The sequence below is a fragment of the Musa acuminata genome, chromosome BXJ3-9 (genome assembly GCF_036884655.1).
Source record: "Musa acuminata AAA Group cultivar baxijiao chromosome BXJ3-9, Cavendish_Baxijiao_AAA, whole genome shotgun sequence".
NCBI classification, from domain to species: Eukaryota; Viridiplantae; Streptophyta; class Magnoliopsida; order Zingiberales; family Musaceae; genus Musa; species Musa acuminata.
The window spans coordinates 9,181,703-9,462,634 of NC_088357.1; the positions used below are offsets into that span (position 1 = coordinate 9,181,703).

Consider the following 280,932-nt stretch of genomic DNA (forward strand, 5'->3'; position numbering starts at 1 on the left):
AGTTATCCATGGTCAAACCGTGACAGGTTCAAAAGTCAAACCTGATAAAAAAAAATCCAACGTAACAACAAATGATGCTAAATCCAAGACCTCGTGCAACAGTGGTCTAAGTCCTAAGTGCAATTTCCACCAAGCAAACAATTTCATAGGTTATATGATCTGAATAAGATTTAGTCTTCCATCGTAATTATCCGTACAGATTGATGCATCTTATGATCTCACAACCAAGGAAACCCTCCAAAAATGTTTGCCAAGTCATGCCAAGCCTAATCGAAAACTACTTCAATAATAGAGTCTAAGCATATGCAGAATAAACAAATAGTAACTTTTTAATTATTTGAACATATATCACTAGATATAGAGTACTAACCAACAAGTTTCTTATTTCTTTTGAAACAATGAATATTATCCTCACGCACTTTGACCTTGATGGAAATATGATTCATATGTAGCCACCCTGGTCTTCGAATCAGGCTGCTCCAAATCGTCCATAAAACCCAGTGTCATCGTAACAAAATCTTTCTTGTGCAAACGCTTCCATTCCTGCACAAAACAAGAACGTTCCAAAGTAAGAAGATTAATTGTCCAATCGCTACGCAAACGCTTCATGAGTAGTTTAAAATATTGCAAGAAAGAAAATATTTCGACTTTAATAATCTAATTTTTAGATAGGAACACGAAAAAGCAAATGGAGGTTCATTGGCCACCGATATCTTGATAACTCTTATGCCATAACATATATTCAACTATTGGAGATCAACCACATGCATCTTTTGTCGTTACCGAACTACCGTAAAAAAAAAAAAAATATTAGTTAAATTAAAAGTATTTAGATCTTTACTTATAAATTTTAATAAAATCTTTTTAGTTTTCCTTTATCTCTTATTAATTTTTTTATATATTCTAACTCCAATACCAGTAAGTCTTGTTAGCATATGTAGTGATTCTTTCTTATTTTATCCTCTATTAAAGGTACACCTCACTTAATCGACGACAACTACAGGTTGCTCTAGCCTCAATTGACATCAACTTTTTTTTGACAAAGCATGGTACGGTCAGCATAAAAAAATCAAGAATTTGACTATTCATCACACGTGCAATCTATTTATCTTTTGAAATCAGTGGGAGTCTTCCAGCCAACATGCCAAGGTGGCCTATCGGCGCCATCATTAATATCTGCATCGGCAAAACCAGATAGGAGCAGAAGCCCCTGGATTTTTGTTACATCTAACCAATCTTCGAGTAATACTTCAGCTAGCTACTATAACTCTACATCTATTTTGTTGATCATAAATATAACCATGCAATGTTTTCGAGCAGGACATTTCGAACATATGAAACAATGTACAAGTTAGGAAGAAGAATCAATGAAGTCCCAAATTAGATGAAGGCGAACATGACTGATAAAGAGGATGTCACATTATATGTGTGTATTTGTATGCTTGTGTGCAGAAAGACAACTTCAGCATACGATTTTGCATGTTTATTTCCCTGAAGTCAATCAGATACTATAAGTGCAAAGGAGAGAGTGCTGACCTCGAAATCCCATTCACTGTACAGGTTTGGGTCATTCTTGTCACTCCAAACATATGCATTAGCAAGTAATTTCTCTGACTTGTCCTGCAACATCAAATTATCATTCTTTTGTCGAGTACAAGAACTATCTCCCGCCAATCAAAATATTGCTTATTAAAATGTGCATTAGTTTGTATCCAAAGTACATTGGACAGGATTTGATATTACGGGGATTAGACACAGATATTTCAAGGTTTTTGTAGAAAAGCAGTATCAATATATCTCAATGTCGTACTACAAGGTCACAGGACAATTCTAAGGGCTCAAAATGCTTGCAGCAGTAAATGAGGCTGGCACTTCAAAAAGTTATTGGCAAAAAACAAATTATAAAGACAGTATAAACGCATGTCTATCAGAAATGAATGCTTCATGCATTAACAATATAAAACCACTAGACCCATAAATTGTAGAATCAGAGTAAGCTGCTAACTAAGCCACTCGGGTTAAACCAGCTGAGGTTTACATATAGCAAAGTACAAAATATTTATCCCCTCCAAGTTGTATAATATATCATGCTTAATTAAAAATTATACGCAACTGTCATTAGATAAACAAATGAACTAGGTTATATTATGATGTTCAAATGAACTAGATTATGTTATACAAACACACTTACTAGCAGAGAAATTTCAACAGTTCTCCTTTCATATTCCACATCTTCAAATGAATCCAGTTTATCCAACTCCTGATCTGTAATCCCCAAAAGAACCTATATAAAAAGGTCCGTTGCTCAATTATCAGTTATGCAGCAAAGGCATCAGAGATCTTTAAAATCATATCATTTATCACCCATGAAGTGAGTAAAAAAAATCTGTAATAAGTTCAATGATTACAGGGAAATTTCTTAGGAAGAATCTGTTTCAGTAGGTAAGAAGAAACAAAATCCAATGAGCATTCACCTTCCCCCATATTTTTTTCTTTGACAATATATGGTCCTAATTAGCATGTTTTTCCCCAGGATTTAGGATGCCAAATTGACCAATCAGACCCCTTTTAACAGTCCTCAGATGAAAGACAGATCTTCGGAAGGATAACCAATTTCCTACGGAGTTTGAGCTGCCTTCTGATTGTTTCCCTAGTATTTTCAACCTAATTGGAATCATCTTGTGTTTGATGTACCCGGATATTCACGCACAAGATTTTCTAACAACTTAACTGGCAAAAGTATAATCAAACATAAACCCTTTCTGAAAATTGTAGTTTTCACATTGATATCATTGGTAAATCTAAGATACATGATGTTTCATAGTTCATGTTGAAATCTTAAATAAATCAAAAACATAATTTTCTTTTTTCTTTTAAGTGGATCAAACTGTTACAACATAGTAAAAGCATTTTTGAGGTGCGAACTCAAAGTATACTTACATTCTCCTTCAAGGTAAAGAGTATGTTTAACTTCAAACAAATTACATGCATATATTAACTACTATCAATTCCAACAAATCGAAGATTAAAAGAATGCTAAACTTCAATGGTATTTCCACTAATATGAATCAGAAGAAGCATCTGTATTTGATGGGCCTTGTGTTGATGCCCACAGAGAGATTTCAAGAACAAACACTTCTTTGCAAGCTATATTGCCTAGGATATGAATCGCTCCAAATATAAACCAATTATATGTAATTTATAACTCAAAATTGTGATGATTTATTTTGGCATTTACATGAAATATCAAATTGTCAATGGTGCACAAAGAACATTGTTAAGGAAAAATCCTAAAGATGAAGATGAGTAAAAATTCAAAGTCAATGACGAGTTAATTGCTTCAGGGGCCAATAAAATCACTATCTCAAGTGTTATGTAAGCAACATCACTAGGAGAATAAGATTATAAATTACAAACATTAGGTAAAGTAGGGTTAAAGAACACACCCTGCCTTTCACCTTCTTACTTTCAGCTGGCAGAATTGCTGGGTAAACACGGCCCTTGATGCTAAACCTGTGGCTACAAAATCAAATCTCAACTTAGTAGCAATTCACTTGTAACTCGAAATCAAGAACCAGTCATCTGGGTTTGGAATGTGTGCATGATACGCTAATGACGCTTCAACTGCACTAGAACAACCTATCGGTAGTAATTCTATGGACTTGGTGATTCTTCGAACATGTTCCTAGCGATATGATTGCAACAACTGCTCGAAAGTGGCGATTTAGATCCGATCGAGGAGCCATATGATGCATCGACAACAAGAAAAGAAACGAATCCAATTGATACATGGAGAAACAAAAAGGTTTAGTGTGCTACGCTTTCTCTCACTTGTGCATACAGATCGGATTGAAGAAGCCTGTAATCCAGCCGAAACAGACCCTCCAAACATCGGGAAAACGATCCATCAGAGCGCAAAGAACATCGAAGAGCGCGATCGAAACCACAACAGAATCGAATCGATAGAGAGAGAAGGGGGAAGAAGAAGAAGAGATGTTTACTAATCGTTGAGGACGGCGGGAGAGGCGGGGGGCACGCGCTTGAGGATGGTTCGCACCACCTCGTCCGCCATCAGAGTGCCGTAGACGAAGACGTTGTGGAGAGAAGAAGCGTTCGCGGTGGCGGCCATTGCAGCTCCTCTCTCTCTCGCTCTCTTTCCAACGTCGCCCTTCTTCTCTGCTAATAGAAAGGGAGAAGAACGGCTCAAGATATCGAATCAGGTCGTTATTTTATGACGGGATATTTTGAGGACGAATCGTAGTGAGAAAACGTGGCTTGGGTTCATCGAATTTGTTATTTGTCTCTTAGTTTTGCTCTTATTTTCTGTTATTCCGTATATATATATATATATATATATATATATATATATATATATATAGAGAGAGAGAGAGAGAGAGAGAGAGATGTCAGAAGTCAAATGAAGAGAAAGCATTTAATAAACGAGTCAACAAGTGACCGGAGAAAGCTGTGGAGTGCCCCTCTGTTCTTCCTTCACTTAGAACGCCTCAAAAAAGTCATGAATTCGATGTAAGATTGTAAGGATGAATTGATGTATGATCTGTGTATAACCATGTAAAGGTATTATTTTCACCTGTAACTTCATTTCGACCACAGCTTTTTGCAATCACAGGTTGCAGAAGAAGTGTGTAGAGAAAGAAACATATCAAACCCAAGAAGAACACGATGCATAATGGGAAGGAGGACGCAGTCTCCCGAGCTTATTAGATCTCTCATGGTGCAATCGGATGGAAGGCAATAGTGGAGTGCTCCGCGATCTGCAGGCTGAACTGGCCTCCTTTCTCGGTCACGTCGATCTTGTCGGTCCCCGGCGGCGGCACCATCTCAAACTCCTTGACCAGTTTCCCGACGATGAGCCCCAGCAACGGCAGCGCCAGTATGATCCCGGGGCAGCTCCGCCGGCCGACACCGAAGGGAAGGAACCTGAAGTCCACTTTTCCGCCCACCAGCGCTTCCACCTCCGTCTCCTCGTCCAAGAACCGCTCCGGCCTGAACTCCTCCGGCTTGTTCCACCACTCGGGGTTGTTCCCCAGCCACCACGCGTTTACTATCACCTTCGTTCGCTTCGGGATGTCGTATCCCCCGAGCTTGGCTTCCTCAAGGTTCATGTGGGGGACGAGCAGGGGGATGGGCGAGTGCAGCCTGAGAGTTTCCTTGACGACCGCTTGCAGGTATGGCAGCCTGTGCAGGTTTGTCTCCGTCACCGGTTCATCGCCGAGCACGTCACGGAGCTCCTTCCTGAGCCTTGTCTGGGCGTTGGGATGGTTCACCAGTTCGGCTATCGCCCATTCCATCGACCACAAGGTGGTCTCGATGGCTGCAACATTTATGTTCTCCACGATGTATATCACGTTATCCGAGCTGATTTCTCCGTTCATCTCTGCTTCTAGTATGTAATCCATGGCGCATCTGAGTCTGTCCCCTTCTCTTTCGGCCATCAGTTTTCTGTAGAAAGATAAGATATTGGAATCTCCAGCGACGGGGACACGAAAGCATCATTCTCGATTCAAGGATGGATTGTGTTCGTATTGTATACCTTCTTTTCTCCACATAGTTGTTGTTGAAGAAGGCCAGTCTCCTGCTCTGCAAGTCCCTGCACTTGTTCAAGTAGCTTCTCAGGAAGGGCCTGAGGATGGGGATGAAGTCACCGTAGTTGTACTCGAAGCTCTGCGCCAGTCGGCTCCTCTCCGAGTTGAACCGCGTCGCCTGCTGGAACAGCGGGTCCGACACCGACTCGAACCGGGCGTCGAACATCATCCGGTACATGATGTTGTAGAGCATCAGCTGCAGCCGGCGGCGGACGATGATCCCCTCCGACTGCGCCGCCCGGTCCCCGCGGAGGTCCCGCAGCACCATATCCATCTCCTCCTCCCACATCCCCCTGTACTGCTGCACCACCTTGTTCGTGAAGAAGGGCAGCGTCATGATCCGGCGCATCCTGCGCCAGTGGTCGCCGTACTCGGTGAACACCATGTCCTTGCCGCTGTCGGTGAAGATGTCCCACACCACGTTGCGTGGCCGGGAGCCGAACTCCACCCCTTGCGTGTGGAGGACCTCCGTGGCCAGCTTGGGGTCGGAGACGACCACCAGGTTACGCACCCCGAGCCGCAGCAGGAACACGTTACCGTACTTCTTCGCCATGTCCACGAGGTTCCGGTGGTTGAGGTCATTGCCGACCTGTAGCCAGTTTCCAAAGATAGGGAAGGAGACGGGGCCGGGAGGGGCGCCATTGGAGCCGGAGCGGGAGAGTACGAAGGGGAGAAAGAAGAGGAGGAGAGGAAGAGAGAGAAGGAAGGGAGATTGATCAGGGAACAGATGCTTGGCAGCGTACGTGCAGGCAACTGCCGCAAGGGTGAGCATGGCCAACTTTCCGGTGGAGGCAGCCATGGCGATGGTCGTTGGCTTCCTTCCTGTTGCCAGTGCTCGTTGGATGCAAAGGAGGGAGAGCGGACGCTGATTTATACGCGAAGGAAGCAGTGGTGGTTCGGTGGGGTAATCGATGGGCTGCCGAGCGAAACGAGGTAGGAGAAAGAGTGAAGATGGACAGTAGGACGTCAGCCGAGGTGGTAGGAGAGAGAGGGTTGGTGGGACATGTCAGTTCTTTGACTTCCCTTTAGCCCTGCGGAATCATATATCTGACCCTTCTTTTTGGTGGTGAAAGGATTCCTGGAATCACAGAGTGCCCAAAGTACAAGTAAATGATTCATTCATATTATACTAACATTGATCATTATTGAAAACCTTCAAAGTTAATTACTATAGGGGAAAAGAATAAGCTGGCCTTCTTTGACTCGACCAACGGGGAAGCATGCAGTTTGCCTCCACAAAGATATAGTAAATGATCACCGGGTAAAAGGAAGGCGTGCAATAATTTGGCAGAAGAAAACAAAAACATGTTTGTTTGGTCGATTGCGATGGCTCTGTTGGCGTCCATGGTTTTGGTATGTGGGTTTGACTCCTTCGCTGGTTCTGTAACGCTGGTTAGCTGAAATGATGTCCACTAACATGTGTTCGATTGCGATGGTTGGGACTTTAATAATACCCGTCCTGTATAGGATCCGGATGGATGGGTGGGGCACACGAATGGGGTTGGTGAGACTCGTCGCACGAGCCCGATCTCATCGGATGCACTCGTGTGCATGGATTGATTGATTGCACGCGTCGGTAACGACTTCCTGCGCCGTATTGTTCGTTGGAGAATTCTGTGGTGTCAGATGAGTACCGAGCCATTGTGAGCCGCCACATCAGTAACCGGGGGTGGGGCCCATTTCAAAAGTTAAAAGTTCCTAAGTTTATTTGTAAGTCTTAATATCCGAATAAGAAATGGATATTGTATAAATAGTTTTAATTAAATAGTAATTATGAAAAATAAATATAGGAGTCGAATATCAACGATTTTGTTTTTCGATGATAGAAAGACATAATATAGAAAAAGATAGAAGATAACAGAAAAATGTTATCCAAGACACTTGTTTATATGTGGTAATTTTGATTTTTTTGTAAAAATAAATGCAATCAATATTCATAATCTAGAATGAGAATTTTTTCATCTTAGACCACTTTGATATTTTAAATACCTATTAATTATTTATTAATTTTGGTGTTAGAATGTTCGATATGAGTTTCTTTCGAGGATAAAAACATTAGAGTTAACTCTCCTCAAGTTAACATCCAGACTCTTCTAATCACTGTTTCTAGATCTTCAAGTTAAGATTTGAGTCAGAGCCAATCAACTTCAACATTAATATGAATTAATGATATAATATGGAGAACTTTGTAATAGTTCCTATAATCATATAGCTTGGTAAGGCATTGAGCTATGACAATTACTAAATGCTAAATATGTTTATCCGTGATTTATCTATTATATCAAAGAATAACTCGTTCAATATAGGCTAATTATCTCATGTAATTAGTTATATTTAATATATTAATATTTATATTTAAAAAATTATATTAAAATTTTTATATTTATAAAAAATAAAAAAAATATTTAATCTTATTTTTCGTCACGTTGTCAACTCCGTTGACAAAAATATTATAAGGTTTATCATTAAACATGTGTTGATTTTATCTCATTTTAATTTATCGTTGAACATGTACCATATTTAAAAATATAAATATCAGGTACTAAAGTAACTAATTACAAAAGATAATATATACTCATGCTTAATCCATATTAATCTGGAAACTATGCGGAAAACAGAAACAGTTCCCATTCAGAATGGTTATAAGAGAGAAATGGTTACTGAACCGTTCCTGCTTTCGGCATAATTTCTAGCTTTTCAATACATATTTCAAATATTGATACTACCTCTCGACCATCCGAGACCGATGTACACATGCTGATCATCCCATCTCATAACAAGTTTCATTAAATGAACTTAATATATAGTACCAGATAAATTCAAGTCTCGTTACCGAGATGGTGTTAAAGTGACACAAACATGCATTATATTAGATGATATTATGTGTATATATATATATATATATATATATATATATAGAAAAGAGGTACAATGATGCCTCAATATTTCCCTCCCATTCATGGTTTTTTTTAGCGTACCAACGATCTGCCATCGGGTATTCACGACTCGGTTCGTCTCTTTTTCTCGCTCTTCGCGTCGTGGAAAGAGAGTCACGAAAGAAGCCAAGAAAGAAGGCCGAAGAGAGAGAAGCCAAAGAGATTGGTTTCGTTGCCCTCTCGCCCCTTTGAACCCCTCCGATCCGGCGATCGTCGATCGCTCCCCCAGTGTTCTTCTTGCTTCCTCATCCGCCTTTGATCCTCTCCGATCCGCCATCTTTGGTGTTTTTTCCCCTTTTTCCGGGTCCGATCTGGTTGGATCGCTCGCTGAAGAAGATGAATCAGAGGTTGAAGCTCCAGCAGCAGCAGCAGGCGCTGATGCAGCAGGCGATGCTCCAGCAGCAGCAGCTCTACCACTCCGGGGTCTTAGCCGCTGCCATGTCTCAGGTGGGAGTCCCTCTGGCTTCCTCTCTTGACTACTTTTGATCACTTCTGTCTCCTTAATGCTTTTGTAGCGGCGAACTTAATGGCATTTCTTGTTCTTTCTTGCCTAGAGAATCACGCTTGCTAGGTTTGTGCGTGGCTTCTAGATCGGGTTATCCCTGATTGTTTTATGAATTCTAGTCAAAAGAGGCTTCCATCAACATGGGGTCTAGGGAGTGTCGATATGCTCAGCCTTACCCTTACAAGTAAGGAGGTCATCTTTATAACATGAACTATGGTCATCCAAATTACGATAGGGCAATCTTACGTGTGCATTGTAATCTATGTTATTATGAAAAGTGAACAAGGAATAGACGGATAACAGACTGCAAAATTTTCTCATGGGAAAAGGTTTCTTGTTAGTCTCTGTTCTTCATTCTGTATGGTTCGGTAAAACATGTTTTTAGTTATATAACGTGCTTAAACATGTTTGTCGGACAAGTATCTTAAGAAACATGCTTCCTTAATATTTTAGTTGGTTATTATTCTTTGGGCCGTGCATTCTATATTGTTGCTTGACTATTGATGCCTGCTTAAACTTCCCAAGCGTCTAGTAATTTATTTTACTTTGATACTATTGTTTTCTTTCACCAGTTGCCTTCTTTCGCTATACCTTCTGTTATCATTTGAATCACAAGAACCAATGACCAGAGTGTTTAGCAGGGATTTCATTATTTGCTTCAAATGATTTCACATCTTAAATTTAGCCCTTTATTAGGTTTTGATTGGATAAGTGGGTTTGACATTGGATCACCATGTTAGAATGTTATAGGGTTTTCTTTTATTTCTCAATTTCCTAAACATAGTGTATAGATTCTCTAGGTTTTTTTCTTTTTCATGTTCTTTTTGCCTTTCATATTTTGCAGATGGAGCCTGTTCCAAGTGGAAATCTTCCCCCTGGTTTTGATCCATCTACATGCCGCAGTGTGTGAGTGTATAGTTTGTTTTTTTTTTCTTTCCCCGTTTGCACTTCTTTCTTTTCCATTCATTTTCCAGAGCCACTTGCTACAAACATGACATAGGAATGCCATTATAATAGTAATTGTGCACTGTATAGAATGGAGTTGATGATCATATCCAGAGTACTTGTCTCGTCTGTCATGAGTTCCCATTTATTCTTAATAAACATTTTTGTGCTCTAGGACTTTATTGTTAAATACATGAATGTTATTTATTCTTAATATTCATAACTGTTCCATGTAGTTGGAGCTACTTTAACTTCATTACTGATTTTCTGATTGCAATTATTAGGTATGTGGGAAATATCCATCCAAATGTAACAGAGAGCCTACTGGCTGAAGTTTTTCAAAGTTTTGGTCCACTTGAAGGATGCAAACTCATCAGAAAAGAAAAGGTTCATTTCTGGATCAAAACTCTCAGAGTAGTTATCCCAAAGACGACAAGTCATCATCTGTGCTCTTGCAGTTACCACTGAATCTTAATGTTTACTGAAGTCACAAAGTCTTGTTATTTCTGCATCACTTATTTCTGAGTGAAAATTCAAAATCATGCTCATAGTCGTCGGTATGCAATTGTCATGTTGAACAGATAGTTAACTTGTAACCTGCACTATATTGTTGTCTACTTTAGTTAATAAGATATTTAGACCTGTAAAATGATGGGTTCAACCTATGTTTGGATCCAGTGACATATTTGATCACTCTAAGCCAGCTTCTTAAAATTATCTTGTTTACCATTTCAGTTCAAACTAGGTTTTTGACCTATCGAGGGTTGTTTGACTATATTTGTTGGTCAATGAATTGAGCTAGATTTGGAAATCTTTGAGTTAGAATTGGATCATATTGATGGATTTACTTTTCTTTTAGTGGAATCTCTTTAGCAATTAGGTCTGGATGGAAATCTTTAGCTATTACTTTCATTATTAGCTATCTAAAAAAGTCATAGAAAAGGGCAACATGTTTGCATGGTTACATCTCTTTAAATAGCTGGGTTCTGCTGAACAAGATTCACATATTATTTTGGTGCACAGAAGGTAGCTGAAGGCCCCCTTTGCCATTTCTTCTCTAATATTTTACTCTGTATTCACTTTTTCATATGTGTTACTACTGTTTTACTGTTACTAAATGGAAAACAATGACAAATATATATTTTTAGGTTAATTTGATCTGAAACTGAAGATAGCTTCTTTGTCAGTGATTTCTATTAGATACTCCTGAAAGTATACATTTGTACTGTGTAGAAATTGTACAATATTAGTTGGGTGCACTATACTGATAGTCCCTAACTATTAGTATAGTTATTTAGGGGACTTATTGGTCACAAAAGGGAGCCCAGAAAAATACTTGGAGCTGTTTCATATGGAGGTATATGAAAAAATTGCCTCAGGGCACTATGATTCTGGAAGATACTTAAAAAATAATTCACAAACTGAACCATTTTTCTCGAGATATCTGTAGTATGGATATGATCTGTTTGTAGGTGGCATCTAATATGTAGAGGAAATGACAGGCTGCTGTGTAGAACTCCATGGACTTTGTAGACATCGTTGTGGAGAAGATTTCTTCACTCTAGTACCAATTGATTATATATGCCTCTCCTGTAAGACTTTCTCCAATTTGAGGAGAGCAGGCATCCTAGGATACAAGAAGAAAAAAGGTAATTAATGCAACTAAGGAATTTATATTATTGCATAAAAAAAGATTACCATTCTCATGATGTACAATGTAGGCTTACAATATGCTGTACTTAAGATATACAAGGAGTTTCCTTTTTTTTTTTTTGGAAATTTTGGAACCTCACAAAATGTTATCTAAAATCACATCTGGAGCTCTCTAACTGTAACCCCTAATAGTGTAAGATTTTCCTGACCTTCCCTATGAGTAACATAAGAATTAACTGATAAGAACACAACTCAAAATATGACTCTAAACTTGACCTAAAATAGAAAATAAAAACAGAAAGAAAATATTTTAAAAAACGTAACAATATAAATCCAATGACCATTTTCTAGGGCCGGTTTATAGGTGGTGGTTCATATCATCCTGCATGTCCAATGACCATAACTCTTTGGTGCTTGCAGGCCCTAGCAGGTGCATTTTACACCATATTAATGCCATTATTGAAAGTTTTAATACAGCATGGTGCATAAGCGACATCTTGGGCGCAACTTAGCTTATCAACTTGCCTTGGCACATGATTAGGTGCATGCTGGTATGTATTGGTTGATTGTCAAGAGATATTCTTAGATAGATTAAGAAACATTAGATAAATTATCATTATCATGGCTCTCATCCTTCTAACAGTTCACTACCCTTTTTATTCATAAGAATCGAGTCAAATGCTGACTCATGATGCTATCACTCATTGTGTTCAACCTTGTCTTTTAAGGTGGATACTGGTGTAAACAGTTAACACCGATATTTTAAACTTCTTATCACACTTCAAACGGCTACACATAGTTTGCATGATAGTCCTGGAACAAGGGACTCCTCCCTGTCTTGACATTACACCCAGAGACATTATTCATAATGTCTCTTGGGACTTAGTTCTACTTTATTCAACAGACAGTTAAACTTAATTGACTCTTGGGACTTAGGCTGAAATCAAGGATACGATAAAGAACTCTTCATCCATGATGTTTAAATTGCATTTGTTTTATTGACTTCTTGGTCATTTCAAGTGTCAGCTTAGGACTTTTGGTTGTTGAGTCTCATGGTGTTATGCATACGGATGGAATGAAATATAAATTTACACTATCATTACTTTGTTAATCCATGTAGGAGTCCTAAATATGCAAGTCTTGAGACCTCAGTTGCCTCTGATGGACCTGGACAATAAAATATCCTCTAAAGTAGTAGCTTTTATCTGCTTCTGTTTATTGCTATATTGATCACATGTAGCAGCTTGCTGATGGTCAAGCATGTGAAGCAAACAAAAAATGTTTGTTAACTAAAAATACTCAGATGTAATTTTCTGTCTTGTAGTCTTCGTTTGGATTTGTTGATTACCATGATCGGAGGTCAGCAGCTCTTGCTATCATGTCACTGCATGGGCGACAGCTGTAAGAAATTTTGAATATGCATGATGTAATTTTTCCCTGCTGAATTGATCTGCCACAATTTTAGTTTCAAATCTGTACATCTGCAGATATGGTCAAGCAATTAAGGTGAATTGGGCATACGCTAGTGGTCAAAGGGAAGACACATCTGGTAGAAACTCCCATATACCATCTTATTAATTTCCTATTGTAGGTTCAACAGTACACCCTCTGAAGCTTGTTACCTATAATCTGTTTCACATATGTTTTTGTCTTGAGCAGGACATTTCCATATTTTTGTTGGAGATCTAAGTTCGGAGGTCACTGATGCAACACTTTTTGCTTGTTTCTCAGCATACAGCAGTTGTTCGTAAGTCACTCACATTATCTGAACCGTTGTGGTATCTTATGATTCATATTGACAAACTGTTTAACTTCAAAAAAAAGAAATTATCATGCCAAGTGTTGCCTGTTGAAGAGAAAGCTTAAGTTTAACAATGATTATTTCCTTTTTGTTATTTGGAGGTATATTTTCTACTATGGCTTATGTTAACTATGATGTTCAGGGATGCACGGGTAATGTGGGATAACAAAACGGGGCGCTCTAGAGGATTTGGCTTTGTCTCTTTCCGAGATCAGCAGGTATATTGCTTATGAATGTATTTGTGGTCAACTTCCCTACCAAGTTGACTTGCCTTTCTTAGTTTGCTTTTTTTGATTTATTTCCAACAAGTTGTGTTGGTTAGCCTAACAGCTTGAGAACATTTTCTTTTCCTAATATTTGCTCGGGTATTACTGGCCACTAGTGGTTTAGTGACCTGAATATAAATCACTGATGTTCACAATAAATTATGAATTATCTGCCAGTTCAGCTATAAGACAGTATCAACAGAAATTCAGATTTAATTGATAGAGGGGTGTTGGTGTTATTTTATGTTCTGGAGTTGTTTGTTTCTTAGTAATTTCTTGTCTTATACTGATCATTAAAACATAAATGGAAAAGGCAACTTCCTTCCTGATAGTGTTAATTCAGATGTCCTTAGTTGCCATATGTTCTTTGCAGGATGCACAGAATGCCATCAATGATATGACTGGTAAGGTTGGGCTCAGTGCTTCTGTCATTTCAGTATTTATGTTTGTCAGATTTGCTTTGGTTGACATAGAAACCCTATCATCCAGGTAAATGGCTTGGAAGTAGACAAATACGGTGCAACTGGGCAACCAAGACTACTGGCGAAGACAAACAGCAGAGTGACAATCAGAATGCTGTTGTATTGACAGAGGGAAGTAGCAATCCAGGTGAACTAGCTAACTAGGCATAAGACTTAAGGTTATTAGGTTCTTGTTTGTCGATTTGTTGTCCAATTTCTCCATAGTAAGAGTTGACTTATCTTCTGAAGCATATTATATACAAACAGGCAGATATACTACACAATTTAAAGAAAGTTAACATTGTATTGTTTGTTTGTAGCAGATGGAGGCCAGGAGAATTCAAATGAAATGGCCCCTGAAAATAATCCTGCATACACAACTGTGTATGTTGGTAACCTGGCCCATGAGGTAACTCGTTAAATTTGTAGGTTTTGATATCTCTGACAAGTACTTTTGTTGCTCCTCTTTTTCTTTTTAGTCCACACTGTCATACAGTTTGTTGAGTTTTACTTTTAGTCCTCATACCATTCATCTGGCAATGGACATCTCAGGTATCACAAGTTGAGCTTCACCGCCAATTTCATATTTTAGGTGCTGGTGTAATTGAGGAAGTGCGGATACAGAGGGATAAAGGATTTGGATTTGTCAGATATCGTACACATGAAGAAGCTGCTTTGGCCATCCAAATGGCAAATGGAAGGATAATATGTGGGAAATCAATGAAAGTAAACTCCTCAATTCAGAGACTTAGGCACTTGTTTCTCATGTTCTGCTAAATCTGGTTTAGCTTTGGGTTATACCTGTACATTAACATTGTCTCATTCTGGCATCTCTTGTAGTGTTCTTGGGGAACTAAGCCAACTCCCCCAGGGACGGCTTCCAACCCACTACCTCCTCCTCTGCCACCGTTTCAGCTTCTACCAACACCAGGTCTCCAAGGTTTTACGGCTGCTGAGCTCTTGGCTTATCAGCGTCAGCTTGCTTTGAGTCAGGTTGCTGCTGGACCAATGGCTGGTCAACATGGCCTTGCTGCACAGCCTTCTGCAGGGCTCATGTCAGGTGGTGGGTCACAGGCAATGTATGATGGTTATTCCAGTCTTTCATCTGCTCAGCAGTTAATGTACTACAATTAGGGATGTATTCAGCAAGAACTGCATATCATGGGCCTTTTATTTCTAGCGGACAAGGACATTGTTTCCCTGTTATTTGAGTGTTTTGTCTAAATTTTCTGCTACTGTTTGGTTGAGTACATAGGTTTCTTGTCAGTCCTTGATCTTTCGTATTCAAAGAATAGTTGTGGTTTTGCATTATGGATTATCTTTGATATATAGCATATGAAATATAACCTTGTCATATTGTAGATATCCAAACATTTTGTTGTATGACCGATGAAGAGAACATTGTTCAGGATTTGTTAGTTACCAGTATGCTTTCATAATTTTCATGGACAATAGTTCATATTATGGATGCCACACCTTTGGCTTTTCTATAATGTGTATAGAGTTTCATTTGGTAGATTGAATGTTCACTAAATGGATCTTGCATTCTACGCATTCTTTAGTGCTCACAAAATCCTATCTGAAAAGATACGTGAAGTTGAAATTATTCTGAAATTTCTTCAAAAATAGTTTCATGTTCGTTGACCTGAGTACTATTCTTGCTCATAATTGTGAATTTAAGGTCAGCACGGAATGCATTGCGGTTTACAGAAAGTTGGAGTTCCAAGCTGGCTGGTGGATTGTTAATCAAATCTACCTTTGGTGCTTATGTATTACAGCACTAGAATTATGGATATGTACAAATTATTGGTTACCAATACTTGAATGTAGATGACTTCTTGGCTCTAGAATTATGTTTGTTTTCATGTAAATGCACTTGGGAAAGATTGTTCTTGCAAATATAGATTCTAAATGTTCTACATGTAGTTAGTAGTCTATTAATTTGAATGTAGTACTTTTTGTATGTGCAAGATAAAGCTGCATTATCTTTGAGCCATATGTCATCCAGCTAGCTCTAATTTTTCCATCCAAGACTTGTGCATCCTACATGATCTTGCAGGTTTGCAACCAATTGGGCTGGGACATGATCACTAATGGAGGTGGGAGTAGGAACAACTGCTGCAAGCTCAAGTTGGAGAACCTCATCATATATTAGCATTGCAGGTAACCATTTCAATTACACTTACTAATTTTTTGCTGCAAAATATAAATAGTGAATATACCCTAGAATCTTGATCGATAAAGGGACTCCCTGAATGACAAGCTTTTATTCATCTAAGCTCACAAAAATGTTGCTTGTAAGTTAGAACACATTTGCCAGTAGGCTTTTTTAACATATTGATCCCCCACTCCTTAGGCTAATTGCTGACAAGTCCTCGCTTTATCATCTGAAAAAAAAACCCATTATTTTTAAATCTGTTACATATGCCAAAACATATTTAACAGATCTCGCCAATCACCATTATACTACATTGAATAAAATAACCATAACTTATTACAGACCGCAGCTTTGACAACTGATGGAATGCATTAGACAGATTCTCTCACATGAACAGTTATGGCAACATCTTCTTTCTCTAATCTTTAAATTATTTGTTGTAATTGTTAAAACAAGTTTGGTTGATTTTTCTTTAAAGGAGAATGCAATAGTTGTCAGTTTTTAACCTTTTTTTAAAATTGCAACCATGAAAACACGTGTTTGTGGGAACAATATTAGAGGAAAAAGTGATTCAAGCATCAGTTGCCACAGTTTTTGTTCTTAAATTTGAAACAAAAAAAAAAAATCAGATAGCCTCCAAATTGCCAAACTATGTACTCACGAGCTCCAAAGAAGGGGCAAAGAGACGAAAGCAATATAACGCAGCAACTCTAAAGGACGCCCCAGTGGCAGCGGCGGCAAGGGCTCATAAGAGGCTGCTTTCCTCAAAGTAGACCATCTTCCAGGCGAGGTTTGCTCCCACGTGCCAGATCACGCACTTGTAGATCTCTGGCGCCTCCTCATCCTCCTTTCCCGCCGATTCCGCCTCCCTCGGCTTGGCCGCGGCCCTCGCCGAACTCATCGGGATCGGGTCGGACCGGGCCGGCGAACCTCGGGCGGCGGGAACGCTCATCGCTGCCACGATCCCGAGGCCGACGGCGCCGCCGCCCGACGCTCCTCGGCCACCTCGCCGTCGGCGAGCGGGAGACCTCATCGTCAGCGAGCAGCTCGCACAGCCCGACGAAAAGACCAGCTTTCGCGGTGCGCTTCCGCCCGGGGAACTCGCGCATGGCCTCGTTTCCCACGCGATTCGCCGAGTGATTTCCCTTTCTCCCTCTTTTGCTGTGGCCTATCCACATCAACTGCGTTTGATGCTTGACCTCACAACTCCATAACACTAGTCTATGACGCGGTACAAAAATATTAGAAATCGGAAGAAGAAAGGGTAGAACTGGAGGGAAGCCTCCAATGGAGATTTTTTTTGGAATGTGGTCAGGAGAAAATATAAATCACATAAGAAAACTGAATATTGAAGCCTTACAAAGTAGAACAAGTGTTGTTATTTTCATGTCTACAATGCAGCATTAAATGCTTTAAATGGCACGTTATTCTCATAGCTAGTGTGATAAAGATAAGGCTTTGACACTTTTTTTCTGTGCTTGTAGATTCACAGACGTGTTATCAGCAGGTATCAGTCTTTTTATACTTCAACTTGTACTAAATTATAGATGTTCCGATCTTTTTTTTAACTATTTTTAATTTCACTATTAAATTCAGTGTCTTCTATATCACATGGAATTTTACTTAATGCAGGTTCGCCTCACTCGTTGCTTAGTTTAATTGGGAAAAAGGCTTATATAATAGCTTAGAATCAAGGCTCAGTATATAAGAAGACTAAACAATTTTGGTGGTCTCAAAAGCTGTCTTTGCTTCATATGAACTCTCTTAGTTGTATTAGAGGGAACAGGATGAGCGACAAATATTAATACTTGGCAAATGAGTAAAAACAATTATCAAAAAATGTCAAAGGTGGTTTGTATGGACTTTACGAGGGTCCATTGTAATATCTTTCAGCCTGTTTTCCTATGAAAACCAGAAGGAGCCTACAAATTTATTGCACTGGCAATGATAATTAGGATGTGGAAATATCAAGAATGTCTATCTTGACAAAACTGGTGCACATCCAAGTTAAGGATTTTGTAGAGCAAAAGAAAGTGCATGACTTTGAGGCTAAAGGAATAACTAGATACAAAAATAGAAAATACGAATTAGATATGACTTTAATAGTTTCATCTGGTCAGGTATGTGATTAATAGAAAATAAAAATTAGAGTCCTGAAGGATGGAGTAGACATATTCAAGGCTGCTAACAATTTCTCTGGAGAAACAGCACATGATCATTTTACGGAATCATTGAAGATATGCATTAATGATCTACTAGAAGATAATAATTACTTGTTAACCAGAACATCTATGATGAGGTGAATTAACTCAGTGCTTGAGGGTGGAAATTCACCAATCACCATGGGCTTCACATACTCATGTAGCAAGTAAATGAGGAGCACACAGCTCAGGTATTTATCATTCTGTATTTTTGCCATCGCAATATGGTTCAAATGAAATGGTGAATTCATTCTTTTTATAGCAGTCAAATTGCTAGTGTTAGTACTGACAATTCTTTTGCCAAATTTGCAAGTCAAAATCATGTGGGACATGTCTAGCAAAACACAGAGAGTTCCTGACTGGAGTGGGATAGTCTAGTTTGTGTACCTTACATCTGGTTAAAGATAGCATAACATTTTTGTGTCTTTAACTAGGATAATTGTAGTTGCCCAACACAATAAGTAGTCATTTCAAGAATCTTGGAATTTGACAAACATTACTATCTGAGTGAAAATGAATATCTTGCTCAGAAGAACTCTTTACATTTAATATTAAGGTAGACATTAATGTTTGCAGAAATATGTTGTCACTAGAGCTGTTGATTTGCTCAGACAGTAGCAGCTGTTGACTGACTGGTGAAGGCTTGGCATAAAAAAATATATTCAGCAGAGATGTCTACGAACTAAATGTTTCCCTGTAAAACCTGGTAAAACTTGTAAAATATGGTACTAGAAAATAAAAAAGAAAAAAATTCCAGTATATGCTTCTACAAACTAATTGGCTGTTGCCACAAGTTTTTCTTGAAACTTCTGCCTGCCTCATTTAGGAGGTTGTACTGCATCAAGCAAATTCTGCTTGAAGCACTCGTCTTACGTGTTGCTTGTAGCTACTGCATTGAAGAACTTACTGATTCTACTAATGGAAACTAACTTTGGCTATATAAGACCAGCTTAGGCAGCTTGGTCACAAACTTACCTGCACAAACCAAAAAGAAAAGTTGATACACTTATCAAAGTAGCAGTTTGCTAATCATTGTGGTGGGAACTACAGATAAGTCATGTTATCACCCATCTTCTCATGCAACATTTGATCATGGTCCTGTTGCAGACGATTCGCTTGAACTTTCATAACCAGATTGTGTCATTAGTGAATCACTGACAATATCCTGACAAAAAAGCATTGAGATGATTAGTGCAGGCTTCCTCATTCTGTTGCTTTGCAAGATTTTCTCATCCAAGTTAATTTATTTATATATTATCATGAAAAGTTCACTTATAGGGCCTTTTATCTCATGTTTTTTTTGGCTAGAATAATCAGTGTGCCACTCAAAAAGCAAGCTATAAGAAAATGATACTCCAGTTATGGAGGGAAAAACTACACCCATAGAACAAACATAAAAGCCTCAACCTTTTTTTCAAGAGCAAAAGAGGGGCCAAGAAGACAAATCAATCGGGAAAAACCAGATAAAAAAATCACAACAAATTGTAAAATTTGCTTGCTTGATTGCAATGCTCTTTTTCATGTTTGTTCTAAATCTAATTAGTGACTAGTAGCATCGCTCTTTCGAAGATTTATGTTAGACCTTTTGCCAGTTTTTATCATGTCAGTGTTGATAGTCCTGTTATACTTCTCAATTTGCAGAGGCATATCTTGGTGGTTAGTTCTGCTGCCTTGTTTTATAGCAATGTGTTATAGAATTAATGCATCAAACAATTAGTTATGTTTTTTAAAGATGATACATCAGCTAGAGCAAACATAACACCTATGTTTTTTTAATGTTCTGTAGACAGGCATTACTTTAATTCTTCTTAATATGAATACACTCACTATCTATTTTGGTTTTATTATCAACCAACCTGTGGGGAAACTCGACTATGGATGGATGGACTATGACTACGAGTACTGCTTGGCATGGTGGAATAAAGCATGTTATCTTCTGCAAGAGATCTTAGCCTCTCTAGTTCTGGTAACACAACTCTTTCAAGATCTGGTCGATCCTTCCTTCTCAGCTCTGTGCACTTGAGTGCTATTTCAGCAAGGTGCTGAGCCTCCTCAACTGGCCAGTCAGTTACCTCTGCATCTAACATTTCATCAAATGTTCCTTTTTCAATTGAATGGCTCACATGGCGTGTTAGCCCTGCGGGAGGCTTTGCTGTTATAATCTGCAACAGCAGAATTCCAAGAGAGTATATGTCAGACTTCACACCAAGCATGCCTGTCTGCTGGTGCTCGGGATCAATATAGTAGAATGTTCCAGCTGTGGAGGTCATGCGGTACTGTGTGACACTGTTTGCAACTGATGGGGGAACAAGCCGGGCTAGACCAACATCACTGATCTTGCTCACATAGTATTTGTCAAGAAGGATGTTTCCAGGCTTGAGGTCTCGGTGAACAAGTGGCTCTGGCTTCTTGTGGTGTAAGAAGAGGAGGCATGTGGCAATCTCAGCAGCAATTTGAAACCTATATTGCCAGGGAATTACAGGTGTGTTTGCTTTCCGGAAAAGGCGGTCCTCCAAGCTTCCATTAGCCATATATTCAAACACAAGACAGCCATACTCCGGGCAGGCACCTAGAAGCAGAACCATGTTTGGATGCCTAATGCAGCTCAGTATTTCAACCTGTGCAATCAAAGGTAAGCATGAATTTAATTGTAGAAAATATGTTGGTTTGTAACATTACCCTCTTGTTTCCATTCTATTAATTGTGAGGCAAATACTATAAGGTATATTGGTGATTATGCTTATGTTTTGTTAAAATCTCCATTCACACATTCCCTATCAAATTTCATTATGTTGCATACCTCTTGATGAAACTGTGACCTGCTTTGAGCTGCATCTGGACGTAGAACCTTAACGGCAACTGCCGTATGATCCAGATAACATTTATAGACAGGACCATAACCACCCTCTCCAATTTTATAATGATCTGCAAAGTACTCTGTGGCAGCTTCTATTTCCTCAATTGCATACTTTCTGTACCTCACATCTGCATGTGCCAAGGAATCTAGTGCTTTCTTCATCACCTCAGCCTCTTTAATTGCTTTCATTTCTGCATCTATTCTCTTTTGTGCTTCTAGCTCTGCTAGCCTGTGCTCAGCTTGAGCTGCTTCTATTGCTGCCCTACACTTAGCTCTTTCTCTCTCCACCAAAGCCATGGCAGCTTCCTCTGCCATATGTGCTTCATATAACCTCTTCTCCTCCTCTATTTTCCAACGCTGGAGCTCCATTGCCTGCAGCGCATTATGTTTAGGGGAAAAGCTCATCAGATGCCAAACGAATATGAAGTTTGAGAATATATGGAGGTATCTAACCTTTTGTTTAGCTGTGAGTGCATCTTTGCACGCTTTGTTGTACATGTCCATAGTATGCTTGAGTTCTAGCCTCAGCCTCTTCATTTCTTCTTCTACATCTTCCTGCAAGTCAATTAATGGAGTTCCTTAGTTGAAATAGTAGTTACCTGCAGGTGGAATTGCTTTAGAAAACAAGTAAAAGGAAACTCTATTCATTGACATCAAACACTTCCTTTTAGGAGAATTTTACGTCACAGGATTTATTCAAGACTGTGCTTACCATGGTCTGTGATGACCATGATGTTCCAGTACTACCCTCATTTCTGGTTAAGTATGGATCCACCGACTTATGTGATGTTCGCACCATCTCAAAGCTGTTATCAATACCTTCTGATCCACTTGATAACCTTAGAGCTAAACTACGTTCATTGCTTGGCCTTCCAGAGCTGACAAATGATATATCAGTGTCCGAGCTCACAAATGATATGTCAGTGTCAGTGAATGAAGTATCTGCATATGACTTTGTGCTGGAACCCCGCAGCACCTTGGCATATGGCGACCTGTTTTTTGCATGTTTTTTAGGTGAAAAGTTCTTTCATGTTTTTTGCATTACTAAAGTATTCTTACTTGATCGAATCTTCATGATGCAGGCTGTGAGTGTCAGAAGCTACGTCGCTTGTCGCTGCAAGAGTTTGCTATTCTATTCAATGAGGTACCTGATAAAAGGGGGAAGGAGAGGGAAAAAGAGCAGTTGGGAGTCAAAATGCACCTTCTGAACCAAGCAAGAAGTGATGAGACATTGCATTAGGCTTGAGGCTCACTTGGCTTTGAATTTGATCACGAAGAGGAGAAACAATTGGAGCTAGTCGTGTGGCATTCTTCATGGCTGATACTTTCCCTTTGGCTATTACATAAACGGTGCAGAAATCAGGTGCCCCCTTTGTGATATTGGTGGTGATGTCGTGATGTTTGAATCTCCTGAGGAGGAACAAGAGTAAGGCCGGCACAAGGTACGCTATCACTCAAGCAAAAAATATTTTGATTTGAAAAAAATGCAAGTAAATGTTATTAATCACCTCATAAGTCCACCCTTTGATGGAGCACCAACTACCAGCTTCTCTATGGCAGCATGTGAAACGAATTCGGTTATAGTCTTAGCTACATCATGACCTCCCAGAACCACATCCTTGTAATGTAACTGTTAGCACCATTTTTAGAACTTGCCAAACTATACATTTTCCAACATGGAAGTGATCAAGAATATGATGAAAGAAAAATTAGTGTTCATGCAAATATACTGCATTTATGTTATTTTTCAGAATAAGCCATCAGCTCAGGCAAAATAAAAGTTGGTACGCACATTTTTACGTGTACAGAAACAGCGAAATGGAAGGAAGAGTTCTTTTGTATGATGATCCATTGGTTCTATGCAACCACCGGCATTCTTTCGGCTCGAAGCTGTACTACATGAAAATTTTGCCGGATCAAGAAAATGAATGCATGCTTGAGAATCAAAGGTGGGGAGGAAGATGTGTACTAACTTGAGTGGCTCCTAACGTTGACGTGGATGAGGGTGAGGGTGTGGCCTCTGGTGACAAGGTTTTCTGCTGCCCATTTCAGAGCATTCTGGCTTCCTTTGTCCTTGTCAATGGCCACTGCCACCAATGGAGATGCCGCATCGACATGCATGTGTTCTAGACGCCCACTGCTCCTGTGAGTATACATTCTCTTGTATTTCTCTTCCTCTGTGGCTCAACTTCTTGGATTGTTTGATCCAGTTTTCAGACTGCCGGAAAGGAAGAAGAAGAAGAAGAATGGTTGATCCTTTTTCTCAGCTACAATTTGCTCTCTCCCTTCAAATGGTGAACTCCTCAGCCGTGGGGCTCTCCATCATTTCAGGTATGCTCTCCAATTTTTCTCCTTCCTCGGAGACAATTGACCACTCTTCCTTCTCCCCTATTCTTGGGGGTTGGTATACTCTAGGCTATGCAACAAGTTCCATACCCGATTGCTTCCTACCCAACCGGTTACCACGTGGACGGTGGAGTTCACGTGGGACCCATGACATCGTTGCTTCCAACGACCATTCAGAGTAAGTTACGTGGGAGAAGTCTATTTTGTCGTCCTAAAAACTGAGGTGGGGGGTTTATACGGGTACGAGCTTGAACCGGGTTTGTTGTGGCGCATTGCATATGGATCGAACCGGACCTACGGGTTTAAATGAGTACGTATTCTGTCATTTAAAGAATTTCAAAATCACCTTTGCTAAATTTAAGACATTTAAAGGAAAAAAAAATAATATCTCAAGTTCTTTGATCGATTAATTATCGTGGACGAGTGCCTTTCTTTCGTGATGGAATAAGCTGTGTCAACACATCAGAATTCATGGACAGCAACAGCAAGGCGAAATATGGAATCAGATTCAACCTGTTCGACGTTAAATCCTGATGAACCTAAACAGCAGGCATCCATAGAATATTAGGCTATATGCATTTAGGAGGTTATGTCGCCACATTATTATCATATCGAGAAGCAAGAAGGATAACAAGGAACCGGAAAGACTAGATAAGAGCGGGATACTGCTTGGCTTGCTGTCGAACACGTCTTCTGTACTCCGATAGATCCTGCAAGTTTCATAGACTTGTTAGCTTTCCTACATCAGAATCACAAAACTAACGAGCGCAATCACAAGGCCTGGAAGAAGCCATGACCTGAATAAAGAGCTGATGGCCATCGACCTGAGCGGGATCGGCAGGGTTCGGCCGATCTAGCAAGTCCTGTATCCCCACTAGTATTTGTTTCACCGTTATGGCTGGTCTCCACCCCTGCAGATGACAAAGAACATGTCAAAAGCACTGTTTCTGATGGTAGCGCCGCGCCAATGAAGGGGGGGGAGTAAGAGCGTGCAGATTACGCTGTCTTCATTGAGAATCGAGAGGCACACCGTTCCTGAAGGATACACATTTGGGTGGAAGAAGCCCTGTGGGAATCTACACTTGGGTGGTTTACTGGGGTAGTCCTCGCTGAAATGGAGCGTTAGAGGATAGTGGCCACCCTCCCAATCAGTCTGCAATGCAAATAGATTTGGGATTACAATAAAACAACAAAATTCTGGCTCAGATATATAGCTCAAATGTACATAAAATAGCTCAGAGAGAGAGAGAGAGAGAGAGAGAGATTAGACTTACCCCCTGCTTGCCAGGGATGATGCAATGCCATACCATCAGGTTCACAGTACCGTCTGCTGATGTTTCTGGCTTGGCCACAAAACCCTACCGACATTGGCACCATTAGAATGTACGCAGAATAAATGAATGCTAATGCAAACCCACAACATAATAATGTACAGAGAGAGAGAGAGAGAGAGAGAGAGAGAGAGAGAGAGAGAGAGAGAACACACATGGGGGTGATTCTTACGCCACGCTTTGCGTTCTTCCGCAAGACGACCGCGTGCTATTCCTCCAGACATGATTTCACCCTCTTGAAATCTCAACGAGAAGAATTCTCAATGTATTAGATGTTATGGAGAGCATTCATAGACATGAAGCATCCTCAAATCCAAGTTTCAGGCAATGGAACAGTAGATTTACTTGACTGGATCAGCGACAGTATGGGCTTCGAATACACTTACTATAACCTTTTCTTAGGGTTTCATCAACAATCATAGATGAGACGTACTTGAAAAGGGGTAAAACGGAGGTTAAGAAATCACGGCCTGATTCTGAACTTTTCGAACCATTATCTAACAAAAAATGCATCTTTTTGAAGCCATTACATCTCTCGAACGAGATCGGTTTAATTAGTGAAAACATCCGGAATACTACGGCCAAGAGATTGAGCAAGAATCGTGCACTTAATCGAGAAGCACAAGAAGAAGAATAAGTGCAAGAGAACAGCGGCACGCACCTACGCAAGGTAAGAAGCGAAAGCAAACGAGGTCTCTCGAGCGGCGTTTGACAAGGTAACGGGAGAAGCAGGCAAGGCGCGGTGTTATAAAGGGGAAGACCGTACGATGCGATCACGGACGGATGGTTCTTCGTGATCTAATAGGAGACCGCGACGAGTGGTTGCGGGAGTCGCGTAGCGCCGAAAAATGGATCGGCCGCGTGAGAAGTACGCGAGTGATTTGAATCCCCTTTGCGTCTCGTTGCTTTCGGTGCGCCTTCTTATTTTCTTTATACTATGTTTGACCATTGCAATTGATTGTTGACGAGACATTTTGACTTTGACTTTGGAAAGAGGTTTGGTTGATTCCACAAGTATTTTTTTTTCTAATATATATATTTTGTTCAAGTTATTTTTCTAGTCCTGTATAGATAACAATCCACAATATGCACCCATTTCTTTCTGCAAGATATTGAACTGAAAGAGGGAGGCTTATGACATTTAATGTTCACAAAGATTTATAAACTCTAGAAGAGTATAACAACGAGATATATATATATATATATATATATATATATATATATATATATATATATATATATATATATATATATATATATATATATATATATATATATATATATATATATATATATATATATATATATATATATATATATACACACACACACACACTATATAGAAAACCAATAAATCTACCTTAACAAGAAACATTATGATTTGGAGGACCAAAATATTTGAATGCCATTCACCAAGAATGAAACTGTATCAGAAGTAGCAAAGCATCAAACATGAGTGGAGTATCAGATATGCTCAATTATGAAAATTTAGTATCAATCATCATCATTGAGTAATAGTAACCATAAATAGATCAAAAGAAACTTCACTTATTAAAGTGCAACCGATTCTTAATGGACGGTGCAGAGAAAGCTTCTTTGACGACACAATAATTTGCCAAGGAATGGGATGCGATGAGATCGACATGCTTGCATTTCCAGCAAGAAAGGGAAAGGAAGCCTAAAACTTAAGATCATTCACCGGATGATGGTATCAAAGTCAACGGCACAGAAGGATTATTGGTAAGAAATTGCAAGCATCTGGAGTTAATCAGTCCGGTAAGGACAGCGAGAACATATTGGACAGGCAGAAGTATCACCTGATAAACATAAGTATCAGCAAGTGAGAATGATGCCGAATTTGTAGCACATAAACCAGGAAGTATCTGGGTAGAATACTGACATTGGATTCAAAGCCGATGCCATGACCATCAGATCGCGGATATCAGTGGATCTGTGTGAAGTCAAAGAAAGAAGCCTGGTAGGGTGCTTTGAGCAGCTGAAACTCCTGGAACTGACCATTATGGTTTTGCAGGTTGAATGGCAACATTGTTGATTGTGGTCCGATAGGCTGCTCAACCTGCAGAAACCCTGCAGTTGAATCAATTGTATTTGCTGCAGGATGAGTGTTCACAAACTTGACATTAGAACTTGGTCCTGGGTTAGCTGAACTCCAAGAATTATTTGACAGAAGAGAGAGAGCACGCCGAAGATCCGGTGCTCCACCCAAACTAGAAGCAAAAACAGGTGCTTCCAGACCTGTAAATCACAATCTTCAAAGTTAACTGAAGATAGAGTCTGCTACAATTACATATAATATAAGGAGTGAAATTACAGGAACCAGCTAAAAACTGTGGCTTTGAACAGGCACCGATATCCTGCTTTTGGGCTTCAGCACAACGTGGACATGATATTTTTTTGGCTGATACAGACAAAAAATCATGAATATGGAAAATGTTGGCTAAGTATACATGGAGTCACTTTGAAGCACAACACTATGATTAAACAGTTCTACAGAAATCAATCAAAGGATAAAAGTACAAAATAGAAGACCATAATAGGATCTTCCCCTCATTGTGCACACATAAAACACAAAAGAAAGGAGAACTTTTGCCAGTTTTAGAACATATACATGATCTATAAATATATAGGAAATATTTTTGGCTATTGAAAAACTAAAAAAAGTGATGCAAAAGGTCATATGAATTTATCAAACTAACAGTACAGAACTACAGATCATTGAAGAAAATTCTTGTGTACAGCTTATTTCACAATGACAAACTGATAGATAAACACATGCAAATTAGGGTAAAGGTTGACAACCTAGACTATGCACCTATCAAGAACAAGGACTAGTATTAGAAGCTTGCTCTCATTTTGAGGAAGAATTAGAAGATATTAACAGCAGTTGAGAATTACGTTTGGAAAAACCGCTCACTGAATGTGTGACTTCTCACAGTAAGAAGTGAGTTTTGAGGTAACTGCTTTGCTATCTCTGTAACTGCTATGCTATCTCTGTAAACTCCTATCATGAACAATTTAAATTCACATTCTGCTAACCAAAGAGTCATGAAAGTTATGACATATCTTGAAACAAACCATCAACTCAATGCCAACCTCCAGAAATACCTAATCAAGGCAATTTTAAGCAAAAGATAATCATCTAAAAATATATAAAGTTTAGTAAGCTTAGTTGGTGGATAAAAATATCCGTTTATTGGTGGTAGTATAAGGTCATGCAACCAAGAAGCCACAACTAGACTTGGTAAATACATTGAAGAAGAGATGATACTTCCAAATGCTGAAATAATCCAGGCAAGCCTCTTAACCCCCACCCGAACCCCCAAATCCCCCCCCACCCCAAAAAAAAAAACAAATAAAAATCCCAATGTCCAGAAAACGAAAGAACGGAAAAAGGAAAGCAGAAAGCACCTCAACCTTAATTACTATGGTCTCTACATGCAAGCTTAAAAGAAAAACACAGCCACAGCAGGTCCTTCACGTATTTTGTTAATGTGCAGGCAGGAAAGAGACAACAGAGTTAGTATATGTCACCTAAAATACAATCAACAGTTGTGTTTCATTTTTTTCAACATACTTTTAAGTGCCTCAAATTGCTACCTTGATTGAGGACCTCGGCAGTGGTGCCCTTAAATGGCAAGAGCCTGTTCAAGTCATGGTGAAGGGTGGAAATATTATGTGTTTGACATGTGCTAGAAAATTGCAGCTGCCCATTGATGTCTCCTGCTTTATTTGACTTTATCCAAGAGTGTTTAGGTTGAATAAGCTTGAAGCTGCTTGGGTCATCTTCCAATGGTGAACTGGTCATGCCATGACCCAGAGGATTTCCACCAAAAACAAGATTCATATGATGCCTACCATCTGTACAGGATCACAATAATGTCAACTATGCAGAGGAAAGCCTCATACTAGTTACATAAAATAACATACTCATGGGATCTACAAGCAGCTAGCATAAAGAATTGCAACTTAAAGAAAGAGAAATGGAAAACTCTCAGTAAACAAAAAGAAAATGTCCAGAATCTGCATATGCTCAAAACAAAAGGTGTTATATTCTATTGCCAAAGTGATACAGATTGCAAGCAGAAAGAAATCACAGATATATACATGTCTACAGAGGTGACTGGTTACCAAATTAATTTAACAAATTCCAAAAATTCTTCCCACAGCCAATTTCAGACAGGTATTAGATGCCTATAAGTTTTCCGCTAAAAATAGCATGCACATCTTGCTTCATCATTTAATAAGGAAGCTATTTTTGGAGCTGATTGTAGAGATTTGCTAATCTGCTCTTTATCATAATTTGAGACAAAGGACTTGATTGTGTGGTCTTAGGCTTGGATTTACACTACCTACTATGTGTAGTGCATCTCATATCCAGCATACATGCAGAATACAGCAGCCCAAGCTGCACTTAATGCCATTTCATAATAACCTGTGGTATCAATTTGAACAAGCTCGAAGCTGGTTGAAAGTTCCAAATTAAGTTAGAAAAAGACAACCAAAGGGAAAATGAGGAAAGGGTTCGAGTAAATGGGTCCAATAATATGTTACTGCATCCAGCTGTTACCGGTGCCAAAACTGACAGACCCAAAGGAGGAAAAGAAATCATATCAGACTTTTCTTGCTCAAAACCTTAAATCAAAATTCTCAAAAAAAAATCAGAGACCCTTTAGGCTGAACCAGGATGCATCAAAATAGCAGTAGACAGTACATAACCTAAGAAGGGAGAGAATAATATAAAATTAAAATACATAAGTGTCTACAAGTAAGAGAAGAAGTTTCCTTGTGGGTGCTCATGCAGTAACTGCAAGTTATAAACCTATCTAAACCCATGTATCTAACGTAAAGCAAGTAAGAAAATCGAATCCAATAATGTAGAAACAGAGTTATTCCATGCCAACCTACGAAAGAAAATTCAAATTAAAAATTAATTGCTTGCTTCCAAATCGTGTGCCTGATTAAGTTCTTCAGAAAACTGCAGGAAAACACAAAATATTGTCTTAAAAAACACTGAAACTGTCAATCAGAGATCAATTAAAAATAACACATCTCTTTAGACCATGTTTCTCTAAAAGAAAGATAAATTGAAGTTACTGATTTCAGAGGCCAAATAAGGTAATACCATAATATGACGAAGAAAGCCTTGAAGAACTGAATGAGATTGTTGCTGGTTGTGGCTTCCTGCGACGTGCATTATGATCAGATAAACGCCTACGGCAACTTCGCTTTTTCTGATCAAACTCAGACAAACCATGGAACCTGGGATGACCAAATGGTTACTTTCAGGCTGTTCAACTTTGTCAACTAAAAGCATTGCAAAACATTTTGCAGCAAGAAAATAAAGTAATAAAATATCTAGAGCACAACATATATGCTATGAGATAACGCAGTAAGTAGAGCACTTGCACAGAATATGCTGCTACAGAGCCCTAATGCTATATTGCAATAGCCAAATCTGGATTTATTAGTCCTTTTCACTAGCCATTTTATTAAGAAAACAGATCCCTGCCACTTTAAACATTGCAAGTATTTCTTGAACAATAGCCATCCAAGAGGCGTGACTACTACAAGCAGCATGACTATATCGAACAGAAAAAGAGCTTTTATCTTAATGTAACATGAGTTTATTGATAGGATGTGTAGAAGACCAAAAATAACCAAAAAGGGTCTGTAACATATAACTAGAATGCTTCATCATATGTTAAATTCATTTTCACAAAACAACTAAAAAAAGCTTCACCTGCTACACTGTTGACAAAATCGGCGCTCCCGGCCTGCTACAATTACCTTGGGGGACTTTGAATGGCTTTCACAGACTCGATGTTTGCGATGATAATCTTTAGCTGTGGTAAGGTCAACATTACAACCTTCTACCTGGCATTTAGGGCTTTGTAAATTCTGTGGAGATACCCTAGATTTCTTAGCTACAGCAGTAGACAAGATCATAGAAGCAGAGGAAGATGAGCTCTTGATGTTATTCTCTGCACCACCATCTTCAAGGAAGGTCCTTCCAAGCTTCAAACCAGTAACTGGTTCCTTAGGGCGTCCTGCAGCCAAGGGTACCGGTGAAGTTCCAAAACCTTCAACTCTTGCTAAGATAATCTTGCTCGAGCTGTTAACATCCCTTTCAGCTGAATCATAATTGAAGTCCGAATTTCCTTTTTCTGCCTTAGACAAAGAATCGATGGATGCAGAGATGGAGCTTTTGGATGAACGATTTCCCAATTGTAGAACGGAGGAGGCACCACCACCAGATGAACATAAAAATCCATTGCAAATACCCATGCCACCTTCAATCTTCAACTCAGGTTCTTGTGCAGATTTATAAATTTCACCCTCTTTTCCACAGAATAAGTCCAGAGTTTCCCAATCCCACTGGAATGGGTTTTTTGCAACCCAGTCCATCCAAGAAGCACTTGCAGTAAGATTTCCAAGTATTATTCTGCCCCAAGAAAATGTTTAAAAAATAGAAGTGAACTTGTAGGCACTGGATCAGGCAGGGATTAATTCAATTAAAAAGAGTCCACACAACTTGGCAAATCCAGATAAAAGCATACAGACTAAGAAAACTTCAGAAACTATTCAGACCTCTTCCAGCCTAAAAGACAAACCTTGTGAAAAGTGAACTGCAAACAAACAATTGTTCATTAGATCAGGAAAACATAACAATGAGATGGACAAAGCAATTTTTACCTCCAGTTGTCAAGTCAGAATTCCACACATGAACATATTGAATCCCCTGTGCCCTTATCTTCTTCAGTCCTGGCTAAAGAATACTCCGTCCACCAAAAGGATGACTCGAAAGCAGGTAGGTATTCCTTTCACTTCTTCTTACAGCCAAAAAAGAAGCAAAATACAAGATACAACTTTCTCTAGGTGGTTTATTCTGCCACAAATCCGATCAAGGGCTGCACCACCAGTTGGCTGATGAAACAATTAGCACTAGTGCTCCTCGCCACGTATGACATCCACGGATATCATACCCTCCAATTATTCACTCAATTTATTTCCCCTCTACCAATGTTTCCCCGTCCTCCAGTCCTGCCATCAAAAAGTTGCTAAGTTTCCTTCCTACCATACAGGACTTCTTATTGTTCTACCACAAGACATTCTTCAGACTGAAGGAAACTGACCAATAAAGAAGTCAACTTCGGAAATAAAATGGTACCCCTACTGTTTCCTTTCACCACAAGCTCTTTTAACCAAAACCAAGCTGGTGGTAAGTTGGAAAATTTTCACCTTCTCCATCAGTTGCAGCACCAGTACATCTGTAAACACATCAAAAACGAGATATTAAGGAAAAGGTCTGCCGTGAAAAAAGATAAGAGAAAGCGACCAAACGTGACATGTGAAGACGCAAGTGGGTACATGCACATCGAACCACAACAGTGCGGTTCTTTGTTCCTTCCCCCTTTTGCTTTTGTCGCCCACCTAACCGATAACAAGAAATCCAGTGCCTTTCGCCCATGAAAGCAACCAAACGAAGTGAGTTCCACAAACATCGAGAAGAAATGGAACAGCAAAATAGCTAATTTCTACGACGGATTCCTGTTCTAATCTTTCTATAAGCTTTACATCAAACCAAATACAGCCAGAAACAAAAACCAAAAAGAGCTTCGGCCATAAGGACACAGTTATCGTCTCAATTTTCCCAAACCAAGACGCCATCTTTTTCACTCAAAGCGATAACTTTCTAGCTGCAGGAGGGGAGCAACACTAAGAAGAAACCAAAACCCAACTTTTACCCAGCCGGGAAAGGATAATAAAGAGCACACCGATAAGAGACTTAATAAGGGGGAAGCTTTACCCCTAATTGTTGACTCCGTTCTAGAGTTCAAGCCGTGGAGCAGGCGACGCCGGCTTTTAATTCGAATCAAGGCTTCGGTGGTGGTGCCCTGAACTGCGAGCCGAAACATCCACCAGAAACTCACCTTTACACACCGGAACCAATCACGTGCAGAAAGATCGATCTTCCCGTATTCTCTCTTCTCTGCTGCGACTCGTGCGATCGGTTGGAGCCGCGTGGATGCGCGGGGACCGGTGCAGCGCCGAGAACACCCCCCCTACCCTCGCTCCCAAATGGATGGCAAATAGAAAGAGAGAGACAGAGAGAGAGAGAAGGGGGTATCGAAAGGACGGCAAGTATGGGGAAAAAGATTGACCCTGCGGTTGAGGATAATTACGAAGTTACCCCCCTCATTTCCTTTGAGAGTGGGGATCCGGTCACTCCCGGTGAACCTGCCCAGAATTGGATCTCCATTAATAGATCACCTGCAACATCCTACCACAGAAGAATAATTCAATCAAAAACCATTAACCTCTTGTCTTCTTCAAGAACTTGCACAGTTTCCTTTGATGAAGAACGAGGTTACCGTGAAATAATGGCATCCAAGAAAAAAAAAAGCACGAGTAACTGAGCCCCCCACCCCTTCTTCTCACTTGCCAAGGCATTAATGGCATTCTTCAACCCTCATCAAGCCATGGCTGTCAACAGTTCAGAAAGGACACTTTTAGCTCTCAAGGAGGAGCACCCAAGGCCTCGAATCATCAAACATTCAACTCCTGCAAGCTATTGTTTTCTGAGAACAAATCAGTTCATTCTATGATACACTTTCTCTGGGAAAAGGTGAGATTTGATAGCCTGTGTCAGTTAATGGTTGGTTCACATTATGCTACCATCTCAGCAGCTGTTGAGAAAGAACATATCCTGTGATCATATGCACAGCTTCAAAGAGTTCTTTGATTATAGCCTTGCTTAGGAGAATATGGTACACCAAGGCACCTAAATCTCCATATAGTCATCTTATCAGAACAGTCTTTGGTGCAAGTCAGCAGCTGCTGCTTAGGCAAACATTTAACTTGAAGGTTTTGATCCTCTTGGAGGGAAATTAGATGGGGATGACTGATGGATCCCAAGATCATGAAATTATGAATGAATCAGCTGCATCATATCACCCATGCCTTGAGTTGCTGTTTTGAATGAGATGGAGACAATGGCACATGGATTCCAGGAAGCCATGCCAAACTTTAACTGTTCATCATTGTCAGATCTAAGTTTGGTAGGTCAGTGCTTGGGAGCTCGGTTAGCTAATAGCCACAGGTACCGATTGTAATGTCGCGTGGACCTCATCTCCGGTTCTACCAGTGGTGGAAGTATCAACAGCTACTTGGCAAAGCTGGGGGCCAAGGAGTTATGTCGCATTGATCATCCTGAGGCTCTTTCTTCTTCCCTTTCCCTTGTCTGTTGGTCGAGGATTAAAATGCTCGAGTACATCCAGCAAGCATGAGAAAGTTAGGTGCCTTGTTTTACCATGCAGAGATGAACAAGACATCCAAGATGAGTCCCACCAAAAGCTGCGTCTGTTGCTGATGTTGTTGCCGCTGTGGCTGTTTCTGATGTTGTTACAGGTTTCTTCCATCATCTCCTTGTTTTCTGCAACAAATTTTAGTAGAAGTCAAGGGCTTCAGAACCTTGTTCAGTGTGTGCACTCATTGTGCAGCTCCTCCTTGCCATCCTGTGGTCCTCATCTACTGCCTTTTCAGCACCATTTCCTCTAGAAGAAGCTTTGCCCTTCTGACCATGATCATCACCAAATCATTTTTCTCGAGAACAGTACATTCCCTAATGTGTGGAAGATATGGATCTACCATAGTGTAGAATTTTGTGTGAAAGTTAGCAGTTCCACACATTAGGAGTTCCTAGAATGTATGTGACTTGTGGAGGAGAGTGGTTTGGATGACTCCAGGAACAACTCAAATGCAACATGATGTTTATAAGCTTTCAGAACAGTTGCAAGATTGTGACAAGGTGTGGCCATAGATACAAACTAGGGATACTGTCTGTTGGGAGTAGCTTAATTTGCCTTTGGCATCTTTAAAGCCTGGTGTGATCATCAATGATAGTAAGGGACATCATCTTTATCTTTAAAAAAAATAAGTTTATGAAATATATTCTTGATCATGTTCATTGTGAGGGCTAATCATGATGGTGATTGGTCAGGGAATGGCTTTGGCATCCTTCTAAAGCAAGTCTTCAAGATACTTTTGTCTCTTAGAAAATAAGCATATGAGATGTGTTTATCATATTGATTGTGAGGCAGGACATACTGCTGATAAATGAGTGACAATGATGTGCCACCAGTTTGCTGGGATTGCAATGTAACACAGTAAATTGAGTCCTTTTAGGAGGCTCTAAAATGAAAAGAAAATTTAGTGAAACAGAGTAGGATGTAAAATGACTCTTCATGCATAATTGTAGATTGAAGTGTCCACATATTGAGGATCAAAACAAGATAAAATAGATAGAAGGCTCCTTATCAGCAGGAGACTAAGGCCAGTGGGGCTTTAGCACCATGGATTGCCAAGGATCTCTTTCAAGTGCAATATGGACTACTGTATCATCAAATATTTGTATAGTGAAATCACAGATGCACTCTGTGAAGCCTTTGGCCTGAATCTAGTGATATCGATACAGTGAATATGAGTGGATCTTTTCTAATTAATATCCTTGCCCTGACCATCAATCTGGTGTGGCTGCAGATTCACTTCCCACCTACTCCTCAAATTAGTGGTTGAGTCAAAATATAGATGTGCATCTCAGATTAACAAGACTAAGAAAATGAAAAGGTTTGAGCACCATATGCAAGTGATTTATAGTCAAACAAGAAAAGATATTAGTGAGGTAGCTTACATTTAACTGGTATCAGTTTGCTTGATTAGACTTCACTAAACCTAATTTTAATATCTTATTTCTACTCAATTATTTTTTTATCATATGCACAAGACAATATTTTTGCACTTGATAAACTCTCATCCAGAGTAGAACATGTCATCATCTCCAACATCACCAGCATGGAGAGATGCTCTTTGTCCATCTAACTCACATTTGATTTCAACTTTGTTCTTGTGGCATCCAATTGCAGACTAGTTTCATATGAGCTTATTTTGACTGTTTCACAACACTGCAACAATGGAGAGGGTCATGATGCACAAAAATAACATTAGAAAAAAGGAATAATCACACAGAAAGGCATGCTTTGAGATGCTGAGGAGTACAGGAACTGGCTGGTTTAATAATACTATATCTATCTTCAAAATAATATGCCCACAATAACTCAGAGGCCAATACAAGTCTCATATAAGAAAATTAATTTGGAAAGAAGGCTATTTTACATTTGTTATTCCAATTCATAGCTCTATGAGCATGTAGTCTCCTATGAGAAACCAGTTCATAGGTTTAGACAAAGCCAATAAGATTGCTATCACATAGACTAATCAGCATGTCAAAGCAATAACATGCAAGATACATTCCAAAATTGAATCTAATCTGAAGAATATTTTTCTCAGATAAAGTGATTCCAAATGGCCTAAAAGATGAAGCTAGAGTCATAAACACTCTGGTTGTAGACAAAACACTTTGATTAAACAAATGCATGTGGTTCAGTTGTATGATCCCCAACTTGTGTTATGTCTATGGATGGGGTTCAGCCACAATTGAAGGCAACTTTTAGAACTTGTGCTCTGGCTTTATTTATCACTTCCATCTGCAAAAAAGGGCACTTGAATTATTGCATCCTTACATATAATTTAATTGTTTAACCTTCCACTTGTTTTTTTGTTGTCTTCAAATTGACACCTGGAATCCATATATTGGCTCTAACTTTCTTTAGATCTCACCTACACTTAAAAGTTGTGCCAATGCTAAATATTTAATTTCATCAATGTGAAGTGCTGCATCATTTATGGTTCCTTGTGGAATCTAAGAGCAAAAGGATCTGCTTTTGGACTTAGTTTACAATTCATGGAAATTATTGCATGTTGGTGTTGATCCTAAGAGATTAACAACTCATCTTTCACAGAATAATATCTTACAATTTTACGATGATGCAAGTTAGGAATTTATTATGTGATTCTTATGAGGATTTTTGTTCTTGAAAAAAACATCTATCTAGGAAACCAAATGAACATATCGTGCAGAAACACAAACAAGAACATCACAAGATCATGACCAAGCAAAAACTTTTACTACTTCCAAAGGACTCCATCACCAAACTCAATAACTCTGAAGAAATATTACCCTAAAGAACAAGAAGCTCAATGTGGGGGAAGACAATATTCAGAACTAAATTGCACAGAGAAAGCAAACCACAGCTTCATCAAACAGACTCAAAAACCGACTTCCATGATTCTAAGAGTTCCTTAATTAAGAGGGTTTTCCTTATAACATGTTCTAAGAAGAACAGTCTCCCTCTCTCTCTTCTCATTATTACATGGTATAGTCTCTCTCCATGGTTTTTTGACAAAACTAATATATTATTATTAGATATATTAATATTTACTATCCCTCGATAGTAAATCCGTTGTAGTCTAGTTGGTTAGGATACTCGGCTCTCACCCGAGAGACCCGGGTTCGAGTCCCGGCAACGGAAAGGGGCTTTTTGTCACGATGAACCATCAATAATTGTTTTTGGATTAGCTTTGGCTAGCACATCATATGCTTGTTGTTTTGCCTGGGAATGCATTTTGCGTCAAACATGTTGGTGTATGTGACTGAACAACTGATGACAGCAGCAGGAGACCCCTCAAAGAAGACATGGTGAACACTAGTAGTAGAGAGCATCCACTAAGAGGGTGACAAGAAAGCTTTCAGAATTATTACATGTTTGGGAACACATCAGGTTCTTGTTGACAAGTGCTTTCTTGAGAAACAGGAACCTAAACAAGACTTAAGAGTAATGTTACAGTGCTTTAAACGCATATTATACATTGCTCAAATGTAGAATGCAACAAATGTAATAGTTTATGTTTGATGATCGAGTTGTTCCTCAACCCAGGAGCAGTAATCTTTAAGTAGCTGCTCAGCAAGCAAAGGAACAAGCCTGTCAAGAAGACCTTGCATAAGCCTGCATGAGTAAAGAAGCAATTAATAACCTACATGAACCCTAAGCATGATGGAGTTAGAGTTTCACATCTTGTGAAAAAATTGAGAGGGTAATTATGCATGTCCTGTCTCATTGAAGGGTTGTCGCTATTATTCATGCGTTGAAGAGAGCTACCAAATCAGATAATGAATGTGAAGGTTTTCTCAGATGTGAAGGAGATTATCCATCTTATTACAAGGAAAAGCTCTCCATGGCAAATTCTGGTTTGTACTGGTTACCAGAAGAGTATAACACCATTGTGGACAAGGTTGTTCAAATAAAGGGTGGCAAGACTTCATGTGATCAGTTTCTACCAAAAAAACGAAGCCATTCATATGATACTTATTGCAAATATCAGAGTTAGACTTCTATATCGTAGTGCTTCAGAGGGTTGCTTCATGTATAACTCTGATCAAGTTGCAGATATCATTATCAGCAACACTACTCTGTTATCTTTGATTAAGTTTTAATCTATGGCTCCTATGTAGATGCAAGAATAAAGCTTATCAGTCATAACTAAACAATGTTGTACAGTCATCTTGAACTTAGCCTCTCATGGGCACATATGAGGTTTCTTGAATTTACTAATGCTAAATCTTCATCAAGACAGACATCTTACATACTGATTCTAACAAAAATATGGATATTTCTGGTGTTTTGATTTTATCAAACAGAAAAAAACTTCAGTGTCTAGAACTTACAGGTTTCCGGGTTTTTCCACTGCTGACAATGGAAGCAAGCTAAATGGCTTTGTATAAACCTGAAAAGTAGATTTGGGAAGATACATAAACATGTTGGCTAACAGAAATCAAGTTGGTATCAGCAGCAAATAGAAGCATGACAAGAACCAAAAAAGTAACAAAATTTTACCTTGAAGCCATGGAAGAAATGTGCAAGACAACTATGCAAACATAATATTTGCGTAGTAAGAGGTACACTAAATTCATTTGGTTGACTATGTCGAGGTCATTCAAAAAGTAAGAGGTCTTTGAAATGTCCAGCCGGTCTAAGTTCCCTGCTCAATTTGTTTCTAGTGAGATTGCAACTTGTTACTTAAGCCTTGAGAAATATTTTCCCCTGCCCCTTCTAAGGTTCCTCCCACGCCAAGCTAAGCAGACACTATGTACCTATCCCTTGACATAATGGTGTACATTTTAATTAACAATGCATATACTAAGTAAGTTCTTGATTAAGTCTGCATGGATGACTCAATTACATTGAGAACGTAGTTATTTGTTTGCACTTCAATCTGATTACAAGTCAGAAGAATCTAAGGGTTACAATATTTTAGGTCCATGACCCATAAGTTCTAACATAAAGCACAAGTAACCAAGATAAGCTTCAACTGCACCTTGTGCTTTCTTTTCAAATCAATGATAAACAGTTCCACATTAAGACCATAGATGCATTTCTTAGTTTCTTTCTTTACCTCAAGGGTAACTCTCAAATTCACATCGACAATCAAGCATGGCTCCGAATTTTTAGCCTCCCACTTTATATAGTTTTTCATAAATGCTGCAAGAAGAGAAGAAATAATAAGAAGTATCATGATGTAGTGGGTGCAAAACATATCTGCAGTTTCTAACCTTCATGAGTACTTGGTGATGAAATTACTGGAGTCTGAACAGAGTGGCATTTTTTTTTTTTGTTAATCGATAAGCATGGACTAAAAAATCTGATACTGTTAACTGGAGTAGGTATGAACAACAACAATACATCCATGTTGCAAATTTATGTGTTTATGTGAAAGAATTTCCACAAACAAATACCAGAAATATGACTAGTTATTTTCCAGCAAGCACTGTTGTACTAGAGCTTGGAAGTACAAATATGAGTCACTTTTAAAGCATACACAATTATGTAAAAACTCTCGTATACATAACTAATAAAGAAGCATCTATATAAAATATCTAAACATACCCGAGAAAAGTTGATTTTGCTTTTCAACTGCTTTTGAACCCTCAAACTGTTAAATGTAAAACAATGATCAAAATTCGGATGAGGACTCAAAATCACAAGTAAACTAATAGTCAAGGACTTGTGAAGTTCATAGCCGACATATGATCTGATAAAGAATGATCTTCGATACACCAAACAGAGAGAAATTATTAGTGTATAAAAGCCTTCCTAGAATCAAACTATTTATAGTTTGTTATTTACTATTTTAGAAAAGTTGTTCATCCTAATCCAAATTTCTTGTTCTACACAATGTCTCGTGAGAAACATTCTCAACTGATTATCAGATACACATTTTTTCTGTTTGGATTAAATTCAGAAAAACTACTTAAGTTACATCTTGGGAGAACTCAAAAGCAAAACAAACGACTAAAGCAATTTGGCACAACATGAAAGAGAATCACAAAAAAGGCACTTATTTGCCATAACTTTGCAAAAATAATCTAAATTGTAATGGATAGATTTAATAAAAATATAGATTTCTCATGACAACTTCTGAGTTGATAAAGATCAATTGACTTCGAACATTTTGTATCAGTATGATAAACATGTGAAACTATAAACAGCCACAAGTATGCATGAACAACTTGTTTAAATCTAGAAACCACTGCCAGTGATTGATCTCATTCTCAGATCCAGCAACATGGAACTTACCCTGCATGACAACATCTCAACTGTGCAATCTTCATCTGTTCGGGTCACCCGCAAGTCCAACACTGGGGCAACTTCAAACTTGAGAAACTGAATTTTATGCAAAGTGCACCTACATATAGCATCACTTACCATATAAAGAGTATTTCACAAAGCGAAAACAGAGTAAAAACTATCCATGCCAGTCTTGAGAAGTAGCTGCTATTGATCGTGCAGCAAGCTCAGTGCATAATAAATTTTGCAAATTTAAACTAGGAGTCTAACAGGCTAAAATAGAAGTATAAACTCGAGAAAAAAAGAGAAAGAAGCATTCATGATGCGCACAACACAGTACAGGTAGGAAATATTCAGAGCTAGATTTCACATAACAATTAGTGCCTTGACCATTGGTGGTGGTTGCAAGCTGCAATTTTTAGTGCTTGAAACTGGAATTCCATGATACACAAGTAAGGTCATGGGGCAACCTATATGTATTGGAGTCCAGTGGCTCAAATCTTTGCAAGGCTCTGGTATTTAGAAGAGCCTCGACGCCAGTTGGATGGCTGAGGAACTCACTCACAGGGAAGACCCTGCCACTGCCATCCGAATACTCGGGGAGCTTAACCATTTCCTTGCGCTTCGCCCACAGGTTCGCTTTCCTGCGGCCAGCTCCCGGCTCCTCGACTGTGGCTGACGCTATTGCTGCTTCAGATCTCCTCCTGCAACGCATGCAATTCATTTATGAGCCCCCATGGAAGTATCTGTCTGAAGCGGCAGCCCTTTGTATATGCTACAACAGCTGCTTGAACCTTTTCGACTACTCTACATGTTGTTACTCTATCCCACTCTTGGATGGAGATCAATAGACAAAGACGAGAGACATAACCTGAGGTTGCATGGGGGTAGGGCAGAAGGCGAAGGAAGCGTGTGGATAACCATTCTGCATCTGGTCTGAAGGGAAAGCAGCAGCTCTAAGAGAGGCCTGAGTTCATGGAGGAGACAGGAGACGGAGGTGAGGGAGACGATGATAGATTGGGAGAACACCAGCGGTGGCGGAGATGTGGCTCTGCAGGGCAAGGACCAACTGGAAGGTCGACATCACGGTTCGACCCAAATAACTCTGTCTCGACCACATTGCGTCCAACGACATGGGGTGAAGTGGGACTGTTACTTCGTAGCGGATCCTGTTATCAGACGCGACATTATTTGGCTTGTGGCTTATCGGAAGGAATAGGAATGTTCCGGAATGGTCCTGAGCCAATTAAACTCGGTCATCCTCATCATCTTACTTGCCGTCGTTGATGATTGAGTCAGCCGAACTTAATTTGAACCCGAAGGCTGTAGGGACGTTCGAGGAACTCTCATGGTAGCTTTGACACACATGAGATGACTCCGAGATAATCTTCATATAGTCTCGATCATTCCAACGTACTCTTGAGATCGGGCAGATGTGGATTCTGACTTATTAGTGAGTCGCTACATGAAGGTCAATACAATGAGTGTTTTTCGATACGCTCAAGTTAACTCTAGAAGGTTAGTTGTAAAGAGATCTGATCCTTTGGACCGGCACTTAGGATCGATTTTTATATTTATTCAATTAGAGGAATCATTTGTAATGATTGTAACATCTTCTTATTAGAAAATCTGAGGTGACATATCAGAATTTTCGTAGAAAAAGATTTCTTGTCATCGTGCAAAAGTTGGTACGCAAAAGCCTACGAAATCGAAAAACTACGAGTAAGAGAATTATCTAGGGAGATCGTATATCTTGAATTCCTTCATATACATGAGATTAGATGAAGGAGTTCAAATATCTTCCTCTCTAGCGGTGATCCGCACAGTAGGGGCTACGAAGACGCTCCTTAAATCGCTGCTCAAAACTCTTTTTTGTGAGCACCATGCAATCAAGAAATGACCGCCCCTTCTTACTGTTAGGATCGGAACGACACTAAGAGGGGGGGGGGTGAATTAGTGCAGCGGATTAAAACGTCGGTTTTGACAAATCTTTCGTACGATAAAAATCTAACTCGGAAGTGCTTAACTTGAAAGCGTATTCGTAAAGTTGTGCAGCAAAGGTAATGAGGAAATAAAGCTCGTAAGAAGGTTTACAGTAATGTAAATAGCAATAATGAAATGCAAACCAGAGATTACGCCGATTTTAAAGTGGTTCGGTCAAATGACCTACATCCACTTGCGAAGCCTTCTTTGAAGAGGCTTCCAACTTCCACTAGCAAATTTCTTGTAGAGGAAGGACTAATACCCCTCTTACAACCTTTACAAGTGGTTCACACTCTTACAATTCTTGTCAACAAGAGAGAGGAGGTGAACACTTAAGCAATATGAAAAACAAGGCTTGCAAAGACTATTCTAAGGCTCTCAACTCAAACTATTGGTTTTCAAAAGGTTGTTGTTATCTCAGCTGAGATTTGAGGGGAATTTATAGGCCTCAAGAGGATTCAAATTTGGGCTCCAAAATTTGAATTTTCTTTGGTTTCCGAGGTCGGCGGTGCCACCGCCTGTCAGTGTCTGACACTGACAATGGACTAGCGGTGCCATCGCCCAGTCAAGCAGTGCCACCGCCCAGGTCTCGGGTGCTGGGCGGTGCCACCGCTAAGGCCAATTTAGCTCACTGGTTGGGCTCCAAACTTGGCCCAAACCAGTCCGAACTCGGGCCCAATTGGCCCCTACTTGGGTTATAGGATTAACACATAATCCTAATCCTAATTAACGTGCTAACTATGAATTTAAAGACATTTTCTAAGCTATTACAAAGTCCGTAAGTCAAGACTTCTTCCGGCGAACTTCCGACGGTCTTCCGATAAACTCTCGGAAACCATTCTGCGGACTCCCGGCAAGCTCCTAGACTTCACGATTTTATCTTGGCGAGTTCCAACGAGCTTCTTCGGCCAGCTCCGATCTTTCTTGGCGAGCTCTGCGAACTTCCAACGAACCTTCCGGTGAGCTTCCGAAAAACCCTTCGGCAAGCTCCCTACTTATTCTTGGCTAGTTCCGACAGCATTCCCGACGAACCTTCGGACTTCCGTCGAACTCTCGAACTCGCAACGAATCCTTCGTGCTTGACTCCGACACTTTGTTTTGCTTTATGTCTTCGTCGTTATCGTAGTTAATCCTGCATACACAAGCAAAAACTCTACTCCGATCTAGACAATTATTACAACGTAAATTGACATTCTGTTGCCCGGCACGTCATTGGTTGGCGCTTCGTCCGATTCTTCAGCGCATTGTCCTCTCTTGCGGCTTGTTGCCCAATTGGCGGTTGACCTCCGCAACCCCGATATCCATGGCGCAATTCCGCTCTCCTTGGCCCGATGCCTAACGTCCGAAGCCTTCTGCCATCCAATATCCTAACGTGATCTCCTCCGGTGTAATGTCAATTCGTCCTGCGTCAACTATCTAATCCTGATCGAGTAGACCTGCATCACTCAAAATGCTTTGAAACATCTAAACACAATCAATTAGTTTCATCATCAAAATCCGAGATTCAACACTTACTATCTATGCACCCCAAATAGGGGCTATAGTATGAGAAGGATAGGGGGAGAGGAGAATAGGAGGAGGAAGCCAAAAGAAACCTAGCCCATGACTCATTGGTTCACTCTTATTTATAGAGGTTTTCTGTTAACTTAACCATAATAGATCCTGTTATATTGGGTATTGGATCTACATCTTACTATCCAAGCCTTTTAGATTTATGGATCTCTACCCAATAATCTCTTATTGGCTCTTATTTGATATTATCCATACGATCCAATAATTTAAGGACTTATTAGATATTCAAGAAGATATGGGTTCCAACGGATATATCATATTTGAATATCTACTCGTTGCAACACCTACCATATGTGTGTGATCCTCTAGGCCCAATATTGAGTTGGTCGTGAGTTATCTCTATCAGAACTTCTTTTGGCTCGGTGAATTATTATCTCCATAATAACTCACTCGACTAATCGATTGTAGACGTATTATGCCATTACGTCGCAGTCCTCAAACGATATAGGGAAATCTAATCTATTGTACCTATCTATTCTTAGTTATCGTATATATATAGTCATTCATCCATCTAATACCCTAGAGACTATATATCAGGCATAGTGATGTTAGGCTCACATAGTTTCTATTTGAGCCTCGCTCTAATCAAATTATCCCAAAGAACTATTTTTCCCTCAATCCGAATGACCCTAGCTAAGGATTTATCTGAATAAGAATATATAAGATATTTCTCTCATGACACCAAGAGCAGATAATCCTCTATTGACACTTAATAACCTTTATAAGATTGGTTACCACTCTTAATGACCGGTTGTGCTAGATTTGAAACTTCTAAGCTATAAGTCCAGTATTAAATAATGAAGTACTCATAAAGGACATCCTTAGTGTCTCAAGTTTAAGAACCAAATATATCATTGAGACTACAAAATCGTTGTCTGATAGTAAGGCATCATCAACCATCTATCTAGTATTCCGTTAATGGATCAATTAGTGAACTCATTCTCCAATGAGCACATATCCTGTGTCCCTAGTGTCCCCACGCGAGCAACTATAAGACCAACTACCTCCATCATAGGGACGAGTATATAGTACACCAGTCTATCCGGTTGTCTCGAGTCTCTCTCGAGTAACCCATGACCAGGATTATTTAGGGTAGGGTTTGTGTTTAAAGATGATTCGATTCTCATTATATATATATATATATATATATATATATATATATATATATATATATATATATAAATATATAAAACAAGCAATATACAGTAATAAAATATTAAATAATATAATAAATAAAAAAGAGTGTGTATCATGTCACATGTGTTATCACTCACGTGATTGGCTTGCAAGACACCTATGACTAGCACTTTCCACTAACATTCTATCAATGGGGGTGACAGGCTTGTAACGATCGTAACATCCACCCTTTGACATTTCGTTAATGGGGGCGGTAGGCCTGTAACGACCATAACACTTTCCCACTAATGTTCCGTTAACGAAGACGATAAGTCCATAATGATCATAACACTATTCCCTTAGCATTTTCCTCACGGGACCTGACCGAGGGGGTAGACTCGATCGATCACTCGTGGATTGTTATCTATGGAGGTTGATCGGGTCAGCCTAAATGGTCCCCCGTGGATCGTCATCCACGAGACTGATAGGCTATATCTTCCTCCATATCGATGCCTTATGGGGGATGACTATATCCTTATTTTTCCATGTTAGTGCCTCTGTAACGACCAACTAGAGGAATGAGATTGGTTATCAGAAAATTCCCTATTATTTGTCCCACTTGAAGGTATGCTCTAGGACTTTTACAAAGAAAGGGATTCGAAGTATGTTATTTAGCTCATCCGATATATGAGCATTCGAGATTTTGTCTTGTGGGCGAGTTTCTTTGATTCAAGTGTCTCAGGTATATTAATTTTATATTTTCTCCATAGCGGATTAGTCTTGGTGTAGGTTAAATTTTTTGACTCAAATTCCTTGGGCATCTTTGGCCTGTCACTCTATCATAGCGTATGTTAGATTTTTTCAACTCACTTGCCTTAAACATATTTGGCTTGGCATCTCCATCATAGCGGATTTCTTGGTGTGAGTCAGATTTTTTTGACTCGCATTCCTAAGACATATTTAGCGTAGCACCTTTGCCGCAACAGATTTGTCTTGACACGAGTTAGGTTTCCTAACTCATATGCCTCATGTACATTTGGCCTGATGTATCCGCATAGCGGGCCTTCTTCCCTCTTTTGTCATAATAGATCTCAGGCTTTCGCCATAGTGAGCTTTCTTCCGTTTTCCATTGTAGCAAATCTCAAACTTCCGTCGTAATAAGCCTTCCTTTTTTCTCTCATGGCGGATCTTGGGCTTTCGCCCTAGCGAGCCTTCTTTCCTTCTCTATCGTAGTAGATATTGTGCTTCTATCATAGTGAGCCTTCCCTTCTCTATCATAGCGAATCTCAGGCTTTTACCATAGTGGGTTTTTTTCCCTTCTCCACCATTGTGAATCTCAAGCTTCTACCATAAAGGGCCTTCTCTTCTCTGTCATAATGAATCTCAGGCATTTACCGTGATGGGCCTTCTTCCTTTCTTCGTCATAGCAAATCTCGAGCTTTCATTAAAGCAGGTCTTTTTCTTTTATTCATTGTAATGGATTTTATGCCTCCACCGTAGCGCTTTCTTCCCTTTTTTGTTATAGCAAATCTTGGGCTTTTGCCATAGTAGATTTTGAAGCCTCATTTCATTGTAGTTGATTGCTAGTTATAGGTACCCTGTGAGTCAACCACTTGAGTGATGCCATATATGGTATGACATACATTAGTTTTGCTTATTATTATTATCATTATATTATTTTCTCACTTTATATTGCTTAATGCATAAATATATTGTGATGTTTATAGATCTATGAAATAAGAATCAGATCATAATGAGATCACGATAATAAGATTGATTCACCTCTAAACACAAACCATAAATAATATTGGTCATAGGTTACTCGAGAGAAACATCGAGATAACTGGACAGATTGGTATGCTATATATCCATTTATATTATAGAGACAACTAAAAAGGGTCTAACTTATACCCATCCACATGCTACAAACTCGGGCTATTGGCTAAGGAGGAGAGAGACAGAGAGGAGTATAAGAGGTGACAACCAAAAGGGGTCTAGCCTATGCCTCTTTGGTTCCCTTATATTTATAGAGGTTCTTGTCAACTTTAACTCTAATAAATTCTACCCTATAAATACTAGATCTCCATCCAACTATATAAATATATTAGATTAATGGATCTCTACTCAATAATCTTTCATTGGCTCTTATTAGATCTTATCCACAAGATCAAATAATTCATCAGCTTACTATATATCCAATAAAATTGGGGCTCTAATAGATATATCATATTCAAACCTTTACTCATCGCAACACATATTATATGTGTGTGACCCTCTAAGCCCAATATCGAGCTGGTCATGAGTCATATCTATCAGAACTCCCTTTGACTTAGTGAATTATTATCTCTTATAATAATTCACTTGACTTATTGACTACGGGCGTACTAGCCTACTATGTCGTAGTCTCCAAATAATATAGGAGAATCTAATTCATTGGACTTATCTATGAACATTATCATACATACAACAAGTAATATAAAGCAAGAAAAAATATTAAATAATAAGTAAAAAGAGTATGTATCGTGTCACACGTATCATCATTTATGTGATTAGTTTACAAGGCACCTCTAACTAGCAAGGATTTGGTCTGATTGCTTTCCTCAGCCTTTCAAAGTATTATATCCTCAATCTCAAAAAGAGTATGTATCGTATTACACATGTCATCACTCACGTGATTGGCTTCTAGGGCACATATGACTAGTAAGGTTCTGGTCAAGTTGTTTACCTCAGCCTTTCAAAGAATTATATCCTCGATCTCAACTTTCTACAAGTGGACTTCGTAATTAGAGAGCTTTATCACTTGCTCATTTGTACCTTATGGCTAAAATATGTGCTTTAGCTCTGACCTCACTGATCAGGTTGGGTCCAGTCTGAATTCCTTTTTCGAATATAACTTCATCAAAGTTTTCCACTCGAGGAGTTGGGAACATAACTTCAGGCAAGAGGATGACTTCAGTATCGAATGTTAGGATGAATGACGAATCACCCGACCTAGTCTTAGGTGTTATACACGATGCTCATAGGTTGCTCAGGAGTTCGTCCACCCAGGTGCCCTTTGCTCCAATAACCCTCTTCTTCAATCCCTTTAGTATGGTTCGGTTGGTGACCTTAACTGGACCATCGGTTTGGGGGTGAGCTACCAAGCTAAACCTTAGTTGGATCTCGTATGACTAATAGAACTCCTTGAATCTACTATTGTTGAATTAGGTTTCATTGTCTGTTATGAGAGCTCTTGGGAATTTGAAACGAGTGATTATATTCTTCTAGACAAATCCTTCAACTTGTTTCTCGGTGATTGACGCTAGTAGTTCAACCTCTACTCACTTTGTGAAGTAATCCACTCTTATAATGAGGAACTTCCTGACATAGGCAAGAAAGGTCCCAAGAGGTCCATTCCCCACTAGGCATAGGGCCATGTGCAGTTGATTAAGCTCAAGGGGACCATAAGCTAGTGATGTACCGAAGTAAACCTTTGGCATTGCTGGCACCTTCGGATGTAGACGATCATGTTTTTATACAAGATTGGCTAGTAAAATCCTTATCATAGGACCTTGAAGGTGATGGTGCACCCCCATATATGCTCCCCGTAAATTCTTTCATGTACCTCGATCAGTGTTCTATCAACCTCTTATAGTGACAAGCATCAAAGGAGGCTTTGGCTGAAGGACCTATAGTACAAGTGGTCATTAATTATATAATACCAAGCATGGCAACATCTGACTCTTTGAGCCACCATGGGGTTAGTGGGCAGTGTTCCGTCCCTCTTATAGCATAAAATATCATCCATCCAACTCGGCTCCTCGACTATAGTGATATCACATCTTTCGATGGATCGGGCAAGAAGCACCTAGATCATTGGTTGGTTCTCCTTTGATGATCGGGCAAAAGCTAACTTGGTTAACACATTTGCTTGAGCATTTTCAGCCTGAGAAATCCTCTATATAGTGAGATGAGGGTAACTACATGCGATGTAGTGTACCTCGGCTAGGTACTTCATTATAGTTGCATCTCATGCTTCATATCTCCTATCCACCTTGCTGATGATTAGTTATGAGTTACTAAATACTACCAACTCCTACACTTAGAGTTTTCGGGTGAGTCGAAGACTCGACAGGAGTGCTTCATACTTAGTCTCATTGTTGGAGATTTTGAATTCAAACCGAATGACTTGCTCATACACTTGGTGCTAATCATAGGTGCCCTAGCCAATCACGAGAGTGATGGCACGTATGACTTGATACATAATTTTTTTACTTATTATATATTAATTATAGTATATACACATATATTGTGATTTCATCGGATTTATGCAATAAGAATCGAATCGTGATGAGATCATGATAATGAGACCGATCCACCTTTAAACACAGATCCTAAATAATCCTGGTCATAAGTTACTCGAGAAGGACATCAAGATAACCAAACAGACTAGTGTTTTATATACACATCCATACGACGAATATACAGCAAACCAAAGTCATTCGGATTGAGAGAGAAAGAGTTTTCTAGGAGAATCCAATTAGAGCAAAACTCGAGGAGAAACCATATGTGCTTGACAACACCATATCAGATATATAATCTTTGAGATATTAGATGGTTGAGGGACTATAGGTATACGGTAACTGAGGATAGATATATTCAAAGGATTGGATTCCTCTTTATCATCTGGGGACTACGGCGTAGTGGCATAGTACGTCTGCAATCGATGAGTCGAGTGAATTATTATGGAGATAATAATTCACTGAGCCAGTATGAGTTCTGATAGGTATAACTCACGGTCAGTTCGATATTATGCCTAGAGGGTCACATATATATGGTAGGGGTTGCGACAAGTAGAGGTTCAGATATGAGAGATATGTTGGAACCCCTATCTTATTGGATATCAAATAAACCCTTGAATTATTGGATCCCACAGATGGGATCTAATAAGAGCTAATAAGAGATTATTGAGTAAAGACACACTAATCTAAGAGGTTTGGGTAATTGGATAGAAATCTAGTACCCAATAGGGTATGATCAATTAGGATTAACTGAGAACCTATATAAATAGTAGAGAACTAAATGCCCAAATGCTGAGGCTTCTTGTTGGTCACCTCCTATTCTTCTCTCCCCTTCTTCTCATCAGATAGCAGGCGTGGAGATTTGAGGAGCATCGTCGTAACCCTACTGTGTGGATCACCACTAGAGAGGATGACACTTGACCTCTTTTATCATCTCCAATAGATCTATAGGGATTCAGGGATATACGATCTCCCTATGTAACACAACCATCGCACACGTGTACTTCTGTGTCGCGGATTTTGTGCATCAATCTTTGCACAACGATGAACACCTTTTAGAAAATTTAGGATTTCCCTAGATTTCCCTACAGTTCTTTAGTCCAAAGGGCATGACTTTATAACAATATACACATAGTCAATAATGAAAAGAGATATATACCCGATCATGGGGTGTCATCCTAATTTAATTATAGCCTAAGAATGCGTCTATAAAGGTGAGGAGTTCATGACACAAGGTGGAATTCACCGATTGATCGATCCGAGAGGGGGGGTAGTTGTCCTTTGAACATGCTTTGTTGAGATCGGTATAATAAATACATATTTTTCAGTTTCTATTATATTTCTTGACTAGTATAATATTAGAGAGCCATTAAGGATACTAGACTTCAGCAATAAATTTCGCTCTTAACAATTTATCAATTTCATCATTGATCGCTTGTAATGCTTGGAGAAAAACTTGTGAGGTCTCTGTTTCATGGGTTAGGTTTTGAGAGAGACATTTAAGTGGTGTTGGGTTATATGTAGATCAACATACGTCTTTTACTGACGAAGAGAATACCTTTATATTTTTTACGAGGAATTTAATAAATTGTATGTGTTTCTTATCGAGGAGCGTTGTTCTGACTTTAATGATCTAGTCGAGTTGGGCCTTATCTAGCAATGCCTCGATTAACTATTCCACTAACTCCAAGTGTGATAAAGGTTTGCCAAAATCTTGGGGATCCATTGGCAATAGCTCAGACTTGGATTTCTTTGACATTAAAACCATCATCAAGTAACATTATCGAGACTCTCTCGAGTTGCTCTTTAGCTCCCTGATGTCGACTCTCATCGGAAACTTCATTACCATGTGGTATGTGGATACCACATGGTAAATATCTTGGTTGAGGGAATATCTACTATGATGAACATGGTTATCAGTGTCTTGGAGCAATGTTAAATGTTATATATAGGCTCACAATCTCGAGTGAGTAAAGGGAGTCGCCCATGAATCCTATCAGCAAAAGTGTTATTAGGAAGAGGTCATTAGCTAACAGTCTAAGCTTTTGAAAAGTATCAAAATAAAGTATATTAAGGAATTATTTTTGATGACCTTGACCCTTTCACCCAGGTGTTAATCATCCTCGTTAAGACCACCAATGCATTATCGTAGTTCAGGTTGAGATACTATGTTTCTTCTTTGAAAGTGATTTTTGTACTTCTCTCTTGCCTCAAACATTTTTCGATAGTAGTTTGAGCGTAGGCTTTATGTCCCGAGGAGCTATCCCTTCCCAAGATGGGTCTGTTAGAAAATAAATAGATAAACAATTGTAGAAGAAGTTGATTGTTATTAACATATCCCCCTTCCTTTTATATAGGTTAGAAGGGAGAATTTTCCTTAATAGGTTAGAGGATTTCCCTCAACAGAGTAGAGAGATTTCCTCAAACAGTTAGGGAAAGGTGAAGGCTCTCGATGTTTACAGATGAACCTCCTGAGATGTCCTTGACGAATTAGCTCCTTGATTTGGTCCTTCGATGAACCTCTTGAGATTTCCTCAAACAGTTAGTGAAATCTCATCTACTTATCATGCCCCCACAAGATGGTACTTCGATCAAGGAGGCCAATCTTGGACAGATGTAATGCAAAAAGTTTACGAGCTAGAGGCTTCGTAAATGAGTCGGCCAATTGATCAGCCGTATGAACATGAGAAACACAAAGTTGACGGCGAATAACTTGATCACGTACAAAGTGGAAGTCAATAGCAATATGTTTCATGCGGAAGTGGAATACCGGATTAGCGTATAGATAGGTAGTTCCAATATTATCACAATATATTGTAGGGGTGGAATCTATGTTGAGTTCCTGGAGTAGATGTTAGGATCGAGAGCACTAAGAGGGGGGCGGGGGGTGAATTAGTGCAGCGAAAATCTTTCAGCGATTAAAAACGAAAGCTGCGTTCGTTCGATAAACACTATGCAAAAGCCGATTTTAAGTTTACTTATGATTAAGTGCAGTTTACGTTTAAACACAGTTAGCGTCTAAACGTAGTTTGCATCTAAATGCAGATTGCGTCTAAACTCAGATTGCGTCTAAGCGCAGTTTGCGTCTAAGCGCAGATTGCGTCTATGTGCAGTTTGCATCTAAGCGCAGTTTGCGTCTAAGCGCAGATTACGTCTAAGCGCAGTTTGCGTCTAAACACAGTTTGTGTCTAAGCGTAGTTTAAGCAGAAGTATAAAGATAATGTGCTGCTATTGTACAGCTCAAAAAGTAATCTGCAAAAAGCAGATTTACGTCTAAACGCAGATTTACGTCTAAACGCATATTTACGTCTTAAACGCAGATTTACGTCTGAACTTTGAAACTCGTTTGTATACTCGTAGAAGGCAGTATGCAGTTGAAATTAAGACGTAAACGTAAGCTGAAATCTGATGATTGTGCGAGGAAAGCCGATTTACGTCTAAATGCAGTTTTACGTCTAAATGTTGAAACTCGTTCGTAAAGTTGCAGAAGACAGTTTGCAGTTATAAATAGAATCAAAATGTAAATGTAAACTGCAAGGAAACTCGTTCGTAAAAGCGCAGAAGACAGTTCGCAGTTATAAACAGATTCAAGACGTAAATGTAAGCTGCAAAGTAAAGATCGTACGAAAACACCTATTGACGTCTGAATCCAGATTCGGAAAGATTAGAGCTTAGAAACTTGTTCGTAAAAGCGCAGAGAGCAGTAGCTATGTAGGAGGTTTGCAGTAATGATAAAGTGCTCAAAATAAACGTAAACCAGAGATTTAGAGTGGTTCGGTCAGTCTTGACCTACTCCACTTTTGGCTTCCTCCACCGGCGAGGTCACCGACGTCAACTAGGGGCCTTCCTTCAATAGGCGAAGGCCAACTACCCTTTTACAGTTTCTCTCCTTTTGACGGGCTCAGGAGACAACCCTTACAGATCCTTTCTCTCCTCTCTTTACAACTCAAGACTTGAAGAACAGAAAAGAGGAGAACTTTTAGACTTTACACAAATTTGAGCTCTTAGAATCACTGAAAAGATCAAGAATTCGGTGTGGATCTGTATCCCTTCAGTGCTGAATGGGTGAGGTATTTATAGGCCCCAACCCAATTCAAATTTGGAGCTCAAAACGATCAAATCCCGGAATTTCAGGATCAGGCGGTTGCACCTCTTGACTGGAGAGGTTGCACCGCCCAATCTTGCTCGAAGACCGAGCTCAGGCGGTGCCACCTCTCTGTCAGGGAGGTTGCACCGCCCAGTCTTGCTCGAAGACTAAGCTCAGGCGGTGCCACCTCTCTGTTAGGGAGGTTGCACCGCCCAGTCTAGCTCGAAGACTGAGCTCTGGGCGGTTGCACCTCTTGGTTGGGGCGGTTGCACCGCCCAGTCTCGCTGGAAGACATAGCCTGGGCGGTGCTACCTCCAACCCTGGCGGTGCCACCTCTTTCACTATTCCAGCTCACTTGGTTTGGCTCCAAACTTGGTCCAAACCAGTCCGAACTTGGGCCTAATTGGCCCCTACTTGGGTTATAGGATTAACACCTAATCCTAACCCTAATTAACATGCTAACTATAAATTTAAAGACATTTTCTAAGCTATTACAAAGTCCGCAAGTCAAGACTTCTTCTGGCGAGCTTCCGGCAAACTTTCGGCGGTCTTCCGATGAACTCTCGGAAACCATTCTGCGGACTCCCGGCAAGCTCCTAGACTTCACGATTTGATCTTAGCGAGTTTCAATGAGCTTCATCGGCAAGCTCCGATCTTTCTCGGCGAGCTCCGTGAACTTCCAACGAACCTTCCGACGAGCTTCCGAAAAACCCTTCGGCAAGCTCCCAACTCATTCTCGGCTAGTTCCGGTAGCATTCCCGACGAACCTTCGGACTTCCGTCGAACTCTCGAACTCGCAACAAATCCTTCGCGCTTGACTCCGACACTTTGTTTCGCTTTATGTCTTCATTGTTATCATAGTTAATCCTGCACAACAAAACAAAACTTCGATCAAGACAATTAATCCTAAGCAATTAACCAAGTTGTCCGACATGTCATTGGTCCCTCGACGCTTCGTCCGATTCTTCGGCGCATCGTCCTCTTCTGCAGCCTATTGCCCAATCGGCCAGTTGACTCCGCAACTCCGATATCCTTGGCACAATACCCGCTCTTCTTGGCCCGATGCCCGAGTCCACGACCCGAAGCCTTCTGTCGATACGTCGACGGATCCACCGGCCCGACATCCAATCTTCTGACATGTTCCTTCGGCACAACATGATTTTCCTGCTTTAATTGTCTCATCCTGATCGAAGCATCCTGCGTCACTCAAAACGTAGATTAAATCATAAACATATATCAAGTAGTTTCATCATCAAAATACGAGATTCAACAATCTCCCCCTTTTTGATGATGACAACCACTTGATGACGGAGTTAAACTTAACTCCCAGAGTTTAAATAAACTCCCCCTATCAATATGCCATATTGATAGAACCTTGAATTCAAACTGAATTCAAGTCATTGCAATATTCATCATGAATACTTGCAACACGTCAACATGAACATATGCATAAACTTATGCATCACATGTCATGTCATCAACATACTTCTCCCCCTTTGTTATCAACAAAAAGGAGAAGTATCACAATTAATCGTTTGTGTGTGATATTAGTTCAACTCATTGCATGAAAATCATAATATCAAGTTTTATCATCATGCAATCTTGTAGCTAGAAGATTTAGCAAGTGTTACATCATGCTTAGAACATTCATGCTATCAAGTTTTAGATATGCAAGTTTTATAGCATATAAGATAGCACTTTTGGTAATGTTCAAGATAGCAAGTTCTACATCATGCAAGCTAGCAAATTAGAGATGTTCAAGAAGGCAACTCTTGCTTCTTGAAAATTTTGCTCACTTTGCTAGAAGCGCAAGTTAGCATTTTTGCCTCTTGAGATAGGCAAGATAGCACATTTGCTTCTTTTGAGATAGCAACTTTTTGCTTCTCTTTAGACCAACAAGCTAGCAATTTTTACGATATACAAGTTTCACAATATATAAGCTAGCAAAAATTTCGAAAGCAAATGCAAGATAGCTTTCTTGTGTAAGCTCATGATTCTTGCTTCCTATTGCAATGTGCAAATTGCAAGTTTTGCTTCTTGAGATATTCAATATAGTGATGTTCAAGAAGACAATTTTTCTTCTTGAAATAAGCAAGTTAGCAATCTTTGCTACTTAAAATAGGCAAGCTAGCAATCAAGTTTTTGCATCTTCTTGACTTGTACAAGTTAGCTATCTCCCCCTTTGTCATTGTAAAAAAGAAAGAGAGAATACAGTTTTGTAGTTCTCTTTTCCTTTTACAACGATTTCAAAATCATGACAAATGATGAATAATCAAGTTATGAATGTCAAGACAATTTTTCATCATGAATATTTTATCATTGCATGCATCATTATCATAAATTGAAGTATTACATGCATGATATCATATCACCATTCATAATTACATTAATGTTTCAATATAACAATTTCTTCTCAAAATGTGTAACTCGACACTCATAGCATTTTAAATCATGATTTACATTATATGCAATACATCACATCATAATTAGAAAGCACAAGTATTGCATGCATAATTGCACATCATAAATGTTTCATATCATGATGGTATCAATTTTGTCAAATTATATCCTACCATGCATGATCAAAACTTCTCCCCATTTTATCATTGAAAACAAGAAGAAAGTGGAAGAGCATAAAAGTGTTAAATATTTCAATCATTTCAAGGCATTTACATCATAGATCAAGTCATGATTCGTGATTCATCATAAAACAAGTTAGTTTTCAATCATCACATAAGGCATTTAAGGAATTTTTGAAACATAGGAGACTGATTAATTTAAGCATACAATGTTTCAATCCAATTCAAGTCATGAATATCAATGCTTTCATATTGTGAGTATCAATTCATGAATACCACAAGATATTATTTGTGACTTCAATTTTGCAAGATCAAGATTATGATTTAGATAAAACTTATTCAAATCAAATCATTAACTTGAAATTCATAATCAAGTCATTAAAATTAATTTCGAGATTCACAAAATATCATGAAATCATTAATCTCGATCAGATGGGAAAAGCATTTTTTTTTAAGAGATTCTTTTTCATCTAAGCATGCCTTAGTCTTTATATGCCAAATTAAGATAAGCATGAAAATTCAAGACATAAGGCAAAGAAATCTTGTATTATGAAATATATGATATCAAGGCTCATGATTCATTCGAAAAGATATAGTACAAAGAGCAACTTGAAACATTCTTATCAAGATCACATTTTAAAATATTCCAAGTTTCAAGATATCAATATGACACTTCATTGAATTGCATTTCATTTGAAGAACTCCTTTTTGATAAATGTAGGGAGCATAATGAACGATCTTGATTTATAAAGAGCTTTATGTTATAATTATCAAGATCATGATTATGATTATTCTCTTTAGCAAAGAATCACAAAAGCACTTTATTTTTGCATAAGAAATCTCATTGTATTATGATTTATAAATTCTTTTTCTGCACATGAATCATAGGAGATATGAATGTGAAACAAATCTTTGCAAGCAAAAATACTATCATTCATATTTCAAGATGGAATTTATAAGCAGGAATCATTTCATCAAATCCATTTTAGAAAAATATTTTTCATAAGTGTATGAGAGAATCTGATTGTTAGGATACCAATTGTTAAGTGAATCCGAAAATGAAATTAACACTTTCATATATTCAGACATGATTTTTGCTATAGATCTTGAAATTAAATCAAGAAGATTAAACAAGCTCATGATCATGGATAACTTAAAATCTCATGCATAAAATTGTTAATAACCATTTAATTTATGCATTACTTTAAATCAAACATGATTTCATTCAACAATGTTAATTAAACATGATACACATTATTACTTCTTAACCATGATCAAAATCATTTTATTTGTTTATCATGCAATATTATCATTTTTGAAATTATCAGCATGATCATAATTTTTTGTATTTTTATTTTTAAACATGTAATTTTCAAGAAAATTAATTCTAAAAGAAAATATATCATGAAAGCATCAAGTAATTTTAAAATAAACCAAAGGCATTTTAATTACCTCAATGTCGTAGGCTAGTAAGGCATAGTTTGCGGCCTTGCTTTTGTTGACTTTCTCGTCTTCAGAGGAGCTCGATTCATCCCAATTTTTGTTCTTCTTCTTGCATTTAAAGCAAGTAGTTCCATTCTTTTTGCTTTTTAATTTTCGTTTCATTTGTAGTTTAAGTTCACCATCACTTGAGCTTACGCTCGAGTGGTCTTCAAATGTTCTATGTCTCAAATCCTTCCTGTTCTTTGGAAGGTTGGTTTGTTCATCATTGTCCTCATCACTTGAGTCATCGCTCAAGTGGCATTCATTTGTCCAGAGTTCCAAATCCTTCCTGTTCTTTGGAAGGTGATTGTGTTCAACATGTTCATCATATGCATTGTGCACCATTTCATATGTCATCAATGAACCAATTAGTTCTTCGAGTGGTAAGTTGTTTAGATTTTTAGCTTCTTGTATTGTAGTTACTTTTGAATCCCACTTTTTAGAAAGAGAACGCAAAATCTTGTTTACGAGTTCAAAATCCGAAAAACATTTTCCAAGAGCTCTTAAACTATTGACGACATCCGTGAAACGGGTGTACATGTCGCCTATAGTCTCGCTTGGTTGCATTTGAAAAAACCAAAATCATGCAATAAAAAGTTAACTTTCGAGTTTTTGACTCTACTAGTTCCCTCGTGCGTGATTTCAAGAATTCGCCAAATGTCAAAAGCCGTTTCACACGTAGAAATCCGATTGAACTCATTTTTGTCTAGTGCGCAAAATAAGGCATTCATAGCCTTTGCGTTTAAAGAAAAATACTTCTTCTCCAAATCCGACCATTCGTTCATCGGTTTGGAGGGAAGTTGAAAACCGTTTTCAATGATACTCCATAAGTCTAAATTCGTAGAAATCAAGAAAACTCTCATTCGAGTTTTCCAATAAGTGTAGTCCAATCCGTTAAACAACGGTGGACGAAAGACCGAAAAGCCCTCTTGAAGAGCCATTTCTCTCAGGTGTAAATCCGAAATGAGAAATACCCCGCTCTGATACCAATTGTTAGGATCGAGAGCACTAAGAGGGGGGGGGTGAATTAGTGCAGCGAAAATCTTTCAGCGATTAAAAACGAAAGCTGCGTTCGTTCGATAAACACTATGCAAAAGCCGATTTTAAGTTTACTTATGATTAAGTGCAGTTTACGTTTAAACACAGTTAGCGTCTAAATGCAGTTTGCGTCTAAATGCAGATTGCGTCTAAACTCAGATTGCGTCTAAGCGCAGTTTGCGTCTATGCGCAGTTTGCGTCTAAGCGCAGTTTGCGTCTAAGCGCAGATTGCGTCTAAGCGCAGTTTGCGTCTAAACACAGTTTGTGTCTAAGCGTAGTTTAAGCAGAAGTATAAAGATAATGTGCTGCTATTGTACAGCTCAAAAAGTAATATGCAAAAAGCAGATTTACGTCTAAACGCAGATTTACGTCTAAACGCAGATTTACGTCTTAAACGTAGATTTACGTCTGAACTTTGAAACTCGTTTGTATACTCGCAGAAGGCAGTATGCAGTTGAAATTAAGACGTAAACGTAAGCTGAAATCTGATGATTGTGCGAGGAAAGTCGATTTACGTCTAAATGCAGTTTTACGTCTAAATGTTGAAACTCGTTCGTAAAGTTGCAGAAGACAGTTTGCAGTTATAAATAGAATCAAAATGTAAATGTAAACTGCAAGGAAACTCGTTCGTAAAAGCGCAGAAGACAGTTCGCAGTTATAAACAGATTCAAGACGTAAATGTAAGCTGCAAAGTAAAGATCGTACGAAAACACCTATTGACGTCTGAATCCAGATTCGGATAGATTAGAGCTTAGAAACTTGTTCGTAAAAGCGCAGAGAGCAGTAGCTATGTAGGAGGTTTGCAGTAATGATAAAGTGCTCAAAATAAACGCAAACCATAGATTTAGAGTGGTTCGGTCAGTCTTGACCTACTCCACTTTTGGCTTCCTCCACCGGCGAGGTCACCGACGTCAACTAGGGGCCTTCCTTCAATAGGCGAAGGCCAACTGCCCTTTTACAGTTTCTCTCCTTTTGACGGGCTCAGGAGACAACCCTTACAGATCCTTTCTCTCCTCTCTTTACAACTCAAGACTTGAATAACAGAAAAGAGAACTTTTGGACTTTACACAAATTTGAGCTCTTAGAATCACTGAAAAGATCAAGAATTCGGTGTGGATCTGTATCCCTTCAGTGCTGAATGGGTGGGGTATTTATAGGCCCCAACCCAATTCAAATTTGGAGCTCAAAACGATCAAATCCCGGAATTTCAGGATCAAGCGGTTGCACCTCTTGACTGGAGAGGTTGCACCGCCTGGCAGAGCTCGAAGACCGAGCTCAGGCAGTGCCACCTCTCTGTCAGGGAAGTTGCACCGCCCAGTCTTGCTCGAAGACTGAGCTCAGGCGGTGCCACCTCTCTGTTAGGGAGGTTGCACCGCCCCGTCTAGCTCGAAGACTGAGCTCTGGGCGGTTGCACCTCTTGGGTGGGGCGGTTGCACCGCCCAGTCTCGCTGGAAGACATAGCCTGGGCGGTGCTACCTCCAACCCTGGCGGTGCCACCTCTTTCACTATTCCAGCTCACTTGGTTTGGCTCCAAACTTGGTCCAAACCAGTCCGAACTTGGGCCTAATTGGCCCCTACTTGGGTTATAGGATTAACACCTAATCCTAACCCTAATTAACGTGCTAACTATGAATTTAAAGACATTTTCTAAGCTATTACAAAGTCCGAAAGTCAAGACTTCTTCTGGCGAGCTTCCGGCAAACTTCCGGCGGTCTTCCGATGAACTCTCGGAAACCATTCTGTGGACTCCCGGCAAGCTCCTAGACTTCACGATTTGATCTTAGCGAGTTTCAACGAGCTTCGTCGGCAAGCTCCGATCTTTCTCGACGAGCTCCGCGAACTTCCAACGAACCTTCCTGCGAGCTTCCGAAAAACCCTTCGGCAAGCTCCCAACTCATTCTCGGCTAGTTCCGGTAGCATTCCAGACGAACCTTCGAACTTCCGTCGAACTCTCGAACTCGCAACAAATCCTTCGCGCTTGACTTCGACACTTTGTTTCGCTTTATGTCTTCATTGTTATCATAGTTAATCCTGCACAACAAAACAAAACTTCGATCGAGACAATTAATCCTAAGCAATTAACCAAGTTGTCCGACATGTCATTGGTCCCTCGACGCTTCGTCCGATTCTTCGGCGCATCGTCCTCTTCTGCAGCCTATTGCCCAATCGGCCAGTTGACTCCGCAACTCCGATATCCTTGGCACAATACCCGCTCTTCTTGGCCCGATGCCCGAGTCCACGGCCCGAAGCCTTCTGTCGATACGTCGACGGATCCACCGGCCCGACGTCCAATCTTCTGACATGTTCCTTCGGCACAACATGATTTTCCTGCTTTAATTGTCTCATCCTGATCGAAGCATCCTGCGTCACTCAAAACGTAGATTAAATCATAAACATATATCAAGTAGTTTCATCATCAAAATACGAGATTCAATAGTAGATTCATGATCCAATTGAGTTCTGCAGTGGTAGCGGCAATGTCACGGTATTCAGCTTCAGTTATAGACCGGGCGACTGTCTTTTGCTTCTTAGAACTCCAACTGATTGGATGAGCACCAAGGAAGATAATATACCCCGATGTGGATGTTCTATCATCAAGGTTACCTGCCCAATCAGCATCTGCAAAGGCATGAAGACGAAGTGGAGAGTGTTTACGAAAAAAGAGACCATGATTTAGGGTCCCTTTAAGATATCGTAGAAGTCTCTTGACCGCAGACTAGTGTAGAGTAGATGGTTGCTGCATAAACTGTGATAATTTGTTGACAGCAAATGAGATGTCTGGACGCGTGAGAGCTAAGTATTGTAAAGAGCCAACAACTTGGCGGTATTGAGTGGGTTCCGCAGCAGGACTTTCATCCGATAATTTGATAGAACCACTAGTAGAGATGGGGGTTGTAACTGCATTTGCATCATGCATGTTTGTCTTTAATAACAAATCTTGAATGTACTTGCGTTGTGATAAAAGGAGACCGGAAGACGTAAAGGTAGCTTCGACGCCTAGAAAGTAGCTCAAGGGTCCGAAATCCTTAAGCGAGAATCGAGCTGCCAGTTGTTTGATGAACGCTTGGATACTAATGGGATTGTTGCCTGTGACAATAATATCATCCACATATACCAGAATATACATTGTGTTTCCATGATGATATCGCAGAAATAACGAAGTGTCAGATTTGGAGTTAAGAAAGCCGACAGAAGTAAAAAATGAGCTAAGTTTAGTGTACCAAGCTCTCGGAGCCTGACGAAGTCCATAAATGGCTTTTCGAAGTTTGCAAACATGCTGTGGATACTGAGGATGAGTAAAACCAGGGGGTTGTTGCATAAAAACATCTTCGGATAGAGATCCCTGTAGAAAGGCATTATTAACATCCAATTGTCGTAATTGCCAGCCTTTAGTGGTAGCCAGACTCAAGATACGCCGGATTGTAGTGGGTTTAACAACAGGACTAAACGTCTCAGTGAAATCAACTCCAGGTCATTGATGAAACCCTTTGGTGACCAAGCGTGCCTTATATCGGGCAACAGAGCCATCTGGGTTCCGCTTAATTCTAAAGACCCACTTACACCCGATGATGTTTTGTGAAGGATGGAACCCGATGATGTTTTGTGAAGGATGGAAAGGAATGAGATCCCACGTTGAATTATGGAGGAGGGCATTATATTCCTCACTCATGGCAGTACGCCAATGCTGAGATTTTTGGGCTTGAGTGAAGATGGTGGGTTCAATGTTGGGGGATGAGGAATTCAAGATAGCTTGTAGGTTAAGTACCTGACGAGGTTTAAAAATACCATGCTTAGAGCGAGTGGTCATAGGATGATTGGAGACGACAGAATTGGGAGGTGATGTTGGGTGAGGATCTATGGCACAAGCCGGGTCAAGTGGAGACACGTCAGGGGCACTTGGGCGAGAAGGAGGTAAAGAGGATGGTTGTGTTTTGGAACATATTGCCCCATCAATTGGGGAAGAGTGGAGTGGAGTAGGAACAGAGGAAATGGGCAAGTGTTGAACTGGAGTGATATAGTGCAGATCAGGAGGGGAGGAAGTAGACGAAGTCATGAGAGGCTCGTCCGATTGGTCCGAAGGTATACTCCAGTGAGATAGTGAAGTGGTCCGTATGGCAGTATATGGAAGGGTTTGAAAAGGAAAGTTAAACTCAACAAAGACAACGTGATGTGATATGAAGATTTTGTGGGTGTATAGATTATAGCAGCGGAAAGCATTATGTTCAAGTGAGTAACCAATAAAGACGCAAGGAGTAGATCGAGATGTTAACTTATGAGAGGCATAGGGACGTAACCAAGGATAACATAAACAACCGAACACTCGGAGTTTACGAAGGTTAGGGGGTTTGTGAAATAGTGTGTCAAAGGGGGACTGGTATTGTAGAACTGGTGTAGGCATTCGATTAATTAGGTAGATAGCAGTTTGAAAGGTTGTTGTCCAAAAAGTTGAAGGCATGGAAGCCTGATGTAGAAGTGTGAGTATGGTTTCTACTATATGCCAATGTTTGCGTTCGGTAGAACCAACTAGTTGAGGAGTATGTGGGGGAGACTTGAGGTGTTGAATGCCACAAGCTGAGAGATGGGATGCCAGGGCTTGATATTCACCGCCACCATCAGAGTAGACTGTTTTAATGGTAGACTGAAAATAGTTTTCGACCAACTTCTAAAAAGTGGAAAAAATGCGAGAAATGTCAGATTTGTGAGAAAGATGATATATCAATGTGTACTTAGAGAAGTGATCTACAAAAATAACATAAAATCGAAACTTATCAAAAGATAAGATTGGAGCAGGACCCCAAACATCAGTATATATAATTTCAAAAGGTTTAGAGGAGGAAATGGAAGATGAGCCAAAAGGCTATCGATGACTCTTATTACTAAAACAAGCATCACAATATATCATAGAATTAGTGGACTTAAAAAGAGGAAGAGAGTGACGAGATAATAATTTCTGCTGAATAAAGGATGAGGGATGACCAAGCCGACGATGCCACACATCAACTGGAGCCGCAACAGAAGAATGAACAGTGGGCTGGGTTATTCGAGAGGCTGACGACCATTCGTAAATGTTATCTTTATTCGGGCCTTAGACCAATGATGCCCCCGTGCTCAAGTCCTTAACAAGAAATAAATCAGGAAAGAATTCAATGGAAGTATTGTTATGTTTACAAAATTGAGAAACAGAAATGAGGTTGCGTTTAATATGAGGGGCGCATAAAACATCATCGAGGGTAAATGTATTAGAGTCAGAATTAAGCGTTGTGGAACCAGTATGAGTTATAGGAAGTCCTTTACCATCACCGATGATGATATCTTCATCACCGCCATAGGGATTGTGAAGAGACAAATTCTGAAGATCAGCGGTGATGTGATGAGAGGCACCAGAGTCGACAATCCAGTTGGACTGGCTAGGTATCGGAGAAGTTAGGAGATTTGCCTGAGGCTAGTGTAACGGAGCAAGGAGGCGGGGACGAGACCGGCAAACTTTAGCGGAGTGGCCGACTTTGTCACACAGTTGGCAAACGACCCGTCTTTGATGGCTCGGTAGGGCAAGACGCCAAGACAAATGATGGCTGGAGTTACCACTTTGCGAGAAGTGATGACTAGGAGGATAGGAGGGGTGTTGCATGGAACTCACAGAATCAAGAGGCGCATTAGCCAAACCTTGGGTGATGTTCGATGAGTACCGAGTGCTCTTCCGTTTAGACTTGTGACTGACTTGAGCTGTGATAGTTGATCCAAGCAGTTTGTCCGCACGCTTTAAGTACATCTCGTAGTCAGTTAGTTTATCATAGAGATCTTCAAAAGAGACTAGCAAGTCACGTGCCCGAATTACAGCAGCCAATTCCTTATAGTCGGTGTTGAGACCATTGAGGGTATGAATGACAACCTCTTCGTCACATAGGGAATGACCTATCAAGGCTAAGTCATCAATGATAACCTTGATATGTTGTAGATGATCAAAGATAGTACTTCCCTCTTGTTTCATCACCATAAGCTTGGATAGAAGACTAAGCTTGCGAGTACGTGAATGATTTGCCAGGGTGGTTTGCAGTGTAGACCATGCATCGGCAGCTATCACACATGAAGATATCAAGGGAGCAACGGATCCAGCAACTGAAGCTTGAATAGCTTGGAGGATGAGACGATCTTGACATAGCCACAGTTTGTGAGCTGGATTGGGATCGCCGGGGATGTTGAGCATGGCTGTAGGACAACTGAAAGAGCCATCAATGTAACCTAACAAGTCGTATCCAAATAAAAGATTAGAAAATTGAGCTCGCCAGGACGCATAGTTGCCACCCTTTGATAACTTAAAGGGGATCAGCATGGCAGCATTGATAGAGATAAGCCCTGTAGAAGAACAAGAAGTGGGAGTCCCTATAGGAACTGAAACATCAGAAGAAGTGAAGAAGAAGTGAATGAAGACTTTTTTTTTTTCGTGTGCTTTTTTTTTTCTTTTTTTCTTTTTTTTTTCGTAGAAGATGCAGCGAACCTTGTGTGATACTCAAGTCACACAAGGTGGAGAATGAGGGAGGGGGCTGCTGCTGTAGATTGCTACAGTAGATTGGGCAATCTACAACAGTGCCCAAAGCTGCCGGTAGCTGCTGTGGATTGCTGCTTGCTGCAGCAGATTATAGAGGCTGCAGTTCGCCGGAAGATGGCCACGAAAACTGCAGCGGTACTCAAGACTGCGGTTCGCTACTATGGATTGTTGTTTGCTGCAGCAGATTGTAGAGGCTACAGTTCGCCGGAAGATGGCCGCGAAAACTGCAACGGTAGACTGCGGATCGTCGGGAAATGGCCACGAAAATCTGCAGCGGTACTCAAGGAAACTGCAGTGAGAGAAATCTACAGCAATTAGATGTATAGAGGAAAGCGGCAGCGAAAGCTGCTGCGGTAGAGGAAGGAAGATGTAGCGGTTGCGGCTGCTGTTGGCCGGGAAGCGGCTGCGACAACGAAGGAGGAAGACGCGGCAGCCGTCGTTAAGCAAGGAAGATTGAGCGAGGAAGACACCGTCGTTCGCCGTTCGTCACTATTGAGGAGGAGGACACCATCGTTAAGGAGGCATCGTTGTGTAGAGGGAAGCGACACCGAAAGCTGCTGCGGTAGAGGAAATGCAGCAGTTGCGACTACTGTTGGCCGGGAAGCGAGGAAGACACCGCTGTTCGCCGTTCACCGCTAGTTTGGAGGCAGTGAGAGAATGTTTTCCTCCTTACGTGATGGCGATGAAGAGTGTCTGTTGTAGGCAGCAAATAGGAGAGGGAGCAAGGCCGACGAAGAAAAGCAAGACCGGCGATGAAGGAAGAGAAGGAGTGGATGAGCAGAGCCAAGGCGGTGCGACGATGCTCGTTAGCACTGGCTTTGAATCCGTGTCTTGTGCTTCTTCAATGACTCCGCTTGAGGCAACGTGTTACTGTGGTCGCTTGGCTAACACACAACAATACTGCTGTCGCCAAGGAGGAACTGCTCTGATACCATGTTAGAAAATAAATAGATAAACAATTGTAGAAGAAGTTGATTGTTATTAATATATCCCCCTTCCTTTTATACAGGTTAGAATGGAGAATTTTCCTCAACAGGTTAGAGGATTTCCTCAAACAGTTAGGGAAAGGCGAAGGCTCTTGATGTTTACAGATAAACCTCCTGAGATGTCCTTGACGAATTAGCTCCTTGATTTGGTCCTTCAAATCACAACACTCCTTAATGTCATGACCATAATCCTAATGAAAATTGTAGTATTTCAATTTATCTCTCATTTCTATAGGAGTCCTCATCAATCATGTATCTTTTAGAAATTCTTTCTCCCTTATTCGTAAAAAGATCTCGGTCCTCGTCATACTAAAGGGAATTGACCCGAACCTCGGGTGGGATATCTCAAGTTGACTATGTTTCCTCTATGTTGAGCCAAAGGTCATCGCTTGATAAGGTTTTTGATGTTGCTTTTTATGAATTTCTTTACGCTTACTTGAGATTATCACTTTTATGACTATATACTGATTGGCCCTTTGAAGCATCTCGAGAATTGTCACCAATCTCTCCACCAATGACTAGAAAAAGTGGATGAGCCTAAGACCCATTATAAAAGCCTGTATCACCGAAGAAAGGTGGGCGTTTTGCACGTCTCGAATTTTACTATAATAATATAAGAATATATCCATAAATTAATATAGATAATTAGTAATTAGGGAAGAAAAATAGATTAAGCACGTAATAAGAAGAAATACAAAAATTAATGGAGAAGATTAATAAGATAATAACATAGCAATTAGTGAAGCAATCATGGCTAACCAATGCAGAATATCTTTATATGGAAAGAGATGGACAGAGATCAATCCAAAATTGAGGATCCAAAACTACAATAATAAATTAGAAAAATCACAATAAAAACAAATATATAAAGAGATCAGCGCATCACAAAGTTTGAGAATATATAAAGAGATTAAAGATCCTTAACAAATTGGGGATCCAAACATAAATCAGAATAATCACGGTGAAAACAAACAAAAATAAATCGAAAAAACCGCATACCGGATGGAACGATGAATATAGAGATCGCAACTCGACTTGTAACATAGTACACTAGTAACTGTACATTCGGAGCAAATCGAACTCTCTGTGGGAAGAAATTAAATCTATCATTTCAGAAGGCTATCCTAAAGAGGAACACAGGTAAAAGCAGAGCGAAGGGAAAAAACAGTGATTGCCCTCTCTCTTGCGAGAAAAAAGAAAAAGAGGAGTATCATCCTCTCCCTCTAGGAGAGAGAGAGAGAGAGAGAGAGATAGGAATATATGTTCTAGCCAATAGTGTTCTGGTCCATGCCTTCCTAAATCACAAGTAGTCTTAAGCTGGATCGTAGCATGAGGTGCTCTTCATATACTTTATATAGTTGGAGCTTCCTCAGAGCATGGATTCGAATCTCCGTGTAGTTTTTTACCATCAGCCATTTGATGCGCAATCCTGCATGACTCTGTCCATGGCTTGCTGGTGGTGACGGCTGCAGAGCACAACAGGAGAGATCAACACAAAAAAAACTTCCACTGATTCGTTTCTTCATCTGAGCTTGCAAGGATTCCTTCCTGGGAAAGGAATCCGTCGGAAGAGAAGAAGCTGAGATGAACAGCTCGGGTTGGTGTCCCCACACGGAGACCTTTCAGCTTTCGTTTTCCCTCCATCGCCATCCCTGGGCGTGATCTGCAGAAGAATACGTACCATCGGGGACACACTGCACCCCGCACTCTGCTCTCCTGTCAGACTCCCCTTTATTTTAATTGCCTCACATGCATGTAGATCTCTGCAAAGATGTAGATAAATACAAGTCGGTAGTGTCGTAAACCCGAGCAGTACACATGCAGAGCATGAGAGCTTGGAAAAATGGCATGAACAGAGAGGAAGATGCCATGGAAACCAAGGTATAATTAAGAGTCGGAAGTAAAGCCGGGGAGGGTGAAAGAGAGGGAGCCGCGTGTTGAGTTGGATCCGACCCATCAAAAGACGCTGCGAACAGCTGTTGTCAGGCACCGACGGAATAAAGAAGGGCAGAAAGAGACATGGCGAGGCCCAGACTTAGCTGGAACTCTCGACTTCATCACTTCCATCGTACTGCTGCTAAAATGTATGTTAGCTGTACGTGATATCACATCTCTCCGGTGATGGATCCTTCACTGTAGCTGTCAAGGCTTACCTTGTGATCACCAAACACGATGGCACGGTGGTCACCAAGATTGGCTTCGTCGTCATCTCGACCAAACCTGGCCGCCGTCTGCTGTTAGTGAGCTTTGATTTCAAACAGCGACAACATTTGAGTGTATAAGCTATAATTTTAAGTCACTGACACGCAAGACAAGGCCGTGCATTTAATAATGCACGAGGTGGCCAAGAAGACAGAGAGAGAGAGAGAAAGAAAGCGGGGGACGCAAAGCAGACATCCCCATGCGAATCCCTCCCATCTGAGCCACCACCTTCATCGACTCCCTCTCTCTCTCTCTCTCTCTCTCTGTTTCCATCATCATCCATGTGACTTCGTCCTTTTTTTTCCCCTCTCTCTTTCTACCAATCTTTCTCTAAGAAAGCCAATCTTTCTCTGAGAGCTGAGATGGTTGGGGGAGATGAGATGGCCCCTGTCAAGCTGCTCGTCGGCGTGCTCTGCCTCGTCTTCTTGCTGTTCTCGGCTGCTGTTCCGGCGCTCGGGGTGAATGAGGAGGAGCAAGAGGCGATGGAGGGGAGCAGTGTGAGCTTGGCGGTGGACCCGAGCTTCCAGTTCCAGAACTCGAGGCTGAGAGACGCCTACATTGCGCTGCAGACATGGAAGCGCACCGCCATCTTCTCCGACCCGCAGAACCTGACGGGCAACTGGGTCGGCCCCGAGGTGTGTTCCTACTTCGGCGTCTACTGTGCCGCTTCTCCGGACGACCCCTACCTCACCGTCGTTGCTGGCATCGACCTGAACCATGCCGACCTCGCCGGGTACCTCCCGCGGGAGCTCGGCCTCCTCACCGACCTCGCCCTCTTCCACCTCAACTCCAACCGCTTCTGCGGCACTGTGCCCCCCACCTTCCGCCGCCTCCGCCTGCTCTACGAGTTGGACCTCAGCAACAACCGCTTCGTCGGCAAGTTCCCGGAGGTGGTGCTCCACCTGCCGGCCCTCCGCTACCTCGACCTCCGCTTCAACGACTTCGAGGGGCCCATCCCGCCGGCGCTCTTCGAGCGGCCCCTCGATGCCATCTTCCTCAACTCCAACCGCCTCCGCGCCGGCATCCCCGCCACCCTCGGCCACTCTCCGGTGTCCGTCCTCGTGCTCGCCAACAACGACCTCGGCGGGTGCATCCCCTCCTCCATTGGCGGCATGGCCAAGACGCTCAACGAGATCATCCTCCTCAACGACAACCTCACCGGCTGCATCCCGACCGAGGTCGGGCTGCTCCGCCGCGTCACCGTTTTCGACGTCAGCTTCAACCGCCTTCAGGGCCCGCTGCCGGAGTCCATCGCCGGCATGGTGAGCGTCGAGCAGCTCGACGTTGCGCACAACCGCCTTACGGGGCGCATCCCCCCGGGCGTATGCGACCTCCCCAGGCTCCAGAACTTCACCTACTCATACAACTTCTTCACCGGCCAGCCGCCGTCCTGCGGCCGCGGCGGAAGGTCGGCGGTGTTCGACGGCAAGGCGAACTGTATCCCCGGCCAGCCGGACCAGCGGTCCCCCAAGCAGTGCTCCTCCGCGGTGGCCCAACCCTTCGATTGCCGCAAGTCCAAGTGCTGGAGTGGCCGCGTGCCATCCCCTTACCTCAAGCCACCGTCCCCGCGGCCGACTGCTCCTAGGAGATGGCCGGTATACAGTCCGCCGTCTCCGGTGGGGAACAACCCCGGAAGGCACTACAAGCCAGCACCTCGTACGCCGCCGCCGCCGCCGCCGCAGTACGAATCATCGCCTTCTACGAGATCTCACCCACCGCCGCCGTCATACTCGCCGAAGCGATCGCCGCCGCCGCCCCCTTCGGGCTACCATGCTTCCTCACCGCCACCTGCCCCTCCTGCGCACGACTATGAACCAGCAAAACCTCCCCACAGCCCATTGCCACCCACATTGGTCTCACCTCCTCCAACGCATCACTATCAAACGCCTACTCCTCCTGCCCCTGTTCAGCCTCCGACATATACCAACCCTCCGTATCATACTTCACCACCATCGCCGTTGTCACCTACAGGGTCGCCTCCGCCGCCGCCCCTCAAGTCACCATCGCCACTGCCGACACCAGTGCCTGCCTCCCCGCCGCCGTCGCAAAAGCCATGGCAAGCTCCACCACCACCGGTACACTCCTCACCGCAGCCATCACCCAAGTATGCTCCTCCCCCGTTCGAACATTTGTCGTCACCACCACCTCCTCCGACCGTGATGAAGCAATCTCCTCCGCCGTCGCTTCCACCACCGGCAGAGCTGCCGCCGCCACCAGCACCGCCCAAGTGCCACGGGAAGGAGCATCCACCGCCGATACTGCCGCCCGTTGTAGGCGTGTCCTATGCTTCGCCACCACCGCCGGCGATGCCGTACTACTGATCACGCGCGGCAAACTTTCTCTCTACCACTCCCCCTATCTCTTCCTTTATATTTCTTCTTGTTAATTGATCATTACAACTAAATATTCTTTTTGTTGTCGCTCTTGTTGGTCTCCCTTCGCTTATGCAATGCATCACGGCAAGTATTACTGCTCGGATGAGCCTCCTGGCTCTGTTTATTTCTCTGTTTGAGAGGATGAAGTGAACTACTCTTCCAAACTGCATGTTTGCTGTTGTTGACACGGCACTTTTTTGAAGCTATTCATCTCTCTCTCCCTCTCTCTCTCTCTCCCCCACTGCTGAGCTGCTGCGTGGATCTCTTGTCGAAGAACGGTGGGTGACATCTAAACTCACTGTTTCGCGTATCAGCGTCCAATTAGCTTCCTTCCTTCCGAGTGTAACTCCCTCTGATCGAAACATCGTGTGGAGGCGATGCAGGTCTCCAGTATGAATCATTATTAGACGCAGCAGGGGGTGGGCAGTGGGAGGTGGGGCCGGTCGTCGGTGGAATACTCGTGTAGTGTCTCGAGGCCGTGGTCCGAGCGCACTGCTCTCCCTGCTCTGCAGTGAACGAAGAGCCATTATTGACTGCCATGAAGTGTAGTTGAGCAGCCACCCACCCGCACTCTGGCCCAACACAACTCAACTTGTTGACCAGCCTGTGGCCTTTCATCAAACACCTCTCCGGCATGTGATTCTTGACAGCTCGCTAGGAACTGGGGAACCATCAGATAGTTTAAGAGGATATCAGCCTAAATCTGGTACGATAATTGATTGCTCTTCCATTTGAAGTGCAAGGGTTCCAGATGGTTTGTGGTGGGGTAAGAACTTGGTCTGGATCATGGACTGTTTGCTGAGGGTAAATCCAACCTAATCACAGCTTCTACTGGATAATGAACTTGATGAATTAGGTAATTAAAACCAACATAAAAAGTTGGGACTGTAAGACCAAAAAATGAAATGACTCTGACAGAAAAGCATTCAACCGATGATGAGCTGCCATCAGCAAGATTATTCCTATGGACTTGCAATGGTTTATTGCACAGCTTTTTGATGAAGATGGTCCACAAAGATTAAGCTTTTCAGCTGGCACTATGGCAATACTAAGAGTTGAAAAGAACACACCATTGCCGTTACAACATGGATATTGACAGTTGCAGACAAATCAAACTAATAGCAGAAGCAACTATTTGAACAAAGATTACATTTCCAGAACTGGAGGATCCATGGTTTGTCATAACCAGAATTACAAGGTAGAACATAGTGCATATACAAACATTGATTTAGCAATTTAGCCAACAACAATGAGCAAATGTTTGTATCAAAAACCAGAATATCAATAAAATTACATCCTTGTCGTACCAATACGATTGTGTCGTTCACAATAACTTAAATGTGCACCACCACATGCACATCTAGCGGACTATATTTCAACCATGCAACCGACGCTCCTGCTTTTGAATGGCGAGAGACTTGAGTAAACAAGATATGCAACCAATGACACTTCAAAGCCACCATTACTTCTAGTACTCATGTTAAGCTCATCATTAACGCACTGGCAAACACAGCACCAGTATTAAAGAATATCAGAAGAACCTTTGTGTGTCCACCATTTCCGACTATGAGAGCTGCGTACACGTTGGAACCACCGGTGCCAGGCAGCATTTTCGGGGCCTGGTGTGCTGACAATAAGCAACAAGATCAACAAATCATCAAAAATATTGTACGACAAGAAAAGGAAGTGCAGCATGGTGCAAAATAAGCCATCTGATCATTGCTTCGCACACTCACACAGGAAGGAAGGCATCAGGTTTGCCTTCTGTGCTCATCAAGATTCTGCAGATTCCATCAACAAACAGGTGTGTCAATAGACATCTGAGCAAGGAAAGTGATGATTTATGACAGAAAGCCTGAAAAATCACTTACTCCTTGCATGCTGCAGAAGAAGGCCCCATTGTTTCAAGTTCGTTTAGTTCCTCCTGCATGCAGATGGATAACAAAACACAGTAATGATCGTATCTGAGTTCTAGGTGGCGTACAACCATTTTAAGAAATCTCCTAGTCCTTGATTTCCTACTCATAAAAGAGAGATAGTATATGCACTTCCACAAACTCCCATACAAACTGGTTTGATGACATGCAGCCTGTGCCCATGCGGTCCTGATACGGTATTAATAATGTGGGTCTGCTTGTCTCCTCTTCACGATATGTTTCTTTGCGTACAGATTAGCAGACATCATGGACCTGTGATGTGTGATGCAGCCTGGTGAATGCATTAACTTGACACTTGTCTATGTCCTGATATTCTTGCCTATGGACATTCAATCATGCTTCTGCACATTAACATTGACATGCTTTTCAAGGCTAACCTATGTTAAAATTCTTATAAAAGATATTGTGTTTGGGGTGGTGAGAGTGCAAGAAAATTAAGAGAAGATGAGCAAAATAAATGAAAAGAAAGAGAATAGAGGGTCGGGTTTGTAAGAATATTTACAAACTCAAACAAGCTCAGCCTTTACAAAAACTTCTTTTACCCTCTCGAGAACATGACTTTTGCCAGCATGCATCAACTCATTCGTAGATATGTTTCAAATTTCTTCTGATTGTTTTGCCTCTGTTTAAGCAAGCACTGGGCATGAGCATTCTGTTTATATATATAGACCCTGTTGCTAGTGGACAAGACAAGTGCACATCAGGGGTGGGTTGACACAGTAACACAGATGGTTACCTAAGCAATCAATTCGCATTTGGACACCATGTTAAAAAATCAGGTAACCTTTTTTTGGCCCATGATGTTTTGGTCAGTCTGCACACTGGTGCATATCCATGGGACAAACCTGAAATCGTTGAATGCCACATTCAACTCCCTAACTCCAATGGCAACTATTAAACCTTCTCTATATTATATAAGCATCCATTTTCAGAAACAAAGAAAATATTATGAGAAATATCATATAAAAATATAGTGGCATGATTTCCACAATCAACATGGAACAAACATCTTTTGTTCAATACAATTATTAGTCTAATAAGGGAGCCATAGAAAGGTATGGCACTTTAAATAAGATAATTGGTGGGACTGATTGATAAGAAATTTTTTATCACATTATGGTTAGGATTGTGTTTTCTGAGCATTATGTATTTAGTTAGTGACACAATTGAGGTTCAACATTTTTTTGTCATCGGGCGCAAACATGGTATATTGCATTCATTACAAATTTTGGGGCACTTCATATATATCTTCTAAAGATGAATCCAGGAATATGTTTTCCTTAATTGTGGCTATCTTAGACATGTTTTGGTCTTTATAAGGAAAGGAAAGACAGGGTTTCTTTACCAACTTCAGTAATTGAGAGTGTTTATTCAAAACAGACTTAGAAACATAATGAAATGAAAAATAATATCTAGCAGACTAAGATTCTGCTAACATATCTGATGACTGTTCTCACAATGTTGCAATTATTTCAGACACTGCAATATAATCAGTATCCTGCAACTGAATTTTGTTGAGGACTCACTATATGCTATCCATAGTGATTGATCACCTCGCATCCCAGGTATGGTTTTAGTTGTTCCTTTTGTCCCTTTTACTCCCTTTGTTTTCTATTATCTAATGGTGAGTCATAGTAGTATTAAGTTGGCTACAACATATCAAAACATATTTTCTGTCCAAAGTTCAAACTTTTAGAACTCAATCATCTAAAAAGGTCTCAATGGAAATATAATCACAATTTTACAACAGAATCTTGAGGTGGAGCACATGAATAGAACACTTCTGCCAAGGATTCATTCACTATATGCTATCCGTAGTTACTGATTACCCGTGAGCATATACTATTTGCTCCAAATCATGTAAGTCATAGGTGTTGTTTTGATTGCCATTGTTGTCTTTCTTGACTCCCTCTGTTGTCTATTCATTAATGGTGAGACATGGAAGTACTAAATTGGCTAGAACATATGAAAAATTCAGTCTTTATGTCCAAAGTTTGAATTTTTAGATATCGGAATCATCGAAAAATTGTCCCAGTGGCAGATCTGACGGAACTTGTGGCGGAAGCTACGGTTCAAGCAGCATCATATCTCGATCAGCATTTAATAATGAATCAAAATTAACTTTTTCCCCCTTTTTTTTTTCTTTTATTTGATGAATCACTCATCAATGCGATCAATTAATGACGCTTCAAGAGAAAGATCCCAAGCGGGAGAATAATTGGGGTAGGCATGGAGGAGGAAGGGAAGAAGAGGACCTGGAGGTACTGGATCTCTTGATTGAGCCGGGAAATGGCGGCCGAGAGGCGGTGCTTCCCCAAGAAATTGCCATTCCGCGTCGACAGATGCAGAGACGGCGGTCCCCGGGCCTCCATCTCCGCTCCCTCTCCGTTCGTCGTCATCCTCCCTCTCTCTCTCTCTCTCTCTCTCTCTCTCACACACACACTCTCACTCTCACTCTCAACAATATTTAGTAGAAGACTGAGGGAAGTATATGTTATTTTAGGTAAATGTCAAAAACATATTCGCTATAAGACCATAAAAAAAGATGGATCGCAAGCAGACCATTAAAATGCAATATTAATTGATATTAATACTACTATTATTTTTGTAGTACTAACGACGATCAATCATGATTAATCAAAGGATGCTAATAAATCTATTAAAAAATCATTTATTTTTAAATGATAATTTATTTTGAAAAATCATTAAAAATGATAATTTATTTTTTAAGGGTTAAAACTTATCATTAATAAATAAAGAAGAAGATGGATGGCTGGGATTTAATTTGTGGAAATGTCAAATGCAAAGTGATACTTAGATTATCAACATTATTTATATTTATCTTTCCGAATCTTGATGCCAAAACAACTTGATCAAACGGCATAAAAATAATAAAATTCAGCAAATTAAAGAACGTCGATTCAATAAAAAAAATCCCTATATTTTATCATTTATTATTTTTATTAAATAATAATATAATTCACGCAAATCGCCGGTACATAAAAGGACATGGGAACCGAAACGACTTTCACCACTTTTAAAGTAGGCTATCGCCGTCGTTACATTCCAACATACCCATACGATGGTTCGTTTGCCTCTTGGATTCACCGTGGGTCCCGATGTTTCATTCGCCAAAGCAGCAGGTAGGAAACGGGGGTAATATAACTATCGTAAATGAACTATTTTGTCTCTGCCTCTAACGTAATTTAAAGCCCTTTTTGGGTCGTCAGTTTCCACTCTTCGCCTTCCTTCTCTGCTGATATAACCTCGGCAGGCCAGAAGAAAGGGAGAGACAGAGAGAGGGTCATGGAGGATGCATTGGAGGCACAGATCACGGTGGCCTGCAGCGGAGAAGCCGAATGCGATGAGAGCAACAGCAACAGGCAGTAAGTTGTAGTAGTACTGTTATTGCAGGCTCTTTTCCTTCCTTTCGTTGAGCAATTTCGAAGGCGAAAGCAACATGATAGGGATGGTTTTGATCACAAGAAAATGTACAAAAGCTCTCTTTATCTGTTAGCTATGTTGGGATTCTGCCCTCAGTGGCGGATTTGGTACAAAGGGATCACCTTTTGCTCACTTGCTTGGTGTTTACGTCCTTCGAGGAACTCGGCTGTGCGGATGCCGGCAATGCCGAACGCCGTCGCCCCCACGCAGCTCACCATCCTCTACGATGGAGCTGTCAATGTCTACGACGGAGTTCCCCCTGAAAAGGTCGCTACTTGGCCTCTTTCCTTTATTTTCTCCGTTATTTCGTGTGATCTTGCGGCTCTACAACTGAGTCGCTCTGTTGGAAGATGAGACAGGCGCAGGCGATAATGCTCATTGCTGCTGCCGCTGCAACCACAGCAGCGAATGGTCCAAGTAAGGTCCGCCGGACCGACACAGCGAGTATGGCTGCGGCGACGGTGCTCACGAGATCTCTGTCATTGCAGATCCCCCCTGCAAACTACGAGTTGGTTGGTGTTCTTTCTCGCTTGCATTGGCTTGCCTGTGATCATGCAAAGGTCGTACCTTTCTTTCCACCTTGAGATTTCTAATCTAGCGTTCGGGGATTCGCCTGTTGGCAGAGCTTCCCATCGCGAGGAGGCATTCGCTCCAGTGTTTGTTGGTGAAGCACCGCGACAGGTGCATCCTTTCCTTCCCTCCATGGTTCAATCACCGAGCAATATGAACTGCTACATGTCCTTTATTGAGCCTGTTATGCTTAATTTGCACGTTTACTATATCGCTTCAACTTTGTTTCTGCCATGATTGTTCCTGGTCTCACGGGTTAATTATGTTGATCAGGTTGGATTACTGTCAAGCCTCTGCGATCACCTTAACCTATTGAGGATAGGATTACTGTCATGAACATTGTGCTACATGGTGGTTTTGCAATGCAATGCCTCTCTTGTTTCTCAGAAGATGAGTTCGCAAGTTATGATCAAACATGAAATTTAGGCTTGAGATCATATCAGCATGGTAGAAACTTTGGTCTGGGCTAACACTTGTTCTACCTCGCCATGACAGGATTTGTTGCTGTAACATAAGAGTGCAGCAGAAGTGGGAAGCCATGAGCGTGCCCCCAAGCTCTCTTATGCAGTCCCGTCGTCTCCATGGATGTACCAGCAGAGGAGCATGGTGGCGCACCGGCGCAGGATGTGGATCCTGGCCCTCTGCTCCTTCACGAGCGACGCGCACCTGCCGGTGAACCCTCTCCTTCCCTCCATCGGCGGGGAAATCCAGTGCTCCCTGTCCTCCTCCATTGCAGATACGAGCCGATCGGAGAGATGCCCTGAGCAGCTCAAGTTCATGTGGCTGCGTATTTATCCATGGGAGTCCCCACTTGGGATAAGTTGAAGCCAGAGAACAGGTGGGGCCGTTCATGGTGTGCATAGGAATGTGGAGCATGAGGATTAGGCTCAGGCTTCTTCCTCTCCATTCTTAGTTACCGTAGAGGGTCTTATCCTCATTGGAGTGCGGCCATGGAAGATGAAGCAGCATGGTGGACCAGGCGCCTCTTCAACAGTTCGCAGCATCTTTCAACTTGTATCTAACAAGGTGATCAGGACAACAGAGTTAGAAACAGTATGTTTGCACGCCAATTCCATTGCAAGTTTGTCGATGAACTACTTTAAGACTATAGTCCATGAAATGATAAGAAGAAAGAAGACTGAAGGACAAAATGTACAGATACGACATACCTAAATTAATGTAGGTGACCAGCATTCTCTCACTTTCGATGAGGGAGTTGAATCCTCTTGTAAGTGAGTGATAGCAATTATAACATTACAAGATTTAGTGAGAGGCTCTTCGTGCTGGGCACTCTTTACAGCCATGGCCGAAGCTTCGCTAACAAACAGACCGATGGCAACTTTGCTTTTGTTCTCTTGTCAGCTAGTACACTTGGAGCATGTGCTTTGCTCCCTCGCTAAACCCACCTCTCCAGCCATCCCCCACGTCATGGGGCGCCACCGCCGAATTGGGTGGCCAAGTCCCGTTGTTTTCGACTTGCCCTTCTCTCGGAGGTGCTTGGATGTCTCAATCGTGATGGCCGAAAATGATGCATGTAGTTAGATCATCACATCATACATGTCTTTCTATGATGGTCCTTTCAAACTATGCTTTTAGTTATTAATGCAGAATATGATGCATAATAAAAGTGTCTAATCTTAATATAAGCTAACGATCTTGTGGTCGATGTCCCACAGGTATTTGTGTAGATGTCTCAACATATTGCAATCTTATGACAAAAGATTGGGTTGTAGTCTAACTCAATCCAATTTCGTGGCAGCGTTTGATTTACAAACCCTAATCCACAAGCAGATTATATTTGTATCTTAGTTATTGAGCATAACTCAGTTCTGATTCCTCGCTAAACATGATTGTGTTCACGAGAGAGGTTTGACAAAGGCGACACCAAATCGGACAGACTACTTCTGTGACCACTGTGGTCTTATTAGGTTAGATGGATCCAAACCCTGGGAAGACCGAAAGGAAACACCAAAAGTTGACACGTTGCCGCGTTGTCGTCTCGCGCATCCCTGTCGGCGAAGCAACACGAGATCAGCATCCGCTCTATCATCAGCGTGTGGCACCATCGATCATCGGACGACTGCACGACTCCTAAAGATAACGCATACATATATATATATATGGAATACCGGTGTAGCGCTTCCTTGCTTGGATTTCCATGGCTTCTCTCGCTCCAGCACTGGTAACATGTCTCCTGTTCCTTCTAATGTCCTCCTCCAATGCCTCCGCCACGTCTATGGACGCGAGCTCCGCCAAGTCCATTCAGTCTCTGTGCCAGACCACCCCGTACCCGGCCGCCTGCCTCGACTCACTGAAGCTGTCCGTCTCCATCACCATCAACCCCTCTATCCTCTCCCTGGCCCTCCGCTCCCTCCAGGCCGCCATCTCCCAGGCGACAAAGCTCTCCTCTCTGCTCTCCTCCGCCGGTCGAGACGGCGCCCTAGTCGAGTCCCAGCGCAGCTCCCTCAGGGACTGCCAGGACCTGCACCAGATCACCGCTGCCTCCCTCCAGCGCTCGGCCGGTCTAGTCGAGCCCGATGCCCGCAAGCTGGCCGACGCCCGGGCCTACCTCTCCGCCGCGCTCACCAACAGAGCCACCTGCCTCGAGGGCCTCGCCGGAGCCCGGGGCCCGCTCAAGGACACGCTCGTCGACTCCTGGGTCGCCGCATACGCCCACGTCAGCAACTCCCTCTCCCTCGTCACCCGCTCCGGGGACCGCAAGGGGCGGCGTCTCTCCTCCTCCTCCTCCTCCTACAGCCGCCGCGGCAGCGAGGGCAGGGGGTTCCCGGCGTGGGTAGGGCGCAGGGAGCGGCGGTTGCTGCAGGACGGCCACTATGGCGAGGTCGACCCGGCTTCGGTGGTCACAGTGGCACCGGACGGTACGGGGAACTTCACGACGGTGGCCGAGGCGGTGGCCTGGGCGCCGAGCTACTACGACGGCCGCACCATCATCCTGGTGCGGGCGGGGGTGTACGAGGAGAACGTGGAGATCCCCGGCGATAAGACCAACATCGTCCTTATCGGCGACGGCAGAGACGTCACCGTCATCAGAGGGCATCGAAGCGTCGGCGACGGCTGGACCACCTTCGCATCAGCCACCGTAGGTGAGATCATTTGTTATCCCGTCCCAAATCTACCTTTTTTCACCAAACCGTACTTTGCGCTCTCATTGCTCAATCCACTTGCCTGTGCATGGTGTAATCAAATATATTCATATCATGTTGGATTAGTTTTGACCTAAGTATTAAGGATCCCGACAGTTCATACAAATAATTCTCCTACTAATAAATGCATCGCTGACATTACATACATGTTCATAAATTATTAGTTCTAGTATTAAGTTTATCAACAAGAAAATAGAGCTCTTATATGCTTTGCATTGTGAGGACATTAGCTGCATCACGAGGTGGATCAAGTGGTCCAATACTTCTGTAAGAAGCGCAACATAACATTTGCTGTTTCATGTGCCAACGCATGTAAGAGTGCTGTGTGAACCACTCGGTAACCTGTCTCGATCACAGATGACATGTCAGAGCACCATCACAAACGACGTAGATCAACAGATTCTTCCTCCTCCTTTTCTCGACTATAATAAAGCTTGCAAATCTTTGACCTGCAGCGGTATCCGGTCAAGGATTCATGGCGCGAGACATCGCGTTTCAGAACGTGGCCGGCCCGGCGAAGGGCCAGGCTGTGGCCCTCCGAGTGAACGCCGACCTGGTGGCACTGTACCGATGTGCCATCGACGGACACCAGGACACGCTCTACGTCCACTCCTTCCGCCAGTTCTACCGGGAGTGCGACATCTTCGGCACCGTCGACTTCATCCTCGGCAACGCCGCCGTCGTCTTCCAAGGCTGCAACATCGTGGCCAAGAGGCCCGCCTCGGGGCAGTACAACGTGATCACAGCGCAGTCCAGAGACGACCCGAACGAGGACACCGGCATCGCGATACAGAACTGCACCATTCTGGCGTCCGACGAGCTTGCTTCCGGCAACCAGGTGGAGGTAAAGACCTTCTTGGGCAGGCCGTGGGCTATCTACTCGACGACGGTGTACATGGAGTCGTACATGGACGGCCACGTGGATCCGGCGGGGTGGGTGGAGTGGTCCGGCGACCAAGGGCTGGACACGTTGTATTATGGCGAGTACATGAACAGCGGGCCGGGCTCGGCCACCGACAGCCGTGTCACCTGGCCTGGTTACCACGTGATGGACTACGATGATGCCTACAGCTTCACGGTCTCACAGTTCATCGACGGCGACGAGTGGCTGGAATCTACCGCATTCCCTTACGATAATGGTATTTGATTCTTTGGCCCAGTTGGGGTCTCGTTCACCTGTAAATGACGTATCTATCGCAACAATTCGCGTTTGCAATCAATGATGTGATTGTATGGGAGCACTGCGTTTGAACTCTATCATCCAATATGAACCACTTAAGGATTAATATTGGAAACAGGACATGGAAAGATAATTTCCCAATGAGTGCAAGTAAAACCATGAGTGGGCAGCAACTGATACCTAAAGTGATCAACATGCAGAAGAAACGAACGATACATACGATCATGCAGATGCTCCGTTACATACCCCCATCGCATAATGATCATGTTCCGTATCTTCTCTCAAAAAAATACCATAAAATGCGGTGCAACGTAGAGTTGTTTTATGTGATTATTGACCGAAGAGACCCAAGCGAACAGGGGTGTTTGTTTTTGTGATCCAATCATCTCCCTGAATGAACGCTTGGGTGGTGTAGGTATTGGCCTCATCCCGGCTGATGACCTTGACGCCCGGCCACTTGACCCGCTTGGAAGTGTCGGCGCCGCCACCCTTGTTGTTGTACTCTTTGTAGGACAATGTCTTCAAGGCGAAGTCGCCTTCCCACGGCATGTAGCCGTCGGGGCTGATGAAGTCGCCGATATCGGACTCCATGATGACGGTGTGGGAGAACTCCTTCCAGGGGCGGCCGAGGTAGCTGGAAATCTTGGCGACGTCCGGGACGAGGCTGTCGTCGGGGACGATGCGGCAGTTGTGGATGACGTAGCCGGTGGACTCGTGGCGGATGTCGCGGCCCTGGGCGAGGACGATGTTCTGCTGGTTGTCGAGGGGGCGGCGGACGGTCAAGATACAGTTCTGGAACACGGCGGCGGCGTCGCCGAAGATGAAGTCGACGGTGCCGAGGATGAGGCAGCCGCGGTAGAACTGGCGGTGGGAGTGGGTGTAGAGCGTGTCCTGGTAGGCCTCCATGCGGCAGTTGAGGAAGATGGCGCGGTCGGACTGGACGCGGAGGGCCACCGCCTGGTGCTTGATGGCGCCCGCCGTGTTCTGGAACCCGATGGCCACGGCCATGAACCCATCCCCGATCGCAGCTGCCAAACAACCAGTTATCCTCATCAACCACCGCTAAACATAACAGAGCCATTGCATTAGTGGATCTGGTCATCTCAGCCTACCAAATGTTGCACTTTGGAAGGTTTTCGTGCCGTCAACGAAGTTCTTGCTTCCCGTAACAATCGTCTTCCTTGAACCATCACCATACATAGTGACGTTTATCATGTTCTTATCGACCACCACCTGCTCCTCGTACACTCCCGCCTTGACGTATATTACATACCTTCAAAATATAAGAGAGATCACGGTAAGCCAAGTGGAGTGGCTTTGTGGACACCGTCGGGTTTGATCAAGAACATACCTTCCTTCATATTTCATTGGGATTTTAGCAAGTGCATCGGAGATGGTGGTGAAATCTCCACTTCCATCCTTAGCGACCGTGACATTGGGCGTTAATTGCTTGGCCGCACGTCCCAGGAGAATCCTATGGTCGCTGTCGGAAACCCACGAAGGAACACCGTCTTCACGAAAGGCCGGTTCAGGCTTTGCCGCAAGGAGACGGCGATTGAGGCCAGGGATGTGGAGAGACAGGAAGGAGTGCAAGCTTCCGACGACGGCCAGAGCGTTGCTCGTCAACTGCTTGGCCGTGTTCATGGCAGTCTGCATCTTGGATTTCATTTCCCCATCAGGGAATCCGTCGATGCACGTCTGCTGGTATGCGGAGACAGCGCTCAGCCAATTCTTCAGCTCATGGACTTGCTTGGGAAGCTGGTTCAGGTTGTGTGCATCGATGGTGCCCAACGTGCGCGCTAGCTCATCCACGGCGTACTGGTGCATCTCCTTGCAGGAATCGACTGCACTCTTCACCTCCGGGTCGTCGGACTCGATCGAATCCACCCGGTTGAAGGCCTTGCCCACCTCGTCGACGAGACTGGAGACGGCGGCCCTGACGAGGTCCTTGGGCGACGAGCTGGAGTTGGCGTACGTCGTCAGGCTCGACTCGCAGGCGCTCCTGTAGTCAGTCGGTGAACATATCACCTGAACGGCCGATGAGGCGCGAGACCCCTTAGTGGAGGAAGAGCCGCTGGAAGAAGAAGTAGCAGTAGTAGTCGTGGTCGACCGGTTGGGTTGCTTGGAATAGTAGACAAATGCGGTGGCGCCGACGACCGCAAGGATCAGCACGACGGACACGGTCGCGCCGGCAATCATGAGGAGCTTCCGCCTCCTCTGCTGCCTCTCCGCCCTCCGGCGCTCCGAGAGGTACCCGAAGTCCTGAAAGGCAGACATTGCGGGGGTTGCAGGGGGGGTCCTAGGACTCCTCCCTCCTTTCCTTTCTTTCGTCCTCCCTTCCTCTCTGCCTTGTGGCGATGTGCAAGGCAGAGGGGAAGACGGAGAAAGGTAGATGCAGAGAAGCCAGGCCGGGAGCTTTATTAGTGCAGGTCGCTCCTCCTGGGAAAGGAAGGGTGGGGAGGGGTTTGAGGCGGAAGTTTGTCAGGGTCATACGGTAACAGCGGTCAACGGACATTCTAACTGTCGCTCCATCTTTCCCGCCAAATCAATAGCCGTTGCAACGAGTTCGGGTTTGACCAAGATGATCAAAATGGATTGGACTATCGAATCCAAAATGTCCGAAAACCGAATTGAATCGAGTGCAGCGAGTCCCAATTTGGCTCATCTGTGGCCGCACCCAATCGAAATGTGGCTCGTAGAACCGCGAGCTTCCAAGTGCCCCTGATTCACGCGTGGATTCGAACTACACCATGATCGACCGGCTCAACGACTCGATCTCGCTGTTGCAGTCGGCGCCGGTCGAGCCGCTGTTGAAGGCCTCCAAGATCGACGATCTGAGTGGTCACGGACCAGGAGACGTGCCTCGACGGGTTCGAGGGCACCAGCGACGAGCTGAGGGGGAAGATGGAGGTGCCCATGGTGAACTGTTCCACGCAGTACACCAGCAACAGCTTGGCCATTGCGGCAGGGATAATGGGCATCACGGAGAAGCTAAATTTACCGCTACACCGGAAGCTGCTGTCGTCGGTGGCTTCCACTGCTCGATATCCTCCGTGGATCACAAGAGCGCAGAGACGAGCGTGCACTCCCTAAGTTAGCTCGGTCTAAAGTTACGAATGATGCACACCAGAGGAAAATGTTTGCAATGGGCCAATTGGTTGTCAGACCTCATCCAATGCTCATACCCACAACAGTAAAGCCTTTTTTTGGGGTGGCTTTGGGCAATAGTTCTGAAGCCCACACTCCTTGGAATACTTGTCAATGTTATCATTGTCAAAACGTTGACCAAAGTCACTGATAATTAGATGGTGATGTCAGTCACTTTTTAGAGACAGTGCGTGACAGAGTGGGGGGAATGGAATTTGGACACCATCAACAAAAGTCACAATTTTTTTCCTTTTCAGACAGTTTGTGGATTAATGGAGGGACTGAAACTGGCCACAGCAACAGAGGTTGACTTGATGTTGAGGAGAGACTTTAGTCATGCTTTGTCAGATACTTTAAATTTTTAATATATTATTCGAAATATGTTACAAAATAGTGAATCAAAATTTGAGTGAAAATATTTAAAGAAAATGAAGATATATGACTTTCAATTTGTTCACAATCAAATGAGTTATGTTGAGAATTTAATAAAAATATTTATTTGTGAAATTGATATCTGATTTAATCTTTATTTATTCTTATCATTTTCATTCAGACTCATCCATTTAAATTCTCAACATTGGATGAATGGCATTGATCCATAGCACATAGTTTGTCTCTCTGACCACAGCCTATTCATGCCAACATCTCTGTCATGGCCCCTTCAACCCCAAAGTGATATACTCTGCCATGGCCCCTTCAACCCCACTGCACTTCTTTTCCTGAAACCATTGCACATGGAGTGGCCAGCCACAAAATTCAAAGGGTTAGGTTGCTGGTCTATTTTGGACGACCTAAACTAAACAAAGCTCACAAGTGTCTCATAGCAGAAATGCTTCCCAGATGCAGAATGATTCGAGATCCAAAATGTTTATAGTCATCATGTAAAACAGGCATGTTTCTTCGATGTGATTAACCTTGTCCAGCCCATCCAAGCTGTTGTTCTCCACCTCCCTCTTCTGCTCTTTTAAGAGAAGAAAGTGATTTCGCTTGGAACAGAGCAGTACTTGGAACTGAGCAGCCAGAGGTCCTGTCATGTCGTTGCCAGTCTAGTGGCCATGACAGATGATCTGCATGGCCATGAACAGGTGCTTTCGCTTGTGATAATCCAGACTAAGTAGTTTCTTCATACTCCTACTGCACACTTCTGGGGCCTATCCATTGCCATGTAGTAACCAAAGGTCTTGTCATGCATATTGCCAGTCCACCGGCCATGAGGTAGCTGTTATCAGTCCTGATCATGCAATTTATCTTAGAAAGCTAAGACATTCACCAAGTGTGAAGTCTTGTTGTTTGCCCAAGACGTGGGATTCATGTGTTGCTGCTGATCCGGCATTACGAGGGATCATCACAGTGTGAGTTACTGGGAAGACTTGGTAAAGCTGTAGGCTAGACGAAAAGGTTCCCTAAATTTATGTTGATACCGTAAGATCGCTTCGATCTATTTTCCTTTCCCTTCATCTCTTCTGTTGCAGAACAATCGACAGAGATATCTGAAATTTAATCGGCTAGATGTAGGCCATTTACTATCATCACTAGTTGTACTATAGATGCAGTATCCAACTCTGTGCACCTGCTTTTGTCCTCCTTTAATGATGATGTTCAGTGAATATAATGCTAATCAATCATGCTCTATTTAATCTAATGAGAGCGAGCACTAGTTGTTTAGTCTAATCAGAAAAAGACTGGGATCATCGGAGAAGCTCAAAGAAGTATATTTGGGATCTCAGAGTGATCGGTGATCCATCACAGTTAAGCGACAGGGACGATGAACGAGTAGACAAAATCCATGATTCGGCAGTCCATTTCCAAGAGAATCACATCCATGATTCGATGGCACATCGATCGTTCATCCCTAACTTCGGGCACTGCATCACATCGATCTCCTCTCCATGGACTGGCCTTACAGGAGTCGAAGAGAATGCTCAACGAGTGTTGCAGGTGTGATGAAGGGAAAACGACCTAAAGTCTTGGGTGGAGACATGAGTAGGTCTAAGGTGGGACTTGAGCTGGGGTGGTGGTGTCCGTTAGGGTGTCATTGTATGGAGCTTGCAGTGGCAGGGTGGCTCTCCTTTCTGCCCTCCATCATCCCCAAAAGACAGAGAACGCCATCGTAGCTGCTTCAACATCGACTGCTCCACACACACTGCATGGTTTGCACCAGTCTCTACTGTTGCCACAGTGCTCCTTAGTGCTCTTCCAGCTAGCCTTGCCAAGACAGTAAGTAGGTTGGCGCTTTACATCACATCCCTCCAAGAGAAATCAACACTTTCAATCACACACATGGGATGAGAAGACGACCCTTCTCCTACATGTTGTGTCTATCAGTTCATGCATGGTGGGGACTGTATCAGCATATTGCAGTCCTCTAGAGATTCCTTTACTGTAGTAGTGAAGTCAAAATTTCCTTGGTCTCTTTCTTTCATGTGTCAGTATTAAGATGTGGATCATTTTTGCAAGTCATATCAGAAATGAAGTCAAAGAGGTCCAAACCCTATTCAAAATTCAGGGAGCAAAAAGTCTTCACCTAATTCACTTAAACACAAACACCTACTGCAAGCACAACCCATATGGAATGTGATGATCTCAGGCATGCAGTAGCAGTGAGGTGCTTCAGAGAAGTCCCCAACCAATTCCTAGCCCAATTATTGCTACTTGAAAGGGATGACACCAATCAGTATCCTAGGTTTTGACATGTAAGCGGTCGTCATCCTCTTAATCTCATTGCGATGCTTTATGCCATTTCTGCTGGCCGACACTTACTGACACTGATATTGTCATGATGACGGTGCCATGCAAGCTTTTCCTATCAATCTTATTCTTGTTATAAACCTTGGTCTTATGTTTATTATATCTGTCAAGTAGCATTCAAAGGGTAACTTTCTGTCATCTAGAAGAACATTGTTTTGACCACTGATAAATCAGGCACTTAGAAGTCAAACTTTTCGTGATTTAGCCTAATAAAATAAATGACTTATTAACTACCAAACCTAAACCCAAAATGCACTCATCTCGGCTTTATAGACTATTACCAACATGTCTTAGTATGTCTCACCTAACTGAATGGAGATGTGCATGAAGTTGGTTTGTCGGTGATGCCAACTCACGACCAAATCCAATTCAAGATTTATTCGTACCGGACATTAATATCTTGGGATTGCCGGACGAAAGATCCGGTGAGAGAGGATTTGCCTTTGGAGAGTGATAGGATAATTAGTAGTCAATGTGAAATCTTAGGGGTAACATGATGTACTCTACTATATCGATGCGACACTTCGGATTTAGATAGGATGAAAACATAAGTGTCCTTATTGGATCTCATCCGTAGGATTCAATAATTCAAAAGTTTATTGGTTAGGGGCTCCGACGGATATCTCATATCTGAATCTCTACTTATTGCATCGTCTATTATTATATGTGTATGACCCTCTAAGTCTAATATCGAATTCCTTTTGGTTCAAAGAATAACTCCTTAATCTACCCTGGATCAATTCACGAAGTTTGGATCTGACCTGATGTTGACTTCCATTCGAGCATTGCGCTCTGTCCACTCGGGATTAGACCAAACCAAACGATAAGTTCCTAACCCATCGACCACGGCAGGCATAAGTTCCTAACATAGAACAAATATCACACCAGGACCACACACTGCCCTTTGGAAAATTCTCAAGAAACCATAGCCAAGAGAAAAGAATGAGTTGCCCCCACCGATAAACGTTGTGTTCTTCCTATCTGGCTCAGAATAAAGGCATGCAAAAGCAAATGCTGCTATGAAATAATTTATCTTGATTAATTGCTTATTCGAGTCTCATTTGTGAATAAACTAATAACTTGCTGAATCATATATGTAATTTCGTCTCATGATCATCTGAGTCGTAATTGAGAAATTTAATCATCTATTATCGATCAATATTATTGCACATAGCCTACGATTATAAATTGTATTATCTATGTGTGTGACTATCTTCCAAATCATTGTCTCCAACGTCTCCATTACCTTACCATCTATCTCTCAACATGATCCAAATTTCCATTTCCCAAATCACTTCCATACCTATTTGGACTACCACCACCAACTCTTGGCTTTTTATCAGCATCTTCTTCTTCATCGTCAATAGCAACTTTATCAGCCCAGACTTCACTCCAGTGTTTCTACATCATTGTCATAGTGGAGCATTGACTCCACCTAATTGTCTAGCAACGGCAGAAGGTGCCAAGCAAAAGAGAAGGGTAGTTTAGTGTCAGTCATCATATGCAATGTAAATTGGAGATTAATAGCTTTGAATTGCAGAAGTCACTTGTCAACTTTACCTCTAATGCATATGCCTCACGTCAAAAAATGACAGTGGACATGAAAGAAGTAAAAGGTTTAAGAAAATAGACCTGAATGCACTTTAGAAATTGTCATAGTATGTACTCCCATACTTCAATCGTCAATAGCAACTTTATCAGCCCAGACTTCACTCCAGTGTTTCTACATCATTGTCATCGTGGAGCATTGACTCCACCTAATTGTCTAGCAACGGCAGAAGGTGCCAAGCAAAAGAGAAGGGTAGTTTAGTGTCAGTCATCATATGCAATGTAAATTGGAGATTAATAGCTTTGAATTGCAGAAGTCACTCGTCAACTTTACCTCTAATGCTTATGCCTCACGTCAAAAAATGATAGTGGACATGAAAGAAGTAAAAGGTTAAGAAAATAGACCTGAATGTACTTCAGAAATTGTCATAGTATGTACTCCGATACTGGAGTGTAGGAATCACAAGGGTCCATGGAAGATAATTCCATGCATGCAATCATGGAGTCAGCTTTGAATAACCAAACAAGAACATTAAAGTAGTTAAATCTATATGGGGACAAGCAAAAGTCGTCCAGTGGATAAGTGCCGATCTAATGGATAATATTTATATTGTGATACAATGCTTCTCATCTAAGGAGAGGCTCCCCCCCCACCCTGAATTTTTAATGATATTTTGCATTATAAATCTATATCCACATAGTATGTGTCTTTTAGTTTGGGAGTGAATTCCACCAAAAACACGTTATAAGCATAATCTTGAGAAGAAATATGAACTGTGTAAAGGTTTCCAATTAGAGGTTTCGTTTAGGATAAGGGGGTTTGACCACTGCAGCGATTGATTATGTTTGACACTGTAATGTCCAACTGTCCTTGGAGAAAGATGTGAACCGAGACTCTAAAAGCATAGCAATTGGGAGGGACATGAAGTAATGCTCCTGACCTTTGAACTTTTCTTGCGATAACTTTGCTGAAGTCAAAGGATGTGATGAGATTGACGTTGAATCTTCTCTTGACGTCAAAGGAATTCACCCACAATTATTTTGGATCTCTTCAGTCACTCTATCATCCCATTCTATTAACCCTCTCTCTCTCTCTCTCTCTCTCTTGCGGTATTGCTTGCCCAAGAACTGATGTTGTCATATGTGACAAATGTTCAGTATGTTTACTGCGAGTTGCTAGTCTTTGTATATTCTTCAACGCCAGTCTCTAAAGGTTTTCTTGCAAGAATGGAAACATGAATCTATCCTATTGTCTGTAACATCGACCACAGAAAAATGAATTGTAGTTTGTTGTTGGACCTCTGAAAGCTTCTCCAAAACCCTACCCAAGAAACACGATGACCGCAAAAGACCAAGGGTGCATGTGTAGACGCCAATTGATTGCAACCAAACTTTATTGGTGTGTGGCAAATGCTCTACTAATAAAGATAATATACCAGGCAATAACAAAAGAATAGACTATGACATTGCACCTAATTCCGTCTTATTTGCCCCTTGCGTTACCATCCGTATTTGATGGAATCTTTAAATGTAGTGAACCCCCCCCTCCCTCCTCAACCACCACCACAACCTGCACGCAAAAAGCAGAAGGGGACGATCGATAAGCCCGTCAAACGATCAAATAATTATGATCTTGTTGAGTCTGTACAAATGCCTATGGATCCATCTTCCTGTGAATTACATATGCAGCAGTTATCATTAAATCATTAGTTGGATGATCATTGTCAGTATCAGAAATCTAAGCTGATCGTGCAAACCAGTTGAAAGATTGATAGATTCACTGCATGGATCCAAGTGTGTAAATCCAACAGACGCATGGAACGCCGATGAAACATTAACGTAAAAGGGAAATGGAGAGAAAGGAGGCAGACACACATGACTTGCTTTAGTGCATATAAATGATATGATAGCATGATTGATTCACTGCCAAGTGGGTAGAGAGCATCGACGTTGCAGAGTGGCTGCTTTATACTTTACTTTTTGGGATGAATGTGGTGAATATTCTACGCTTGATGCTGCTTATATATTTGGACTACCACCAGCTTGACTTCCTCTGTAAAGGACTCTTCCGCCTTCGCCATTTCCTCTTCCATGGAGTTCCTCACTATATAGCCTTCATCTTTCTCTCTTCCCTCTTAAAAATGGCGCATGTTGGAAGCATGAGTGTGTATGAGAGAGTGATGATGTCAAGGAATAGGGAGCACAAGAAAAAGCTCGTTGTATGGGCATTTGCAGTCTCTCTAGCCATAGCTTTATCTGCCGGCCTCGCTTTAAAGACCATAAAGCAAGCAGGAGCTAAGCCGAAGCCACTGGGTCACTCGCTGCATTCCCACAACGTAGTCTCCAGAGCCACCGACACGTCCACCGCCGTCACTGAGAGCTCTGTCGCTTCCACCTGCAAGTCCACCCTCTACCCGGAGGCATGCGAGGCGGCGCTGGCGTCGGTTGCGTCGACGGCCAGCACGAAGGAGATGTTCGACGTCTCCGTCGAGTCCGCGAAGAGCAGGGCCCGCGTGGCGCGTGACGTGGCTTACAACCTGACGCAGCCGTCGGCCCAGAAGTCCACCTCGCGCTCGCAGTCGAGCGTCAACGACTGCCTCGAGCTCCTGGACATCACCCTGGACCAGCTCGACGACGTCTTGCGCGCGAAGAAGAGCTCCGGCTTCCACGACGTCCAGACGTGGCTCAGTGCCGCGCTGACCAACCAGGCGACGTGCTCGGAGGGCCTCGAGACCGTCAAGGCCAAGGGCGGCGACTCCTTGAACGCCCAGGTGGAGAGCCTGTCGCAGTACATCAGCAACGCGTTGGCGCTGCATAAGAAGGTTAAGGCTAAGGACAAGGACGGCCATGGTGGCCGGAAGCTCCTGTCCGACAGGTTTCCGGAGTGGCTATCGGCAGGAGACCGGAGACTTCTACAGGCCTCTCCAGAGGACATCCGGGCTGACGCGGTGGTGGCCAAGGACGGCAGCGGGACGCACACGACCATCAATGAGGCGATCGCCTTCGTGTCCTTGGCCTCCAAGGGCAGCGGCGATGGTAGCACGAAAGTGATATACGTGAAAGCTGGCACGTACAAAGAGTACATCAACATCCCAACCAAGCAGAAGAACGTAATGTTAATGGGGGATGGAAAGGGCAAATCGATCGTTGTAGGCAGCAGGAACGCCAATGACGGCTACACAACGTACGGCTCTGCGACTGTCGGTATGTGTTTTCCAAGTCAATTTCCATATCTACCCTTATAAATTCGTGGAATTACTACCAAGTACATTATCTGACGAGCAGTCTTAATCATGGCAGCTGCAATGGGTGCGGGCTTCATCGCGAAGGGCTTGACCATCATCAACAACTCAGGCCCAAGCAAGCACCAGGCGGTGGCGCTGCGCGTCGGCGCTGACAAGTCCGTGGTGTACCAGTGCTCCGTCCAGGGCTACCAAGACACCCTGTACACCCACTCCAACCGCCAGTTCTACACGGAGACCGACATCTACGGCACCGTCGACTTCATCTTCGGCAACTCCGCCGTGGTGCTGCAGAACTGCTACATCCAGCCCCGGAAGCCCGGGGGCGGCCAGAAGAACTCCGTCACGGCGCAGGGCCGCACCGACCCCAACCAGAACACGGGCATCTCCATCCAGAAGTGCAAGATACAGGGCTCGTCCGACCTGGGGAGCACGCCGACGTACCTCGGCCGGCCGTGGCAGAAGTACTCCCGGACCGTCGTGATGGAGACCTACTTGGACGATTCGATCGACCCGGACGGTTGGGAGCCCTGGTCGGGAAGCTTCGCGCTGTCCACGCTCTACTACGGGGAGTACGCCAACACGGGGCCAGGGGCCTCCACCTCCGGCCGCGTCTCCTGGGCCGGCGTCCACCCGTCCCTCTCATCCAGCGAGGCGTCCAAGTTCACGGTTGCAGAGTTCATCGTCGGGGACTACTGGTTGCCGAACACCGGTGTCAGCTACACCTCCGGACTCTGATACCCTACTGGTTGTTCCACGGCCCCCAGGTCCAGGTAAACGGGCCCTTAATGGGCCTTAAAGCAAATGCCTTGTGGGCCTTAAGTGGTGGTGTACAAGCTGTGAATGTTATAATTTCCATATTGATGTTATAAATGCTGGAGACCTTAGAAATTCCTTTTTTTTTAATTATTATCTCAAACTGTGTTGTTTGCAGAGTAAAACAAAATCTATCATTGACAAAATTATTTGACTATCCTTTTGTGATAAAACAATATTGGTTTGAAGTACTGACCCCATAATAACAAATGTTAGATGTTGTTGAGGATGTATGATATAAGTAGGCCAAGTTTTGTCTTAATTTGTTGAGGATGTATTGATCATTGAAGTATATATTGTTTCCCTCTTTACTAACTCCAGCTTTAAATTAATTATAAGCAAAATTATGCCAAAAATGTAATTATAATTATCAATAGTAGAAATGATTGGTTGTTGGAGTAATTAACACCCTTGTGTTCATCCAAAATGATTCATGAATCACCAAATGTAATCAATTAGTATAAACTACATTGACCATTTAATTGATCTCTAAATCTCAATTGCCCCAAAGTACATCATCATGCTTAAATCTAAAAATAAAGACATTATTGTCATATACAAATCATATAATAAATAAAAAATAACATAATAAATCATTCATGGCGGTTCACAACTGTCAACTCGTGTTGACTCCGCGGGTCCATTTGGGTCTGTACGATTTAAGCCCACATAACTAAAATTCAAAAGAAAGATACCTTTGTGATTCTACTCTCGACGCTACCTGTTTTGTTATCAATGAAATGCTGGATCAGTATCTGGGCCCCGCTGTGGGGTCGTTCTTTCCTCCAATGAAGAGGAAGTTAGAGGCGCTGGTATTGGCTTAGAGTGCGACGTGGAAAAGGCGAGAGAAGAAGGAAGGGGCTTCCCTTCTCCGCGTGAAAGCCGAAGCAGAGGGGGCGAGTCGGAAAAGGTGGACGAGGGGGAAAGTTGAGATCGACCTTGTTCCCCTGCGCTGCAAATTATTCGGCGCCATGTTGGTTGGGTTCCCGTGGATTTGGTCGAGAGCTCGATCAGATCAAGCTCTGAGGCTTCCGGAAGCTGTGGGGATCTCATGCGGCGATTGATCCGCTCCACTCGAATTCGTACCCAAATTCCTCTGTTGCTCCGAAATCGCCTCTGTTCGTTCCGAATTCGAGCCAGTGGGAATCTCGCCGTCGAGCTCCTCGGCCGTGAATCTCCTTGATTTTGATTCTTGGCTCTTGTTCTTCTTTCGGTAGATATTCGTTTCCTATTTTGGATAATTTTATCCGAAGGTTGTTGATGGAGATCCTTCTTTTATTTCATTCTGCAGAATTGATCTTCGACGGCTGAGGTTTTGTGGCCAAATTGCTGCCGGATATAATCCGTATATTGATCTATTAGGGTTTTGAACAGTGACCGTGTAGGTGAGATGTATGGATAATGAGAGATGGATCTCGAGTACAAAGGACATCGTTTAGAGTCTCAAATCTGAATCTTTGGTTCGTGGTTCTGAATTTTTCATCAGCTAGGTATTGAAATCTGGAAGCAGGGTTCTTCTGTCACGATTAATTCAACAGGAATTCATTTTTGTGGGCCAAAGGCTAAACTTCTGGGTTCAATTCTGATCCAGTGCTAATCGGTTGGTGAAACATTTCAATCGTTGTCGGGATAGCTGCAAATGAAAAAATCAGAATGAAAGGGCTTGGGAGGGTCTGTCGTCTATGGAAACCCCTGACGAGAGGTTCCCTGATTTAGTCAGCATAGTGAAATCCTGGATTCCTTGGAGGGCTGATCCAGCTTGCATTTCGAGGGCCTTTTGGATGCCTGATGATAGTTGTATGGTCTGTTATGAATGTGACTCACAGTTCACGATCCTCAATCGGAGACACCATTGTCGTAAGTGTGGCCGTGTTTTCTGTGCTAAATGCACCTCAAATTTTGTCCCTGCTAATTTCTATGACATCGAGAATTTCCGAGAAGGAGAGTTGATTAGGGTGTGTAGTTTTTGCTTCAAGCAGTCGGAGGACGTAGCAGCCTCAAGGGATGAAGTTCAACCTTCAGGTCCGATACTTAGTCCTTCCCTTTCAACTACAAGTTTGGCTAGTACCAAGTCCAGTGGTACTGCTAATAGCAGTACATCATCAGCAGTTTCTTTCACATATTCAAGTGGAGCTTACCAGCAAGCCCCTCATGGTCCTGTCTGTTGCCCCAGTCAGTCTATTCAGTTGGAAATCTACTCTGACAAACAAGACATGTTGATATCAGAGACTACCATGAATTCTTTGGTGGATAAAGGCGATAATTCTCCAGCTCATTTCAGGTTCTTGAACAGGTGCAATTATATTTTTGATGTCATTATCTGCCATCATTATGCACTTTTCTATAGGGGAATAAGCTCATAGGTAGATTACTACACTCAACAATAAGTAACAAATTGCTTTTTCGACATTCATACATGTATAGCATCTCCACAAATATCTTTTGTGCTTATGTCATCGTAACATTATTGGAGCCTCCAATCTTTTTATAATTATTGGCTTTACAGCTCTTGCAAAGTTGAGAAAGCTCCTTCAATGAGATTTAAGCAGATATTGTGACTGTCTATTTTTGAATGTCAATCCTCTGGAAATTGATATACGGATTAGGCAAACCAGAGGATATGTACCTTAACCATCCTTTCAGACAATAAGTGTTCGTAAAAACATTCTGCTGCATTTTGTGCTTGTTCAACCTTGTAGAAACATCCTTAAAACCATCTTTTCTGAATATCTGGACAAGTGAGGGACGCCATTTACTCATTTTAAATGATAGAAGAATAAGACCATCAAACTTGTGGTGCAGCTGTCTTTCTTGTTTCTGAACGCGGCCAGTAGCCATTGCTATGGCTGAGCCAAAACCAAATGAATCTTCTTAGACATTGTGTCTTGTGGCAAAATAAATCAATAAATAAGATAATTTTGTAAATAACATAATTTCAAGTTACCAAAGCTAGGAAAGACAGAAATGTAAGAGAAGAACATACAGAGATGTTTTCTTCACCCAAATTGCATAATCATTACTTCACAATGGGCACATTTTCCTAAAGCTGAGAATCCTAAATATTGTTTAGTAATTAATTTTGGCAATAATATAATTTGTTTCCTAGTTCTTTCAGGGCACTTTCTGGTGATGAGTAGCCCATATCTGAATCTAGTATGTCTTGTATATGTCTCTTTTCTAAACTCTTTTTTTTTTTATAAGTTCAGAAGTGTCCAAAGCCCTAGTGTTTTAAAGTTTACAACTATAATATGGATTGGTCTATCAGATCTCTTATAAACCAAATTAAGCACTAGGTTGCATGAAATAATCCCAATTGCGGGCATTTGTCCTCGAGATAGTTTGGTTGTTGTCCAAGTTCTTGGTCAAGAGTCAATTCTGATGGTCAATTTGGGAGTTCAGTGTGTTGCTTCCAATTCTGCTAATCATGCTGAGACACTGACGAATTTTAGTGGCAGACTTCATTAAATCAAGATAAATGGTTCTTGAAACCTATGCTTGACTTAAATATTTATGTCAGGGATTCAGTTTGCTCACAAGTCACAAGTGTGCCCATTTTGTAGTTTTTCTTTAATCTAATTAAATGTTGAATTTGCTGTTGATTAAAATTTTCTTGTTATGGTCTTAATCTGCATTTATTACATAGTATAAACAGCAGGATAAGGTATCAAATACCAATCATACTCTATCATGACCACAAAAGCATTGTAATAATGATTACAACTTTTGCTTTTCTTTTTCTTTTGGGAAAACGTTGGTAGTAGCTAGCCATCGCTTGAAATGTAGATAAGTTTTATTGGATCGTTTTACTCCAATGTTTTCTTTTAGTGTACCCAAGGGAATAAACTCAAGTGACTGATTGTTACATGGATTGAGAGAGGAGACAGCATATGAGCAAGGAGTTGGGAGAAGATAAGTGAGTGAAATCTATTATAAGAAAATTCCTTATCTCTAAGAATTTCTTTTCCATCTTGTGGGCCTAAGTTAATGAAAAAAGATAAAGAAAAGTTATATCCTAACCCTTCTATAAAACCTTCATTCCGTGATAGCTTTGTTAAAACAAGTGTATGTTGGGCATTTTATTCCATGTCTAGCAAGAGCCTCTAATTGAGACTTCTTGTAGTCGGATGTGCCTTTTCTTATTAGACTCCTTAAATGTCATCTTAGATGCCAAAAAATTATGACTACTATACTCCTGAAAAACACATATTAACAGTACATTGTTGAAATTAAAATTTCTACAATAAACCTGATAAAATCCTGTATTTAATATAATTGTTCCATTATTTTGAAAATATTGATTAAGTGCATCTGATATGTTAATTACATTAACTTTAACATAATGCATGAAACCTATGAATCATTACCTGACACTATAGCTTCTTCCATGAGTTCTTTAGCTTGATTTATTACAGTGTAGTTGTGATTAATTCCTTTCATGCTATTTTTCAATCATCACTTGTTGAAAAATTCAGATTTCATATATTTGGTTGAGCTTGTTAAAATTCTGAGAACTTTGTGCTAAATTTTTTACTAGCCCTTGTAGCTTAATTCCAAAGTTACCTTTTCTGATATGTATAGGAATTGTTGTGTCCAGCTAGATCATATTTTACTATAGAAATTTCTTTCATCACACATCTTCATTAATACATCACAATTTCTTTTCTGAATTACAGTTTTGTCATATGGCAATTTAAGTGTTGATGGAAAAAGTCTCCATATTTTTAATGTGAAAGTCAAATCAAGCATGTCAATAATTTATTTTGGCATTTGACACTTAAATATATAGTTTGCCTCCGATTACAGGAGTGATGATGATGATGATGACTATGGAGCATGTCACTGGGATTCAGAAGAACAAAAATTCCACAACTCTGATGAATTTTATGGTCCAGCTGGTTTCGATGAATCTGAGCAGAGTTATCGATCAAATAAAATTCATCCTGCCGAAGTAACTATTGGAACTCAGGATATTGGCTTGCCATTGACTCACAGCTGTGAATTCCATTCTTCGTTAGGTGTTGATCAGGGGGAAGAACAAGGTTTTTTCAATAATGTTGAATGTGGTTCTTCCTCCATATATGGTGTGGATAGCACTGATGCAGAGCCTATGGACTTCGAGAACAATCAACAACTTTGGCTCCCTCCTGAGCCTGAAGATGAAGAAGATGAGAGAGAAGCTGTTCTATTTGATGATGATGATGAAGAAGATGCTACAGGAGAATGGCATTATCCATGTTCATCAAATAGCTTTAGTAGTAGTGGGCACGGAAGCAGAGATCGATCTAGTGAGGAACATAAGAGAGCCATGAAAAGTGTTGTTGATGGGCATTTTAGGGCTTTGGTATCTCAACTACTTCAAGTTGAAAATATATCCATCTGTGAAGAAGATGGTAAGGAGAATTGGCTGGATATAATAACTTCTTTGTCGTGGGAAGCAGCAACACTTCTTAAGCCAGACACTAGCAGCGGAGGAGGAATGGACCCTGGATTATATGTGAAAGTTAAGTGCCTAGCTTGTGGGCATCTCAGTGATAGGTAAATTTATGTTCTTTTAATGTTTCATCAAGTTGAATACGTGAACTTTCAGTTTATGTTTCATGAGCCTTCTCGATAATGGAAATGTAATTGCTTTAGATGATGTTGTAGCAGACTTGATTATCATGATTTGGCTGGTGTATTGTTGTTTTGTGTAACTCATGGACTCTTTGATTCCTGGGAAATGCTATGGTGCTAATATATGTTCTTTTTCCTTTTTCTTCTAGCATGGTGGTGAAAGGAGTTGTGTGCAAGAAGAACGTGGCTCATCGTCGTATGTTGTCGAAGATTGAGAAGCCCCGCTTCCTAATCCTTGGTGGAGCTCTTGAGTATCAGCGTGTGACAAATTTGCTTTCAAGTTTTGATACATTGTTACAGCAGGTTAATTTACCCCTTAGTCTTAAGTTGCATGCATTTAAATTTAGCTTGTGTGCAGGCATTTATGTATGCTATATATGCGTAGAGAGTGAGATGCTTCATTGTCATTTCTGAACTTTTTTTGTTTTCTCCAGGAAATGGATCACCTAAAGATGGCAATTGCAAAGATAGATGCTCATCACCCCAATGTCCTTTTGGTGGAGAAATCAGTTTCTCGATTTGCTCAAGATTATCTTCTTGCTAAAAACATTTCACTTGTCTTGAATATTAAAAGGCCACTCTTAGAGCGTATCGCACGCTGTACTGGTGCTCAGATAGTCCCTTCAATTGACCACCTTTCGTCTCCTAAACTGGGTCATTGTGACTTGTTTCATGTGGAGAAGTTTCTCGAAGAGCATGGCACTGCTGGACAGGAAGGAAAGAAACTCCTAAAGACGTTGATGTTTTTTGAGGGATGTCCAAAGCCCTTGGGCTGTACTGTAAGTTCTCAAGTTTCCTAATTTTAGTTATTGGTTGTTGTTTTGTTGCCAAGTGATGAAAACTCTTCATGCATCACCATTGATATTTCTGTATTTTGGTGTTCCACCAAGCAAATTGCAGACATACCATCAGATTTATGTTTTGCTCAAACAGCTTTTTTTTTTTTTTGACACTTTAGAGTGCTGTGCTTGTAATTGGTTTTTTTATAAAAAGTTTATTCTCGAACAACTTTTCTGTTTTGAAGGATATTTTTAATAATAAATAGAGGATGAGGAGATTTTGATGCTTCTTGTTAGTTATGTTTTTGTAAACACACAAATAAGGCAATTGAATGCACATGTCAATTATGATTTTTCTTTTTTTGTAGATTCTGCTTAAGGGTTCCAATGGTGATGAACTAAAGAAAGTCAAACATGTTATCCAATACGGAGTGTTTGCAGCATATCATTTGGCATTGGAAACATCTTTTCTTGCAGATGAAGGGGCTTCTCTTCCAGAACTTCCTTTGAAGTCTCCAATCACTGTTGCACTGCCAGATAAACCCTCAACCATTAACAGATCTATATCTACAGTACCTGGTTTCACAATCTCTACTGCTGAAAATCCACAACCTAGTAATGCTGCACAAATATCCAGTAAATCAGATTCTAACAAAGAACTTGGCAACTTTGGAAAATCTGGATTAGTGGCATCACCATTTTGTTCTGAAAATCATACTTCTCATGCTTTCAAGTTTCTCTCTACCTCTGTTACTGCATCTGTTGATACGCATGATCTGCCTGTTGACAAAAATAATCAAATTAAACGTACTGATGAACAGCAAAGTATGGCTCCATTCAATTCTTTGTCTCATTCAGCAACAACTCCAAGCTCCTTTTTTTGTGATTCTTCATGTTATACTAGAGACGGCAATAAAGCAAAGGCTGAGATTGGATATATGGAAAATGATAATAAAACAATTCTCCATTGTCCAGTGCCAACGTCCAACTATCTTGATAGTCCAGAAACTTTTGTGAGTGGTAAAAATATGGCTTGTGATATGCAAACAGAAGACACCAAAATGATAGAAATGCAACATGGTTTTTCAGGTTTAGGGACCTCAGATCAACATAATTCTAGGAATGATCACATGTTTCCAAAGGAAGAATTCCCACCATCACCTTCAGATCATCAGAGCATTTTGGTTTCACTATCTTGTCACTGTGTATGGAAAGGGACTGTATGTGAGCGTGCACATCTGTTCCGCATTAAATATTATGGCAGCTTTGACAAGCCTCTCGGAAGACACTTACGTGACCATCTGTTTGATCAGGTTTTTATTTGTACTTAGAGTGCTTTATTTACTTACGAGTGTTTTTCCTGAAGAATTTAATTTGCCTACTAGAACCTCATTATATTTGCTGTGTCAGAGCTATCGGTGTCGTTCCTGTGAGATGCCATCAGAAGCTCATATTTATCGTTATACTCATCACCAAGGCAGCCTGACGATATCTGTGAGGAAGCTTCAGGAATTTCTTTTGCCTGGAGAACGTGATGGCAAGATATGGATGTGGCACAGGTGCCTACGCTGTCCTCGAGTCAATGGGCTACCTCCTGCAACTCGAAGAGTTGTAATGTCTGATGCTGCCTGGGGTTTGTCTTTTGGTAAATTTTTGGAGCTTAGCTTTTCAAATCATGCTGCTGCAAGTAGAGTAGCCAGCTGTGGTCACTCTCTTCACAGGGATTGTCTACGTTTCTATGGGTACTTTTGTTTTCCTTCTATTCTTCCTCACTTGAGAGGATAACACCCACTCTTACTTATTTGCTGATGCTAGTCTTAACATGTGCAGATATGGGGAAATGGTTGCATGCTTCAAGTATGCATCAATTAATGTACACTCTGTCTACCTGCCACCTCCAAAGCTGGAATTTAACTTCCAGCATCAGAAATGGGTACAAGAAGAAGCAAATAAAGTCTGTTCCACCAATCATTCTTTCTTTGCATTACGGCTGAATTATTTGGCACTCTTGGAAGTTAACTATGTTGTTATAATGACAGGTGGTTAAAACCGCAAATGATCTCTTCATTGCAATACGTAAGTCATTGCGCCAAGTTGAAGAGAAAGTATTGAACACTGGTTCTCATGATGGTAACATGGAAGTCCTTGAATCGAGAAGACGCTTAATTGAACTTGAAGGAATTCTTCAGAAAGAGCAGGCAGAGTTTGAGGTGAAGTAACATACTCCATTTTCTTTTCCTCCATTTTTTTATCAAAGATTGGCCTCCTCAAGTAGATAGGTTTTAATTGCAATGACCCATTCCAGGAATCTAAACAGACAGTAATGAAAAAGGATGCAAAGATGGGGCAGCCATTCATTGATATTCTTGATGTCAATAGGCTACAAAAACAATTGTTGTTGCAGTCCTATGTATGGGATAAACGGCTAAAATTTGCTGCGGGTTCATTTAGTAACCCTCATGAACTGCTTAATGGTCTCATGACCAGAAATAAGGAGGATTTAACTCTCAGGGCACAGAGGAGCTTCATGAGTTCTGATGTTCTGGTTTCTGCAGTTGCTGAACCCCTTAATGGGAGTGGAACTAGGAATGAACATGACCAATATAAGCAATCTACTACAAATCAACAAAGATTAGATCTGGAACAGGACAAGAACACCAAACTTCTTTCTACTAGCACAAGTGTAAGCGATCAGTTTGATCCTCCAGAATGTGGTCTTGATGTCCGTAGGGTTCTCTCTGATGGGCAGTTCCCAGTTATGGCTGATCTCTCAGACACCTTGGATGCAAAGTGGAGAGGTGAAAATGGTTCTGCATTAGTTGATGGAAGCAAATTGAAATCATTAACCTCAGTTGAAGAAGCACCTGCAAATTCATCTTCTGAAAATCTTGAAGAAAGCATTTGTACTGATATGATGCCAGCAAGATCGGGAGAGAGTGCGGAAGCCATTTCAATTTTGACAAAAACATCATTTTCAGATCTCTATGCTTTTCTTAACAAGAATTGTGACAGTGCCCTAAGTGAGTACCATCCTGAATATATTTCTTTGTTTAAGGAGTTAATGCAGCAAGGTTGGGCAAGGCTGCTTCTTCCCCTTGGGGTGAATGATACTGTCATTCCAGTTTATGATGATGAACCGACCAGTGCTATATCTTATGCTCTTGTTTGTCCTGATTATCACTTTCAGATAACTGATGAGTTTGAGAAGTCCAAAGATGGTAGGGAATCCTCAATTTCCTTGATGATCCAGGAATCTGGAAACTCTCAATCATTTCAATCAGTTGAGGACATTCCATTTGAAAGCTTCAGAAGTTTTGGGTCAGTTGATGACAGCACCTCATCCACCTCTGGTAGCAAGAGCTCGGTGATATTAGATCCACTTGCATCTACTAAATCATTGCATGTCAGAGTTTCTTTTGCTGTGGATGGGCCTCATGGGAAAGTAAGATATTCTGTAACATGTTACTATGCAAAATATTTTGATGCTTTAAGGAGAACTTGCTGTCCGTCTGAACTTGATTTTATAAGGTCTCTTAGTCGATGTAAAAAATGGGGAGCACAGGGTGGGAAGAGCAATGTCTTCTTTGCAAAGTCACTGGATGATAGGTTCATCATAAAGCAGGTTACCAAGACAGAGCTAGAATCATTTATCAAATTTGCCCCCGAGTATTTCAAGTATCTGTTGGAGTCGAAAAGTACATCGAGTCCAACATGCTTGGCAAAGATTCTCGGCATCTACCAGGTATACGTCATGTTGAGCCTTTTCATCTTTCGTTTCTTTCAGGTTTTCTTAGATGTCAACTGTCTGAAAAATTATTGTCAATGTAATTACTTATTTGTACCTCTCTCAAAGTGTTGTGTTAGCAAAAAATACCAGATAGTTGTTACACTTGGTCTTCATTCTGGTTTAGTTTTGACTGATTCAGGTTGCTATTCTATTTTGAGCTATGGTTCTCAGTCTGGAGCTTCTTTTGGCTGTTCCTTATTTTTTTTTAATTTGATGAATTTCATGTTTCTTCTTTGGTACAAACAATCTGGAATTCCTTTTATTGGTTTACCAGTTCTTAGATCCTAGAACTAAATAATAACCATGATCAAGAATAATTACCATTTTATTTACTAGTTTTTCTGATATGCTTTTTGGATATTTGATGCAGGTTGCAGTTAAAAATCTGAAGGGTGGAAAAGAGTCCAGGATGGATGTACTAGTTATGGAGAATCTTTTATTTGGACGGTCTGTGAAATGGTTGTATGACCTCAAAGGATCTTCAAGGTCACGGTATAATGCGGATATAAGTGGTAACAATAAGGTACTTCTTGATCAAAATTTGATTGAGGCAATGCGTACCTCTCCAATTTTTGTTGGAAACAAAGCAAAGAGACTCCTGGAAAGAGCTGTATGGAATGACACTGCATTTCTTGCGGTGAGTAGATAATTTCAGTTAATTATGTTTCTTACCTATAAATATTGGCTATCACATAACTTATTTAAGAAAATTTTCCTTGATCATTTGGGTTATTTAAAAGAGTTATTCTCCTTTGGAAGAAAAGATGAGAATCCATCCTATTTCCACAACTAAACATGAATAAGAATATTTACTTGGGTAGGGTTGAGCAGAGAGAAAAGGAGAAAAAGACTAAAATTAACACTGCATCCTCCATAGATTCCCCTTGGAGCAATTTCACCAGTTTATCAAGTTTTATACTTGCCAGATCTGCACAAAATTGATAGGTGTCTGGACATTGGATGGGGTGCTTGTGTTGCCACTCGTGTTGGAAAACTGCATTCCTTTATTTCAATATTACCAAGGAATAGCAGTATTTGTAGTGTCACAATTTTCTCTCTACCCTCACCAATGAGTCTACCAAGAGTCCTAGACTATATTGTCTTACATTTTCCTCTAAAACCAAAAGAAATTAATCTTCGGCTACTTTTTCCACTGTTCTTCAAATGTGAGGATATGCTGTAAGTCCTGCAAAACAAGGTTTCAAATGTTGATTGGACTGGTACGTTCTGGTTGGAAACTGGTTGGACCAGTATGAACTAATCAGTATACTCTGGTCCAACCAAGGATGGTGTTTATGTCCATGACATTTAAAAGAAGTCTACTTTTCAAAATTGGGTTGACATGAATAATGCTTTCACCATAGGTTTTATCTCCTTACATTTAATAGAAGCTTTTAGCTTGTTATGCCGTAAGTAACAGACTTTACATTCTGTTTTTTATGTTAGCATTCACCCAGTATTTGTAGTTTGTTTTTTGACTAGATAAACTTTAAACCAGTACAAGATCCTCATGGTGTCTGCGAACTGAATTTTTCTCATTATTACAATAAAATACAGAATTAGTGCAAATTATTGTTTTCTTGGTTTAAGAAATATATTTAAGGGTATATGTAGATTTGGTTCAACAAGTATTGTAACTAGGCCTGAATTGTGTTTCTGGCAAGCCGACTTTTATCTCAGCCAATCCAGTGAATCTTTTGCATTCAGAGTCATTAAAAAAATCTATGATGTTGGAAGATATGCCCCCGTTCTTGTTTGTAAGCTTACTATCGACATCATTAAATTCACATGTATCAACCATAGGTTTGCAGCACATTGTAACCATGACCTCCCATGAACGGTCAATCAGCTGTTGTGCTCTGTTGCACAATCATACGAGACAAGTCTGTACTTTTTTTTGCCATGGAATAATTGTGTCTTTCCATTTCCATTTTGGATCACAACAATAGCTTGCCCATGTTCAAAGTTGATGAAACTAGCAAGTGACATCAGACGGCCAAGTGTTCGTTTCTTAGCAACTCAACAAGCTTTCCTTACCAAAGGCTTAAACATTCACATCTTTTAACTTCTTTTACTGCTGATGTTGTTGCAGTCCATTGATGTGATGGATTACTCTTTACTTGTGGGGGTGGATGAGAACAAGCAAGAGCTGGTTGTCGGGATCATTGATTTTATGAGACAGTATACTTGGGACAAGCACCTGGAGACATGGGTAAAAGCTTCTGGAATTTTCGGAGGGCCAAAAGATGCATCTCCTACTGTGATTTCACCCGATCAATACAAGAAACGTTTCCGAAAAGCAATGTCAGCATATTTCCTTGTGGTTCCAGATCAGTGATCACTTCCTGCCATCATCCCTAGCAACTCGCGGACCGACCTTGGCCAAGATAATCTGCTAGGTGCCTCGCTAAATTCGCCACAGGAAGTTCCTGCAAATTTTATGGTGTGTAATGGTTGATTGCCCGCATTTTAGGGTTCCATCAATCCTCTCCTTTTTATCTCTTGTAGTATTTCTAGATGACAATCTGATTTGTTGGTTTTTTTGGCCACTTGACATTTATTTGTAATAGATGTGAAACAAAGTCTTATATGCCAAATACTTTGGTTGTATGAAGTGTCGTTACCTCGTACCAACATGTACATTATTTATACCACAACATAATTTGTACATTATGTATTCCTCTTATGTCTCGCACCCTATACTTCCTCATGAGATCATCTTCAAACTTCATCGTATGACGTCCGTTTTCAAGCGTCAGTGATGTTCTGCTGTAAAGATCGTGCAGGTGCATTTTGCATACCTTGCAACCATCCCAATTCGGATGATTACAAGTCCATAACTGGAAACTTGGGATCAGTTCCTTATCAAGAAACTATATGGCTCCATTATTAATGTTCTTGGAATTGTTCCCCTTCATCAACACACCAAACCCATCCACTCTTCGTGGAAATTTCTCCCCATCATACCGACGACGACGTTCGGAATTCCGATCTCCCTCGATCATAAATAGACACTCGACCTTTCATGGCATTTGCAGGTTTGCAGGCGTTCGTCGACCTCCTGAAGCCCTAGAGAAAGTCCACAGAATGGAACAAGAGTCCTCCACCCAAGTAAGGCATCTGGTGGATGACTTCTACTTCTCTGCGCTCTCCGACACAGGCCAAGAGCTCTTCCCCATCTCCGACGAGAAGTACGCCGACGAGCTCCAGCTCCAGGAAGTGCTCATGTCTGCGGTGGTTGCTTCTTGTTCCGTTCGTATCAGATCGCCGGCAGTGAGAACCATAAAGGAGAGGGGCGAGTCCTCTTCGAGCGCCCCAGTGCTCTGCAAGATCTGCATGGACACAGCACCAGCAGCCGAGATGTTCCGGAGCAGCAACTGCTCCTACTCCTTCTGCCGCGACTGCTTGAGCAGGTACATCGGCGCGAAGGTCCAGGAGAACATACTGATGGTGAAGTGTCCGGAGATCGAGTGCAAGGGGGTCCTGCGGCCGGAGCTGTGCCAGGATATCGTCCCGGCGGACGTGTTCTCGCGGTGGGAGACGGCGCTCTGCGAGTCCATGGTCCTCGCGTCGCAGAGGTTCTACTGCCCGTTCAAGGATTGCTCGGCGCTTATGATTGACGATGGGCAGGAGACGGTGATGCAGGCGGAGTGCCCGAGCTGCCAGAGGCTGTTCTGCGCGCAGTGCAAGGTGGGGTGGCATTCGGGGTTGAGCTGCGAGGAGTTCAAGATGTTGGGAACCGATGAGAGGGGGAGAGAGGACCTTATGCTGATGAAGATCGCCAAGGACAAGAGGTGGAAGAGGTGCCCAAGGTGCAAGTTCTTCGTGGAGAAGACTCAGGGCTGCATGCATATTAGGTGCAGGTAACGTATCGTTCTTCATGTTTTGACAATATATATAATTAATGTCGAATAAGGAGAAAACTTTGGCTCTCGTTGAATTCCAGGTGTGGCTTTGAGTTCTGCTATGGATGTGGATCAAAATATGTGATGGCTCATGCTTGCAACAGTGCTTAACCTGATTGGTACTGAAGGATGAAATCTTTTTGGGTCTGAAGAATAAAAAGAGTTTTTCTTTTGCAGACCAAATTTCCTGCTCATGCAACTTTTTTGTACTCAGGTGTTGATCCAACTTTGGCTGCAACCTTTAGAACGCACATCAAAATTAGTCGTTGGAAATTAATCTGTGTCTTAATTTTGTGTTTCCCATACTACCGAGTTGCAAGCTTGGAGAATCTGTCATCAATTGTTTAAGATGATGACCTTCACCTGTTTCCTTTTTGTTTCTGCCAAACATATGGTGGGATTCTTTCCCTGGCGGCGATCTGTAATGACAGTGTGCCTTTTGATTTATGTTGCTTTTGCTGACAGATTGCTGGAAGAATCAAGACCCACTACTGTCCAACAACAATACTTGGTAGAGGCCTTTTATGCATTGGAAATCTAAAGCTTTCCTCCTCGTCTATAATACTCTTTTCTGTGATGTCATCAGATCTCTGATGATTTTGACTCTGCAACTAGTGCAGCAAATGGCGTTCCCAGTGGGTGGGGCAATGCCGACTGCCGACTCGAGTTCTGTGATGGACGAATGAGCATGTCCCTCTTCCCTATCATCAATGGTTCTATTAGACGACTTTTTTTTATTCTTCGTCATGCTCTATACATCTTCAACTCAGTTCTTTCTCGTTACTGAAAATAATTATAAACATAAACATTTTAATAATATTATTATTATATAAAAAAATTTAATATCAAAATCAGAATCAAAATCAAATAATGATATATCAAAATTAAGATTATATGTCTTTGGATGTCATTTATTAATCTGTAAATGCATCTCCATAGGACTCGAAAGATATAACGAGGTTAATCTTTAAAGAAAGCTAGACTCGTTTTCTTCTATTTTGTTCATAAAGATTGAGAATAAATCTTATATCGTGTGTAGTCCACAAGTAAGAGTAGAAAGTATAAAAGTCCATTCTATCAAGATCATCTACTAAAAAAATTTATCATAAGTGGACTTCCTTTTTATTGACAAACAATTGTAATTATAATTCAATCATATTTATAATATATTTTATTTAATTAAATATATCATATAATCTAATATTATCCCATTTGGCCTATTAATTAATAAAATATAAAAATTAAAATTAAAATAAATTAATAATTTTTAAATAATTTTATATAATTAGATTCTAAATTTTTTTAAAGTATTTTATACATGACCATGAATTTTTAAAATAAGTTAATAAATCTAATAAATATAATAATACTATATTTAGTCTAACTACCAATATGAGTCATAGTAATTTTATGTCATCAATGTCATTCTTAATTTTATTTACCATAACATTATTAGTCTTTCCTAATGTAATCTATAAAAACTCTTGTAATTTATCTTATCAAGAGAATATTATTATCATATTTAATTATAATATATATAAATATAAAAATAAACAAAATATTTGAAATAAATAATTTTAATTAAATATACAAAGAAAATTTTTAATAATAATATCATTTTAAACATGTATCATCATTTTTTTTATGACTCGGTCACAAGGTCCAAAATATATTATTTAAAGTGTAAAGCTTTAGAAAATGAATTAAAAATCATTAAAGTGGTGCTCAAATTATTAATTAACACTCATTATTTCTATACTCTTTCTTTAACCATTAAGTATTTTATTTTGATAAGCTTAGAACCGCTAAAGTACTTATCATTCTTAGAGAAGAAAATTACTGTGATATTATTATGAAATATCTTCAATAGTCTAATAATTGAGTCAACAATATCAAGTTTTGAGATAAAATTTCATAGCTATAAAGCTTGATTTGTTACCTTAAAGTATGTCACAAATTCAACTTCTATTGTTAATGATATAATAAGCTATTGTTTTATATTTTTTCAAGAAATTGGACCTCTAACTAACATTAATATAAATCCTAAAGTGGACTTTCTACTATTACGATAATTTATAAAATTAATATATGAATATCATATCATTTCAAGTTGATCTGATATCATATTGCAATAATGTAGTCTTTCATCTCCTATAGATATATCATTACTTTCTTTATAACTTTCTGATATTTCGTTCCTAGGTTACTCTTGTATCTATCTAGTATTCTAATTGCAAAATTGATATATAGTCTTATAGGTTTAAACATATAATAGATTTTCAATATAAAGAATGTTACTCATTTGATTCATTTCTAAGTTATTGTTAGGACATTAGCTTTAATTGAATTTTTCACTCTAGTAATAAATGTATCACTAATTGAGTAAAACTACGTACTAATCTTTAAGATTTATTCATGAATATCTCAATGCCAATAACATATGCTACCTCATTTACATCAATCATCTTAAATTTTTTAGTAAGAAATATCTTAATTTTATGTAATAAACAAATATCACTATTGATAAACAAAATATTATATATATATATATAAAACTAATATAATAAACTTGCTCCCACCGACCTTTAGAATATATGTTTTCTTAAATATGAAAGAAGTAATAACATTATGGAACTTTATATATTATTGTTTGAAAACTTATTTAAAGTCATAAATAGATTTCTTAAGTTTACAAACATAACTTTATTTTTCCTTCTCTATAAATCTTTCATGTTATTTCATATAAATTTTTTTATCTAAATCCTCATTTAGAGATACTATTTTAATATCTATTTGATATAACTCAAAATCATAATGAACTACTAATGGCATGAAGATCCTCAATGTATCTTTTATAGAAACTAAAGAAAAAGTCTCGTTATGATCTTTCTAAGAAAATCTTTGAACACACATTTGATTTTATATCATTCGATATTATCCTTTTAAGTCACATTTTATGTTAAAGACCTATTTACAATCTATTTTTTTTTAATAATTATTGGGTAATCCAATGAGTTCCTAAATATCATTTTAGTTTATTGATTTTAACTCTTTGTTCGTTATATCATACCATTTTTTAGAATTGTTGCTTTCCACAACTTCTGAAAATGATAAAGGATCCATTTTTATTCCTATATTATAATTTAATTTTTATAGATATATCAAATAATTATGAATAATGATATCTCCTTTCTCTTTTAGATCTTTTCAAAACTATATTATGTGAGAGTTTACTAATGTTATTTTATTATTCATCCTCATTAATTCATTCAGTGATTTGAGGAATAACAATCTATTGAAAAATAATAAAGGAATATCAACGTTATCTCCTTTATATTAATTTTTCAAAATTTTTACTCATACTAATTTTACTATTTTTAATAATCTTATATTGTCAGATTCTATTATTCTTATATTATAATTAAGATAATAAAATATGTATCTTTTGAATTTTTTTAGATAACTTATAAAATATCAAAAAATACTTCTTGGATAGCCTCGTTTATGTACACCCTTATAAAATATCAAAAAATACTTCTTGGATAGCCTCGTTTATGTACACCTTAAGAGTATTAATAGCATGTGACTTTCAATATATTAAAAATATATAATACAAATCATCTATAAATGTGATAAAATATCTTTCTTTATGAAATAGAAAATATGAAGTGGTCTAGAGATATCAATATGAATAATATCAAGGAGTTTATTACATCTTATGGTATTATTGTTTGTATGCTTAGTTTGTTTTCCTTTAATGTAATTTATGCAAATATCAAAATCAATGAGTTTAAAATTTTCAAAATATTATCTTTCACTAATTATTTAATTCTTTTCTTGGAATATACCCCAAATATCTGTGCTATAATATAGAATATTTCTCATTATTCAAATTATGTTTTAATCTAACATTTGATTATATGGTCACCAATGTCTTTCTAAGCTTAAATTTTAAATTAATTATGTATAAATCATAATATAAAATTTTGGAACAAACTATTATTGAATCATAAAAAATACTACGTTTACCATTAAAAAAAATCCTAACTCATTAATTTTAGATAAGAAAACTAAATTTCTATAAATAGTAAGAGTATCGTATGTGTTTGTAAGATCCATTAGATGTCTAAGTTTTCACTATTATCACTATTGTTTTAAGATGATTCCTGAATCTTTTATGTTTTTTTAGTTTTCGATTTGTAAAAGTTCCTTACATATTATTGGTAATATCAGTTAAAGTAACATAATTAATCATTCAATTTTTAGAAAGAACTTTTGGAATGTTTGATTTGAAACATATGAAGGTTAAGTTTATATTTTTTTTCTAATCAAGTTTTATACTTAAGATAGTTATTATATATATATATATATATATATATCCTTTTTTGTCATAAAAAAATATTTTACTGTGAATGCTTTATTTTCGTTAGCCTATTTAGTATTTTTAGACTCGATAAATTTATGTGGTGGATATGCTTCAACTTTTTGTTTCTTGTTATTAGCTCTCTCAATGGTTTCCAAAATATTAAAAAGATCTTTTATGTCTTAAACTTAATTCTTCCTAAATATATATACTAATCAACTCATTTAAATCTCATTTATTTTTATTTGTATTATAGTAAGTTTTGAATACATCAAATTAAGGAGGAAAATAACTAAGAACAAATTACATAAGAAAATATTCATCTACATTCATGCCTAATGTTTTAAGCTTAGCAGCCTTATCAATCATATTGATGATGTGATTCTGAATCTCTTTAGTGTTATCATATTGAGCTATAGTTAGTTCTTTCATGTGTAAGATAATAGCTTATCAATATATTTAAATCTATCTTTAATAGTCTTTAAATATTTTTATATGCTAATTATAGGTGGTAATGAAGTTTTGATGTTATTTATAATTTTCATTCTTATAGAAATTAGATTGAGCCTGTTAGATCCTTTTTAAGTATTTATTTCATTAATTTATTCCATAGTGCTTTCATCAATCGAGGATATAAGTCTTTCAATAAGTAATACTAAGTCAATATCTAATACACCCAATGTGAACTGTATATATTATAATTATTCTGAATAATTTAAATCAGAAAGTATAGTAATACTATAAGTAGGAGAGTCTATGGAAGAAAATACCACTATAAAATATAATATAATATTAATATTTTAAAATTTTAAAATATGATAAACTATTGATATCATCCATATTTTACCTTTTGAGTGAAATATTGACATATTTAATGTTCACTCAAATTTTTTTATGAACGACTAATATCATCCTTATGAAATAATATTATCATATATATTTGAGTATATAATCATAAACTATGAGGAAATCGAAAATAGTACCATCATATCTCATCATATAATTATTCAAAGTAGATTCTCTTTTAGGGTTATCTAAATTTTTTAATTATATATATCATTATGAATATCATTTAGGACTAATTTTTAAATATAATTTTATATGTTATTAGTCTATATTACTTTGATGACTAATCAATATAATAATATAAAATATAATTAAAAAATATTCTATAAATAATAAAAATATTTATTATAATTTATATTGTATAAGTCTACCATCGTAGGTTACTTTGGTAGCTACAAATCAAATAAATTATATCTATTTATAAACGAGAGTACAGGATAAAAAACTATAAGAGTTACTCCCATCAAAGCTATCTCCTAAAGAATTTATCATAAATATTTTTTTTTCTATTAGTCGATAATAATTAAATTTATAACATATCTTATCTAATTAAATAAAATTATATAAATTAATAATGATATATTTAAAAATGATGTGCATCCGGAGAGCTGTCATGGTCGACACACAAGATTTCAGTGTTCAAATCTAGGGTTTTCTCATCCTCCACTATATTAAAGTGCATCCACCAAAGGTTACAGTCTAAACCACAGGTTGTGTTGTGTGTTAGTGCACATAAGCATCTGGCATTCAACCTAACCTGGGTTTTCTTGTCTTCATGGGCAATATTAAACCAAAAAGATCGTGTAGGCCACACGGTCCACACCCCTTTGTCATGGTGACGATGACATCCAAGGTTGAATGCACTGAACCTGAGCAAAAGTATTCTGGCCAGATGACCACATTGTCATCTTCCCACAGGGGAAGCTCTACGAGAACTGCCACCACCACCTTTCTCACTGGGAAATGTTCTGTCAGAGCTTAAGTTGGACCCCATCAAACATGTGGTGGATAGGGTTTGTAGCTTGGTGCACACCAGAATCCAAAATTATCTCATGTCTCTGTGTATGCTGATGCGAGCAATGGTGGAGGGTCCGTCTTCCTATCTTAAGGTGGGAGGTTGGGCCAAGTTGGTACTGCAAAGTTTGCTTGTGTTGCCAAGGGTTAGGTAGTGAAGGCTCATGCTTCCATGCTCAGGTTCATCTCCTTTGGCTGCTTGTGTGAGCTATCAACATGCAACAATAGATCAGCAACTTTGGAGGATGTGGTGATGGAAACAATCAACCAGCAAGTCCAGGTGAAAATAATACATGCAGTTGTGAAATGAAGGAGGCCTTCTTGTCTTCAAGCTTTGCTGCATTTGTGCTTTGTGCTCCTCAGAGAAGAGTGAAAGCAGTTCATTGCAAACCCACCATAATTCACAAAGAAAGAATAAAAAGGATAAGAAAAAATGCAACTAATGATCCATATGAGAATGGAATAGCAGTGTATTTTGGTTGTGAGACCCCACTGGAAACAGTACCATTCCATCACTCTTTAGCCCACTTGCTCATTTAATTTGAGTACGGGAACAAATCAATCATCATCATCATCGTCGTCGTCTTCTTCTGTGAAAGTTTGGTGCACTTCCAATAATAATCGATAGTCACTGCTGCAGTTACAGTTCACAGAGGGACCCAACCCAATTCTGGCTTTTGTGCCCACCACACTGTGGCACCTCTCTCTCTCTCTCTCTCACACACACACACACACACACAGAAAACCCCCTACTACCTATCAGCTTCTCATATGCTTTTGTAGAAGAAGAAGAAGAAGGGTCGGTAATGGCGTTTATTGCTGCCTGCAAGTTGGTGATATCAAAGAAAGCGAGCACCGTCCAAGTTGCAAGTATATCTAAACCTCGGTCTCATATAATAACGACTGCGGGGGATAGACGTCGATGGAAGGGATCAATTCTTAAACGCGTAAAAGCAACCACACGGTTCTTTCAAGCAGGTGGAAGAAGAATTCATGAAGACGAACAAATTGGAAACGACAAAGTGCAGGACGCTCACGAGGGTGTAGATTTCGTGGCATTACGAGGCTCACAGACTGGTGCTTCATCTTGAGTGCTGCTTGCGTCATTCGTTTCTTAACGTTGTTGAGGGAGCAACATTAGCGTGCGCTGTTTACTCTCTTCCCTGCACATTGCTTTGAAATGTGTGCCGAAGTTCTTATATATATATATATATTATTTGTCTTAATAGGAATTTTTAATCCCACCAACTCATTTACTCACTATAATTTCTATTTATTCATTTAATTTCTATTTTCACTTTTTTTTTGCGGAAATTCCAACTAATTTAACAGAATATAAAGTCCCCAACTTTTCTCCTCTCTCTCTCTCTCTCTCTTGTTCTTGAAAGGAAGCTCTTTTGGAAGAGAAGCTGAGCGGGGTTTGAGGATCGAGGATGTGCGGAGGAGCGATCATCTCCGACTTCATTCCGGCGACAAGGTCGGCGCGGCGGGTCACCGCCGACTACTTGTGGCCGGATCTGAGGACGGGCGTAGCCAATGGGGCGACGAAGAAGCAGAAGAAGAGCGGCCACCGCCGGGCTGTGGAGGAGGTCGAAGATGACTTCGAGACCGACTTCTTGGAGTTCGAGTACGAGGCGCTGGAGTCGGAAGTGGAGGACGAGGTGGAGATCGTGGAGAAGCCCTTCGCTTTCGCCTGCAAAGGTGAAAAAAATTGGGCTTTGACAGTTAGTTGTTACTTCATTGCGCGTTCTAATCCTTCTCCGTGTATGAACTATGTTATGATACTTCCACCAAATTCTATTTTCTCAGCTATTTCTTGGTACTTTGGCTCGTCACACGTCATCAGAAAGCGAAATCTTTCGTGCATCCCAATCATTTTCCTCTTAACATATTACACAGTGCCTTTTTTTCAAGTTAGGTATGAGAAATATTTACAAGATTTTAGTATATACTCTGTTTTCTGGATTGTTCCCCGATGGCCAAGATCGGATTTTTCATCCTCTTTTTTTTGGTTAATTTGGCAAATAATAGCTTGAAGGTGTAATATTTTTCGAACAGAATCCTTCTACTCCGACTCCTCTTTCCTTCCCGTTTACCGGAAGACAAAATTGTTCTTTAATTATTCCTTTTTTTCCTTCGATTACTGAAATATATGTATTTATGTATGTTGGGGATTATTTTCCAATATAGTGGATTGTGTTCGTCTCGTTTTTCTAGTGATGGAGGCTTTGGTTTTGCTATATGTAGCATCTTCATCTTTGTTTTGTTTCATGGAGATTGCTTTCCCCCCTTTGATTAGCTTTTCATTTCTTTGTTTGAGTTTTTCGTTTGGTTATTTTTATGGTTTTAGAGTGACAGCAATCATTCTCGATGTAGGTTTAGAATCATAAGATCCAAAGTTTATTTTGCTATTCTCCTAAAAGAAAGTGTTTTTTTAGGATTTTTTAATTAACAGCATTTATTCTTGAATATAGATTTAGGGTCATAAGATGCAAAGTTCATTTTATTTAATTTGTTATTTATTTATTTATATGCTGTTGGTCGATGCTCGTATGCAGACTTTTGGTTGCTTTGAAGACCTTAGGCTGCTGCCCTTCAATTGGTGGCACTGAGTTATCTATTAAGACCATCCATATATTATTGGTCATGAAATATCAGAATTTATGCATGATGTAAATGATAGAAGGATTGGTAACTATTGGGGTTACCTTAAATCAATAGCTGGTATTAAGTCTATGAAATTAGAGTCTGGCTTTCCTTTGTTTTGAAATCACTTGAATGGAATCTGTGTGACTACAGGAGATCAGCAGATACATGCATCATGGATGTTGACCGATTGAAGAAGTTTTGATGTGTTACAATGAGAACTTGCCTGCCAACTTTCTAGGTTTTACGGTCTTTAAATCTTCTTTGTTGAGTGCACACCTTTCTGAATCCTTAACTTTCTAATAATCTTCTCGATTCAAACTGGATTGATGTTTCAGACCATTTAGATAGTTATTTCATCTCTTAAATCCCATATTATTCACTGGATAATGAAGCATCCTCTAGGAGTTACAAATGTTAGTTACTAATAACTGCCGCATACTCTTGGCTTAATCACAGACACAGATCTGCTCCAGAATCAGTTAATGGTGACATTTCCTATTGTGCTTTTAGCTCTCCTGAATTAGTAGCTCTACTGTGAATTTTGATTTTCTTCAGTAAATTTTGAGAAGGTATTACACAATCATCACATGGGAAAGTCCTCTTTAAGCATTTTTCCTAAACTTTGTATAATTTGTTGCTTTCTGTTCTATTACTGCAGCAGATGGACCAGTTGCTCTGAAACCTGTGAAATTCAATGGATCTGCAGCTAGGTCTGCTAAAAAAGAGAGAAAAAATCAATACAGGGGAATCCGTCAGCGTCCTTGGGGGAAATGGGCAGCTGAAATTAGAGATCCTCGCAAGGGGGTTCGTGTCTGGCTTGGAACCTTCAACACTGCCGAAGAAGCTGCACGAGCTTATGATGCAGAGGCCCGTAGGATCCGTGGTAAGAAAGCCAAGGTGAATTTCCCTGATGAAGCACCACCAAGTGTTCAAGAGTGCCCACTCAAATCAAATGCACCAAAAGCACCCAAGCCAAACCCACAAGAGATGCTCAATGTCAACCCATATGGGGGTATGGATGACCCAGATTTAGATTTCTGTTCTGTTTTCGACTATATTGATGACAAGGAACCCGTCAAGCAATCCATGAACATGGACTCCTCTGGGATGAATCTATCTCCACCCATCGAGGGACCTGCAATTAATTTATACTCTGACCAGGGAAGCAACACTTTTGATTGTTCTGGATATGGCTGGGAAAGTGAGGTTAAAACCCCCAATATCACTTCATTTCTTGCTCCAACCATGAATGAAGCTGAAGGAACACCATACCTGGAACAGGGTGGTCCACTGAAGAAACTGAAAAATAATTCTGGAGAAGTTGTGGCTGCCAAGAACTCTGTGGCCAAACTGTCGGAGGAGCTATCTGCTTTTGAATCATACATGAAATTTCTGCAAGTACCATATCTTGAAGGGGGCTCAGATGGATCTATTGAGAGCCTTCTCGTTAATGATGTGCCTCAGGATGTGAGTGAAGTGGATCTCTGGAGCTTTGATGACCTGCCACCAGTGGCGGTCGGCAGTTACTGAGAACATTGATATTCTGCCAAATAATGCTCTGTAAATAAGATGCGACCGTAAGTTTGTCACACATTGCTGCATAATGTTCTATTCTATCCTTTTCGTACGTCTTGATTTTCTATTCTTGAAAGGATCTCTCTCTCTCTCTCTTCTTTTTTCCCTTTTTCAGGAATCCATGCTGATGGAGATATGGAGAACAAGACGTATGAGCTATGATCATAGGTTGGAACGTTGGTTTATGCTATTATGTTAGATCTTATGTATCGTGTTTATGCTTGCCTTGTGTGTTTTCTTGTTGAGTGCCAAACTTGGACCTTCTTAGTTAGCTTGTGGTTATGTCGAAAACTTGCTTTCGCTCTATGTTTGGCATTGTTATTATCAGTGATGCATGGACATGATTGTGCTTATGCTTATTTTGCAGTTCTTATCCCCTTGTTGCTGTTATGATAGACTGGATTTGTTCTGATTGTTTCGGATGGTATAATTCATTTGGTGGAAATCTATCTCTGTTAGGATCACAAGCATTTCCCAAATCAACTGTTAATCCAAAATATGAATCTGGTTAGATTGTGATCATTTCATTTTACTAAAATATTGTGGTCCACCATCAAGATATCATAGATTTCCGAGTGGATTGTGTCTTCAATTTTTGGTACAAAGCTTTTGATAAAATGAGAGAATGAAGAATGAAATTGTAAAGGTAAAGAGAAAAGTATATACCAATTAGTATCACATGAAGTCTATTTATACATGGTGAAAGAGAAGATTTTCTCATGCAGTTAAGGAAATCTCATCTGTTATGCAGTTGAGGAAATCTCTCTATTATCATGCCCCCGCAAGATCGAGCTTCTGTCAAAGATATCGATCTTGAACCGATATAATAAAAATAGTTTGCGGGTTAGAGGCTTCGTGAGTGAGTCTGCTAGTTGATCAGCCGTATGGACATGAGAGACACAAAGTTGATGTCTGACAACTTGATCTCGCACGAAGTGAAAGTCGATGGTAATATGTTTCATGCGTGAGTAGAACACTGGATTGACACATAAGTAGGTAGCTCCAACATTGTCACAATATATTGTAAGAGTATGGGTAGAGCTGACTTTGAGTTCCTTACGGAGATTTGTGACCCAATTGAGTTCAGCAGCAACGGTAGCAATAACACGATATTCAGCTTCAGTTGTAGACCGGGCCACTGTCTTTTGCCTCTTAGAAGTCCAACCGATTAGATTAGACCCAAGAAAGATGACATATCCTGACGTGAAGGTTCTGTCATCAAAGTTTCCCACCCAATCAGCATCAGCAAAGGCATGGTGATGAATTGGAGTGGTTTTGCGAAGAAAGAGACCATGATTAAGGGTCCCTTTAAGATACCGTAAAATTCGTTTAACCACAGACCAATGCATAGCAGAAGGCTGGTGCATGTATTGAGATAATTTATTGACTACAAATAAGATATCTGGATGGGTGAGAGCCAAGTACTTGTCGGTATTGAGTTGAGTCCGTGGTAGGGCTGCCATCACATAATTTGAGTGATTCACTAGTAGAGAGAGGAGTAGCAACTTCTTTCGCATCCTGCATATTTGTCTTTGATAATAAGTCTTAAATATACTTTCTCTGTGAGAGGAGGAGACATGAGGATGTAAATGTTGCTTCCATTCCCAGAAAGTAGCTCAACGATCCTAAATCTTTGAGGGAGAATCGATCAGCCAATTGCTTTAAAAATGTCTGAATCTCCAAGGGATCATTGTCTGTAACAATAATATCATCTACATATACTAGAAGATATATTGTATTTTCATGTTGTTGTCGTAGGAATAAAGAGGTATCAGACTTAGAGTTGATGAAGCCAGTTGATATCAAAAACGATCCAAGTTTAGTATACCAAGCTATTGAAGCTTGACGGAGTCCATAAATGGATTTTTGTAATTTGCAGACATGTCTCGGATACTGGTGATGAACAAAGCCAAGGGGTTGCTGCATAAAGACATCTTAAGTTAGAGTCCCCTATAAAAAGGCATTGTTAACGTCCAATTGTCGTAAGTGTCAGCCTCTGGAGATGACCAAACTTAGAATAAGCCGAATTGTTGTGGGTTTAACTATAGGACTAAAAGTCTTTGTGAAGTCACTCCAGGTTGTTGATGAAACCCTTTGACTATGAATCGTGCTTTATATTGAGCAACGGACCTGTCGGGGTTCCGCTTAATTCAGAAGACTCATTTACACCCGATGATGTTTTGTGTAGGATGAAAATGTATAAAAGTCCATGTGGAGTTATGGAGTAGAGCATCATATTCTTCACACATGACTTTACGCGAATGAGAAGATTTTTGGGCTTGAGTAATTGTGGTGGGTTCATTGGTCTCGGGAGAGGATTTGGTGATAGCATGCAGGTCGAGAACCTAACGTGGTTTAAAGATACCACTTTTTGAGCGTGTTGTCATTGGATGCCTAGGAACTGGAAGTCGTGTTATTGGTATGGGTGGTGGAGAGGCATCGACAGGGGTCGGGATAGGCTGAGATATATCAGTGTCACTAGATAAAGAAGGTTGTAGTATTTCGAAGAATATTACTTTAGTAGTAGGGGAGGCTTGTGAAAAAGGAAGATGAGAAGGAATGGAGGGAGTGGGGAGCTGTTAAACCGGGAGAACAAAAGAGTGTAGATCTTGAAGAAACGGACTGGATGGTGTGGGAAGAGGTTTGTTTAAGGGGATCAATGGAAAACTCCAGTGACGTATATTTATTGGAGTGACCTATATGGGAGAAGACTCATGGTTTTGAAATGGAAAGGCAGACTCCACAAAAACAACATGACGTGAAATAAAGACTTTTTGAGTTTTTTGTTCGTAGCACCGAAAGACTTTATGTTCAAGAGAATATCCTATGAAGATGCAAGGTTTAGATCTTGGCGTTATCTTGTGTGAGGCATAGGAACGTAGCCACGAATAACATAAATAACCAAATATTCTGAGTTTTTGAAGGTTTGGGGATTTAGAAAATAATTTTTCAAATGGAGACTGGCATTGGAGAACTGGAGCGAACATACGATTAATAAGGTAGACGATAGCTTGAAAGGCGACAGACCAAAAGGTTATTGGCATAAAGGCTTGATGTAGAAGTGTGAGATCAGTTTCTACGATATGTCGATGTTTGCGTTCAGCTGTGTGGAGGTGACTTAAGATATTGGATGCCACAGGCAGAGAGATACGATATGAGAGCTTGATATTCACCTCCACCATCAGAGTAGGCTGTTTTAATTATAGACTGAAAGAAGTTTGCAACCAGCTTTTTAAAGTTGGTGAAGATTGTTGAAACTTCTGATTTATGACGAAGAGGGTATATCCATGTGTAACTTAGTAAAATAGTCTACAAAAATAACATAAAATCTAAATTTATCAAAAGAAGTGACGAGAGTAGGGCCCCAAACATCAGTATAAATAATTTTAGATGGTTTAGAACATGATATGAAGTGTCAAAAGGAAGTCTACGACTTTTATTACTGAAATACGCATCACAATAAGTGAGAATGCTATTATTTGTAAGAGTAGGAAGAGAATAGCGAAAAAGTAATTTATTTTGGATAGATAGAGAGGGATGACCGAGATGACGATGCCACACATCAATTGGAGCTGCAAAGTAAGCAGTGAGCTGTTTTTTCTTATGGAACTATCGACCATTCATAAACATTGTCCTTATTCTGATCTTGGACCAACCGTGCTTAAATCCTTGACAAGAAAAGAGTTAGGAAAGAATTCAATGGAGGTATTATTTTGTTTGCAAAATTGAGAAACGGAAATAAGATTTCATTTAATGTAAGGTACACACAAAACATCATCGAGTGTAAAAGTTATTGTAGGTGAATTAAGCAGTGTGGAACCAGTGTGAGTAATAGGAATTCCTTTACCGTCACCGATGATGATGTCCTCATTTCCAGTATAGTTGTTGTGGATTGATAAGTTCTGGAGATCAGAGGTGATGTGGTGGGATGCACTAGAGTCCACGATCCAATTATGATCATTAGTGTTTAGAGTAGTCGTGATATTTGCTTGAGGCCAATGTGATTGAGCAGAAAGTATGAGTCGAGATCGACAGACCTTTGTAGAGTGACCGACTTTATCACATAGTTAGCAAACAACTCTTTGTTGGTTTGTGTGTTGAGGGCGCCAGGACTACTGATGATTGAAGTAGCCACCTTGGTTATTATGATTGGAATGTTGATGAAGAGGAGAGATGGTTTGGTTGAAGCTCATAGGTTCAGAATACGTCTTGGTCAAACTTTTGTTGACAGACTTGTTATATGGATTGCCCCTCCTCGTAGATTTGTGATTGACTTGAGCTGTGATGGATGGTCCTGGCAGTTTGTCCTCGCGCTTTAGATATATCTCAAAGTCAGTCAGCTTGTCGTAGAGTCCTTCGAAGGACACTGGTGAATCATGTGCTCATATTGCTGCTGCCAATTCCTTGTATTCGTCTCCTAGGTCGTTAAGGATATGGACTGTAACTTCTTCATCACTAAGGGAATGACCTATCAATGCCAAGTTATCGATGATAATCTTTATATTGTGGAGATAATCAGCAACAGTACTTCCCTCTTATTTTATCTTCATGAGACTGGATAGGAGACTAAGCATACGAGTGCAGGAACAATTGGCCAGGGTGGTTTGCAACTTGCACCAAACTTCGACAATAATATCGCAGGAAGAAATGAGTGGGGCAAGGGATCCAGCGACCGAGGCTTGAATTGCTTGAAGGATGAGACGATCCTGGCGTAGCCATAGTTTGTGGTCCGGATTTGGTACTAGACTAGGTGCGCCTTAGATGTTGAGTATCGCAGGTGGACAACGAAGAGAGCCATCGACATAGCCTAAAAGATCATAGACAAATAGAAGATTAGAGAATTGAGCACGCCAGGATGCGTAGTTGTCACCTTTGGATAATTTGAAGGGGATGAGGGTTGCTGCATTGATGGAAATAAGGCTTGTATGTGGGAAAGTACTATGGTTCCCTGCGGAAACAATAACTAGAGCATCAGAGGTAGATGATGAGGACATATGGAAGATATGTACCAATATGTGGGAGTAGGTAAAAGTTTGCAGCAACGATAATGAACAGGGAAGCAGAAGTGGTGGTGCAAATCAGTGTCACCTAAGATAGATTGTTGGCAAATGAGGTCTTTGAATGAGGAGATTAGCTTTGTGCAAGATGCAGATCTTTGTGCAGCAAATCAGTAGTTAAGAATCTGGGTAGTGATGCAGCAAGTGGCATGGAAAGGTTCCAAATACTGCTTATCGAGGCCAAAGCAGAGCAAGATGCAGTGGCTACCCCAATCACTGATCAGAGTCAGCGGGAGAGAACTGCATCGGTTGTCCGATAACAACAGAAAGGGATGGTAGGCCTGCACCCAGACAAGGTCCTCTCCAGGACCAAGACGTGACCCGGTAGGAGCGTGTCCGTAGGAAGATCAAAACGTTGCCATAGGATGTCGTCGGAAGCAGTGAGGACGATGTTGCCTGGGTCGAGGATAGCAGTGGCGGAGGCATTGGTGGTGGTGGTGATAACAGTCAAGATCTCCCGTGATAACAACCTGAACAACAACCAAGATCTCCTGTGATAACAACCTCAACATCAGCCAAGATCTCCCCAACTACTTGATGAGATATCATAAATTTGTTAAAGAAAATCCTTCTCTGTTGAGGAAAATTCTCCCTTCTAAACATGTATAAATATGGAGTATTGTGTATTATTTCAATCAATACAATCTTCTTCTTTCTATTTTATTTCTATCATGGTATCAGAGCTCTCGCCATAAAGGCCACTTCTCCATCTCAAAGTGCAACGTTTTCCAAGGACGTCCTCTAGGATCATTGCGTCGGCCTCCTTTGAAGTTGAACAAGGGCCACCACGCTGCCCTTCCTCTGCCTCTTCCTGCAGAAGCAGAGCCACAGTAGCCCTCTCTACCACAACAGCTGCAGAAGTAGTGATTTGCTCTTCTCCCAAGTTGCTGTCCTCTGCTTCTTCTTTGTCTTGACAAGCAGCATCCGGAACCATTTCCAAGTTCCCAACTGCAGAATTGTTGCATAGAGATTGTAGCACTGCTGCACAGAGATCTACAGCTTTACACAATATTGATCATTGTCAATATTGATCAACAACCCACAACCCATTTGCCACCATTTGCCACCACAACCCAGTTGCCACCAACACCTCTTCCTCCCTGATCATTGTCTCGCTACAGACTTCTAGTTGCTCCCACATATTGGTACATATCTTCCATATGTCCTCATCATCTATCTCTGATGCTCCCATTGTTCCTACAGGGAACCACAGTACTTTCCCACATACAGGCCTTATCTCCATAAATGCAGCAACCCTCATCTCCTTTAAATTATCCAAAGGTGGCAACTATGCATCCTGGCGTGTTCAATTCTCTAATCTACTATTTGGCTATGATCTTCTAGGTTATGTCGATAGCTCTCTTCGTTGTCCACCAGCGATGTTCAACATCCCAGGCGCACCTAGTCCAGTACCAAATCTGGAGCACAAATTATGATTACGCTAGGATCGTCTCATCCTTCAAGCTATTCAAGCCTCGGTCGCTGGATCCCTTGCCCACTCATTTCTTCATGTGACACTACTGCCGAAGCTTAGTGCAAGTTGCAAACTATCCTAGCCAATCGTTCTCGCACTCACATGCTTAGTCTCATGTCCAAATCTCATAACGATAAAACAAGAGAGAAGTACTGTTGCTGATTATCTACATAATATAAGGATTATCATCGATAACTTGGCCTTGATAGGTCATTCCCTCGGTGATGAAGAAGTTACTATCCATATCCTCAATGACCTAGGAGACGAGTACAAGGAATTGGTAGCAGCAATACGCGCACGTGGTTCACCAATGTCATTTGAATAACTCTATGATAAGTTGACTGACTATGAGATCTATCTTAAGCGTGAGGACAAGTTGTCAGGACCAACACTTGTAGGGCCAGCACTTGTAGGACCAGCACTTGTAGGCTCCAAACAAACCTCTCCTCAACCGGCGGCTACTTCAAGTCACTATGCAAAAGTCTATAGAACTCGACCCAAAAGGAAATATCTTCTTTTGGGTGATGAAATGCTTCATTCATGCACCCATATCTAATGTATTTGACAGCATGCTAACAGAGTATTAAGTCAACTCAATCTGCCCTGTTCATGCAAAATGTGAATGAGAAGCAAGCATGCATGCTGAATTAGGAATAATACCATGCTGAGAAAACACAGTTCGGAGTGATCTAAGAACTAGAAAGACATACTAAACCTTTATGAAGTCCATGAGAATTCCTAAGAAAATAACACTGCATGATTTCTGCCCTGTTCATGCAAAATGTGAATGAGAAGCAAGCATGCATGCTGAATTAGGAATAATACCATGCTGAGAAAACACAGTACGGAGTGATCTAAGAACTAGAAAGACATACTAAACCTTTATGAAGTCCATGAGAATTCCTAAGAAAATAACACTGCATGATTTCTTCGAGAACTTGTGACTCAAAATGGTGAGCGGATGTTGCATTTGTTGCAGCTGCGCATTTGTTGCAGCTGCGGTCGGCAGCCATTGGAGATCCACGACGGTAGCAGAAGCCACGGCCACAACTTCAAGTTGAAGACAAAACACGAGGCATTTAGTCAGAGCAGAAGTAGAAATGTATACATGTATGTATTTGTCAGAGCAGACTTACCAGCCTCACACGTCTCTAAAAAATAGGTAATAGCATTAGGAAGAAAATAATTATCATAAACTAAGATTGGTTGTTTAATCCACATAGCTTAAGTAAATAATTATCATAACCTTCTCCTCGACTCGGGTGGCTACGTACTGGCCGACACAGTTCCCGCAGAACGCATGCGAACAGCTTCTCATGTCGAAGCGCTGCGAGCTCTCCTTGGTTTCCATGCAGATGTTGCAGTAGAACTCAGTCGGACCGGAGGCCTGCCCGATCTCTATCACGGGTTTCTTCCCCTTCGGATCGTTGTGGGATCGCAGAGCTTGACCGGCGAGATTGAGGAGCTCGTCCCGGTCATACTCTCCTTGGATGAATATCTGCAGCGATGAAATCCCAGCGCCGCCGCTTCTCCCCTGGAAACCCTTCCATCGAGAGGGTGGCTCTCCACTTCCCACCACCGCGCTGGAAACCTCGAGTTCGATCGTCGGTGACTCTTCCGCCTCCCCAGTTGTCAGCTCGGTGGGCTTGGATCCACCGATGGAATAGCTTCGGCGGGACGAGTTCCCTGTGCGCATCAGGCACCAGCACCGCCCTGCAAGCTGAAATGGGGCACCTCAGGTCGGTCACGTTCCGCCGAAGGATATGATCTACGTACAGGGTCAAGCATGCGCTACAGACTGCATGGGAGCATGCCGGCTTCGCAGGAGCCTCCGTCAGCAGTGTCGGCCTGTCGCACACCCTGCACAAGGTGTTGGCGGCGGTGCAGCAACTCGAGTGGCCGAAGGACGCGATAAGCAACTCTTGGAGTTGCAGTTCCTCAGCCAGCTTGTCGTTCCATTCGGCCGGGCTGTGTAAGGTGCCGGTGAATACGTCGCCGTTGATGACGAGTGAAAAGAGGGAGGGAGTGAGTGTCTGCCATGGCGATCGAACTAGGCTGCCTACCGAATCACCTCTTGGGTAAAAGAAAGCTTAGGGATGAGACAGAGAAGAGAGGCAGGAGAAAATGTTGTTATATCTTGATAAGATAGAGAAGGCAATCAGTAGGATTGCGATCTTTTCTCTCTATCATTCACCTTCCTGCCAAAGAAAGCTTGATGGAATGACAGTGATTACAAGTTTAAGATGGCAGTTTACCCACTCAGCTTAATTTTTTAGATAAAAATAATAAAAATGTTTAATAGATATTATCTTATCAAGCTCATAATCTCTTAATTAAGCAAATTACACCTTAACACTAACACTCAAACTAATCTATAGAGGTGTCACATCATAAATGAGATACCTACATTTAACTAAGAAAACTAAAAATATTTTCATTACATTAAATGATATTATGTGTGGACTCGAACATAAAACCTATAATTACAACGATATTATTATAAATAGGATCATTTGACATTTCGCCAAAGAAGTTATTCATGGAAACCGTTGACTTGCCTACATGTTTTGACTTCCTCGGACATTTCCTCAATTTTAATCACACATCCGAAATAGATAAGAAACTTCTGACGATTGTATTAATATTAATTGGACTTAATCATTTGAATTGATTCGTACTTAATACATTAATTATCCCAATGCTTGATAATACATCAAGTCATTATATTTACCCTACATAACAAACATGAGATGCATTCATTGTGTAACAACACTATACTAACCAACAGAATATCTCAACAAAAACACCATGGCCAATGCTGACATCACCTTAGCCCGACATTTCCGAGGGAGTTGGTATTGTATCCCAGAGAACACAGAATGGGAGGAAAAAAACTGAGATATTAGTTTTATTCAGCACATCTTGAGGCATATATAACCGGAAAATTCACCAACACTTGAGAATAAAAAAGAAAGAATTAATGATACTTGAGAAGCAACAATGTCTATATCAATATTTACATTGATTTGAACTTTGGGTTTCCGTTTCAGAGAAACCCAGACGAACTTACCTATATATACTTGTACTTCTGTCAGACTATGGAAGACGATAGCACTGCCAAACAACGCACTCTTTGCACATTTCTCAACCAAAATGGAGGAGTGGGAATACCTCAACACAAAATGCATACCCGCACCTTTTTTGTCTTCCTTCACCCAAACCCTTTTTCATTCTTGCCGTCATCCAATCCTTCGGTGATTTGGAGCCGATAATCAGGTGGATATGCCAAAAATGTAACTATAACATCCGGCATCAATGGCATAAAGTCTCTCCATGGATAACCCAACGGATAAAACTGTCAGAAAATTCGCTGAGAATATCGTAGTTTCGGACAGGATCATAAGCCAATTCCTTCCCCGAAATTTGCTTCCTCTGTGGTAATGATGGTGACAAATTTATTCATTCAAAGGTGAATAGAATATTGGCTACAACTCAGTATTAACTAAAAATATGTTTAAGTTGAGAATAAATTGACTGTGACGATGTAATGAGACAACTTGTATAGTACAATATTTCTCAGGATTTCTAGGCCAAAAATTATCAATTGTGCTGCTCACTTGCCCAGGTAGACCGGTGCAAGAGAGTAAGTATGCGCATGCATATACAGATATAAGCACATTTGAAACGTAGAGTCGACTGTTCAGATGTATCAATATATAAAATGTTGTACAATATGGAAACTACACAGATAAGTACAAAGATATACAAACATGATAAAGAGAGATAAGTTTATACTTTGTTGTGTAACACATGACAGACCAACACTTCGAATCCATAGCTTGACAAAATGTTAACTAAAGCAAGGTTTAAAATCTCAGTTTGGTACCGATAACGATTGGTGGCAAGACTGATATTATTCTGGTATTGATTGACTACCGATATTCAGTACAGATCAGTACCACCTGACCAGTGAGAGAGAAACATAAAAGAGAAGGATGAGAAGCCTGAGGGAGGAGGGAAGCAAAGAAGGTAAAGGAGACAGTGGTGTAGTAGGAAGAGGAGAACAGGACAACAATTCGAACGAGGAGACAGCAGCGACACAATGGGATGGAGGCGACGGCAGTAGCAATGCAACAGGAAGGAAGATGTGGAAGGGAGAAGATGATAGCACATGAAAGAGAAAGAATATGAAAGAAAATAGGAATAATTGTGAGTGACAGCTTAAGACAGAGCAGAGAGAGATGATGTACTCCTTATGTTTATGGATCAGTATTTCTATTAACAGAATCAACTTGGTTATGACAACAATAGTCTTTAATATAATTAAAATAATCTCCACATATAAGACCATCAACTTTCAATATTATGTGGACTGCACATGTCTACAATCATATTCCATTAAATCAGTGCACGATCATCTAATATAAGAGGATTTTTGAAGATCATGTTGAAAATTCATTCCAAAGAAACATTCTCAAAGGTTGTCTTACACTGCTATGTTGCAGGGCTTAACCTGATGTAGAAAAGTAGGGAAGTAGAGAGAAAGAGGGGGGAAGAGAAAGAAAAGTGTGAGATAAGAAAGGAGAGTCAGAGACTAGAGAAGATGCAATTCTTTTTATTCAAATCTAAAATGTTTGATCCATTAACAAACTCCACTATTTATAGGGGTTTAGGAGCATTAGTACAATTAATGAAGATAATGATTCCCAAGAGTATGATTTTTAGAAATCCAAAATGTGACTTCTAAGATACCTAAATAGTAAACGAGTACACTTAATAGTTAATACCAAAAGACTTTTCAATTTTCAGCACAACTTTTAAAATTTCTAGACCAACTAATTGATGATTTTTATTGATAACTTTCCCTAAAATAATTTTTTTCTGAAATCCTTTGTAAAGCTAGATGGTTCTCCATCATTCTCCCAGATGGAAAAAACCTCGACCTCAGAGAGTGATCTGTAAAGTACTAATCCAATAAATCTGGTGCAAAGTTACAAAGTTCTTCCAAAGTAATCCAAGTGACATTGGAAGCTGGACAATCACGCCACTTGACAAGAAAGTGTTGAGTAATACTAGTAGTAGACGTAACAAGGCGATCATCAAGAATGACTTCTACATCATCCTTGTGTTATGGAAGAATTGATGCTTTAAGAGGATTGTCATCTACAAAAACACCAATAGATAAGATGAAACTCAAAAGTACCATGATATGGAGTTAAATCCTCCACATTAATACTTAAGTCGACAGGCAAATCTAGCATATATGCATTAAATCCCAATTTTTGGATAATGGGTGGCATACAACTTTTTAAATGAGTTTTTAGATAATCTCTTAGGGGTGACTACGAACCAAGACATAATGGCCAACTTAAAACTCTTTGACTTATGCGATGTGCATTAGTAGCAAGTTTGTAACTTTCATTACTTAGAGCAATTCTACGTCGAAGCTCAGGATACAAATCATGAACATGTTAAGCAAAGGGATGGGCTTGTTCTGAGGCATGATAGTCAAGTTGAAGGGGTGCGAGGTCAATAGGGATGCGTGTAGTATAGCCAAGGATAATTTGAAATGGGCTTTTTTCGGTGGAGAAGTTGACTAAGTTATTGTATGCAAATTCTAAAATAGATAAGGTTAAATCTTAGTTTCCGTGTTTCTCCCCATCTAAACATCTAAAAAAATTTCCCAGGGAACAGTTAACAATCTTAATTTGACCTTCAGTCTAAGGGTGAAAGGCTGAAGAGAACTTCAATATTGTGTCAAACAGTTTCACAAAGTTTTCTAAAAGTAACTAACAAATTTCATATCCCTATCGGACACCATGGTTAAGATCAAGCCATGTAATTTAACCACTTCTCGAAAGAACAATTTAGTAATGTGTGAGGCATCGTCAGTCTTATTACATAGGATAAAGTGGGTCATTATTGAAAATTGATCAATAACAACCAGAATAGAGTCATGGCCAAGAGTTGTTTTGGGAAGTCCAAAGACAAAATCTAAACTCACATCTTGCCACGGTGAATGTGAAATGGTTAATAGGGTGTATAGGCCAGTATTACGTTTGTGAGTTTTGGCAATTTGACAGGTGTGGCACTGCGATATCACTCGAGCAATATCTTGCTTTAAGGAAGGATAGTAAAATCTATCCTCAACAAATGCAATGGTCTTGTCTTCGCTTAGGTGACCTACTAATCCGCCCGCATGCATTTCCTAAACAAGGAAGTCTCGAAGGGAGGATCGAGGAACACACGATCTAGTAGATCGAAAAAGATAACCATCCCTAAGAATGAAGTCCATATGTTCACGACGATTTCCATCTTGGACTTCTTGATATATGTGATTAAAGTTTGGACATTGGGTATACTCTTCTTTTAATCGCTCGACTCCTATGACCTTGACACTCATGGTAGATAGGATCGTAGAAATTCGACTAAGGGCATCAGTAACTTTGTTTTGAGTGCTAGAACAATACTTAACTATAAAAAAAGTATTCGTTAAAAAACACAACCCACTTGGCATGTCGAGCATTTATCTTCTTTTTGGCATTTAAGTACCTTAGGGCCTGGTGGTCAAACAACAAGATAAACTATTGTAGTAGAAGGTAATATCGCCAATACCTAAAACATTGTATAATCGTGTAGAAATCTTTGTTGTAGGTGGAATAATATTGTTTTGCATCATTGAGTTTGTCATTAAAAAAGACGATAAGCTGACCCTCTTAGCGAAGAATTTCTCCTATGCCTATACCAAAGGCATCACAAGTGACCTCAAAGGGTTTACTAAAGTTAAGGTGTCTAAGAACAGGAGCGGTGGTCATTTTCATTTTGATGTCAGCAAAGGCTTTGGTAGTAGCCAAGGTCCAAGAAAACTCACATTTCTTTATGCAATCAGTCATAGGTGTCATAATAGAACTAAACCCTTTAATGAATCTCCTACAGAAAGAGACTAATCTATGGAAACTACGAATCTCGAAAAGAGGCTTAGGCCATTCTGAAATGACGTGGATCTTTTCTGGATTAGTGGCAACACCTCGAGCAAAAATGTTGAAGCCCAGGAATAGGACATGGGTTTGCATGAACAAACACTTTGTCCATATTGACATAGAGCTTAGCAACTTAAAGGGTGGTAAAAACCTATCGAAAATGTTCTAAATGATTCTCTTTGATCTTACTAAAGATCAAGATGTCATTAAAGTAGACTATAACAAATAAGCCTATATAGGGTCGTAAAACTTGGTTCATGAAGCGCATGAAAGTGCTTAGGACATCGGATAGACTAAAGGGCATGACTAGATATTTGTATAGGTCATCTTGAGTTTTGAATGTTGTTTTTCATTCGTTACTAGGTCTAATACGAATTTGGTGGTATCTGCTTCTCAGAAAAATTTTTGAAAACCAACTAGATCCAACAAGAAGGTCTAGCATATCCTTAAGTCAAGGAATCAAAAAGTGATATTTTATTGTTATTTTGTTGATTGCTCAACTATCCACACACATCCTCCAAGACTCATCTTTCTTAGGGGTTGACAGGGCAAGGACAACACAAGGATTAAGGTTGTGTCGTACAAAGCCTTAAGCTAAAAGTTCTTCAATTTGCTTGTTTAACTCCACTCTCTTGTTAGGATTCATTCTATAATGTGGGAGATTAGAGAGCTGCGATCCTGAGATAAGGTCAATGATAAGAGTGGCAACTCACTAGGTAATTCCAAGGATATAACGTCAGAAAATTCATCTAATAAGGATTTAACTTAAGGAGTCAGATCAAGAATAGTGCAAGGGCTAAGAATTTCTCTAGCAATGATGGCCACACAAAATTTGTTATCTATGCTCTCTATTTCTAAAGATTTCGGATCTAGCAAATGGAGATTCTTGGTAGTTGAGGCTTGCGTAAGAGACTTGGGAGTTCCTGTTTGGTTCTTTTTTGACGGTTTTACTAGTCGCAAGATAATGTTTTTGTCTTTATATCAAAAGGAAATTGTGTTTTCTCTCCCATGATTGGTAACATCAAGGTCATACAACCAAGGCTAACCTAAAAAAATGTGGGTAAAAGTCCATTGGTAAGACGTCACAATAGATCTCATCCTAGTAATCGTCGAATTTTGATTGGTACCAGGCATCTTTCAGTCATGAGTAAAGTGGTTTTGTCAACCCAAGCTACTTTGAATGGGGTTGGATGTGACTCTTCTTTAAAGCTTAGTTCTTTGATAATAGATTTTGAGACTATGTTCATAGTGTTACCCCCATCTATAACTAATTTACAAGTTCTTTCCTCACTTCAGATCAAAGTATGGAAGACACTTGTCCTCTTCCATTCATTAGAATCACTAGCAATAGAGAGAATAAAGTGGACAACATTAACATGAGCATCTTCAATTTCTACTTTGTTTTTGTCACTTGAATAGGCTTCGGGTTCGACTACTTAGTTTACATCCTCGATTTGATCCTCTGATTCTTGTCTTAATGTAAGGGTACATTGAGGATAATGGGAGGCAATGTGACTTCTATTATGGTAATAATGACAATGGATGAAGACGAACTAGTTTGCAAATCAATAGTTGAACGAGTTGGACAATTCGTGGTTGGGCTAAGATTGTTGCCAGTAGTGGGGATTTTTTGACTTAATAGAGCCACTACCTGGGGTAAATTGGGTAATAGTTTTATTATCAAGAGATTGAGAAGATACTCACCGAATTATATAAAGTTTGATGTACTTCTCAATCTCAAGGACTCATCGAAAAGCTTCTTTTATGGTGTTGGGAAAACTAAGGGAGCCTTATTATTGGATGTCAAACCTCAACCCATTAACAAATCTTTAGACAGTGATGATTTAATCCTCTTCTATTTCAGACCTAAGTAAAAGTTCCTCAAATTGAGCCAAATTCTCTGCCACACTAGAATTCAACTGTTTAAGGCTTAAAAATTGTTAACCAATTGACTTCGAAAGTAGGTTGGTAAATATTTTTCATTAAGTTTTTGTTTCGTGACTTCCAATTGAGTGATGGGAGGCTCTCGACGGTGTTTGAGACTAAGTTGGACATGTTGCCAATATTTCCTAGAGGATTCTACCAGTTTCACTTTTGTAAATCGTACACATTCAATATCAATCATTCCATACCACTCAAAGTAGTCTTCCATGCTATCTAACGAGTCAACAACTACATTTGGGTCAAACCTACCATCAAAGTCCGACACATACACTTTGATTCTTCTGGTCATTTCCCTAGATTGTTAGCAAACTAAACCCGTTAGCCCATCACTCAGGTTTGTGGAATTCTAATAGATTCTATGAATTCATCATTAAGGTCAAAAGCTTGGTCATCAAGAATTGTTGGGGCATGATTGTGAACAAGTGTCCAAGAGGTGGACATAGGATTTGTTTAAATTGGGGCTTGGGGAGTAGGTAAAATTCATTGATTTGAAGCTATAAATTATAGAGAATGGATATGTTGCCTAGCTGACTTATCAGCCTCCTCATTCATGGGTCATTTTTCAAGATGTTGGAGAGCTCTTAGGACTTGGGTCATTTGATCACATAACTGGTTTAATATTGTGTCATGATCCGTTAGCTTAGCCCTAAGGGTGTCTACCTCACTCTTTTAGTTTAGGGATTCATCAAGATTGATTTGGTTTTCACCTCGTCAAGTCATGATTCTAATGCTATCGACAAATTACTTTTTGATGATGAGGTTGTTAATTGTTATAATGGATAAGGTAGAAATGTGATGTTTCAAATAGTTCCCACTTTTTTTTTTATTCCAAATGGTTCTCACTTTTTTTCCTCACTTTTTGTTTTGAATTTTCTTTTTAACAATTTTCAAGTGTTGAAATTTTAATGGTACTATAATTGTAGCTAAGGGGGAGAGAGAGGGTGATAAAAAGAGGGAAAAAAAAGAGGCGTAAACGGGAGGGAGAAGCGATAAAAACCATAATCTACTGAAATATACGAATTTTCTTTTCGATAAAAAAATATTAGTAAAGTTTTCAAAGATTTACCCTGCACTGAAAGCTACGTGGTCCATAAATTCCGTATAAACAATCGCCCCAAAGTCCAACTCCACACGCAAGGGGTTGACATTGGAGGTGCAAGGATCCTTGAGTGTTGATCAAAGCTTTTGTTGCTAGTTGGAACCCAATGGGATACAAGACAGGTTTCTTGATGAGCTCTTATACCAAACTGATATAGAACAAAGTAGAGAAGTAGAGAAAAAAAGAAGGGAAGAGAAATAAAGAGAAGTGTGAGATAAGAGAGGAGAGCAAGAGACTAAAGAGAAGAGAGTAAGAGACTAGAGAAGATACAATTATTTTCATTTAAATCTAAAATGTTTGATCTATTAACAAGCTCTACTATTTATAGGGGTTTAGAAGCCTTGGTACAATTAATGAAATAATGATTCCCAAGAGTAATCTCCTAAGAAATTAGTAGGCCTTTTAGAAATCCAAAATTTGACTTCTAAGTAATCTAAATAATAAATAAGTATACTTAATTCAAGAGTGCACTTAATACAAAGTGTAGTCCCTAGAAAGAGCAAAAGACTTTTCAATTTTCAATGCAACTCTTAGAATTTTTAGGCCAATTAATTGATAACTTCTTGTTGATATCTTTGCCTAGAATAATTTTTTCTGAAATCCTTTGTAAAACTTAATGATTCTCCATCATAACCATTCTCTGATATTAATCCATTCAATTCTAGAGACCAAATATACTGACTGAATTCGAGCAAACTTATAAGTAAAGAATCAATTCATTTTATTATGATAAAAGTGTATCATTAATCAATCAAATTCTTAACTGGAAAATGCTTCAAGTCAAAATATTAAAAACAAAATGGCAATTAAAGAATTATAATACTGACCTTAATGCCAGATCCATCTTCACATAGAGGAGAGATTGTCTCAGCATTCATGCCATTAATGTTTTCAGTCAAAAGATTCTCAATTGGGGAGTTCAACCTGCAATAACATATGAAATTTTATTTTTTTTAGCTTCAAAATCTCAGAAGTTTAGTTCCTAACATTGTGCTTGGCCTTTATTTCCTTACATTCAATATAACAACTTAATTTTCTGTATCCACTGACAAGAGTAACTTAGGAATCAGGATGCTCAGGATGGACAGAGGACAGCAGCATGACCCAAGTGGCCATGAAGGAAAGTGAAGGAAAGGAGTAGGCATCTCAGTATAAATTCTGAATTTACTTGTACCCACAAGTAACCTATAGAGCTCAAGAAGGAACCAAATCCACACTATTCGTGTGATATTGATAATAACTGAAAAAAAAACATATGACATATTCTTCTGCAACATGCATCACAGGCCACTGAAATGATCAAGACATTGATATTGCATAATATATCTATAGAGAATTAGATGTGTCAAAGAAGCTTGAGAGGCACATGGACTCCAGAAAAAACAAAATATAGCTTTTGGACCATAACTAGCAAACAAACACCCAAGTCATATGCTCAGTGGAGTATTACAAAGAAAGGATTACCTATCATAAATTTCTTCATCGCATGAATTACCAGATGATGACAGCCAATCAAGATCCAGAAAATTTGATTCTCCATGTTCATAGACAAAATTGTGCTCACCATCTGCAAAGAGCTGCCTTCTGGACATTGTGGGAGTGTACCTAAACAAGATAGGTAAAGAAAGTTACCCTCCTGATAATAATGAACAAATTATTGGAAATCCCTTTTCACACTGCATCAGGCAGGAGAATTGCATGAGTTCATCTATTTCAGACAAAAAAGGCAACACAAACATACAAGTCCTAGAGTTTTAAAGTTCAGGGCCTTCAGGCAATTAATATCGCAAGTATTTTAGGTATACTTCTACAATAACAACAACAATAAACCTGATGCATTGCTCTGTCAGATACTCACAACTATTTGGGGTCAGCACAATCTGCAGGTCTCTGTTTGAGTATAAATAGCTTCTCTTCATATTTTTGAATTTGCGTTTACTTTTTGGTGGATTGGTGCACCAAAAAAATTAAGAAAAAATTGAAACTAATTTGTTTTTGTGCATTTACTGAAAACTGAAGCAGCTGACCTGGAATATGATACATCACTTCCACAAGTTGAAATTTCTGGTGTTGAACAGCAAAGATTCTTTTCATTTTCCTGTTGAATTCTTCCAGATAATGTTGAGGGTTTTCTCTGACCAATAGTGCGGCTGGAGAAAGGAGAATCACTTTCACAAAGAATGTTGCCATCTGATAAGGATCTTTTGATATAAGACCTGAAAATATATGAATATTAACTATGACATACATATATGTGATAGATGCAAATGCCTGATGACATCATAAATGATTGCATCAAAGATGAAGATATGGGAAAATTTCAGCTGATAAGAAACTGTCAGCTTTCATCTTGCTTTACTCCTAAAATGATCAATTTACAAACAATGAGGAAAATCATAGAGACACATCTTGATTAGACAGACTTCTACATTTTGTATTCTGGTAAATTGTCCATTGATTAACTCTCACTTAACTAGGCTGCAAGATAGCTTGATTCTGATATGTGTGTGTGTATATATATCAAAGACTTGCACAGCATTACATACATCTTAATAAAGAGTACTGAGCGATTTTCATTTTTTCATGGAGTAGAACTAATTTTATTTAGTTTAAAAAGATAATGGACATAAGGGAGAATTTGAAAACCATGTATGAACAAGACATCTGAGTTTTAAGATAAGAAATCATGCGATAACAAGAATTTTAGACAATGCAAAGAAGCGCATAAAAATGCTTAATCTCATGAGGGGGAAAAAGACAAGACAGAAAAAAAGGAAAGATGTGACAGTAAGCCTTTCCAAGCATGCTTGACAAAGAACATGAAGATACTGTTTATTATGCACAAAAATATTCACAAAACAAAACCTGGAGCATTCATCAGCAAAAGCATGACCACTTTTTCCCACACTGCAATGCTGATCAGAGTCCAGCTCCCATATTGCCGGTTTACCCTGTAGAGGTTGGAAATGGCCCAGAAATCTGCATTTTACAAGGCCAATTGGTTGATAAGGGCAGTGGAAATTTTAAATTGGTGGTCACAAAGTACTGAAATTTAGTTTTGAGAAATAAAAGGCAACAAGTTCAAAGGAAATTAGTAAGAAACACTGCTTTCGACATACAAATTTATTGCAGCCTGTTTTTCAGCATCCATATAGGCATTGCTGTAGTATCTTTGAAGTGTTCTAAAGAACTCTTGCGATTGTACTGCAGCTTTCCAAAGGCCTCTTCTCTCAGAGAATATCTATCAAGTGTCACAAGTTAAAATGACAAAACCACAAGTAGGTCAATCTACCCTTCTTTTGTGTGGAATTATATATGAATAACAAAATAGCTTATTTGTTTCAGTATAGTAAAAACTAAAAACAAATATTAATGTATTACCAACTTTACAGTTAAATCAAAATCCTAGACTGAAAAAAATGAACATATGCATAAAGTATATTAACAGCAATTCCAAATAATGTAGAGTTTTTTCTTCATGTTTCCAAAGTTCTACATAGAAGAGCAAATCAGTAAAAAAATGGTAAGGTAAATTATTCCTTTTCTGAACTGACTGGAAACTACACCAATTTGATTAGAAGTTAACACTTCAAGTTATTAATGAACTTCAGAAATGATGAAATCAGATCTTCTAAAACAAGCTGAAATGACTGACAATTTCTCAGATAATCAGATTAATCAAACCAAGGTTCGCAATACCGTACCATACCGGTATTTCGACCTGGGCTCGGTACCGGTACGGTACGGTATACCGAGCGGTACATTCAGGTGTGCCGAGTACTGTAGCACTGCTACAGTGCACTCGAGCCGGTGAGAGACGGTCCGCGTATCGACAACCTGTTGGACCGGTATGTACCACCCATACCAGGCGGTACAGTTCGGTACGGCAGACCCTGAATCAAACCAACTTGAAAGAAACAAATATGTTTGCTTTCTATTTTATGTAACAAAGTCTTCAAGGATAAACACAAATTTTGATTAATTTTTTATTAGTATAAAAGTTAATCGAACCCAACCTTGCATGGATTACTAAAATCATTCTGGGTCACTTTTTCTGTGCAACCAAATCAAAGTCAACATTTAAAAAATAATAATGCTGAATAAATAATAACATAAAAGCACCAAATTGTAGATTGTCATCAACAAGCATGATATACCTAGTTGAATATCAAAATAACCAAAAGCATTTACATTGATGATGTTATCTAATGATAATATCAGTGAACATGAACAACAATATGGAGTTGGTTAATAAATCAAAGGGCAAATCCAGTATCCTATTAAAGCAGAAGTCACAAAAATCAGCTAGTTTCATCATAAATACATGTTCATGACTTGGAAGCATCCAATTCAGTCAAAGTTCGGTTTCTTGGTGACCCAAAATGCTGATACTGATGTTTATAAGTTGTATGCACAAGTGAAATATGAAATACGTGCAGTAAGATTTATCGTGAAAACTCTCCTGGAACCTCCTATTATGTTTCCATCATAGAGGTTGCATAACTGTTTCTGCAGAACGAAAGCAGAAACCTTTCTCGACACAACCTAGAAAACTTTCCTTCAAATAACTACTTGTTTTTAAGCAAAATATTCAATCTCCATTATGATTAAGCGAATGGAATAACTGTTTCTGCAGAACAAAAGCAAGAAATCTTCTTCACACAACATAGCAAACTTTCCTCCAAATAATAACCTATTTTTAAGCAAAATATTCAGTCTCCATAATGATCATGGGAATGGTTCTTACAGAATCCAATGACCAACTTTATTTCATTTAGTCATTCTCCACAAGCATTAGAGTGGCTTTCACATAATACAATAATTAATCTTCCAGCCTTTATCTCATAAAAACAACTAGATTGTAAATAGAGAGTCAATTTGCAAGTTGAAACAGTAACTTCAAAAGTGAACTGATTGCTTTTCAGATTTATGAAATTCAATATTTGGTTGTCAGACAAAGCCATCATGCACATATATCCCTATTAATCAAGTATGTGTCAGTCCAAGTAGCCCTGCAGTCAAATTTGTTAGGTTCACATCGTGAGATTTCAGAAGGAAAAACGGATTGTTCTTTTTTTTTTCCAAAAACATTGTTTGTTGAGGTCAACTAATTATCCTGCAATAAGTTCTCCAACGACCAAAAGGTGTAGCTACAAAACCTTTATTCTTAAATGTATGAACTATGAACATGCCCATTAAAGTTGGCAGATATAACATTTTTCAACTCATATCTCAGCTTGCCAACATATAAGGACTTTGAAAAGCTCTAACTAGCATAGCATGTAGTCATCCAATGTAAAGATTTTGCTGTTTCTACAAACATCAGAGGAAAATACACAGATTTACCTAATCAAGCACAACACATTTACATAGGTCACCCAGAAAGCTGGGGCTCTTTTTCCTTTTAATGAAGCTATTACCAAAAATTCAAAACTTGGGCCTCCAATTGTAAATTAATTTCCAATTGTAAATTGGAAACTAATTACAATTGGAAACTAATTTATGATATTGAAGCAAATAACATCAAAAGAACACAAACTAGTTGGAAAACATGGTAAAAGTGGCCTTCTAAGTGATATGAAATTTGAAATAATAACAAATATACCTTGTTATGAGCAGCAGAACCGCCATATTGATGAGCAAGTGTGTCCCCCATTGTTTCATAAAAGCTCATTAAATCATCAGCCAAAGGGGCATCTAGATCAATCTTTGGTACACGTATTAGGCTTAACGCATGAAGCTGATGCCCAAGAGCAGCTAAACCATATGCATATTGAGCAACATTTGTGCGATCTAAACAGTCTATGCAATTTGTACGCAAGACTCCTTTCTGAAATTTAATGGGTTTCGTCAAGCAAATTCCGCAGTTGCCATCTTTATTTTCTGCAGTTCCCTGTTTGGCCTCTTGAGAAGCATCTCTTACCATTTTATCTTCTTGAGTACCATCTCCCATCATGTTATCTTCTTGAGAACCATCTCTATTAGTAGTATAGCCATCCGTGTTGTTGATATAGTTGTTGACATTGTTATTGAAATTAAATGACCAGAGACCAGCATGGTCTTTCCTATGGAACATCACCAGCAAAAATAGTTTAGAAAACATATCCAGGCTCATGGATTAAGGTGCATGTTCTACCAAAGTACATACCATAATATGTAACATGGCAAAAAACTAGTGCATTCAGCATGTTGTGCCAATACAGAATCCAAACATGCAGCTCTATTAATACATGCCATAACATGATACATACGATATGCACTTAGTTACATAAAACTCATGGGTGGTAGGCACAGGCACACACTGCACAATTTAATTCTTGGGCAGGTGCATTTTTTTTACTACTAAATAATACATAGGAATATTATATGCATGATCAAATTAAAGAATATCCTGATAATATTGTGAAGACGATGAATAATTATCTTGACTAATTAAGTCTAAGAAACTTATTAGATAAATTATCAGAAGTGATGAGGTTTAGTGCATTTATGAAGGAAAACTATAGAACTATGGAACTAGTTTCTAACATGAAATGAACCCTCTCAAATCTGTACCTCAAGTTTTGGACAGGGAGTCTTTGTTTGAATTCGTTGAAGAATTAGATGGTGTAAAAATTTTTTTGAGAACTACTTAAGTAGTTCAGAGATGATGATTTTAATATGCCTTTTTTTTAAATGATGCTATTTTAAATGATAATTTTCGTCAATGATTTAAAAAAATATCATGCTACAGTTGACCAGTGTGGAATAGCACACCATCAGTATGATAAAAAATATCAACATATTACCAAGAAAAATTTTAAAAAATCAAGGTGTTAGCTTACAGTCAGTATATGCCAATCAATAACCTAGCATGCAATTTGGAGCCATTTAACATAAGGGTCTGCCTATATAGATATAGGGCCTAACTCTGCTGACTAGAACTAAAAAAAGTATATCGAACATGATATTTGACACACATTTGGTTTAGAATTTCTAAATCCTATGTTCATTATGCTGTGTGTTCTACAAAGTAATGCTTGTGCATCCTTGTAGATGGTTAAAGATCGCATAAGCTGCCAAAGGATCAGAGTGAAATTAAAATCAGAGACTCCCTTTGCAGCCTGAATATTTTTGGTACTACAGTGGAAACCATAGCTCAAATTTTGTAGGGGATAATAACATAGCACTGCAACAAATCATTTCACACCAAGTGGGTGAATGAGAATTTGACGTATAAACATCTTTTTAACAATATTGCACTTAAAAGCCAGAACTTTGTTGCTTAAGCACCAAAATACTTCATGATTCTGCTTCTCAACAAAAGGCTATGTGATAAAACTCCTCAAGGGTGAATAATCCATACTAAAATGTAACAAAGGTCTCATGAGTGATATGGTCATATTAAATTATTATTAATTGAGGAGATGCTCAGGAAACATCTCAATATAAACATCATTTTCCTTAATCTGAAAGAGCAAGATAAGCACAAAATATTGGCAGACTAGACCTAGAGCAAGAGGTCACTTCTGAAGATGTAAACTGTCAAAGTGCCATTTAAATAAGCATATAATCAGGTATTGGCATATCTAAGGAAGATGAAGAGAAAGTAACATCCAGAAATGTAAATATTAATATATCAGCTCGTCAACATAAAATAAATTTGTAATTGGGTTTATTTTGGACAAAAGAACCAGTACAAAACTAACCTTTTATAAAAGAATGATGGAGAAAACATTACAGAACCTAAAGCAGGAAATTAAAAGGACATAGCAGATTCAGTACACTGAAGCAAAAAATTAAAAAGATAAAATTCTTACAAAATGACAGGCCCCCCTAAAGCAACATCAAACCCTAAAGCTGGTGTCACTTCACAATGGAAGAAGCCAGTTAGATTCAAGGCGTAGGTCGCAACTTTTCCCAGCAAAGTAAGCACACCTTTAGCCTTACTGCAACACAAGCTTTTGGATTAGAACTGCATGACTTAACAGGCATTATATCTTTATAAAGTATAGAACAAAGAGGTAGGTACCTCCGAGAATGTTTATGAAGGTCCCAGTGCAAGAACTTTAAACGATTTTCATTTGGCAGATCTTTATTTATAAATTCAATGGCATTAGCAAATTCCGAGCGAAGAATAGATTCTCGGGGTTTCTTCTCTTCTGACTGTAAAAATGAAAAAAAAAAAACCACACAAAAAAGTGGCAGAAATGACCATCACATCCAATTTTAAAGTGGAATGCCTATTATAATGGAAAATTGTCCATCCATGCTTCATACAAGAAACTCTTGGAGGCACTCGATGTAGATTATACCTTAATCAAGTTTAAAATGATTATAGGGTTCCCATATCTTTTTACAAGATTCTCAAAATGAAGCCGCGTAGCTTCATAATCTGTATCCTTTCTATGCACTGCAGAAAAGAGAAGAGAAGATAAGACAGAAATAAAACCTTATGTGAACATCATGCTATAGCAAGTTTGATGCTTACAGACAATATCAGGCTTCAGATTCAGCCTTGAGGTTTCTTGTGACCAAAAAAGTGGTATTGAACCCCTATTCTGAACAACTGAACAAATATGAGTTGGAATCCCACCATGAATGTCTTCAAAAACAATTTGTTCTGTCTCAACATCATTTGCCACCCTACCCTTCTCATTAACACCACGCTTCAGATATCTGATCAATAGAATTCATCACATATCAAAATTGAGAAAAAAAGAGAGACAATATAGTTATAAACTTGTCAATCTTCGCATATCAAAATACACAATGTACCGAGAAGTAAACATCCTCTTCACCATCAGGATTGATCTTAGTCACTCCCCTGACAACCATAGTAAAAGAATAAACGAAAAAGGTAGACCAACCTAGTGCCGGCATAGTGACGTGAGCGCCTGGCAATGAGTGTCAATCTAAAAATCTTCCCAGATACTGAAAGTTTTGCCTGAACAAACAAAATAAAAATCATTACCAGTGAATTGTGTTAAAACAAGGTTGATGTCCAAGAACAAGTAAATGGCAATAAAGACTAATAAGTTAATATGAGGATACATAATCATTCACATTGTTTAACAAAATTAGAGAAATTTGGTTGGTACCTTAACCTTTGTATATGTCATTGCATTTGTCTCAAATGCCAGTTGGTGCATATTCACCAATCCATTCAAGGACTGGCATTGGACGATCATCTGGTACTGGGTAGTAGTCACTAATTTTAGTATTTTCTACAACTGATACTGGGCAACACAGATTGCTTAATACACTGGTACCGTAGCAGTCCAGTAAATTACAAACTCCATATCGGACCGAGATTTAAAACCTTGCTTCATTGACTTATCATATGTTGAGATGATTTCTTTGTTTCACTTCATTTTGTTTTCATGAATTTTGTAACTTGGATTTCATGAGCCTTACAGTGCGGCAGTGCCCCTGCCAAAAAATTTTAAAAATAATATATGCATTTTAGCCTTGACTATTAAATTGTAGATATAAGATCATGTCCCTACTATCAAATTACATAACCTTCTAACGTTGTACAGAAATTGTAAATGGAACAGATTGGCTCATGAAATAAACAACCTACCACATCTCACCAGTAAACGCAATGTAACTTGGTAAAATGAAATTTGTTTGAGCACTTCTGATTTGACTTGATCAGTCAGCAATCAAGTGGATGTAGAAAAATTGTCAGCAAAATGAAAAACCACCTTAACATAGTTCCTACTTCCTTTTAGTTATCTTACCAGACATTAGCTGACACCAGTGGTACTTCTTAGCTCGAGGAAAATTGCATTCTTATGTTCCATGAAGTGATTAGCACCACTGAGGTCTACAGAAAAGAGAAACATCATCCAGCTGACACCAATGGTACTTGTTAGCTTGAGGAAAATTGCATTCTTATGTTCCATTGAGTGCTTAGCGCCACTGAGGTATACAGACGAGAGAACATTATCCGGATATGAGTTATCCTCCATAACTAGCGAGATGTCCAATATCTTAACATCTGTTTTAGAATCTATAATATATACTCATGTCAAACTCTTTCCTTCAGGAAACAAAGGAATACTAAGATTTTTAAATACATTTGTTCCTAATTGTATGGACATAACTAAGGATAGGTTTCTTTTCCTGGGTTGACCAACACATTGCCAAAAATTGCAGGTTCAATTATCCATTCAGCATAACATCCATGACTGAATGATGTATGTTTCACAAAGCAAACAGCTAGGGACAAAAAAAACACGCGCTTCCAACAAGAGTTAACATTTCTGGCAGAGCTAAATATCATACACATATGTCCAAGGCAACTGCACATTAAACAGTCACTTGTGTGTTGATAATAAAACAAACAGAAGTTAAAATATCTTACCTGCTTGAAAAAACCATATACTAAAGCAACTGTCCATAGAGTATTTTTAAGTTGATTATGGATTCCACGTGTCAAAAATTCATTCCAGACGAACATGGATTCATATAATGCTTGTCCTGTTTGACTGTCAGATATATTCTTTTGGAGGCTTCGCATGACATGGTATGAGTAGCTAAAAAAGAAGTCCTTTGTGAGATCCACTGTACATAATAACTTTTTGTATCTGCACCATCATTAAGACAAATTTATATTCTAAGGAATCACTCTGATAAAATACAACTGAAGAATCATGATGTTACACGACAAAGTACAAGAACGACAGAAAAAAATGATTTTATAATACATCTAAATATAATATACATTAACATAAAAAATGCATGAAGTCATTCGAGGATAATAAACATAACAAATTTGCCACTTAGGCCCCACAGATAATATGACTTGGAGAGAAATTATTAAATGAGTAATACTGTAATAGATCAGAAACTATCTGTAGAAAAAACCCTCTCAACTAACAAATTATCAAGAAATAATGATTTATAAAATAGTTTAAAGGAGACATTCAAATAACAAAAGGTGCATGTCAAAATATCACTGTTTCCATGCTCGTCAAAACATTTTATTAGTTACATAATAAAAAACAAACCTGTTTTCATTCTTAGAATAAGTCAGATTAGAGCTGATGGTAGAATTTGGAAGTGCGATCATCTCACTTTTGGTGACAGCATAAATAGTATGGCCATATATAGCACCAATTTGCCGCCTTCTAGTAATAAGCAGCATATAATAAGGCCCCAAAAACTTAACAAATCCTGAAATGATAATACATAAGATATCACAAGTAAAATACTGCAAATAAGCACCACAAAGAATAGCTGATACTTGACTTACCAACAATGCCATAACAGTTGGTGACAAATTTTAGTCCACCGGTCGACCTGTTTCCCTCATCTATTCGGTTCAACAATTCATTGCATTCACTTTCAGAGTAGGTTGTAGCATCCTCACGGATGTTAAGCTCCGAGAGTTCTGATCTGTCAATCTTTAACACTCTCCACAATGTTCTTTTCTTGTCTCTTCCAATCATATAAAATTTCTGCAAGTGATACAAAAAAATCACATTTTGACATAATGATCCAGAAAGCAACTGACAAAGAAAGTACAAGAGTGGCAGTAGAAAAAGACAATTTAGGTTGTCTCTGAGCCAGTAATGAGTTTAAGATGCACATTTCCAGTACATAGTTTTGTGCAAAGCACTTAACATGAAGCAGTTCGAAACAGAATGAAATTCATTACCAATAAAACAACTTAATGTTTATTGTTAAACAAAATGTAATTTCGTTGTAAACATAATATTTTTCTTGGTCGTGTTACTGAGTACCCAGTTCTGATCCAGATCTTAGCCCCTCAGAAATATTCTTCATACAATGATACTACTTTCAATCTCTTGGATAAGAGAGAAGCAAATCCAAACAAACCAGGAAAACAAAGAAATTACTAATGCAGTAGATTATTCCAAAATATTCTTTGAGGGAGTTCAGAAATATTTTGTAGTTCCCATAACTGCTACTTTATGTTGATTGCTATGCCTTCTATATATTGGAGTCCACTTTCTCCTGAAATAATATTTGTGTGCTATTTCAAGTGAAGAGAAGCCTTTTGGGCATTTTCCCCGAAAAAAAGAAGACTTGGTTGATGCTCTTTGAATTGGACACTGGCAGCATCTACTAATTCAGACGTTAATTTGAAAGCATATTTCAACCCGGATAATCATAATCAAAATCATAAGACACTGAATGGAGTAGTGAGCTCAATGAAAAAGGTACCTGTAGTATGGTGGAGGGGCACGGGACAGTATGTACCCACCACCCTACTATTTTTGGATCCTGACGAGGATATGAGGGATATAAAATTCTAAATAGAAAAGATTGTGACACTTAAAAAGTTTCAGTTTGGAAAATGATCCTAAGTTGGATTGACATGTTTAAACAGATGATACTAATACTAGAGACTGTTACATTTCAACAATTCCCCATGTGAAGATGATGCTTGGTTAGATTGGCATTTCCTAATATATGATTCTAATACTTATAATTGTGGTTTTAACTTTTAACCATTTTGAGTTGTGTTGCCAAGACCTGTTAACACAAGTTGGATGATTAGATTGGTCAGGATCATCAAAAATATCTCAAAAGATACAAGTAGAAGAAAATTTTTAAATGCTAGAACCAAAAAATGAAACCTCAAGCAATTAATGTGTAATTTTTATCATTTTTTTGTTTTACCTTATTTATCTTAAGAACTCTTTATAGCAGTATGGACTAACAGGGCACCTGGACATCTTTATGGAGTTGGGACATAAAAACTTGGACATTCATCATTTGGACCAGATGCAGAAAAAGTTTACAAATGTAAGACCATTAACTTGACCAATGAAAGGAAAAAACAGAACTCAAAAGACAGAGTCTTAGATGAACAAGTATTCTTTCTCCTTCACCCGAGATCATTTCTGATTCTTTAATTTTTTTAAATGTTGTTCCTTCTGATATATGTTTTCTCTCTTTTAACCAAGTAATAAGCAATCCTTTTATCTTTTATGTGCTCTACCTCTCTCTAATGGGATAAATAGGATTTAATATTTTTCATCTTCCATTTTAGACCCACAGTCAACCAGAGGCAAAGACTTTCTTCAAAGACTTGAATAAACAGATAGGGTTCAGATCCCTAATTATTCAATGATCAAAAATGGGTCATTGATTTTCTTTATTTAAATAAAGCACAGAGGAGTAATCAAATCATCAATATCATTTCTACTACTCAGAATTTTTGCTTCAACTGTCTTAGAAGCATAACTTGAGCTCCATGTACATTTTAAGGCATGTGAGTAGGGATTTCAAAGCTGGTCCATAAGTTTCGTGATGTCACTTGTTTATTGGCAATCTCGAATGCTTAAGATAGTATTGCCAGATATTGGTACTTTAAGGTTCAATAGGTCAAGTTCAAGCAATCATTGATCACTTTGGGAATATAATCTCATGTGATATGAGTTGCTATTTAATATGCTGACTATTCTCTTGCGGAACTGCTTTTAGATAATTGGTTAAGCTATTGTAAATAGAATTCTCTTTCTGGAAAGCTTTACTTTATCATGTAATAATACTCAAAAAACCTCTCTAAATTTAGTTTAGACCTACTTGATTCTAAGTTGGATTTGGTACGGCCAAGATTTATGTGAATCGGGTGAAGATCTGTTTGAATCTCATCAAGATCCACTTGCATCTGACTAAGATGCATGCTGATCCAATCGAGTTCTGCATAGATTTAGGTTATATCTGCATCGATCCAATTATGTGGATTTAGGCAATATCTGCATAAAACCAACCTAGATCCACATAGAGTCCATCTAGATTTGTGTATATGTAGGTTAGATACTCATGGATCCAAGTCCATGCTGGTATTATGATCATCTTGGTGGTAGTAAGTTAGTAACCACTTATAATTCATGTACCCTTTGCACTTTTACATGCATTTACAAGCATTTCAAATTTTCAATTATTTGCCCACTTCAGCATTTTTACGTGCTCATTGACACATCATTATTTAATAAATGGGTCACAATAAGACTAAAAAATAAATTTCAATACATTATTGAGTAAAAAGAATAAAAAATGGATTTAATTAGTTTTAACATGCCTCAGAACTGGTCTAGTCGATACTGAACAGTCCAACATGTATCAACTGAAGCCAGCCCATACTAACACATGCAATGACTGATGTGCCCTATACCAACCATATTGATACTGGATCAAGATTTTGACCTTTGCACTCAAGCAACTATAGGTGTACTGTCTTTGTCTGATACAAGTAATAACAGATAAAATTTGCCATGGGGATTGGCGTAGCCATTGCTTGATTAATTAATCAATTACTATATAATTATGAAAACTGATCATCTTGGAATTAATTTTCTTAATGTGTTTGAGGAGTTCAAATTTTCCTCACTGAAAATGCGTCATTCATTTTGTATAGTTGATCTAAAACAAGTAACAATTTGCTTTAAACTCCACATGTATTCTGCAACCTTAGCCGGGAAACGGAGACTCATGTGATCGAATGTAACTTTTATATGCTTGTTACACCAGAAAAGATATTAAATGGAAAATGAGCTATTGAATTCACCCATATTTTATTTTTTTCTTAACTAGCTCAAAATTAGTAAGAAGAAAACAGCAGGGAAGGTATCAGTTACGTGATCGGTTCATACTTCATAGAACTTTGTCTGATTTGCAATTAAGGGTGCTTTTATCACATCAGATTTTCATGATGATCAGTGTGGGTACTCCAGGGAAGATATCAGCTATGCAATCAGTTCATACTTCATAGAACTTTGTCTGATTTGGAATCGGAAGTGCTTTTGTCACATCAGATTTTGATGATGGTCAGTATGGGTACTCTTTGATGTTTGTGAAGATGGCTTTTAAGCTGGGTGTCCGTTTTATCAAGTAAAAAAGTTTCTGCATTTATGATCCTGTAAGTTCATTTCCTTTTGATTACCATTACCCGCTTATGATAAAAAGTTACAGATTTTTGTCTGATGAATATGGAGCAAAGTCTTGCATGCTTGAGCTTAACATGTTTATGGTAGCGGCCACACGTGTAACCTATGCTACAGGATAGGGTATGAGAAGGGGAAAATTTAATCGTTTAGATGCAAGGTGAACACATCAAAAGTTTAAGAACATGTGGCAGTTTGCCTTTACATAAATTCTTAAAATTACAGACAAGGCTTCGTAGTTCAGCTACATATCAGAGGATGGGAAAAAGATGAGTAAATCGAAGACACTATCGAAGGAATTACATATGAAAAAGGACAATCAAAAGGAGCACATCTATAGAAGCTTTAGCACCCATGCAGATTAAGAATGACAGAAGAACAAGGAATCAAAGTAGAGGTAAGAGATAAGCCATACAGATGTCATTTTGGCAACTCCTTACCGATCGAGTCTCGTAGAGCCTAAATTTATGGAGGTAGAAGCTCGAGGCGTCGGGCTTGCCCGCGATCCGAGCCCCCGCACCGTCCTCCACCACCATCCCGTTCCGGATCCCGAACCCCGGGCTGGGGCCAGATCACTCGAACATCCCAAACCTGGCAGATCACCAGAACCTTCGCCAGATCTCCAGATCGTCCCACCGCCTCAATCACCACAACTTCTTTCAGCGCCTCCTCCCCTCTCCTGCGCCAGAAGCCGCTTCCCGAATGCCCTCTTTTCCATCCACGGATTCAAATAACCAAAGAGCACACAGAACGCAGGGAAACCAGCTCGAACACGATCGAGAAGGCGGAAATTTTGCGATCTTTCAAACGAAAGTTCGAATCTTTCGAGGTGGAAACGAAACTGGAGGTGACAAACAGCAAAAGAGGAACGAAATTTATACGTTTTCGCGTTTGGTTTTAGCGAGATTGGGAGAAGGGTAGGAGAAAGAGGGAGGCCTTGAGGGGGCGAAGGAAAACCGCAGCTTCGGCGACGCCTTCAATCCGCAAAATCCCAATTTAGTTGGGGAAAATATAATGGAAAGAACGGAAGTTTTATTTATTTGGGTCCTTCTTCAACCTTCTTTCGTTTCCTCCGTAGTCATGTGATTGGAATCCAATTAAGACCAACACTTAGCCACCTTCCTCGCCGGTACCCATGTCCCCGTGTTGAACACGGGACCCACAAAGCGTGCAATAACCAGAAGGGTTTTCGGACGCGTAAACGACGGATGGGTCGAAATAAATGTGATTTAGTTTATTTGATCTACCAATAAAAACCTCGGGCTTTTCATGACAGCGCCCCGGCTTCTGGAAATTACCATGGGCCCCTCAAATATAATGGCATCAAAAGTACATTTTTGCCCTTCTAGAAACAATGGAAGGCTAACAATATTCAAATGATGAATCTATTATAATCTATGTTTTATGTGAATTTAAGGACAGTTATATTCAATTTTTAACATGTTTTTAGCGTGACATGCTTTCATTTCATTATCCATTTTGACTCCAACTTGCACAATAAAAGGATAATAACATTAAAATATTGAATTTATCATCTTTTTTATATTTAAATTTGATATATTTTCAACATTTTATATGCATTTTATAGTATACCTTAAGAATAGGAATAACATCTCCAAATAATTGTTTTTTAAAATTTAAGGATATTTATATTTAAATTTATTACATGTGTAACAATCAAAATATTATCCATTTACTTCATTTTTTTTAAAGAGAGAGATAATAATATTGCAATAGTGAATGTATAACTTTTTTATTTTTTGAATAGATTTAGGGATACTTTATTTATATCTAAATTTGATATCATAATATCAACATGATTTTGTAGGATGAAAGGCAGAAAACAATTTTATTCTGGAGAAAAACAGTTCATATTCATCTTAAAACGTTTTTCTTCGGAAAATTTTCATTTGTGAAGTATCCTTAGGTAATTTACGGAAACCATATAAATCTTCCATGCCAAAACGTGGGATTCGTTTCCATGGGTGGAGTATCATCGCTAGGGAATGAGTTGGGTGAGTCGGTCAAGCTTCCAACTCGGACCAAATTCACCTCTCGACTCAAACCGAGTCGCTGCAATAGTTCCACAACACGTGGAGCTTCTTCCGTTCATCATCGACGCTTATAACCCTGATTGATATTAATATTCCTCAAAAAACACATATTACAAAAGATAATGCTTTCATTGAGATTCGAACTCAAGACCTCCCGCTTACTAAACGGGTGCTCTAACCAACTGAGCTATGAAAGCTGGATGATTGGTTTTCTAAATAATATTATATAAATAAAATATATACCTTACCAGTTTCCCAACAATTCTGCTGCGTGGTTCCTAAAGCAGTGATGATCCCAACGAGACTACGGTTCCAGGACCAAAATCTTTGTTCGCGTTGAATTGCTTAGTTTGATCTGTTCACTGGAAGTAGTTCGTGTTCTCTGTGTTCATAGGATGTCTGGAGGTATCACATGCACCTCCTCGACTTCCTTCGCCTTTTCTACTCAGCTGCATGCAGAGAACTCTTAACAGTTGTGGTTTAATCTCTCTAATGCACCACCAATGATGAATGCACCCATTGATGTGTTTAGAAAAACTACTGTTCGATCCTGATCTTTATCGACATAAAAGAAAAACAAATTGTACAGAATGCTGCTGTCGAATGACATCCATTTTTAAGCAGCTTCAATGATTCCACCATCTCGGACGAACACATTGGCAATTTCCTTGAGGAGCTTCTGCTAAATGCATCCTTTTAGATTAGAGTAAGTTGTATCAAGTCAGGAACATGAAGCATACGAATTCCTCCACTTTAATTTGGCCTTATTTCGTATCGTCTGTCAACAGAAAACAAATACGAATTATGCATTCCAAGCTTTCTATCTGCAGAACTAAATAAGCATTTGATATCCTTCTGTGACTGGCCATGGCTAATAGCAGACAAGAGTGACATCTGTTTGATTCAGACAAACTCATGCAGATAACTCTGTTTTTCGATTAGACTAATGTGTTCGACTGTTCCAAAAGAAATAGTGCCTTGGCAATTGTCTGATTCAGCTAAAAGGTGGACGAAATTAAGCTGTGCTCATTTCTTTTGTTTGCTCAGTGTTGAGATCCAAGATTTGAGTTCTGCAGTAAAATTGCATTAAAATAACACATAATTGTTGACTACATTTGAGCTAAAATTTCGTTGTCTTTGAAGAAATATGATGGTCAACATCATTTCCAGTTGTTGTCTCATTTCTAGCCTCATGAGCAGAGGGAGAATTATTAGGACTGGTTGTCATTGTAGCATACATATGTCCCCTCGGCTACAAGACTCGTCTACGTCCACCTCCGCCGTCCACCGTATGGCCAAACTTTCCCTGTCCACTTGCGCTGTCCCCTCCTCCTTCCTTCCTTCCTACCGCTTTAAGTTGTCATAACCCCCCACCTTACACACATTAAACAACCACCAACTTCTCTCATTCTCGAGTTGGGCGTGGAGCCACCGCCAGTCACCAGAGAAGTCCGAATGGCGAAGAGCGGGAAGCTGAACAAGCTCAAGTGCATGATAAAGCGTTGGCATTCATCGAACAAGATCACGCGCTCGGCCGGAGGCAGAGGCGGCAGCAGTGACTCGTCCTCCCGGTCAGCGACGTCGTTCCAAGGCGACGAGGTCCAGCCCGGGCTCCACACAGTCTACGTCGGCAAGTCCCGCCGGCGGTACCTCATCCGCTCTGACCTGGCCGGCCACCCGCTCTTCCGGGTCCTGGTGGAGAGGTCGGGTGGGTCCGCCGCGGACGACTCCGGGACGGTGGTGGACTGCGAGGTGGTGCTCTTCGAACACTTGCTGTGGATGCTGGAGAACGCCGACCCGCAGCCCGAGTCGCTAGAGGAGATGGTAGACTTCTATTCCTGCTGTTGATGGCGAAGCAGATGTGGCTCTTCTTAGTGTAATAGCATGCTTAAACCATTCGTTTTCTCTATTCTGTTCTAGATTCTCAGATGTGGATGCTCTTAGTTTTAAGGATGTCCTACAAAATAATCATGTATATTGTTATGCAAAAGAATTCAAGGCTGATCGGTTCTTGTTTCTGGCCCTATCAGTCTCTGGAATAGTAAGCTTTCGATGCTTTTTCTGTATGTCTGCGTATGGTCTGATATGAGATTCGAGTGTGACACGATGAAGGAGAGTAAACTGCTGTTCATGTCGCGTTCCTGCTACTGCACTGCACTAACTCATGGTGTTCCATCAAACTTGCTTAATGTACAGATAAGTGCAGCATTCGTTGCAGTATCATCGACGCATGACCTTCTTATCCACAGGGCATGAGACTGCGAAAGCCGTCCTCTTCGTTAGCAGAAAAGAAGATTCAAACACCAGTCGTGAATCACCTCTCAGGAGCTGGCACTGCGCTGATTACGGAGGTGGGCTCGACCGAGAAGAAAAGAAGAATCCAAGGATCATGAACACTTTCCTACATACGTTGTTGATTTGCTTAGGAGATATTTGACAGGAGAGGTTAACAGAACCATGACAACCCTGAATGGTCAAACACTGCCTGCCTGCCTGCCTGTCCATGTGCCATGGGCGGAGAAGCCGGACTTCTACTGCCTTCTGGTTGTCATGCCCTTTGTCGTCTAAACAATACCATGCATCGACTCTGGATGATATGTGGACTTCTGTCCTACTCCTTCAGAGCACTGTTAGCTTGAGATTGCTTCTCGGATACGTGTGACTTCTCCTCCGGTTACAAAGGCTCTAGTCATGAGATGGCAGTGCAGATCAATCGTGATGCATGCGCGGCAGAAGGAGCACATGGAATGTTTCATGATACTTTAATGGACAAAGACACCTCGATGGGCCTCATCTGATCATCTTGGTTGTTCCACAGAGAATAAATACGGAAACCATTTGTGCCAACATTGATGCCACGTGAGCCACACACGTGAATCGATTCCACAGATCGAGATTGATTCATGATAGGCTTAGTTGTCGGCTACTGCTTTTAGTTTGCACTCCCACGCGTGGTTGGTTCTTCTGCATGGCTTCATGTTCCAGCGTGCATGGCCGACCATTTTGGAAGCTCAGTCGGTGGAATGATGCCGGGACGACGCTCTTCATCTTCAGCGAAAGCTTTATAGGGTTACAGAAGCCGTGTAGCTGTAACTACAGTTGGCTTGTTCTTGCAGACGTGAGCTGATAGATACAGGAGCAGAAGCAGTGGTGAAGTAACAGCACTTGTTCTGGTGCTTGCTATATATTACTAACGTCTCCTCTCTCTCTCTCTCTCTCTCTCTCTCTCTCTCTCTCTCGTGTTTGTTTTACAGCGAGAAACATAGTGTGCTTGTGTGCGTTTATATTAACAGGTATTTATATTGCATATTCTTCCCTTTGATTTCCCATTAGTATATTGTTCAATGTGATAATAGTAGGGCAGAAGTTGGATAAATGGAGTGAGTTAAAAAAAGAATTGTCATGCCACAGATAGGATGACTGACTTTAAATGAAGTAATTGGTTCATGCTCTGCACATATAGGTCAAGTTGCAGGCCCTCTATTAGCTGAATGAGAGGAGAAACTTGCTGTTATTCCCTCCCTATTTGGATGTTAGTTTCCAGCAAATAGATCAGAGAAGATGAAGGCTGAATTAGATCTTTGGAATCATCCATCGAGGAAAAGTGGCATGTGATATTGGTGCATATGAGCCTAAATTTCATGGGCCAAAAGGGTAGAGTTCATATTGCGTGATGTTGCTTGTCCTTCTCCAATGATTAAAAGAGTCTCCCCACAGTATTGTCTTGTAATCCTCAAGTCTCTTTCAGCTCATCTACACAAAAATAATCTCAACCACACATGCCACTCTATCAGCCTACCCAACTTATGATGTCTCCACCCACAAAATGATAGCTCTCTCTCTCTCTCTCTCTCTCTCTCTCTCTCTCTCTATATATATATATATATATATATATATATATATATATATATATATATATATATATATATATATATATATATATATATATATATATATATATAAAACACATTTTCATGCATCAGACATCATTTATTAATTTTCACAATGCATTGCTATGGCTCCAAATTAAATATAATATTTTTATTACAAAACAAATAAATATAATCAAAATAAAGCTCATATTTATTATAATTTTTTATTTAAAAGTATAATATTTTTTATCAATAATAAATATAATCAAAATCAAATCCTTTCATGATACATATTAGTCCACTGTTTTGACTCCTCATGATGTCTACTATTAAATAAGATGTGATATTATTTTTTATAATTTGATCCGATAAGATAATTATTTAATTAAATTAATAAATTTAAGATATAAATGCATGTTTCGACTGTGATATAAATAAGAATACTTTTGAGTATCTGACTAAGAATTAGTTTGCGTCTGCAGAAGGGGAAAAGGTTGTGATGACATCAGCACAGGGAACGGAGGGGACAGCTTTCCCGCGACGGGGCAAGGTGACGTGACACGACACGCTGTGAGGCTGCCAGGCGATTCTGGAAGGCCGGAGACGGCCCCCCCCCCCCCCGGTCACGGTGGTGTCGCGGCTCAGACGCGGTACGCCCCCGCTGATGATGCGGACCCCATATATGACGTCATTATTCCTTTTTTCGTATTCTTTCACCTCGTCGTCCGTCCGGAATGGGACCCACCGTGACCCGGTCCCCTCGCCGGAGGAGTCCCACCAGCCGTTGGATGATTGCCCGCCCGTATGCCGTACATTATTGACGGTACATCCACATACCCCCGGGGGGGTGTACCCTTTCTCCATCTTGTGGGCCCCACGTCACTGATCGCTGGGCCCGAGCCCAATCGAAATCTCCCAGCAAGAATCATTCCGACACGTCATGATCTGCATGAGGTGGCCATCATCTCGGAAGCCGCCTCCTTTTCATCACTTATTTCCAAACATCCACCTCAAAATTTCAACTTTAAATTAAAATTTAGGTATAAAATCATAAAATCAAGTAGCATATTTCTTGAATACTAAAGTCAACAAAACTTATTCAACCCATATCAGTAATCGATGGATAAGCACGGATGTAAATATAAATAAATATATATATATATATATATTCAAATCAATATGAATATTTAATTAGTCAAGAAATTAAAACCTTCTATCTTTTCTATTAACATTTATTACCGCCTAAAAAAATAAAAAGGACGGGAAAATATGAGCTTATCCGAAACAAATACAACCCCATCCGCTGCTATAACTACCGAACCCCTCGAGTCTCCTCTCCTCCTCTGGAAACATAGTAATACTAACAGCAACAGAAAGGCGTCTCCTTGGAGCCCTCTCTATCTTCCATCCAAGGATCAAATGGGTCTTCTCGACCAACTGTGGGACGACACCGTCGCCGGGCCTCCGCCCGTCGGCAAGCTCCGCAAGTACAACTCCTTTTCCCCTTCATCCTCCGCTGCTGCTTCTTCCGCCGCCGCCGCCGCTGGCGGCGTTGCTCAGGTCACCCGCAGCGTCACCATCCTGCGCACCGCGTCCTCCTCCGCCGCCACCTCTCCCCGCTCTCCCTCCTCGCCGGCCAGCGCCCCGGACTCCCCCCTCGCGCGTAAGTTGCTTCTCCTTTTCCCGCCCCTCCTTTTTCTCTTCTAGAGGTTTCGCGAGCGGAGCTGACAAGAACGAGTTTTTTTCCCCTTGTTTGAACTACTTCTTTGGCAGCGCCGGGGCCGTGGGGAGACTGGAAGCGGTTGCGGAGAAAACCGGTGCCGGTGGCTGAGGGAGCGGGGATGGCCGAGCCGAGAACCCCCACCGTCTATGACTGGTTCGTCCCAAATCTTGGTGCCAGGAAACCCTAACTCATATTTTTTGGTGATAAAAAGGCTCTGCTTTTAGTGATTTCATTCATATTTAGGGCCACTGGAACGCAAAAGACTGTCTTTTTACGCTTGCGCAATTGTAATTACCGGAAGAAACATGGTTTGCAGGGTGGTGATAAGTTCTCTAGACAGATGAAAGTGAGATGGGGGAGAAAGCTTGCTAGGAAAGCTAAGAGAAGAAGAAGACAGTCGCAGACAAGGAGTTGCCGTCACCTTTGTTTGTATCTTGATCTGTGCATATGATGCAGGTTTTTGTAGCTATAAGAAAGCAGTGGAAGGAGTCAGGAAAAAGTTTGTAGGAGACTTTTGAGCCATGGAGGGCACAGCATGGACCTATGCAATCATTTCCCCCACTTGGCTTTGTCCCCTCCTTCTGTTTGTAATCTTTGTGCTTGTGAATTAAGCGGTGGGTCTTCTGTTCAATGGAATGCTTGCTATCTAAATTTTGTTGCACCAAAACTTGAGATTATGCTTTGCTTGTGGACTTGAACATCTTAAGAAAGTTGACAAGGAAAACATTAGTTGAAATGCACCAAAAACAGGCAAGAAACATGGTGTGAAGGGATTAAATGTTCATCCTTGTGTGCTATTTGATTAAAGGAAGAGTTGACTGAGATCTCTAGATAAACACTAGTATGGATACATACTGGTTAACTCCAGATCCGGCTTGTCTTCAAGATCACAAACAACAGCTTTTGTGGAACTAATGATTGCTGAAACATGGTCTGGTCTACTTAGTGTTGTTGTTTTGTATTTGTGATTAGTCTACCTTTTGGATTATTTGTCTGTCTGTCTGCAGAGTCGACAGAATCTTTCCTTCTTTTTGTTAGACTCAGTTGAGCCTGTGAATCCACTGGCACAAATGCACATAGCTGACATTGGAACTCCAGGTTAAAGCTTAGTGACACTTGCAAACAGCAAGCTTGCTGTGTAGCTGAAATTGTGGTTGTGTGATAGTTTTGTGTGGATAATAGATATATTATTATTACAAAATTACTTTTCATTCTTTTACTGATTTAAATAAAAAAGTGCAACATCTTAAAACACACAGATTCCCCAAATTATATCCCAAAACATTTCAGAAAAGGGAAGAAAAAATAAAGCTTCCCAGTTTCAAATAACAAGACATAATAATCTGATCACACTTAGTCCTTTAGTTTGGTGAATTAACTTTGTTAATGATAGAGGAAATCAGCCTTATAAAATGTCACCAAAGAGTCTTTTCTCAGACACTGCTAATGGCTTATGTTGTCTGGGTCAGTTTTATCAGATCCATCCCACTGGATCTATCATCAAGAAGTTATAACATAATATGTGCTAATCCATTTTCAATATTACACAAGTACAAAACCTCATGTAACACATGGTGATTAATTATATTATATGATGGAGCTACAAGTAGATATTAGTGAGCTAAATATTGAATCTACACTTGGATGGTTCCAAATCTCTGCATTAGTTCCTTAATCAAGAAGACTCTGCACAAATAATTGTTGACATGTCAATTATCATGCTCCCCTTATATTTAATGGCAAAGGTACTGAAGCAGTAACAATTCTTTAATTGATAACTGCCCCATAGATAATTCTTAGCTCTAAGTTTGATAAAACTATATTTTCCCTGAGTAGAGTAGGTTATTGTGGTACCTTTCTCTTGCTTAATTATGAAAACTATATTATATATTGCAGGGATGTGATCCTCTAGATTGCAGTAAGCAGGGATTTGGCACCAAATAAACCAAGCATTCATGTATGCTAATGAAGAGGAGGACCACCACAAAGTCATTTGGACTAAGCACTTGGGCACAATTTGCACTAGGATTGAGATTTATAAATACTGAAGATGAAAAATGGGATTGAACACCTTATGGAAACACCTAAATTATACATTATCCTAAGGCATTTATCTAGATAAAAAATATCTTAAACTAGTTCAATGTATTAGTCTTGGGAGATTGAACAAAAATTACTTGGTGTCTTTAGTGTTTGAGAATTGAAATATGTTATTAGGATGTTCTATATCAACTTGCACTGATCTATAAGAAGAACATCCTACATTTCATCATTTCTTCTCTTTGTTTTATTGCTTTATAGGCTATTAGATTCTAACCAAAAAACAAAAAAAAAGTGTAAATGATGCACTTATTCACTGTCTTCCTCCCTCTTCTCACAGGATGACAGTGGCCAGAAAGAGTGAGGAACACTGGTTTGTTTTGGTGAGCATTAAAAATGGCCTAATAATTGCTGCAGTCACCAAACATAAGGTTAGGTTGGTGTTAATGTGTCATTATACCTTTCTGGTGTTAAAAAAAACTCAATTATAAGGATAATTAATTTGAATGTACAAGCAATTTAACATATATGTTGCTACACCTAAAATACTACTCTAGCAATGAGGTACCAGATCCACTCAATAAAATTTGAGAGTTTAAAATATTATCCAATATTTTAAAATAATTAGATGGCCTAATTGATAAAAACTTTAACAGTTTATCATAAGATCTCCAATTTAAATCTTTCCTTTGCCAATAATACTTGCTGTTTTTCTTCAACTTACTTTTCAATTAGATAATATTATTTATTTTAAACATATGATTTCTTAATTATGTATTAAATCATCCCTATATCTCCTATGTTTTACAAGGATATGTTAAAGAAAAACCCTTCTAAATAGGTAAATTGGCCTGTTGACACTTTCATAAGTCAAAAGAATTCTATGCCAAGCATAACTTTTCTATGCTAAACTCCAATCTAAGCCACATTAGCTTCATGAGAGGGACTGTACTGCAAAGATATATGATTACCCTACAACTTCTCAATACTTTTGACCATATCTAAATCATAGGATGATCTCATAGATGAAATCCTCATAAATCCAACTTGGCATAATACAAGTATTTTAAGTCTTTTTGGCTATCAAAAGCTTATTATATATATCAACCAACTACACTTTGTTTTGACTAATTCATTCAGGCATATGTTTTTTCCTTGGATTTTTAGCTGAATGAGCAAGTGAACCACCAAAGAACCGTAAGAGTGTGACACACTGCTCTCAAAAGTCTTAAATGACCTCGAATGCAAGAATTGAATGAGAAGGTCGCCAATCTCGTTTTCTGATCAATGAGAGGGCAAAATTGTACTTTTACTGATGGCAGAGACATTTACACATCTCACAAAGTTGTATTCCCCACTAAATTGGATTTTGCGGCGGCCGTCGCCTCGCCGTCAAGCCGCCGTCTGCCCCATCCCACAACCTCACCACGCTTCCGTTAAGCGCCGTCATATCCTGGTAACGATACCATCCCAAGTCCCACCGCCGCCGCACCGTCAGCCCCTCCCACCGCCACCCTTGATTCCATGGCGCCGCTACCCCGCACTCGACGCCGCGAGCGCCGCCATCCTCCCCCTCGTGGCATTCGTCCTCCTCCACCGCGCCGCAGCCGTTGCAGGAGGCGCCGTGGTAGTAGGCCGTGAACCGGGCCTTGGTCGCGCTGGCTTCCTCCACGCGGCATCCGGTAGGCCGCGCGATCGGCCTGTAGTCCTCGCGATTGGTCGGCTCCGCCTGCGGCTTGGCCGGCTCCGCGGGGACGGCGGGACCGGGGATGGCAGGCTGCGGGGGGGAAGAGGAGCGGGGAGCCGAGTGGGAGAGGGGGGAGGAGGCGTCAGACTTGGTTCCGACGGTTCTGATGCCCCATAGGCCGAGCGCCGCGGCGAGGACGGCGGCCCACGCCCACACCGAGCCTGCGGCGGCGCCGGGGAGGGAGTAGAGGCGGAACGCCACCGCCTCGAGTGGCGGCACATCGAGCACGTCCATTTCGGGACAAAACGAAGGATGGGTGTGTATTATGGGAAGAGTTCTTTTCTCGACTCGCCCTCCGAGCTGCGGCGAGAAGCACACAGGGGCGAGGGGTATATAGAGGAGAGACACCAGATCAGGGCCGTTGGATAGGGACCGATGTGATGCGGAGATGCTGGGAGTACATGCCGAGGAAGATGCCTCGCCGATGCTGGGAATCGGAATCGTGGACGACGGAGGTCGCGCGATCCGGTGGATCTCCAAGTGGGTCCCACAGGACTTAGGGTTGCGTGGGACGACGGTGTGCAGGTACCGCCGTCGTTTGGTGCGGGTGCCAGGCGGTCCACGTCAGTGTGGCGCCGAGCTTGGTTGATCTCCTGTCTCACACGGAACTCGGGACATCCTCGCTCGAGGTCGCATACTCTCTGCCAATGCTGGGCTCCACCATGACTTCAATTGTTGTCCGGAAAATAACTGTTTCTTGGCTCGGGAAGAACAGTCGAGCACGGATCCACCGCCGCTCGGTTGTCCGGATATTAACTTCGTGGCGATGGAGTTTCGGGTAATATATTAATATCGTCATCGTCATCGTCACAGCCGAGTCACACTCACCGCGGTGGGGGACCAGGACACGTGTTGGATTCTGCAGTCTTGTCGTCTGGCGGCGAACAGCGGACAGCTTGCTCGTCTTGTTGTGTGGGCTCAATCGATTTGTTGCTTTGCGGCCAATGAGAGGATAAAGGAAGATAGGCATACGTGTCAAGATCAAGATCATGCCCGTGACGTTTGATCACCCTCTTTGGCGTGTTGGGTTTTCTTCTTCTACTCGCTTCCTGAGTTGAGCAGCAAAGTCTCCTCAACCTTAGAAAACACCAAACTATACACATAGTTTTATATTTATAGGTATAAAATCCTCAAATAATTCACCTCACCAAATGATTGACAAGTCATCCATAAGTAGATATGAAAATCTAACAAATTATCTTACTATCAAAAAAAGGTAAGAGACAGGAAGGAATTATCCTAACACGCTACAAATATGACTATTGTTCTAATATTGTCTGAGACCTTTCTTCGAAGAAGATATCACGATCATAAAATAAAAGAAATTTAGTTACAACGGTGCCAATTCTCAGTGGCATTGGTCGTTGGCCGAAGGCAAGAACGAAGCTTCGCTTTTCTCACTGCTTTGATACCAAGTGAAAATATTTAAATACATTAATATGTCCCTCTTCTATTTATACAGGAGAAAAGATTTTCGAATGGAGTATTTTCCTGAATAGAGAGATTTCCTCGTATCGTTGAGAAAATCTTATCTTTATCATTGTAATTTACTTTTATATCTTCTCATTAAAATTTTAATATACATAAAATAGTAAATTTTGAAATTTAAGATATTTTTTTTTCTTTCCATGTAGGAGTTTTTCTATTCGTCAATTCCTTATCCTCTAACACAGTAATCATCCAAGTAATTTGGCCGCCACTGATTCCTTATCCTCTAAATAAGTAATCATCCAAGTCATTTGGCCACCGCTGATTCGTACTGCGTCAAAGCAAGCCAAATCCTCTCAACCCATGACGAGTTCATCACGACATGCACCATTAAGATACGGCCGAGGACGGCGCAGCGTGTTGGCGCTTAAATGGTTCTAAGTCCATGCTGTACGTCATCAGCAATGGCGTCCACAGCTGAAGGGATCGGTAAGCTGGAGATGTACGCAGCAACCTCAACCAAGTCCATGTGTCTCCCGTGATCGATCCCACTTCTCCTCCGAGGGTTTCCCTCGACAACCAGTGGTGGGTGGTCTGCCATTGATCCAGCGGCCATGGAGGTAGGTGCTTAGGTAGACAGCCCTGGGATCTTTCCCAATTACACCGTCATCCATGACATCTCATCAACCAAAGCCTTTCCGGCAGCCTAAACTCTGACGACCACCAACACGAGACGCCATGTTTTCAGGTTATATACTCACGGTAGCAGTGAGGTACTGTCATGTGTTGCTGCACTTACCCAGAAATGGGGTTAGAGCGGGAGAAGGGGAGGGCGAGCCGTGCTGGAGAAGCAGGGCACGTGTTCGTGCCATCGGAACGGTGGCGGCGGCAACGCGTGCCCGCCCTCTCCAGCTCGGACTCGCTCCTCCACCATTACTGGAAAAGCTCGAGAATGAGTTGCTGAAGGTATCAGGTATGCATGTCATGTGTTCGATGAATGTGATGCAGCTGATAGGTTTCATTCTTCTATCTCTTTGCACTTGTAGATGGCAAGAGGATTTCCATGGTAATTAAGAGGATCTGTACTTAATCCTTGGCATTTCAAAGTTGATTCTGCAGTTTGTCTTTTGTCCAACTCATAAACATATCCTTTAATTGTACCTTACATTCAAAATATTCTTAGACCACTGTTAAAAAACGAAAAATAGAAAACATATGTTCGTTCAATGTATAAATTTATTATTATTATTATGTGAAAATTTTATGAAGACGAAAATTTCTCATATATATATATATATATATATATATATATATATATATATATATATATATATATATATATATATATATATATATATATATATATATATATATGAAAAAATTTCGTCTTCATAAAATTTTCACATAATAATAATAAATTTAATTTATACATCGAACGAACAAGTATACATATTAGTTGACCACTTACGTAAAATCATTTATGTTAGATTCACTTGATCCGTATTGTTTGCTACGCTTGGATGAACGTGATTAGAGTTATATTAGTACTTCTTAGAATAATTTTATTTTATTTTTTTTGAAAAAAAAAAGATTCCAAATATTTACAATATTTGGATAAATTGAAAATGTATGTACAGAACTGAGTAGTGAATCATGCCATTAAGAAAAGGCAGAATATATGAGCCAATTGATATCAATTTAGGATCTTTGAAAAAAAAAAAAAGTATTTTTGGTTTTGACACTATATGTAAACCTTTTTCCAAATAATACCAAAATTATTCAACAAAAAAATTATGAATATGGTCTGATGAACAAAACTTCTTTGGAACCTTCTCATACTTCATTTGTTCATCATCCACCATATTGTCACGGACAAACTTCTAAACAAGATGTTTGATGTAATGCTCATGTATGTCCGTGTCTCTTGGCATGTTCATGCCTTGTACAGTATGTAGAGGGGCGGTCGAAGGCTTAATAGTCTCATTTTAGTTGGGTTGGTGGCTTCTTTAGGCTTGTAAATAAAGGTTGTGTCATGTGGACACGTGTGTGAGATTTTCGATCTGTAATGGACCATTTTACCCTTTGTTGTGCCACTGTTCAGAGCTCCCGATTGAGGCGTTCTCTCTAGCCCGTTCTTTCTTTTGTTGGTCCTAAGGGACAATGGGAAGCTTCGGGGAGGCTGACCTTTGCGGACAGACACGCAAGGGTGTCGCACGATTTAGGCAAAACCAGCTTAGTCCGTGACAATATGATTTTGGTATCCGCAAGAGAGTGTCAAATCCCGAAAGCTCACTCAGTTCATGCATCTTAACAGTAAAGCTGGCTCAATAGATCCACTTTTGACATCTATAAGTGACTCTTTTGCAGCATACAGAAACTGAATGCCCAATGAAGCTATTGGTAGTTTCTATGGATCACACTGTGTGAAGCCTCCTGCCAGAAAAGAAGTTGCGACCAAATCAATATATTGCCGTGCACTTTTCTTCCTCAGTCTCTCATCTTTAATGAAAACAATGGAGTAAAATAGTGTAATCAGTGAAGAATTGTGAGTGACATTCTCATTCTTCTGCCATCATCTTTTCTGCTAACTGATTTCCAGGATAGATTGTCAGAAACATCACATTCATAGATTAGAATTCATAAGATTCAAATAGAATGCGGCTGAGGGAGGATTAGAATACAATCATCCAACTCGATGTTTGAGAGGTGGAGGATATGGATGGGGGTGAATGACTACGAGATGCTGATAACTACTGACTAGCAAAGAGGTTCCTTTAGCTTGCACTAGCCATTGTTGTCACTGTTGTCGATGCTATTGTTGTTGTTGTTGGTATCATGGTGATTGTGGTGGTTGTTGCCGCCACCTGCAACATCCATCCTTTTCTTCCTACTGTTGCTACTACTACCATGGTGGTGGTGGTGGCTCTTCAGCTGCGACAGCTCCATCTGCGTCTTCATAAAAAACTCCAGCCTCTGCAACTCCAGCTCTCTCGTGAACTCCATTCGCTGCTTCTCCATCTCCATTGCCTGCCGCAGCTTCGAGCTTTCCACCCGCTCGTACACCTCCCCGAACCGCAGTATCGCCCGCGTAAGCTCCCGCAGGCCCGCCGCCCTCCCTTCCTCCTCCTCCTCCCCCTCTCCCTCCTCTGGCTCTTGGCGCTGCCTCTTGCCGTTGGCTTCCTTCGGCGGTGGCGGCGGGAAACCGTCGGAAGAGTCCGCGGACGAGTCTGCTGATTTGGAGGACACCGATGGCGGCAACGACCTCGCCTTGTTGAGGGCCGGGTGGCTGGACCGGTGCCGCTGCGGGATGAGCTGGGTGAGGCGGGCCGGGGGCCGGACGGGGATGCCAGCGGGTATCTTGGTGCTGGAGGGCGGCAGGGCGCCGGTGGGCTTGTGGTTGGGACCGAGGAGGAGGTCGAGGCGGTGGAAGAAAGGCCAGGAGGAGGTGGTAGAGCTGTCGGAGGCCGAGATCTTGGACTTCTCGATCTTGTACTTCTTCTTGAGGGTGTCGATGCGGTTCTTGCACTGCACGTCGGTCTTGGGGGTCTTGGTGTAGCCGTCGCGGCTGGTGACGGCGTCGGCGACCTCCTGCCAGTGCTTTTGCTTGAGGTTCCCACGGCTGAGCTCCAGGAAGCGCTCCCCCCACGCGTCGATCAGGGTGGAGGTGGCGCCCTCGCTCCAGCAGTCCTCGCGCCCGCCGCCGCCGCCGCCTCCTCCTCCTACTACGGCGGCGGGGGAGGGGCGCTGCTGCTGTGTGGAGAGGGCAAGGGCGAGGGCATGGTACGGCGGCGCGGCGACGGTGACGGGCTCCGCGACGCGGCCGTTGCGTACGTGGGGCGAGGGGTCTGAGGAGGGGGGCACCACGGAGACAGGGGGTGGCGACGACGTCGTCGACGGGGATCTGGAGGCGGATTGGGACTGCGAACGCGACGGGGACAGGGCGTCGTCGTCGTCCTCCATCGTCGACGCCAAGATCTGGGCTTTGCCGCGACAGCGAGGGAGGCTGGCGACGGCACGAGACGGGAAGAGGGCGAGAGAGAGGGAGAGGATAGAAAGGGAGGGATCGGAAGAGGCGGCGGCGGCCGGCCGAGAAGAGGAGGGATTTCTTTTGGAGAGGGATTCGTCCGCCGACCGGCGTCACGTTTTTGACGGGCGTTTTGGGCGTCCGATACGATGCACGTATGCAACGTTTTCTCATATCGTTTCCTGAAATCCCAAGGGAATATAACGGTACCAGTTGGTGGGCTCGACGGAGGTTGCGTTGGTTGTGAACAGACGACGTCAGCGTACGTCCCGGACGGGCCCTCGCACGTGTGAATCGCGGCGTTGGGCGCGTCACATTCGGTTGCGAGGAGTGGGACCGATCGCCGAGACGGAGAGCTGACTCTGGACCCATCGTCCAACCGGACCGCCTTCCACTCACCGCGTCATCGATCCGATTAATAAGTCAATCGATTTGACGCATATATTTAATTATATATATATATATACGATTTATTCCTGCCCCTTTTCCTTTTTTTTTCTTTCTCCTCTTTGATTAAACCGATAAATTGATAGATAAATGATAAGTTTAATAAAATATTTTAGAATAAATTTCTGAAAAATATCTTTAGCTTTGAGAAATCTGTAATGAGTGTTTTTATTTTTAAAAAAATTTCACAGAACGTTTTTTTTTTTTTCTAAAAAATGATTTTATTATCTATCGTTGTCCAATCGGCTGTGGCTCTGTCAGTGATTTTTATTTTATTTTATTATAATTAACAATTTATTTGGTTTGTTTGGTGTGACGGGAGAAGGGAGGGTACGTGGAGATTTTGCTGCTTCTCTCTCCATGGCTTACGTGAACTATAAAGTCGCTCACGGGTGGTGGTCCCAGAAACAGCCAGTGACAGCTTGGGGGCCACGCGCAGGCGGGTATGAGAACGGGTACGACTAGCCAAGCAGGATCATGGCTTGAAGGGTGCAAGTACCACCACATTTACCTCTGCTATAGATCACCCACAAGTCTTTAATCCCAGATGGATCCTTAAAGACTTGCTTAACAGCATTTACCTCTGCTAGATCACCCACAAGGGTGGAAGTTGCATGAGCATTAATGTAATTAACCTGTATGAAGAACATCTTAGTCAGAAGACATGATGAAAAACATGACACCTACATTGTTCTTGCAACAGAACTTTCTCTGTGGCCACAACATCTTTTAGAGTGGCAACTGGAAGGATGCCATTAAAACTAGCTGTTTGATGTCTACCAAGCAGAAATGATGAGATTACATATAATATTTATGAAAGGCATCTTTAAAGGTTTAATTTAAAAATTGAATGGAACTTCACTCAGATGGAATTAGTACAAAACCAGAATGGTGCAATTATAAAACAAACTCAATGAATGGACATGAAAGAAAATTTAAATTTATGACATCTCACTGACAGGAGAAAGTATTTTTAAAAGATGTATTTCATGCAGGGAAAAAAAAAAAAAAAAGAGTTCTGCAGATGCATAATAAATCTGTATACGTTGATGATTGGACAATTTATGATCTCTTCCATTCTGCTGAATCATCGGTAGTTCTAATTAACAATGCAAAGGGCAGTCAAGTGCATGAGGGGAGCCACAAATATACACAGACATGCTCCTGCACACAAAAGGAGATATACTGATGAGTCAAATCCTTGATGTCTTCAACCAAGGCTAAAACGAGGAAAACATCTGAAGAGGTTCAGACATGCTTGGAGTTCCTTAACTAGAAAATAATAAAAAAGAATGCTGGCCCATGGGATATCCAAGATAGTTGCCATTAACAAAGCCGAATTATGTAAAAGAATTACGCATAAAAAGTGGTTGAGGATGAAGGCTGCTGCGTGAATGGCATGGTTAATAGATAGCAACAGAACTATCCATGTGTACAGGTGCACACACAAACAAAATTGGCACTTAGTATGATGAGTGGAAATACATCTAATATAGTTTCCAACTCCAGCAAATATTTTTGATGAAATAGCAAACAGGTAAGAAAATGTTCCACATGCATGATAATAAAAGAACAAATCAATTTGAATGCTTCACACTGCTAAAGATAATTGAGTTACCTCTTCTGGTGCCACCCTAGCATCTTCAAGACTTTCCTAATACTAGATGAAACTCCAAGCCCATCAGCTCTAGGATCTGTCATATGATAGGCATCACAATTCACAGCACCTCCCAGATACTCACTCGGCAATAATTGGTGCATCGCGCTTCATCGCATGTACAAGACTCTCCAGAACCTTTTCCAGGACACATAGTAAGAAACAACAAAAAACAATCATGAATAGATTGGCAAACAAAATATACAGAGAAAACAACTCATGTGGTTAACCACATTATACAAGTAATATATGGTGCATTGTTTACTTTGGTCTCTAAGTATTCTCTAATATGGAAATTTGACACTTTAGACATCTAATGTCTGGCATGATAATAAGGCAGAAACCAATCAAATATCAATAATTTAACTGTTTGAAATAACTGAACAAAATTGTAATGTTTAAATATTAACTTATATATTATATTTCCATGACTATGTTGAACTCATCACTTGAACAATGCTATGCATATAAACATGACGTATTATCCAGGAGCCCAATTCTTCCAGACTTATTCCAAGCACTTCTCCAACCAACAGGCAAAATAAACAATCTTACAATCTCACGAAAACCTTGGGAAATGATGATAAGTGAATTAAGTGATGACAAGAAAATAAAAGATATACCAATAGAAATCCATAAGCATGAAACATATTTTCAAATAATTATTTTAGCCAGAGCACTACTAGTTAGAAGCTATATCTATTTAATAATCAAAGACATTTGTTATAGATAAGATGCACAACATGAGAGATAACATTAAAAGCAACAATAAAAGCAGATAATCATATGGCAAATCATACCAACACTCCAGCAACTTCACCCATAACAAAACCATCTCGATCTTTATCCCATGGCCTTGATGCAGTCTTTGGATCATCATTTCTCTGAGACAGTGCTCTACATGCAACAAACCCACCAACACCAATTGGAATAATTGCAGCTTCAGTACCACCAGCAATCATTACATCAGCCTCACCTTGATGAATATGGTTAACAGCAGCATAAAAGCAACAATTGGAGGTTGCACAAGCTGCTGAAATGGAGTAAGTCACACCCATAAAACCAATATCCATAGCAAGCAATGCAGAAACCATGTTAGGTCTGGCATAAGGAATAAAAAATGGAGTTATTTTCCTATAGCCTTTCTGTATAAGAACCTGAACACTATCAGAAAACACTGTCAGGCCACCCATGCCTGTTCCAATAAGCACACCTGCTCGAACCTTGTCGATCTGGCACCAATACATGGTTTTGGCAAAAAATGATTCAATAAGAGATGGAACATGAATGAAGATTGACAAATTGTAAATAGGTCAAGATCATCTATAAAAAAATAAATGCACAACAATGACAAAGATGATGATGACAACAGAGACAACGATTACAACAGGTCAAGATGTCCCAAGCAGAAGAATTAGCATTTTTCCAGTCCTTCAGCTCCACCGAGCAATATCACAAGTCAAACTTGGAGAAATCATTGTACGATGCTGATGATTGATGGCAACTGATCCAGAAAGCTTGAACAATTACAGTTTGATCATTATCTACATGGTGAAAGAAACTGTAGAAATATCTCCGTGCCCAACTAGTATAGTACGGAACTACGGATCTAACAAAGTCAAGCCTGATGAAGCCCAGAGTTCCTCTGGGCACAGCATGAGATTGATTTTGAGCCTAAGTGTTCCATCAAGCTTGGTTTTGTTACACATTTGAATGAGAATGAATAGACCATCCTTAATCAGAGCGGACAAATGGAGCAGTTTTTAAGTGACAATCATTAGTGAAATAAAGCATGATTAAATTTACATCAAGCTTATTTAAATTAATCTAAGCTTGACTCAACCTTAAGATTTTCACACTAGAATGATGCTTAAAGTTATTGCTTTCCAAATATATATCCCAATATACATTAGCAGAAGCATTTTGCATAATATTTTCTTAGGTCAACTGCCCTAGGGATGAAATCAGGTAGCACAAATATGCAAGTGATTATGTACAATCATCTTTTTAAATACTAATTTATTTAAATTGATGATACAAAATATGCACACTCATGATGATGACCATAGCATCTTGCAGTTGAGCAAACATGCTTGAAGTTCATGATAAAAAATTGTTGCAACTTAAGTTCTCCTTTATAAGATTGGAAAAGACTGTTGCTCACTGTACATAATTATTTGGCACCTTTGTCATACTATTTATCTGTCTCTTGTTTCTGCAAATAAATTATTGAATTTACTGTTTGCTTAATAAAATGTAAGAATAAACTCTCATGCATAAACTAGTGAAATGGACCACTAAAGATGTCTTCAGCTTTATGCTACTTAAATATGGTTATTTGTTTCTTTGCCTTCTGCCTAGCAAATTGGAAACTCAGTTGTCTCTATGCAAATGATGAGTTACACTTAAGATAAGATTTTCACAACCACTCGAGGAAATCTCTCTCAACTAACCGATCTTGATAGAGGAAATATTTCCCTCTACCCTGTATAAATAGAGTTCATGTTAATGCAACTATGTCAATCTCTTTCATCACCTCTCAATCTATTATGGTATCAGAATTCTTGCGTTAAAATAATATTTCCAATCCTCTATCGGTTAGTTGGGAGAGATTTTCTCGAGCAATCGTGGAAATCTTATCTTCTTTAACACTCTGCATCTTTAAAGTGCATTGTACATGAACTCTATTTATAGAGATTTCCTCAAGCAGTTGTAGAAATCTTATCCCCTATCAATAGACAACCTCAAGGATGAATTAAAACAAAGCTTTCTTCTTCCCAATCTTTCCCATACCAAAATAACATCAAAGACGCAATTAAAGCAACTATCATAATCCAGTAGTGGCATAACTATATTCTTTCTAAAATCCAAGAAGACACTTGAAAGTTTTGAGTCAAGTCAACCACATAGGCAATGCTTGTGAAAACGTAACATGAAAAACCCAATTGAAATGGTTCTTTCACTTTCAAAGAAACGAAAGCAAATCTTTCAGGAAACAACAGACGAATGGTAACACTTTAAGAAAATACCGAGTATCAGCCAAAAGTAATTTTTTTTAACCATTTTATCTTTGATGGATTTTCTCTAATTCCAAACAAAGTTTCACACTACTGCAATCATGATTGATAATATTAATCAGAGCCTGGACAGCATCACTCATGCAATTCATAAGTGAACTATAATCATGAAGAATACATCTCCAATTGCATTCCCTGGTTTGTGAATATAAAAGTATACTTTATAGTGAAATGTGAAAAGAGGAACACCTTATCATGAGCTTGACTGCCACTGACAAGGCAATACCTCAGGTAATCATCAAGCCGCCGGTCGTTCTTCTCGTCAATGTACCCCTCCGACGAGAATCCTCTGATTTGCCCTGCGAACTTCGTGGGGAACTTGGAAGCGTCGAACCGGTCAATGTTCCCGATCCCGCTCTCCCCTTCCAGCAGCTTCTACTAGTACGCATCCACGTCGTTTCCGAACACCGAGACGAGCGTCATCCCGGTGATGACCACCCTCTTCTTGGGATCCGTCTCGCGACGGGGCGCGGCCTCCGCGACTGAGTCGCGGACGGAGCCGGCAGAGGGCGAGCCGGCGGCGTGCGGGAGGCGGAGGGCATCCACCCCGGCCAAAGGCGGAACCCTAGAGGAAGGGGCAATGCTGCTGCATGGGAAGGGCAAGGCGCGCCAGCCTGCCAATTTCCTGTAACTCTTTCTTTTCCTTCCTCTCGTTTCATTCCCTTATTCCTCCTTCCCCGTCTCTGAATATTTACATTGGAGACGAGAACTAATGAGACTATATATATTATTGATATTACTTTAATATTTCTTATTGTGATGCAAATTGGTCTCGAAAATAAGCATACTATTAACTTCGTTTCATCATAGAATCGATCGAGCCAGCTTTCATATATTATCATTACATCATATGCTCGATCGATATCTTACAAAAGAAAAAGAAGACAGGTCCAACTGCGTGATGCTTCTTCGTAGTTCGTGCTATGTCTCCATCGGTGATCGCCATCGAGCCACGGACAGGCGGGTACGACGACGAGTCCGGCGGGTACGGAAACGACGATTCATTTTCTCTCGAGACGGGGGATCGTGGATTCCTTTGTCGCGGTTACTTTTGATGGCCATTTGTTTTCGAGGGCTGCAAAGGTTTTATCCTTTTACGGTATGGTAATACTATGCCAACTTGTAGTATGATTGATATCGATCAAACCATCGTTGACTTCATATAATATAAAATTAAACTAAGTATATAAAAAGAATATGAACTTCCTCGGTTTATTTATATTGATATATGTACATCATTTCATATAAATATGATATTTTATCATATTTATATTTGACCTATCAATATATTTATTGATATAACTATGTATATCTAATACATGAAAGTTTTCATAGTCTTGAGTAATATATAAATGATGTTGAGAAATACTAAGATAAAAATGTTAAAATTATCATATCAAATAGGGGGTGATAAATTTTATGATAAATATGATAATCATATTAGAATCTTAGCTCTTTTATTAGATACTTAAAAAATTAGATATTTATATTCGATATGTATTACCAGATGTCACAACAGAATAATACTGTTGAATGATAAAATCATACTCTTATAGACATAATTAGGAGTACAATAAGTTATTTTTTTTATGATTGACTCTTAATGGGGTAAAGCTTTTTGGACAACTATAAATATTTTTAACAGAGTTCATATAAGTCAATTTCATCAACTCTATTTAAGTTATGTACTAGTATTAAACTCAGTTTGAGACAACTATATATTTGAGGTTGTCCAAAGATAAATATCTTCAATCCATATGAAAAAATTAGATTCAAGAATATTTTTTAATATTTTATTAATTATCTAAAAAATTTAAGGAATACATATTTTATTACCCTAATCGTAGTATGAGTAGTAGATAATGGTAATGTAAGATTAATGATAAAATTAGTGAAAATAAAAAATATCGAAAGATTAATTTTAATATGAACGAGATATAAGTTATTACTCCTTTATCATTTCTTAATTAATAGATTATTATTTCTCGAATTACTAAATAATAAAATAATATTAATAAACTCCTATATGTTGTCATTGCTAATAATCTTGTTGAACAATCACATGTAATAGTTTTGAAAAGATTTAAATAGGAAAAGATGACCTACGGTATCTATAAATATCATATTATGACGTAAGAATCAAAGGACCTCTTATCGTTTTCACAAGTTATTAAAAATAGCTATTTTGAAATATGATATGATACAATAAAAAAAAAGTTAAAATCAATAGGCTAAAATAGTGTTTGTGAACTCATAAAATTACATGATAATTGTAAAAGACTCGGTTAAATGAGTTTTAACAAAAATATAATTTAAAATATAATATTGAATGATATAAAGTCAAATTTATAGTCAAAGATTTTTATTATAAGGAAAGTATCAATTATAATGAGATATTTTTTTTATTTAAAAAAAACTTGTTGATGATCATTACGACGTTAGTAGCTCATTATCATTTTGAGTTACATTAAACGAGTATGAAAAGAATATTTTCTGAATGAGGATATAGATGAATAAATCTATATAGAATAATTTAGAGGATTCGAAGAGAAAGAAAAAAAAAGGTTTGTAAATGTATAAGTCAATTTATAATATTAAATAAGTTTATAGACAACAGTATATAAAGTTTTATAATATCATTATTTAAAATTTTATGATATCATTATTTTTATTCGATTTAAAAAAATTTATTGATCAATGTGTTTTTTTTTTGTTAGAATGATTATGTAAAATTATCCTATGTTATCGATTGAAATAAGCACATTTTAGTTTCAAAATATTATTGTTTGTTTGTATTTTTCTTTGTTGTCTCTCCCCAATCAGAATGGTGCTAAAAATATTGTATTGTGTTGTGAGTACAGAAGTTGAAGTTACGTCCAATGTTTTTATTATTATCTCTATTTTATTATCATCGTTTGGATTGAATCAAGCTGGAACTATAATCGAATTGGCTTGATAATTCGTTGGTTTCAAACTGAATGTTGTGAATGATTCAATTTTGATTCTTGACTTTAAAAAAATAATTTTGATTTCAAATGAGTTAAATATAATAAAATAAAACACAATTATAATTTATGTTATGGTTAAATCCTAAGTTTAAAACCAATTAACTTGGGTTTGATAGAGTCATTTAATTTGATTAAAAATTTTATAATTTTATTATTTTTATATAATTTTTTTTGAAGCCGTTACACCCATTATAGTTAAAACCGTTATCAAAGTTACCGTACAAGCTATAATTCCTTGTATATGATGTGTAAATATTTTTGTTAATATTGGTGAACAGATACATCGTGGCTGATGAGTTAGCATGGCTTGGTTCACAGATCGATGTCGGGAGTCTTCGGTCGTCTGAGTTGGTAGCTGAGGTCGAGAAGCTAGTTGGTGACTGTTGTACGATAAATTGGTTGATGGCTCTCGGGATGCCGATCGGTGCGTCAGGGGGAGGCAATCTCTCCGAGATAATCTTGCTTAGGGGATGACCGCTCTCCTGCACATAAGGCCATATCGGGTGGTTACTGATTGTTGCCCCTCGATGAGTAAGTCAGTGTGGGGTTCTGCTTTCTACTTTTTTTTTTCTTCATCAGGCCGGATGCCGACCAGGGGCTTTTATACTACTGTACGAGAGTCGGTCATACGCGGGTTTAACATGACGATCGATCCTCGAGGGGTAAGATGGTACCTTTGTGCGGTCACCGTCCCGGGACGTGAGGAACAACGCCATGCGGTATCGTCCCGAGCTTATCGGGACGGGACATACCGAGCGGCATCTTGGTACGGTTATTGGCTCGGCGTGTGGAGGTGCTTCTTTTACTGATTTGACTATAGCATGACGTGACCTGGGCCGAAATATACCTTACCAGTTAAAATGATCGATGTTGCCTTCTCTGTAAAGATATTTCCTGTTTTTGAGTGTGGGGCAAATGACTAATGACTATGATCTCTTTTTACCTCTGACGACTATGATCGGCTCGTAGTAAACGGAGAACAAATCGCCATTGCAACACATAAATAGTCACGTATGTCGTGGACTTTAGGCAATTGGGTCAACATCTGAATCAAAGTTGAGCTCCATCGTATCGGAAGGCTATTACGTACGAATACGCTCGAAGGGAGCGATGGCGCATGCATGCGTTTAACAGCGACTGCGAGCCAACGGAGCAGCTTTTACCTATTTGCCGGAGATGGTTGAGTTCGCAGTAGCGAGGGATGCAATGCACCACGTGGAACCCATGCATGGCCTTACGCGGGTGGGGACGAAGACGGGCAGTCGCACCACTCCCCACGCTGTCACTACGACACGTAGAACAATAGGTCTACTGTTTGACTTTGCCTTTCGTGTCCATTGCCGATTTACTCCGGGACCCAGGTGAAACCCAATTGTACGGCAGGTATGCGTTCAGGTAGGGTAAAGACTGGTTGGAGGAGAGGCGTTGTTTTTATTGACCACGCGCAAGCGTACATCGTTTCGCGGTTTTGACGCTCGGACACGCTTCACCACGCGCTTGGCCGCTACCTTATATCGGCGACGGCATTCCGAGTCGTGTCATCACCAGCGCCACCTGGGGATTTGCAAGAACATACTGCAGGTCAGCTGAGGCTTGTCTGTCGGGAGCAGGAAGATGACGGAGCGCGAAGGCGGCGTGCCGGCGGCGGGGGAGAGGCGGTACAAAGGGGTGCGGCTGCGGAAATGGGGGCGGTGGGTGTCGGAGATCCGGCTGCCCAACAGCCGCAAGCGGATATGGCTCGGGTCATACGACTCACCCGAGAAGGCGGCCCGGGCCTTCGACGCCGCCGCCGCGTGCCTCCGCGGCCGCCTCGCGCGGCTCAACTTCCCCGAGACGCCCCCGCCCCGGACGGCCCAGCGGCTCACACACCTGCAGATCCAGGCCGCCGCCGCCCGCCACGCGGCCTCCGCGTCCACGCCGCCGCAGCTGTGGCATCCCCGCGCCGCGAGCTCCCCGTCGGAGGATGCCTCGGACGGGTTCACGGCCGGGAGCGAGGACACGCTCGACTGGTCGTTCATGGACTCGCAGGAGGCGGCAGCGGCGCTGGCGGGAGCCGGAGAGTTCCCGGACTTGATGGACGACTTCATGTGTGACTTCTTCTCGCCGGTGCAGATGACGGCGCCACTGGCGGAAGTGGTGGAGGATCAGTGCCCCATAGATTTGGGTTCGAATTCTTTTCTGTGGAGCTTCTGAAAGAATATAAACAGCGACACAAAGAATCAACAACGGTTCATTAGATAACTGTATGTCTCACGGTTTGGTCACAGAAAGAGAAGGATGAGCTCGAAGAGTTGTTCTTCTTCTTCTTCTCCGCTGGCGACGTTTCTGACGTCTGCTTGGAGATTTTAACTCCGCCATTTAATCTCTTCCTCAATAATAAATTCTCACTATATTCTTTCAAACAAGATGTACGTGAAAACAAGATAAAGATGCACAAGGAAGACCATATATAGCACAAGAACAACGATGGCCTGTGAGAGGCTTGTCTGCCGGCATGGTGTCGGTGCTGGTCGAGACATTTCTCCACGCGTGATATGATGGGAGGTCCGTGGCAAGTGGTCTTGGGAAAGTATGCATATTATATACGTTGCAGGTGGAGGCAAGTAAGCACATGTTTGACGTGAGGATTTCATGCAGCCATGGGAAGCAAGTACCCGTGAGCTCTGAGCTCATCCGTGACTTCAGCACCAACTTCCTTTGGTGGTGAAGGAAGAAGCGAGAAGAAAGAAAGAGAGGCTGAGAGAGAGAGAGAGAGAGGGGTGGAAGAGGGCGATAAAGGAAAAAGGGAAAGAAGGATGGAAGAAAGATTGGCAAGTTGATCGTAGATGCTTGTGAGGCAGAGAGGAAGTGATGGAATAAAATGGACATTATGTTGACTAAAAAGTCAACTGAAAAAAAGCCAATAAAATTATTAGGGAGAGAGAACATGTAGATAAGAACTTGTTGAAGTTCCAGTGGAATGTCTTATGCTTTGAAGCCTCTTATTTGTAATTGTACGGTAAAATGATTATTGTAATCAATCAATTCAATACAATTTGAGGGTCATAACACTGTAATGGGTGTAGCCAACATTGACGTCGATGTACTCATTGCCGACGTTAAAAGAAATTGATTTGGTTCCAACGCGGACAATCGACACGATTGTCAACGTGGACATGTACGTGTCAATCCAATTGTCATTCTCAATACTCACAAATGAATTGACCAAATGCATTGTGACCGTTTAAAATAAAATAATAATAATAATAATAATAATAATAATAATAATAATAATAATCAAACTCTCATTTTTGTCCATCTGAAAAAATAAAACAATCTACATTAAAAAAAATTGTTTTGTTGCGTGTACGAATTAAGTCACGACATCATGATTGTATGCTTTGCGGTACACTAAGATTCTCTCTCTCTCTCTCTCTCTCTCTCTCTCTCTTATTGTTTGATTTGGAATTATGTGATGGAGTCGTAATCAGGGAAATGATCTTCCTACATGTACGAGTGGCATATCAAACAAATTGACCGAAATATTCTTCTATTATCTATCTATAAAAAAAATCACCTTCCTTCATGATATACATTAAATGACAAAATGATGGAGCCGAGGTGAGGTGGCTCACCTTTTTGGTGTTCCCTCGTTAAACACGTGCGTCCATTCCCCAAAAATATCTTCCGCGAAGCATCCATGCTCTCTTTGCCTTTACATTCTGATCAAGCTTCATAAAGCCCCCAACACACATCTAATACATGAAGCGAACACATGATTTAGGTTAGGTTGATGAGTAACTTAGAATAATAAATAATACTCCTTATAAATATTCACAATAAACCTCTCCATGTTAAAGTCTATGTTCCACTTATCCCAAAAGTTTATCTCCGATAGATTCGAGAGTAAAAGGTTAAATTACTTTTGATTATTATTTTTAATGTTACAGTATCTAGATGTGATGTGAGCATAAAAGAAGGTCAAATTATCTACAGTAGCATCACTTAGCCTTGTCTCATAATTAAATTAAATTAAAATCAAAGAATATTTACTTTTCTTTATATTTCATATTATTATTCTTTATTTTATATATTTACTAATTTAATCATAAGAAAAAAATGAGCATCAAAGAGATCTTGTGAAGATATTTAGAGTATTTAGAATGTTTGACCCAACTAAATGCTTTTGAACCCTAAGATGAAACTTCACCACGGTTGACTGGTCTCTTACAGCCAATGCAACGAAGAGAGATACGAATCCTGCAGTCTAAGAACCAAAACAGGACACTCAAGCTAACAAGGACGAAGAGAGAGAGAGAGAGAGAGATTCGAATCCGGCCGGCCACAAGTCCACCACGAATCCCGCGAGTCTCTGCCGAAGAACAGTGCGGGACGACTTCCTAGAAACCCCCTCTCTGTCTCTCTTGTTCGATCTCTTTCCGAGGAAGCTGCAAGGAACCCTGCGACGGTGAATTAAGAAAAAGGAGCGGAGAAGCGCAGGAGGAAAACGTGACGAGCAAAGCTCGATGACGCTCTACTTTCCACGACTTGAAAGTTAGGTCTCCACATGCAAGCAAGCAAGCAAGCTTGCCTTTGCAGTGAAGCGGCATCGGCTGCTGCTTACAAGATTTCCATGGCTCCATAGAGCTTGGTGGGCAAGGGAAGATGAGCAGGACCCATTATCCCTACCAAACTCTGCTTTCTACATCGCATACTCATCGGACGGTTCTGTACATGATCATGCTTACTGATTTCAACATGAGATTCTCACATGGCCATTAGATATTGTCGGTTGCGAATACGTTTTGAAGTGCAAGAAAGAAAAGCTTGCATCTCTGAAGGGGGAGTTGTCACTAGCCAATTAATAGCTGCATGTGATCTCTGCAAGTGCCTTTCCTGACCGTAATCTAACCAGACATCATCTTCTCATAATCTTTACGGTGAAGAAGAGGGAAGGAAAAGGCAACGGCAGTAAGAGAATGTCAAGAGGGTTGCATGTCTCCTTGAAGAAGATGGATATTATTTAAGCGTAAATATTGCTGCAGATTTCAATAGGTCTGAATGGCAAACAAGAGCATTCCCTGTCGAGGAAGCTCTTACAAAAATATAGGCTGCATCGATCAAGAAGAAACAACACTACCACCTCGCTTACTGGGATCATCCTCGCACTAAGAGGATGAAAATGGAGGCTAGCAAACATAGATAACAGATCTAGGAATGGATCACCGTAGTTAAAAGTTCTTGACATGGAAGTGGGAGAGCAGAGATGCTGGTCAGACGAGCTTCCCTTCACACCGATACATGTGCTGTTTGCTGGTCTCCGAACCGTGCTCTGCCTGCGGGACTTGTCGGCCTAAGTTGAGCCAGGACTGGCTGGACTCTGGCTTGGCCTCGTTGGTGGCCGCCGACGAGCCATGGACTTGATACGGCGCCTTGGTGTTGATTCTGAAACATGTTGTTAACAGAGACAAGAACGTGAGGTTTCAGCTGTGGTACTACATCATGGACACTCGAGATTGAAGTACGCACCGGTCCTTCCTCTTCTCGAGGAACCTATGGAGGGAGTTCTTCCTCGCTATGGGCATATCTGCAGTCCATCCGGAAGCAGCTGTTAGCATCGCCAGTCGTAATGAATTGGGCAGGAGATTGTCCACGGAAGAAGGATTAATTACCAGAAGCGGTGGCCTTGGCGAGGCTATCGGCCGGTGAGATGGGGTCAGGCTTGGGGGGGCAGTCGGCTCCGGCAGCGGCGGGGTGGGGGGTGGAGAAGCTGAAGTTTTGAGATGAGATGTTCTCTTTGCTCGCCATCCGCATCAGATCCTTGGCTTTCTCGGCCGGGAAGTCGTCGAAGACCAGCACCTTCCCCCCGTAAAAGATCGTCAGCTGGCCCTTCTCCGTCTGTCGCCTGAGACAGCAGTAAAACCATCTGGTTTAGCTTCTCCAGTTATCGGATGAGGCGATCCTCGGAGCAAGTTAGAAGACTTACTTAATCTCCGGGGTCTTGCCCGATTCCTCTTTGGGCAGAAGACCCGAGTCAAAGCCAGAGTTCCGGGGGAAGAGATCCATGGATTTGAGAGGGTTCTCGTCTTCGTTGTTCTGAGTTTGGTCATCTCCCGACACATCCGCCCCCGGCAACAGGCTCATGGTTGTGGGCGCCCGAGATTTACCTGAAACAAAGATCAACCAAATCTAAATCTCATGAAGGAACAAAAAAAAGCTATAGATCAGACATCAGGAAAATTCTATTTGGGGCTAATGAAAAGGAAGAAGAAATGAACTGTAGGGAAAAAGGAAAAATCTCACCTTTGGCTTGTTGATCAAGAGGCTTAGCGGCCGCCATCTCAAGGCCAAGGCCACCGAAGCCGTTCTTCTCCTTCAAGTACTGGCTCAAGAGCCTGCATGTGAGCGAGAAGTTGGACTTCTCCCCCTTGTTGTTTCCCATCTTCTGATCTGCCATCTTCCTCCTCCCCCTCCAACGTCGCTTCCTTTTCTTCTTCCTCTTCCTCCTCTCCCTTTCCTCGGGTCAATTTGAACATTTGTGCCTCCTCCCCACTCATCTCTAGGCTTTTGTTTTATAGTCTCTGTGCATCGGCATCGGCTGTAGGGTGAGAGCGAAAGGGAGTAACCAGCGAGGAACGGGTCAAGAATCACGTGCTCTTTTGGTTCAAGTGGAGGAAAGGAGGGAATGAGGGAGGCCGATGGAAAGAACACAGGAAGGAAGCGGAGGAAGAAAAAGAGGGCCTCCAAACAAACACGTGGTGTCTTTAGCAGACAAAAGTCCACCAAAATAAAACCAGCACAGAGAAGATGAGCACATGACACAGACACACACCGCAGCGGCACGGCTCGATAAAGCGGGGAGATAGATGCTGCCACGGTGCGAGTCCGGATGATGCCAACTCATGTGCACCATCCTTCACGCCCATCGCGCATCATCCATCATCGCCCGCATGCGTATGTACACACCTTCGTACATGCATGCGTAGTTTGGTTTCGCCATGCCATGTCATGTCATGCGGATCACGTTTAAAGTAATCGTGTCCTGATATCTTCTTTAAACTTCGTGCTTAGTGTAGTACACATTCCTTCCTTCCACGGCCATCAAAATCGAGTCCGAGTCTCGGATCGACGGATCATTCGTTAGACCGGTGGGTCGATGATCAAATCACATGTCTAATATTATTCCAAAACTATAATTATGTATTGTATAAAATATAAGAATAATATTATTTTATTGCATACATCTATGAATTTAAATATATTCGATAATAGATAAAAATTGAGAGTTTTGAATTCTTGAAAGCACTGTCACAAAGAGTTTAGAGTCCGAATTAATAACATAACCTTGTAAAAAACTTAGTGGAGTTTAAATTCGCATCGTAAACCTTTTAAATACATTAAAAAAATAATCATATGAATTATATTAATTTTAATATTTTTTTAGGACTCTTCAACTATCTAATCATTGAATCACAACAACGAACTATCTATATAGTAAACCAATCAATCTGGTCAAAGGTCTATCGATTTTTGATTTTTTTATTCCAATCGAACAAATAAGTTCGACTTTAATAATTATTTTTTATTAAAAATATTGGTGATAGAAAATAAAGATAAAAATAAATAACTTCAATATATATATATATATATATATATAGTATTATTAGGAGAAATTTTGAGTTATTTTTAGATATTTATGATATATTTTATACTTTAAATATTATTCTGATGATAATGTATTAAATTCTCTTATAAAAACTTGAAGGTACGAAAATGATATTATATATATATATATATATATATATATATATATATATTTCATGTGGGATATAATTTGTCTTGTTATGTTAGGTTAGATAATAGAACACCATCACTCTTTCTCTCTCCTATCTTTATCTTTTCTATATTGCATGAGTTACACATTTTTTTTGTTATAATATATTTTTTTTTCCCTTTTAAGTGATGGATTTGGATAGATGCAATGGATTTGTATAGTCTAATTGTGGCGTGACTATGTGGACTCGTGACTTAAGCCGTGGAGATAGATAGGTCGAACGAGAGGCAAAGGTGGGACTGAGGCCATCAATTCACATGTGACTTCTTAGGAGCCAACAGTCGATCTCTTGGAATTGCCGCGCGGGTGTGTGTCTGTGGGTGAGAGGTTGCAATTACCCAACCACAATTTTAATGCTAAATAGGAAGCCACTATCTCTCTCTCTCTCTAAAATGTTAGGCCAAATTTGTCCTCTATTCATTTTCCATTCAAAATGTCGAAATTATTCTACGAATAATGTTGTGGTTTGGTGCTGAAGATTGTACCCAACTAATATACGACGAAGAAAATAAATATTTTAATATGATGGAGTGAGTGTGTAAATGGTGTGAAATATTCGTATAAATAATATTTTTGAAGATTAGAGAGAAGTGGAAATCGATTCTTGCAAGTGCTAAAATCAATTGGAATTGTATATAAATCATTGTTTATGCATCATCCATTGTGCCTAAGTGAGTTCTCCGTGATGCAAAAGTATAATATACTACTAAAAATAAAAATTTATATTTTAACATGTTGGTAGTCGATATAAAACAAAATTCGGTACTTGATGACGACGATGACAAATCTTAATAAAATTTGAACATAATCTATGACTACTCGTTTGGTTGGCGAAGTCGATCTTAACAAACTCTTTCGTAAGAGGGAGATTGATATTGGAATTGCAATGGTAAAATAAATTTGTATATCTAAGTTTGTCTCGATCTAACTCAATTTAAGCAGATCTAATATAATCAATTAACTCGATAAACCCAATCCACCACTATTGTTATCTATTACTCACACCTTTGCTATGATCGAAGAAGGAGATGATCCACATCAATCACACGGAAAAGGGATTCAAAATTATTACTAAGTTTATTCTATGAGATTTATAAGGCTAATATTCATTTTAGATAATCTCACACAATTTGTCCTTTTGTGATAGTTCTCTAAAGATGTTTTTGAGGGTAAAAGGTAACAATAATGCTTATAAGACATTGATTAATATAAAAATCAATATACCTAACAATCATTAATATGAATTTTCTAAACATGCACCTAAATTAACCTCGACTCGACTCGAGTTGAGGGTCACAAATGGGTGGGATTAGAGGAAGAAATCATGTTTTATTTAAAAAATAAATAAATGACAAAGACGAGTTATGATATGTATAAGCAAGATCTAATTTTGCTAATAATTTCTTTCTTATTTTATCAATCAATCGCATGTGATTTTATATTTTAGTAACAACAAGAAAGAATGAATGACAAATAAGTTTAGTGGAAGAATCAAATTTAACCTCGTACGGTCGGTCTCATGAATGTTGTAATAAGTTAACACCATTAATGTTCCTTCCAAATGAAACCATCAGATCAATATAATCATAATTGATCAGATTATTTTATTAAGATGCAAATATGAACGAGGTGAAGTTGGTAGTGTGCCTTTAACTCGATATGATCCCAACATGCGAGCCCCACGTACTTCATGAAACCGGTGACATCTTTTTGCACGTTGTAAGCGTTGCTCCTCCACCAGTAGACCTAACCATGATGAGACTAACGATCCAAGACAATGCTAACATAGTTAACCCCAGTTACGTTATTAGTCTTCTCGATTCCCATCATTTGGTTTGACTCCTTCATCCGATGTAATCCATGTGTTCATCGTATCGAGAGTTTGGTGATGTGTGAGTTGTAATCATTATAACTTAATAGGATTTGACTTTTTGTCAAAAATATTAAAGTTGAAACTCACAATCATTCTTTTATTCATTTTGGGATACTAATTGGGTGTCAAAAAGATCATATCAGTAAATTTGATTCAGGTTTAATACGAGAGCTCTAGACATTAAGTAAACTAAAAAGAATAATAAGATATGACGAGAGTACTAATCATGAAAGAGATTTTAGTGATGGTCAAAAATGGTATGATATTAGACATATTAATCACGCAAATGAACAAGCGATAACACTTCCAGCTGGTTTCCTTACGATGATGACATTCCATCAAACTATATTATTTGGTTACATGTTTTCATAATCAGAAGAAGAAAACAATTTCTATGTAGCTTCCTGAAAATATTTGAACTTAAGATGATTTTTTTTTGGTAAAACATAAATGGAAAAGACAAAATTCGATACATAATCGTACGAGAAATTATCAAAGTTTTTACCAACTAAACTAGCTAACACCTTTGACTTTAAAATTTTTCTTACGATATTAAAATCAACTTGTTAACAAACCAAATCAATTGGATCATTATTTTTAATAACATTGTTTAGTTATAAAGAAAAAAAATCATGTAACCAAAATAATAAAATAAATCAATACTAAAAGATACATCTAAAACAGAGACACAAGATTCGTATAGTTGCATGCCCTTACATCCATGGATGTAAACAAACTTAAAATTTTTATTATATGATAATAATAATAAAATACATCTATTGATTTAATAAAAATTCAACCTCAATGCATATAAATCATGAAGTATTTTCTTCAATCCTGAAGACTACATATTTGGAGCATTCAAATATATATATATATATATATATATATATATATATATATATATATATATATGTATGTATGTATGTATGTATGTATGTATGATATTTATAAAGCAATCAAACGTTTTCGGAGTAGAATTCTTTATCCTTTCCTCTGAGTTAACTAGTTGAATTAAGAAATCTAAAGATACTTACGTTAGCAACCCTAATCTCAACTAAATCTAGAAAAAGAAAGGAAGAAGTAATTGGATAAGGGTCCGAGTTCCGAGTTTCGAGTTTGAGGCATGGAGGCCACCGATCACACAAAGTACTCCCGTCTTCATCAGCATCATCTCAACTCACCTCAGGAGTCCGAGCGTAGATAGTAACCCCTCACCATGCCCAACCTGTGGGCCCTACGCTCCACTACCAATCCCATTAGCTACAACATTAATTACAATTAAAATTAAACGAATAATTCAGGATCGCACCGTATGCCATTCAAAACAAGAGGTTGTTGCTTCACCGTACGTTCGGTTCACTTCGGTTTTGATTCCGAACCGTTGCCTGATTTGGGTTCGATTTGCAACCGCTGGCTCGTTGATCGATTCCAAGTCTAGTTTTGAATGGTTCGTTTCCGGTTTGGTTTGCCACCGACGGCGGTTTAGCCTTATCGATGGAAATGAAATTAGGCACTCACGATTGCCATCCGATGTTGCAGCATCGCACGAGATTGCGAGTTTTGATGTGATGTCTCCCGTCTTTTTGGTCTCAATGTGCCAGCCTGCCATGGTTATTGGAGAAACGAGAAACGTCACATCGCACCAAATACGAATCGCACTTGACACGACAGCCACTCATCAAAGTACGTTTTGGGCTTCATCATAAGTGAGGAGGAGTTGGCCTGATTTAGGCCCATCATTAATTAATATAATCTGATCGAGCAAAATTATGTAGTTGACTAGGTCAACATTGTCGACCTGGAAACCGTTGACGTTTGTGTTCTGCTTCCCGCTCCCTATTCTTAGTCAATCTTCCCGTTCCACCGACCCTTGTCTCTTCCTCTCTAATTTCCCCCCATGTCCGAAGAAGAGAAAAAGAAGGAAACAGCGGCCTCCATCCCGGCTCAGCCCATGGCCGCTGCCTTGGCCCTCCTTTTCCACCACCACCGTTGCCACCCCCGGCACCGCCTCCTCCTCCTCCTCCTCCTCCTACTGCTAGTGCCTGTCTACTCTGCTCCGGAGCTGGCCCCTTTGTCGGACACCAACGCCCTCCTACTCCTCAAGGACTCCTTCACGAACGCCACCGCGTTGTCGTCATGGACGCCCACCAACTCCAACCCCTGCAATCCGAGTTCCCCCTGGAGAGGCGTCCTCTGCCTCCACGACATCGTCACCGCCCTCCACCTCTCCGAAATGGGCCTCTCTGGGAGCATCAACGTCGACGCGCTCTCCCGCTTCACCGGGCTTCGAATAGTAAACTTCGCCAACAACTCCTTCTCCGGCCCCATTCCTCCACTCGGCCGCCTTCATGCGCTCAAGGCCATCTACCTGTCCCGGAACCACTTCTCCGACGCCATCCCCACCGACTTCTTCGACGGCATGACTCGTCTCAAGAAGCTGTGGCTCAACGACAACGCCTTCACCGGCCTCATCCCCTACTCCCTGTCGAAGGCCACCGCCCTCTTGGAGCTGCGCCTGGAGGACAACCATTTCTCCGGTTCCATACCCGCTCTGATCTTGCCGTCCCTCTCCTCCCTCAACCTGTCGAATAATCAACTCGAGGGGGCGATCCCCGACGTCTATTCCAGTTTCAACGCCAGCTCGTTCCTGGGCAACAAAGATTTGTGCGGCGAGCAGCTTGACAGCCAGTCATGCAAAACAATGACACATATGGGAAACGACAAGGTGTTGGTTCTGTGCTTCGTCACCGTCGTCCTCGTGTGCTTGGCTATGTATATATTCACAAAACGAGAGAGGAGTGGAGAAACTGCGCTTGACACGGTACAGAGTCAAAGAAAGTTGGAGACGGGGGCGACGTCCCCCGGTTCGCCCGACGAGGAATACCAGAGAGCGTTTAGCAGCCGGCCCAAGGGTGGATCCATCAACGGGTACGGAAGAATGGAGTCGTCGAGGAAACCGGTCGGGAATGGAAGGGAGGGTGGCAGCGGCGGCGGAGGCGACGGCGGAGACGGAGGAGGCGGAGGAGGGGGAGGGGGAGGGGGAGGGGCCGCGGATCTGGTGATGGTGAACGATAGGAAAGGCGCGTTCGGGTTGCCGGACCTGATGAAGGCCGCGGCCGAGGTGATGGGGAGCGGCGGGCTGGGCTCCGCGTACAAGGCGGTGATGGCCAACGGGGTGGCCGTGGTGGTGAAGCGGATACGCGACATGAACCGGGTGGGGAAGGAGGCGTTCGACGCCGAGATGCGCCGGCTCGGGTGCTTCGTCCACCCCAACCTGCTTCCCCCGCTAGCCTACCATTACCGGAAGGATGAGAAGCTGCTGGTGTACGAATACATCCCTAAAGGCAGCTTATTGTACGTCCTCCACGGTGAGATGCTCTTCTTATATATACCTCTCACGATCACTACATATCAATCTATCACGACACGAGTCACACTGGCTTAAACTCGTATGTTTCAAACCGGTTTGCAGGTGATCGCGGGCTCGATTACTCTTCTTTGGACTGGCCGACGCGACTAAAGATCGCACGAGGAGTAGCCCGCGGCCTCGCCTGCCTCCACGCCGAGCAGCCCCCCGTCGAGGCGCCCCACGGCAACCTCAAGTCCAGCAACGTGCTCCTTGCGCCCGACTTCGAACCCCTCCTCGTCGACTACGGCTTCCTCCCCTTGGTCAACCCCGCGCAGGCCCCCACCACCATGCAGGCCCACCGGTCCCCCGAAGCCCTGGCCGACCGCCCCGTGGATCCCCGTTCCGACGTCTACTGCCTCGGCGTCATCCTCCTCGAGCTCCTCACCGGCAAGTTCCCGTCGCAGTACCTCGACAGCGCCGAGGGCGGCACCGACGTCGTCCACTGGGCGACGTACGCCATCGGCGAGGGACGGGAGGCCGAGATCCTGGACCCCGCCCTCGTGGCCGGGGCCCAGTCGTCGATGCCTGACATGAAGCGGCTGCTCCGGGTCGCGGTGGATTGTACCGATCCGGAGCCCGACCGGCGGATCGAGCTGCGGGAGGCCGTCGAGAGGATCGAGGAGGTCGCCGCCGAGGTTGAGACGGCCGCACCGGGGGAGCGGTCGGGACGTCGGGTCGGGAGCATCGGCGAGGCGTCGGAGCGACAATAGCTTCTCGTCCGCCATGTCGTGACCGTGGGATGTCAATCGTACGACTGAGATAGCCCGCCACGGTAGCTCGCGCCTTGTTTGGCGTTCGAACGCTTCGTATTAGTGTATAAATTCGTTTTGGAAGCTAATAACAGGAGAATAATTAGGGTTTTCTTCTCTTTCTTGGAATGATTTTAATTTGCAATAGCTTTAATGACTGACTCTTATTTGCTGATTCTCGTGTTTCGATTCTTTAATGATTAGTGTAAGTTATGCTGACATTAAAATTTAGTTATGTGACATAATGATTCATAATAAATAATTAATATAATGATATATATAATTTATTTTTTTTAAAAAAAATTAAAATCTCAATCAATAACAAGAGTAAGCGTTGTCGTGGAAACAACCAGAAGCAGCACCACTAAGCCATTGCTACCTAGCAGTGCGTCATATGTACATAGCCTCCCCTATGCTGACGATGAGCCAAGAGCTTCCAATCTTATATTTGGTGAATGTGCATCGATTAATTTAATGCTACGCACGTAGTAGTCTCCTGGTCTCTCTTCCTTCTCTTAAGCATTGTCATCCTCAATGCCTCCCACTCCGTCCTCTCTTGTGCCTCTACTCACTGCACCTATGACGTGGTGGTCTAGCTCTCCCTCACCACTATCTCTCTACTTTTGTCCGTCGCTTCCTCTTCCTCAACAAGCTGGTCGAGGAGAGCGAGTAGGTGCGAGAGACCTATATGGACCAATTAACCATTCCTTTTGCATGCTCTTTGTTTTCGTGATATCATGCTTCGTGAGGGAGATGTCTTACAAGGTATAGCGATGCTCATCAAAATCGAAGCGGGCATCATTTGTGGTGGCAAACAACATCGTGATGGGCGATGTAGTGGCATGCACCCTAGAGTTAGTGAGTTGAATCTACCAAATGTCACTCACCAACTTTAGGGGCGCATGCCACTACGCCACCCACCACGGCATTGCCTGCTATCGCGAGCAATACTTGCTCTAATCCATATGAGTACCACCATACCTCATAGGCCACCTCCCTTGCGAAGAGGCAAATGTAGAAAAGGTTGAAGGCGGAGGTGAGGAAGAGTTGAACCATCACGTTGTAGGTGCGACAGGTGGGGGCGCAAGGGAGGACGAAGTGAAAGATGATTGAGATGAAGACGCTTAGGAAAAGAAAGAAGGACCAAGAGACCACTACGAGCCTAGCGCCAGACTGATTGATGCACATCCACCCGAGGTAAGACCAGAAGCTCATGAGTTCATCATTAGTGCAAGAGAGGCTACGTGCGTATGACACTCTACTAGACAGCAATAGTTTGATACTGTTATCGGTGATCGCTTCCATAAAGACGCTTTCTTATGCTATTAACGATGGCCTTAGTTTTTTTAACTTATATTATATATGTTATTATATAATGATTTATTATGAGTCAGCATATCATGCAAGTAGACTCTCGCAACTAATTCAGACTTAACGGGAGGAACTCATATATTATATTTTAAAAAAATATATGAGTTAAAATGGATATTAAGAGGTCTATTTTAAGATCCATGACCAAAAGACCTAAGAGGCCGATGACCAACATCTCATAAGTTCAAATAAATCTTAGCCCAATCTTTAACGAGTAAAATATTTCTCAAATGTAGCCATAGTGGACAAAGATATCACTGGATATTGATCCATTAAATCTTAGATTAGTGGATCATTCATTGAAATAATTTAATATTTATTTAAATAATATATAAAAAAATATTATTATAATATTATTACATATAATTAGGAAGGATGCTCTGAACAAAGCAGGAGGAATATTATTAGAAATTTCTTCTCTTATAATAAAAATATAATATCCTTGAGAATTTAAAAATATATTTGTGGATAGTTAAATTTACCATCATTTACTCTCTTTTTTTTTTGAAAGCTGAAATGGTCTAATTAATGAGACCAACGAGTGGAAAGTGTGCTTTTTTTTTATTTATCACAACTATGCTTTTAAAAAGAGACCAGTTCATAAATGAAAAAGATATTAAAAAATGTTAGATTTTGAGATAGAGATTAATGTACTAAAGAAAAAAATATTATATAGAATTAAATGAAATAAAAATAAAAATATCAGATTTGAAATAGAGATTAACACATAAATGAAGGAAAAACACTGCATATAACTAAATAGAAGTTCAAAAGATCAAATCTAAGATTTCCTGAACACAAAGAAAACACTGGATACACCCCATTTAAGAATTTAGATAATTCTTATCATAGATAAAATTTTCAGAGCATTTTGATCTTATATTATGGAATGATACAGCTTTTAAAATGATGGCTATGAAATTTAATCTTAGACCTTACTATTAACCGGTAAAAGTTATAACTAGTTTGTATCTTCTTTAGTTTTTGGTTGAAGAACATAAACTAAAATCTCAACCATAACCTTACTTTACAAACCTTCTATAGTTTGGTGCAAATAAGTAATTTCTTTATATCAAACTCATTTATCAAAAGTTAAAAGTTTGAATCATCATCTAATATATATATTTTTCTAAATATGTCAATTAATTTGATCAAGAAAGAACTTGATAATTTATTATAAGATCTCGAGCTCGAACTCCACTTTCATCACTTATCCTTTGTTAAAAAAAGTAAAAAAAATTATAGTCATAAATTTAACACAATATGAATGATTCAGATTTATAATTTGAAATATTTTTAATATAAAAATTTAAAGACTTAATATTTCTTTAGAAATTTAAAGTGAAATTACGATAGTTAAGATATTTTAAAATACCACCAAAGGATTTTTTTTTATAGTCAATCTTGTTTTGTGTTTAGTGGAGGGATACTATATATACACTTAAATGTTTCGATTTATAAAATTTTTAGTAGTTATTTATTATTTTTAAACAATAAAAAATTTAGATGTTTACTAAAATCTTAATATTTCTTTTATGCTAGTCTAAAGACGAGAAAATCCAATTTGTTTATTATATAAGAAAAAAAATAAATAGAAGAAATATCTTTCTTAAGGTAACTCAAATTCAAACTCAAAATATTTATATATCCTCTCACATCTTTAAATCTACCAGAAGAATATCCCAGGGGCATTCACAATGTTTTTCTTTATATTTCTCACTCACGAAATCTAGAGATTGATGATGTATTTGTAGGAATAAATTTTAATTCACTAAAAACTTTGTTTCCTACTTAATATATAGCCTTAATTATAATCATCTAATCAAAACCCCTTCAAATAATTTGAATCTAATTATGACTAAAAAAAATAAGTACTAATCCTATCATTCTATGCGGAGAAATTACCATAATATAGTTGATGAGGGTAATAATGGCGACATGACGCGCTACGACGTCAGTCATGACTAGACGACACTCTGCCTGGAAGAGGGCAATAATGCCGACACGATGGGCGTTGACGTCACCCGCTCTCAGACGAAGACTTCATCGTTGTCTGACCCAACGCGCTCGACCGAGGTAGAGGAGAACGACCACCGAGGCACGCCCATACCCTGCTGACACGGACTTAGCTGGTTTTGCCTAAGTCGTGCGGCACCCTTGCGCGTCCGTCCGGAAAGGTCAGCCTCCCCGAAGCCTCCCATTGTCCCTTAGGACCAACAAAAGAGAGAACGGGTTAAAGAGAACGCCTCAAACGGGATCCACAAGCAAACATGTCCGAAAAACACTTCATAGACAAAGCAAATTACAAACAGACTTCACAAGCTCTGAACAGTGGCACAACAAAGGGTAAAATGGTCCATTACAGACCGAAAAGCTCTCGCACGTGTCTACATGACACAACCTTTATTTACAAGCCTAAAGAGGCCACCAACCCAACTAAAATGGGACTATTAAGCCTTCGGCCGCCCCTTTACATTCTGTACAAGGCATGAACATGCCAAACTGTCACGGACAAACTTCTAAACAAGGTGTTTGATGTAATGCTTATGTATGTCCGTGTCTTTTGGCATGTTCATGCCTTGTACAGAATGTAAAGGGGCGGCCGAAGGCTTAATAGTCCCATTTTAGTTGGGTTGGTGGCCTCTTTAGGCTTGTAAATAAAGGTTGTGTCATGTGGACACGCTCGAGAGCTTTTCGGTCTGTAATGGACCATTTTACCCTTTGTTGTGCCACTGTTCAGAGCTTGTAAAGTCTGTTTGTAATTTGCTTTGTCAATGAAGTGTTTTTCGGACATGTTTGCTTGTGGATCCCGTTTGAGGTGTTCTCTTTAACCCGTTCTCTCTTTTGTTGGTCCTAAGGGACAATGGGAGGCTTCGGGGAGGCTGACCTTTGCGGACGGACGCGCAAGGGTGCCGCACGACTTAGGCAAAACCAGCTAAGTCCGTGTCATATGGTATCAGAGCGGGACAAGCACTCATAGAAACACTTGACATGCAAACGTGGGGGACCTAGCGGGGCTGCGTTGAGGGCAGTCAGCAACGCGCGACCGTTTGAGGGAAAACGGGCATGGAGATGTAGGGAAAAGAGTCGCTCAGAGGAGCGGGCATCTGAAATTGGCATTCAGAGGATTGGCCAACCCTTCGCGCGAGAGGCACCACGAGAACAGGCAAGCTTGGAAAAATTTGGAGCGCACAAAGGTTGGGATGGCTGAGTTTGAGCTACGGCTCAACGTTGACAACTATACTTGATGGTGCTCTAGGCAAGCGAGGCGCTTGGCAAGAATGAGACCATGCAAGGTGGAATGAGTTGCGCAACGACCAAAAGAGTTATGCAAAGGTCACAGAGGTGAGGGGAATTGCTAACTCGAAGAATTTGGTACTCATGCATGGGCTTGTATGCGGACGACGGAATGTTCGTGGCCATCCCAAGGCGACCGAGACTCGGCGCCATGGAGCATTGAAACTTTCTCTTTGGCAAGCGAAGGATACGTCCGTAGGAGGCTGAAGTGTGCAATGAGTTCAGCATGTTGCTAGGCCTTGAGGGGTGCAGTGGGGGCTGTATTGACGTGGAGTCGCAATCTAGCAAGTGCGTTTGCAAGAGGCAGAACAATGCACAGTTTGTTCAGCAGATCGGAGTAGTCCAAGGGGATGGTGATCTCCGAAACGAAGAGAGATGTTGCTCAAATGGGATAGTTATCCAGGAGGGATAAGTCCCGGCTCTCCAGAGGGAGAATCATGTGCGACGGACTACACATGTTGAGGAGGAGTACCTCAACAAAACAACAACTCCATGAAGCTCGATGGACTGAGCAAGCGGCGAGGAGTCGTCGCATGATCTCGCTTGAGAGAATGCATTGGTGGATGCATTGCGAGATCAAGTGGGGGAGCGACCCAAAGCAACTTAAATGAAGGCACACTTGGAGTCGATGTGGAGATCGGACTCAAGGGAGGGCTGACCCGTGGAATGGTGGGCACGAGGGCCACCATCGACTCAATGCAAAAACGAGGAGCGGAGCAACTTGGGTGTAACTTGGTGAAGTACCCAAGCCGCATGAAGGGAGCCAGCAGAGAAGTTGGAACATGGAGCAGAAGCACAGTGCTTTCCTTAGACAGAGGTCAAAGACATGAACTCTTGCAGAGGCAAGAGTAGGATCATGTTGTTCCATGGGTCCTTCATTCTGACGGAGCGGACTCATCTTGCATGGTGCAAAAGACGAAGGGAGCTTCTAGGCACATGCACCTTATCTCGGAGGAGCATTTGATGGAGGAACTAAGGCGACTCAATTTGCGGAGGAGAAGTTGGGTTCAGAAGGCCTTAGCACGGGGCAAGAGGACGCAGAGGCGGGTACTCTTGAAGAATATGCCACAGTGTTGCCATTCAAGTTGCCATGAAGGAAGCAGTGCGCAGCGGAGATTGTGCTGGTAGGGGCAGAGGCCCAGGATCCAGGCAATGAGGCACAAATTACAGCGAAGTCGGTGGACTTCGGGAGCTACTAGGCGACGGACTGTCCTAGAGCGGTGCTTCATCTAGGTGTGACCCAAGAGTGGGTGGATGAAGGTCGATTGCCAAAGGAGCGAACAAAATCGAAGGTCGAGGAGACCCTGCGATGTATTGGCAGAGGCCACACATGGAGGGTTCACAATTCGAGTTTATTCCACAAGGATCAGAATGCAATGGAGATGTCACCAGGAGGCGACATGGTGCAGCGGATCGTGGTGGGACAGTTCGTGGCAATGCGATACACATGACAGTGAGTCCCGGGAGGGACTAGATCATATGGAGGTATGATCGGGAGCTACTGGGAGCTCCGCTTTGGTGAACAACACGACGGCAAGAAGGGCTATGGATTCAAGGAGTGAAGGCCATGGTACCGCAGAGGCGGGTCTTTCGGGCGTGCACCGAATTTTGCATCGGATGAAAACCTTGGTCATCAGCATATGGGGGCTGGGTTCCACCAAGGGAAAAGTTCGAATGCAAGTACCAGTGAGTCCCATGAGAGGGACTTGATCATGCAGAGGTATGATCGAAGCAGCTGGAGAGTTGGAATGCTCCAGAGCTCATATTCGCTTAAGGGAGCCCGACAAGTCAGAGGACAAGGTCGAGTAAGCGAACGTTGCTACCAAGGAAGCTAAGGAGAACAGAATCGGTGCAAACCCTACAATGTGATGGCAGAGGCCATGCATGGGAGTTGCAGTCTGTCTTTCCATCGAATAAACAGACTGCTTGGAGAACACAGAGGTGTTGAAGCAGGAGGTCGAAAGGGGCGAGGAAGCGACGACAAGTCCAGAGGGACTTAGCTACCCAAAATTAAGCAATCAGTGAGAATGGAGGTGGACTCAGAGGAGTGTCACGAAGGCATATCTACTGATTGTGAAGAAAAGGGATGTAGATGCGAGGCGACGGATAGTAGGGCCATGGGCATGGCAGCGCCATGGTACCGCAGAGGCGGGACTTCCGTCAAAGTCATTGATCCCTTGCTCTCACGGAGGGAGAGCGCTTGGTCGTGAAAGGGGCCGAGGAGGTGGAGCATGCAGAGGCAATCTCCAAGTACCGAGACAAGGCTGAAGGGCTGAGGCCAAGAAACTTCGTAAGACCGGTGTCAACAAGTTTCTCATCAAGATAGCCGTAAGTGAAGGACTTCGGGTCATGCAAGAGTGCACGACCAAGGAACGAAGCAGGCAGTACGTGGTGCTGTACCTTTGCTACTCAGTGGAGTAGGCGGCAGGGTTGATGGAGAAGACGGTACAATCCCAGAGGCGACCTCATCTATCATAGAATTACTCCAAGTTGGGGTGAAAACTTCCTGCATTCCAGAAGTTCAATGGCATTGAGAAGGTGAATCACAGTAGCTAACTCAACGCAAGGAGTGAAAACACTTCAAGTGCTTCAGAAGTGTGAGCAAAGAGCAGGCGAAGGCCAGTAACCAGCTCGATGCATGAAGTACAACCTCGAGGAGGCGGGCGAAGTCAAGTAACCTTTGCCTTCTCAACTCTTAAGAGAATGGGCGAAACCGAGTACCCCAGTTCTCTTATCTATCCAGCAGAGGAGCTCTGCACAAGTTCAAAGACCCTTCGAAGATAATGGAAGACAATAGTTGTCAAATCCTCACCAACGGTGATCAGTGCTACTGAGAGTAGATTGTCCGCTTCATTTCCCAACGAAATGCCAATCGAAAGCGGAAGTGATGCGAACCTACTTGGATGTGACAACTAACTGAAAGAAGAGTCAATGAGCAGATTTTGTGGAGGAAGGACCCAAAACTTCAGAAGTTTGCGAGGCGATGCTCGTTAAAGCTCCAACAAGCATCCACCCAGTTCAAGCAGCATGTGGAAATTTTGAGAAACTGGCGCAGTAAGAATGGTCTTTTCCTTCATTTGGTGGATCCGCAGGAATCAACGAGGATCAACACAACTCAGCCAACCCCACACCAGAGTCAGAGTCATTGGCGAGTTGAAGCAGCATGGCGGATCAAAGGTTCGACTACTCAAAAACAGCAGCGGAGAGCAGCTGGGAGCCAGGAGGCGCATTGCAGCTGGAGCAGAAGATTGAAGACTCAGCAAAGGCGAAGAGTTGCAGTGTTCACAAAGGCTTCGACGAGGACGTCGAAGGGATAAGTGGGGGAGAATGTCACGGACAAACTTCTAAACAAGGTGTTTGATGTAATGCTTATGTATGTCCGTGTCTTTTGGCATGTTCATGCCTTGTACAGAATGTAAAGGGGCGGCCGAAGGCTTAATAGTCTCATTTTAGTTGGGTTGGTGGCCTCTTTAGGCTTGTAAATAAAGGTTGTGTCATGTGGACACGCTCGAGAGCTTTTCGGTCTGTAATGGACCATTTTACCCTTTATTGTGCCACTGTTCAGAGCTTGTAAAGTCTGTTTGTAATTTGCTTTGTCAATGAAGTGTTTTTCGGACATGTTTGCTTGTGGATCCCGTTTGAGGTGTTCTCTTTAACCCGTTCTCTCTTTTGTTGGTCCTAAGGGACAATGGGAGGCTTCGGGGAGGCTGACCTTTGCGGACGGACGCGCAAGGGTGCCGCACGACTTAGGCAAAACTAGCTAAGTCCGTGTCAAAACGGCACGGACAAACATAAGCATTACATCAAACACCTTGTTTAGAAGTTTGTCCGTGACATTCTCCCCCACTTATCCCTTCGACGTCCTCGTCGAAGCCTTTGTGAACACTGCAACTCTTCGCCTTTGCTGAGTCTTCAATCTTCTGCTCCAGCTGCAATGCGCCTCCTGGCTCCCAACTGCTCTCCGCTGCTGTTTTTGAGTAGTCGAACCTTTGATCCGCCATGCTGCTTCAACTCGCCAATGACTCTGACTCTGGTGTGGGGTTGGCTGAGTTGTGTTGATCCTCGTTGATTCCTGCGGATCCACCAAATGAAGGAAAAGACCATTCTTACTGCGCCAGTTTCTCAAAATTTCCACATGCTGCTTGAACTGGGTGGATGCTTGTTGGAGCTTTAACGAGCATCGCCTCGCAAACTTCTGAAGTTTTGGGTCCTTCCTCCACAAAATCTGCTCATTGACTCTTCTTTCAGTTAGTTGTCACATCCAAGTAGGTTCGCATCACTTCCGCTTTCGATTGGCATTTCATTGGGAAATGAAGCGGACAATCTACTCTCAGTAGCACTGATCACCGTTGGTGAGGATTTGACAACTATTGTCTTCCATTATCTTCGAAGGGTCTTTGAACTTGTGCAGAGCTCCTCTGCTGGATAGATAAGAGAACTGGGGTACTCGGTTTCGCCCATTCTCTTAAGAGTTGAGAAGGCAAAGGTTACTTGACTTCGCCCGCCTCCTCGAGGTTGTACTTCATGCATCGAGCTGGTTACTGGCCTTCGCCTGCTCTTTGCTCACACTTCTGAAGCACTTGAAGTGTTTTCACTCCTTGCGTTGAGTTAGCTACTGTGATTCACCTTCTCAATGCCATTGAACTTCTGGAATGCAGGAAGTTTTCACCCCAACTTGGAGTAATTCTCTGATAGATGAGGTCGCCTCTAGGATTGTACCGTCTTCTCCATCAACCCTGCCGCCTACTCCACTGAGTAGCAAAGGTACAGCACCACGTACTGCCTGCTTCGTTCCTTGGTCGTGCACTCTTGCATGACCCGAAGTCCTTCACTTACGGCTATCTTGATGAGAAACTTGTTGACACCGGTCTTACGAAGTTTCTTGGCCTCTGCCCTTCAGCCTTGTCTCGGTACTTGGAGATTGCCTCTGCATGCTCCACCTCCTCGGCCCCTTTCACGACCAAGCGCTCTCCCTCCGTGAGAGCAAGGGATCAATGACTTTGACGGAAGTCCCGCCTCTGCGGTACCATGGCGCTGCCATGCCCATGACCCTACTATCCGTCGCCTCGCATCTACATCCCTTTTCTTCACAATCAGTAGATATGCCTTCGTGACACTCCTCTGAGTCCACCTCCATTCTCACTGATTGCTTGATTTTGGGTAGCTAAGTCCCTCTGGACTTGTCGTCGCTTCCTCGCCCCTTTCGACCTCCTGCTTCAACACCTCTGTGTTCTCCAAGCAGTCTGTTTGGTCGATGGAAAGACAGACTGCAACTCCCATGCATGGCCTCTGCCATCACATTGTAGGGTTTGCACCGATTCTGTTCTCCTTAGCTTCCTTGGTAGCAACGTTCGCTTACTCGACCTTGTCCTCTGACTTGTCGGGCTCCCTTAAGCGAATATGAGCTCTGGAGCAGTCCAACTCTCCAGCTGCTTCGATCATACCTCTGCATGATCAAGTCCCTCTCATGGGACTCACTGGTACTTGCATTCGAACTTTTCCCTTGGCGGAACCCAGCCCCCATATGCTGATGACCAAGGTTTTCATCCGATGCAAAATTCGGTGCACGCCCGGAAGACCCGCCTCTGCGGTACCATGGCCTTCACTCCTTCAATCCATAGCCCTTCTTGCCGTCGTGTTGTTCACCAAAGCGGAGCTCCCAGTAGCTCCCGATCATACCTCCATATGATCTAGTCCCTCCCGGGACTCACTGGTACTTGCATTCGAACTTTTCCCCTAGTGGAACACAGCCCCCATATGCTGATGACCAAGGTTTTCGTCCGATGCAAAATTCGATGCACGCACGGAAGACCCGCCTCTGCGGTACCATGGCCTTCACTCCTTGAATCCATAGCCCTTCTTGCCGTCGTGTTGTTCACCGAAGTGGAGCTCCCAGTAGCTCCCGATCATACCTCCATATGATCTAGTCCCTCCCGGGACTCTGTCGTGTGTATCGCATTGCCACGAACTGTCCCACCACGATCCGCTGCACCATGTCGCCTCCTGGTGACATCTCCATTGCATTCTGATCCTTGTGGAATAAACTCGAATTGTGAACCCTCCATGTGTGGCCTCTGCCAATACATCGCAGGGTCTCCTCCACCTTCGATTTTGTTCGCTCCTTTGGCAATCGACCTTCATCCACCCACTCTTGGGTCACACCTAGATGAAGCACCGCTCTAGGACAATCCGTCGCCTAGTAGCTCCCGAAGTCCACCGACTTCACTGTAATTTGTGCACCATTGTCTGGATCCTGGGCCTCTGCCCCTACCAACACAATCTCCGCTGCCCACTGCTTCCTTCATGGCAACTTTGAATGGCAACACTGTGGCATATTCTTCAAGAGTACCCGCCTCTGCGTCCTCTTGCCCCGTGCTAAGGCCTTCTGAACCCAACTTCGCCTCCGCAAATTGAGTCGCCTTAGTTCCTCCATCAAATGCTCCTCCGAGATAAGGTGCATGTGCCTAGAAGCTCCCTTCGTCTTTGGCACCATGCAAGATGAGTCCGCTCCGTCAGAATGAAGGACCCATGGAACAACATGATCCTACTCTTGCCTCTGCAAGAGTTCATGTCTTTGACCTATGTCTAAGGAAAGCACTGTGCTTCTGCTCCATGTTCCAACTTCTCTGCTGGCTCCCTTCATGCGGCTTGGGTACTTCACCAAGTTACGCCCAAGTTGCTCCGCTCCTCGTTTTCGCATTGAGTCGATGGTGGCCCTCGTGCCCACCATTCCACAGGTCAGCCCTCCCTTGAGTCCGATCTCCACATCGACTCCAAGTGTGCCTTCATTTAAGTTGCTTCAGGTCGCTCCCCCACTTGATCTCGCAATGCATCCACCAATGCATTCTCTCGAGCGAGATCATGCGACAACTCATCGCCGCTTGCTCAGTCCATCGAGCTTCGTGGAGTTGTTGTTTGTGAGGTACTCCTCCTCAACATGTGAGGTCTGTCTCACATGATTCTCCCTCTGGAGAGCCGGGACTTATCCCTCCTGGATAACTATCCCGTTGGAGCAACATCTCTCTTCATTTCGGAGACCACCATCCCCTTGGACTACTCCGATCTGCTGAACAAACTGTGCATTGTTCTGCCTCCTGCAAACACACTTGCTAGATTGCGACTCCACGTCAATACAGCCCCCACCGCACCCCTCAAGGCCTAGCAACATGCTGAACTCATTGCACACTTCAGCCTCCTACGGACGTATCCTTCGCTTGCCAAAGAGAAAGTTTCAATGCTCCATGGCGCCGAGTTTCGGTCGCCTTGGGATGGCCATGAACATTCCGTCGTCCGCATACAAGCCCATGCATGAGTACCAAATTCTTCGAGTTAGCAATTCCCCTCACCTCTGTGACCTTTGCATAACTCTTTTGGTCGTTGCGCAACTCATTCCACCTTGCATGGTCTCATTCTTGCCAAGCGCCTCGCTTGCCTAGAGCACCATCAAGTATAGTTGTCAACGTTGAGCCGTAGCTCAAACTCAGCCATCCCAACCTTTGTGCGCTCCAAATTCTTCCAAGCTTGCCTGTTCTCGTGGTGCCTCTTGCGCGAAGGGTTGGCCATTCCTCTGAATGCCAATTTCAGATGCCCGCTCCTCTGAGCGACTCTTTTCCCTACATCTCCATGCCCGTTTTCCCTCAAACGGTCGCGCGTTGCTGACTGCCCTCAACGCAGCCCCGCTAGGTCCCCCACGTTTGCATGTCAAGTGTTTCTATGAGTGCTTGTCCCGCTCTGATACCATATGACATGGACTTAGCTGGTTTTGCCTAAGTCGTGCGGCACCATTGCGCGTCCGTCCGCAAAGGTCAGCCTCCCCGAAGCCTCCCATTGTCCCTTAGGACCAACAAAAGAGAGAACGGGTTAAAGAGAACGCCTCAAACGGGATCCACAAGCAAACATGTCCGAAAAACACTTCATAGACAAAGCAAATTACAAACAGACTTCACAAGCTCTGAACAGTGGCACAACAAAGGGTAAAATGGTCCATTACAGACCGAAAAGCTCTCGCACGTGTCTACATGACACAACCTTTATTTACAAGCCTAAAGAGGCCACCAACCCAACTAAAATGAGATTATTAAGCCTTCGGCCGCCCCTTTACATTCTGTACAAGGCATGAACATGCCAAACGACACGGACATACATAAGCATTACATCAAACACCTTGTTTAGAAGTTTGTCCGTGACACTGCGGCAGTTCGGTTCCCCACGCAACGTCAATGGCGATGTCAGACGCCATTAGAGGTACGATCCTGCCCCCCGTAGGCAGGCACGTCAGGTAACATTAAATTGTCCTATAAATACCCCCGAGTGCTAAACAGAAGGGGGGAGACTTCTTCATTGAAAAAGACTCCTTCCACATCATCTAACTTGATCATCGGAGGGGTCGGGCCGAGCTTTCGACCCGACCTGTGTGCAGGTACAAGGGCGAGGTTGCATCTTCCCAGCGCCGCGGAAAAACTTTACTCCCTACGCAACGTCCCGCCCGGACCATCGTAACCGGCCACCTCGACTGTCCCGAGGAACGCCGTGCAAGATCCCTGCGTATTCGGACCTGAACCAAGCCGCGTCGACCCCGAGGCCACGACATAAAGTTGCTTACACCAACAATATTAAACCACATACCTAATAATTTCTCAATAGAAGTAAGTAAACATGGATCCATCCATCCATCCATCAATTTCTTTTGGAGCTTTTGATTCCTTGGATGATAGTTTTGCTGGGACCCACCCTTCACTGTTTTTGTCTGGGTACGGAGATAGTTTTGTTTGCTTTCGAGTCCTTATACCCTCAGTAATGAACATTACATCCATCGGTTCATCTTGAATTATAACCACGACGAGTTGTCCTTCGAACTCATGCTTAAGAAAGATTATGAGGTTCTTCAAGACGGAATCATCCGTCATCGAGGACAAAAGAAAACAAACGCTATGTGTTGTGTGGTGATCATCAATGCTTTACACAAAGATATTAGATATTAGATGCCGGTGTAGAGCATCCAATTAAAGGGAGGGGTTTACTGTTGCATATGTCATTGCAATCAAATCATGTTTGAAGTTGATTAATGTTTGGCTTACTTATATCCAATCGAATGATTCTTTTGACTAACCATTAACCCCCTTCATACTCGTAGGAGGTGGTGGCCAACCCAGCGGCACAATTTCCCCACGAGAATACCATCCACCCGTTCGGTCCGGTTTCTCTTGGGGTCCACTCGGCATTGGACCTTCCGTCGCTTCCATGGCGGAATACTGCGAGTCTCGCGCATGCGTCGGTAGACACGTCACGTGGGATTCCACTGTCCCGTGACACGACCCTATATCCTCGTCCCGCATTTCTTTTAATTATCTTTTCTTTTCTTATCCACATGATGCCCATCAGACGGCTAGAATTCCTTGTTAAATCTCGTGCGGCGAGCGACCACGTCAAGCTATTTGAGGGCCTCATTCGTTGTTCGTGTCAGGAAGCCTCCGTACTGACGCTCCGTGCGAGGGAGATCACTTGACGTGGCACCGTTAAGACCCTCTGATCCGTGGTGCGCGCTTGGTCCCGTGTGCCGCGATGGCACCGGAATATCCTATATCATCGGCACAGCTGCTTCCCACCCCAGTGCAAGAAGGACGCAAGAGAGAGAGAGAGAGAGAGAGAGAGAGAGAGGCACCAGCGGTTGCTCCCCCAAACTCCCCTGCAGCGAAGCGAAGACCGTGAAGCGCTGTCGCTTTACATGGACGGATCTGGAGGAGCGGCGGCGGTGGAGGGGGACCTGGAGGCGGCGGAGAAGCTGATCATGCGGTGGGACTCCACGGCGTCTTCCGCCGGGGACGAGCGGATGCTATTCGATGGTGGGGACCGCTCGGACGCCGAAAGGTTCCTCCGTGCCGTCGACGAGATCCGCCGTTCGATCAGGGAACCGATCGCCACCGGTAGCCCCCGGCGGTTGTCCTCATCCGCGTTCCACTCCTCCTCGGAGAACGCGATCCAGATCGCCATGGCCCGACTCGAGGACGAGTTCCGCAACCTGCTTCTGACGCGGCCTAATGAGATCGAAGTCGATGAGCTCGTCGATCTGAGCACGCTATCCATGAAGAGCTCCGCGTCCGGGGAGGGATCCGGTGATCTGTCAGATGCCGAGGGAGGCGGCGGTGTCGACGGCGGGGAGGAGCATGCCTTCTTGTCTGAGACGGTGGAGGGAAGCAGCAGCAGTAGCAGAATCAGGCGGAGCAGCATGCGGTCGACGAGGAGCATCCGGGAGATCGATCTGCTGCCGTCTGACGCGGTCGATGACCTCCGGAGTATCGCCGAGCGGATGATCGCCGCCGGGTACGGCCGGGAGTGTGTCCAGGTGTACGCCGGCGCCCGGAAGGCGGCAGTGGACGTGTGCCTACGCCAGCTCGGGGTGGAGAAGCATAGCATCGGCGAGGTCCAGCGTCTCGAGTGGGACGCCCTGGAGGCTAAGATCCGGCGCTGGATCCGCGCCGCCAAGATCTGCGTCCGCATCGTTTTTTCCAGCGAGCGCCGTCTTTGCGAGCGTGTCTTTGACGGCCTCGGCATCATTGACGATGCCCCTTTCACTGAGACAGTCAGGGGCGCGGCCATCCAGCTCTTTGGATTCGCCGAGGCCATCAGCATCGGCCGCCGGTCACCAGAGAAGCTCTTCAAGATCCTCGACCTCCATGACACCATCTCCGACCTCCTCCCGGACATCGCCGCCGTATTCCTATCCAAGTCTGCCGAGTCCATCTACACCCAGGCCGCCGAGATTCTCTCCCGGCTCGCCGAGGCCGTCCGAGGCATTCTCTCGGAATTCGAGAACGCAGTGCTTCGAGATCCACCCAAGACCGCGGTCCCTGGTGGCACCATCCATCCCCTCACTCGCTACGTAATGAACTACATCAGCCTCATCTCCGACTACAAGCCCACGCTCATCGAGCTCATAATTACGAGGCCATCGGCGAGCTCCCGGTTCTCTGGCGATGATCAAGCCGCAGTTGGGGCTACACCACCGGAGATCGAATTCCCGGAGGCCGAGAACCAGACCCCCCTTGCCGCCCACTTGATCTGGATCATTGTTGTTCTTGCGCACAATCTCGAGAACAAGGCGAACCTTTACAAGGATACCGCTCTTGCCCACCTCTTCTTGATGAACAACGTCCACTATATCGTCCACAAGATGAAGGGTTCGCCTGAGCTCCGTGAAATGATCGGTGATGAATACTTAAGAAAGCTCACCGGGAAGTTCCGGCTGTCAGCAACAAGCTACCAGCGGGCGACGTGGGTAAGAATCCTACACTGCTTGAGAGATGAGGGGATTCATGTCAGTGGGAGCTTCTCGTCCGGCGTCTCCAAGTCGATGCTGAGGGAGAGGTTCAGGGCCTTCAATGCTGCTTTCGAGGAGGCTCATAAAACCCAAGCTATATGGTTTGTGCCAGACACACAGCTGAGAGAGGAATTGAGGATTTCGATCTCCGAGAAGTTGTTACCAGCGTATAGGTCCTTTCTTGGCCGGTTCCGGCAACATATAGAGAGTGGGAGGCACCCTGAGATGTACATTAAGTACTCTGTTGAGGATCTTGAGATATCCTTGTCCGACTTTTTTGAAGGGTGCCCTCCTTCTTTAAACAACAGAAGAAGATCTCACTAAATCACATGATGGTATCAAGAAAGGAGACTGATGATTCGGTTAGTTGATATTCTTTAATTTCTTAAGAGGGAAACGATGAGGTGACAAGTCTTAGCAGCACAGATATGTGGAGTATTGAAGAATTTAGCGTAGCTGATGGAGAGCTCAGAAGTCCCACGTAATATTTGTATCTGATATGAAGATCTTGTTGGAGGATTCAAATAACTCAGGGGGTTCGCCTGTTTAGTTTCCCTCCCTCTGTAAGCAAGTTTGTTTTCTCTTTTATTTAGTATTTGTTTAGCATGTTTATATTGTGTCTACTTTTTGCATCCCTTGGGGAATTACTAGATATGAAAATTTTCTGAACTTCTGTTTTTTCTTCATTTTTGTTCGTTGTGGATGATTATTTTAATGTATCGTCTTGGTTGTAGGGTCACTTTTGTGAGGGTTTGTACTTTGTAGATTGTATTACAATTTTGTTTCACGGACTTTTTACTTCTATGTTTCATTTCTTCTGTCGTGAATCATTCTTAAGATGTTTGTAGATCAAGGAAATAATATTTTTTTGGTCGGAGCATATGAGCCTGGCAGTTTGCAGACTGTTATCCTCTGAAGAAAACCATTTTAGTTCACTAACAGACTCTGATCACATGCAAATGTGTTCTACTTATGCAAGTTTTTAGTACCTAATATTCATCTTGCCTGCTCTGTTATGCCAACTCTTTTCATCTGAAGATCATTTTTGGTTTACTGAAATCATTGACGTGAAATCGAGAATATCTCATTTTTTCTTGTAGACACTAGCTTGTTTCGGTAGTTCATAGCATGTCAATGATTTTACAACATCAGCTGATAAAATATGGAATAGTTCGTAAACATTTTATTTTTAAAGGTTGCTTTGTCAATCAACTGAAATATTCATTTGAAAAACATAAAATCTTGGGTATACAGAAACAATCTAATCAGTTCCATAAAACATGGTATACTACCTTACCAGGCAATAATTGTAATTCTAACACGCAACACAGGTTTTTGATCAAGAAAGTAGAGAAAGATGCAACACACGTTGGTAATATAGTTGCTTACACAAAACCAAATTTATTGGAGATATATCTTCTCACAGCAAAGTCTGTTGATATTTATACTACTGGTCAAGGTATATCTGTATTTGGCCAAATAATCTATGTGAAATAAAGTCTTAGGGAACCAGGAAAATGAAAAACCAACTATACTTCACAATCAGAAAGCTGATTACTGATCGGTAAAACTCTTTGGCACCATAAAGTTCTCTTATAAAGTGTGAAGAGGTTCTAGGAATACAGAACTGTGTAAGCTCTCTGACTGATATGGAAGTTCACTTTTTTCATGATTGGTGGCAAAGTTTGAAGGACTGAGTTCATGATGTTGGGTCTGTGGCATTTAGAAAATAAAGTTTGTTTACCAAAAGTCTAAGGATTGTTTCTATTGCACTTTGTTTGTGACCACACTTATCATGGTGAAGTGCTGTAACAGAATCCTTTGAGAGTATCATTGGACATATATTTCATAGACATCTGTGATGCAATGGCTACCATCTCAGTGGACAAAGTGTGTTGTCTTTTTCTTCCTTTTAAAACATTAAGTTGTGCCTGGCCTGCATATCATCATGTTGATCACATTAAATGTCAAAAGCCTTTTTATGATTGATAGCTCACAGAAAAAAATAATAAAAAAGCTTTTGATTTTCTCCTTGGCTTTCATTCTATGTTTAATGCTTCTTGTTGCACATCTTTTGTCTCTCTAGCATGTTTTGGTTTTCTCCATTATTTTCCTTCACTTAACTCTAATATCATTAGGAAACCCATTGATGATATCCATACCCCTGTCACCTTTCTTCCATCTATTCATCCTGAATGGTGCTCATAGACTTTCAGGTGTTTTGAGGGATTCAGCAAAGTCAAGCATTTCCATTCTTGATGTTACAAACAACCTCTCCTACACTTGGCCCTTTCATTTTTCACCTACCTTATTGTAATCTACCTTTTAAAGGTCGGAAAGGCATACACAAACTTCACCTGTGACTATTCATGGATCTTGGATCCCTTGATACCTTCTATTCTCTTATCTGTTGATTTTGTCCACATCAAAAGTGGTCGAGGGTAGGTCCGAGTCTTTTTATATACTTGTAACCAACTAAGCATTAGAAAAGATCATGACATCACCATGGTTTGAAATGATCTGTTAACCAAATTCAGGATCTTTTATCAGCTAATGTAGAATAAGGAAAATGACTAGTATTGGCATGATAGCAAACATCCTCTTACTTTTCCTTCTTGTCACTGCTGTTATGCACAAATCATGGTATACATTGGTAATAGCATAATCATTAATTGAAAGTTTGTCAACAACAATAACAACAACGATAAAACCGTAAATTCCAACTATTTAGGATCAGTTACATGAATCTTTTGTTGCCACTGAAAGTTGTCAGCTTGAAAGAAATTTTGGGAAGAGCTTCACTAATAGCTAAATTTTTTGCTTTTGATGATAGATTTAACAAAAGCTGTTTGTGAAGTTGGAAGTAATCCTCGAAAGAATTGGTTGCCTCAAATGCCACAAATGGGAACTGGAAGGGCATTGATTCTGTCCTTTCGGTGGTTGATTACCATTTACTAACTTTTTATTATCATGATCATCTCATCAAATAGTTTTGTTTAGCTTCAAGAATGTGACCATATTGTTGCAATTATGGCTCACCGGTCCTTTGTCATAACTTCCTAACACAATACATGCTGCATGCCGGAATGTGCCAACACACAAGACCTGCTAGCATGCCTGTAGCATGGGCTGGCACGACAAAAGAAAGCATCACTTGTGGTTAACGACCGACGTAGAAGATGGATAATGCAAAAAGGTCACTTGGACTAGCAGATTCCTAATTAGTTAGACGAGATGCATCTAAGACTGAGATTTGGTTTATAAGAACTGGGGCTCTTATCTAGTTGCAGAATGTTACATACTATGCAGTACTGCCCCTTACAGGCTCAAAACTGACAATCCATGTTCTTTAGAAGGAAATATCAGTTGTTGTAAATAGCTATTAATTTTCCAAGTAGTTGGCAACTTAACTCAAAGACTCTAATTATGTTATCTGCTTCCATCACCATTACTTCGCTTGATACATCCCTTTACAGGTGAAACTGGAATCGTCCATTTTTCTGTTTTTAGCTTTGTCAGCCATTGGTTTTAGATATATGAAATCTCATGTGTTTGGGCTTTGTTGCTTCTTAGAAATACTGTACAAGGCATTGAGAAACTCCCATTTGATGTATGATTTCAGCTATATAAACTTTTACCTTGTTTAGCTTTTTCTTTGTGATTGTTCCTTTTTTGTTTTTTCATCAAAGACAGAAAAGTCAAAATCATGTTTATTTGCTGTGTCAAAATTTTCTTCTCTTTCTTGATCTTTCTGATGTCGTCCAACTTTTATACATCATACCTTATATTTGCTATTGATATGACATAGCTTTCGACAGGAATATTTTGTTTTTTTTTGTTTTTGTTTTGTCCTGAATGATGTGCCGGTGACAACCATTTGAAGAACTCTACCCCAAGTATAGAAGCAGCCATTTCTATTGTCGTGATTTGATTTTAGTACTGTAGCTTCAATTTTTATGAACAGTTTTGTTTGTGTCTTACTCGTCTTTTATTTGATACTAAATGACTTGACAGAACATTGGTATCACTGAACTGTGATGGGAATCATACTCGATGGATCTATTTGCAGTAAGATACCTCAAAATTCTGTCTTCAGTGATAATAGTCTGATAATTCAGAATTTGCTATTTGGAAGTCAACACAAGTGACCATGGCCATGTGGTCAGCCTTTATAAAATGGTATCAGTTAATAATGATTTGTTAGATTTCTTTATCTAAAAAATTAGTAGAGACTCTAAATAAAAGTTTATATATATAATTATAATTGTAATTATAATGGATCTCCAATAATTGGGATTTTACTTTGTTATAGTAGTTTCGAATTCTATTTAGGTAACCTCTCTAATGCGCCAAGAAGGTATAGGTCGCATGGTGTGTTCCATCTAGTAAACAACGTGGACGTGAACATGGATTTGTCCTGTTTTTCTCCAATCATAACTTTGGTAGACGAGCGGGTAGATCACAAAAGGGTTACAAAGGCGTTTGCTCTTTGTGTTTAAACCAACGAGAACACTTTTGAAAACCCCCGTCGTGTCCGCCGAAGCTATTTGGTGACATCGCCGAGGTAAACCGTGACAGGCAAGACGGACAAATTTATAACCTCTTGGTGTGCTCACCTTCAGCTTCAGTTTCCACCTCCAATCCCTCGAGATGATGCACATCACCTTCTACTGGGGTAAGAAGGCGACGATCCTGTTCGACTCGTGGCGGACCGACTCCTGGCCGGGCTACCTCCTCAGCCTCCTCGCTCTCTTTGCCGCTGCCCTCTTCTACCAGTACATGGAGGACCGCCGCGTCCGCTTCAAGATCCTCGCCGGATCCAAGCCCTCCCTGCCGCCGCCCCCGTCGGCGGTCGAGTCTCCCTTCCTCCTGCCCCCCTCCGCCTCCGCTTTCTTCCGCCCGCCCCCCAGGCTCGCCTCCGCCCTCCTCTTCGGCGTGAACTCCGCGGTCGGGTACCTCCTCATGCTCGCCGTCATGTCCTACAACGCCGGCGTATTCGTCGCCGTCGTCGCCGGCCTGACGGTCGGGTACTTCTTCTTTGTAAGCGGAGGGGAAGCGGATTTCGTGGCGTTGCAGAATTCCTGTGGCTGCCCTTAATTCGGCCTTTCATCTTCGGTACTCGCTTTAGATACATGCTTTATATCTTTCTAAAATGTGTGTTACTGAGAACTCTTCTGTTAATTATCGTGTTATGGTTTACATTTTTCTGCATTATGTTTTTACAAGGTGGCATAATAGTGATTATGCACATAGTTTTTGTGAAGTAAAATTGTGAAAAGATATTTGGAAATATGAGTCTATGCAATTCCCAAAACATACTGTTGTTTCCAGTTTTTGTTTTATCTCCAGTGGTATCAAATATGTTTTGAGTTCTGATATCTTGTTTTATGCTTTAAAATTTTCTTCTTTGTTTTCGTTTGTGATGATCTATTTTAAGTTTCTGGTTTGGTTTTTACAATGTTTTTTGAGTGTGATGTTTAATAGTGGTTGTAGTTTAGAAGTACACAATTCATATTTGAAATTAAAATAAACAAAGAAGAAAACAGTTTAGATCTTGTCACGACATGTAATGGCATATATGTTTACTTAAGCTATTGCTTTGTATGTTGGATTCTCATATCGACAAAATAGTGCACAGCTTGCTCTTGGCAAGTCATGTAATTGGGACTGCAATTTTATAGCTGTTCCAGTTTTTAGTTACTTTGCAAGTGTTTTTCATTGGCATAACCTCCAAATGAGATCAATTGCAGGAGATGTAGTCAAAGGCGCCAAAGTGCCAAAACATCTGAGGTGTTATCTCACCCAAACAAAGCAACGCACTTGCAAATATAATAATTAAAGAAATATAATTAATGAGAAGAAGGAGGAGGAGAATCGGAAAGGAGGAGGAAGGAGAGGGGAGTTGTCGTGTCTAGAGAGGCTTGGTGACCCTAGGTTGAGAGGGGACTATTGAGGAGGAGTAGGAGAGTTATTGTGAGAATAAAATGTTGTCGAAGGGCCTCTGTGTAAGAGGAAGTCACTCACTTGTCATAGAAGTGCTAGTTTTGTTGTGGGAGGAAGTCGTTCGCATCCACTAGCGCTAGGCTTTCTAGAGAGGAGGTTGGGGTTATTCTCATGCACAAGGGGGGGAGGGGGGGAGTGGGTTTAAGTGATGGGTCATTTGGTTTGATTGAACCATCATTGGACTCGTCAAATTCGATCAAACCGTGATCAGTTTAGGCACAGGCCTGAGTCGTTTGACACCTAGGCCCAAGCACGTGCCTAGGCCACTTCTAGTTGCATGTGCTTACCTGCTCCATCATCGAGGTGTTTGAGCCTTGTCTTGCTCAGGTGCTTAGGCGAGCGTCTGATGCCTTCCTTGCCTCCAATGGTAAAAAAAAACAAAATTATACATAAATTTAGTTACCAGATTTAACATTCTATTAAAGAAACTTTAAAGTAAGTTTACTTTAATCGAACTTTTGTGTGGGTTTCTTTTTCTAATGCAACATGAAGGGAACTGGCCATTCTCGATTCTTACGGAGTGCACTAAAGACAAAATAATTCTACATTTTGTACTGGCATTGGTTAGAAATTATCATTGATTTACAGTCCATGAGAAAATTACTGAGACTTTTTTTTTTATTTCTATCTCTCACAATTTGGACTGTAATTAGAGGTTGACTCTCGGAAGAAGGATAAACTTGTCCTTTATGACATTGATAACAAGGGCTTGAGTCAGAAATAATTCTCTATATTTGTAGGGTGGGTAAGACTATATTGATTAACCCTCCCTAAATTCTACTTCAGCGGAAGCGTCATGCATTGTATGCATCTTTTTTTTATATACTATTTGGACCTTATTTTTTAAATTAAAATGCTAACATGTCTCTACCCTCTACTGTTCAAGTTACAAAGAAGAATCAGTGCATTAGAAACAGTAGGAAAAGCTGAAAGCTTGTTGGATGAGTACAAAATCTATTTTATGTTTCACTATATATTCCTTGACTACATAGAGCATATAAAGTGGTACCGAATGATTTAGAGGGCAGAGACAAATGCTGATGCTGAACAATATGCATTCTGATATTTGATGTATATGTGTATGCCTTGTCAAATTAGTGAAAACCTTACAAGGTTTTTCTATATCAAGTGAAATCTCAATGGATCCATTAGTAAGCACGAAGCATTATTTGTTGCGAAGGGGTTCCAGTAATATGCAGGCATTGAATACAGTGATACTTTCAGCTCAATTATGAAGTCAATAATAATTTATATTATTTTATGTTTGATTATGTTTAACAATTGATAATTTTGATAATTAGACATGATAAATGTATTTCTTCGCGATCACACTTCCAATGATAAGTTCATGAGTAAACCTCTTGATTTTTTTATCTCAATCTTTGTCAACATATTTGCAAGCTTTGTAATAACTTTTATGGTCTCAAGCAGGTCCCCTATGCTTTGAACCATGAATTTTGAACATATATACTCTTAGTTGGTTTCAGTTATTCTCAAGAAAGAATTATCATGTTTTTATTGGTTTATTTGGATGACTTAATTATTATTGGTAATAAATTAATAATAATTAATTAATTTTAGAAAAAACTTATTAATAATTTCTCTATCAAAGATCTTAGGGTAATCAATTATTTTCTTGGTGTCTAAGGTATCCTCATAGTGAATGTTCTCTTCTATTCTCAATATAAGTATATTCATAACCTTCTTGATTGTACCTACATGCTTGGAATCAATATTGTTCCTACATCACTCTCTACAACTAATATCATTGATGCCATTGAGTATCATTATGTTGTTCATAGTTTATAGGATTTGATATTTATCCATTCGGATGTTGTTCGTGAATAAGTTATCTCAATTTGTTATCTCAGTTTATGCATAAGCTTATTTCAAACCACTGAATAATTGTAATACGTCTCCTTTGATACTTAGAGCACTATTCACTATGGTTTATTCCTCCGGAAGGATTCTCCGATGTTGCTTTATGTATTTTTAAGATGCCAATTGAGTTGGTAACAATGATGATAAAACATATGCTAGCGCCTATGTTATTTTTCTTTATCTCAATTTAATCACTTGGATTTGTGAGAAAGTTTTGTTCGCTATATCATCCACGGAGGCTGATTAAGGAGCCATTGCTTCTACAACCACAAAGCTTTGTTGGATATAGTCCTTGTTGGAACTCTATCACTTTCTGTGAACCACCAATTGTATATTGTGTCAACATATTTATGTGCATAAATTGAGTTCCCATCTTGTTCAAATTTACTCGGCTTTGTCGAACGCTTTTGACATGATGGCGAGCTTCACAATGAGGGTTTTCTTCTTCATCTTGAATAGCATCTAGTGCATACCCATGGTGATTGTGCTGCATTTTTGACGTAGGTAATTCTCTTGCTGTGAAGCTAAAACTTGAAAATGGCCTTTTGTGAAAGTCCAGAACCTTTTGCATAAACCTTAAATAGTTTGAATGTTTTCACAAAAAGACCTCCTATTTGGTTTAACAAACACAGCATCTATGTATGATCTTATCATACTTTTGTGAAGTTTTGGATTTAGGCCTGGACAAGTGATGTAGGTATGATCTTATCATACTTTTGTGAAGTTTTGGATTTAGGCCTGGACCAAGTGATATAGAATATAGTAGAGAGAGGAGAGAAATAGAGAGAAAGTAAGATAGTAAGAGAAGAGTGTATGGGATTAGTAGAGAGAAGATGTATTTCTTTTTCATTTAAATCTCAAGTAAATTGATAAGCTCTATTATCTATAGGGGTTTAGGAGCTTTAATATAATCAATGAAGATAGTAATTTTCAAGAGTAACTCTTAGAGAAATAGTATACGTTTTGATAATTCAAAATGTAACTAGATACCTAAATAGTAAATGATTACACTTAATACAATATGGATTCTGATATTTACTTGAGACTCTTAACTTCTACAGTATGCATTGGTAGCAAACATATGACTTTCGTTACTTAAAAAAATATTAAGCAGATGAGTGTGATAGTTTTGAGGCACAATAGCCAAGTGGAAAGGGTGCAAAGCCAAAGGGGTTACAAGGAGTATAAATGAGGATAGTTTGAAATGAGTTTTTCCTGTGGAGTGATCGATTATATGTAAATTCTATAGTGGCTAAGGTTAAGTCCCAATTTTTGGATTTTTCTCCAATTAAACATCTAAGAAGATTTCTCAAGGAACGATTAACAATCTTGGTTTGATCATCAATCTCGTGGTGAAAGGCCGAAGAGAATTTTACCATGTAATGACATCATGGTTAAGGGCAAGTCATATAATAACACCATGGTTAAAGGCAAGCCATGTAATTTAACCACTTCTTGGAAAGTAATTTAGCGGGTGTTTCTAGTCTTGTTATATGAAATAAAGTAGGTCATTTTTAAAATCAATCAACAACAACTAGAATAGAATCATGGCCACGGGCTCTTTTGGGAAGTCCAAGGACAAAATCTAGACTCACATCTTACCATGAAAAATACGGAATGGGTAATAGGGTGTATTGGCTAGTATTATATTTGTGAGTTTTGGCAATTTGATAGGTGCGACACTACGATGCCACTCAAGCAACATTTCACTTTAAAGAAAGCCAATAAAATCTATCCTCGACTAATACAATGGTTTTGTCTTAGCTTAAGTGACATCCTAATCTACTCGCATGCATTTCCCAAATAAGGAAGTCCCGAAGGGAGGATCAGAAAACACACAATCTAATAGATCAAAAAGTAACCACCCTTAAGAACAAAGTTTATATGTTCATGATGGTTTTCGTCATGAACTTCTCGATACATGTGACTTAAGTTTGGACATTGAGTATATTATCTTTTAATCGCTCGAATCATATGATCTTGACACTCAGATAGGATTGTAGAAAATTCCACTAAGGGTATAACAATTTTGTTTTGAGTGCCATAATCATGCTTACTTACAAAAAAAGTATTCATCGATAAACTCAACCCACTTGGTATTGCAAGCATTTAATCTCTTTTGAGCATTTAAGTACCTTAAGGCTTGGCGGTGAAACAACAAGACAAACTCTTGTTGCATAAGATAATATCACCAATACATAAGACATTGCACAATCTTGTAAAATTCTTTATCGTAGGTAGAATAATATTATTTTGCATCATTGTATTTCTCATTGAAAAAGGCGATAGGCTGACCCTCTTGACTGATAATTCCTTCTTTATCTATACCAAAGGCATCACAAGTGACCTCAAAGGGTTTACTAAGAGGTCAGGATGCCTAAAAACAAGAACAATGGTCATTTTCATTTTAATGTCAGTAAAAGCTTTGGTAGTAGCCAAGGTCCAAGAAAACTCACATTTCATTAGGCAATCAGTGATATGTGTCATGATAAAATTAAACCCTCTAATGAATCTCCTATAAAATTAGACTAATCTATGAAAATGTCGAACTTTAGAAAGGATTTTAGGCTTAGACCATTCTAAAATGATGCAGATCTTTTCTGGATCAGTGGCAACTGTTAGGATCGGAGCGGCACTAAGAGGGGGGGGTGAATTAGTGCAGCGGTGAAGTGCGATAAACTTTTCACGATTTAAACACTTTTCGGAAACTTCGTACGATAAAAGCAACGTTTTCGTTTAAAACCATTTCGATTGCGTTTTAACTTGAAGAGATAAGTAAGACGGAGACAAAGCAGTATAGCATTAAAGTGCAAATGGTTTGCAGTAATATAAATGACAATAAGTAAATGCAAACCAGAGATTACGCCGATTTTACAGTGGTTCGGTCAAATGACCTACATCCACTTGCGAGGCCCCTCTTCGATGAGGCTCCCACCTTCCACTAGCAAATCTCTTGAAAGGGAAGGGTAAATACCCCTCTTACAACTTTTACAAGCGGTTCACTCTCTTACAGATTTTCAGCAAGAAAGAAGGAGGTGAACACTAGCAAATTGAAAACAGGAAAGGCAAAGACTCTTCTAAGACTTTTCTCTCAATCACTTGCTGCTCAAAAAGTTGTATTCTCAGTTGAGACTTGAGGGGTATTTATAGGCCTCAAGAGGATTCAAATTTGGGCTCCAAAAATTTGAATTCTCTTATGTTCCCGATGTTGGTGGTGCCACCGCCCAGCCAAGCGGTGCCACCGCCCAGCTGTCACGGACAAACTTCTAAACAAGGTGTTTGATGTAATGCTTATATCTGTCCGTGTCTGTTGGCATGTTCATGCCTTGTATAGCATGTAAAGGGGCGGCCGAAGGCTTAATAGTCCCATTTTAGTTGGGTTGGTGGCCTCTTTAGGCTTATAAATAAAGGTTGTGTCATGTGGACACGCTCGAGAGCTTTTCGGTCTGTAATGGACCATTTTACCCTTTGTTGTGCCACTGTTCAGAGCTTGTAAAGTCTGTTTGTAATTTGCTTTGTCTATGAAGTGTTTTTCGGACATGTTTGCTTGTGGATCCCGATTGAGGCGTTCTCTTTAACCCGTTCTCTCTTTTGTTGGTCCTAAGGGACAATGGGAGGCTTCGGGGAGGCTGACCTTTGCGGACGGACACGCAAGGGTGCCGCACGACTTAGGCAAAACCAGCTAAGTTCGTGTCATATGGTATCAGAGCGGGACAAGCACTCATAGAAACACTTGACATGCAAATGTGGGGGACCTAGTGGGGCTGCATGGAGGGCAGTCAGCAACGCGCGACCGTTTGAGGGAAAACGGGCATGGAGATGTAGGGAAAAGAGTCGCTCAGAGGAGCGGGCATCTGACATTGGCATTCAGAGGAATGGCCAACCCTTCGCGCGAGAGGCACCACGAGAACAGGCAAGCTTGGAAGAATGCGGAGCGCACAAAGGTTGGGATGGCTGAGTTTGAGCTACGGCTCAACGTTGACAACTTTACTTGATGGTGCTCAAGGCAAGCGAGGCGCTTGGCAAAAGGACGAGACCATGCAAAGTGGAATGAGTTGCTCAGCGACCGAAAGAGTTGTGCAAAGCTCACAGAGGTGAGGGGAATTGCTAACTCGAAGAATTCGGTACTCATGCATGGGCTTGTATGCGGACGATGGATTGTTCGTGGCCATCCCAAGGCGGTCGAGACTCGGCGCCATGGAGCATTGAAACTTTCTCTTCGGCATGCGAAGGATACGTCCGGAGGAGGCTGAAGTGTGCAACGAGTTCAGCATGTTGCTAGGCCTTGAGGGGTGCAGCGGTGGCTGTATTGACGTGGAGGCGCAATCTAGCAAGTGCGTTTGCAAGAGGCAGAACAATGCACAGTTTGTTCAGCAGATCGGAGTAGTCCAAGGGGATGGTGGTCTCCGAAACGAAGAGAGATGTTGCTCCAACGGGATAGTTATCCAGGAAGGATAAGTCTCGGCTCTCCAGAGGGAGAATCATGTGAGACGGACTTCACATGTTGAGGAGGAGTACCTCACAAACAACAACTCCACGAAGCTCAATGGACCGAGCAAGCAGCGAGGAGTTGTCACATGATCTCGCTCGAGAGAATGCATGGGTGGATGCATTGCGAGATCAAGTGGGGGAGCGACCTAAAGCAACTTAAATGTAGGCACACTTGGAGTCAATGTAGAGATCGGACTCAAGGGAGGGCTGACCCGTGGAATGGTGGGCGCGAGGGCCACCATCGACTCAATGCAAAAACGAGGAGCGGAGCAACTTGGGTGTAACTTGGCGAAGTACCCAAGCCGCATGAAGGGAGCCAGCAGAGAAGTTGGAACATGGAGCAGAGGCACAGTGCTTTCCTTAGACAGAGGTCAAGGACATGAACTCTTGTAGAGGCAAGAGCAGGATCATGTTGTTCCATGGGTCCTTCATTCTGACGGAGTGGACTCATCTTGCATGGTGCCAAAGATGAAGGGAGCTTCTGGGCACATGCACCTTATCTCGGAGGAGCATTTGATGGAGGAACTAAGGCGACTCAATTTGCGGAGGCGAAGTTGGGTTCAGAAGGCCTTAGCACGGGGCAAGAGGACGCAGAGGCGGGTACTCTTGAAGAATATGCCACAGTGTTGCCATTCAAGTTGCCATGAAGGAAGCAGTGCGCAACGGAGATTGTGCTGGTAGGGGCAGAGGCCCAGGATCCAGGCAATGGTGCACAAATTATAGCGAAGTCGGTGGACTTCGGGAGCTACTAGGCGACGGACTGTCCTAGAGCGGTGCTTCATCTAGGTGTGACCCAAGAGTGGGTGGATGAAGGTCGATTGCCAAAGGAGCGAACAAAATCGAAGGTGGAGGAGACCCTGCGATGTATTGGCAGAGGCCACACATGGAGGGTTCACAATTCGAGTTTATTCCACAAGGATCAGAATGCAATGGAGATGTCACCAGGAGGCGACATGGTGCAGCGGATCGTGGTGGAACAGTTCGTGGCAATGCGACACACACGACATAGTCCCGGGAGGGACTAGATCATATGGAGGTATGATCGGGAGCTACTGGAAGCTCCACTTCGGTGAACAACACGACGGCAAGAAGGGCTATGGATTCAAGGAGTGAAGGCCATGGTACCGCAGAGGCGGGTCTTCCGGGCGTGCATCGAATTTTGCATCGGATGAAAACCTTGGTCATCAGCATATGGGGGCTGTGTTCCACTAAGGGAAAAAGTTCGAATGCAAGTACCAGTGAGTTTCATGGAGGGACTTGATCATGCAGAGGTATGATCGAAGCAGCTGGAGAGTTGGACTGCTCCAGAGCTCATATTCGCTTAAGGGAGCCCGACAAGTCAGAGGACAAGGTCGAGTAAGCGAACGTTGCTACCAAGGAAGCTAAGGAGAACAGAATCGGTGCAAACCCTACAACGTGATGGCAGAGGCCATGCATGGGAGTTGCAGTCTGTCTTTCCATCGACCAAACAGACTGCTTGGAGAACACAGATGTGTTGAAGCAGGAGGTCGAAAGGGGCGAGGAAGCGACGACAAGTCCAGAGGGACTTAGCTACCCAAAATCAAGCAATCAGTGAGAATGGAGGTGGACTCAGAGGAGTGTCACGAAGGCATATCTACTGATTGTGAAGAAAAGGGATGTAGATGCGAGGCAACGGATAGTAGTGCCATGGGCATGGCAGCGCCATGGTACCGCAGAGGCGGGACTTCCGTGAAAGTCATTGATCCCTTGCTCTCATGGAGGGAGAGCGCTTGGTCGTGAAAGGGGCCGAGGAGGTGGAGAATGCAGAGGCAATCTTTAAGTACCGAGACAAGGCTGAAGGGCAGAGGCCGAAGAACTTCGTAAGACCGGTGTCAACAAGTTTCTCATCAAGATTGCCGTAAGTGAAGGACTTCGGGTCATGCAAGAGTGCACGACCAAGGAACGAAGCAAGCAGTACGCGGTGTTGTTCTTTTGCTACTCAGTGGAGTAGGCGGCAGGGTTGATGGAGAATACGGTACAATCCCAGAGGCGACCTCATCTATCAGAGAATTACTCCAAGTTGGGGTGAAAACTTCCTGCATTCCAGAAGTTCAATGGCATTGAGAAGGTGAATCACAGTAGCTAACTCAACGCAAGGAGTGCAAACACTTCAAGTACTTCAGAAGTGTGAGCAAAGAGCAGGCGAAGGCCAGTAACCAGCTCGATGCATGAAGTACAATCTCGAGGAGGCGGGCGAAGTCAAGTAACCTTTGCCTTCTCAACTCTTAAGAGAATGGGCGAAACCGAGTACCCCAGTTCTCTTATTTATCCAGCAGAGGAGCTCTGCACAAGTTCAAAGACCCTTCGAGGACAATGGAAGACAATAGTTGTCAAATCCTCACCAACGGTGATCAGTGCTACTGAGAGTAGATTGTCCGCTTCATTTCCCAACGAAATGCCAATCGAAAGCGGAAGTGATGCGAACCTACTTGGATGTGACAACTAACTGAAAGAAGAGTCAATGAACAGATTTTGTGGAGGAAGGACCCAAAACTTCAGAAGTTTGCGAGGCGATGCTCGTTAAAGCTCCAACAAGCATCCACCCAGTTCAAGCAGCATGTGGAAATTTTGAGAAACTGGCGCAGTAAGAATGGTCATTTCCTTCATTTGGTGGATCCGCAGGAATCAACGAGGATCAACACAACTCAGCCAACCCCACACCAGAGTCAGAGTCATTGGCGAGTTGAAGCAGCATGGCGGATCAAAGGTTCGACTACTCAAAAACAACAGCGGAGAGCAGCTGGGAGCCAGGAGGCGCATTGCAGCTAGAGCAGAAGATTGAAGACTCAGCAAAGGCGAAGAGTTGTAGTGTTCACAAAGGCTTCGACGAGGACGTCGAAGGGATAAGTGGGGGAGAATGTCACGGACAAACTTCTAAACAAGGTGTTTGATGTAATGCTTATATCTGTCCGTGTCTGTTGGCATGTTCATGCCTTGTATAGCATGTAAAGGGGCGGCCGAAGGCTTAATAGTCCCATTTTAGTTGGGTTGGTGGCCTCTTTAGGCTTGTAAATAAAGGTTGTGTCATGTGGACACGCTCGAGAGCTTTTCGGTCTGTAATGGACCATTTTACCCTTTGTTGTGCCACTGTTCAGAGCTTGTAAAGTCTGTTTGTAATTTGCTTTGTCTATGAAGTGTTTTTCGGACATGTTTGCTTGTGGATCCCGATTGAGGCGTTCTCTTTAACCCGTTCTCTCTTTTGTTGGTCCTAAGGGACAATGGGAGGCTTCGGGGAGGCTGACCTTTGCGGACGGACACGCAAGGGTGCCGCACGACTTAGGCAAAACCAGCTAAGTTCGTGTCACAGCGCTCGGGTGCTGGGCGGTGCAACCGCCCAGCCCAGGAGGTGTCACCGCCCAGCTCTCGGGTGCTGGGCGGTGCCACCGCCTAAGCCAATTCAGCTCACTGGTTGGGCTCCAAACTTGGCCCAAACCAGTCCGAACTCGGGCCCAATTGGCCCCTACTTGGGTTATAAGATTAACACCTAATCCTAACCCTAATTAACGTGCTAACTACGAATTTAAAGACATTTTCTAAGCTATTACAAAGTCCGTAAGTCAAGACTTTTTCCGGCGAGCTTCCGGCGAACTTTCGACGGTTTTTCGATAAACTCTCGGAAACCATTTTGCGGACTCCCGGCAAGCTCCTAGACTTCACAATTTGATCTTGACGAGTTCTAACGAGCTTCTTCGGCAAGCTCCGATCTTTCTCGGCAAGCTCCGCGAACTTCCAACGAACCTTCCGGCGAGCTTCCGAAAAACCCTTCGGCAAGCTCCCTACTCATTCTCGGCTAGCTCCGGCAGCATTCCCGACGAACCTTCGGACTTCCGTCGAACTCTTGAACTCGCAATGAATCCTTCGTGCTTGACTCCGACACTTTGTTTTGCTTTATGTCTTCGTCGTTATCGTAGTTAATCATGCACACACAAGCTAAAACTCTACTCCGATCTAGACAATTATTACAACGCGAATTGACATTCTGTTGCCCGGCACGTCATTGGTTGGCGCTTCGTCCGATTCTTCGGTGCATCGTCCTCTCTTGCAGCTTATTGCCCAATCGGCGGTTGACCTCCGCAACCCCGATATCCTTGGCGTAATTTCGCTCTCCTTGGCCCGATGCCCGACGTCCGAAGCCTTCTGTCGTCCAATATCTTGATGTGATCTCCGGCGCAACGTCAATTCCTCCTGCGTTAACTGTCTAATTCTGATCGAGTAGACCTGCATCATTCAAAATGCAGTTAAACATAAACATAATTATCAATTGGTTTCATCATCAAAATACGAGATTCAACAGCAACAACTTGGGCAGAAATGATGAAACCTAGGAATAAGACATATGTTTCTTTGAACAAACACTTTTTAGATTGACATAGAACTTAGCAACTCGAAGGGTAGTAAGAACCCGTCGAAGATGTTCATAATGATTCTCTTTGGTCTTAGTAAATATCAAGATGTCATCAAAGTAGATTATAACAAAATTGCCTACATATGATTGTAAAACTTAGTTCGTGAAGCACATAAAAGTGGTTGGGGCGTTGGATAGACCAAAGGGCATGACTAGCCATTCATATAGACTTTCCTGAGTTTTGAATGATATTTTCCATTCATCACCGGGTCTAATATGAATTTGGTGGTATCCGTTTCTCAAGTCAAGTTTTGAAAACCAACTAGATCCAACGAGAAGGTCTAGCATGTCCTTAAGTCGAGAAATTAGGAAGTGATATTTGATTGTTATCATATTGATCACATTACTATCTATATACATCCTTCACGACTCATCTTTCTTAGGGGTTAATAAGAGAGAGACAACGAAAGGACTAACGCTATGTCGTACAAAACCTTTAGCCAAAAGTTCTTCAACTTGTTTGTTTAACTCGACTCTCTCCTTAGGATTTATTCTATAATGTGGGAGATTAGGGAGTTACGATTCCACGAGAAGGTTAATGGCATGTTGATTATCTTGTAAGATTGGTATCACTAGGTAATTCCGAGAGTATAACATCAAAAAATTCATTGAGTAAGGATTTAATCTTAGGAGTTAGGCCAAGAATAATGTAAGGGACAGAAATTTCTCTAGTAATGATGACCATATAAAATTTGTTGTTTAGGCTCTCCATTTCAAAAGATTTAGGATCCAATAAGTGAAGTCCCTGGTGATTGCGGCTTGTGGAAGATACTTGAGAGTTTTTGTTTTATCTTTTTATGATGATTTTGCTGGTCGTAGGATAATGTTTTTGCCTTTATATCGAAAGACGTGTGTTTTCTCTCTCATGATTGGTAACATCAATGTCATACAACTAAGATCGACATAAAAGAATGTGGGCAATGTCCATTGGTAAGACGTCATAGTAAAGCTCATCTTGGTAATCACCTGTTTTGATTGGTATCAAGTTTCTCTTGATCACGGGTAGAGTGGTTTTGTCAACCAAGGCTACTGTGATGGGATCGGATGTGACTCTACTTTAAGGTTTAGTCTCTCAGTAGTAGATTTTGAGACTACGTTCATAGTGCTACCCCTATCAATAACTAATTTGCAAGTTCATTCCCCGCTTCGGATAAAAGTATGGAAGATACTTGTCCTCTTCCATTCATTGGAATCACTAGCAGCAGAGAGAATAATGTAGACAACATTAACATAGGCATCTTTAATTTCTAGTTCTTTTTTATCAACTAAGTAGGCTTCAGGTTTAACTACTTGGTTTGCTTCCTTGATTTGATCATCGTAGTTCTTATTTTAGGGTAGGGATACGTTAAGGATAACAAGAGGCAATATAATCTTTATTATGATAATAATGATACTAGATTAAAGAAGAACTAGTTTGAGAATCAATAATTGAACGAGTTGGACGATTCATAGTTAGGCAAGGATTGTTGCTAGTAGTGGAGATTTTTGGGTTGACAGAGTCACTCCTTAGAGTAGATTGGGAAATAGTTCTATTATCGAGAGATTGAGAAGATGATTGATAAATTAGATAAGGTTTGATGCCCTTCTCAATCTCAAGGGTTCGTCGAGAAACTTCTTCCACAGTGTCAGGAAAACTAAGGGAGACTTCTTGTTAGATGTCAAGCCTCAATCAATTAACAAATTTTCGAACAGTGATGATTTGATCCTCTTCTATTTCACACATAAGTAAAAGCTCCTCAAATTGGGCCAAATACTTCGCCACACTAGAATTCAACTATTTAAGGCTTAACCGTTATTTAACCAATTGGCTTTGAAAGTAGGCTGGTAAATATTTTCCTTAAGTTTTTGTTTCATGACTTCCTATTGAGTGATGGGAGGCTCTTGATGGTGTTCAAGACTACGTTGGACATGTTACCAATATTTTCTTGCAGACCCCACCAGTTTTATTTTTATAAATCGTACACATTCAATATCAATCATTCAATATCACTAAAAGTAGTCTTTCATTCTATCTAATTAGTCACAAATATATTTGAGTCAAACCTACTATCAAAGTTCAACACATCTACTTTAAGATATTTCCCTCGTATTGTTAGCAAACAGAACTCGTTAGCTCATTACTCAGGTTTGTAGATTTCTAATAGGTTCCAAGAATTTATCATTAAGGTCAAAAGCTTGATTATAAAAAAATATTGGAGCATGATTATAAATAGGTTTCCCACGGGTGGACCTAGGCTTTGTTCGAACTAGGACTTGGGGAGTAGGTAAAATTCCTTGATTTGAAATTATGGATTGTAAAGAATGGAGAAAATACAATGTTTCAAATAGTTCTTGCTTTTTTTTTCTTTCTTTTTTTTTTTTATAAGTTTTAAGTGTTTAAATTTTAGTGATACTGTAGCTAAAAGGGAAAAAAAGGGTGATAAATAGAAAAAAAAGGGGGAGAAAACGGGGAAGAAGTCATGAAAATCATGATCTAATAAAATATATAATTTTTAATAAAAATGTTAGTAAAGTTTTTAAAAATTTACTCGGCATTAAGGGCTATGTGGTCCACCAATTCCGTAGAGATAGTCACTCCGAAGTCTAACTCCAAACGCAAGAGATTTACGTTGAAGGTGCAATGATCCTTAGGTGTTGATCGAAACTTTTTTTGCTAGTTAAAACCGTATTGGATACACAATAGATTTCTTGATCGACTCTAATACCAAATTGATGTAGAATAAAGTAAAAAAGAACAGAGAAATAAGGAGAAAAAAAAGAGAGCAAAATAGCAAGAGAACAATATAAGAGATTAGAAGAGAAAATATGTAAGTATTTTTTAATTCAAATTTCAAGTAAATCATCCATTGATAAGCTTCATTATCTATAGGGATTTAGGAACCTTATTTTAATCAATCAAGGCAATAATTTTCAATAGTAATCTCCTAGAGAATTAGTATGTCCTTTAGAAATTCAAAATATAATTTCTAGGATATCTAAATAGTAAATGAGTGTGCTTAATACAAGAATGCACTTAATATAAAAAGAGTCCACAGAAAGACCAGAAAAAGAGTAAAGAAATATAAAAGGAGTCACTTAATCTCCTAAAAAATTAGTATGTCTCTTAGAAATCTAAAATGTGATTCTACAATACTTAAATAGCAAATGAGCATGCTTAATTCATGAATGTACTTATATAAAAAGAGTCCCTCGGAAAGATCAAAAGACTTTAGAATTTATAGACCAATTAATTGATGACTTATTATTGTTTTGTTTGCCTATAATAATTTTTTTAAAATCTTTTATAAAATTAGATGGTTCTATGTCACCAAGCCTATCACCATCATGTTCTGAATCTAGGGCACGATGGCTACTGAAGCAACTAGAGAGTCCAGGGGTTAGGTGGAGTCTTGTTCCATAATACTTTGATTGACCTCCAATGTGGGTCAAGTTCATTGACTATTGTGGTATTAACATTCACAATCTAGAATCTTGACACCAATTTAACTTGCTCAAACAACAGAATGCAGTAGATCATGCAGATCAATGCCTTAACACAGCTGCTGCTCTAAGAAACTTGAATGAGGGGCACAAACACACATGCTGAAGCTGAAAAACTCTGAGAAAGGTGCCTAGCCATGCTGAAATCTCCAAAGCACTTCATATTATCAAGTAGGCCTCCATTGTGGCTGTGAGGAAAGAGAAAATAGTGAGCCTTATATATATTTTTTCCTTTGAAATGTTACATGACAGATGATTGTGGCTTGTGTGAAAGCAATACAGGGGAAGATATATTCCAACTTGCATTGCATATTTTAGCTTTGGCCGGATGTACTTTTGACAACTCCTTATGAGCTTATGTTTCTCTTATGCTAACATAAAAAAGTTTCATGTTGTTATGATGTGCAAAGGAATTTGAAAGCATGATCATGAGAATTCCTTGCGAATATGAACAGAAAGTTCTTTATGAAAGCAGGCCAACTTCTGCAGTCAAGCAATGTTTCCATGCATGCAGATTAGGCCTGTAATGAGCTGGTAATGATGCAGTGTGACTTCACCAATCCACTGAATAGACCTGCTTCTTCCATGAGATTGCTTGTGTAGAATGGAATGCATTCTTTGATCTTGTTTGTAGTGTTCTGCAACTGGGTTTGCCTAAGGTATGACCTCAGTGTCGTGTAATGCTTACCTTTGTTCTGGTAGATAAATCGTAGATCATCAACTTGTCAAATCTTTCATCATTAGATGCAGTGTATTATGTCCCAACCATTGGTTACCAAATCTTTGGCCATATGCCCCAACCCACTCTCGGATGAGATGCATTCTCTCTTTGATGTCATAGATGATGCATTCATTCATCTGTACATTCATTTGTTTTCTTCAAGTCGTCTTCAATCTTCCTTGATGAAGTGGCATAATATGTACTTTCCTGCTTTATTATTCCTTGAGAACCTATTAAGGCTCCTTACCGTGATTCTCAAACAAGCCCTTTTCTTAATATATATATATATATATGTATATATATATATATATTAATGTTAATTAAAATATAAAAATCTTTGTTCTAATAGTCAAGTGATAGTCAACTAAACAGGATTAATTGCAATAACTAAAGATGGAGATAAGTAATTTTTGAATGATATCCATTTATACAACCATTTTGTAGATTTAGAATTCTCAATGATGGATGCATTCTCAAGATCTATTATCTGCGTGCCATGCGGGATTGTAGTGCTATAGGATGGAAGAATGGCCGCCACTGACATCATGTCCCTTAAATAATACATCTCGAGTTGCTTTAACTCCAATAAACAATGTGTTATAGGAAACACCATAATCAATTTCCTGACGCTGCGCAATCTTCATCATATTAATATCATATTTATTAAACATTAAGATTTCAGACTTGCGTGTGATCGTCCTTTGGGAACACGCATCATGTGATCGCCAATTTTAAAGCAGCCTGATATGCGCTCATGATCGATTACTCTACATGCATCATGTGATCACCAACTTTAAAGCAGAGGGAGGAGCCAATACGCAAGAGCTAAAAGGAAACTGAGACACAGGAAGAAAGAAATGTTCTGTAAGAAGATGAGGATGAGGAAGAAGAAGAAGAAGAGAGGAACGATAACATGATTAGGAGCGGGTATGATGGAAGTAAGGGGCGGTGACCGGGAAGGGGACGGCTAAGCAGGACTCCCGCATGAGCTGTGACTGGACGGCCTGGGCCTCAATTAGATCCCTCACCACCGCCCCGTAGCTCTCCCGAAGCCGGTTCAGCGCCGACCGGTACATGGCCGCCAGCCACCGGAGACGCATACGCCGGAGGAGCCCTCCCAGGAGCCGTCGACCGCGCCACCGCCACCCACGGCGCGTGCCCAGCCGGACAACGGTCATCTTCCTCCGCCGCAGAGACGGGGCCGCCGCCCAGCGGTGCGGCATGCGGAAGAGCATGGGGCCACGTGTGGGAGGCCGCGACGGCCAGCTTTGGGCGTCATCGTCGGACGTGGCCATTACAGCGGTCCTGGTGGCGGAGAGGCGGACGCACGATTCGAAAAGCAAGCGAGGACGAACGTGGTTTAAAAGAATACGGACTCGTTTCTGCTCACTCGCGGTGGAATTTAAGTCCAACTCCGAAAACCTACCCACAAATATATATATATATATATATATATATATAAAAGGAAGAGAGCTATAAAAAGATAATTACTATCAATAATATGATTTTAAAACATAAATAAATAGATAATTGATTCAGTATGTCACCAAATAGCTAATCTACGATACATTGGCTCAAGTTAATAATAATATATCTATCAGATTTTTATAAAATAATCTGTATTTGTCAGACTAAATCCAAGTGATATAGTGATTTATTTTTCTCCAATAGCAAAATCATAAATTCAAATTAACTTTTGCTCAATGTATTCGACAAGGAAAGAAGCGTTGATTTGTCTGCATTTGGTCTGAAGAAGACGGCAACCTCAAAGGAGACGATGCTCTACGTGAGAAGAAAAAATAAGAAGCTCACATGACCTCAGCATGAAGAGTTTCGAGCCCATCCATTGTGCGGATGCTCCCGAGACAACACAAACGACATGTTCTATCTATCTATCTATCTATCTCATCATCGATGGGTGGCGTTGCTTGCGTATATACATTCTGCATATATTAACTCCACCATTATTTGGATGCCATTGATGATAGTCAACCTTATCTTGATTCTCCTGCCACCTTTTCTTTCTTCCTCGATGAAGAAAACGATATGCCTGCAACAGAAATAATGCTTGCAGTCTGGCGGAGGAGCTATTAATCATCAAGAATGAGTGACTACTACACAGAATTCTATATATTGAACATGTTTCAGAGATACAATAGAATATATAATATGGCATGTCAAGCTAGAATAAAGGAATACAAATTTATGGTCTGAATCTTAACATAGACATCCAGTGATGCAGCAGGGTTTTTTGGTGCATTTAGGTAAGAGGCATGCATCTGTGCACTTGGAGCAGGACCAGACACAGCCACAAGAATACTCAGGGCAGGAGAGTCTTGGGAGGGCGCAGGCGCAGCAGCCTCTGGAGCACGAAGGCTTCGAGCTACAGCACCGTCTTCCGGAACAGCACGAAGGTTTCCAGCCGCAGCACCATGAGCAGTCGCACTGTGGTCTCCAGCAGGTGGGGTTCCACCCACGGCACCATCCTTGGGCACAACAGGAACCGGGGCAGGACGGCCTCCAGTCGCAGCAGAGTGGTCGAGTACAACATGAACTGGAGCATGATGTCTTCCGGCCACCGCAACATGGTTGATCACAGCATGAACTGGAGCATGACGGCCACCAGCCACACCGCCATGGCCTGAAACAGGAAGGCCACCAGCTACAGCAGTGAGGCCTGCAGGAGGAAGCGTTGAAGCAATGGCATTGCGGTTTGCAGCAAGACACATCGGAGCAACTGCTGCAAGAAGCCTTTGGGCAACTCCAGCATGTTCCACCACAACTGCAAGGATTTTTGGTGCAGCCGCAGCATTCTCCAGCGCAGCTGCAAGGAGTTTTCGAGCAGCTGCAGCATTCTCCAGCGCAACTGCAAGGAGTTTTCGAGCAGCTGCAGCATTCTCCAGCGCAACTGCAAGGATGTTTTGTGCAGCTGCAGCATGTTCCAGCACAGCTGCAAGGAATTTTTGAGCAGCTGAAGCATGTTGAGCCGCAAGTGCAAGGAGCTTTTGAGCAGCTGAAGCATGTTGAGCCGCAAGTGCAAGGAACTTTTGAGCAGCTGCAGCATGTTTCACAGCAACTGCAAGGAGTTTTGGAGCACCTGTAGCATGTTCTGGTGCAACTGCAAGGAACCTCCGAGCAGCTGCAGCATGTTCCACCACAGCTGCAGGAAATTTTGGAGCAGCAGGAGCATGTTCCGTCGCAAATGCAAGGTGTTTTCGAGCAATTGCTGCAGTTTCTGCTGCAACTGCAAGGAGATTTCAAGCAGCTACAGCAAGCTCCAATGCAACTGCAAGGAAGCTTCAAGCAGCTGCAGGGTGATCTGCTGCAACTACAGGGAACTCGGGAACAACTGCAGCATGGTGTGCAGGTAGGAGCCTCACAGCATCGAGGGCAGGGACATCCACATTGACAACGGTTACAGTTCTGTGGACAAGAACAGCTTGGTCTTTCGAGCTCAAGCATACACCCACTGAGGCAGCAAATCCATGACAAGTTAAAGCACAACTTCGACCTGCGCAAAAACCAAACAAGTCTTTTTTTTCCTTCAAATGAAAAGAAACTACATTTTCTATAAGCGTAACAACTAATGTTTTTTGCTGCGTCATACTCAATTGTCAACCTCTGAACCTTGTGCAAGGACTTCCTGAAGGATATGACACTAACAGCTAAGAAGATGTCAACAAATTTGATGCTGCAATATATGTTGTGACTCTTTAAATATATGGAATGATTGTCAAGATATTTATGAAAAAGAATGATGTCCATATAATAAGTATGTCGGCTCATGTGTAATCAACCGGATCTGAAAATTGTTATCTAGTAAAAGATTCTGTGTATCCAAGATGTTAAAACAAGATATCTGGTTTCTGGAGCAATGTTCCGGTGCGATAGAATGTAGCAGTTAGACCGCATGAAAGCACAATAATGAATCCAAAATGAATATGATGAACTTATCAAACCAATAAGGGAAAGAATGCCATAATTGACCAACAAAACTTGAAAGGAAGATCCAAAAGTTTCACCAAGTCAAATACCGATCAGAGTAAATAAATGTTCTGAATGACTCATTCAAATGGTCATGCTTTATGCTAGTCATTTGTGTTTTGAGTATAGGAAAATACATTATTGTAACACATCTTCAACCAAAACAATGCAAAAGGAATAAGTCAACAAGAACAAACATCAGAGACAAGTAATTATTGTTCGTTTATGGCTTTCTATTGTTAGTTCATTTTGTTTCTTCTTTTTAATTTCTAGTTTTGTCTTTTTTCCCTTTTAACAAAATTTCTTGAAGCTCACATCTGCTAAAGCATAAATAAACACGGACCTTTCAGATTCACAAGCACAAAAAACTATTAACTCAATATCACTTTACTGCATAATTATGTATCCAAGCACAGCCTACAAAATTACACTGAATATAAAGTAACTTTTATCTGTATTAAGATTAGAACCCCTTTATAGTTGTTGCTGCTCGATCAACGTACATTACATTAATGAGAAGTTGTAAATACACTTAAGCTTCAACAGCTAAACTATAGAAATTTGTAGAAATTTTTTAACACCTTCAAGAACAGACCTTCATAACAATCAAGATTTGGTCATCATATAACCTCAGAAACCAATCAACACCAAGAGGCTAGTAACTCCATGGACCATAATATCCATCAGTTAAGCATGCCAGAACTGGATTGGCATTGTTTTAATTTATAATATAGCAAATAAACCATTTAGACAGGGTGAAAACAAGCATATTAGGAAAAGTACCAATACTTCAGTTTTTTTAATTCTTACTACGTTAAAAAAGGGTACGAATAAGAAAATATAGGCATAAGACATCATGCCAAAGTATAATAAGAAAATGTAGGCAGAGTTGAGAAGGCGTGAAAGCAGAAATCACCAATTATCTGAAGCAACACAACATGACAAGTAGTGCAGCTGATATCTTCTGAGTGAGATTTTAATTGTCACATGACAACATGAATGTGGAGAATAAAGGTTTATGATTCTCACTGATAATTATGTAAGGCATTAATAGATTAAAGACTTGGTAATGCTCAAATAAGAACAAAAAGTGCAGATGAATCTATAATATGCAGCAACATCAACAAGACCAAACACTTTCCCTGTTTTCTCTGTATATTAAGTTCTATTTATCTTCACAGCTTCAGGATTGCAAATATCTTCCTTTAATTGTGTTAATCAAAGTAAGTAACAAAACTGAAATAGAATCAAGTACCTCAGCCATCTCCACAAGCAACACGATGCGTGCCTCCGCTTATTTCTATTTGACAAAACAAGCATACAGATGTTATATATTTTACATATCACATAAACCTTAGTACGCAACAGGTGAAATTGAAGGATCATACATAGGCATCAAAGGATCTGGTTTTATTCCCACAAACTCGTTGACCCTGCAAAATAGTCATGATTTATAATTTTAGTCTGCATAAAATGATATACAATCTTAATATTGTTGAAAGCACTAGAATTTCTCAGGGAACATACTATTAACTTGGATACCCCAAGTCTATATGACACTGAATATGGTTTTGCACTCGAGGTTTTAAGTTCAATAGACAACTTGGATCTCACAAGTCTTTTTTCATTTCTGGGAGGATGAATGAGGTAATTATCCCATTAATTTATTAAGGAGAAAGAAAATAATACATGAAACTGCTACATGAGAGCACAAGTAGGAGAGCCCAACTTGAGCCTAGACCAACAGAAACAGCTACAGAGAACAAGAAAACAGAAAACTACCACACCACACTTACAGACAGAAGATAAAGAAGATTGTAACTCTTACCCAAATGTCTAAAAGCTCTATGGCAGAAGGAAACTATATCAAGAACTTCAGCAAAAAATTCATTTATATGCATTACCTAAATTGATCGTTCCTATCATCAGCATTATAGATGCATTTTATTGGAGTTGCTAATATAGGTTCAAGTTATAGTCACTTGAGCCAGCAATGGAGCTTTACACAATTCAAAGTGAAAAAAGTGGTGGAACATTATTATTGTGAGAAAAGCAGCTGATGAAGGAGAGAAAAGAGTGGCAGTCTCTTCTCATACACATTTCCAGATATTTGGTCGAATATAACATACAACCAGAGGCAACCTACAAAATTTGCTTTCTCAATCACAAAGAAAATAAAATCAAATAATGTACAAGAACCAAAAAGTGAAGCATACTCCTTGCAGCATCTGGAAACAGGTTGGACTCCTTCAAGTGATTGTAACTCCTCCTGCTCAAAAGTAAAATTTCAATGAGATATTCATATTTCACAACGGAAACTTAAACGTAAAACAGAGAAGCATATCAGCAGCAGCTAATTTTCACAGGTTCATGCTGCAAAATCAATATAGATATATACAAACCTTCAACCAATTCTATTACGGGAATTACTTGATCTGTAGATTTGAAGTCAATATTTAGTTCCACAGAAAAGATAGCAAAGCTCACACATATCAGCATGCCACACATAGCAAAGCTCACAGAAAAGATAGCATATCATCAGGTCACTGATCTCACACATAGCATTTATGTTTTATTTTGTATAACAGGCACATACTTCAAGTTCCTGAAGAAGAACTCATGTAAGCCGAACTGTGTGTGTGTATATATGTATCTTATACATTATATGTATACCAAAACAATGCCTCAGTGCAGTCTCCGAAATAGTTCCAGCTGAACATTGATGATCTATCGGATGCACTCCAGTGAAGCTGTAGCAACAGACATGTTGCTGGAGACATAAAGATCCATTCAAAAAAAATTCCTTTAGCCACATCAGCATCTTTTGCCATTAAAAAATGTTCTTTTTGCCTTTGACAAACCTGATGTTGTTACTGTATGTCTTCCATCTTGACATCTGTTCATTTGGACTAGGATTCATAGCTCTGTTTTGAGGGTGACAGTGCTCTTCTATCTTCAACCATCGAGCAAGGCAGCATTTTTAGCTCTTCAATCAAAATGTTTTGCTACCCAAATTGCAGAGTCTAAAAATTGCAAGATAATCCATCTAAATCTTGCTTCCATGCAGAGCCATCGCAAGCACTCAAATAGTTCCACAAATCCGATATTTGGGTCAACGAGAAGGTTTGTTGGGTTACCTCGATGAAGCCAATCTCGCGGTTCAACATCTGCAGCTCGAGCTGCAGCCTCCGGCGGCCGCAGAGGTCGGGGTACTTGGGCGGCGACTTGGGTCTGGGAGCGACCACCACGACCGGTGGAGCCGAAAGCGGCGGCGCGCTCGGCACGGGCTCCCCCATCGGTCGGCGGCCGCGGACTCACGAGCCCAAACGGATCTCCAACACGCTCGAGAGGGTTCAAAAATAGTGCTCAGTGGAGGGATCACGAAGGAGGGGGAGACAGGGACTGGGAGCGGCGCAGGTGGGGTATAAATGCGGTACGCGGCGGAGGACGGGAATCCGAGAGGCGGTGACGCGTCGCTTAGCCTCACCGCGGCAGCACCCCATGCGCCCTCCGCGGGCGTGGAAACAAGAGGAGGCAGCTGCGGCAGGAGAAGCAGGCATATTTCCCTGTGCCTTTCTCTCTCCTTTTGCCATCAATCTCCTATCCATCTCAACCTTCTTTTTCCTACCTGTCTTTCACATACACATTCACACCCCATCACACGCCTTCAGCGTTCTCATTGTCCGATGGTTTGCTGCTGCAGTGCCACTGACACCTCCAATAACACCACCAGTATTTTTACTACAAGTATCTGATAACAGTATACAGCGTGTGTGAGAGACATGAATGAGAGGTGAGAGTGTGTAGAGAGAGAGAGACAGAGGTAGAGGGTATAAAAGCCTGCAAGTGTTGGTACTGAGCCGTGCCAAAGGCGCAGAGGCGGGGGTTGGCCTGTCCGTCTCTCTCCCTCTCCCTCTCCCCCTCTCCCTCTCTCTCTCATCACACAGACACACACTCAATGGTGTTTGGTGGCGTCCTTGCATCGTTGCAGGGAGAGGGGATATGTAAAGTGAGGAGAGCGGCCGTACTCAGACCGCACGTGACGCCCACCACCAAGTGGGCCACGCACTGACTCATCCTCGAGTCTCCTTCCACCTATCAACCATTCTTGGTCTCCTGCTAAAAGCCTCTCGCGGTAGAAATTTTTACCTCAGTAATTATCCTCCTCGACACACCTCACAAGTCTTTAGAGTGTAGAATGGATGGAACATGTCAGAGGAAACAACTCTGTTCTTGCGTAATTCATCGTCTGTTCGTCATCCTCCCTAGTTATTCCACCTTTCGGACAAAGATGAGTATGAGCAAACTTGTTATAGTAAAAGGAAAGAATAAAAGAAAGAGGAGAAAAATGGGGACTGCATGCAATGCAGGGCTTTGACAAAGAAAGCATTCGATCGAGGTTTCAGTCATCCAAAGGAAGCTTGTCATGAGACAGATTTTTAAGAGTTCACAGGAAGCAAAGGAAATGTAGAAGTTCCCTCTTCCACTGCATACAGTTGTTTCTGAGCACTCTGCAGCCTTGCCTTCAAATTACATGTAAGAGAACAGGGATAAAAGATCCATCTCTGACACGTCTTTAGCTGTGTCCTCAGGGAGCTCTATGCCTAACAGCATTCCCTACAAACAGTAACCAAGGAGGCCTCTCCCCTCATAGCTTTATTCTCCCTTCATATGAGATCTCTCTGAAAACAAAAAGAAATATTTATTGAACAATCTTCTTTGTTTATCACAGTATATATATATATATATATTTATCTCAAGTAGCAAAGTTGAATTCACTGTCAAGAAAAAAGAGAAGATTAATCTTGTTTTTGGCCCTATAAAGCAGGAGGGTATTGCTATGGTCATTCCAGGCCTACAACACGTGCCTGTCATGGGGCCCACTGTTTGCCTTTCCAATCACAGACCATCCGGAGATCCGTGGAGGAACGAGTTAGCATTCTTTCTGGGTGTTCGAAGACAGCCGTCCGATCGATGGGGGGTGCGACCGACTCCAGATCGCCCTCGGAGTCTGCGCGCCACGCCCCCTATCATACGGGCGTGAACTCCCACGAGCCTCGCGATTCCCGTCGACCTGCGGGCCCCGGGGTTAAGGCGAAGGACGAGGGAAGGACGGGGAGGGTGGGGCCGGCGGGAGCGGGCGATGGGTCATCCTCGAGGGGTGAGCCACGGGTTACCGGGGACGGAGGCAAAAGTCGACGCTGACGTGTGACTGGGCGTCGGGTCGCGTGTACCGTACACGAGCCTGACTAACCGGCTGTACGACACGTGCAAGTCGCCTCGTGGCCTGTCTGATTGCGTCATTAGCGAAGCCCGTGTGCCGTTTGATGCTCCCCTTATTCTATTAATGGAAGCTCTTAGTTTACTAATGCCACTGCAACGTGAGTTTCTTGGGAGGAGGGAAGTGGGTGGGTTGGGTTCCATTCCTGCGAGTACAATGTTAATTTCTTCTTTTTTTGGTGTCCTGACGAGGTTAAAGATCCCCCCGGACTAATTTATTATATATATATATATATAACTTATTCTTTAACTAAAAATAATTACCTATGTGTCACCTTCAAACACTCATTATGATGCTTAAAACACTAATACTATATTAATTTGACCATGATTACAAGTCACTGTTCCAGGTTTCACGGATACTGCTACCTTGAAGTATCAATACAAGGATTATCCGAAATATTTTATCGCTTATGACATACCCTGTGTGTGGGATTTATTTGGTTTGACCGAGTCCCAAAGCAGTAATTTAGGGCAGTTCACAATGTTATGTCGTGTCAATTCAATTCTTGATCGCATCTGATTTAAAATCCGATTTATTTGGAGCCACCAATATGTTCGAATCCGACCGAATTAATTATCGGATTGGACGTAGTGAAACCTCATCTTCGAGGTCTCACATCGACCGTGCGAGTTTTGTGCAGTCGAATCGTGTCATCGATGTGTGGTCGCGTCGGTCGTGTTGCGTTCCACAGTCTCGTTCTCTCGACTGTAGAGCTCTTGTTCTCTCTTGATAAGCTTCACTTGCCACTTTTTACTCAATCGCCTGGCCATCGCAAGGTGTTCGATCTGATTCCCCAATGAATTGTTCTGCACAATGATTCTTGGTAATCGAGACCGTTCGTGTTTCCGGCTCGATCAGAACCAGACTCCTATGACTGACTTGCTTTCGTCTATGACTGACATGCTAGATATAAATCAAGGAAGAACAAATTAGGCTTCATGGAGAGACAAGACCGAGCTGTAGTAATCTCCCTTCGACTCGTTGGATAAGTTGCCACTGTGATCTCCAGCGCTAGACGAGCTGCAGGAAACAGATAACTAGGACGACAAGACATGCGCCAATCGTCGAATACCCTCCGCGTGTGTCTCAGGAGACGCGTCGATCGCACCGTCTTTGCCGCGGACTTGGCAGTGTTGTTGCCATTCTTCGCCGTCCATTCGCTGCGTGCTGTGCAGCAGCGCTCACCCATCCAAACACCATGCTTTCCACAGTATAAAGACGTGGGCAATAATCTCTTCTCCTCCTTCCCTCACCTCATATCGCTGCGGCCTTTATAAGGTCACACCATCATCAACTTATCTCTCCCCTCCTCCCCTTCATCTCTGACAGGAGCTGCAAAATGCTACTCATCAGTATTAGTCTATTACACATCTAAGCTCATCAAATGCTTTCTGCTCATCTGTATGTTTCTGAGTACTATGTGTTTCCACCGTGCTCCACTTTGTTGCTAGGTTTCTGCTGATGTTCCTATTGATGACAAAGGTGAAGTCGTCAATTACAATGGAAATCCGGCCGATAAATCCAAGATGGGAGGGTGGCTTGGTGCTGGTCTCATCTTAGGCGCCATATTACTTCCATTGCTAGATGCTGCCTATATATGCAATGTCTTAGCGCTGAGAAGGACCATATAGACGCTGTTCTTGGTCACTCGGTGGGAGATCTGCATCTTTCCACCTCAAGATCAGCTAACATCGTCACAAATTTTATGGGCACACTTGATCTTCTGGCATTGCTCGGAGGCTTCTTAGCCGACGCGAAGCTTGGCCGCTACATGACCGTCGCGATCTTCGCCACGATCACCGCCTCGGTATGACCATCTAAAGCAAAAATACAAAAAATACAATACTATATATATATATATATATATATATATATATATATATATATACACACACACACACACACAGCTAAGATGTTAGTATGCTATCGTTCTACTTGTGAATACAGAGCGTCAGCTTGTTGACGATCGACACATCCCTTAGCAGTATGAGACCCCCGGCCTGCGACAGCGCGCGGGTGGCGCGCTACGAATGTGTCGTGGCTAGCGGCGACCATCTCGCGATGCTGTTCGTCTCCCACCACACGATAGCCCTAGGGGCAGGCGGCATCAAGGCCAACGTGTTGCAGCCGCGACCTCAAGGAGGAGAAGGCCATGATCTTCTTCTTCAACCGTTTCTACTTCTGCATCAGCCTCGGTTAGCAGTTCGCGGCCACGGTGCTGGTGTACGTCCAGGACAACGTCAGCCGGGGTTGGGCCTACGGCATCTCGGCCGCCACCATGGTGGTGTTGCTGCAGGGCACGAGGCGATACCGGTACAGGAGGCCGCAGGGGAGCCCGTTGACGGTGATGGAGGGTGTTCCTCTCGGCCTGGGAGAAGCGGAGGTTGCCTCATCCGGCCGACGCCAGCGAGCTAACCGAGTACACCGCGGCCTAGGTCGCGCACACCGGATGATTCAAATAATCACCGGGGAACGTGGCAAATTCTCATTGGTCATTGGCGCTAGAGAGTGGAAGAGAATAATTGCTAAAAAGTATAATAGAAGCTCATCTTGACTCGGATAACCCAACCATCACAACATCCATACCTTGTCTCGACTTCTTAAACCAAAAGTACTCGCAAACATATTAACTCATTAATGGATAAGCTGGATTTTCTCTTTTATTTTAAGGAATGGTCATGTAAATCTATCGATCACACCGGAGTGATGATCATGTGGGTGCAGGTGGCTAGACAAAGCAGCCATTCAAGCGTGCAACACCAGGGCAGACGAGGAAGGTGAAGATGGTGGAGCCTGCAACGTTAGCAAGGCAGCTACAGTAACACGAGTAGAAGAGGTGTAGATGGTCCTGAAGCTTCTCCCGATTTGGTCCACCTGCATCCTCTTCTGGATCGTCTACTCCCAGATGACCAACTTCTCGGTGGAGCAAGCCACGTACATGAACCGCCTACGTCCACCCTTCCGGCTCCCTTTCCTTCTTCCTCTTCGTTTCCATCCTCCTCTTCACCTCCCTCAACGAGAGATTCCTCGTCCCCATCGCCCGGAGCTTCATCCACAAACCAAGTCCAAGGCATCACAAGCCTTCAGCGGGCCGGCGTCGGCCTCGCGCTCTCCATACTCGCAATGGTGGTCTCCGCCGTCGTCGAGAGGAAGAGAAGAAACCTCTCGGTCCATCACGACACCAAGATGAGTGTATTCTGGCTCGTTCCACAGTTCTTCTTGGTTGGAGCCGGTGTGGCCTTCGCCTACGTAGGGCAGTTCGAGTTCTTCATCAGGGAAGCTCCTGAGAGGATGAAGCCGACGAGGACGGGCCTCTTCTTGTCCACGTTGTCCATGGGGTTCTTCTTCAGCAGCTCGGTCGTGGCCCCGGTAGACCAGGCATCGAACGGGCTATGGATCAAGAACAACTTGACCAAGGGGAGACTTGCAGTGTTGAGTGTGATTAAACTTCGTGGTGTTTCTGGTGTTCGCAAGCCGCCACGAGTACAGAGTGCAGAGCTACACTTGGAACAAGCAAGGTAGGGAGCTGGATTGTTGGAAGGATGACAACGTCGATGAACAGATAAAGGGAATTAATGCCTAGAAAAAGAATGAATTATAAGTTGTCGTTTCGGCAGTAAGCAATTAGACAGTAGCTTTGTCCACCACCACCTTCGACTCTGTTCCTCCTCCTCGCCCTTCAGCTCTACCTAGGATAGAGTCGCGGAAAAAACAGCACTCGAGCGCAAGCAGCAACCAAAGGAATGACGTACGGCAAGTGACGTGTTATATTACTCGACAGGCCGCTGGTGGCCGCTGCACCACTGCCGCCTTGCTGATGAGCAGCTCCAGAAGGGGCCATCACTTCATCAGAAGCCTGCGAACTGTACCAACTTGATATTTCATTCTCCATAGTCGTTCTTCTTGGGGTCGGTGGTATTCCTCATCCCGTACGCCATGTTGAGACGGTATTCCTCCAGCCTCCTACGGGTTTCCTCAACAGAGCCGTTGTCTGCTCCCTTGGAGAAGGCAAAGGTCCTCTCGAATGCCAGGATAATGTCCCAGGACGTGCTTCGGACAGGCTCCTATATGCCCACTTCGTTCCAGTAGCCATTCGGGGTGCGTCGGCATCGGCTCAGATCGTTCGGATCCCTGCGCACGAAGAAGTGGCCGTACCTCCCATTCGCTCCCTCGAAATACCAAACTGAGTCAGAACCAAGAGGCGAGCGCGAATTCAAGAATGGATGCAAGACTAGATATAACGCCAAAACCGGGGAGCTTCGATTCAATAACAGATGCAGGACTACGTATGCCTCCGATCTAAAACTACAAAATCCACAAATCCGGCAACGCAGAGGAAGAGAAAAGAAAAAGAGATGATGGCTTGGATGACGGGGATATAAACAGGAATAACCTTTGTATAGGAACAAATACTAGAAGACCAAAATACGCAGCGGAATAAAATGGAATAATGAAGAGTAAAAACCACGGGGCAAACTAGAGATAATAATGAATATACAAATCTCAATCTCTTGCCCAAAACCCTAGCAACAACCACAAGAGAATAACTGGGATACAAGGATCACACCACTGCCCACAATATCTAAAACCTCCCCAAGTAATCACAGCAAGAGTCTACTGTAGATTTGATCTAACCTGAGATGAGAACACTGCTAGATGATTGTGAACAGTCTCTCTGCGTTGTCCTTGTCTTCTTCCCTTTCTTTCTTTTCCTTTTCTGCCTTGTTCTCCTTCTTCTCTTTGGAATCTCGTCGCTCCAAAGATCTACCTCGTTGCTGCCTTTTTATAGCTTTAATCTGCCTCTAAAACGCAGCCACCACACCCCCCTAATCTTAATTAGGGTTAGGTTAAGAGGGGGTGTGGGCTGTGGGCTGAATATGGGCCATCAGCCCAACAACCTCCCCCTTCAGCCCATAAGGGAGGCTGTCCCATGACTCCTCAATGTGAAGCCATACCGACCAACTGTCGACATATCTCCTGTCTTTCTTTTGGTAAGGTCTTCGTCAACATGTCTGCTCCGTTGTCATCTGTATGAATTTTCTAAAGCTGCAACTGCTTCTCTTCAAATATATTTCGAATCCAGTGGTATTTGACATCTATATGCTTTGACTTGGAATGAAACATTGGGTTTTTACACAAATGGATGGCACTCTGGTTGTCACAATGCACCATATAATTTTCCTGTTTCAGCCCCAATTCTTGTAAGAATTCTTTCATCCATAACATTTCTTTGCATACCTCTATAGCAGCAATATATTCTACTTCTATGGTGGAAAGAGCAATACACCTTTGTAACCTGGATTGCCATGAAATAACTCCCCCTGTAAAAGTAAGTACATAACCTGAAGTAGACTTCCTCGTATCTATATCTCTTGCCATATCTGCATCTGTGTAACCTGTTAACACAGGTGGTCCACCTCCAAAACTTAAACAAACCTTAGAACTCCCTTTGAGATATCTAAAAATCCACTTCACTGCTGCCCAGTGCTCTTTGCCTGGATTTGCAAGAAATCTGTTAGTAACACCCACTGCATATGCGATGTCTGGCCTCGTACATACCATTGCATACATTAAACTTCCAACTGCTGAAGCATAAGGAACCTTTTGTATTTTCTCCTTCTCCTCATCACTTGACGGACTCTGTTCTGAGCACAACTTGAAGTGACCTGCAAGAGGAGAACCAACTGGCTTAGCATTGCTCATACTGAATCTTTCCAATACCTTCTCGATGTATTTCTCCTGTGACAACCAAATCTTCTTGTTTTTCCTGTCACGAGAAATATGCATGCCTAGTATTTGCTTTGCTGGCCCCATGTCCTTCATTGCAAAAGACTCACTCAGTTCCTTCTTCAACCTGTCAATTTTAAACATATCTTTCCCAAGAATAAGCATGTCATCAACATAAAGTAAGAGAATAATAAAATCCTCACCAAACCATTTGATGTACACACAATGATCTGAAGCCGTTCTTTTGTATCCATTTTCTGTCATAAATGAATCAAACTTTCTATACCATTGTCTTGGAGCTTGCTTTAGCCCATACAAGCTCTTCTTCAACTTGCAGACAAAATTATCTTTACCTTTGACTTTGAAGCCTTCTGGTTGCTCCATATAAATTTCCTCCTCCAAATCACCATGAAGGAAAGCTGTCTTCACATCTAACTGCTCAACCTCCAAGTCCTGGCTAGTAACAATACCAAGAGCAACACAAATAGAAGACATTTTAACAACAGGAGAAAATATCTCTTCAAAGTCAATACATTTCTTTTCACCAAAGCATTTCACAACCAATCTAGCTTTGTACTTTGGTTGAGAACAATATTCTTGAGTCTTCAACCTAAAAACCCACTTGTTCTTCAAGGCCTTCATTCCATTTGGTAGCAGCACCAAATCATAAGTGTGGTTCTTCTGAAGAGCATCCATCTCTTCCTGCATAGCAACTAACCACTTCTCTTTCTGCTCACTCTCAACTGCTTCCTGGTAACTCTCTAGTTCACCTGCATCAGTAAGCATCACATACTCATCTATAGAGTATCTTTTGGAAGGTTGACGTTGTCTAGAAAATCTTCTCAATTGAGGTTCTGCGGGAACTTGCTCTCCTACTTCTTCTTGCTCAACATGTCCTGCAGGTAGATCAACATCAGGCTCTATACTATCTTCCTGCACATCTCCCCCATCACCATGATATACTGGAGGAATAACTGGGTCACAATCTGCTAATCCTTCTGCAGAAGTCTTGGCTGGTGCCTTCTTCTTCAAATCCTTAAAGGTTTGATCCTCAAAGAAGACCACATCTCTGCTCCTGAACACCTTCTGCTTTTCTGGATCCCAAAGCCTGTAACCAAACTGATCATGTGAGTAACCAAGAAAAATACATTCTTTAGACTTACCATCTAGCTTGGACCTCTCATTGTCTGGAATATGTGCAAATGCGCGACAACCAAACACTCTCAAATGACTGTAGGAAACATCTTTCCCTGACCATACATGCTCTGCAACATCACCATCTAGGGCTGTACATGGTGATAAGTTGATCAACTACAGTCCTCAAAGCCTCATCCCAAAACCTTTTGGGTAGCTTGGCCTGTGAAAGCATACATCTGATCTTTTCCATGATGGTGCGGTTCATCCTCTTTGCAATTGCATTATGCTGAGGTGTACCAGGAACTGTCATCTCATGTTGGATCCCATGTGACCTGCAATAGTCATTAAACAATCCCGTATACTCACCATCATTATCTGATCTTATGCATTTCAATTTCCTTTCTGTCTCCCTTTCAACCCTGGCATGAAACTCTTTGAAGACATTAATAACCTGATCTTTGGTCTTCAAAGCATAAGCCTAAACTTTCCTGAAAAAATCATCTATAAAAGTGACAAAATAAAGTGCACCACTTATACCAAGAACATCAACAGATCCACCAGGAGTTTTTGTCCTCAAAGGACCACATACATCTGTATAAACACGGTCTAAGGCATGCATTTTTCTAGACAAAGCAGCACTAACAAATGAAACTCTATGTTGTTTACCAGCCAAACAATCAATACAAGGGTTCAGATGTATACCTCTGAGATATGGTAATACCTCTCTCTTGGAAAGAGCTTGCAGCCCCTTCTCGCTCATGTGTCCCAATCGCCTATGCCACAACTCCATACTGAAGTCTTTCTCTGTAGCATTTAACTTCTCACCATAAGCTTTAGCCTGCAACCTATACAAAGTATGACATTTCTTTCCACTAGCTATAACAAAAGAACCCTTACTGAGCTTCCATTGCCCTCTGTGAAATCTGCTTTCATACTCTTCATCATCTAGTCTTCCAACTGAAATTAAATTCAACCTCAAGTCAACCACATGCCTCACATCCTTAAGTACCAACTTGCAGCCAAGGTTGGTCTTTAAATGGATATCACCCATGCCAATGATGTCTGCTGTGCCATAGTTGCCCATCTTGACAACACCAAAGTTTCCAGACCTGTATGTAGCAAAAAACTCCCTCCAAGGTGTAGCATGATAAGAAGCACCTGTGTCAATCACCCATTCAAGATCCTGACACACACAAGAAAAAATATCATCAGAAGGAGACAAAATCAAATAATCACCACCCTGCACTATAGCTGTAGTATTATCCTTTGACTCTGTAGACTCCACTTCTTTTCCCTTTTTCTAAGGGAAACTACTAGTGTCTCCCAACTTTCTGGTAATGAACTGAGAAGTAACAATGCCTACAACTCATCATCAAGAGACATTTTCATAGAGGATAACTGGTTAGTAATACTCTACATTTCATTCAAATGCTCAGCAATAGAAGCACCCTCTCTATATTTTAGGTTCACAAGTTTTCTGATCAAAAAAGCTTTGTTGCCAGCTGTTTTTCTTTCATAGAGACTTTCCAATTTTTTCCAAAGAAAATATGCAAAAATTTCAGTAGAAACATGGTGAAAGACACTATCATCAAGCCACTGTCTAATAAACCCAATTGTTTTTCGATCTAACATCTTCCACTCATCATCTGTCATAGTTGTAGGTTTTGCACTATCCCCTTGCAAAGGTCCATACAAATCTTTGCAATACAAGAGATCTTCCATTCTTGGTTTCCATATCATCCAATTATTTCCATTTAAACTAATCATACGAGAAATATTATTGGCCTCCATGTTCAAATACAAAAAAAATTAAATCACCAAAACCCCGCTCTGATACCAGTTGATGGAGATATAAACAGGAATAACCTTTGTATAGGAACAAATACTAGAAGACCAAAATATGCAGCGGAATAAAATGGAAACACAATCAAACAGAACACCAAGATATACGTGGAAAACCCCTTCAATGTGAAGGGTAAAAATCACGGGGCAAACTAGAGATAATCCATTATGAGAATAATGAATATACAAATCTCAATCTCTTGCCCAAAACCCTAGCAACAACCACAAGAGAATAACTGAGATACAAGGATCATGCCACTGCCCACAATATCTAAAACCTCCCCAAGTAATCACAGCAAGAGTCTACTGTAGATTTGATCTAACCTGATATGAGAACACTGCTAGATGATTGTGAACAGTCTCTCTGTGTTGTCATTGTCTTCTTCCCTTTCTTTCTCTTCCTTTTCTGCCTTGTTCTCCTTCTTCTCTTTGGAATCTCGTCGCTCCAAAGATCTGCCTCGTTGCTGCCTTTTTATAGCTTTAATCTGCCTCTAAAACGCAGCCACCACACCCCCCTAATCTTAATTAGGGTTAGGTTAAGAGGGGGTGTGGGCTGATAAAGCTCACATGGGCTGAATATGGGCCATCAGCCCAACAGTGGAAGCTTTTACAGGGGAACTGGTCTGGGTCGAAGCCGTAGATGTCCATCTCCTGTCTGTCATCTTCCTTGTTAATGTAGAGGCCAATATGTTGAAAATTTTATCGAAGAAGCTTGAGTGCATTCATATGATTGGAAAAATCTTATCTATTATCATGCCTCCGCAAGATAACACTTCTGTAAAGAATACCAATTTTGGATCGATGCAAAATAAACAGTTTTATGAGTGAGAGGCTTCGTGAGTAGGGCATCGCTGTTGCTGCTGTTTGGTTTTCTTTATTAATATCTTTATCATTTTTATTTTTTTATTGCTTTCTTAAAACTACGATCTAAAATAAACAAAATAAAGAATCATAAATTTTTAGTGATATGAAGTTTTTTAAAAAATTCTGTAACAAAAAATTCATCGAAACTTAAGGATTCAAGAACAGCGATTATTCCAGTAAACTATTCTTTTACTATGCCAAGATCCGTCAAGTTGTTAAGAAACACATCAATCATTTCAAGAAGAACATGAAACTTTGATCACACTGTACCTCCACTAAGGAAAACAAAGATGCGTAAAGCAGAATCTGCCTTCTTCGACGTAGCATGCGACACGTACAGATTGAATCACCTGCAGAGCTGTTTTGTTCAGTTGCGTCTCCTTTTGTTGCCCGCCAAGGTGCTGTCCGATTCGTCGCTGCCGATTAACTGAGCCTCTGCAGAAGCGAATGACAAATCACCAGAAGACTCTGAAGTCTCCGTGTACACTTTACAGATGACGTAGTTGTTCCTCCTGGGGTCAAACGTATTCCTCATCCCCTGTATCTCCAGGTTGAGGCGGTATTCATCCATCTCCCAAAGGGTCTTCTTGTTGGTTCCCTCGAAGAACACAAAGTTCCTCTTGAATCCCAGGATCACGTTCGATGACTCGTCTCGGACTGCCTCCTCTAAGCCCACTTCTTTCCAGTAGCCATGCGGCGTGCGTCGGCGCCTCTGCCTCTGCTCGCTCGGCTCCCTTCGCACGAAGAAGTACGCGTACCGCCCGTCCGGACCCTCCAAGGTAACTGCACGCAGTACTACCAACGTAAGTGAGAATGCTTCGGATCCAAGATCCAAATGAGAACCATCAGATGAATCATGACACTGCCGAGAGGTCTGGATTCAAGAACCGGGCAGCTTCGATTCAAGAACAGATGCAGGACCACTTATACCGCCTAGAAAGAGAGGAGGCGGAGGAAGAAGAAGAAGAAGAAGAGATGATGGTGTGGATGCTTTACTGGGGAGATGGTCGGGGTGGAAGAGGTAGATGTTCAGATCCGTTATCCTCTCTTCGTTGATGGGCAGGCAGTGCACCTTGGGCCGGAGGAAGTAATGCAGCATCTCGATGCCGGTCGGACCGAATCTCACCCCTACCGGAAGATGAGGAGGAGGAGGACGAAGAGGCGGCGGATCAGCGGGACGATTCCGATTCATCTGCCCTGTATGATTCTTCCTGCGCTGCAACGACGCCTAGCAAATTAGGAGGGGACGAAGACGGCCTCTACCTGCGCTGCAACGACCTATATTGGTTTCCCAAGACGACAGTTGCGGCTGTTACGACTCTCTGTCAACCGGCCATCTTGATTACATCACTCCCGTGATGTGATTGGTGTCATCCAAGACGAGGATGCGTTTGCAACGAGGCATTACGGTTTCTCTTCATAACACAAATATTTTCCATCACTAGAACCCAAATATGTAAATCAAAATAAATTGATTGATACAACGTATTTTTGGGCTCCAGACATATCACAACTGACGCCATATGCCAAGTCAGAATCGTACCAAGAAGTTGTTCCACATGTCCCGTCCCGAGAGCTCGGGGCGATGTCGTCTGACGCTGCTCCGCACGTCCCAGGATGATGATCGATCAGAATTATCATCCTATCCCTCGAGGGTAAGTGGTCACATCGAATCGACGTGCCACTGATCCATGTGCAATAATATAAAGCCCCTGACCGATCTTCGGTTGGGGGGGGGGCGGCATGGGGAAGTAGGGATAGAAAATAATTCGTCCCATTATTGACTTGCTCGTCGGAGGGGTCAAAACCGGGGATCACTTGGCGAGAACCATTTTTGCAAACGAATGAGCACCCACGAGCGATGAGTGTCTCAACCCGGGACGTCATCCACCGCACAAAGGAGAGCTGTCAATCGACCAGGACCCCGATCAACGTCAACTAGCACTCTTTCCCGAGAGCGCGACGACCTCATCGTCCAACTCGCTTTACAGAAAGCTCTTGACATTGACCTGTGGACTTGACCGTACTGACTCATCGTATATTTGTTTGCTAACATTGATTACATTTGATGAGTGAATACTAAATATTATTTTCAAAACCTTTCTTGATATATTCGAAAGGATTGTTTAGTCTATTTACTTAATTGTTTAAGGGTCTTCTTCAATATATTGTGACCTGACATGAGTCTCACGAGAATCTTGCAAAAGCTAAAGTAAAAATGATTTAAGCTTTAAATAAAATTAGGGGAGGGTTTTGTTTGGAAAACAAAGCAAATTTGACACTTAGACGAACAAGTAATATTTATTCACAATGATCTTAGTATAAAGATAAACCAAAGTCAGATTATGGGCATATTAATACTTCATTTAAACCAATACACCATCCAAATTAAATGAAACCAATACACCATCCATATAAGTGTCTTCAGAAAGAATTTAATTTACTTGTATGATTATTCAACTAAAATAATTCTAGTATTCGTTTTTTTACTTCTTTAATCATTCAATAAAAAAAAAATCAGAATGAAATGCTCATTGATCACTTAAATACGGAGATAGAACTACACAATTGTCTAACTTCTACACCTTCGATAGCCACACCTCTCCTCGAATAATAATAATAATAATAATAATAATAATAATAATAATAATAATAATTCATCTCAACTCGGTCAGAACCCGGCCGAGTTCATGCGCGACGGGTTAGCGTGGTGGTTGGGTCGCCCGCGAAACGACTTCAACCCCTCCGAGACAACGCTGCCGTCGTCGCTCACCGGGAATCCCATTGGCGGCGGCGCGTCAGTGTCGTCCTCCCCCCTCATCGCCCTAAGCGTTTTCTTCGCCATATTACGCCGCATCTCGCCGCCGCCGCCGCTATACGCCACCCGCATAAGCACCGGCTCCGCCCCCGCCGACCTCGCCAGGCCGCGGAACCGGAGGCTACCGCGGCTCATCCCGTAGAGTGCTGCCACGCAGTATTCCTCCACCGCTGCAGCCGCTGGCGACCTCATCAACGACACCACCGACGCCACCGCCCCGCCGTCCATCAGTGCCGCACGCCCATCGTTGCAAACGGCCAGGCTGCATACCGTCATCATCGCTAGCCTCGCTAAGCCCGGCCCATGCGGCGGCGGTGCCCCGTCGACGGGAGCCTCCTCACTCTCCAACGCCACGGAGAGCACTGCCCGCACCGCCCCCGGAGCTCGCGCGATCTTCAAACGGTTGGAGCCGGCGAGGGAGAGGTAGTACAGCGCCATCCCGGCGTCCCGGCGGGCGCGGACGCCGTCGGCTGAGGGCACGGAAAAGAGGTCGAGCAGCGGCGGAATGGCTCCAAGCACCCCTATTGCCGCCCGGTTTTCGTCCTCGAGAGAGAGGCTGAAGAGGGCGCCGGCGGCATGGTCGCGGGCCTCCGGATGGCCGCCTTTGAGCACGTCCACTAGCGGCGCCACCGCTCCCGACCTCAAGATGCGGACGCGGTTTTCCAGTTCCAAGGATAGGTTCACCAATGCGGCGGTAGCGTTGATCTGCACGGCGGCGCTGCTGCAGAGGAGCATGGAGCGGAGCGCGGCGAGGAGGCGAGGCGTGCACAGGTCAATCCGGCGGTCGCGGCTCTCCCTTGTGGCTAGCCGGAGCAACACCACGGCGGACTCCTGCTCGGATAACTCCGTATCCATCAATCTAATCAGGATCTCCTCTTCCGACAAATCAAAGTCGGCGGTCGGAGACGCAGGGAGATTGGAAGCGGCCGGGTTTTGGACTTGTGATGTCGGCGGCGGCGGCTCTTTGGGCGCTTGCTCGAAGAAGGCTTCGGTAATGGAGGAATTGGAGGAAGAAGACTGGTGCTCGGACGCCGATGGGGTCGAGAGTTGCGAAAAGGAGGGAGCATGATTCGTAGTGCGAACCGAGAAAGCGGAAGGGGTGTTGGGGCTCATCGTCTCCCTCATATTCTGGACGTTTATCCTCGATCTGCAGCCTTTTCCATCCGGCAGTGCCGAAGAAGCTCGCAATTCCTCATATTTTTCGTCGTATCCTCGGTCTCTGGAGAGGTCACCTCTGTCTTCTCTTACTCTTTCGGTTCCATCACAGGGGTACGCATACTCCCGTGGCGGTCCAAAGCTCTCGCCTTTTTCGGCCTCCTCTGCTTCGTCGAGAGAGAACGCCGTGAATTGCCGCATGAATTCACCTCTTTGATCTCTTCTCGCACTACTACCACCACCGCCACCACCACCAACATGAGGAGGCGGGTCGGACAAGAGGGGCGGAGGAGGGGGACGTGGATTGGTGGAGGGAGGCATGATGCTGCGGATGAGGGCGCAGGCGGCGTCTAGGGGGATAGGTTGTGGAGATGGGACACCGCAGCGTTGGCACCAGCTGAGGATGGCGGACTTGAGGGCGACATTGGGGATGAGGAGGAGAGAGGAGGGGCTGAGGTCGAGAAAGAGGCCGGGCGGGGAGAAAGCCAAGTCGGCGCAGGCCTGGACGCAGCTGCGCTCGAAGGTGTGGCCGGAGGGGGGGACGATGACGGGGTCGGCCATGAGGGAGCGGGAGATGGGGCACAGGAACTCCACGGGCATCTCCGACACCGTGATGGAGGACATGGGCGCGTTGCCTGAGGCGGAAGAAGGCGAGCGGTGGTGGTTGGAGAACCTCCAAAACGACTTGAGGCTTCCCATTCATTCCCGTCGCTCCAAGCTCAAGGTTAGCCATATATAGCTCTCCTCTCCTCACCGTGGTTTCATATCTCTTCTTTCTTCTATTTCCATTTAGTCTTTACCAGGTAATGTTGAACAGCTCTAGACTTTTAGGTGGCGAAGACCAGGGGAAGATTCAGTAGGTAAATGATTCGCCATGAACAAATCTAATGATGATATGTATTGATAACATAGAATTAGTAGACATAAGACTTTGACTCGAAGTTTGCTTGTCTTCTCTCTATTAGCAGCTCAGCGACTATATTTTACTCAGAGCTGTGGGGTTCAAGAAATGGTTATTATCTTAAGACCTCATAAACTGTTCTGATTACTGTAAAAAATATATAATTTTGTTCTAAATAAACTGTTACATATCCAGTTTATAAAACAAATATATAATGATTGTCAATATTGCATGAACCATTGAGATTCTCTATTTTTATTTCAACCTTTCTTATTGTGCTTCCTGTTTGAATTAGTTAGAATTAAGCTTGTTATACTACCTTTATCAGGTGCACCCTTTACCCACTTGTGCTAGATCTTGCTTAGTTAATTCAAGTAGATTTGGTATTGTACCAATTATCTTTTAATCAGGACACTTGAAATAACCAAGATAGGACCACATAAGATTGTTGTTAAGGATCAGTTTTTAGTTTATTAGCCAATAGTATTGAGCATAAGCTTTAGCAGACCCCATTGTGCACTTGTAGTATTGTTGGCTTATGTAAGAGATGCCAGAGTTTGAATATTCACAGCAGCATTACTGGCTTGCTTTATAGGTTCTCAATGTTTCGATGAGATATATTGATCAGATATCCTTTTTGTGGTTCACTGTTATTTTGGTGTTAGTTTAAAGTGCATATCAAGTGTCCTAGTCTTATTTGACTTGTATGTTGTCATCAAGTTCAGCCTCCAGGCAGATAGAAGAAAATTGCAGTTGCAGCTTTGTATGACTTTTCTACATTTTAGAGTTGGATGGATCACTATAGTTCATGTTTGACCATTTGACTTCCCATCACAGATTAAGACTCCTCATGGTCAATTGTTGGATTGCTTATATGATCTTTAAATCTAGCCACAGTTAAACCCTAATGATACTCCCACATTATCAGCAATACTTTTTGTTAGTTTTTGGGACTTCCATAGATCGTTTTCAACTTGAAGACAGATCCACAATGACAAGTAAGCCTGCTATTTGTTTATTCAGAATGAAATAGGAGCAACCCCCATGATGTAGAATGATTAACAACTCAAGGCTCCAATGAGAAATCTCATTACTTTTGTATAGGCAAGCTGTCACTTTCATTCTCTAGGAGCACCTGATCTTCCTGTGCTGATGATCTAAAGCTAAAAAATTCTCATCATTTTCTTGACTGAATCATCTCTTGCAACAGTGTGTGATCAGAACATTCTATCTCAATGATTTATGGCAGTGTCCTTGCTCTTAACATAGCATTCCAGCTGGAAAAAAATCCTGTTCAGAGAACCCCATTTCAAGCTACTGGTAGATTGGTCAAACAGATCTCCCAGCTCATTACAATGAAAGCACTTTGAAGTTTAGAGTTTGTGGCAGTAGAAATTAATTCACTGGTGATTGTCAACTTAAATGGGGCCAAATGCATCAACTTGGCGAAAAAATCTTTTACAATGCATAACTTTGTCTATGAGCCTAATACTATTCAAGAAAAATAGTCTATTTTACTCTCTTAAAAGCAAAACTGCACTAAGCTGAGAGTTTCCTCTCAATGCTTGCAAACTAATCTTCTTTCATCTCATATAGATGTTTATTTCCTTCTCATCAAAGTTTGATTAAACTATAAAGCTTTGTTTTCTCATCTGACATGCCTACTTCTCTATGCATCTTCACTGTAGTTGGTATAATAAACTGCTAGATATCCTTGATATGCCAACCAATGATTGTCCCAACATTTAGACTACTAGAGGCTTCCAGCTGACAAAAGAAGGCATTCCATATGTGCTTTTTCCTTCCCCACTCAATTATCCAACCAATCAAAGAAGTGATCCTTTCCATATCTCACATATAAAATCCTGGACTCAAAATCTCGAGTGTTATTCCAAGAACTTGTTGATGCTAGCTTGACATGGTACTTGAACTGATGGCAAGAAACATGACATGGATCTGGTACCACGTTGTGCAGATACGATTTGGTTTAAATAGTTACCTAAGCCAATATACTATGGTTGTGGTGGATCAGCTCTTAATAGGAAATTAGATAATGGAGGGAAAAAAGATAACTCTTCTAAGACATGCTGCAGAAGTAGATTGTGAATCATTATTCCCTGTAAAAAGTGCCTGATGAACAGAATCTATTGAAGCTATCCCATTAAAGCATAGTGAAGGTAAGGACAGAGAGATTATTTATTCGAATAATTCTCGGTAAAAAGTTATTGCTAAAGGCAACTTTGAATTATAGTTGAGAAAAGGGATCATATGAAGCACTATGTAGAATGCCTTCAGAAGACTTGCAAACTTCACAATTTTGTTCAAAGAAGCTAAAGTTCTCAATACTGAAGAAAGTAGGCTAATTCTATTCCATGAGAGAAAACTCTGTAGTACTTTCATAGACTGATGAGGCTGGCTATGGTGACCCTTCTAATTAGTTGATTGTGTGTGGAACTCTGGAACTTAAGGCAAACCAAAAAGGTTGCTAGAAAACTAAAGCTTTACAGATGAGCATATCCTGACAACTTAAATTCTGCTGTTCCAAGTTGTGCTTTATTTATTGCTACCATCTCAAAGAAAAGCTTTAGATACTTAGTGAAAAAGGTTATATTGGTTTTCAATTTTTATGACTTGCTTTTGCTTTGGTCATAACTCTTCAACTATAACATAGTTATGATAGAAGGGAAAACTGTTAGTGATGAAGTTCTCGGAAGCCATGGGAGGAAGATAAAGGTTCTATTGAGCTGTGTAGGCTTCAAGTGGATCCCTTAGAGAGGTTGGGAGCCAGCCAGAAATATAGAGAAAGCAAACCATGTTCATGGAAGAGTGAGCTCCACATTCTTTCATATAACAATCACTTTTTTTGTCCATGATTAAGAGACAATGCCTCTCTCACTTTAGCTTTGGGCTTTTCTCTGGTCTTCTTATTTATAAGCAAAGCCCCATGATGGAACTAGTAAACAAAGTGGGTAATGCTATATAGATATTGGTGCTTGGCTTCATCAGGGAAGATTTAGTGGCTCCACACAGGTCATTTTATTCTTACAACCACAAAATAAGCTGATCCTAATCCCATAAATCTTACCATCCACAGTTAATGTCACCATTTACCTTTTGATTAATGCCACATCTTCTGCTGTTTAAGATGTCTTTTTTGGGTGTCTAAAGCACAGCTCTTTTTCTTGGGGCATCACGAAACATGTTGTGTTGGTGATCTACAAATATCCATTGTCCCTATGGTGGTGCTGTACAGATAAAGGTGCAAGCTGTTTTTAGGTGTGAGGAGTCGGAAGAGCTCAAGAACAGTTCATGACATACCATGGAAGTGGATTATTCAAGAAGTTAACATCTTTATCATACCTTCGATGATAAAACTATACTCTTTTTCTCTTTAAACATTAGGATTGCATGACTCATGAAACATTCATAGACAATGTTCCATGGAACCAACTGCATCAATGCTGACAACAGCAGGGTTATTTGTCAAGAAGACTTCATCCTACTGAATACTGCATCAGAACACCCATATATATATAATTTTGAAGTTTTTGGGGCTCAAAGAGAGGATGCTTTCAAGTGTGTGCATGCTGTTGTCCTTGCAGGAATCAGGATGCTGGAATTGGTGGTTGGCAGCACTGCAGCCATGAATGACAGGGATCTGATTTCCATGTTGTTCACCAGTGCAAGTTTTTGCTTGGGTTCACCAGCTTATTAAATTGATGGTGATCACGAATACATTAAGCTTTTAGTATTGCTTTGCTCCATATTTTGTGGGCGCATGTTGTTCCAATTACATTGTCAACTCTGTTTGTCTGCGGGCCAAAAGACTTTGTCAGGAGAAAGCAAAGAGATGATGCATGGTTTATGGGGAGGCTGTGCTGCCTCTTGGCATTCGACTTTCTGCCAATGCTTGCTTGCTTTCCCATCACATATTTTTGATCTTCCATTCTTGTTGCACTATCATAGTGATAGCTACTAAGGACGACTTGACATGTTAAGGTTCAAAGTGGCACAGTATCAAGAGAGATGGCTTCTGAGTGGCACAGTATCACATATTTGTGTATGGCTTGTCATTTAGCAGGCTGTTCTTCCTCTACAGAACTCTTCCTACCTGATGGTGACGGTGACGGTGACGTTATCAATCTCTTCATTGGCCTTACTAGTGGTCCATGCTTCAGTGGGACCCCTATCGGCCCAATAGTTACGTCAATGGTGTCTCTCAGATGCATAAGAGAAGTACCGCTGTGGACCCAATTAAGCCCCACATCTTAATTGCAGAAAATAACCCACTTTTCTTACTCGCACCCTCTTGCATCTGATTGGAAATCTCGGAGGCTTGGTTAGTGGACTCCACTTCAGCACCCAATCATAAGTAGGTGCGAAATACGCGTAAGAGTTGAACGTTCACCGATCAATGGCTTTCCCGATCTGATTTCAAATTCCCCATCGCCGTTTCTTCCATTTGAATACCCGCATAAGATTTGTTCGATCAGAAACGTTGATCGAATAATGAACGGCAGAGGATTTACCCGCACGTGAAAGTTTCGTGCGGCATCAGCGGTTAATGTGGGGGGCGTAGATAGCTCGGATGTCGTGACGGGAGAGGGACATCTTAACAGATGCACTGTTCATGAGGAGCAGTGGAAACCCCACCCATCCTTCCTCCCTCCTCTCCGTCTCCAAATCCTCTCCCTCTCCTCGCCTCTTATTCTTCTTCGTTGGCAGAGCTCGGTGGGCTTCGAGGCGGCTCCATCGCTCCCTCCTCGAGCTCCGTGGGTTATCTCGTTCGCTCTCTAATTGGATTCGAATGGGTAACAGAACGAGTTAGGCTTGTAGATCTGTGTCCTTCACACGGGATTCGCGGTTTGGGTCGTGTCAAGGTGTTCTCTTTGTTGGGTTCGAGGGCGATTAGGGTTAAAGCTCGGAGTTTGGTTTTGGGAGTGGAGAGATGCCGGCTCCGGGGTTTCCTTCCTCGAGGTCCGAGAGGAGAGAGGATGCCAATAAGCAGCAGCAGAGGAGGGACCCGTACGAAGTTCTTGGTGTTTCTCGCAATGCTACGGAACAGGAAATCAAAAGTGCGTATAGGAGAATGGCCCTCAAGTAAGAGCCCCGAATTCTCTTGGTGGATTCTAAATGTGATATCTTTGAGAGCGTAGTTTTTGCGTATCGCTTTGCAGTATAAGTGGGCTTTTATTATTTTGAGAGTTTTCTTATTTTCTTGAGATGATCATTTAATTTGGTATATTTTAAGTCTCAGTGGTGGGTTGATATCTCTTTAACTAGCGCAAGCAGTTGGTGGTAGAGCCAATCCAACGTTACTTAGCACATAGACATATGTTTGGACTTATTGGTGCTTCATATTCATGTTTATTTTTGGGTAGAAAGGAATAACCTGGTGATGAATATTAGTTACTGTTTGAAGAAATTAGACGTTTTTTAGATACATCTTACATTACTAAAAAATTATCATGTGTTCCTGGATTGGCAACTAGTCTTACAACCGAGATTCCATTTTAAATTATCATGAGTCTGATTCTATCCATGCTAAAAGTTTAACTATGCATGTATGCTTGCGTGTGTGTGTGTATATATAAATGATCAAACACTATAGCAATCCAATTGTCATCCTGTATTACAGTATTAGGTCAACTTATCATGGACTGCTGGTCTTGCACCAGCAAAAATCTGACGTTTTGATCAAATTCTTCTGTAAACTGTTTCTTCGTATTATACAGCTCCAAGTAGAGGTGGATGACAATTTCATAGAAGATTTGGGTTCGTACACGTTGTTTCCATATGCTAAGCTTAGCTACAGGTTGTCTTCATATGATTAATTCCTAACCATGAATATTCAAAGTGTAGTTCTACTTTGACTTTGTAGCACCCAAGCAAATACTCATCTGCCATTGAAGTGGCACAAAGAATACTGTATTATTTGACAATTATATAGAAAAGACATTTTTGTTTGGAGAAAATTTCCTGTTGACTCTTTGACTTTCCTGGGATTGATCTAGTTCTGAGGTTGACAATGACATCCCAACTCTTAAATTGCTAATTAGACGATCAAAATGCTTAAAGCTGCATCACGATAGAAGCAAATAAGATCAACATCATTATGTAAGATGTTTCTGAGGCTATATGGCATGATCACAACTGAGGCAGTGAAAATTGTCGATTCAGTTGAAGTAGTCAAGAAATTAAATTTGTAAAAGTTTTCTAACACGTCATGGTTGAATTTTATCCTGCTAGGGATGGGGATGGTAAGAGCAAGTAAATTATCCATGATCTGCCTGATCATCTGTTTCTGCTCATTTTGCAGGTACCATCCCGACAAAAATGCAAATGATCCTATCGCAGCGGATGCCTTTAAGGAGGTCACATTCTCATACAATATCTTGTCTGATCCAGATAAACGACATCAGTATGACACATCAGGTTTCGAGGTTGACTTTCATTCTATTAGATGACAGTTCAGGACTGTCTTTTGTCTAACACTTAAGCTCATCCAAACCATCGTCATCGTTGAAATCATGTTTTCTCTCATTTTGTACTCTCTTTGTTTTTTATTTGATGCTGTCTTTTTATCCACCAACAGAGTCATGGAATTTAATTTTCTTTTCCCAGGCCATTGAATCAGTTAGCCAAGAATTGGAGGTTGATCTTTCAAATCTTGGTACTGTAAACACAATGTTTGCTGCACTTTGTAGGTAAAATTAATTAGTGAAACTTGCTGGCATTTTTGTATTTCATGACAACACTTTTGCACCAATTATCAGAAGACTTTCATGACCACCTATTTATAATGTATACTGGATGTTAGTAAACTTGGAGTGCCGATTAAGACAACTGTGTCTGCAACTGTTTTGGAGGAGGCACTTAATGGCACAGTAATTGTTAGTCCACTTCCATTGGGTCAGTTGATTGCCAGAAAGGTTATCACTTTTCCACTTATTGCTTTTAGAACTGTTGCATTCAATTTTTTATTTACTTCTCCAACACTACACAGGTAGAAAAGCAGTCTGCTCACTTTTACTCGGTAGAAATAACAGAGAGGGAGGCCCAGATGGGAGTGGTTTGTCGAGTTTGTTCTGCTGAAAAAAGCAAATTCAAGGTTATTTAAAGCATTTTCTAATAGCACAGCTGCATGTGTTCTTTTGTATTTATTTAAAGCTACAAAAATTCGTGGACTTTTGGGTGACTCATAGTGTAGGAACTTTAACAATCTATGGAGTCATGATATTGACCTTGACATTTCCAGGGTTACAAACTGTCATTGGACAATTTTGATGGCCTTTCATGCTTCTATAACTTGTGTTTCAGTCCCTTTTTAAATTAAATCTTGTAAAAGTTTATCTAAAGTGTGGCAGGACCTGTCATATTTTTGCTAATAGTGTTATCTGATGCAAGTCAGGTGGTGCATGGATAAATGGAAGATTTTGGCTTGTCATTATCCAAAGGAGCCAATGCATTCCATACTGAGTACATATATTCTATATGTTTAGTCTAGCATTTACGACACTTAACAGGACAATGGTTCGAATGAGTAATGTATCTTCACTTTATATTATGCTGCCCCACCTGGTAAATCTATCTCCAACTATGTAAATGCTATGTTAGCTAGTTGTCTCTTCATGAATCCTTTGTGGGCTATATGGTTCTAAACGATTTTTTAGGAATTTATTTATGATGATTACTTCTAGTGCTTGATCACATTTTACTGAAATTGGAATTCTGTTCTTACTTTAGCTTTTTATTTATTGCAGCTACTATATTTTGAGCAGGAAGAAAATGGACTTGGTCTTGCATTACAAGTAAGCTTGTTATGTTGGCGAATTTATTGACAAATAAATGATGTCTATCATTGTTTTTTTGGTCAACTATTTGGTTACTCCTCAAAGAGAACATGTGCAGTCATATGGAAAGTTCAACTTACATTCCTTTGTGTATCTTTGTGCATGCCTAATGGTCCTACACTGCTCAGATGTTACTAATTTAGAATTTACTTGAAACACATTTTGTTATTTTGACATGTGCTTGTTTGTAATCTGATGTTAGTAATGGTTGCAGTTGGGGCTGTGGTGTCAACTGTAGTGTCCATTATCTCAAAATGTCCTGTTGAACATCTTATTCATCATCACAATGGTTGTTATACTAATCTGCTTTCGGGCATAAGCATTTTTCCTAGTTATCATTAGATTGCAAAGAGTAACCCTATCTGCCTTTCAAACCTGCAGGACACCTTGAATTACAAAGGGCTTCCATGTTCTTATTTGTTTCTGTACATTCAATATAAGACTAAAATATAAAATAGGAAGTAGAGAAGCCAACCAGATTTATAAGGAACCAGTCAGTAACCGGAGTTTAAATAAGAGGCCCAATGTCTTTTGTCATCTCTGTTCCTTGCCATTTAGCTTTGTCTGGCATTCGCATAGGTATTGTGATTTTTCCTGGTCAGTTCTCGTGTAAGAAATCACTATAACATGTTTTTGAGCTCAATCTTTGTTGAGTATGTTTTCCATATTTAAAGTCTGTTGCTTTAACAGAGAAATTTGGTGTCCGACTGTGATCTCTGATTTACAAAGAAACAATTTCCGAGTTTGTACAATGTACTTGCTTATGCCAGGTTTTTAAGCACACAAGGCTACTATCAGTGCAGGACTTCAGAAGGGTCAGCATATTCATCTTTATCCTTTCAAGTGGTGAGAACCAAATTGTCATGATTGATGCTGCCAAGAGGGAAAAAAATAATCCTATTTACTCAACAAAGTGCAAGTCCCCTCAATGGAGATGAACATAAATCATTGACATTCCCCTCGATGGAGACTTGTAAATTTGACTAATCATCATTATTTATGTGATTTATATGGTTACTTATTACTTTATTGGTGCTCCATCCAGACAATAGAAATAGTCTATGTTGAAATTAGCAATTCATGAAATTTATGACATTAACTTTGACATTTGGATCTTGATTTTGATATCAGCATTTAATTCTATTCAAAATCCTCACTTCAGTTGCAACTATGTCCTCTATATTTATTTGTTCTAATATTATTTCCATCTTATTATCATTTCATTTATTATATGGATTATAATTTAGGTGATTGTAGTTAGCTTGTGATGTATTCATCTAATTTTGTCAGGAAGACAGCATCAAGACCGGAAAGGTTACTTCTGCTGGAATGTTCTTTCTTCGCTTTCCTGTTTATCGGTTTGATCAAAGCCAATCGGTGGGGTTAATTATTTTTAATGCTGCAAGTGACTTTGCAACCAAATGAGGTGATTGTTACTAAATTATGCACCTTTTATTTGGTTACCTATGTTTCTTACCTCCAGGTAACAATCGCTAAAGATCCTGATGCCAAATTCTTTAAGAAATTGGATGGATTTCAAGCATGCGAAGTAAATGAACTGAGAGCTGGGACCCATACATTTGCTGTCTATGGTAAGCTGCATATTTATGCTATTTCTTTGAGTGACTTCTGATAAGGGTTGCAGCTAATGGCTTGTTCTTGTTGAACAAACTGTTAAGGTGACAACTTCTTCAAAAGTGTAAGCTACACAATAGAAGTTATGTGTGCTGAACAATTTTCAGCAGAAAAGGAAAAGCTTCAGGATGTGGAGGCAAAGATATTAACCAAAAGGGCTGAGCTGTCCAAGTTTGAGACAGAATATAGAGAGGTTTGTGATGCATCTCCTGGATGGTGCTATTTTACTCACACGTTCTTGCCGACCTTTCTTTCATGCAAGTCTGCCTCTCTATATGTGGAGATTGACAGGTGTTAGCCCGATTCACCGAGATGACAAGCAGATATGCACAGGAAATGCAATCAGTGAGCTTCACCATTTCAGACCCGTCAACACTGCAAATTTCTGTTTCTCACGCGCTGATGTTTTGATTTGTGCTGTTATTTGCTGCTCCAGATTGACGAGCTTCTTAAGGAAAGGAATGCTATTCATGCCTCCTACACCAGCATTCCTCCTTTACAACGGAATTCAAGTAGCAGCAAGATGAGCAGTGCCTTCAATGGCTCTAATGGCGAAGAAGAGTGTCCAACAAAGGAAAAGAAGTCAAAGGATGAAAAGAAATGTAGGGACCCGACGAAGAGAAAGAAATGGTTTAAAATTCATTTGAAAATGGACAAAAGAAAGCCATGTTGATCATGATGGATTGTGTATGTTTTTCCTCTTAAAGTATCAGAGATTCTCAAGATGAGATGCCTCCAAGAACATATTTGTTCTAATTTTCTTTCCTTTCTTTTGTTGTCCGTGGTCACTCCTTTGTACGAAGATCACCAGCTTAAAAGCCGGAAATCATCCAAACAATCGAGGTTATTGTTTTGCATCAGGTATTATGGGCTGTTTGGGCTTTAGGATGGAGCAGTGTTTTATGTATATATCAGAACTTAGAATGTATTTGGTAGTCCACCATAATCAAATTCTTTTTATTACCTACCTCTAATGCGCATGGAGTGTTACTTTGCAACATCCGAGATACCATATTGATTATTGTGTTCAAGAGGTGTACACGTTCTACCTTAGATATATGATATTTGATTTTAATCTTGACATTAAATTTTTACATAATAATTTTATTTCTTATTATTGGTATCAGAGTCATGTCGATCTATTTATTAGATTTATTTTTGATCTATTTATGCATTAGATCTATTTTGATTATATCAAATTATTATTTCTTTTTCGATCGTATAATGCTTGCATGATCCGTCTTTGCTTATGAGCAATGAAGATTTTCTTGCTCACGCAATTCATATCATGGACTATTGACGACGTTGATTCACACTTGTTTTGGCAGCAATCGAGGGTGATGGGTGGTCCCTCGGAAAATGGCAACAGTGTCTACGATGGGCAACACCGGCTATTGTGTGAGGGAACACCTTCACGCTACGGTGAAGGTGTGAAGGTTGCGGCATATGTACCAGCGACGCTAGGATGTTGGCAACCAGAGTGGTGGGTAGCCAACAATGGAGAGGATGCTGCGATATTGAGGTCGTACGATGGTTGAGCGTCACGGTGTTGATCTAGAAAGCAAAGCACGATGGGTTGCTGTGGTGGTGCTCGGCGACTGTAGGTTGTTGTCGGGGTTGTTAGAGTAATCGACGACCACCTATGCCGCAGCGGTGGGTTTTGGCGTTGATGGCATCACGACGTTTGGGCATTGAGGCATGGTAGTGGTTTTAGCTGTTGTTTCTAGCGACAGCATATGTCAATCGCGCATGAGAACAGTCATGCATGGTGAAACATCATAGTGACTGTAGGGTTCGTCGATCAACTGCAAGCGGCGAACGATCGTGCACTACGATGATCGCAAGCCTTGCATAGGTACTGCAATGATTGAGAAGAAAAAAAAAAAGAGGATTTTTCACCCATTAAAAGATTGTTTTATCTTTCTAAATTCTTTTATTTTCATTTGGTGTCTCTCTTCCCTTATAAAATCAAATGTTTTTAATATATATCCTAACAAAATTAAAATTTTATTCTTCTAAAATCAAATATTTTTTACTTTTATTTTTAACTATAAAATTAACTAATTTGACCTACTTTAATAAAATATTTTAGTTTGACTTTATTCTAATTGTATTTTTATTATTTGAATGGATTTAGATTCGATCCTCAATTTTTGAATAAATTTAGGGAAAGTTAAAATTTGACTTTTTTTTATTTATTTTAATTTTGACTGATCAAATTAGACTGATATTTAGCCTAAATCTTCTAACTAGTTTTTGGTAGTTCAATTCTTGTTCAATTAAATAGCGTTGATTAGTCTAATTTAGGGATCTACACTAAATTTAAAAATATAAATTAAGAATTTATTGATAGTTTTCTTTTATGACATATTGGTTAAAATTTATTGCTTATAATTCTTAAATTCTAATTATTATTAGATATTTTTAGATATATATATATATATGTATATATGTGTATATACACACACACACACATATATATATATATATATATATTTATTTATTTATGCTTATCAAAATTATAGTTGTTATTATATAATTTTTATACTAATTAATATATAATTATTATTATTGAATTATTTATGTATAAATTAGATTTAAAAAATTAATAAATATTATTTATAACTTATATCTCTAAATTTTATCTGATTAGTAGTTGCCAAAGTATTATAGAATGATAAGCCTATAAGATATGAATTATAATAAATATTTTACTATTTATAGGATACTTTAAACTATATTTTATATTATTATATTAATATAAAATTATATTAAAGAATTAATCTTAAATGATATTAAAAAAATAATATTAACTATAACATATAATTAGAAGATTTAGAATAAGACTCTAGAATCAACTAGTGTCAATTAAGAACCTGAGTTGTACGTATTAATTGTTGATCCATTCATTTAGAGTTTATAATGTAAAATATTTGAAAGAATATATTCTTATGATTAGGTTTGTGAGCAACCCATAAAAGATATGATAATGCATGTTTGAACAAAAATTATAATTGTAATTAAAATTATTTATTTCAATTATCTTATATATATATATATATGTGTATATATATATATATAAGATAAATTATAAAGATCGACTTATATTACTAATTAAATTTAATATAATATTATTATATTATTTAAATTTATTAATTTACTTTTGAATCATATGTATATAATTCCTTTCAAGCGAAAAATTCTACGACAGGACCATGACGAACGTCTTGGCTTAAAACTTCAAAGCTCGACCGGAAGAACGAAGAACATGATACACGTTCACTTCGTCATGGCTTCAAACTTCAAAGCTCGACTGGAAGAACGAAGAACATGATACACGTTCGATGCTTGCCACTTCACAGCGACGAACAAACACGTCAGCAGCAGCAGGTGGAGCTCGTGACATCTTCGATCCACCTTGTCACGGAAGCACTATCACCCCCTTGCCGTTGAGTTGAGCTGAGTTCGTCACTGTTATCCGTCAAAGGTGTCACGAGCATCCATCCTCGGAGATAAACCGTCAAAGACGTCCCCGACCGCAGGCAGGTTTCGGATTGATTCGTTCCCGATTTCAAATGTGATAGAATCGAAAGCGCCGCACGCCCCGTTCGTGCCATCGAGAGTCGCTCCGGATGAGTAGTTTGCGCACGTCGCGTCCGCGGACTGATGTCTCTCGCACGTGGTCGGTGCAACAGCTAAACGTCTCTCGTGATCTATCTATCCCGGATTCCGTCTGCGTCATCTTCCCACTCGTGTTGGATGGTAGCCTCACATGTGGCACAAGCCACACCGGCCCCACTTGTCCTACAACTGACACCGACTCTTCTTGAAGCCCATTAGGCTTAACAAGCATAAATGATAAATAAAGAAAACAATTTTTGATCATAAGATCTTATCTTAATCCATCGAGATTATTTGATATATGAAGTGTTGATAGAAGAGGTTTTCCAAGTATTTTTAGATGTAAAAATTTATCCTATCTTAATATATATATATATATATATATATATATATATATATATATATATATATATATATATTACAAGTATTTTATTGCAATCATCAAAATAAAAGAGAGGAGTGGTGTTAACGAAGTGATGCAATATACGAAGCCAACCCCACCCGTGTGGGGAATACCTGCCAATAATTAATTGTCCATCACGTTGGTGTCTCAAACATATCCATGGCAAGAGGTCACCTAACATATCTTAGGTAGAGCTCACCTATAGTTAGTTCACGTGTCATATTATATTGTTTGAATATGACCAACCCCCCATAATTGAAGTCGCAAAATAGAAAGAATCACATCAAACACTGATACCTCATGACCACACCATTTGCCCCCATAGATGGAGGTTTACTTTCAAGTTCATCTCAAAACAAAGATATTGAGAGTTTAGTGATTTGGGTTGAGACCCTATATAAAAATACATAGGGAGAATATATATATATATATATATATATATATATATATATATATATATATATATATATATATATAATAAAATCTCTTTGATATTTAATTATTAAAAATTAATTAAAAAAATATATCTAGCAAGAAGGTCTTTGAAAATAATACTTAGAAAGCATGCATATATAACATGATAATCAAGTTTTTTGATTGAGGTCATAATAAATACTTGCATCTTTTGACTATCTATCAATGGTCCTTATGATTGACCGTTGAACTTAATAGTGGAGTATTAGATTGAGACCATGTAAAAATTGATTATGTGCATCTTTTGACCATCCGTGAGATCGTGAATCATAAATATTATGATTATAAAGTAATAATTTTACCTATTAATATTGTGTACTTGATTTCATGAGACCCAATCGATATTCTCGTCGGTTGATTGATGTTACATCATTGAATTTGTGGGGTCAGATCACAAGAGCTGTGTCATGCCCTCCTCCCCCTATTAGATATGAAAATTAATAAAAGAATTCATGTGTTATTGGAACAACGGGACCTATCAAACAATATCTTGGTATGGGTTTTGACTTGGTGTGTGGGAGTGTTCCCTTGTCGACTCAGCTGTAATGCGACGTGACATCGATTATGAAATATCTTAGATCCAAAATATACCTTATCAGTGAGATTTGATTTTAAGATTTTATTTAGTATGTATCGAAATACATCTTTCAACACTAAATTAATTGACAGCCACTAGACAATAAGGAGTAGAGATTAAAATAAGAAAAAGCCCCTCATATTGCACGATCCACTAGACAATGAAGAAAGTAATGCCACATCCACATGATGTGACCAAATTCTTCGCATCCAACCTAAGTGGGAATAAAAGCAGCAGTGCTTTCTTTTTCATCAAAACCTTATTTAATGCCTCTCGCAAGTCTTTGTGCAAAACTGAAACACGCGAGTGTAAAGTTTTTCTATGTATGAGAGTCCGAGTTCTCTTTGGCTTTTGGCTTATTGTTTGTCTTCCAAACCCATTATGCCACGACATTTTATTCATCAATTAGAAATTTCATATGCTTGAATCTTTTTCGACGTTAATTATGGTAGCAAGGTATTTATTTTGATCTCAAAAATATTTATAAACATTAACATCTTCTCTCTTAGTGTATGTGTGACATCTAAATGAAAAACAAGTATTGCATAAATACGGTAGGATTCAATTTCATCTGATTGGATTATTATGAATCTCATGTGTCGTTTTCTGTAAATAAAAATCGAGAGACGTACGAATATAGTGTGATGCATTCTAGTATATGTATTTGTTTCTCTATCAATTCAATTGAATCTAAAAAGAAATCTATAGAAGCAATCATTCTCTATCATAAATGCAAAAATGTATTATCCTTTTCTATCTAAATCAAATGAAAAATTTGACTTAGAAGAATCGAATAAATCTAAAATTTTCACGTTCTAGATTTAAAAATGATTTAATATAATAATAATTATTTTATTTTTCTTGGTTGGTAAAATCCATGGCATGGAAATAAAGAAAAGAAAAGAAAAGAAAAAGATTAAAAAAAGATTATGGTCAAAAATTCATTCATTTCACTTCTTCCACAACAAGAAAAAGAAGAAAATATATTTACTTTTCACTGCTTTCTTTATTGTTTTCTTTACTATTTTTTAATTATATCCATTAATTAGATTTATTGGCCATCATTGCGTATAGTCGTTTGGCTTATTACACATCAATTTTTCCATATAAAGATGATCTGATGCTTGATTTACACAAATGAAAAATCTTCTCTAAACACAATTAGATCCTTCTCTTAGATTTTTCTTTTTTCAAGACTTCTACACATCTTTCTTGATTCTCCTGTTCTGCTCAAAGTTGAAAGAAATCGGTCAACTCTTCCTTCTTAGAACAGATGATGCCTAAAATCTAATACATTAATTACCTTACCACTAATGTGGTAATTTCATATGGCTTTATGGTAGAAAAATACTATGTCAAAAGAATCATCGAAATAACGTGCCTTAAATGAAGACTACTACTAACACAAATTTGACCAACCGTGATTAATTTCTTTGAAACATTTTTTTTTCCTTTTGACTTTTGGGTTCTAAGATTAGTGGAACAAAGAAGAAAGGTTGTGGGTCATGTTTAAAGAGAATATATGATGCTCAACTCCTTTGAATTGCCTTCTTATTTGACTCATGCGGAGGTAACTATTGGAACCACTGTGGATACGTGTCAATGATGTCTAGGGGCCAAATTAGCTAAGACATGTTTCTCATGAGATTTTATTATATTGAGAGTCGAGTATCGGATTTAACTGATTTTACTTAAATTATATGATATGATGCCCATATAATAGCCGTCTACAAAGAATCAATCTATCCATAATTTCGTATGGTCCATCTTACAAGTGAAAAATAAATGATTGAAAACAAAACCGATAAAGAATTTAAAGATAGATCATCGCTCAATTTTTAGGAGAGAATAACCTATAATAAAACAAAAAACATATGAAAAAATATTCTGAAGAGAACAAATATATGATTAAATTTGGTTTGCATTAGAAGTCTAAAAATACTTATTACACCTAACAAAATATTATTCATATCGATCGACAACATAGGAGCATTAAAACAACTAAAAGATTTTTTGGCCATTGATTGAATTAGTTTAGATAAAAAATTTCACATATAAGGTGCTATTTTTTAGACTATTAATATTGTCGCATCATGTTTATTTTTTTCAATATTTTCCTATATATATATATATATATATATTATGTATCATCGAGTCAATTGTGGGAAGGGCTATCCACATGTATCAGACCTACGCTTTATCTGCTGCCCCAAAGTCTTGTCGACAATAAGCTTTTCTGCATTCTCTTTTATGTACGTATTGTCACCGTAACTGTAGCTGTTCTACAGATTTGGCTGCATCGCCATCCCACCGTGGTTTCATACTGCGACGCGAGATTGATTGTTCGAGCACGTCACTACCCAAGTCTGAGACTTTGATTTCTCTCTTCCAAAAAGGAATCCGAAAGAAGAGTAGAATTTCCCAAAAAAAAGTCCATCTGTTTAGATTTTTTTTTTTTTTTTATACTTTGGAAAGCATCTCATTATTAGATGAAGATTTTTATTCACAATCTTTTTTTTCACTATTTATATTTATATTTTAAATTTTTTTAATAGTATAGAGATATCCTTTATAAATAGATGTAAATACTTTCTTTTTCTTTATTGTTCTTATTCTCGAGCATCGAGCGATAGCAAATAACAAATCCTTTTTCTTTTTCTATTTTTTACTTTTTTTAAGTGACAAATAAATAATAAAATGATTTTAGCATTCGAACGACATGCTTATCCACTTGCATCGGATTATCGAGCGAGGTTGGACATATATCGAGTGGGCATTAAGGAACGAGAGAATGCTAAGCGACAAGTGATGTTAAGGGATTCTAAAAAAAAAAAGAAGATAAGTTTGGTATGAGAAACTAAATTATAAATTATATTTTATTATTTTTTAAGGAATTATCAATAAAAACTTCTTTTCAAAAATAATTAATCATGATTTATTTGGTCTAATATATGAAATACCCACAACCATGTATTCCTAGTACACTTATAATATTTTTGTACTATGTTATAGTATTTTTTTATATTGTATTATAGTGTTTTCTTAGTTATTATTTGAAAACATCAGCGTAAAAATATTATGTTTATAGTATTTTTATAAAATTTGTATAAAAATATCATTCATGCTACAATATTTTTCTACTATATTATAACATTTTTTAGATTCTTTTTAAAATATTATAATTAGAATAATTTATCCTATTAGATGAATCTATAAGATAAGGTGGAAAAGGAGGTATGTGGCTGACTGTCAACACAAAGAATATTTCATATGTCATGAAAAGGGAAAAAGTAGACACTGTTAGAAAATTCGAGGTTCACTTTCCACAATTAAAAAGAAAATTCTCTGAATTCGTCCAAAAATTATTTGTGATGCAGATAAGAAAGCAGCTTTCGTCTAATGTTTCCCACAGCAACTCTTTCTTGGACGCATCTCTCTCTCTCTCTCTCTCTCTGCCTCGTGTTTGTTCCCTTGTGATTCACAATCCTGTCAACTAGTCTTCAGCTCCTTCCTCGCAGATGCTTCGGTCGTACTATCAGAAAAAGCATGCCACCGAAACTTCCAACTTTGTTGCCGTGCGTACGTGGTGATCCAAGACGGATGCTTTTGGAACACACACGCACTCTCTATCTCTCATTGAACGCATTAAACATGTGGAAACTATGGTCCTCTTCCTTCGTATGGACGTGCGTGAGACACATACGTCCTCTGCATTGGCACCATCTTATAGGCTGTGGGTTTTGCCGTGAGAGTAGCGTGAGACTTGGCTTTTGATCGGGTATTCATATCACTTCACCCTCCTTTTTGGTTTCAGGTGTGATGTTACCGTCATCGCTGTGGAGCACAACTATAAGTATCTATCTCAAATCCGCTTCTTGCTTCGCCTCAACCCATCGCATGGTCACATGGAGTGCTCCCGCCTCTCCCTCTCCCTCCTCCTCCTCCTCCTCGTCCCCGTCCTGGCGTCGTCGGCCTCCAGCTTTCCCTTGTTCCCCCGTCCTCCCAGAAACGAGTGTGTCGGCCTTGACACAGGCTTTTCTACCGGGTTCCAGTTGGAGACGAGTGAAGAAGAATCTGTGACGAGAGAGATTGTGCGGCTAGCCAACGCTCCGGAGACAGTGGACTGGCTCAGGAAGGTGAGGAGGGACATCCACGAGTTCCCGGAGCTCGCTCATGAGGAGTTCGTGACGAGCGAAAGGATCCGGCGGGAGCTGGACCTGATGGGCATCGCCTACAAGTGGCCGGTCGCCGGCACCGGGGTCGTGGCGACGATAGGCACCGGGCTCCCACCCTTTGTGGCCCTCAGGGCGGACATGGATGCTTTGCCCATCCAGGTAACTTCTTCCTCTCGTCCTTCAAAACCATCAGACAATTCATCCATCACAGCGTCCTAATCATATACAATTCCTTTTATCTGTTGACTGCTAAGGATTTTGATGTCGATGGCACCGCATGCATCACTATTCCATCTCCCTCTAAATTGAAGGCAGATGTTTTTTATATATGTGGATTAAAATAGAAAAAAGGAAAGAGAAGAACGACATATGAAAAGATTATCCAATTCTAACTATGATTTGCGACCCAATTAGCAAGCACGATGTGAAGCATTTTAATTAAATTCACTTACATTATGCGAGAAATTTGCTGTTTGTATAAACTTCCAAGTGAGTAGTATTCTACTGCAGAATGACTTCAATTTTGATGTATACATATATAGAAATTTGAATTCTGGAACTTAGTCAACCTAATATTCTTGATAGGCTTACGGGTGACAATGGTCAAACCAGTAGCCAACGTTCTATTAAAGAAGATATTAGTATAAGCAATATTTGACCATCTTTTGGTTCAAAAAGTCAATGTTGCCCACTGCCACTTCTTCTTATATGTGTTCCAGACTTCCAATTGCTAAGGTTTCACACGTTGCGTCTTCTATTGGGAATCTAACGTAGCGAGTCAAAGTTTCATGAGAAGCTGCTAAGAAAGGCACTGGTCGTGTGCAGGAACTGGTCGAATGGGAGCACAAGAGCAAGGTGAAGGGGAAGATGCATGCGTGCGGACATGATGCACATGTCAGTATGCTCCTCGGGGCGGCGAAGATCCTGCAGGGTCTGAGGCACACGTTGCAGGTAAAAGAATGCATCTCCTGCCATGAATCCACTACGTGATTAAGATGTTCTAACACACCTCGATTCCTCTGCTGCTTCAGGGAACTGTGGTTCTGCTATTTCAGCCGGCAGAGGAGAAGGGTGTGGGGGCATCGGAGATGATCCGAGAAGGCGCCCTGAGAGGTGTAGAGGCCATCCTTGGCATGCACGTCGCTTACATCTTCCCTACTGGGGTTGTGGCTTCCAGGCCAGGGGAGTTCTTAGCTGGGTGCGGAAACTTCAGAGCCATTGTGAGGAGGAGAAGCCTCGGTGTGAGTCGACAAGGATCAACTGACCCCATCTTGGCAGCTTCAGCATCAGTGATCAGCTTACAGAGTCTGGTCTCGAGAGAAGCCAGTCCTCTGGAGGCTCAGGTACATCTTCCGTATCCTCTCTTCTTCCAGTTGTTTTAGGTAGAGAACAGAGTGCCTCTGTTCTACAATTTACCTAAGTCTCTGTTGAGATTTGTCATTTGGTTCTCTTCTCGAGTGCTGATGATGATTCATCGATGCATCGACTCATGAGTTTATTGCCATACGGCAGGTGGTGTCAGTAACCAAGGTAGATGGAGGCGATTCATACAGCACTGTTCCCGATTCAGTCACGATTTCTGGGACATTCAGGGTCTTCAGCAAGAGAAGCTTCAACGAAATAACCAGCAGAATCGAAGAGGTAAAGCAAACCCTACCTTTCTTTCACTCCGAAACCATGGCAAGCTTATCATATGCTCGCTATCCGTGCAGGTCATAAGAGCACAAGCAGCAGTGTACCGGTGCACGGCGGAGATCGAGTTCCTGGAGTCGGAGGAGCCACCGATCCCGCCCACAGTGAACGACAGGGCGATCCATGAGTACGTGCAGCAAGTGTCGAGAGAAGTGGTGGGAGAGAAGAAGACACGAGTAGCTCCACAGGTCATGGGCAGCGAGGACTTCGCCTTCTTCCTGGAGGAAGTACCGGGGACGTTGCTGCTAATAGGGACGTACAATGAGAGGATTGGCTCCATTCACCCACCACACAGCCCTTACTTCACCATCGACGAGGACGCTCTGCCCGTCGGTGCAGCCATCCATGCGGCCTTCGCACACTTCTATCTTCTCAAGTCAGCCAATGGCGCTGCAGACTGACGGATCCATCTCCACTTCTGATAACATCACATCACATCATCATCATCTTCTTCGGACTGTGAGTCTGAGATTGCGCTGCACATATGGTTGGAGAGTTCCTTTCATTCGTTAAATTGAGATCGTAATGGGGCGAGTTCTGCACCATCTACTTGTATTGGATGAGGACGAATCATCCAAGAGGAGGAGGAGGAGGAAGCCTCAGCTGTGGCCTACTTGGATTTGTTTCCCTTTTATTTGCGTGGTGTTTGCTGCAACCCATGCTTTTGATCTCAGCCTGCTGTCGTTACCGCACCTCTCATTCAATGAATTTTTGGAGTGGGCGATGATGTCCTTCCGAGACAATTAATCTTCATTTCAACAACAAAGGCGTTTAGAGTTACTCGAATCAAAGAACAAAGGTTTATATTTGTTAGGTTGGATGAGTATTTTAAGAGTCTTAACTATGTTTAATTAATTAGAAGGAGTCCATTTAAATTTAAATGTTTTGGCAGATTAAAATTAGGATTTAGTTCTTATAAAAAAATTAATTTTCTCATTAAATCATATTAAATCTTATATTGACTTTCTAATTATTTTTAATTATTAATCTTTGGTTTATTTTTTTGATTTTTGGTTTTTGATTTTTTCTTTTTTTTTTTTATCAAAGCATAAAAGTTTTAGCGATTAGAGATTTAATAAGAATGTCATTGATTGTTTATACTATGCTTACTCTAAAAAAAAGTCGACGAAAGAAATAGTTTCACCCTATAAAGTAAGATAAAAGATTTTCTTATTAAGTAAAGTCAAGAATATTTAAGCGACGAGTAGATAAATCAAAAAAGACGAGCGACGAAGATTGATAAGAGCTTGAGGCAAAGGATGCAAGTACTATTCATCTTTATATCATGAATACTATTATTGATGATGTTATTGATGTTAGATACTCCGTCTAAGTGAAGATAATTTTAAAATATTATAATTAATCTGATATAAAAAAATATATTTTTTGAATATAAATGAGAACTAATGAATTACGGTAAATCATGTATCAATTTTTAATATATTTTTATTAAATTTTGTTTTAATTGTTTCTAGTATCCTCTATCTCTCACCAACAACACTAACATGTAGCAATAATAAAGATCGAGCAAGAGGAGACAGAATATAGTCGATCCACCAAAAGAAAGCAAAGCACCTACGGAAGTTGGACAGGGATATGGGGACATGGCACATTCAAACATGGATGACTTCTCATCTACATATGTATGGTATGCAATGAATGATTGAGCAAGTTATCAATCATGGATATGAAACTAAGCAACCCTTCTTTGATCCTTTTAAGCCTCCAATCTCTTGACATTTCTTTTTATTTTTTTTAACTTATAAAAAAAAAAAACACATAGTCTCCTTTTCTTAGAGAACTATGCATTCTAATTAGATGCTTAAATTCTTTAAACCGAAAGATAAAAAATTTCTTTTCTTCATAATTAACCAAAGGTACCAAGTAGCATGAATTAGTCCCTTTGAGCTTATATGTATGATCGAGTCAAAACAATATTGATGTTAACCTTAACTCTTTTTTCCTTTGTAGTTAATATTCGAGTATTAGAGTCAAGATTCGTAAAAGAATAAATAAGTTTAAAAAATTAAGAAAAAAATAGATATTGGCCATCATCAAATAAAAAATAATATTGGTTTGATCACTTTACGAGAGACATTAACGGTACATTTAACATATAAGTGAAATTGAAAATAGGATAAACTCACACCGATAAATATTGAAAGAATTAATTGACATATATCAAGTTTGGCTCATAACTTCAGCGAGTCATAGACAAAGCTATCGACTTACTATTAGATATCATTTTTTTTAATTTTTTTTGTGATCGTGGCTTAGGTTAGTATTATTGTAGAAAAAAATACCGTTAACCCTCCATATGCTCGATCGAGGGATCAAGATTTTCAATCAATAATTTTGATTTTATGAAAAATAGAATCGGAATTGAACCAATTCAAATATGATTCGAATCGTCAATTTCTATTGATAAAATAAAATTAAAAAGTTTTCACCTATATTTAAACCCAAGTCATTAAACTTTAAAATGTTAATCACTTTATCGTGTAACTCATTTGTGTTTTAATTTTATTTTATTTTATTTTTAATTAGTTTAGAATCACTAATTCTAGTTTGATTTGAAACCTTCGAGTGATTATCTCAATTCAATTCTGATTTTTGATCGATTTAATTTTGATTCGAACTAAAGCCAATGATAAACAGCTCGTGGAGTTTGACCATGCAAGCGTATGACATAGAAAATATAAAAAGGAAACAAAAGATGAAATATGTATGAGATGTGATGATCCTAACGTTCTCCTCACCCGACCCAATAGATCAGATGTGACGATACGGATCGTCATGTCGGATTCTACCTCTTGTGAACTCAACATCCGACTGATGCACAGCATCCGCCTTCGGGCCCTGCCATCTCCCAACCATCCAAAGTGGATTCCAGCTGTATCCACGAATCGAATGCTCAGGTCCCACCAAGAAGTACTGACACATCGGCCCTGCCATCACCCAATCAATTCCTAGGAGACATGTTCTAATTTTGGCCCCCATGGCTGCTCCACCTCTATAAGGCCCGCAGTAAGTGTGCTGCAGCTGAAGGATGAAACGTAGAGAAGACGAGGCAAAGTGACTCACAAAAGTTGTATAGCTTTTCTACTGGGTCAAAACTTGAGTTAAATGCGACAGGCCAGCTGGAAAAGGATGTATAGTGAGAGAGAGAGAGAGAGAGAGAGACCTTTGTCTCTTTGCTTTGGTTACACTCAGTGCAGCAGCAGCAGGAGCAGTAGGAGGTGCTGAAATGCCTCGTACTCCATGAACCCTTAATTTGCATGATGGAAGAACAAAAGGCTTGTTGGCTTTGCTGGAGCATAGGAACTGAACACAATCAGACAAAGCAAACCATTTACTGGGAGTCTTTTTAAGGGAGGAAATCTCAATCAGAAATCACTTCTGTCGTAGATAAAAATGTGTGAAATAATTACAATTAATGAATGGTACGGTAAGATTTACTGAGCTCAATTCATATGGTAATGAATCTCGAATAGTTGAGATCAGATTACGGCTTGGCTTTGTTGTTATTGATGCTAATATCAATGAATGGTAACCGAGAAAGGTTCAGAGAGTTGCATTGCCAATCTCAGCTGTGGGCAATGACATGTACACAGTTTGATAGGCTGTGGAAGGAGACTCTCTCGGATTCAACATCTGCTCAGCTACTCTTCTTGCCAAAGAGTGAGTGACAACAACTGAGCAAATAGGGATTGGATGTTAACATAAAACAATCATATTTGCATTCATTCTTAACAAATTAATATTAAAATATGCGCTAAATTCTACAATCATTATAGTTTAAGTCCAATAAAATTATTATTTCTTAAGTTAAAATCGATCTTATTCGATTCGAATCGATTATAATTGTTTATAATTTTGAAAACTGAATTATTAATGAATGAATTGGGTTCTATTGGTTCCATTTCAACAGCCTACCCACACCCACAGAATACGCTACTGCTCATCTTCTCTCAGCCTATATATATATATATATATATTCTCTGTGCTTCACTTCGGCTCATCATCGCTTCTCTCTTCCACCAACTCGCCATGGCTATGCGTTGGAGGCAGCTTCTCTACACCGTGCTTCTCTTCTGTGTTCTGGTTGATCAGGTAACACCCTCCCTCTTCGTTGGATCAGATCTAGTCTCGGAATTTTCCTTCCTGCTCATAATCCATTCGAAATGCTTGCAGGCTCATTTGCGCAAGGCGGTCGTTGAGGATGAACCTGTAATCTAACTTGCATGAGCTACTTCCATGTCTTCTTCTTCTTCTTCTTCTTCCATCCTCTGTTTTGATCTAACTGTTGTAGTGGCATCGTTTCTTGCATTCCACAGCCTGTTTCAGGAGGAGGGGATGGAAAGCCGCCGGTTCCCGTGATAGGTGAGCACTAATCCTCTTAGCCTTTTGCTTCCTTGATCACCATACTGCTGCATGACTCCCATTTCCGAAGAAATTAGTGTAATATGATGCTGATTTGGTTGGATTTTGAGTCGATGACAAGAAGAAGGCAACATATTCGACGAATCACACAAAGAGGTGAAAATGGTTCTGAGAACCATAAAAGAGCCTCAAACTAAAACGTTCATGGTAGCATTGGATGCTGAAACGTTCACGTGGATGTCATCCCACTGAGAAGGCAAAAGCGTTAAAGTGGCCGAGGAAAAAGGCCACCCAAAGCAGAGAACACCTATAATAAATATACGATGGCAGAACGGGCCATGGGTTGGTCACCATCATCATCATTTACCTTTCACCACTACGGTCTCTTCCTTTAAGAGAACGTACGTATCTTTAGCAGCCGTGTCTTCTTGCAGACCCATCTGCCAAAACTGGACGCGTACGTTTCCTTTGAGCTGTGCTTACTATCTAGTTGGAGAAGCCAAGAAGAAGCACTGCAGCTCTTGTCGAGAGCTCTCCATCTGTTGGTAATGGTTGTGTCGGCTTTACACAGTGCATGAGAATGACTTGCAGATTGCGCCGGGCTGTGCGGGGTGAGATGCAGCCGGCACTCGAGGCCGAACCTGTGCAAGCGGGCGTGCGGGACGTGCTGCTTCAGGTGCAAGTGCGTGCCGCCGGGAACCTCCGGCAACCGCGAGATGTGTGGCGCCTGCTACACCAACATGACCACCCACGGCAATCGCACCAAGTGCCCCTAGTTGCAGACCCACCTCCTCCTCGGAGCCGCGTGTCTCTTCCATGGTCTCGTCTCCTATGTAGTGCACAAAGCTGTGTGTCTCTCATCGTCTCTTGCTGTTTGCGTCTGCATCTGTGTCTTTGCATGCATCTATGTGAGATACTAGCTACGTGTGAGCGTTAATAATGCACTTCCCCTTGCGGTCCGAGTGTGAATTATAGGATGAGATGCGGATCCGTTTTACTAACGCTTCGGCTTAACATGAATACCACGTTTCTTACTCCGCAGGCCAAAAGGCAAAACGTCCCTCCAGTGAGATGGATAAGATGACGACTCAAATATGAAAGCGTAACCCTATGCTTGCAACTGTGGAGAACGCCGCCTCAAAAGGGCAGCGGAAGGAACAACGGAGCTTCGACAATTAACTCAAAAGCACGCATTATATAAAATTCCATATCTCGACACTTAAGTGATCGCAATTGTCATATTAACAAATTTTTCTCACATACAAATCATAGAGAATAATTAAATATGTCATCAATTATAAGGTTCTCTCTAATGTGCGCCAAAAAATTCAATGAATTTTTTGTGCAAGTTAACAGTGAACAAACTACAAAAGCGTACACCATTTTCCTGAGTCCCATCAGCTACCAAGGCTTCGTTTCACGGATTGAACATGGCGTCATAGAGAGCTCACTCTCTTTCACCAAAAGGCTGCCCACGCCCACCTCGTGCTCTTCCTCCTCGGCCTGCCCCACGATTACCCTAATAGAAACAACTTTTGTGAGCAACGATAATGTTGTGGAAAGTCAAGAGAAAGGGTATTGTCATGCCGAGGTATAACATACCCTGAAGCCACCTGTGGTCCGGCCTCGGCCTCTGGATGTCGCTGGGGCTGCAATTCCAGCTTGTCTTAGTCGGGCATTCTGCTTGGCTCTCTCTGATATTGTTATTGTTCGTCCTGCTCTTGATTCTTCCGTCTCGGAAATAGTACTGGAACTCTGCTGCTGCGAAATTGTGGCATGCCCGGTAGTGCTTAGTGAGCCCTCGCGTACGCCCAAGGATCTCTGAGGGCTTTGTGAACTTTCATGAACAAACTGATCTTCGTTGTTATGACCTTCACGAACCTCATCCATAGCATCGGCACTAGCATTTTTCTGGCTAGGAACTTCAGGTGAGGAGGCCTCAACAGCATACCCGGTTTCATCACCAATACCGGCTCCATCGCTTGGAGTTGACTCACGCTGGCAATCTCCTGATTTGCCACCCTCTTCCTGTTCCTCAGCTTCATCTGCAATCAACTCTCCTTCTTCCTTCTCGTCTTCATCAGCAGCAGCTAGTTGCAGAATTTCTTTTCCACCCTCACTCCTCAAACTTTCATCCAGCAACTCAATTGTTTCTGTCGGCTTATCGGATAGCTCTTCAACTATTGCATCACCTTCACCCTGAACCTCTTCTTCACGATTTGTATCATCAAAGGAAGCCTTTTGCTCTTCCACTGGTTCTTCCTTGACAAAGGTATCATCATCCTCTACTGCATCAGCAGTCTCTTCATTTGGCAATACAGGAGCCTGATCAGCTTCCATGTCTTCAGGTGTTTGTACATCAGAGACATTCGACGATGGAAAAGAAGCCTCTGTTGTTTCAATATTTTCAGTTGCTGGCAAGATGATTTGTTCATCATTGCTGTCTTGCATCACATCTTGCATCACATCTGACTCTTTGGGCTTCTTTGGCGGAGGAGCAGTATCAGCACCAACTTCATCTCGTGCAACAATGTCTTCTTTTTGCTCTGCTGTTGATGAGGCCAAACGTTTGCGACTAGAAGATGTCGACTGTGTCAAAGAATTGTCACCTGCAGGTTCTGGTTCATGGGATGAGCCAGCCTTTTCCTCTTCCATCTGTGTCGGGCCATCCATCCCAGAGGTTCCAACATCAACTTGAGGCTCTTCAGGTCGCTCTAGACGAGGGCGGACAAGCCTCCTCCCTACCTTGCGAGCCCCAGTAGCTACTTTGACCACAGTAGACCCTCTCTCTTTTTCCTCGGCAGATTTCACTTGAGATGTCAGTTGCCGTATCTGCTGAGCAGAAACTTGTCGCCCTGAAGAAGTAAAGAGAATTAGTTACAACCAGATCGTCTTAAAAGGATAAACTCTTGATCACACTAACCGGAACCTGCAACAGGCATAGATGTATCGGTGGCTGAGGTATCTACAGCAACAGAATGACTTCCCAGCCCATCATCTGCAATGGAACCTGAAGCTGCTTCTAGCTGAGTAGTTGTTTGAAGATATGTAGCAAATTGTTCATCCAATGTACTCTCAGAAGGAAGCTGAGCTGTTACTCCAGTTGCCTGGAAGCAAAAAAAAAAAGTGAAAACAGCACCAGAGATTGAGGAAAAGAATAATTCAAATAAGTAAAAAATATATTGTCCAACATGCAAGTATCAGAGAATTTTGAGAAGTATTGCATGCACAGTACACATCAGACTAACCAGACAGATGCATGGAAGAAGCATGAAAAGAGGGGTACCTTCAACATCTCAACAGCATGTTTGTGCCTCGAGAACTCCTCCAAAAATGATTTCTTATCCTGAAATTTGATAAATCAGTCACGCTCTTTAAAGATAGCACCACATACCAGTCAAATACCTCATCGAGTAAATAGGATATGGTGGATTTTGTGGTCACAGCAATATACCACAAAATTAAAGAAAAACTACTGTAGGAGATGAGAAAGAACCTTATTAACTTTCTGAATAAGTTCTAGCATTGTCTTCTCAGTACTCTGCCGTTTTTGTTTCTCTTTTTTGTTGTCGTCCCTCTCTCGTTCTAGAGTTTTCTCTAAAATCTGATTTCCAATGTCAGGGAAAAATTAACATGAATGACAAAACCCTTAACTTCTGGCACATAACACAAACCTGGATTCTGGTGTCCTTTTCCTTTGTGGCTTGGTCAGTTGAAGTGTCACCTGAGGTCTTCCTTCCTATCAATCTTGACCAAATTAAGAGAAGCAAAGTAATTTAAAATTGTGTAGATGTTCTTTGGTCAGTACCTGATTTAAAATCTTCTATCTCTTTCAGCAGAACTTCTTTTTCCTGGTTCAAGTCCTCCTTCTCCTTTGCTAAAGTATCATTTTTCTTCTGAAGAATGAACAATTATATGGCGACAATTAATAAGCATAAAAATTCTAAAGAAATTAAGATAAAAGATCTAAAATATCACCAACAATCAAACACGTTATACCAATAAAGATATTTTAGGATAGAACTACAACCTTCAGAATGGAGAGAAGTTTCTTTTGTTTTTCATTTTCCTGTTTGATAGTTCCCTGTGTCACATCAAACCATATAATCAGTATTCAGCCTGATGAAAACATATTAGATAACAGGGACACTTGGAGAAAATTACTTCAACTTGAACAGCATCATTTAACTTCTTCTCCTTTTCATTTAATTCAAGTTTACACTTCGCAAGGGTTTGTTCTAAATTCAATATATTTCCTTGCTTCTCTGTTACAAGATTATTTGCCAGTCCAACCTCCGCCTCAGATTCTCTTAGCAACACCTAATCATCACATATGAAACATGTTACTGACAAACCTAATAATTATAACTACAATGCATCTGAGGATGACAGACAATAAACCTATATGTGACTGATACTATAATCTAGATGGTGAACTATAATGTATGAGATTCATTTATATCCAAATCATAATGAACTAACATTGAAGTTGATCACACAAACAACAATAACAATAAATAAAGCTTACATCATCACTAAAAAAAAAAGTGACATCAGAATGAGAGTGGATCCATCATAAAGAAAGGATGAGTCTGGACATAACTTAAACATTTACTATCCAGAGGGATGTATTATGTGAATGATCAACGTTTAAAGTATCGATTGGGTATTGAACCTGATAATTTATCAAATGGGTACTTGTTAGTCAGCCTGGTATGAAAAAATAAAAAAATAAAAATTTCCTTGTCAAAATACACAATATTGCATGCCAGGATACCAGTTCCCTGACAAACCAGCACAAGGGAGGCATACAACTCACCATGATACTTGGAACATTGGTAACGATGAAAATGGAATTATCTTATACATGAATAAGAAATTAAATAAAAGCCCAGAGCATTAAGTGCCTACCAACATAGTTTCATGGTTGAGAAACCATGTAATATCAAAACCTATCTCGAGAATCAGTTCTGTTACGAGACCAAAAAACTCGGACCTAAATATGATAGTTTCTACTCTTCTGTTAAAGGTTGACTGCAGCATTTGTTATCCCTCTGTTCAATTGCTAACCAAATATTGATGGGCCCACCCTTCATTAATTGCATGTTCTGCAAGTATTGTGCCAGGCCACCAACATGATGATTTGCACAGTGTAGTTAGCAAACTAATTGCTTCAGTTCCCCTCTGAAGGTTTCTTTTTTGAAATTTGGCCTCCTAGCATCATCTTGGGCCCCTCAAGATGTTTGGAAAGTCTTAGGCGAAGGATCAGGAAAAGCAAGGAGGTGGGATTCTGATGAATTCATCATGCTGTGCTAATTCTTAGGACAGAAGGGTTAGAAGGAACCTTGAAGGGGCAGCCAGACAACTTTTATCTATGATTGGATATGATTTGCTTGTTGGCGAGGGACAGGGTAACAATAGTCAGTTTGTCAGGGAACTCAAACGAACTTCTTTTCAGGTACTTCGAACTGGTATTTCGTCCCATCTGGTACCCACAGGGCACTCAACAGAACAGCACATTCTACCAGTCTCTATTTGTCGCAATGCGTGCCAGACTTACTTCTTTTCAGGTATAGTTGTCGGAAAGCATACATCCATACAACATGCTTGCATTTAGCAACACCAGCATAAAATAAATGAAGCAGAGTTCTTTTGTTGTCTAACCAACAATTCATCATTTCACCACAAACAGCAAAATCAGTAAGAATTTCTTGTTTGTTGAGTCAAAATTTCATAGGAAAATACATTTAAAATAACAGAAGTTACTGTACATGTTAGTTTGTAGTCAATCCTCTCTTGTACACAAAAAGACAAAATGCATTGAACAAAAGATGCAATTTGCCACCTACTATAAGATAGTATATCACAAAACAATATGAAGATGAACATTAATGTCCAAGTGATACAAAGCATTACCAGCAGAGAAGAAAGACATAGAAGTCAGAATTTCACCTTAGTTTGTTGGAGTTCATTTTTCATCCTATCGTACTCCTCAGGGTCGATATTTTTATGAGATTCAGCTAACTGCAACAAGGAGGAAAACACTTGATCTCTTAAACATTTATGTAACTGTTTTCTCATTCTGGCCTAAAGTTATAAATACCTCATTGATTCTATTATTTAGGTGGTTTATCTCTATCCTCAGCATCTCAACCTCTTTTTGGCATGCATCAAACTCCAATTGCTTCTCCATTAGAAGGTTTTCATACTTTTCTGCATCTACTTTAGCTTTTTGTGCTTCATCACGATATTTCTGTGCACAATAACGACTCATAAGTAGATATTCTAAATACCAAATTCTAATTCTATAATGCAACCCAATACTTTGGATTTTAGGAAACTACTAATTGTATGAAAATAAGAAAAACATCACATGCTTCCTACAAGCACATTAGCAATAGTAACAAACACTTTCCCGAACCTGACATTCATCAAAGTTGTGCTTGTTCTCCTCACGAAGCTGCATATTGCTTTCACGAAGCAAATTGATTTCTCTTACCTGCAAAAAGTTGAATGACTTGTGAAATTACCATTGACTGCTGCGATTAACCAATGTCGTTAAATCCCCCCACACCACCCCCCTCCCCCCCCCCCCCCCCTCCCCCCGTGCCCACAAAAATACAAAAAACAGAAAATTTCATGAAAAAGAAACTAATTATAAATTCATCACCTGAAGCTGCAGAGCCTTGAACTCTTCATCCTTGAATAACATCGCTCTATCATTCTCACATTTAGAGTGGAGCAACTTTTGAGCTGCCTCAGAAGCCTTGAGAGCAGTTTCAAGCTAAAAACAAAATAAAAAGTTTTACGAAGAGCAGTGGAATTTATTTAAAACATATTGTATAAAGTGAACCATAAGCAAAAAAGGGAACAATGTTTAAATGTTCCTGCAATGCTCTTGAAAAACAAAAAATCATTCTTCAGAAGCAATACATTACAGGTTCTTCAAATGGACAGTCAGTATATCTAGATTCAAATGAAAGTCCTTGTGTATATCATCATTTAAAGAAATAATGCTACCTAAAACAAAGTACACAGTGACGAATAAATACTTTTTTAAAATGTATTTAGCTGGGTTTTTAACAATTGAATATGGATGAGTCAAAATAGTGCACAAAGTCTGATCCCACTTATGGATGCTATTGTTTGTTATATTCGATGAGATTAAGAACTGAGAATAAATCATATAGTAGCCAATTATGAACTTAATTAATTTTACTTAGGTTACTTGTCATGGATTGCAGCAAAGGTCCCACAATGCTCATACAAGACACTGAATAATATAATATAATGAGTTATTTCAAAAGCATGTCAACATACATATGTACCTTAGGTTCCAAATTAACCAAGGAACAAATAATGAAATATAAATAATTGAATGTACTCTCTCTCTCTCTCATCTCCTTACACCACATGTCCATCAACGACCCCTCTTTATTTCTCATTAATGGCTTGTGTCTTCATATAATCTGAAGCTAACCAAGGTTTCAGTTTTTGAATGATAAGCAGACAAGTATAAAGGCTTTTCTTATTCTGTTTGCTGCTTCCCACCAATCTTTTCTTTCACTTCTTCGGCATTATCTTCTCCTCTTCTCTTCTTCCCTTTTATTTTCTCCTCTTTGACTTGTTCTCCTATTTATCAATGGACGGCCATGATTCTAATATTGTAGCATATGATATGCCCCATGCATTCCTAGGGTTTTCTATCTCTGGTGTTCGTCTCCTTCAAACCGATTGGAGAGTTCCTAGTTGGAAGGTTGAAAATACTTACCATCCAGGTTTTAAATCTAGATCACAACAAGTAAATACCAATCAATACGTATATATGTCCAACAGGTATTTTAAACTTCCTAC

At 40.9% G+C, this 280,932-nt stretch overlaps 33 protein-coding genes, 1 long non-coding RNA gene, 2 other non-coding genes and 1 pseudogene across 62 annotated transcripts in view; 19 read left to right on the forward strand and 18 right to left on the reverse strand.

The window, feature by feature from the left end:
- Positions 1-304: 304 nt before the first annotated feature.
- Positions 305-4,287, reverse strand: LOC135650170 (AIG2-like protein D). 2 transcript variants are annotated; one of them, XM_065169359.1, is made up of 5 exons: positions 4,002-4,281; positions 3,447-3,519; positions 2,192-2,284; positions 1,537-1,620; positions 305-543 (listed from the first exon to the last, which is right to left on the reverse strand). In XM_065169359.1, exons 1-5 carry the CDS (start codon positions 4,127-4,129, stop codon positions 412-414), a joined length of 510 nt encoding a protein of 169 aa, XP_065025431.1. In that variant the 5' UTR covers positions 4,130-4,281; the 3' UTR covers positions 305-411. The 2 variants fall into 2 exon arrangements, with proteins under 2 accessions (XP_065025431.1, XP_065025432.1); XM_065169360.1 differs by lacking the exon at positions 2,192-2,284 and having other exon boundaries at positions 4,002-4,287.
- Positions 4,288-4,521: 234 nt separating this feature from the next.
- LOC135650169 (cytochrome P450 CYP73A100-like) lies at positions 4,522-6,479 on the reverse strand. The gene is made up of 2 exons (XM_065169358.1): positions 5,555-6,479; positions 4,522-5,463 (listed from the first exon to the last, which is right to left on the reverse strand). Exons 1-2 carry the CDS (start codon positions 6,403-6,405, stop codon positions 4,731-4,733), a joined length of 1,584 nt encoding a protein of 527 aa, XP_065025430.1. The 5' UTR covers positions 6,406-6,479; the 3' UTR covers positions 4,522-4,730.
- Positions 6,480-8,562: 2,083 nt separating this feature from the next.
- Positions 8,563-18,544, forward strand: LOC103997904 (RNA-binding protein 208). Of its 7 annotated transcripts, XR_010501176.1 has the most exons (14): positions 8,563-8,989; positions 9,892-9,953; positions 10,277-10,379; positions 12,970-13,046; positions 13,133-13,194; positions 13,305-13,392; positions 13,589-13,664; positions 14,086-14,116; positions 14,202-14,321; positions 14,494-14,582; positions 14,726-14,899; positions 15,014-15,252; positions 16,233-16,336; positions 17,816-18,544. XR_010501176.1 is itself a non-coding variant. In XM_065167281.1 (13 exons), exons 1-13 carry the CDS (start codon positions 8,879-8,881, stop codon positions 16,258-16,260), a joined length of 1,260 nt encoding a protein of 419 aa, XP_065023353.1. In that variant the 5' UTR covers positions 8,563-8,878; the 3' UTR covers positions 16,261-18,544. The 7 variants fall into 7 exon arrangements, 6 of the variants coding, with proteins under 6 accessions (XP_065023353.1, XP_009417517.2, XP_009417518.2 ...); XM_065167281.1 differs by having other exon boundaries at positions 16,233-18,544; XM_009419242.3 differs by lacking the exons at positions 16,233-16,336; positions 17,816-18,544 and having other exon boundaries at positions 8,564-8,989; positions 15,014-15,500.
- Positions 18,545-19,175: 631 nt separating this feature from the next.
- LOC103997907 (U-box domain-containing protein 52) lies at positions 19,176-24,306 on the reverse strand. 3 transcript variants are annotated; one of them, XM_065167279.1, is made up of 11 exons: positions 24,249-24,306; positions 23,363-24,029; positions 23,182-23,279; positions 22,898-23,019; positions 22,591-22,799; positions 22,449-22,503; positions 22,102-22,381; positions 21,843-21,944; positions 21,333-21,761; positions 20,389-21,150; positions 19,176-19,697 (listed from the first exon to the last, which is right to left on the reverse strand). In XM_065167279.1, the coding sequence occupies exons 2-11, from the start codon at positions 23,544-23,546 to the stop codon at positions 19,623-19,625; spliced, it is 2,316 nt and encodes a 771-aa protein (XP_065023351.1). In that variant the 5' UTR covers positions 23,547-24,029; positions 24,249-24,306; the 3' UTR covers positions 19,176-19,622. The 3 variants fall into 3 exon arrangements, with proteins under 3 accessions (XP_065023351.1, XP_065023350.1, XP_065023352.1); XM_065167278.1 differs by lacking the exon at positions 24,249-24,306 and having other exon boundaries at positions 23,363-24,085; XM_065167280.1 differs by lacking the exon at positions 24,249-24,306 and having other exon boundaries at positions 22,898-23,049; positions 23,363-24,085.
- LOC135649160 (SUMO-conjugating enzyme SCE1-like) lies at positions 24,289-25,892 on the reverse strand. Of its 4 annotated transcripts, none has more exons than XM_065167287.1 (6): positions 25,728-25,892; positions 25,222-25,301; positions 25,010-25,093; positions 24,766-24,888; positions 24,533-24,646; positions 24,289-24,445 (listed from the first exon to the last, which is right to left on the reverse strand). In XM_065167287.1, exons 2-6 carry the CDS (start codon positions 25,288-25,290, stop codon positions 24,383-24,385), a joined length of 453 nt encoding a protein of 150 aa, XP_065023359.1. In that variant the 5' UTR covers positions 25,291-25,301; positions 25,728-25,892; the 3' UTR covers positions 24,289-24,382. The 4 variants fall into 4 exon arrangements, with proteins under 4 accessions (XP_065023359.1, XP_065023355.1, XP_065023356.1 ...); XM_065167283.1 differs by having other exon boundaries at positions 24,736-24,888; positions 25,728-25,883; XM_065167284.1 differs by having other exon boundaries at positions 24,736-24,888; positions 25,222-25,309; positions 25,728-25,883.
- A 627-nt stretch (positions 25,893-26,519) lies between these two features.
- On the reverse strand, positions 26,520-33,179 carry LOC103997908 (squamosa promoter-binding-like protein 12). 12 transcript variants are annotated; one of them, XM_065166541.1, is made up of 9 exons: positions 32,895-33,178; positions 32,221-32,355; positions 31,781-32,128; positions 31,699-31,713; positions 30,828-31,529; positions 30,210-30,346; positions 28,685-28,945; positions 26,967-27,322; positions 26,520-26,883 (listed from the first exon to the last, which is right to left on the reverse strand). In XM_065166541.1, exons 5-8 carry the CDS (start codon positions 31,490-31,492, stop codon positions 27,009-27,011), a joined length of 1,377 nt encoding a protein of 458 aa, XP_065022613.1. In that variant the 5' UTR covers positions 31,493-31,529; positions 31,699-31,713; positions 31,781-32,128; positions 32,221-32,355; positions 32,895-33,178; the 3' UTR covers positions 26,520-26,883; positions 26,967-27,008. The 12 variants fall into 12 exon arrangements, with proteins under 12 accessions (XP_065022613.1, XP_018673928.2, XP_065022611.1 ...); XM_018818383.2 differs by having other exon boundaries at positions 31,676-31,713; XM_065166539.1 differs by adding an exon at positions 32,456-32,544 and having other exon boundaries at positions 30,828-31,713; positions 32,256-32,355; positions 32,895-33,177.
- Positions 33,180-33,315: 136 nt separating this feature from the next.
- On the forward strand, positions 33,316-35,054 carry LOC135648662 (uncharacterized). The gene is made up of 2 exons (XR_010501031.1): positions 33,316-34,495; positions 34,588-35,054. It is a non-coding gene; the product is annotated as an uncharacterized LOC135648662 (long non-coding RNA).
- Positions 35,055-37,442: 2,388 nt separating this feature from the next.
- TRNAE-CUC (transfer RNA glutamic acid (anticodon CUC)) lies at positions 37,443-37,515 on the forward strand. The gene has a single exon. It is a non-coding gene; the product is annotated as a tRNA-Glu (tRNA).
- A 203-nt stretch (positions 37,516-37,718) lies between these two features.
- LOC135648650 (uncharacterized) lies at positions 37,719-41,724 on the reverse strand. The gene is made up of 7 exons (XM_065166527.1): positions 41,480-41,724; positions 41,079-41,312; positions 40,618-40,726; positions 39,928-39,973; positions 39,437-39,522; positions 38,709-38,767; positions 37,719-37,989 (listed from the first exon to the last, which is right to left on the reverse strand). Exons 1-7 carry the CDS (start codon positions 41,530-41,532, stop codon positions 37,887-37,889), a joined length of 690 nt encoding a protein of 229 aa, XP_065022599.1. The 5' UTR covers positions 41,533-41,724; the 3' UTR covers positions 37,719-37,886.
- A 26,890-nt stretch (positions 41,725-68,614) lies between these two features.
- On the forward strand, positions 68,615-70,954 carry LOC135649728 (leucine-rich repeat extensin-like protein 4). Its single transcript, XM_065168433.1, has one exon. It carries the CDS (start codon positions 68,843-68,845, stop codon positions 70,799-70,801), a length of 1,959 nt encoding a protein of 652 aa, XP_065024505.1. The 5' UTR covers positions 68,615-68,842; the 3' UTR covers positions 70,802-70,954.
- A 1,161-nt stretch (positions 70,955-72,115) lies between these two features.
- Positions 72,116-75,258, reverse strand: LOC135649731 (guanine nucleotide-binding protein subunit gamma 2-like). The gene is made up of 4 exons (XM_065168437.1): positions 75,048-75,258; positions 72,727-72,779; positions 72,592-72,636; positions 72,116-72,482 (listed from the first exon to the last, which is right to left on the reverse strand). Exons 1-4 carry the CDS (start codon positions 75,189-75,191, stop codon positions 72,377-72,379), a joined length of 348 nt encoding a protein of 115 aa, XP_065024509.1. The 5' UTR covers positions 75,192-75,258; the 3' UTR covers positions 72,116-72,376.
- A 3,626-nt stretch (positions 75,259-78,884) lies between these two features.
- On the forward strand, positions 78,885-81,190 carry LOC135649730 (probable pectinesterase/pectinesterase inhibitor 12). The gene is made up of 2 exons (XM_065168436.1): positions 78,885-79,910; positions 80,426-81,190. The coding sequence occupies exons 1-2, from the start codon at positions 78,965-78,967 to the stop codon at positions 81,115-81,117; spliced, it is 1,638 nt and encodes a 545-aa protein (XP_065024508.1). The 5' UTR covers positions 78,885-78,964; the 3' UTR covers positions 81,118-81,190.
- Positions 81,191-81,345: 155 nt separating this feature from the next.
- LOC135649729 (pectinesterase-like) lies at positions 81,346-83,427 on the reverse strand. Its single transcript, XM_065168434.1, has 3 exons — positions 82,502-83,427; positions 82,263-82,423; positions 81,346-82,178 (listed from the first exon to the last, which is right to left on the reverse strand). Exons 1-3 carry the CDS (start codon positions 83,425-83,427, stop codon positions 81,481-81,483), a joined length of 1,785 nt encoding a protein of 594 aa, XP_065024506.1. The 3' UTR covers positions 81,346-81,480.
- Positions 83,428-90,562: 7,135 nt separating this feature from the next.
- Positions 90,563-92,736, forward strand: LOC103997912 (probable pectinesterase/pectinesterase inhibitor 16). Its single transcript, XM_009419256.3, has 2 exons — positions 90,563-91,797; positions 91,894-92,736. The coding sequence occupies exons 1-2, from the start codon at positions 90,579-90,581 to the stop codon at positions 92,571-92,573; spliced, it is 1,899 nt and encodes a 632-aa protein (XP_009417531.2). The 5' UTR covers positions 90,563-90,578; the 3' UTR covers positions 92,574-92,736.
- Positions 92,737-93,507: 771 nt separating this feature from the next.
- Positions 93,508-105,516, forward strand: LOC135650058 (1-phosphatidylinositol-3-phosphate 5-kinase FAB1B-like). The gene is made up of 12 exons (XM_065169155.1): positions 93,508-93,864; positions 93,943-94,944; positions 97,455-98,186; positions 98,414-98,567; positions 98,699-99,043; positions 99,412-100,356; positions 100,454-100,785; positions 100,874-100,997; positions 101,083-101,253; positions 101,349-102,785; positions 103,201-103,467; positions 104,923-105,516. The coding sequence occupies exons 2-12, from the start codon at positions 94,334-94,336 to the stop codon at positions 105,166-105,168; spliced, it is 5,364 nt and encodes a 1,787-aa protein (XP_065025227.1). The 5' UTR covers positions 93,508-93,864; positions 93,943-94,333; the 3' UTR covers positions 105,169-105,516.
- A 401-nt stretch (positions 105,517-105,917) lies between these two features.
- LOC135650039 (E3 ubiquitin-protein ligase RSL1-like) lies at positions 105,918-106,846 on the forward strand. Its single transcript, XM_065169109.1, has 2 exons — positions 105,918-106,693; positions 106,777-106,846. The coding sequence occupies exons 1-2, from the start codon at positions 105,918-105,920 to the stop codon at positions 106,844-106,846; spliced, it is 846 nt and encodes a 281-aa protein (XP_065025181.1).
- Positions 106,847-114,317: 7,471 nt separating this feature from the next.
- Positions 114,318-117,535, forward strand: LOC135649691 (ethylene-responsive transcription factor 1-like). 2 transcript variants are annotated; one of them, XM_065168351.1, is made up of 3 exons: positions 114,318-114,659; positions 116,266-117,184; positions 117,298-117,535. In XM_065168351.1, exons 1-2 carry the CDS (start codon positions 114,392-114,394, stop codon positions 117,135-117,137), a joined length of 1,140 nt encoding a protein of 379 aa, XP_065024423.1. In that variant the 5' UTR covers positions 114,318-114,391; the 3' UTR covers positions 117,138-117,184; positions 117,298-117,535. The 2 variants fall into 2 exon arrangements, with proteins under 2 accessions (XP_065024423.1, XP_065024424.1); XM_065168352.1 differs by having other exon boundaries at positions 116,269-117,184.
- Positions 117,536-126,676: 9,141 nt separating this feature from the next.
- On the reverse strand, positions 126,677-149,629 carry LOC103997916 (phosphoinositide phosphatase SAC2). The gene is made up of 16 exons (XM_009419260.3): positions 149,083-149,629; positions 144,979-145,183; positions 144,734-144,899; positions 144,088-144,310; positions 142,586-142,662; positions 142,207-142,394; positions 142,031-142,128; positions 141,748-141,881; positions 141,536-141,664; positions 139,342-139,801; positions 136,856-136,977; positions 136,602-136,715; positions 135,764-135,952; positions 135,201-135,341; positions 134,564-134,660; positions 126,677-127,145 (listed from the first exon to the last, which is right to left on the reverse strand). The coding sequence occupies exons 1-16, from the start codon at positions 149,176-149,178 to the stop codon at positions 127,026-127,028; spliced, it is 2,559 nt and encodes an 852-aa protein (XP_009417535.2). The 5' UTR covers positions 149,179-149,629; the 3' UTR covers positions 126,677-127,025.
- Positions 149,630-150,819: 1,190 nt separating this feature from the next.
- On the reverse strand, positions 150,820-150,893 carry TRNAT-AGU (transfer RNA threonine (anticodon AGU)). The gene has a single exon. It is a non-coding gene; the product is annotated as a tRNA-Thr (tRNA).
- A 1,208-nt stretch (positions 150,894-152,101) lies between these two features.
- Positions 152,102-152,694, forward strand: LOC135649153 (auxin-responsive protein SAUR76-like). The gene has a single exon (XM_065167270.1). It carries the CDS (start codon positions 152,152-152,154, stop codon positions 152,542-152,544), a length of 393 nt encoding a protein of 130 aa, XP_065023342.1. The 5' UTR covers positions 152,102-152,151; the 3' UTR covers positions 152,545-152,694.
- Positions 152,695-155,895: 3,201 nt separating this feature from the next.
- LOC135583504 (dormancy-associated protein homolog 4-like) lies at positions 155,896-156,922 on the forward strand. Of its 2 annotated transcripts, none has more exons than XM_065169342.1 (3): positions 155,896-156,231; positions 156,342-156,444; positions 156,535-156,922. In XM_065169342.1, exons 1-3 carry the CDS (start codon positions 155,988-155,990, stop codon positions 156,740-156,742), a joined length of 555 nt encoding a protein of 184 aa, XP_065025414.1. In that variant the 5' UTR covers positions 155,896-155,987; the 3' UTR covers positions 156,743-156,922. The 2 variants fall into 2 exon arrangements, with proteins under 2 accessions (XP_065025414.1, XP_065025415.1); XM_065169343.1 differs by having other exon boundaries at positions 155,897-156,231; positions 156,608-156,922.
- A 2,660-nt stretch (positions 156,923-159,582) lies between these two features.
- LOC103997919 (uncharacterized) lies at positions 159,583-160,532 on the reverse strand. Its single transcript, XM_009419264.3, has one exon. The coding sequence runs from the start codon at positions 160,310-160,312 to the stop codon at positions 159,689-159,691; it is 624 nt and encodes a 207-aa protein (XP_009417539.2). The 5' UTR covers positions 160,313-160,532; the 3' UTR covers positions 159,583-159,688.
- A 3,566-nt stretch (positions 160,533-164,098) lies between these two features.
- Positions 164,099-165,680, reverse strand: LOC135650219 (trihelix transcription factor ENAP2-like). Its single transcript, XM_065169455.1, has one exon. The coding sequence runs from the start codon at positions 165,464-165,466 to the stop codon at positions 164,291-164,293; it is 1,176 nt and encodes a 391-aa protein (XP_065025527.1). The 5' UTR covers positions 165,467-165,680; the 3' UTR covers positions 164,099-164,290.
- Positions 165,681-167,715: 2,035 nt separating this feature from the next.
- On the reverse strand, positions 167,716-168,881 carry LOC135586239 (3-oxoacyl-[acyl-carrier-protein] synthase I, chloroplastic-like). The gene is made up of 2 exons (XM_065169110.1): positions 168,435-168,881; positions 167,716-167,772 (listed from the first exon to the last, which is right to left on the reverse strand). Exons 1-2 carry the CDS (start codon positions 168,879-168,881, stop codon positions 167,716-167,718), a joined length of 504 nt encoding a protein of 167 aa, XP_065025182.1.
- A 6,363-nt stretch (positions 168,882-175,244) lies between these two features.
- LOC135650220 (ethylene-responsive transcription factor ERF017-like) lies at positions 175,245-176,719 on the forward strand. Its single transcript, XM_065169457.1, has one exon. The coding sequence runs from the start codon at positions 175,334-175,336 to the stop codon at positions 175,910-175,912; it is 579 nt and encodes a 192-aa protein (XP_065025529.1). The 5' UTR covers positions 175,245-175,333; the 3' UTR covers positions 175,913-176,719.
- Positions 176,720-178,701: 1,982 nt separating this feature from the next.
- Positions 178,702-180,257, reverse strand: LOC103997923 (protein TIFY 10b). The gene is made up of 5 exons (XM_009419267.3): positions 180,002-180,257; positions 179,685-179,865; positions 179,371-179,603; positions 179,228-179,285; positions 178,702-179,143 (listed from the first exon to the last, which is right to left on the reverse strand). Exons 1-5 carry the CDS (start codon positions 180,153-180,155, stop codon positions 178,972-178,974), a joined length of 798 nt encoding a protein of 265 aa, XP_009417542.2. The 5' UTR covers positions 180,156-180,257; the 3' UTR covers positions 178,702-178,971.
- Positions 180,258-185,325: 5,068 nt separating this feature from the next.
- Positions 185,326-187,625, forward strand: LOC135648306 (pollen receptor-like kinase 3). The gene is made up of 2 exons (XM_065165842.1): positions 185,326-186,776; positions 186,881-187,625. Exons 1-2 carry the CDS (start codon positions 185,360-185,362, stop codon positions 187,525-187,527), a joined length of 2,064 nt encoding a protein of 687 aa, XP_065021914.1. The 5' UTR covers positions 185,326-185,359; the 3' UTR covers positions 187,528-187,625.
- Positions 187,626-201,743: 14,118 nt separating this feature from the next.
- On the forward strand, positions 201,744-204,349 carry LOC103997924 (exocyst complex component EXO70A1). The gene has a single exon (XM_009419268.3). It carries the CDS (start codon positions 201,959-201,961, stop codon positions 203,873-203,875), a length of 1,917 nt encoding a protein of 638 aa, XP_009417543.2. The 5' UTR covers positions 201,744-201,958; the 3' UTR covers positions 203,876-204,349.
- Positions 204,350-207,981: 3,632 nt separating this feature from the next.
- Positions 207,982-208,886, forward strand: LOC135649713 (copper transporter 5.1-like). Its single transcript, XM_065168394.1, has one exon. It carries the CDS (start codon positions 208,202-208,204, stop codon positions 208,646-208,648), a length of 447 nt encoding a protein of 148 aa, XP_065024466.1. The 5' UTR covers positions 207,982-208,201; the 3' UTR covers positions 208,649-208,886.
- A 17,764-nt stretch (positions 208,887-226,650) lies between these two features.
- LOC103998140 (guanine nucleotide-binding protein subunit gamma 4-like) lies at positions 226,651-232,499 on the reverse strand. Its single transcript, XM_018831152.2, has 5 exons — positions 231,675-232,499; positions 230,754-230,806; positions 229,926-229,970; positions 229,793-229,837; positions 226,651-228,064 (listed from the first exon to the last, which is right to left on the reverse strand). Exons 1-5 carry the CDS (start codon positions 231,831-231,833, stop codon positions 226,771-226,773), a joined length of 1,596 nt encoding a protein of 531 aa, XP_018686697.2. The 5' UTR covers positions 231,834-232,499; the 3' UTR covers positions 226,651-226,770.
- Positions 232,500-234,873: 2,374 nt separating this feature from the next.
- Positions 234,874-237,404, forward strand: LOC135650040 (protein NRT1/ PTR FAMILY 6.4-like; annotated as a pseudogene).
- Positions 237,405-243,758: 6,354 nt separating this feature from the next.
- Positions 243,759-244,583, reverse strand: LOC135650041 (NAC domain-containing protein 71-like). Its single transcript, XM_065169111.1, has 2 exons — positions 244,280-244,583; positions 243,759-244,174 (listed from the first exon to the last, which is right to left on the reverse strand). The coding sequence occupies exons 1-2, from the start codon at positions 244,581-244,583 to the stop codon at positions 243,759-243,761; spliced, it is 720 nt and encodes a 239-aa protein (XP_065025183.1).
- A 1,314-nt stretch (positions 244,584-245,897) lies between these two features.
- On the reverse strand, positions 245,898-248,155 carry LOC135649211 (U-box domain-containing protein 40-like). The gene has a single exon (XM_065167396.1). It carries the CDS (start codon positions 248,061-248,063, stop codon positions 246,063-246,065), a length of 2,001 nt encoding a protein of 666 aa, XP_065023468.1. The 5' UTR covers positions 248,064-248,155; the 3' UTR covers positions 245,898-246,062.
- A 4,735-nt stretch (positions 248,156-252,890) lies between these two features.
- Positions 252,891-258,476, forward strand: LOC103997926 (chaperone protein dnaJ 16). The gene is made up of 11 exons (XM_009419270.3): positions 252,891-253,365; positions 254,585-254,708; positions 254,890-254,972; positions 255,086-255,197; positions 255,272-255,376; positions 256,029-256,076; positions 257,409-257,495; positions 257,602-257,710; positions 257,798-257,946; positions 258,045-258,098; positions 258,190-258,476. The coding sequence occupies exons 1-11, from the start codon at positions 253,214-253,216 to the stop codon at positions 258,424-258,426; spliced, it is 1,260 nt and encodes a 419-aa protein (XP_009417545.2). The 5' UTR covers positions 252,891-253,213; the 3' UTR covers positions 258,427-258,476.
- An 8,136-nt stretch (positions 258,477-266,612) lies between these two features.
- LOC135648524 (IAA-amino acid hydrolase ILR1-like 1) lies at positions 266,613-269,461 on the forward strand. Its single transcript, XM_065166283.1, has 5 exons — positions 266,613-267,162; positions 267,829-267,954; positions 268,035-268,346; positions 268,516-268,644; positions 268,716-269,461. The coding sequence occupies exons 1-5, from the start codon at positions 266,734-266,736 to the stop codon at positions 269,094-269,096; spliced, it is 1,377 nt and encodes a 458-aa protein (XP_065022355.1). The 5' UTR covers positions 266,613-266,733; the 3' UTR covers positions 269,097-269,461.
- A 3,186-nt stretch (positions 269,462-272,647) lies between these two features.
- On the forward strand, positions 272,648-274,037 carry LOC135648354 (gibberellin-regulated protein 3-like). Its single transcript, XM_065165982.1, has 4 exons — positions 272,648-272,808; positions 272,890-272,925; positions 273,033-273,078; positions 273,670-274,037. Exons 1-4 carry the CDS (start codon positions 272,746-272,748, stop codon positions 273,852-273,854), a joined length of 330 nt encoding a protein of 109 aa, XP_065022054.1. The 5' UTR covers positions 272,648-272,745; the 3' UTR covers positions 273,855-274,037.
- A 253-nt stretch (positions 274,038-274,290) lies between these two features.
- LOC103997930 (nuclear-pore anchor) overlaps positions 274,291-280,932 on the reverse strand; it is a 33,278-nt gene continuing 26,636 nt past the window's right edge. Inside the window, exons 37-49 of one of the 2 annotated variants that reach the window (XM_018818338.2) lie at positions 279,749-279,862; positions 279,500-279,577; positions 279,182-279,331; positions 279,031-279,102; positions 277,243-277,398; positions 277,109-277,162; positions 276,887-276,974; positions 276,753-276,817; positions 276,575-276,682; positions 276,365-276,424; positions 276,002-276,185; positions 274,681-275,933; positions 274,291-274,597 (exon numbers count right to left, since the gene is read on the reverse strand). In XM_018818338.2, the coding sequence (XP_018673883.2) occupies positions 274,526-274,597; positions 274,681-275,933; positions 276,002-276,185; positions 276,365-276,424; positions 276,575-276,682; positions 276,753-276,817; positions 276,887-276,974; positions 277,109-277,162; positions 277,243-277,398; positions 279,031-279,102; positions 279,182-279,331; positions 279,500-279,577; positions 279,749-279,862 (2,454 nt within the window). In that variant the 3' untranslated portion in view covers positions 274,291-274,525. The remainder of the gene's footprint in view (positions 274,598-274,680; positions 275,934-276,001; positions 276,186-276,364; positions 276,425-276,574; positions 276,683-276,752; positions 276,818-276,886; positions 276,975-277,108; positions 277,163-277,242; positions 277,399-279,030; positions 279,103-279,181; positions 279,332-279,499; positions 279,578-279,748; positions 279,863-280,932) is intronic. The other variant, XM_065166971.1, reaches the window with a different exon arrangement.

Coding starts and splice junctions, on each gene's coding strand:
- LOC135648354 (XM_065165982.1), top strand. CDS start 272,746: ATGGCTATGCGTTGGAGGCAGCTTCTCTACACCGTGCTTCTCTTCTGT. Junction 272,809..272,889: donor TCTGTGTTCTGGTTGATCAG/GTAACACCCTCC, acceptor AAATGCTTGCAG/GCTCATTTGCGCAAGGCGGT. Junction 273,079..273,669: donor GCCGCCGGTTCCCGTGATAG/GTGAGCACTAAT, acceptor AATGACTTGCAG/ATTGCGCCGGGCTGTGCGGG.
- LOC135649728 (XM_065168433.1), top strand. CDS start 68,843: ATGGTTGGGGGAGATGAGATGGCCCCTGTCAAGCTGCTCGTCGGCGTG.
- LOC135648650 (XM_065166527.1), bottom strand. CDS start 41,532: ATGGTTATCCACACGCTTCCTTCGCCTTCTGCCCTACCCCCATGCAAC. Junction 38,768..39,436: donor ATTTGAGAGTTACCCTTGAG/GTAAAGAAAGAA, acceptor TCTACTTTTCAG/GTTTATACAAAGCCATTTAG. Junction 37,990..38,708: donor GTGGAAAAACCCGGAAACCT/GTAAGTTCTAGA, acceptor TTACTCATGCAG/GCTTATGCAAGGTCTTCTTG.
- LOC135648524 (XM_065166283.1), top strand. CDS start 266,734: ATGGAGTGCTCCCGCCTCTCCCTCTCCCTCCTCCTCCTCCTCCTCGTC. Junction 267,955..268,034: donor GTCTGAGGCACACGTTGCAG/GTAAAAGAATGC, acceptor CTGCTGCTTCAG/GGAACTGTGGTTCTGCTATT. Junction 268,347..268,515: donor CCAGTCCTCTGGAGGCTCAG/GTACATCTTCCG, acceptor GCCATACGGCAG/GTGGTGTCAGTAACCAAGGT.
- LOC103997907 (XM_065167279.1), bottom strand. CDS start 23,546: ATGTATACTCACAGGAGCAGTGGGCGTCTAGAACACATGCATGTCGAT. Junction 23,020..23,181: donor GTTTCTGTACACGTAAAAAT/GTGCGTACCAAC, acceptor TGGTGCTAACAG/TTACATTACAAGGATGTGGT. Junction 22,800..22,897: donor TCAAAGGGTGGACTTATGAG/GTGATTAATAAC, acceptor GTTCCTCCTCAG/GAGATTCAAACATCACGACA.
- LOC103997916 (XM_009419260.3), bottom strand. CDS start 149,178: ATGGTGGTGGAGGACGGTGCGGGGGCTCGGATCGCGGGCAAGCCCGAC. Junction 145,184..149,082: donor GGCTCTACGAGACTCGATCG/GTAAGGAGTTGC, acceptor TATCACTTGCAG/AAATTTTATATGATTGGAAG. Junction 142,395..142,585: donor CGTCACTATGCCGGCACTAG/GTTGGTCTACCT, acceptor TCTATTGATCAG/ATATCTGAAGCGTGGTGTTA.
- LOC135649731 (XM_065168437.1), bottom strand. CDS start 75,191: ATGACGACGAACGGAGAGGGAGCGGAGATGGAGGCCCGGGGACCGCCG. Junction 72,637..72,726: donor TCTTCTGCAGCATGCAAGGA/GTAAGTGATTTT, acceptor TGGAATCTGCAG/AATCTTGATGAGCACAGAAG. Junction 72,483..72,591: donor CCTGATGCCTTCCTTCCTGT/GTGAGTGTGCGA, acceptor GCTTATTGTCAG/CACACCAGGCCCCGAAAATG.
- LOC135650058 (XM_065169155.1), top strand. CDS start 94,334: ATGGAAACCCCTGACGAGAGGTTCCCTGATTTAGTCAGCATAGTGAAA. Junction 100,998..101,082: donor TACAAGAAGAAGCAAATAAA/GTCTGTTCCACC, acceptor TTATAATGACAG/GTGGTTAAAACCGCAAATGA. Junction 103,468..104,922: donor ATGACACTGCATTTCTTGCG/GTGAGTAGATAA, acceptor ATGTTGTTGCAG/TCCATTGATGTGATGGATTA.
- LOC135649153 (XM_065167270.1), top strand. CDS start 152,152: ATGGCGAAGAGCGGGAAGCTGAACAAGCTCAAGTGCATGATAAAGCGT.
- LOC103997912 (XM_009419256.3), top strand. CDS start 90,579: ATGAATGTGGTGAATATTCTACGCTTGATGCTGCTTATATATTTGGAC. Junction 91,798..91,893: donor GTACGGCTCTGCGACTGTCG/GTATGTGTTTTC, acceptor TAATCATGGCAG/CTGCAATGGGTGCGGGCTTC.
- LOC103997904 (XM_009419242.3), top strand. CDS start 8,879: ATGAATCAGAGGTTGAAGCTCCAGCAGCAGCAGCAGGCGCTGATGCAG. Junction 9,954..10,276: donor CCATCTACATGCCGCAGTGT/GTGAGTGTATAG, acceptor TGCAATTATTAG/GTATGTGGGAAATATCCATC. Junction 13,665..14,085: donor TCTCTTTCCGAGATCAGCAG/GTATATTGCTTA, acceptor TGTTCTTTGCAG/GATGCACAGAATGCCATCAA.
- LOC135583504 (XM_065169342.1), top strand. CDS start 155,988: ATGGGTCTTCTCGACCAACTGTGGGACGACACCGTCGCCGGGCCTCCG. Junction 156,232..156,341: donor CCCGGACTCCCCCCTCGCGC/GTAAGTTGCTTC, acceptor CTTCTTTGGCAG/CGCCGGGGCCGTGGGGAGAC. Junction 156,445..156,534: donor ACCCCCACCGTCTATGACTG/GTTCGTCCCAAA, acceptor ATTCATATTTAG/GGCCACTGGAACGCAAAAGA.
- LOC103997923 (XM_009419267.3), bottom strand. CDS start 180,155: ATGGCAGATCAGAAGATGGGAAACAACAAGGGGGAGAAGTCCAACTTC. Junction 179,866..180,001: donor TCTTGATCAACAAGCCAAAG/GTGAGATTTTTC, acceptor TCTTTGTTTCAG/GTAAATCTCGGGCGCCCACA. Junction 179,604..179,684: donor GGCAAGACCCCGGAGATTAA/GTAAGTCTTCTA, acceptor CTGCTGTCTCAG/GCGACAGACGGAGAAGGGCC.
- LOC135649160 (XM_065167283.1), bottom strand. CDS start 25,290: ATGTCTGGAGGAATAGCACGCGGTCGTCTTGCGGAAGAACGCAAAGCG. Junction 25,094..25,221: donor GGCGTAAGAATCACCCCCAT/GTGTGTTCTCTC, acceptor CAATGTCGGTAG/GGTTTTGTGGCCAAGCCAGA. Junction 24,446..24,532: donor GCCATCAGCTCTTTATTCAG/GTCATGGCTTCT, acceptor TGAAACTTGCAG/GATCTATCGGAGTACAGAAG.
- LOC103997924 (XM_009419268.3), top strand. CDS start 201,959: ATGGACGGATCTGGAGGAGCGGCGGCGGTGGAGGGGGACCTGGAGGCG.
- LOC135649211 (XM_065167396.1), bottom strand. CDS start 248,063: ATGGGAAGCCTCAAGTCGTTTTGGAGGTTCTCCAACCACCACCGCTCG.
- LOC135650041 (XM_065169111.1), bottom strand. CDS start 244,583: ATGAATCGGAATCGTCCCGCTGATCCGCCGCCTCTTCGTCCTCCTCCT. Junction 244,175..244,279: donor TCTTGAATCGAAGCTGCCCG/GTTCTTGAATCC, acceptor TACTGCGTGCAG/TTACCTTGGAGGGTCCGGAC.
- LOC135650220 (XM_065169457.1), top strand. CDS start 175,334: ATGACGGAGCGCGAAGGCGGCGTGCCGGCGGCGGGGGAGAGGCGGTAC.
- LOC103997926 (XM_009419270.3), top strand. CDS start 253,214: ATGCCGGCTCCGGGGTTTCCTTCCTCGAGGTCCGAGAGGAGAGAGGAT. Junction 254,973..255,085: donor ATGTTTGCTGCACTTTGTAG/GTAAAATTAATT, acceptor ACTGGATGTTAG/TAAACTTGGAGTGCCGATTA. Junction 257,496..257,601: donor GGTTTGATCAAAGCCAATCG/GTGGGGTTAATT, acceptor TCTTACCTCCAG/GTAACAATCGCTAAAGATCC.
- LOC135650169 (XM_065169358.1), bottom strand. CDS start 6,405: ATGGCTGCCTCCACCGGAAAGTTGGCCATGCTCACCCTTGCGGCAGTT. Junction 5,464..5,554: donor AACTATGTGGAGAAAAGAAG/GTATACAATACG, acceptor ATCTTTCTACAG/AAAACTGATGGCCGAAAGAG.
- LOC135649691 (XM_065168351.1), top strand. CDS start 114,392: ATGTGCGGAGGAGCGATCATCTCCGACTTCATTCCGGCGACAAGGTCG. Junction 114,660..116,265: donor CTTCGCTTTCGCCTGCAAAG/GTGAAAAAAATT, acceptor CTATTACTGCAG/CAGATGGACCAGTTGCTCTG.
- LOC135649729 (XM_065168434.1), bottom strand. CDS start 83,427: ATGTCTGCCTTTCAGGACTTCGGGTACCTCTCGGAGCGCCGGAGGGCG. Junction 82,424..82,501: donor CCAATGAAATATGAAGGAAG/GTATGTTCTTGA, acceptor TATATTTTGAAG/GTATGTAATATACGTCAAGG. Junction 82,179..82,262: donor CTTCCAAAGTGCAACATTTG/GTAGGCTGAGAT, acceptor GTTGTTTGGCAG/CTGCGATCGGGGATGGGTTC.
- LOC135586239 (XM_065169110.1), bottom strand. CDS start 168,881: ATGTATTGGTGCCAGATCGACAAGGTTCGAGCAGGTGTGCTTATTGGA. Junction 167,773..168,434: donor GTGAAGTTGCTGGAGTGTTG/GTATGATTTGCC, acceptor GTCCTGGAAAAG/GTTCTGGAGAGTCTTGTACA.
- LOC135648306 (XM_065165842.1), top strand. CDS start 185,360: ATGGCCGCTGCCTTGGCCCTCCTTTTCCACCACCACCGTTGCCACCCC. Junction 186,777..186,880: donor CTTATTGTACGTCCTCCACG/GTGAGATGCTCT, acceptor ACCGGTTTGCAG/GTGATCGCGGGCTCGATTAC.
- LOC135650170 (XM_065169359.1), bottom strand. CDS start 4,129: ATGGCCGCCACCGCGAACGCTTCTTCTCTCCACAACGTCTTCGTCTAC. Junction 3,520..4,001: donor CCCGCCGTCCTCAACGATTA/GTAAACATCTCT, acceptor TTGATTTTGTAG/CCACAGGTTTAGCATCAAGG. Junction 1,621..2,191: donor CTGTTGAAATTTCTCTGCTA/GTAAGTGTGTTT, acceptor TTGATGTTGCAG/GACAAGTCAGAGAAATTACT.
- LOC103997919 (XM_009419264.3), bottom strand. CDS start 160,312: ATGGACGTGCTCGATGTGCCGCCACTCGAGGCGGTGGCGTTCCGCCTC.
- LOC135649730 (XM_065168436.1), top strand. CDS start 78,965: ATGGCTTCTCTCGCTCCAGCACTGGTAACATGTCTCCTGTTCCTTCTA. Junction 79,911..80,425: donor CTTCGCATCAGCCACCGTAG/GTGAGATCATTT, acceptor TTTGACCTGCAG/CGGTATCCGGTCAAGGATTC.
- LOC135650039 (XM_065169109.1), top strand. CDS start 105,918: ATGGAACAAGAGTCCTCCACCCAAGTAAGGCATCTGGTGGATGACTTC. Junction 106,694..106,776: donor TGCATGCATATTAGGTGCAG/GTAACGTATCGT, acceptor GTTGAATTCCAG/GTGTGGCTTTGAGTTCTGCT.
- LOC135650219 (XM_065169455.1), bottom strand. CDS start 165,466: ATGGAGGACGACGACGACGCCCTGTCCCCGTCGCGTTCGCAGTCCCAA.
- LOC103998140 (XM_018831152.2), bottom strand. CDS start 231,833: ATGGGGGAGCCCGTGCCGAGCGCGCCGCCGCTTTCGGCTCCACCGGTC. Junction 230,807..231,674: donor GCGAGATTGGCTTCATCGAG/GTAACCCAACAA, acceptor ACTTTTGAGCAG/GAGGAGTTACAATCACTTGA. Junction 229,838..229,925: donor CCAGATCCTTTGATGCCTAT/GTATGATCCTTC, acceptor TTTGTCAAATAG/AAATAAGCGGAGGCACGCAT.
- LOC103997908 (XM_065166542.1), bottom strand. CDS start 31,492: ATGGACTGGGTTGCAAAAAACCCATTCCAGTGGGATTGGGAAACTCTG. Junction 28,946..30,209: donor GCTTTCTTCGTCATATTATG/GTATTACCTTAT, acceptor GATCCTGTACAG/ATGGTAGGCATCATATGAAT. Junction 27,323..28,684: donor TGCCGAGGTCCTCAATCAAG/GTAGCAATTTGA, acceptor TGTGATTTACAG/GTCTGGAAGCACCTGTTTTT.
- LOC135649713 (XM_065168394.1), top strand. CDS start 208,202: ATGATGCACATCACCTTCTACTGGGGTAAGAAGGCGACGATCCTGTTC.